We start from the raw sequence: 288,358 nt of genomic DNA on the forward strand, positions 1-288,358 counted from the left end.
CAGCGCCGTCCTATCCGTTTGAAACAGAGCATTGCTGCCATCTAGCGGTGAAACATGTATCACACTAAGAAAGTAAAATTTCACATCTGTTAACATAGTTTGGTGCTGTTTGTTGTTTGAATTTGATATAAAATCGTGTTTCTGTGAAACTACTGTTATGAGTTTCGAGGCAGATTAAAAATATTAAAGTCTACACCTGTAACAGGATGTATTTGTACACAATTTATCTGTTTATTTTATCCTACAATGTCGTCAATATGGAATGGAAATTTCACCAGAATGCAAGTTTGTGTTAGTTTTTGTGGTATTCTGTGTCATCTATTCTTCGCTATATTTATTCCCTTAATAATGACACCTGTTCGATTTTGATTAATGATAGGATTGATTTCTGCAAGGCCATTTTGGACTATTTATTAGTCTGTCCACTTATCTGTCCATTCTCTATATACCCTCTTACCTTATTCAAGGTTTCCAAATGTTGTAGTCTACCGCAACATTAGCAAAATATCATATTAGCTGACTCACCAAACCAGCAAAGTGTAGGAAAACAAACCAATGAGGCACGTGAACATTTTCGGCGGTCCAAAATGTGTAAACAAAAGCCACGCGCTAGCAAACTGTTCTGTGATTGGCCAGATTCTGACCAGGAAGTGACCTCCTCACCTGGAAAAAGTTCTCAATAATCACAAATACAGTGGCGAAAATGGCTCATCAGCACCATCTGTGTATAATTGCTGCGCTTGCTATTGTCTCGTTTATTTGACAACGTTAGGTACGGTACATCGACAATACATTAATTTTGAGCGAGTATCAAAGTTTAAATAAAAATAAATGCTTCAAGACACCGGGAAAAGATGCGCTCTAATGGAGGCAAACCACCAAATATTTACGAACAATCCCCTTCCGAAGACGCTTCAGGTAAGCTCGGTTAGATATTTATAATATTTATGAGCCTATACACATTATCAGCAAACTCTTTTTCATAGCATATACAGTACAGCAAGTGAGTTGTATCGTTTATTGAAACGGTTGCTTTCTCATTGCGGTGTTCACACATGCTCAAACGAACAAATGAAGGGGGTTCATCCATTAAATCTTATTTTGTCACAAGTTTTGATCTCTGTCCAACATCTACGCTCATGATACCATTCAGTATGTTCATTATCTTCCCACAGAACTCCTCTCCTGAACTTGTTTCAGTTAGTATGCAATATACCCACTGGGGGGCGGTAATGGCTTATAAAATGAGACTTAATCTATCATTTATTACAATTAGACTTCAAAGATATGGAAGCTGGTCTGGACTATCAGTTGAAGTATTGATAGGCTTTAACTAACTAGTAATCTGACGTCTGACATTAGAACATTATCTCATCGCCATAAAACTCAATTATTTTTCCTAACGTGACCTTGTACGTGCCAATGCGGGGTTAAGTGACTTTATTGGACTAGTTTATAGTATCCTCAGGTTATTCTTAGTTTTGTTGTGATATTTGTATAAATTATAATGTTTTATTTATAATTGTATCAATTATCAAGTATCTGTAGCCCTCCTGTGTTGTATTATGAGCCTTATTCCACTAGATGGCAGTGTATTCATCATATACACTAGATGCATGAATGGGCTACAAGCTAGCAGAGGGATGTTTGTTTATGTGAGCCAACACGTCATGTAAAGCTGGTCTTTGATGAATGAATTTCATTTTGTAATGCCTATCAATCTTATTCAGTACAGCCGCTATTTAGATAACTACTCCATTAAGAATATTATTCTTCATTCATAAACAGATGGTTAGTCTATAATTTTAAAACATCAAAGTTGTGCCAGTAACTGCAAAACACTGCTCCTTTTGTGGATTATTGGATTTATTCTTCAGGTTTCATTTTCTAAAGTATTCAACATTAATGCAATAGTTATTCAAATGAAAAAGGAAATGTAACCACACGTCTGGAGATTCCTATTAAATGCTTGTACAGTTACAGCAGACCAGTAGTTTATGCGTAAGATGAATATTTGAGATGGAGAACATCCAGAATTCATCAAGTGATGCCTGTAATTGAGTGAGGATTAAAGGTTTAGGTATATTTCTTGCCTTGAAGTCTTAAACTATGGATCATCTGTGTTTAGTTTCGTACAAACTCTGATAAACTAACAGCAGGTCCACAAAGCAATTCAGCAGTCACATGACCATACACACATTTGAACTGTGGCCAGTTTAAGGAGTTACTGAGTGATCTTAACTTGGAGTGCGGCGATCTTGTTCATCATTGTGAAGTGCGGTGGCTGAGCTGAGGGAACATGCTCATGTTGTTTTATGAACTGTGGAATGAAATCAGGCAATTTTATAGACATGAAGGGAAAAGCTGTGGCGGAACTCAGCAATCGCAAGGTTTCATAGGTCGACATTACATCGTACCTCTTAGAGCTGAATGTCAAACTGCAGGGCAAATGTGAAATCAGTTGAAGCCTAATTAAAGCAGTGGAAAGGTAACACTGTGCATTTTCCCAATCTGCAAGGGCAAAGGTTGATTATTAAATTGATCATCTTGTGTGGCCTGCAAATGATGTTTTAAATATCCAATGGCCCCAGATAGGAAAAAGGTTCCACACCACTGCTTTAACTTGTTTCATAGTCATTATTTTATAAACTTTTGAATCAAAAGGAAGTCAAATAAAACTAAACAGCATCCCCACTTCCCCCACATCACTGCCTTGTGTGTTAACTTTATGTATAACTTTGCAATTACCTTCGACAAGTGGGAGTTATGAGCCAAGGTTTCAGAGCGGGGGTGTACTGTGTAGTGTTGACTACTGTCACTGGATGAAGTTGTTAAATATACAAAATACTATAACCAGAGGTGAAACAAAGGTGGAGCTGAGCACCATTTATTTTTCAAAACGTATTACCTAACTCTTATATAATTCTTTTAGATCTCCATAGATTGGAGGTGATTCGCGTGTGTTAGTGTGTTAGTGTGTGTGTGTGGGTGGGTGTGTTTATGGCCGGTGTGCAATCGGTATTTGGGAGAGATGTTGGCTGTGTCTGGTGTTCATATTTGAGTCAGTGTGAGTGAGCGTCCTCTGGGAGAATGGGTCTCTCTCTCTCTCTCTCTCTCTCTCTCTCTCTCTCTCTCTCTCTCTCTCTCTCTCTCTCTCTCTCTCTCTCTCTCTCTCTCTCTCTCAGATCTTACCATCTCTTCATTTATAATTTACAGTGACTCTCCCCTTCCATGACTGCTCACACTTAGATAGAAAATCAGTGAAAGACTGCTTCCAGTGCCGCTTCTAAACACCAGCCAATCATATCTCACCACGTGCCTTCTTGCATGTAATCATGTACGTATCACATTAGATATGTTGTGCGTCTGCATTCATGTCACAAAAGTCCTCCCTTATTCCTATTTTAAACTTTTTAAATTGAATGAATGATTGGTAACATTTCCCTCATCTTGTCTTGTCTTGTGTAATTCTGAATTGATTGGCCGATGAAGCTCCACGCTCTTGTCACTCGCACGACAACAAACGAATGAATTCTTTGCATTTTCAAACACTGAACTAACAGCGAGCAAACAGCGATGTCGTCTTCATCTCCTGGCTGCATGTTCAGACAGCTCTCCCATCCTTAAGTTCTGATATTTGACATCATAATCACATGTATCGCAGCGCATTACTGCCCACGTATGTCCATGTACACTGCATGCATTTCTTTGGATGTGTGTGTGTGTGAGCTGTGTCATACCACGGCCAAAGCCACCTGTGTTCATTTAGTGATTTGGCAGGCTCGGTTCATCCCTACAGCAGTTTGCAGTTGAAATATAAGGTCATTAAACATAAAGAGGGCATAGCTTGAGCTCTGCTGCCTGAGTGCTCATGATCGATTATTTGATAGGGCTCATCCCTTCACCAGGAAGATTGTTCAGACGCCTTGTGCTGTACGCGTGACGGGGCGTGATGTCGTCGTCGCCACCGCTCTCTCTCTCTCTCTCTCTCTCTCTCTCTCTCTCTCTCTCTCTCTCTCTCTCTCTCTCTCTCTCTCTCTCTCTCTCTCTCTCTCTCTCTCTCTCTCTCTCTCTCTCTCTCTCTCTCTCTCTCTCTCTCTCTCTTCTCTCTCTCTCTCTCTCTCTCTCTCTCTCTCTCTCTCTCTCTCTCTCTCTTTAGAAAACAACTCTGGAGGTTAAGCAGGGGTCATTCACTTTGGATAATGTGTGCAGACTGTTGTTTTGGTTCAGGTGTTGTTTACATGTCCTCTCGTTTTAGTTCATCCACCCACATAATTCTTGTGTATTATGCTAAACGGCGGCTCTGATTACATCTTGTATTTACTACGTGGTAATGTGAAATGGAATGGAGCAAGCCGGCAGCAGATCCACATCCACAACAACACCGGCAGGGTGTGTTATTTATATTTGCACAGGAAGTGTTTCGAACTTTACGGTTCAAAGGTTTTCCTGTAGCTTTTGATTATCCGACAGTTTGCCGGTGTATGAATTTCCCCACAGCTCTTCTCCCCTGTTGTTCAGTTCCAACTATTTATTACAGAGGTTATGATTCTACCTGCGCTCTTATCTTCTTCCCTCTGAAAAATAGTATTATTGCACGGTTTGCGTAAGAGTGTCGGTGTCTGTGCTATGTGACTAATTGAATCTGTGTGTGTGTGTGTGTGTGTGTGTGTCAAGGTGTGTTTGTGTGTGCGTAAGATGCATAACACCCCTGTCCAATTGCCATTTGGAAGAAAACAAAAAGGATTTGCAACCCAGAAATGGAAGTACCACATTTTCAGCAAAGGTGTTTGTGAAGAAAACAATCAAAAGGATTGAAAACAATCCCACATGCGCCACAATCCAACATTCTAACGATCAGATCTATGCCGAAAAAGATTTGGCGCCCATATTGGAGACATGTGAGTGAGACAGAAGCTGCTCCACGTAGCACAATCACACACACTGTAGGGTTGTGCGGTTGTGCAGCCTTCTCATTCTGTAGATCAACTGCTGTGTTTGCTCTCCGCTATCAAGACCTGTTGGCATGTTCCGCTTTGATTTGATTCGGAGGCACAAACCCTCAGGCCCCCGAACAGGAATCAATACCTGGACTGCAGCCCTCAGTTCCTCTCTGTTATTATGCACTTTCCTCTCTCCGCCTCAGCTTTACACCCACACCACTGCTTTCATTGTAGAATTCAACTTACTTTAATCACGTTCCTTCTTATCTCCCTTATCACTCACATGTGCCTCGGATTGATTCCAAAACAAATAAATAGAGAAGGCCTGACTTTTACTCCAAACCAAAGGTGCCAGGGTTAATACAAAACCTGATAAAAAGGTGCGTTATCACATTACACCTTCCCATTGATGCAATAAACAATGTCCCTTACATTAGACAGCTCCTATTCTTCCAGAGCCAGACAGTCTGAGGTGTGACGCCAGCACTCAGACACCGCAGACTGTCTGGGGCTATTGAATAGTCCATGCTTGCTCCGAGGCACTCGCAGCAAGACGGAGAGAAAGGAACGTTAAACAAATGTCTACTACAAACAATGCATAGCTGTATTTCATGCCGTTTCCATAATACATGCCATTGGGGTGAATCTTTGACTTTCATCCTGTGACCTTTGACCTTTTTGAAAACAACCTGACCCTAACCCCAAGCAACCCGCTCAGTTTGATATAAAGTCGTAGCAATCGTTTGTTATTGCTGTGATTGCTGTGTGATAGACAAACAAACGGCATTGATTGCGACACATCGACTTGCTACTGCGTGTAGTGGATGTAAAGCAAATTTGAGGTTAGAGTGAAAGAGAGACAAAGGCAGCTGAGAGGATGTAACGTAACTCAAACATTGCAAGAAAAACGGAGCACGCGATGACTCAAACGTCAGAGCATCTGACATTCACAATTATAAATAAGCTTATAGCCCGTAGCCTTTTTTTCCTCAATTTCAATCCTGAACTCATTTATAAATATAGCACGCCGCGCTCCTACATGAAGCTGTCAGCGCTTTGACCCACGCTCAGGACTTTACATATGCGGTGTGAGCTCACTTTTACCTCTCAGCCCGCCGCTGCCAACGCACCTATTTTAAGCCGAGCGGTATTAAAGGAGGACGCGTCACCAAAGGAGGTAGCATCCTGTACACCCGACGGAGGACTTAAGAGTACTTCAAGTCAATCACATCTGACCACTGAAAGCATACAGGGAGTCAGGAAGCTGTCAGTCAGGAATGTTAATGAATGTAAACGGTGTCATTATTTAAAGGGCATTTAACCATTATCCCACTCCAGATCTTCAAAATCTGTAGAATCTCCTACAGACGATCTACCTACAAAATGTGCACAGTTAAGAGCGTTTGCATTACATAATAAAGGCCTGTTAATGTATTTGTAACTGTAGAAGTCCTTCAGTGGGTTGCATTTGCTGTCACACAGGCACAGAGCATACAGCACGTCCAGGTCCAGTCAGCAGGCTGTTGATTGAAGAGTTTGCAGTGTGTTCAGGTGGAGTTTGATTAGAGATGTTGGCTGACATGAGGTGACACTCCACTCAGTCAGTCTGCGAGTTCAGTCCTCTGACACTGGTTAGCGCACGGTGCCGCCTGTCTGTCTCTCAAACCCAATCTTCCAAATTTGGTGCCCTTGATACAAAAGAACATGTGGCCTAATTGCCTTTCCTTTGGCGGCGACGTTGCTCGGAGCCCATTGATGCGATAAATGATGTCCTTTACCAGTGACAGCTTCTATTCATCCAGAGCCGGACAATAGGGGTGTGAAGTTAGACTCGTGTGCCACGGACAGGTCAGGCTATTGACTCTTGCTGCTCACCTGTCAGCAGAAAAAGCTAATCACCATCATTGGCAACAGTCCATGGTTGCTGCAAGACGGGAAGGAAAGGAGTTTTCTTGGCAGGTGAGTACAGTGTGTCCACACGTATATGTGGTGTGCATGCATACACAGACATTCTGTTGGTGGCTCTTAATGGCATGGCAACCACCATTCCAAAAGCAAAATGGCTTCAAATGAACAACAAAAACACCACAGGGTGCAATTCCCAACAATCCTGTCACTCATATACGGTATAACAATGACATCATTGCTAAAACCAAACAATAAAGCTGTTTTGAAAATATATACATGTATTTTTGAATGGCCATTTGGTACAAATCAACTCTCAATGTGTGGCGCTATTAAGCTTGACCTGAATTTGCTGCAGATCTGGGAAGTTCAGGAGTTTTTCCAATTCTCTGTTTTTCCATATTAAATTTCGACTTTTTCCAGCACTATATATGGAAAACATAATTACCCAAGAATTGATCACAAGATCTGACCACGTATAGCAGCTAAAATGAACTTTGCCCATGTGTTTCTGACGACAGGAACATAGACAAAACGCTCAGCCTCATCAATGAAGCTCTGAATAAGATCAATGTTACACATGTCGATGCTTTAGACATCTTGCAACTCAGCACTGTAACTGGCTGACAACATTTACATTATGCATGCATGGATTGAATGTGTGTGTGTGTGTGTGTGTGTGTGTGTGTGTGTGTGTGTGTGTGTGTGTGTCATTGTACATTTGTCTTTGTGTATACTTTTATATACACGTTGACCTCATCACTGTTTTCTTTCTTTCTTTCTTTCTTTCTTTCTTTTTTTCTTTCTGTCTTTCTTTCTTTCTTTCTTGTAAAATACTGTTTTTGCATTTCATTTGTGGGGATGGCAAACCGGGTCATTAGCTGTCAAAGCTGCAGATCATCAAGCTTGTCTGATTAATGTCACGCCACAGTTGTTAAATCATGGAAACATAATGCTTAGATGAATGCTGTGCTCGCTGCTGACGAGGCACTACAGTGTGAAGAACAGATTGAATCATGAGAATTCCCATGCATGCAATGGGATGACCAACACTTACACTTATTGAAGCAGACAAAATTTGCATCAGCATGAACAGGTGAAATCAAATGATCAGGAGACAACTGAGAAGTGTTTAACCCCTAAACAGATTCTGCTAAAGCCACATTTGGTTTTGGTTTAAATTTCATACATTGCCCCTCCCTTTCATCTTCTCTTTCAGTCTCGGATTTAAAATATTCAAACAGATAATTAATCTCTTGTCTGTGACGTGAAGATGTTAATAGGGCTGTCTATTAAAACACATTGCTCCCTCCAGCCAGTGTCGGTCCTTCCTCTCCCTAGTTAATGAAGAAGAGGAAGTGATGGAGGAGGAAGCCCAGCAGCTATTTTCCCACTTTGACATCGACAGCGTGAATGTGTCGGCTCGTGCAATTACTTAGCTGCTCCTACTTAGACTTCTTTAGAATACCGATGCACTCAGAACTAATAAACATTGAAGATTAGGTATCAGAAACTAATGCATAGTGAAATCACAAACCTTTTATTTCACTTAAAAAGATAATCAAGGCTCATAAGTTTGAACTTCTCCCAGAGAGTTATTCCCATTGAAAACAATAAAGGTTAAAGTTAATCTGCAAATTGTAGTAGAAATCATTTATCAGTGAAATGAACACTGGTCAGCTTGTTGCGTCACGTTCCAGAGTGAACAAATACACACATTGGAATTATAATAGTTTTACCAGATTTGCGAAAATTCCAAACTGCTTGATTTTCTTTAACACATGCCATAAGACAACCTTGAATATCCTTGAAATCTATACAGCAAACCAACAACGATTCGAAGAATGTACGTTTTTGTAAGTGTGCGTTTGCTTCCTTTCTTGAGCAATCAATCATTGCTCTCTTATTGGTCTATTGCCAATATCTTCACTGGTCTTTTTTTTACAGAGGTGTACAGATGAGGTGTATGGACTTTTGCTCTGTTATGTGGGTTCTTGAAAGTAACTAGTCTTTGAGGAGTTCCTCTCATAGCGTTTTTAAAATACAAGACACTGTGTATAACCACTAAAACCCTCAGGCAGCGCCGGTGTGAACAATTGACCCAGTGTTTCTACCATTTGTCTGGATGATGAAGTGTTCAGTGGTTTGCCATCTAAACTTTGAGGACCCGACTTTTGCCTGTGGGGGGGTCTGTGTTTTGCGGAACAAAGATGAATGAAAGACCGCAGACCTGGAATAGCCCAATACTAATGAAACATACAGGAGCTCGCTGGAATGATTGCTCGCCTGTGTGTTTGTCTGAATTTACACACAGTATCTAACACTTCAAAGGTTTGACCTTTTCACTTCAGAGTGATTTAGTCTCCTTTTCTTTGAACCTTACAACAAGAACACCGATAATCTATTGGATGAGGGACATTGAAAAATCAGATGTCCTTATTTCACAGCTCAGCAGAGCAAAGCTGAGGAGGTTTCAGACAGGGATGAGCTGATGAACGTGATGTCTGGCTTTGGAGAAATACATTTAATGGGATATTTTAAGACTTTACTGCTACGCCATCAGTGTGTTATTGCAATAAACACTACACTTGAAAGGTATTACACTCGAAGGTATTCATTCTTAATTCTTTAGTAAAGACGTTCTATAAGACTTGGAATCACAAAACAACGAACTTTCCGCAGAAGCATCAGCAGAGTTGCAAGATGATGTTGGAATCAGTTTGATGGCACGAAACAACCGACACAATTTAATCAAATGTATTTAAATACATTTGGTTTTGCTACAGGAAAACATTGCACAGTGAAACTATCCTAAACATATTTCATTATTGTGGTTGCCACCAATACAATACCCTTTCCTCCAATCTCTACACTCACAGATGGGAGCATGGCAGACACCTCAGCGGCTCAGGTCATTTCATTCCATTTCAAGCTCAAAATCACTGCAAGAGTGTCGAAGAAAATGGAGCTACTCAAGCTTTTCTGTTCCCAGGTCTCTTGTGAGTGGCAGCCCAAAACCTTTCTGATGCCAGAGGACTAAACTCATTCACCCTTTCATTCTTTTTTTTTTTACAAGGAAATAACATTAAAGCTAAGCATGAACTGGGAAAATCCTGTTTTTGAAAATAATGAAAAAAAGGTAATAATGTATTTTAATTTCATTGTCTAAATGAAAGCATGACCTTTTACAGTATATCATTTAATACCATGTAATATCACATAATATAGCAAAACCTAATCCATTCTTAACATATTCAAACTGTAGATTAAGATACTCCTGGACTATTCATTCCTTGAATAGTGTTTTAATGACATGATGACAATGATAATCTTCAATGTATGTAGGATGTCTTTGACCCTAATGCCCCTTGTGGACAGAGAAAGAGAAGAGAGAAGAGAAAGAACATGAACTGGTGGGAGAGAGGGGAAAACTAAATTTTCTCGACCTGCTTTCTAAAAGATTTAAGACCCTTTCATAGCTTTACTGTGTGCATCCCATTGGTACAGCAGTCATATATATAGAAACATCATTCTGTTGCTTTTTTAACAATCTAGTACTTCTGCATTGATGACACCAACAAATCAGTACTTTTGTTTCGATGAAGCGAGAGAGTCCTTTGTCAGGTGAAGGACATGTATGGCATTCACATTGCAGCACTCAAAGATATCAGAGCATCAGATATGACATTTGCAAGTCTGATCTAGATGTACTTTGCAGCTTTATGGCTTAGATGGATTGGATTAGTTGCTCAGACTCTCCCACACATATACCCATGGAATTTTCCAGAGGTTTTCAATGACAAGTTACTATTCAAGCTTGAAATGACAGTGAGTGAGCATTAACCATATTTTATCTGTGTTATGGCTGAGAGAACGCTAGGGCGGTTTTGTTTGCTCTTGTTTGTCTGGTACCTGCATGTGTGTGTGCTGCTCAGCTAAACGCAACTTGGTGTACTTTTGGAGGTTAAGTAGTTTGTTATGGTGAAACACTTTTATAAAGCATTTAATGAATGTTTTTTGAAGGTTGGTGTGTACAAAGAGGTGGTTTAGACTCTTACTTATTAAAAGAGAACACCAGCAGGTACAAAAGTGGGGTTGTCATGTTCTTTTCATGGTCCTACACTGTTTATTGTGAGATGCAGCTTTGTCGGTGTTGTTTGGGTTATTAGTATATTGATTCACAAAACTCAGGCGCAAACAAATCATGTTAAATAATGTATATAGTGAGTATATGTGAGGGTTTCTGTAGTGTATATGAATAAAGCATTTCACTCTCTATTGGTCAGTTTTTTGTTGACATGCAACCTCAGTGCAGATGAAGAAAATGTTCATATTGTGAGCTTGTCTGTTCAATGTATAGCTAACATTAATATACTTGATTTGCCCTTATTTACACAGATCTGTCTGTAGAGTTGGTGAAACCAGTGGAACGGTCAGCATCTGCTCCCTTCAAAACAACAAGGTACCATATGTTATCAAAGAATATGAGCTGTCATTGCCAAACTACATCCAGTGCATACACAGTTACACCCCTGAGAGGAGCTCCTTCGCAGGGTGGCAGAAGTGCAGAGGGAGCATATGGTCCCGCAGCTAAATTCTAGAGGAGAGCTGATCAGCCTTGGACACCTTTCTGGAAGACGGCCAACATTTTGATCAGGACAATGAGAAGGTAAAGGGCGGAAAGAGTAAGAAACCGACATCTGTGACATGTACACACCCTTTAATGCTCAGAGTAGTTTCTCTCTTGCACCACCGGTATTGTGTTAACTGCCAGCTACACATTTCTATTACAGTTAATTAAGGTCCATTTTCTCAGCAGATGGGTGGGTTTTCTACCATTTACATCAAGCTTACATTGATATTTTTCTTCCCTTTTAGAATGGATTTGACAACCTGTTCACAAAGAACATCATTGGCACATTCAAGTCAATTAAACTGCTCAGCATCCAATCTGTGTACACTTTGCGAGCTGAGCTTAACTTTAACTGAAAGACCTCATGAAGAGAATCTCCTGCACCCCCACTGACCTGGGACTGAACCGAGCAGAGCTGGGATCCAACCACTTTTACTGATTAAATTGAAAAAGAGGAAATTACTTTCACAAATAGTGATCAGAACCACGACCAAGAGCCACACTAACGCCAGGGATCATTAAACATGTTTGAATTCCGTATAAATTTCACGGGGCAGCAACAAAAGTGGAACAGGAAACGATTTTCCACTTGCTCTCTTTGACTAATGTGAAGTACTTTCCCCGGAGTTGCACTTTTTCCATTGAGTTGCATGAATGGTCCAAATCATTTCAATTTCACAATCGTTATCTGCACCCAGCCCGGTAAAAGCTTCTCCTCCTTGTGCACGACGCAAAGGGGAATAGGAGGGGAATGAGGCTAGACAACAGGGACATAAAAGCATCCCTTCTAATAGGAAAAAATGTTTTTAATACGGCTTCAGTTTTTGTTTTCCTCCTGATGCTGCATGTCCAGTGTGGAGGTGACTTTAACACTTTCATTGCCACTCAGAAGTCACAAAGGAAATATGTTCACATTTAAGTTAAATAAGACAACATCTTGCTCTGGCAGGCGTTCAATTTCAGGCTGTAGTTTGTCAGGAGTTTTCTTGCTTTGTTCTGGTTCAGGGAATAGTGTTTAAGACGTGCTCTGATGGAGGCATACAACTACACGTTCACCCAACAATGCCACTTCTGAACATTCATCATACTCTATGCACGTTTTCATAGTCTATAGTGTGCAGCAAGTGAGTTTGATTGGTTTTTTGAGTCATTGAGTTGCATTCTCGAAGCAAAAGCACTGCAAGCGTGCAGAGTCTACCCTCTCTAGGCGGCCCTAGACCAGGTGATTACGTTGTTCACATGCCCAAACAAACTGAATATGTGCTCCAAACGAGCCAGGTCTCAATACAGCGTTATTAGCCTTCGTCTCTCCTCCCCCTCATTTCCACTTACGCAGGGAAAGCTCTTGGCGCTTCTCTTTCCCATTTCATCTGGACATCTTTCCATCCTTTTTGTCTCACCTTACCTCTCCTCTGATAACTCGCTCCTCTCCTCTCCAACCTCCCCATTTTTCATCACATCTTCTGATTCATTTTTCCATCGCACCACCTTTCACCCTCTTTATTTTGCTACCTATTCCCACTCTACCCATAAACTCATTTCACCCTCGGCCTTGTCTCTATTCTGCCATCCCTTTTCTCCTTCCTTTATCTCTCCTCATTTTCATCTTGTGCCCTCTTACCTCTTTTCTTCCTTCCTCCTCCCCCTGTTCATTTACTTTCATCTCCCACCTCACATCACCTCCTCTGAACGTATTCCCTTCCAATGTCATTCGTTATTTGAATCTCTCCCTTCTCCCTTCATTCTCACATCTTGCCCTGGTTCTCTTGTCCCCTCTCAGCTTTGTCTCTGTCCGTTTTCCTTACCCTTTCTCCCTGTGTGCCTTTCTCCACAGTGCCAGCTTCATGTCAAAAGCGCTAACGAGTGGCTAAAGCAGCGCCGTCTCTACTTCAGTGACTTCAGGCCAGATGATCATCAACATGACAAATGTCGACTTCTCTACCAGAATGATTTTTTTGAGCTGCACTGAAAGGCCGGTCATTACAGGTAAGAGGGCAGCACATGAGGGCACAGGATGCATGCAAACGCACACATACCCTGTTGCACAGTTTGGACTTAGGAGGCAAAAAATAGAATAAGTGAACTCTCAGTGAGGAAGGAACATGTAATAATGTCCAACTGTTTTGCCTTGCATTGAACATTGCACCTTGTACAGGAGGAGGAGGTGGATCAAGGTGATTATGATACCGATACGTATACTGCGTCTGATTCGAATGAAAGATTCCCACTAACCTTAATGGAGAGTTGTGAAATTGAGAGAAGAAATGAGGGGGGGTGGTTTTGGTCACCGTTTTCATCAGCTTCGTTCAAGATGTATGACATGAGAGACAAAGAAAGGGACACGACCCAGACCTGATCTTTCTCAGACCTGTAGAGAAAAAGGTGGAAATAGGAAACAACGTGGACGAGATGAGAAGAGGGAGGGAGGCTTACAGGGGCCGAGGGGAGATTTCCTGACTGCATTCAACGGGACAGGTATAGATAGATGGTAAACACAGTCCCACTCTGCTAAAGACAGAGAGACGCTCAGTGGATTGGATGGAGTTTGGTAACTTATCCCACCACCTCGGGACCACAAAGGAGAAGTGCTTGCACAGTGGTTTAGGACCATTCCTCTGCAGAGCGGAGTGAGCGTGAGGAGGGTAAACCTGAATGAGAGATTTCAGATAAGTGGGTGTTATATTGGAAGCGGCTTTGTCGGCGAGCATCAAGGACTTCCCAGTGGAGGGATAAGCACAAGATGTATGAACAGCCGGGTGAAGTCTGCTGTTTGGGGAAAATGGAAAATAATATGAACGAGTGGGCTGCTTGTGGAGATGCATCTGAATGTAGTTAGTTTTGTCAATTTAGTCCATCAGTGTAGATAAAAGCGAATTGTCACTCAGAAATCATTTCACATTATGAAAACAAATACCAAAGAGATACTTTCAGAGAGCATTCATGAAAATTGAAGGTTGAACGAATCTGAAATTAATACACACACACACACACACACACACACACACACACACACACACACACACACACACACACACACACACCGGACCACCTGTGAAAAACATCCACTCACAGATCCCGCTGCTCAGTAAAAACATTTTATCTATTTATTTTATTTTGATGTGCACCGTCTATAGAATATCTATCACTTTCCAGTCTCTGCCGGTCTTGACTCAGACTCAGGTACTATATTTCGGCCTTGAGTCCGACTACGGCGACTTGGCCTTTACTCAAACTCGACAACACTAATAAACCAAGAATCTAGTTAAGGGTCATTTCATATTCCAAGTAAAAGAACAAACTGTTGTTTTACCCCAGGCCATGTTTTAGTTTACAAGTTTCATCAGTGTCCATGATCATACAGAAATATTGTAATCATTTCCCAAGGCGAGTCATTATAGATGGAGAACAGTGAATTAATTTACCCATGTGCTGAGGGGTCACAGAGCTTCTTCCTCTTATCTCTCTCTCTCTCTCTCTCTCTCTCTTTTTCTTGCTCGCTCTCTCGCTCGCTCTCTCGCTCTGTGTCTTTGTGCGTTCACTCAAACTTAAACAAAAGCAAATTCCATGGAGAAGAAGACCTGAATTGTTAGGAAGTAACTGGCGGCTTATTGCTGTTGCTATAAACTGTAAGGATCTTTCAGTAAGGCTCAATGTACTTCATCATGTACCAATTTATGATTAAAATACAAAAAGAATTTTGTCTGTCAATCACAGTCATTGAACATGTTTAATGACATATTATATCAGTTTATTGTATTACATTCATCATGTTCTCTTTCTGTGTTTTCTATTAAGCTCCGCAGGGTAATTTGACCTATTAATGTTTTATTTACCTCACAATGACCTCCCCTAAATTCATTGTTAAACTTCCAGCAAAGCTATACTTTCCTGACTGTTCTACACATTTAAGACATTCTCTGACAGAACGTTTTGATACTTTGATACCACTCTTAATAAGCTGTTTGACCGTGTCTTTGCTAGATGGAGGAGGCTGAGTTCATATTCATTAAGGACCTCCTCCCAGGCATCCAACTTGATAAAGCAGGTCATTCTGGACTGGAGGCTAACATTAAAGAAAAGTGTATATGTTTGTGTATGTTGTTTGGTGCTGGTGGGATAGCAGAGGGAAGGTATAAGGATGAAGGAAAATGAGAATAAAGACTGGAGACAAGATGAATAAAGGGATTTAAGAGAGAATGAGTCAGTCTTTAGTGCTCTATAAGATGTAGCTCCCAAAGGAATACAATGGCATCATTTAGCATTTGTCAGGGCCCAGCATAAGTACCTGCAGCAAACAAAATTTAGAGAAAATACAAAGTAATATGTACAATAGGGTGTTCTTTGTTTTGTTTTAATTTCTGGATATATTCTTACTGAATGTGTGAGGTACTTATAGAGGTGCTGCATTGTTTACCTGCATATGTGCACGTCACACGTTTCTGTGTGTCATTCATGTATGTACTTTAACTCTCTATATGTGTGTGTGTCTCTCTGCAAAGGTTCTTGTGAGTATAGCTGTCATTCTTTGTGTTAGAGTGCCCTGATTACACGCTTTCCAAGGATACAGTGTGTATCACCACTTACGCTGTATTCTCTTGTAGCAGTGTAGGTCAGCAGCATTTCAGTCTTTATGTTACGGTCTCTTAGTTCACTCATAGTAAATGTCATATTATTATATATCTACAGAACTACATGGAAATGACTAAATAACACAGACAACTGTACAATCAAAGAAAGATATCTCTCCGTTTCATTCAGACTTTGTAATTACATGTCTATGCTTGATAAAATAACACAGAAATCTAATATAATGCAATCTAGTCCCACAAAACCATAAACTACAACATGTTTTTGGATTTGTGTGTTTGTGTTTGCGAATGGAGAACCCAATGTGCCTCTTACAATGGGCCTATTCCGGATCTGGCCACAGCTGATGAACTGATAGCTTCTTCTTTTCTCTCCAGTGAAAAATATTGAGAATCAGAAAAGATGTCGCTCTTAGTTAAGGGTGTCATGTGTTTTTTAATTTTGGTATGATACGCATGATGTGGCACGATTCACGGATGTAGAATAGGCATTACAGTTATTTCCTGTAGTTATGTGTTCCACAGTAATGTGTCAACTAAGGAATACTTTGTCTGTAACTTTAAAGTTAACATTTAGAGCGAAAATATAGAAGATGTCACCATTTAAGACCATATTTCTGCAATGATTTATTATTAGCGCTCATAATCATATTTTGTCTTTGGATTTCCATAGCAATGAAGTTAAGGGAACACTAGCCAAGTGTTATGATAACTTTAAATATCTTGGGATACCACACATCAAGCGTTCAAAGCATCACCAGCAGCTGTGCGTGCGTTTTATCTTTCACTTCTAAGCCTATATACCTCATAAAAAATGAATGTATAGATTGGTAGGAATAAACAGAGGAAGGAAGTGTAATAATTGGTGGAAGTCTGCATCTGATGTATTGAAGGTTTTATGCTTTTATGCAGGAGGCATTTTGTTTCCTTGCAAATTGAATGTGTAGACCGCTTTTGAACTTTGTGTCGGTGCAGCTTGTGGTTTGCTTTGGTGTTCGCAGACAGAGGCTCAGAACAGACAGAGAGACCAACTCATGTTCTACATCGGAGAGATATGTCTTACTAACTATAACAGCACAGCAGAAACTGATTGCTGATTGCCATTTATTGCTACTTTGGATTATGAAGGATACACAAATCTATAATGCAGAAGGTTTTATTATTGGAGTATGCAATTTTGCGAGCTTCAGTATTTTACGTGTTTTTGTTGTTTGTTGTTTGTTGTTTTTGATATGATATCTACTAGGGGTCAGCTGGTCAGGCCTCTGAATCCTGCCAACTAACAAAGTGTAGGTGAAGCTGTGCAGTGTATCCATGGCAACAACTGTGCCAGTGCCTCTCAGTTCATCAACGCTGAACATGTGTCCTCAACAAAATATATAAGAAATATAAATATAAAAAATTATACCACATTTTGTCCTATACAGACACTGACTGACTATGGTGGTGAGCAGCACTAATACACACAGTACAAGACATTGTGATGATACACACACCTCATCTTCTTCACGAAATGTCCTTTTTTGACATAGAATTACTGAAAATAAATACAAAATGATGTTCTAAAACGCTAATAGGTTTTCTGTAGATTATATCAAAGATGTACAGTGTGTGTGTGTGTGTGTGTGTGTGTGTGTGTGTGTGTGTGTGTATGTGTGTGTGTGTGTGTGTGTGTGTCTTAGTCTTATTTATTTGCACGCACATGCTTATATGTGTCCAGAATTATAGCAAAATGAGTACAGAACATGCCCCACTATTGTTTGCCACAATTCTTGTTTGTCAATAAGACCATACTAAACTGTTTCAAATAAGCATCCTAGACTCTACACTGACCCATATACTGTAGATATACTTTGATATAGATAAAGGGTTTGGTATAGAAATCTGTTATACAACTACTTAATCAGAAATAAACTCGGTACTAGACTTCATCTTCTACCCTTGTTTTCAATAACACAGGAGAACAAGATGAATGGCTCCTACTGCGACCATCTTTTTTGAGCAGAATTGGCACCACCACGGGAACTACAAAAGCCATAATTATGTCCTCTTCACTCTATTCAGCATGGCTGAATGAAATGGTCTCTGGGTCCACCTCCTTTATATCAGAGAAAGTAGAAATGTGGCTTTTGTGTGTTTTTAAAGTCATAGTCTGGGATCTCATGAAGCAAATTATATGTTTTTTGGGGAAGAGCAGGCACTTGGAAGTCCTTAATGGGGCACAATGCCGGCCTCCATCCTTCAAATTTCTATATGCCACTTTAAATAAATCAGGTCCTGTCTGTGATATGTGACACGCAACTTGAGCTCTTATTAGATTTTCCTTGGGATTGAAACCTTGTTAGCTAAACTTCCTTTCTTTGTATGCGGGGAATCTTCCTCTTAGAGGTTGGCAGTTATTCTTGGAAGTATGGCTGTCGAGTCTGTCAGGCAGCGGATTACAATTTAATTTACAGACTCATGGGCTGGACTCTGAGACGGTCACTCAATGAAAAAGGGCTGATGTGTGACATGGGGATAACAGTATTAGGCTGAGGACACTGGCTGACTCCCATCGTCGGAGGTAAACCTTTATTCCTCTGGAGTCTAGTTGCAATGTGTTATGTTTTTGAACTGTGTGTCTTACTCTGTTTCATAAATAATCATGTAAAATGAGCAATAGACAGTGACAGCACATAAATCATTGATGAGATGAAGAACAAACTAGGCCTGTATAGAAGCGAACAAGACAAATGGATACAAATTTGACCGACAAAGCAGATGAAAGCACCACATACTGTATATACACTTTTGTTTTTGCACAGCTGCATTATAAGCGGTTTGGTGAAGTAAACAACCGTTCAGTCCTGTGTCCATCTAAGTGCATAATGTTTCATTTATTTTTGACTACAGCGGCGTGGATGCATACATGCAAACTCACAAATGTATTAGGTATTTGGGTGTGTCGCTACATGATGATGATATTTTTATTCATCTAGAAATGTATACATTGGTCAAATGTAGTACATTGTCAGTTTTGCGGATTGGAGAGCAGCCAACGTGATCATTATTAACGACTACAGGCTACTAACTTGAGATCCACGTGAGCAGAACCTTCCTCTTGTCATCTTGTCTCCTTCATGGTTTTATCAGACCATGACTGTTCTATACAGCTGTCAACTTTTCATCCCTTATCATGAACCTGCAAAGGCTTATTGATTGTCATTTTGTCTGATTTATTATGTGGGCTGCAAAACAGAAATTCTGGTCAGAAATTGTATTCCACTTTGTACATATTTGTGCAAAGTGGAGATGAGAAATTTTTTTTTTTTGGTGGCTGTAGCGGCGCAATAAAAAATAAAGTTTAGTTTAGTGAAAGAAAGTTGGTTGAGTGGGAGGACGTTGCTGCTGATTTGGCAAACAACTCCACTGAAACTAAGATAAAAGCCAATGCTTTAATCAGGGGGTATTAACCGGACTAAACAGGTCGGAACCTGTGAAAGCTGTTAGATCTTCCTCTAACTGTAAGAAAAGGAGAAATGATGTATGATGTCTCTCAAGCGTTGGCCCATCATCGTCATTTTACGAACTTTAGAATTCTCTTTTAAAACAAACTTCCTCTCCCCCCTCAGGTTCAGCTGTTACGTGCATCTCATCCGTCTCTCTTCATCTTTTTCTTCCTCACTGCTCTGTCTGTCTGTCCGTCTCACTTCACCTCTTAACCCCTCAGCTGTTTTTCTCTCGGCATCTGCATGTGTCTTTGTTGCTGTCATAATTCCCTTCTGCTGTTTTCCTAACAGATTTTTAGTGTTTGGCAATAATATGAATGAGCCTCATGTTCCCTGCTCTTGGCTTCACAGGCCTCTCTGGGGAAAACCAGCACCTTGTTTGTGTGCTTCGCTCGTCTTTTTTCTCTACTTTGTTGTTCTCTCTTACACTGACACACACACACACACACACACACACACACACACACACACACACACACACACACGCACAGTTGTGCCAGTTATACCGTATGTCTTGATTCTTGTTCATTTCGCCTGAAACTGTCTCAGTCCCTGTAATATCTTTATCACTCACCTTGATCACAGTATTGCACTTTATATTTGCTAAATTCATTCCATAACAATTACTTATGCATTTGTCTCTTTTCCCCGTACCTCTCAACAAATAACTTCAGATCAGACACAAACAAGTAAGCACATTAACATACTGTTTGCAAGAGATTAGAAGGGAAAATGTGATGCAAACTCATATCACTGCCTACTTCTTTCCTTCCATTCAAGGCACAACTAGGTCAGCTTTTTCACACATTTTAAAACCACTTCCACTAACAGTTGTGCCGGCTACGGACCTGAAAATCCATATGTCACCTTTAAGTGTTCACACGCATACTCACACAATTCAGTTCCAAGGTTTATCATTGTTTCATTGTTGCATTATTTTCATCATACATGCACTGTAAAGCACAGTAGGTTAGGATTCTTATTTTATATTGTCCGTCTATTTTTGGTTTATCATCTTGATATTGGTAGACATTTAAACGACTTATATTCAATTTTTTCAGATGCTGTTTAATTTTAAATACTCCATCTATCAAAACATGGGCAAACCTAAACATCACATGACATGCACCCAACTAAATGCATACATGCATTTAACAATGTGAATTTATGTAAACAGCTTCTTTAAGCCACGTTGATAATTTTCCTACTGACTGATCATCAAACACTGACCACTAAATCTTTCTCTAGATTAAGCCTTGGTGTTGATTAGACCTTTACTTCTCTGATGTTTACATAAAGATGTAACACATTAGATTTTACCTGCTTACACACCTGATCTAAAGGTTTTTTAAAAATGGCTATATGTCTGACATCACTTTAATGTAATGGTCCAGAGGAGTGTGGGGTGACAGGAAAACTCTGCTGGAAAATACAGACTAATGTGATTTGACAGCACATTAGTCTGTATGAGTGGCTTAGAACAAAGCAAAATACGGATGATCTCCTGCTCAAATAGCACTTGTCTGATTCATTAGGTTCTTATGAGTGCAGTGTCTCATCAGTGTTTTGCTAGCAGTGTTCGGTGTTCAAAATGAGAGCAGAGACCGTGCTCTTACCTGCATCAGTGCACATCATTATCATTTACTCTAGCCTACAAAACCCTCCATTACTCTTTCATCGTGCCATTGAAATTGACAGCTAAAGATCCTCCGTTGAGTTAATTACATAACGACCCTGGTATTAATGCGTAGACTTTATTCACTGCTTTTTGAAAATGTACCTTGACAAGAGGGTGACGGCCACATACTTGGAGAAGTATGAGTCCCATGTAGTTTTTGGGTTGTGAGGAGTTCAATTTATCCCAAATCAATCACAGATAATTAGATTTTTTTCAATAATGTTTTGTCATTCTCCGTTTTCATTGATTTGGATGGAATAAATGGAAACTTCATTAAGATTCCCTTCATATTACAGATTAACAATAGATTTCGAAAACGCCATTCCAATTACAGTAATCCAGTTAAATGTCATATTTACACCTGCCAGTTTGAGAAACTCTTCTGCCTCATCTGCCTCAGCTCCTGATTGATGTTTTCCTTGCCCATGTGTAAATATCAACCTTTTCCACTTAAGTGTGTATATGTTGCTACTTTTCTTTAGGAGAGAGTCTGTATTCAGCCCACAAGTATTCATCATTCTAGGTTATCAATGAGTCATTGTAACTGAACTGTTTTTACTCACAAAGTCCCCCTCACACTCAAGATTCTCGTCTCCTTTACTTATTCCCATTCCTCTTCTTATCTTCTACCCTCCTCTTCTTCCTCCTACACTTACTTTCCAGCTGGCTTCATCATGGTCTCATCTCCATACCTCGCTTGCACTCTTCAACTCTCCTACTCTTCCTCAATCTACCGGCCCGGACGATAATTTCAGCAACAGCTGCTTTGCCAGCAGAGGTAAATAGGAAACGGTGTCCAGGGGAGAGTGGTGTTTTTGTCTTGGTGTTTGTGTGCAGGTGAGATGCTTGTGTGATGTGAATTAAAAGGATTATTTGATGGTGTTGTTTACATTTTTGCGCTGGGGTGACTGAGCGTGTGAGACAAACAGTGTCTGACAGTGACTGAGTTGAGAGATACAAAGGAAGTGGGAGCTGTTAGTGTTAGTGGTTGTTATCTATGTTAGGGACCTGGCAGATGGTTGGAGACATAGTGCTGCACGACCTTCTGATTAAAGCCCTAAACTGCAGATGGAGTCTATAACCAAACTTGTTATAACATCTCTACATCCTTTATTTCTCATGAGGCTCATATTTGGCATTCACTTACTAGGTTTGTAGATCGAGAGGCCTCTCTTAAAGGACTCTACATTAAGTTCTGAGTTAAGTTAGATACAAATATGTTGAGTGTTGCCTCAGAAGGTACTGACATTTGACCCTGAAATGAGAGAGAATGATAAGGGAATATAAATGGAGTGCTTCAGAAGTAGAACCTCACCCAGAAAAAAGATTTTACAAAATGTTGCCATCATTATATTATAACGCAGTTGTATTTGGGAATCTACCAGATATCTTTTGCTTTTATTGCATTGTATCGTTTCTGGAGAAAGTTTCATTTTGTGGAATATGCAGTTGTATCACAGGGTTTTAACGTTTTGTTTTTTTAGCCATGAAAAGCTCATCCTGGGTTGAGGTAATTGCACATTGTTCATGCGTATACAAATCTGATGTCTGTGTTCCTTTAGTGACTGTATGCTCAGCACATTTAGTCCCCGAAAAAACTCAATACACCTGTTAAGTGTGGCTGTGAAAATGTAAATGTTTGATTTTAACCTCAGCTGTTAACCCCTCTTTATCCAGCTCATATTGCTGTTTAATGAGTGAAAAGTACGACTGGGATGTTTACGAAATAGATGTTGAAAACCCAATAACCCATAATGCCTCTTACGGTTACACAATCAGTTCTGCCTGGAGGTCTAAATTAGAATTCCTCATCGTGTTGTGTTTTCACTCTTTCTATTTGTTTCTGTCTCTCGCTGCATAACTTTCCTTCAAGATTTATAACAATATAATAAATCACAACATTCACTCATTCAGGCAGCAATTGACAGCCAGGTGCAGCATCTTCTCTCCTGCTGTCCTGCTGTCCTGCTGTCCTGCGGGATAAAAGATGCTCCATTGGCATTCCCTTCCACCTCATCTGACAATTCCCATGTTCCCATTAAGCGGTGATGCACAGCAGCTTAGACAATATGGAATTCCCAGTTTTATAGTGACTCGTCCACGGGCCTCTCAGGATTTGTGGACAACTGTTGACAAGACTCTCTGAAATTTGCCCTGTGATATCTTTCTTCCACAGGCGCACAATTCAAACTGATCCATGTCACAATCTGTTAAATGATGCTGTAGTAGACAGACCATTTTGTGACATCTATTTCCAAACTATATTATAGATTGTAGAGATGGATCCTTTCTTATACTATTCAAAACATAGAAACATAGTGTCATGTATATCCTCTTGAAATTGTAGTCTGTAGTTATATCTTTTTCGAACAAAAAGGGACCCCAGGTGCAGACAGTGCAGAGATCTCTGATTATCTGCACTTTTCTCTTGTTTATGTCGAACACAGAAGCTCAGCGAGGCAGCAGATTTGGCAGCAGCTCTCAGCAAAGCACTGGATGTGAGAGTGAAGCAGCCAACTGGCACGATAGGCCAGAGGAAGCAGGGGAGTGGGAAATTTAGATTTTACCTGACAGTGTCTCAAGATACAGATCACAAAACACTGCCAGAGAATAGACCCTTTTCTACTCATCAGCGTATAATATTTTTATTTTATATTATTCTGTTCAAAGAGGTATATATATATAAGAACCTACTTATTTAAGAGTGCACTAAATGTTTTGCCTCTGTCCCCTGTCCATTAAACAAGCCCTCAAGTTTAATATCCTGTCCTTTAAGAGACCTCTGGCACCACACTGATCCAGACTTTAGTGATAGTTTTGAAGTACCAATAAATATAATAATAACACGAAGGAAAGACTCCGTCGAAATGGTTATCAAGAATAGACTGTGCCTTCTCTTGTTGATTGCTGAAATTGGGTGGATATGTCCTGAGAGGTGTTCAAGCAGATACTTGAGGAGACACTGTCACATACTCAAGTGATGAAGTGCGTCCTCTGGAAGTGGTGGTGATGATCTTGAGGAGCAAAATGAGATGAAGGGGATGCTTTAGATTGTGAGGTTGCAATGGCCTGATGCACAGTGTCAGAAATGACCAAAAAAAAAGAAAACTGTGGCAATGTGCCAAAGACAACTCTTTACTGTGTGCCACTGATTGCACACGGGAAAAAAGAAGTCAACCTGTAATGCATTCCGTATAGATTTAGTGCACAATGAAGCTTGCAGAGTTCATTTTTGAGCTCTTCAAATGTTCTTGTGACCTTATGACACTCATTCAGGTGAGGCCTTGACCAGCTATCAAAGGAGCCCAGAGTCAATGAAGCTTTATTAAAAATTCCACACATAAAAAAACCTTATTCCACCTTCAGTATTACTGTCTTCCATTCGAAGAGTAATCTTGATAATAGTTTGAAAGACTTTTTGTGGGCTTATGTTGAAGTCAGGGGCGGGGGGAGGGTTGCTTGAAGCATGTTCTGTAAACTGTGCCAGAGCAGTTCATGGTGTCTGAAGCTTAGTACCTCCCCCACTGATTTCTCTCTGCAGCTCTTTCAGTCTAAATATCGCTGCTTCAGGGTGCCACTTAGAGGCTTCTATAACCTGCTGTGTGTTTCTCTGTGCAAGTTTCCCCTGTAGCCTTCTCTGTCTAGTGGGTGTGTGCATGTGTGTAACAGCGTGTCTGTACTTGGCATGCAGCACTGGGGCTTGGTGCTGCTTCGTAATTAAAACTGGCCTCCTGGGTAGGTGAGTTCCATACAGATCTGTGACGGCATGGCTCTGATCAGAAACATGCAAGTGCAAACTCAGACTGATGGTCATTTGAATCCCTATTGAAGATTTTAAATAGAGATAACTTGAAACTTTATACACATAGGAGCAGCAATGTCACAGCCATGTCTGTTTTGAGCATTTGGAGGTGAATTATTTTGTAAATCTGTCATGTTTACACATAATGCCATATATTTTGTTTTGGAAGTATCTTGAATTCTTTATAAGCTTGAAGAAACAACCATGGATTTTGCTTTCTCTCTATTGAGACATATTGACAAGAAATGCAAGAAAGGAGTGGAAAAAAAGGGACAGCTTAGGAAGTAGAAAACACATCAGACTGCTGGCTGGCTCAGCTGGGAGTTTCACACAGCACTTGGGCTGATAGAACAGAGTGGAAATGGAGCAGCGAGGAGTGAGAGAATAAAGGCGAGAGGTGCAAAAAGACGAGACAAGTAGACCGGGGGTCTGCTGCTGCAGCCAAACAACTCTCTCTGGGACATTTCCAATGCTGCTGTCTGTCTTTTTAATCAGTCTCTTGAGGTTGACCTCTGTCCATTTCCAAGAATCTCTGTTTTACAGGATCCCTCTCAGTCTGTCTACAGCCTCTCTTTAGCTCCTCAGTCCTCCCTCCCCGTCTCTGGATATATTGCAGCTTCTCCCCTTGCTCTCTCCAGTGTATTCTGAAACAGCAGCAGTATGCACTTTGTCATTGTATGTTCTGTCCTGGAAAGACAAAATGACCCTAAAAATGATTTGTCTCATGTCAGTTAATTATACTCAGATCACCTTAAGACAGCCTTATTTAAAAACATGATGTTTCTTTACATCGCTATTACCTCTCCGCCCACTGACACACACACACACACACACAAACAATCTTATCCTTTCTGTCAGCTATCATATAATGTGTTAAAGCCTCTGAAACCTGCAAAGCCTTTTTAGTTGAAGTATTATTTAAAACCCATAAGCATACAGTGAAAGCAAGGTTTACGTCTTAATATGCTTCAATTGCCCTGTAGTTGTCCGTGTCATGAGACTGCCATTCACCACCTGTCCACTAGTTGTCACTGTTGAGCATATAATGTCTTCTCGGCAGTTGACACCCACCCGTTTCCCATTGCCTAATTATCTAATATTCAGCACACCAGCCAATTCCCAATATTTTCAGTCGGTCCTAGTAGATGTTAGGTTATTGATCATTAGCCGATTGATTCATTAGCCTATTCATGCCCTCCCTATGACCACTGGAAGGTTAAAGCCTCCAAATGCAATAACAGCAATTACAAGTTCACTCTGTGAGATGTATACGCCTACAATAAACAAAATACTTTTTATTTGAAGTATCCACGTTATTGCTTTTTCATTTTCATAATAAGTCTATTGGCTCTGTACATTTAATGAGACACATTTTTATCCCACACAGTTCAATTAGTTTTGTTCTTTCCACTTCACCATGCTCTCAATCTTTGTCACCGACGCTCTGAGATATTGTATCAAGAGTCTTTTAATTAAAAGCCTTCCTCTTCTTTCTTTGCTCAATGCTCCCTCTCGCCCTTGCTGCAATCCCCCAAAGACAGCATGAAGGAGGAAATGGTGGTTCTGCCGCAGCCCTATTCTGACATTCTGGGTGTTTTTCCAACATCCTGGCCCAACCTCACTGTCTCATCTTCTCCATCGGAAACAAGGACTTTTTCATTCTATTTTATTCAATTAGTTTAACCAAGATTCTCTAGAATAGACAGCAGATGCTATGATCCTGTGTTTTGGTAATTTCTGTCTATCTAGCTTTTACACCCTGCCTTTGTGTTTCCTGTCTCGGTATGTGATTGTTTCCACCTGTGTGACTGTCCTCACCTGTTCCCCATCGTCGTTAGCCCTGTGTGTCTGTAGTCTGCGTCTTCCCCTCACCTCTTGTCGGCTCGTCCTGCTTTTGTTCCTGCTTTTGCACTTGCGTTTGCACTTGCGTCTGCCTTTGGTTCCTGAGTTCTGTGTATTTGTTTTTTCTCATCTAGTCGGTTTTCTGTTTACCGATTTGTTTTCCTGTAGCCTCATGACCTCCTTCTGGTTCTCTAGTGGTCTCCTGCATCTATTTTTTCTCCAGTTTAGGTAGTTTCTTTAGTGATTCTCTTCTCTTTATAGTTCAGGTCGGCTTTAGTTTTCCCCTTCCCCTGAGACAGAGATTCTCCAGTATTCGTGTCGCTACCTTATGTCTGTGGTGTTTTGGCCTTACATTTGTTCCCCCGGTTTATCAGTTATCTTTCTGCCTTTATTCTAGAGTTCTCGTGTTCTGAGAATGTTATTAAATCAGATTTTTTTCCGGCCAAATCCTCTTGTCGCCCTGCGTTTGGGTCCTCCTCCTTCCACTCTGATCTAGCTCTGTGTGCCACTCCGAGCCTGATCCTCGCAGTATAGGACATTTATTACAAACAAGCTGTGTAAAAACGGATGGATCTTTTCATTTCCACCTCAAAACACATTGGCGCACATTGCATCACTGTCACAATCACCCCAAATAACACTCATAGCAGTATACACAATGTTTTATGTCAGTTCAGTGAGCAACAAACTGGCGGGAAAGACCAAGGGAAATATGCGATCAACACAGGCTCAAGTGTACACACACATACAGAATAAAGCATTATTACAGATGATAGGCATATAGTGTATAGTTCATGGGTTATTTTGTACATTCGTTATAGAAATTAAACATTTCTTTACAAAAAGCTAATGGGTTGTTTAAAGGTGTCATTTTGGTATAACTGCTGCTCATTTCCAGTTCTTCAAATGGCTTTAAATGGTCTTTTTAATCATCCAGGAATGTAGTAAATAACCTTGGATTTCTCAACAAATGTTTTGACCTCGGTATTTTTGAAACCTCTGGCTACGGCCCTGCAAAGGTCCAGCTTGGAGGGACAACACAGAACATCTCTGTAAAAAGTGTTTCTTCACATTAGCATATTTTAGCAGCAGCAATTGTGTCTGTAATAGAATTACAGATAAACAGACGGCGGCAGAATTAGGCCTTCCACTACTGATCAAAAATAATCAAGATAAAATTGGGTTCAACCCAAAACTCCCCATGTTTTATTCAGTTCCACCAAAGCAGTGAGCTGCTCATTAGACTTGTACCGACAGTCACAAATAATGGCAGAAAAATAAGATTGAATTCAAAATTATATTTACATTTATTCTGTTGAGTGTTTAATTTTCATTCCAGGATGTCAGAGTTTTATACTATGCATGAGTAAACATCAGCAGGCCTACATTGCAGTCATGAAGAATGTTGCAAATATGATGCTCTCCTCAAACTGTGGCTTTAACTTCCCTATTTCCCCTCTCGGCATTTATCTGCTTCATTTCCTCCCTCTCATCTCAGATTCCAACCCTCTCTACCTTTCACACACACACTCTGATTTGCTCTCTTATTCTCTGTGAGCTCAGTAAAAACTCCCTCCCTTCCCGCTTTGATCCTGACATTTCCCTTTAGCCATGAACAAGCCTGGCAAATAGATTTTCTGGATCCCAGGTCAGTGGAGGCCTCTCAATCCAGCTGGCCACCCAGGTCACAAGATAGACAGACACACACAAGACCAGAGACAGGCGAGGACAGACCTCTCAGATGTCACTTCATACTGGATAAATGGTGGAGATGTCCTGTTACCCAGGCCACACACTCAGTGTCTCTCTAAATCTGTTTCTAAACCTCTTGTACAGCTTCAGCTCTGCTCAGGAAGTATACTGTCTACTTTCCCTCTGACCTGTTTCAGACTCCACGTCCTTGCCCTCTCAGCACCCCTGTCTCCCTCTGTGTCCCCTCTTTGCTCTCTACCATCCTCATTGTCCTATTGTGAGTCTTCATTCTTGGCTTACTACTGTATTACATGTTCGTGTAACTGTCTTCACACTTCCTAACATCTTTGCATCAAAATTGTTGTCCCTGTTTTTATTCCAGTGACCGAGTGACCTGAGCAAAACATATTTGTAGCAATTATTCTTGTACATCACTTCCTCCATATGCATATAGGCAAGTCATATTGGCTGATTTTATATGAAGCCCAAAATATTCAAAGGTTTAATCTGGCAGAAAGGCCCTGGGATGTAAACGTCTCTTCCATCACCGTTAATCTTTTGTCTCCATTTTGACCTCATCTGGTCTTTCATCTCCTAACTCCTTCAGTGTGTCCTCTGGGGCCTTTCTGTGTAGAACTGACTAGGTCCTTGTACACTTTTAATGTGCACACAATGCAATAAAGGCAAATGAACCCTCACAGATATCTCCCTCTGTGCATCTGTTTCTGGGCGAGAGAGAGGCTCAGTCTGTTCATCTATTCTGTGCATATTAATAAGAACAGCGAGGAGACTCTGTATGTTGTATACCTGCTGCAGGTGGAAGCAGGATATGGTTTGCAGCACACAATCCTCAGTCAGTTTGATTCTTATAAAGATTTGATGGATCCAGTATGAAATGTTGTGGTACCTGTGCACATTCACCCGCTGCGTGCCTGTATTGGTGTGTGTGGTTGTCGCTTTCATTTATTTGGCTGAGAAGAGTGAAATGCAGAAATATGCAGTGAGCAGAAAATCCCTTTGTGAAGTTGTAAAATTCATGAAATATTTTGACTTCTAGGTGTGGTTGCTGAATTGTTTTCCTGAGAAGGTCCCCGTATCGTTTGTGACTTGGAGATACACAAAAGAAAGACACACACAGCTGCCAGACAGTCGCTCGAAGGATACGTTTTCGACCTTTCAAACTGCCTACCCTGTTATATAATTTAGTTTTCACCATGACATAATTACCGTGATCCGGACCACAGTGACCTCATAGCTGGCTACAGCCATGGTTGGGTGGTGTGGAAATGGATTAATGAGTCGTTTATCTGAAACTCCTGGAGACTAAACTGGTTTAAGTTGATGTACAGATATATAGAAGACAAATTGATGAACAATAGTACCTGTCTGCAGGACTGACAGACCAACCGCCTCTTTTTTTGAGGTCACAGTTGGCAGAAGCCGGCCCTCAGAGACCAAAAATGTAGACAGCATCCAGCCTAATGACCGGCCTGTCCTCTGAGACAGTGAGATGGACAGAGCGGAGCAAATCCTCTGCCACCCAGGCACAATGCTTTATTTGATTCCAAACACACTACCCCTCATTTTGGGTCTGTAAGTAATAGTGCTTATTCATGAAAGCTCATGTATTGAATTATCAATTGCACTCAGCCCTGTAGGATGAACTCCAACGACTGATCCACTATGGAGAAAATTGCTTAATTATGTTTTAAGCAATTCAAAATGTAATTGTATTAGAATAGCTTACCTAGCATTTCTTCCCAAACAGGCCAGCTGCTGTGATAACATCCCTCTTTTAGACATGATTATTATTTTAATGGTGTTTACACAAAACCACTGGGCAAATGTTATGTGTTCTGACAATTTGGTTCCTTCAATTGTGAGTTTTGTAACCTCCCAATGAGACGGCAGTGGGAACTGAAGCTGTCGCATCCAAATCTGACTGAGCTGCTCATTTTGTGCCGGCTGTGAGCAAGTGGAACCAACAGGTCAGAGGTACCTGAGAATGTAGAATATAGTCACCCATCTGTGATTTATAATTCTATGTTTTGTCGATCTATGAGTGTTTTGCATATTTCATGTTGTTCCTATCTGTACAAACAGTGTTTTGATTTCATCTCACAAAATGAATGAAACATCAACGTGTTTTCATAAGCCATTCAGTGCTCCAGAGTAAATGTCTGTAGTTTTCTTTGGTTTTGAGGAAAGTCAATCAATCATTCACCATAGCAAAGCTCCTTTTCCTCTCAAATGCCTTCAATTTCAAGGTCAGTAATGCTGAAAGGAGCAATATAAGCTCAGTGAATGGATTTTGCAATCCTATGAATGTAATAAAGACACCTTTTCCCTGAGCTGTGTGTTTTAACCCTTCACACACTTTTTTTATGGTGGGACGCAGGAAGAGGATGTAATCAATGATTTGTTCACCGCCCAGTGAGTAAAATGAATTGATTGATGAAATGAATGATTGCTGAGGTGAAGGTTTGCTAGGGTCGGACAGTTTGGGGTCTTGCAAGACAATTATTGTTTATAATATAAACAAGATTGGTCAATGAACAGTGTTGGTTGGCAAAGACGCATCTCATTTTGTTCAGGCCCACTCTCTATAGAGATTTCTGACTAACTACTAGCTGTCTAGTGTTGCCTTACGTTACACAGATAATGGCTTTTTCTTGGTTTTCTTCCAGACTGTCAACTGCATTACACTTTCATATCAGACTGAAATTGTTGCTCTCAAACATCAACAGTTTATTCCCTTTTTATTCACGTTTATAATTATTATCATTTCTGGTCACAGATCACCTCAGTAATCCATTCGCACTTCAAGATGTACTTGGAGGACAATTTCTCTTTGGTTGGAGAGGAAATATGCCCTGCTCTCAAAAGTGACCTTGACAAACTTCGTCAAGAGTAGGTCCACTTACAAGGTAAATAGAAGAGCACTCCTGTGTCTGAATGTTTCATCTTGTTTACCAGATGTGATGTGAGCAGCCGTGTCCTTCAAATGCAGGTTTGATTCAACAAAGGCAGGTTAAATGGCTCATACTGATCCAAAATGTGCAGTCTAACTGATGTTGCTGAGATTGGCTACGGTTAAGCTCACCCGTTCTTATCTCTATGAAATGTAATTTATTGGTTTGACAATACCAATATAAACATTTATTTAAGGATTATGGGTGTTTTGTAAGTGCTCCACCACTGTCAAGACATCAGTAAATATTTTTTTGAAGCACTAGCGTGGTTTTGTCAAAATGCACGCAGTACCACAGAACACTGGCCTTAATTTGCTAACATCACACCAAAAAGGTATTTAAATACGTGTGTGTGTGTGTGTTTAAAACACACACACACACACTTTGATTATAAGGAGAGCAAGAGCGAAAGTTGCTTCTAGGCATGTATTTCCCTCTCATTATCACCTCAGTTCCTGCTCTGGCTGATGCATCTGGCCCCACAGCTTCTTCCCTCTCACTTACACGTGTCAAACAATCACAAGAATACATGCAGACACACTAAGAAACTAAGAAGCTGACAAATTATTACAGACCTCAAACACCAATCAATCGAAAATCTCTTGGAGAGACCCCATTAGGTTTGTTGACATGTTGACACGTTGTCTGTGTCTCTCTACCTCACAGTCTTTACTGAAAACTTTATTTTCTAATAATATCTGTGTCTGCAGCCAACAGCTCCAGGGAGAAACAAGCAGATGGATAATTAGAAGCTATACTGCCAGGAGTAATTAAATGCAGATCAAACGCAATCACGGACACACACACACACTCTCGACACAAAATGGGCAGCTGTCTCAATTGTCAACTGACACAATTACTTATCCTGTTTTTTTCCCAGAATAAGTCATAGGTTTTGCCAGCATGAGTCATACAGAAGTTTGCTTTTAAGTGGGCTTCATTGTTCTGCCAAGAGTTAAGTTAGCTCGCTTAAAGGAATAGCAGAACATTTTGAAAAGGAGGTAAGGAGTTTTAACTTCATTGCTTAAGATTCTGCCAAAAGTTACCAGACTGAAATCATCGAAGATTGAAGCAGAAAAATGTTAACCATATCAAACCTGTGATATCTCAAAAAAAGATTTTAAATAGCTGAATTCCTATCCTCCTCTTCCTATTACCCCTATCTCTCTCCTATCTATAGTTTAGTGAGCTGTGTGTGTCTACCTGTGTGTGACAAATGAACACGTCCACCTGTCTGTCTTAGTGATGTGTGTTTGTTGTGTGTCTGTTGATATTGTGGCGAGCTTGGCATTTCAGAAAATAAAAAGTCTGAGAGGGATCTGATTTTTACACGCACCTCCCGTGCTTCTTACACCACATGACCCCAGAAAGGTCAACTTTAATCAAACTTCTGTGTAATATAGCGCACATACAAGCCTTTCTCAGATGGGAAGTCGATCACAGACGTGACCCTCTGAGTAACCACCATCTTTGAACATGAAATAAATAATGAAGCATGAAACACAAACGTATTACACAATGTAAACACTGCCATTCATGAAATAACCCCATTAACATTTCATAGGGATTTGTCCCAAGAGTCAGCATGGAAGTGTCCATTTACAAAACAGGGACATTTTTTGTGTATTCAATATTGGGTTGGTGGGAATGTGTATTGATCTAACCAACACAACCAACAATGCAACATGACTGCAGAAACACGCACGTGCACACACACACACACACACACACACACACACACACACACACACACACACACACACACAGTTAGATGAATGGAGGGAATCAGTGAAAATGGATCGAAAGTGAACTAGAATTTGGAATATGGAACTGAAAAGTTATTATGCGTCCAAAATGCTGTTATCAGAGAGGAGCAGCTTAAGAGCTTAGTTACTTTGATTATGGGTAAAAACAAAATTGTGCCAATTGGATCTAAATTGGGAAGGTTCATTTGCATTGCAGAGTGCTCCAGATGTGCCGTTGCTTTCAGATTTCACTAATCTGAGTGGCGGAGGAGTCTGATGGTGCAAATGAGGTGAAGGTTTGAACAAAGTGGAAGTTCTTGTGCTAGTCAACAAGAGGATGGAAATAGCTGCCCAGATAATGGTATTTTAAACGGCTTGGCAATGAACATTCGAAAAGGATTTGTGCCAATTGGAAAGTTGCAGCTTATGCTAGGAGGAGCAGTGGTCATTCTTTACTTCAATTGAAGAAATGAATTCTGCCTTTAATGTTCTCTCTGCAATTTCTGCTTTTGTAAGTGCAAACAAACGAGAACATACAAACATAGAAAGTGATTGAATATCTTACACATGCATTTCTTCTGGTTAATGTTTCAAACTTGCTAACGTTCACATCCATTGAGACTGATCCACATGCTATAAAATAGTAATTATATAGTGTACCATAAAGCCCTTTGTCCCAGTGCAGCACATAAAATAGTTTATTGCCCCATTACTTCTCTGCCCCTCCCCTCTAGAAAATGATGATGTCATTTGTGATCTCATGTACGATGACAACCACCACAGTTTCTGTCATTTGCTCTGCCCATGAAACTGATAAGTTCTGGGGGAAGCCAGATAATGATGTAAATAGTGAAACTTGTGTTAGGTTTAAAAAGCAGAAACATTATGTCATTTGCCATTTTCTTTTTTAACGTTAAAACAGATACATGATTTGTACAGAAAGTCACATGAGAAGCAAAACAAATACACAAAACCCCCCAGAAAACTACAAATGCACAGAGAAACTCGACAAAGCAGAACGCGGACAATTTGACACCATACCAGCAGGGCCAACAGCCAAACCCACATCAGCAGGGGTCTCACCAGGCAAGACCACGTCTATGACACACCAGCCTGTGCCACAGCAGCTGCCAGGGAAGCCAGTGTCACATCAGCCTGTGTTAAACCAGTCAGGGCAACAACAACCTGTGTCACACCAGCAAGTACCAGAGCAGCCTATGTTACAGCACCCTTTGTCCCACCAGCCAGTGCCACGACAACCTGTGACACACCAACCAGGGCCACAGCAGCAGCCAGAGCAGCCAGGGCCACAGCAGCCATTTACTCAGCAGCTGCCACTGCAGCCAGCCTCCAACCAACTGCTGCAACAGCAGCAGCCAGAGCAGCCATTTACACAGCAGCTGCCACTGCAGCCAGCGTCAAACCAGGCAGTGCAACACCAGTTGCCATGGCAACCATTGTCACAACAGCCATTTATACAGCAGTTGCCGCTGCAGCCAGCATCAACCCAGCCAGTGCTACAGCAGCTGCCACAACAACCTATGTTAAACAAGCCAGTGCCACATCAGCTGCAGTGGCAGCTTTTGTCAAACCCCCCAACACCGCAGAACATGCCATGGCAACCTGTGTCAAAAATTTCACGGCCACAGCTGCTGCCAGCGCAGCCTGGGACACACCAACCACATCCACAGCAACTCCAATGGCAGCCTGTGTCAAACCCACCAACACCACAACATGTGCCATGGCAACCTGTGACACAACATCCAGGGTCAAAGCAGCCTTTTTCACAACAGCCATTTACACAGAAGCTGCCATTGCAGCCAGCATCAAACCAGGTAGTGCAACAGCAGCTGCCTTGGAAACCATTAACACAACAGCCATTTTTACAGCAGTTAGAGCTGCAGCCAGTCTCAAACCAGCCAGTGCCACAGCAGCTGCTACGCTTGCCAGGGTCACAGCAAACTTTGCCACAGCAGCAGCTATGGCAGCCGCAGTCAGTGCAACAGCAGTCTGTCTCACAGCAGTCTGTCTCACAGCAGTCAGTGCAACAGCAGCTGCCATGGCAACCATCGTCACAACAGCCGTTTATACAGCAGCAGATTGACTCCCCGACACGCGATTATATTGCAGTCAATCTTTCAGTGCCACCCCAGCTGCCCAAGCAGCCTATGACATACCAGCCTGTGCCACAGCTGCTGCCAAAGCAGTTGTTGCCACAGCAGCTGCCATGGCAACTTGGGTCACAACAACCATTTATACAGCAACAGACTGAATATCCGACCCGTGATTATATTGAGGTGAAACTTTCAGTGCCGCCCCACCTGCCAAGACAGCCTACGACACACCAGCCATGGCCACAGCAACTGCCAAAGCAGCCTTTGCCGCTGCTGCCATTAAATAACCAGTCAGTGCCACAGCTGCTGCCATGGCAACCATTGTCACAACAGCCATTTGTACAACAGCAGATTGAATATGCGACACGCAATAATATTGCAGTCAATCTTTCAGTGCCGTCCCAGCTGCCACGACAGCTTGTGACACGCCAGCCATTTATACAGCAGCTGCCACGGCAGCCTGTGTTAAACGAGCCAGTGCCACACCAGTCGGTGCCACAACAGCTGCCATGGCAACCACTGTCACAACAGCCATTTATACAGCAGATGCCACAGCAGCCAGCATCAAACCAGCCAGAGCTACAGCAGATGCTGCAACAGCCAGTGTCACACCAGCCAGGACTACTGCAGCAGCCACAGCAGCCGCCACCAAAGCAGCCAGTGCCGCCCCAGCTGCCACAACAGCCTGTGACACACCAGCCAGTGCCACTGCAGCTGTCAAAGCAGCCTTTGCAACTGCAGCCATTTATACAGCAGTGGCCACAGCAGCCATCATCAAACCAGCCTGTGCTACAGCAGCCAGCATCAAACCAGCCTTTGCCACAGCAGCCAGCATCAAACCAGCCTATGCCACAGCAGCTGTCAAACCAGCCTTTGCAACTGCAGCCATTTATTCAGCAGCCAGCATCGACCCAGCCAGTGCCACAGCAGCTGCCATGACAGTCTATGTCAAACCAGCCAATACCACAAAAGGTGCCATGGCCACCAGTGTCGAAAAGTCACAGCAGCTGTCACAGCAGCTACCAGTGCATCTGGCATCAAACCCGTCAGTGCCACAGCAAATGCCATGGCAACCACTGACACCACAGCAATTTACATGGCAATTGCCACAGCAGCCAGCATCCAGCCAGTCAGCAGCTGCAAATGCAAGTTTGCCATAGCAGCAGTCACAGTAATCTCTGTCTAGCCAGCCAGTGTCACAGCACCTACTAAATCAACCGGCGCCACAACAGCCATTAAAATAGCAGCAGATTGAGTATCTGACATGCTAACATACACACAAGTGGAGAAAGTCACTACACAAGCTACACAAGAATAGGTGACTAGTTGTTGCCAGCTTTGAAAGACATCTCAAAATACCCCCAAACCACACAAATATCAACTCATTATTAAATACCTAAACTCCAATCATCCTGAATGCAGTATTGGATTGTTGTATAATCAGGCTGAAAAATATAGAACAATGAATGATTCACTTTTTATCTGAAGATTTTAGCAGTAGAATTATTGGTGAATTTCAAAACTAAAACTACACAGTTAACTTCACTGAAAGATGGCAGAAATTACTCCAATTTCAAATCAAATTTGGGTAGCCCAGTATCACATACACTGTCACAAAGAGCTTTACACAACAACAGACGGTTTCCAACTCAGAGCCCAGAGTTCTCTAGAGGGATGAGGAAAAACCCATTCCTATTCCTATTTCTAAACCTTTATGTCTATAAATGGTCATTTCAGTCATCCAAGTACAATTGATGGGGAATCTGTTGTCTGTCTGTTGAGGTATCTGTTCCCATATTCTGCAGAACTGAAGAAGCCTTTCAGATGAAAGGCAAAATGTCTTCTAAATCCAGTTTTGCATTTTCTTAAAGTTTGTGAAATGTAAAAAGACTTTATAGAGATGAGGATTTTGGGGGTTAAAAACTGTTAACTCTTTATTGCCTGAAGCAATCACAGCAGCAATTGTAGTGGTGTCATCATTCTCTCATTTTATTTGCCCCTCCCCCAAGAAGATGATGATGTCGTTTGTGATCCCGCCTGCGATGACCACAACAGCTAGTTTCCTCTGCTCATCAAACCTTTATGTAACCCTGTTGTCATAGGGGGTTATACATGTAAATGTTTATTTAATGTAAATGGTGGAATGAGATTGATATTGAGTGATTTGATTGTCAGTGGGAGGAGAGGAAGCAGATTGTGGGGTGGGAATCTACTTACAACTCTGCAGTGATTTTAAAACTACCTGGTGAACTCCCTTTCCTGTATGCTGTGTGAATGCAACGACAGTCGGTGTTCAACCAACCAGTGTCGGAGCAGCTGCCACAAGAGCAGCTGCCATGACAGACTGTGTTAAACCAACCAGTGCCACAGCAGCTGCTACATTATGTGTGGTACCTTCATACACTGTCACACCATCCAGTCATACCATCCATCTTTGTCAAAGCAACCAGTGCCACATTAGCTGCCACTGCAGCCTGTGACACAACAGCTGGTGCAGTAGCCTGTGACGCAGCAGCCTGTGACGCACCTGCCAGCGCTGCAGTAGCTGCAAAAATGTCAGTCCCACCCCTGCCACATCGACAGTTTGTGTCACAACTGCCAGTGAACCAGCAGTTGTCAACACAGGCTTTGCCACATTGATGAAATAATACAAAATTTAGGCTCTTTGTTTTGGTATTGTAATGGCAATTTGAGGGATTAAAACAAAGATACATCTCGCATTGTTGCTGCTCTTTTCATTTTAAAGTATTTAGACGTGATGAAGGGCACATCATCATCATCACATGAAGGCTGCATGTGAACGCACATTCTTCAATTTTCACGATTTCTTGAAAGTCAGATGAAATCAATTTAAATACTGGCTCTACCCCTGTTGTAGATAATGTTTCTTTTCTCTATCAAATAAGGTGCGTGACACATTTTCTTCATCCTTCATAGAGGATGCACTCATTCAGCCCTTTGAATTTGACGATGTGACACACTGACATCACCAGGCACAGTCATTGGAAGGCAATAGAAATACACACAATGTGAAGCATGCATTGATTGTAATTTTGCAGAGATTGGCAGGATATTTTCTCTCTGTTCCCAGCTAATGGCTGAGACAAAGATGCCTGATGAGAAAATTGGCGTGGCAGGTGTGTCATCTGTGGATCTCTAGTGTAGATGAATAATATTGAAACCTTCATCTTTCAATTCCCACAGCAGTCACAAGACCAATTTTCGGACATCCATGCACTCCCATCACCTTTGAGACAAAATATAAGTTGAATGCGAGATATCAAGTTACCTAGTGGGGATATTGCCTTTAATCTACTGATTACATTCATGCTTCCTTGTGGATAGATGTTTTAATAGAAATGACACCATGACCCTTACGCAAGTGCTATTTCTAGTCAAATTTCTTGTAATATATTTGTGTTGTGAAAATAGGAACTGGAGAATTAGATGAAGAGAACTTTTTCCAGTGACCGCCCAGCACACAGATATGGAGTCACTTATCACACTATTATTGCTTACATTTTTAAGTGATAAACAACACACAACGTCTTCTACTGCCATAAAGACTGAGTCATGGGATATAAAAGGGTCAGCCATGGTTTCCTTGGAAATGTGTGATATGTAAAATATACATTTGGTTCCTGGTGACTCTGGGAACCAACTGTTTAGGGCTGTCATGATTAATTGATTATAAACAACTCATCTCCCCTATGGGAGATGAGTTGTTTATTATGAGCTCATTATTATGTAATGTTGTGGTTTGACTAGAAAAGCATAAAAGCAGAGAATCTGAGGCAGGCAGGTTAAAAGTAAAAGGCTTTACTCGTACTCCAGGGACAAAAATAGATCTTACACAGCAAAGAACAGATTCAGGCAGACAAGGTAAAAAGGGCAAGTAGTCCAAACGCACAGAGGAGCTCTCCAGGCGGATGGCCTGAAGACTGGAGGCCAGGCATGACTGGAGACTCAGGCTGATGGCCCAAACTGCAGGAACTGGGCAGGACGGCAGCAGTAAATGCAGGCGATGGAGCCGATAGAGGACCAGGACATGACCCCAACCCAGCAGCATTGGGTAGCTGTTATAACACATTGGTGCCAGATGGCAGGATGTATGACAGCGGGCGGGCCTGCTGAATCTCCTGAAGGCACTGATAGCAACCCACCTTCTGCTAGTGCAGGAACAGAAGTGGGGGGTGAGTCGACAGCGCCAGGAGCCAGAACAGGAACAGGACTAGGAGACTTGGCAACAGGAACAGGACAAGGAGACCTGGCAACAGGAACAGGACCCAATGACTTGACTGCTGGAGAAGGACCTGACGACTTGTCTGAATAATTTGTGTTGTTGAGTGTCAGGACAGGACAGTCATACATGTCTTAACTTGCGGCAACCTACTCTAAAGCTTTCACATTACATGGTATGGATATAATTAGCCACAAATCAGGTCTATTGAGATTATTAGAACAATCTGATTTTCCCAAAACTTGAGACGTGCATGGGGCGAGGACATGAAGTCCCTGCACAGAAGCATCTCTGGATGTGAGTTCCAGTTTAAACATTGGTTGATGTAACTAGGTTTAATTTATTCAAGCAAGCAGGGCTCATCTGACCTGGGAATGTTGTGGAATCCCTAAGGAGGAAGTGAGAATTGTGGCAAGCACAAGGGATATCAGTTTGTCACCTGGCTCACGTCTTTATGAGCAAGAGAGAGAGAGAGGGAGAGGGAGAGAGAGAGAGACACACACACAGACACACACACACACACACACACATACACACACACACACAAACACACACAGACACACACACACACATGAATAAGGTACTTACTTCAAAATACATAGCTTGTGTTTTTTAATCAAACCATAGAGAGGGGCAAAGATGAGAAAATGTAATCTATACAGAGCAACTATCTTTGCTCTGACTTAAATGGAAAAAAAGATGGTTCATGAAATATAATCAAGGCTCTGGGTTCACACGTACCTTCATGTTTTTAATCCTATAGCTGCAATGAAGAAATCCATTTCACAAGATTAAGATTATTCACCCATGCTTCGGTGGAGCATTCAAAGTAGTAACAGTTTACAGAAAATGTCCCACTTTATGTTTTCACTGACACACATCACAGGTCAAAACTGTTGTAACACTGAACTTTTCGCAGTTGAAGAGTCTGGTCAAAAATGTGTATTAGATTACATTTAATTAAATATTAGAATGATATTGTCAGTAATATTTCAACAGACGGCAACAGTAGCACTTTGAGACTGTGCTTGTCAGAAATTTCCTATTAAACATATTAACTTAAGTGAAATGATTAAGGTAAGACATTTGGTTCATTAGGCACTTTATTTAAATGTAATTGTTTCTGTCTCTCTTCATGTCACAGCCCAGTTATAAAGTGTTGAGTTTATGCTTGAACCTCAAAATAATATGATTTAAATGCCATTTTAAATGTTCATGAATGTGACAAATTGAAATAATGGGCATGGACCTGGGCATTCTGTTAAAGATTAAAGATACATCGTGAAAAAAATACATTTTAGTCCACTCTGCCCTTATGTTGAGTTCCACAAATACATTGCACTTGTAAAAATCCATGTTGAAAGATTTGATCACTTACCACAGCAGGTGGTACACAATTCTTTGTATCCAGGTTCTTTTACTTCCGTGTTCCTCTGATTATGTCCCCAGGGGGTGTCAGTATGTGACATGAATAGAGACATTCAGTCCTGTGTGACTGATATGTAGCTATGACTGACTGAAGATATTGGCTTTCTACATACACACAAAGGAGATCAGCCAAATCCAAATAGTCTCCAATGTCTGATGTTAGATCAAATGTATATGTGCTGATTTCATTACAGGTTTATGTTATTCACGTGTAGGGGCATTTCATGTAACACTTTAATTAAAGCTTCATTACGATGGATGCTCAAGGGCTGCTGGGCCTAGCAAAAGCTTATGTGTCTCCGCCAACTCTCAAATACAGAATGACAAACACAGCCCTGGAGAACACACACACACACACACACACACACACACACACACACACACACACACACACACACACACACACACACACACACACACACATCATTAAAACACATTTCATAAGAAAAAAAGCACATGTTTGTTGTGTAAGTCATTACAGAGTTGCCTATGAGGAAGTGTTGCAGAGGCTACTCCAGCCCAGTAGGTGGCAGCATACACAGTAGCATTTCACCCCAGAATCTTCATCATCCTTGACAAGTTCTTTCACATTCAACCCACACTAGATTCTTTGTTCATTCATGTTTTCAGTGAACTCAAATCTTGCAAGGCTGACAAGAAAAGTAACTTTCATCACAAACAGCGTAAACATCACATAACTGTTTACTCTGTCATTTCAGACTATACTTCCCTGAGCTAAGCCAACCTCTTTATGCCAGCTCAGCGTGAGGCGATAAGCGTCTCAGCGGGGAGCGGTAAGAGCTTCTCACAGCGCATAAATTGAGAGGAAAGAGAATGCATCTGTTTAAGTGACTACTGATTCACTGACTGAATTTGACTTTCCCTTCTTCAGGATCTACCACACTATGACTGTGCAAAGGTATTCATCTCCTAACAAATATATACCAGCGTCCTGTACACCATCCCCAGTATTAAGCCTTATGACAGCTGACAGAGACTTTGTGACATTTCAATTAAGTGTATTTGTGTGTCTGTGTATGGATGCATGTGTGTATGTGCACCATGGATGGTCTGTTATTTGTTTGAGGTGTTGTTCCTTTGCTCACCACACAGTAAATGGGGATACAAGTGCAAAGTGGCTGTGCGGGTGAAGAAAGAATGTGGGATCTTGGATCATAATGTGACAAGAGGGTGTGTGTGTGTGTGTATGTGTGGGACAGTGTGCGAGTGTGTACTTGGGACGGTGATAGACAGAGAGCGAACGAGACAGGAATAGATAAGAGGTGTGGGCATACTGAATTTCGCAGACTCTGTTGACTTTTTCCAGCAATTAAGAGGAAGTGAAGTGAGAATATGACGTTTCTGAGTTGCTAGGTGCAAAGGAAGACATTACATCATCATCACACACCATACCCTATGCCCCCCCCAAATAATAGTACCTATAGAAACGCCACATCCTAAGCTCAGTGTGTACCCAAAACATATACACGCTTAAACATTCTGACAATATCTTTGTTTTCGTTTTTTGATGATTTGACTCAATTGTACAAATGGGAAGATTGTCAATAGTGGGAGAAGAGCAGCATGAAAACCAAGAAAACTGGAAATGGGCCGATGTCTCCTGTACCTACATTTTGACTTGGCTTTAAGCTGCGCTCTTGGAAATATGACATCATATCAACATTCTGTACTTGAATGAATCCAAGAAGAAAGCGCTCCATTCTGTTTTCAGTTTTCAGTTTTTTATGCTGTTCAACCTTTCAGAATTAATTCATCTTTCCCTTCCTTTTCCCCCGTGCTCATTCACATTCTGTATTCCATATTTTATATCGTCAGGGTTTTTTATCACATTTGATTATTCTGTTTGTTGTTTTTGCATGTTACCAGCATTATGGGCACCCTGCAGCACCCTGGGGTTCTTGTTCACGGGGTCGTTCGAGCGGAACCAGCAGTTTCAGGCTTGATTGTTTGAGGGGTGGGCGTGGATGACAGGATTTGTCAATCTACAGGGGTTTTTGACAGTCACGAGACAGGTACACACGACATCAAGCTACTAACTGTACCATCAGGGAGGACGACAGATGGCTCACAGAGGGAGAAGCAGGAACGCAGCCACATTCATGCAAGAATCTACACACAAACACACACAAACACACACACACACACACACACGCCACCGCACCGACACATGTACGTGTGCTGACATGCAAGCAAGCACACTTTGTACAAATGAACCCTGCATTATTGTGATGTATTTATAGTTTGATGTTTTCTGTTGGAAATGGGAGTGAGCTGATTATGTCGTGCTTTTCTAGGTGAGCAGGTAATTCACGCAGGATGTCCTGCATGAATGCACATACAACATGAAGGATCTGTAATATTATATCAAGTGAGACCTTTTTTTCACAGAGGAATGTACATGATATTGTCGGGGAATGTTTTTCTGTTGCACCTCTGTTATGGCCCTATTACCAAAATTGGAGTTTTTGTGGGAAAACGGTTGCGAAGTGTCAACTCATGCCCCCTGTGTTGTGATGTCAGTCACATCATAGCTTTAACCTGCGTATTTGTCCCTGTTCTGAAAGAAGATCAATCGTCATCATGAGCTGCAGGTCCCTAGACTGAATGGTGCTGCGTGATGAGGTGAATAAGTGGATGAACGTCACCCAGCGCCCAGAAAACAAGTTTTTCTGTATGTTTGGAATTTTCCACAAAATCACTGAAATTATAGAACTAAGAAAATCATCATGCTTCACTTTCCTCACTGTTGTCCAGCCCTCATCCAGTCTTTATCAGTCTATGGCAGTCTATGGCTTTGGCGTCTTTATCTACCTCTCTCTCTCAACATTTACGTCCCGCACAGTCACTCAAAATGGATGGACGTAACATTTAAATGTCAACTAAACTAAGTGCCGTTTATTGTGTCTGGGAGAAGATTAACAGCAGGATGTGGCATCGGGTTTGTTCTGGAGAAGCTCAGACCAAATACAGGCCTGAAAGAATTAATGATCCGATAACATGCACAATGTCTAAAAAGCCTGCAGTCTTGTGTGTGTGTTTGTGCAATTTACACATACTGAGGGAAAGATGAAAAACACCTTCTTTTACATAATTCTTATGAGGAACAATGTTTTGAAAAACGCCTCTGCGTTGTTACCTTCATTATGGCAATTCACGTTTAGATTTCTACACAGGACTTTGAATTTCAAGTATAACTTCAATGCAAAATACAACTAATGTCAATTTAAAGCTGCAATCTAAGGAGTGTGTAGTTTATGTTAGTGTTAGCCTGAACTTCACTTTCCCCTGATGAATACAAATATTATATCTGACCATCTTGCCAGTGTCAGTTGTGTTTCATAACCTAGAGGTGCTCAGATGTGAAATGGAAAAGCACCGATTCTGTCTGTTGACAGATGGAGAAAGAGATGAGATGTGACTCCTGTAGTTTGTTATCTGAGAAGTAAAGTCTAAGCTGTGACGGACACAGAAATTCTGTTTCATCTTTTGTTTTTCTTCAGGGATTCTGAAATATGAACGCCCGTGTTTGAAAAAAGAAAACTCGCCATAGGACTGAAATACATAGAAATTTAATGAAGTTTTTACAAAAAACAATCATCAAAACATCAAAACACTTTTTTGGTAGTATTTTCTTTTCTTACAAAAGCATTGTACACGCTAGCTACCCTGCTACCCTGTACACAGACCAGGCTTGAGTTTCCCCTTTATCCCTTTTATCTCCCAGTAACTTTATTGACTTGACCTTTATGGCTCAGATCTCTTTGCTTTCTCTGAAAATTTTCAGTATTGACAGCGAGTTAAAAATCTGATCTTTGCCGCAAATGCTAATGAGCCCACATGAATATCATTATATATTCAGTCACATTTTTGTTTTCTTTTTCAAAGACCTCCTGGAGATAAAGCCAACATTTGGTGCATGAAACAAGGTTGTTGAAGGTTACAGTGTGTGCTTTCTTATCTGTGTACTTGTTTGTTGGCTGTGTGGTTAAATTGGGAGGGCTGACCTTTACAACAGCAGCCATGCAATCCAATTGTTTATATCTTTGTCATTTTGGTTTTTTTTCATACCATCTCCTCAATTTGTGGCCATTTGAAATCTGAAAATATTGGGGGCACGGAATTATCAAAATCTGTCAAAGCCATGTAATTGAATTAGCATGCAAACTAAATGTTTTTAAAAAGCGTTTCACCCGCATGACTTGACCATCAAATATGTGTGCTATCAAATAACCGCACATTATGATCCCACTACAGCACGATCCAGTGTATCTCCACTAACACCAATGTCTCAGTCTTCTGATCTCATGGTGAGATCTTTTTCTTAGCAAGTGGCCTCGAAAACATTTGCCGTGCACTTTGTCCATCATTAGTACTCCATCGTTTGACTCCCAAGTGTCATGCTGTGTGGAATGTAATGAATGCAGGTTGTGTCTTTGTTGCGTGCGGCTCAAAGAGGCTTCCCTGGCACCGTGCCTTCAGCAGGACCACCAGAACACAGTCAGCATACTGATTTGGAGACTTTTAAATGTCTTGACTGAACATACCGAGTGCAATATCTCAACTCATTTTCTCCACTACGACATTTCAGACTCCCCACAGTGAAAGTACATTATATTGCAGGAGTACTGCATTCTTGCTGTACATGCTACACTTACAGATGTATAAGTGAGAAAATATATACTACAGCTGCGGCACACGTATCTTGCAATGCAAAAGTAAAATCAGATTTTTATCCGCTTGCTGTGTAGATCTGATCGCCGCGGTTTGTTTCCCTTTTCCACAGCGATGAGTAGTTCAAACCTTTGCAGTCTGAAATACAAAATCAGTTCTTCGTCCCCGTGGAAACTCAGCGTACTCTCAACCAAAATTACGGCATTACATTCCCTTGCGACAGTGAACGGGTCATCTCTGTGTGCACAAAGTAGGTCTTCAGCTCTCCTTTGCCCTTGACATTGATGATGCCTCGACAAGAGCACATGTATCCCAGGGCCATGAGGATGCATCTCGTCTCCTCTGTCACCTACAGGCAAACCAGATGGGTAATGTTTGTTTTATTGACCTTACACAACTGGATAAGAATCTTCCGGCATAAATTCTCTGCATGAAACAACATAAAAAGTCAAATGAATCCTCAGATCTCTGGAACTGACCTTGGATTTAATGCATTTCCTTTCACTATCCAACATGATTGTTTAATACAACAAATGTCAAGTGCAGCTGCAATCATAGATGAAGTAACACGAACATGAAATGTACCAGCAGAGATAAAAGATTTCCCCCTTTACATTTGAAGTCAAACAGACAGTTGGGGAGATACAGTAACTTCCTTATAATCAGCCTTGGAGGTTTTATCAAAATGTGTTTGAGCTGTAAAAGACTGAAGCGTTCTCAGAGACGCAGCTGAACTCAAGCCAGCTGTCTCATCGCTGCTCAGCAATCACAGCAGTGTAAACACAAAAAAAAGGAAGATCTGTCATGTTCATCTGTCACGACTGAGATGATGTGATGTCCTTGGTGCTAGAAATGTTACTTTTAGAAATGAGGGGCTTTATCTTGAAAAGATCTGTGCTGGCATTTAGACTGTGGGAGGGAACAGTCCCGTATGGCAAACGGCAGAGTTGTTGAATAGCTGCGCGCATGAATGAATCACATCAAGTAGATTACCTGTATCTTTCCCAGGACCCCAGTACTCTCCATTCTGCTGGCCACATTCACTGTGTTCCCCCATATATCGTACTGAGGCTTCTGGGCTCCAATTACTCCGGCGATCACTGGGCCGTGGTTGATACCTGACAAAGGAACCAAAGCAATCAGGAAAACATTGCAGATAGGCAGCATTTTGAATCTGAACATGAATCTGAACATTACACACACTATTGTACAAAGAGCCTTGAATAGAGCGTCATATCTAATGTTGGTATTGATCTGTGGAACACTGCCTTTGAGTGTTTGTGTAGAGACTGACGCATTCATTTTAAAACATGACAGGCAAGCATGGAAGCGTTGTCAGCCTTTGGTGTTGCTGCATTCTTCTGTTGTGTCATTTTGATGAATGTATTTGTCTGTTTGGAAATGGAAAGACCAGGTTTATAATCGGGATTTGGTGAAGAGTTGATGGTGACACTGATCAGCTTCTGATATTGCTGATTTATTATTTAGTGCCGACAGGAGAGTGCAATTCCAACTGGTCAAATGCAGCTGAAGCAGTCAAACCCAGATTACTCTCAGAATTTCCAACAGAGCCAGATCTTTAGCTCTTCGCAGCACTGAGTGTGTGTGTGTGTGTGTGTGTGTGTGTGTGTGTGTGTGTGTGTGTGTGTGTGTGTGGCTTCTCCCTTCTTTGGCTTTTGAGTCCCTCTCTCTAGCTGTTGGAAATTGCAATACTGCACAATTACATATGCCACACACACATGCTCAGTGGTGTTCCAGTGGGTAAGGGCTTGTGTCCCTCTCTGATGGAGTGTGTTAGGCTTGTCAAGAAGCAGCAGGGATACACAGTCCAACATATACTGTACATACACACACTCTTGGTGATTGCCTGGCTCTTCAAATGCTCTGCTGGTCAGTCTCTCTCTCTCTCTCTCTCTCTCTCTCTCTCAGTGGTTCTCAAGAGAGATAGAAAGTACGGAGCAATGTGGTACATAGGGACCAGATTACATTACAAACACATTTCTTACTGGTTTGACTGGCCAGTGATCTACATACACTCACAAATTGAAAGTGTTGCTCACCGACTCTAAGTCTGAAGTCGTTGAAGGAATGTTTGTTGATGACATCCAGCTTCCCCACAAGGGCAAAGGCAAACTCAACCATGGTTCCTATGTGCATAAACTGTCTGTCTGTCTCCTGCGGGACAGCGAAGGAACAAACACAATATGTAATGCAATCATCATCAGGTTGTGTATGTGTGTATGTGTGTGAGGGAGAGAGAGAGAGTAAGGGGAGCATACCTGTGTTGTGTACTCGGGCCCAGGTGCATTCAGCCCAGTAGCAGCCATGTATGTGCTGCCAATAGTCTTGATCTTTTCCACTCCACTGAATTTAGGCTTGGATAGCAGCTATACACACACACACACACGCACACACACAAGTCACATATCGCAATGGTTTAAATTGATAGCAGAAGTGACAATAGCTGGACTGTTAGAAGAAGCGTATGTACACAACAGACAAAATCAATTGCTGAGTATCAATAAAGTTAAAATAATAAATTGTGCATAAAATCTCAACACAAAATCCATTGCATCAAACATTAAGATAAGCATTACATTCCGCCTCAGGTCATTAAATGTCATATACCTCGTCAAAATCAGCAATGATCTCATTGAGGAGACGGAGGCACTCCAAGCCTTCTTTGTTGACGTCAGACTCGGTGTAGAACTCTTTAAAGTCCGGGATGGAGGCGAACATGACACACACCAGGTCGTAGGACTGATGGTACAAATCCTGCAGGGGCAAAACACACAAGGAAGAAGAGAGAGCACTTACTGTATCAGATGGGGGATAATAGGAGAACCAAACTACTTAGATGAATGTAGAATGAATGATAAATGACAAGCTTTTAATGTACAGTAGTCGCATTACAGACGACAACATTGTGATTTAAGTGTTTGTGACAAGAGGAGCCACAACAAGCACTTGTCAGGAGGCATATTAAACCAGGCAGCAAGAAGAGGAAGCAAGAAACAAAGCAAGCAGCTACAGCACACAAGATCAAATCCATTGCACTGGCAGCTTTCCTCTGGATTCTGTTCAAGTACAGGATTAGAGTAATTTGCTGACTCCTCATCCAGAATTTTAGCAGCGTATGCAACATTCATATTAAAGTACACACCTCACTCCGATGTCCTCTAGTTCGCCCCATCCTCCGACTTTACTTTTTACACTTTTCACTACGAGAAGCCACTAATTTTTTTCATTTAAGAATCCTTTACTTCCACAAATACTTATCTCATTTTGACTCTTAATCAAGTATCAAACAAACAATTTGATTCTATTTTATGATCTCTTTGTACATCTTAGTTTGCGGTAAAATTGCTTTTGCGTCACAGTTAATGGTATGAGTGTGATGGATCTTGCGCACCTCATTCTTCCAGTTGCGTGCCAGGAAGTGTTCTGCTACATGTGCAGGCAGGACGTTCTCCAGCAGCACCCGGTTGAGGTTCTCCATGGTTTCAATCTCCTCACACTCCTTCTTGAACTTGTTCTTCCAGAGAAAGTCTAACCTACAGTAATATTCATTCTGTTACAAGAGGACACAGAGGTGAAGAAGAGACTGAAGGTACAGCCGTACAGCTTGTTTCTTTACAGTCACAGAGGAAAAAAAAGAAAAATTTGGCTTCAAATATAGATTTCACCAGGGATGGAAAGAATAGAAAACGCTGATATGTCATATTTGCAGGACAAAAAGAGTAAAATATTCATGCGGCAAGTGACAGAAATGGAAATAAAAGAGTGCCAGACTACCAGCACTACAAGGAAAAACAGGAATATAAAAAGAACCACAGAGAAATGTATTCAGACAGGTGATGAATTGCCTTATTTATTGTGGATAATGCATGAGTGTAATAAATAACAAGACGTATTGTGCGAAGAGCTTACTGCTCGGGTGCCAGACATGATGATGAATAGACGACTGTTAAAACCTCTTATTCTCTATGTCACACAGTCATTCTTTTAGTTCATCCTTCCACTTAATTTGTGTGAATTTACCAAAAGATGAAGGCGCGATGTGATGATGTGAGCACAAGGAAGGAGAAAAATAAAAGAACGGGGGGAAAAGAACTGGCAGCAGAGTTTTAAAAAAGACAAGCAGAGAAGGTAATATGGCGTGATATTAGAAATGTAATCATTTGCTACACATCAGTGAGTGAGAGAGGAAAGAGGAAACTGTACGTCCACACATAAGAGTCTGAGCGGTTGTAATAAATGGCATCTGCTATTTTTGCTGGTCAGACGCTGCATCTGGCGTGTTCTTATTGGACTGGGGACATTACTAATTTGTCTCCGGTAAACACATTTATTATCCGCTCAACCTCGGTCTCAGCCTGCTCAATATTCATGTCTAGAGTTGCGGTTCCATCAAAATTGAGCGGCCCACGGCTTCTGAATGCTTGCCGTCATATTTTCCAATATTTGAGGGAGGTTATGTTTTCCCAGCTAACCCAAATTACACATGAAGAAAATCCACAGGGAATTTAGGGATCTTATAAGTCTATGCCTGCTGCTGCTGCTTCACGTCTACTTATGCAGTCAAGAGGACAAACAGGGCATGTTGCTATATCAACAAGCTGCATCCAATTTAATATGAGTTATGACGAAGCATTGACATGTAACAGTAGTACTATTACTTTGCTGATGTCTTTAATGACCTCCTGCCATGCTTCCATTCTGCATTTAAGTTGATTTGAAGCCAGTCCAAATGAGCACATATGTACACACTCACACTCATTACTCTTGACTCTGAACCCTGAAGCGTACCAGCACTCTAAAATTATTATATGACACTTACCACTCTCCCTGGTCCCGGTATCTTCTGGCTACTAAATCTACCCGCCCCAAATGAGTAACAGCAGCTAGCTTGTAACATAAATCACTGACCAAGAGCCAACGAGGGGAGGTCCCACGAGCTAATCTCATGGTGTCGCTCGCACAGTGTGGCAGAGCAGCTGAACAGCTTCAAAGTCTCCCCAGGGGGTTGTGCAGTGATTTTCACTCCAGAAGATAAATGGAGGCTATATAGCAAGAGGGTGGTAGCAGGGGTCTTATTTTGTCTGCATTCATATTAAACATCTTTCCAGCTTTCAGTTTGGTTGGTCACTTCATTGAACAGAATTGTCCGTACTAAGGTGGGAGGTCGGTGAGAGTCAATGGGACCAGGGGATGGTGGGATTCCTATCTGTCTTAATAATACTTGCATATTACACCCTCTTTAAAGCAACAGGAGGACTTAGTCACATGGCTGTCTACACCCTCCCCAAGAAGGACAACAGTACCATTACACACTGTGAGTAAAAGGGGACATGGAAAAGAAAGGTTGATGTTAAATGCAAAGCAAAGAAACCAAAACTCTTTAAAGCAGAGATGGCGAATGCGCCTATAAGATAGTGTCAGTCAAACTATTATGCTGTGGATTTACCTGTCTGGCAAGCACAAGCAGAGTGATGAAGAAGATGAAGAGGGAGATAGAGCCCATCGTCTTCAGGTCTTTTAGAACCCCTGGCCTTGAAAGGTAGACAAAAAGGGTGAAGTTTAGAGGCAGAGAGAGAGTGAAGGATGTATAGAAAATGAGCAGAGGGAGAAGGTGAGACAGTAAATAGAGAAAAGTCATTGGAATTGTAAAGTCTGACTGTAATCAGTACTCTGACATGTGTCACGTGTTTGGTTAGCAGACCACACCATCGCAAGCTGCCGCTCGATCGACTGTCACTTCTGATGAACGGCCAGCTTGTTTACAACTGCCAATCCACCATCCGAGCTTCCGTGCCCACATCAACCCACAGTAAACAAATGTGAGCTCATTTTAAAGACAGAAAGAGACACAGAATATAACAAACAGAGCTCTGCAAGCAGATTCTACAAATGAGCAGAACTCACTGTTGCTCAGGCTCATTGTTTGTGATTTAAGAGTTGGGAACACACACACGGGAGAGGGTGATTCTAGAATTGAGTGCAATGATACAGTTAATAAATGAGCACGTTTGATACCTGTTAAAACCATTACACAAGTCACAAAATAGGCTTTACTTAACAAATTGGAATGGTGTCTAATGAGCCATGTTATGAACTGCTTTGTATTAATTTACTTGATACCCCGTTGAAAGCGCAATTCAAGCCTAAGTGGCTGCTAAGATTGGAATGACTTCATTTACAAAACAAGTAGGAAGGAATTCAAGAACAGAACCTCTCACAGAACATACAGAAGCAGATCCTTGAGTTCTAAGTGAAAACTATGGCAGTGCATTGTTAGATTCTTACACTCGCACATTAAATGGAGCTCTACACTTGATGGTTTTACTACAGACAGCTTTGCAGGAGGTAAATGTTGGCCAACTCGGTGTCTTACATCTTGGTCTTTAAATTAAGTGCCAACTGCCACATAAAACATCAGTGTAACTGCAGCCTCCGAGTTCTCCTCTCGCAAGAAAAGCTGTTAACTTTATTTTGCTTTAAAACAGTGACTATATTGAACATGATAAGCCTTTGGTGCTGTTTGCTGTCAGGTCTGTGATTACTTGCCCTTCTATAGCGTATCTCTATATGTCCATGTTTGATCACTGGTCAGCATCCATAGCCCACAGTGACATCGTGTTGACATTTCATTGACCTTATAGCTTATAGAGATAGCGACAAGAAAACGCACATGGCTGAGAGAGCTCAGACTGTAGCTGTGTTTAGGTGGAAAGTGACTTGTTTGGTCCAACTGTAATTATGAGTCACGAGACCTGCTCACAAATGCCGGAGTATTAGGATGTAAGACTATTGGCTGATGGAAATTTGTGCAATTAAAATTTCAACTCCTGTCCTTCCCTCAAACGCTGCCACACTCCTCTCTTCACCTTCACCCACCATGTTGTTCTCTCTCTCTCTCTCTCTCTCTCTCTCTCTCTCTCTCTCTCTCTCTCTCTCTCCACCTACCTGTCGAGGCTGTCGGTCTTGTACAGGAATCTGCTGTATTCATCCAGCAGCGACGCATGCGTTTGTAGAATAATGATGTTGTAAACCACCACGGCGGTCAGCATAATCATCATCTTCAGCTCATAGTTAATCCTCAGGAACACCGAGCAAGACACGAGACCCAGGATGCAACTGTAAATTAAATACTAGACAGACCGAAGAGCAGAGATATGTTTGAGAAAGGAAAGAAAGAAAGAAAGAAAGATGTAGGTAAGGTGGAAAGACACAAAATCTTCCTTTCTGAGCTATATTTACTGTATATAGTTCATTGCCATTTTGAATTGAAACCTTACAGAAGAAAGAATAGTAGGGCATTTAAATAGAAAAGTTAATTTGACAGTTGTAAAACTCTACTTACAGGAAGATAGAAATTGTTTTTGTCGATGAAGGTGACTGGCTGTCCATCAGGGTGAAACAGTGTCTCATTGGACGAATTGTAAACAGGACCTGGTGTCAACACATTGTCCTCCAGAAAGAACTACAGCAAACAAAAGCAGCAGAAATAAAGGCTTTGCCTCATTTTAAAGTAGAGCAAAAATAATCCCTTTAATTAAAAACAACAATCCACCACAGACGGAAATTCAAATTCACATGCAAATTACAAATGCACTTTGCTCCGCCTGCTTGTCTTTCACATCAGATTGTGAATAAAACCAAAACTGATCTACATTTTACACAGCAGGAAAACACAACCTTGCCAGACAGGAGGCCAAGAGTCACAACCATTCACTAATGTCCTTTAAAGGGGAACCTGCGGGATAAGATGAGGCTGGCCGCCCCACTGAGCTAAACCCAGTTAATTTGGTTCATCCGCCCTGAGCGACAGACCCACGTCAGCCACAAAACAAGATTATAATCTCTGGAATCGATTTTGTGTGAAGGTCTAAACCAGGGTCTTGACACTGTGCTTTATCACGCAACCTTCCCACAAGCCTCTGGCTACTATTCAACTTTTATCCCAGACCTTCTATTTTTGTCCCCTGGTCCCTCAACAGAAGCCTATATGCACTGCGGATGAAAATGATTATTCGTGAATAACTCAATAGCAATGTTGATATTTTCCTTATCTCACATGCAGCATGTTCCCTCATTCCCTTTATTTGCAGACCATGCAGAGAAACCATAATCTTCAATTTGAAATCCTGCAAATGCTTGGCAGACAAAAACAACGCAGAAATAATATTAATTTTATGCATTTGATTATGTGGTGACTGCTTTGCTGCAGGGAAAACAAAATAAAAAATTTTCAGTATGGAGCTAATGTAAAAGATGCTATGGTGAGAATGTCCCAAAGCTATTGGCATTCTCCAGTGTTTCATCTTTGGCTTTGTTGTATCCTTTATGTCCTATATAAGCCTAATTAGTGTTACCCATCCTTTCATGCAGTACTATATCTATACATCTAAACGTCTAAACATAAAAGCTTACCATGTTGAAGACTGCCATGACAAGTATAAGAGCTGTGGTTGTCATGGTGAGAGTGATGCGAGGCCACGGCTTGTTGGCGATGATGACTGATGACCTCAGCAGCCACATCCAAGATGCGGAGGCGCTTTTACTGCAGTGCTGAAGGGACATAAAAGGACACATGATATGAACAAACTGAAATAACCAGAGAGTGCACATGGACAAGTACACACAATGATAGATACACAACACTGATATAAATAGTGTGCAACTGGCCAACATGGTGAAGCATCTATTTGTGATTAACCTCTAAGTGTTACCAATTTCCAGAGGCATACAATTATGAAACCTGGGGTCCGACTAATTTGCTGTTCGAGGCTGCACAACAATTTAAACTACCTTCACCAATAGTGCTTCAAAACAAACACTGCACTTATTTCATTATGTGTAAAATTAGAATCAAGGTAAGATGCTAAGTAGTTTCCGATTTGTGAGTCACTAATCAAATGAACATTACTCGAGGCAAAGTTTGCCTTTTTTACGGACTCATGGAGTCCTGGTTGAATATGTTTACTTTACCGCCCTATTCCTGTTTTCTTTCATAAAGAATGCAAAGAAATGAAGGATTTGGGATTTTGCCACCATTTGAGGATTTGGGGCCAGTTAGAGTCAGGTAGGGTCTGTGTGTTGTGGCTGAATGTGTCTCAGAGTCAGGCAATGGCCCATTTACTCGATCATCTTGGAGCTAAAGCTGACCGTCACTGAGGCTGAGTGGATGTGACATTAGAATGAGTCAGAGATGAACATTACAATACGAACCCAAGCATAACACACTGTACAACTCAACACAACCATGAACTGAAATATAGACAGTGGCACACGCTATTTACTCTGAAAGAATACATTTGGATTTGATTTATAGATCAAGAAAAGGAGATCAAATAAAGATGTTTATGACTGAAATAAAACGCTTTTTTTTCATAGAGCCACTGAATTTGCCTTTGGGTAGAAGAAGCAAGGGTAAGGTCATACAAGCACTGGAGAACAAAGAACATGCTCGTGAGAATGCTTGTGCTCAGCAAGCACTAGTTTTCTTTTCTAAGTAAATAAGTTTCTTTAAGAATATCAGACTTTGTGGATTTATCCAGCATTGTTATTATGAGATCATTGAGAGCATTTTCAGTGGACTGCATCCACCTCAGATCAAATTCTAGGGGATTTTTTGTTTTGCTTGATTACTATTATACAGAAATGGTTCACAGTGCATGATTACAGTATCACACATTACTCACCAGAAAGTGCCCAATGAAACAAATCAAGAGGATCAAGGAAAGAATAAGGAAAGCCATTCCAAAGGAGATTCCCAAGATGGTTGTCCTAAGAAAATATACAGCGTCATTTATACTAGTGTTTCATATTGTATTGCAAAATATCACAACGTATTCCACACTGATATATGGTGTCGAATGATGTTAAGTGTAAAACATAACACACTTACTTTGGCAGGACTAGAATCTGCACAATGAAGATGCAGAAAAAGATCAAACAGGCGCAGGTAACATAGTATTTGAAGGCTGGCAAGGTTGTTGCTCTGTACTAAAAGGATAAATAAAAGGTCAGGATTCAACAAAGGCTTTTAAAACTGATGCTCAGCTCACTTCAAACACTCCTCCACTGCTCAACTCACATATTACATCACACACTCTATGGAATTTGTCAGATTTTCAGTGAAAGATGGATGTTGGAACGGCAACGCTGCGTTATGGAATTCAACCCCTACAAACCTACTGAGCTGTGAATTCTGCCAATTTACTTAGACCTCTTACCTCCTTCTCTAAGGATTTGTTGTGAAAGAATAATGATATTCTTTGGATGTCCTCAGACTTTAGCCACTGTCTGGAATAATGAAACCAGATAGAGAGAAAAAAGCATGTTGAGGTTCAATTAATAAAAGCGCTGCAAGCTAGAAGTACATATGTACAATATCACAGATTAAGGAGATAAGTAACATAATTAGATTTTAATTAGTTTTCACATTAAGCCAATCTTATCAGTATTTTTTCTTACTTTTGTGAATTTATCCCATCAAACGTCCTGATCATCCTTTCGTTAAATTCCTCCTCAAAACGTTTCTTCTGAGACTTTGTTCTTTAATGGGTAATGGAAATAAAAAGAGAGAGGGTAGCGTTTAAATTTGTATTAGTAACACACATCAAGGCCTCCAGCAGGAGTCTTGTCTTGTTTAATAGTCATGTGTAAAGTTAAGGAGGAAGGAAATTGAGCAGGAAGTCGAAAATGAGCAGCTTGCCTTTCTGATCTCCTCTGGAAGTGATACTGCCCAATTGGCACATCCTAGACATGGAGCAAAAGAGGACACAGATTGGCTACCAAACTTAATAAACGTGCTAAATCACAACATATGCACAGTAAAAACTAATTACTCACAGCGGTGTTGATCTTTCCGTTCTCGTTAGTCATGCTGTCTCTGTGGTGCAAGTTGGCAAATGGCTTGGCTGCCCCCCAGGATTCCAGGTAGCGGGTCATCCTCACCGAGGCCCGCATTTTTGCTCCATCCAGAGTGTGTCTCGGGCGATAGTGGTGCTGGGGGCTCCTGCGCTCCACCTGTGCAAAACGTACGACATCGTCATCTCAGCCAAGCAGGTTGTTTTCACCTATGGCTGCAGAAGTACTCAGTCCTGAATCGATTTTTGGCAAAATCACAGTGCAGCTGAAGGAAGAACCCATTAAATGTTGGTGATGTTGTGATTCACACTCGTTCCATTAATACTGAGAGATGCATTTCTCAACATTTTTTTCAATTTCTCAAAAGCAATACAGCTGATGAGAGACTATTTCTACCAACTTTTTCTTGTGGTAAATAAATCAATTAATTCCTTTACTAACATGGTGGCTTCTGATCCGGTGTATGAATTTTCTTAAGTATTTACAATAGATGAAATGCAGCTGAGGAATTTCACAACAGAAATGTAAGAATTAAGTTAATATTTTATTTCAATAATTGCATTTTTTGCTTGTTTTACCTCTCTTATGAGAATGTGGAGATCAATGTGACCTGCCTATGTGTGCTACCTTGGGGTTGATGACCAGGTAAGTAATGACGCCATGTTCCTTCAGGTAGGGGTCTCTCTCCTGACCATCCCCATCTTCCACCTTATAGGCGCCATTCAGGTGCTCCAGTGTTACCGAGGTGATATGGACTCGCCTGGCAAATAATAGTTGAAGACACATTCAACAGTCAAAAACAAAAATATGATGATCAAGGCCATAAAAGGAAGTTATTGAGAAAATAGAGTAAAATAGGAAAGAGTGCATCCACAGAATGGAGTGTCATAAAGTATCTTGAGTAAGAATATAGGTGAAGATTTCTATGTATTGAGGCACTTTTCCTCACCCTGGTACACCTCCCGCCTCCATATGATTGGCCAGCGTGACATCATGTGACCACACATCGTACTGCCATTTCTGAAGTCCAATAACCCCACACAGGACATTCCCAGAATGAACACCGACACGCATGTTGATGTCAACCCCGGTGGCATCTCGCACTTTCCTGTCATGCAACAAAAACTGACATTTACGAATGTGCAGCCACAGAAACAACATCATCAGTAAAACATCATTATCAAAAATATAGAGTGCAAATTAATCCATGACAGACAAGGGAGTCAATGGGGAGATTAAGCTTTGGTTGCACAAAAAGGACATTTAGCAGGAAGTAAAAACAAGGTGACACTCTTTGTGCACTAACATTACATTACATTACATTACGATCATTTGGCAGACGCTTTTATCCAAAGCGACTTACATTACATTACCACCCTTCGCAGAAGGGGGAGCAATTGAGGGTTCGGTGCCTTGCTCAGGGGCGCCTCGGCAGGGGCTCGAACCGGCAACCCCTCCGGTTCCCAAGCAGAAGCTCTACCCACTGAGCCACTGCCTCCACTAAGGCCATGAAAATGTAAACATAGACCTCTGACTCCTCAAAAGTGGAATCTGTGGTTTTTCTGTATGTTGTGTTGCCCCTGCAGTTGCAACTGAAATTGGAGTTGAATCAAATGGTACCGCAGTAAGCTGGTATTCAATCTTGTACACTAAAATGACCTCTTTCGCCTCTCTCTAAAAGCAGCACAACATCTTTTTGCTACACTTTGACAGTTTGGGGACGAGTGGCTGGTCTGAAGTGGACCTATCAAACTGATGTCCTTGTGCAACCTCTCTATTTCTTCCTGCTTGATGGAAGCATCAATGTAAACTTGTTAACCATTTGTTAAATCCACAAAAGTAGAACAGAAAATGACTGTCCACCAAACCCCAAACTTAGTGACCCATTCTCCCACCTTTCCTCTCCCCCTGCCCAGTCAATTTTACGGTGAGCCACCAACAGACTGATTGGGTGCAACAGTGAAAAAATCCTTATGTGGTATTGGATCAATACCACATAATTCTACCACACAAACACAGTTGTAGGATTGGGGATTTTCAAATTACTATCAACTGTGGATAGTTTGACTTGAGCTTTGATTCTAAGAGCAGGGCAATAAACAAAAGCTAACACCCAAGATTGTTACTAGGGGAAAAAAGAAGTCAGTTGCGCAGTAAATATTCATCCAATTAGACTAGGTATGTGACACTGCACATCACATGCGAGATCGTGATTATACACGTATATACACAGTTTGCCCGTAGATGTGTGAATCTGTTCATATTCTTGTCAAACCCCTTTCCCAAGTGGAAAAAGTTATGTTATTAGCGGAAGTGTAGAAATATCTGTGGTGACACGGCTGCTTAGTCTTTAGAGAGCACTTGAGTATCCTTGAGCATGTGACTGAATTTCAAACATCTAATTGTGACTGTGAATCCTGTCATGTCTTCTTAAAGCAGCTTCCTCTAGTCCTTGAAACATTGAGCAGCAGTGCAACAGCGCACAAGGTAGTATGGAAATGAACCCACTATTTCTATGCACTGGATGACGTGGTAATGTCGTCTGCATATGCATAAACATGCATGTTGATGCAAATTTATGTACGCGAGCATAAACTATACTGTGCAGAGTTAAAACACACACACACACACACATGAATAAGGTATATTCATGCATAAACATTCTGCCAAAGCTGCATGCCGATTCTCACTTCCCTATAAAGATCAAAGATGGTGAAGCATGAATATATTCATTTGCAGCCTAATTTCCAATTCTTTGAAGGAACCACTGTGGTAAACAATGCAAATTTCAGTACTTATTATAAAACAAGCCAGTAAATGTCTTAAACACCATTGTATTATCAGCTGTGCATGAGCTGTATAACGTTTATGAACAATCAGTGTTACACATAAAATATAAGTTAATTCTATAATTTCTGTCTCAGCTGATGTTAAGCAGAACACGGCTCGTTTCCCTTTGGTGTTCTCTGAATCAGCTAACCTGACTAACCCAATACACATCCATTACATTCTTGCAAAAGAGAAGCAAACTGTAAACCAGATCAAGGCAACAGTTCCATGAAGGTAGGTTGTTTGCAAAGGTTTTAAGTAAGCAGGTACAGTGAACCTGTTAGCAACACCAGTCTCATGTGTCTGTATGCAATAGACACAATTCTTTCCCTCCATGACACTCTGTGAAAGATACAGTATATACTAACATCATCTATGTAACATTCAATTCAACCCATTGCTTTGACGCTCAACCTTTTGAGCAAGACAGCCAAGTTAACACTGGGAACAGATCAGAATGTTATTGCAACCAACCACAGCTAGACAACCCCGGTTTTTGAAAGTAAGGAAGGCATACAAAATACAGCAGAAAGCTTTCAGACATATGGTATATTGTGATCGATGACCAATTATAGGGTGCAATTGCATAGAACCCAAAATGGACTTGTCAATTTGTCAACATGTTGTTTTGCACATTTATGCTGCAATTTGTTCGAAAAGTAGAAGAAACGCTTTACTAAAGGCTGATGGAAAGGGAAGGAATGACTGGAAACTCTGCAGACAGAGATGGATTGCTAAATGGACTGACTGGCCAATTCTGTTATATCAAAAAGTCCTAATTTATCAAGACCTCCCACACTGTTTTCTTCTCCTGACCTTTTTGAACAGGGCAGAGGGGGAACCTCTCGTCTCATAGCGTTCCCCAGACAACTCGCTTTTCAGAACACCACATGATCATTGATTTCCAAACGGAGTGTCTAGCTAGTGGGCATTGCTTTTGCTATGACAGGGATTTCAACAGCGTGTTGAGCGTTGGTGTTGTGCTGTGCAACTCAGTAAACAAAGCACCTAGGAAAGGAAAGGCGGACAATAGGACAGATACACCCACATCCGATTAAACTACGCAAGATAGACACGGATTTTCATCATCTTACATATTTCTGATCAATTATTGCCCAATACAAGTCAGAGATATATCGAGGGGGCGGAAGAAAAAATAATGATTTATTGTTGTTATTATTGGACTAGGATTTGTCCAATAGAGAAGTAAAACCACTAGAGACAGCTGGGGACACACAGAGAGAATCACACCTGTGTAACAGAAACAGGGCAAAGGGCAGACATAAAGGAAATAATGGGTTCAGCTGTGCATCATGGGAGGTTGGAAGGTGTGTGTGTGGAGGGGGGGTATATTGTGTAAAACTGTACCTTGCCTTACAGAAACACAGACCTTGTTTGTCTGTGATAGATTGCCTGTTAAAGCGCCGTTAAATAACTCCCAACCCAAAACGTAAGATGCTTCGAGGCGTAATCATAAAATCTTTGAAATGAAGGTAGTAAGGTAAGTAAAACCTAGATTAAAAAAGGCACATGCATCTTTATGAAGGTAATTTGAGAGTGGATAATTTCTAGATTCTGTCTTTTAGCTGCAAACTGGTGAGAAGGTAATGTTGCACACGTCATTTTATTTTACTTCACATGAGACTTTTCACTGACGTGTGGCTGATAAATAATACATCATATACACAATCAAATATTTATATGACAACAACCTGAATTAAACCTGTGCACAGCAGTCATCATCAAAGCCTCCTGTACTAACATCTACCCAGCAATTCCACTGCAGGGGTCTGGGGGAGGTTTGTGTCATAGCTTAAGTACAATGCAGCAGTATGGCAACTATAGTTCTTTCGGTTACAACACTTTGACACTTACATGATGGCCTCACACATGTCCAGGCCCATTTTAACACAGTTCTTTGCATGGTTGGGCAAAGACTCTGGCAGGCCGGACACACAGTAGTAGCAGTCACCAAGGATTTTGATCCGCATACATTCATTTTCCTGCATGCAAAGGGTGAGACACAGGCTCAGATAAAGTTTCAACTGACAGAGTAAAAACAGCGTTGTTTTAAAAAAAATATTTCTGGTTGAAAGATAATTACTTAATGGGCATTTGAAGGAGAATTCCACCCTTTGATAATCTTGTACTGTTATATAAACAAGCAATATTAGCTTATTCATATGTTTTAAATGATTGTGAACATCTATTACAGTCAGAAATGTGCATTGCAACTTTGCAAATAAATTACATAATCTATTCGATTACAATCAACAAGGAGACACACCACCGCTTTGGATGTGAGCTACATAAGGGTTTGTAGTTTCATCAGTCAATAATCAAAATGTTTACCTTTGCAATTTGATCAAATTTCCCAAACAGCTCATTCAGCATGTGCACCAGCTCCCCAGGTGAGCAGTCACTGGCCAGCCGTGTGAATCCTACTATATCTGCATACAGGATACTGGAGGCCAAAGACAATACAGCATAAATGAATAGAATAAAATGGAATGCAACTAAATCCAAGATGTAACTTTGCAGTTTAACATCTGTAATATGGCAAAAATCTGTAGTCTGCACAACTAACTAAGTGATACATGCCTGACATTGGTGTGTCTCTGGACATAGAGGTTGTGAAAATTGTTTGTGTTCTCCATCTGGCCAAAGTTTGGTCCCTTCAGTCTCTGGATGATCTCGGCCTTCATCACCCGGGCGATGTGAGCCGGTAGTAATGACAACAGGAGACGCTCCTGAAGTGATGATACAAATGGAAGAGGAAGAGAAGGAGAATTAAAAGAGGAACAGAAAAATGATGTCGCTTTGGTTGAAGGAATTGAGGTTACTGTTACACTTTTTGTGGTGATGCCTGATTTCAATTTCTTACTAGATCCATACTTAACCCTTTAACACCAAGCGTGTCAGTGCTGATACATGTTAGGAAGTATGACTTGAAATTATGATCTGTGTGTTTAGATAGCGTTAATTTTGCCAGATATTCAAATCTCAAGGTTTGATTATATTAATGTGAAACGAATGGCAATACATCACAAATAGAGCAGATTTAAATCCTTTTTTCACCATAGCAGGTTTGAGCTTAGCTAACAGACATAACTTTGGTTTGCATTCTGTATGTGCATTTAGATCACTTGTACTCATTTTTAAACAGTACCAGAAGTATTCAACAAGAAAAACCCTTGACTTCCCTTTTTATCAGCATAATACTCTGGAAAATATTTTGTGGTCCAAAACTAATTTGTGCTTCGCTATCAGCAAGCCACTTTACGACACCAAATCCTGCTGATTTGCTCTCTTTCGTTTACATTTAAATAAACCGCTGGCCGCATTAACTAATATGTTAACTCACACTCGTACATAACAGTAACAACCCAGAGCTAATGTGTGCACAAAGATGCCCAGCAGTCAGTTAATTTGTTTTAATTAGCTTCAGTGTATATGCTCACAGGGACTATTTGCCCGAGCAAGCAAAGTATCACAGTTTTTCTCACTGTGTCTCAGTGGCAAGAGCCATAATTGAAGGTGATTGGAGATAGAAACCAAACAAAGCTGTAACAGGAAAACAATATATACTGTACAATCTTTCATTTCCAAAGTTTAGACATTTAACGTAATTAAATCACGACAAACTGTTGACCTTCTACTGCAAAGTTTAGTTCTTTCAATGTCTTCTAACAGGGGTCTTTTTTTCAGGCCAAGGAACCCCAAACTGATGGAGAGATGGAGCAGGGACCCCCTACTATATATATTGTATACAATTGTGTTTTGTATCAAACTGGGCCTGGTGCCATGTATAAACATAGCTACCCTGTTATGGTGCATTCAATTCTAAGCTAGAGGAACTGACTGACACTGATCCATGTTGGATTCATGTTAATGTATATTTCAAGACATTGAAATTTGTGGGGATAAAAATTGTTTAAAAAATAAATACATTTAAAATGTCTTATCAACCACAAATTTCGCGACCCCCCCTGCAGTACCTCCACGGACCCCCTAGTTGAAGACCTCTGTCATATAATATACAGTCATTACTGGCCTTTAAAAAAGGTTGAACTAATACTGGCTCACTGACTTGTTTCACTGGCAAAGGAATGGAACCACCAGTACTTACTTAAACCTCTGCTTTTCTGTATTTTCAAGTATGTGTGAAAAGGGTCTATTTAATTCCAAAGAGTTAACCTTTGATGGCTCCAGGACCCAAAACCTGTTAACATTATGCTAACCAGCTTCCAGTACAGCTTCAAGCACTGTCTGAAGGTTAATTGGCAACAACATTGTGTCACATTGACTTCCTGTAACTCAAGGTAATGATCATGGTAGAGGACTGTTTCAAGCTGCTCATTATGCTATTTCTACCCACCAAAGAGACAGACTCACCCCAGAGTCACCTCACAGCTTGCCTTTTATTTAACGCTAGCTAAATCATCTCTCTGTTTTTCTCCAAGGCGGCTCGATTACAACTTATTTAGACCTGAAAGTCTCTTGAGGGTAAAGAGACCTTAGAGATTTAAGAAAACGCTTGATTAAACCTATGTCACCTTCAAGCTGACAACTCTCTCCACTGCTAAAGTGATACTTACAAAATGTAATGACATCCAAACTAGGTCACTGAGGCTTGTTGTGAAAGGCTCACAAAATCTAATTTTTGGGCACTAGTTTTCCCTCAGGGTTCTGCACAGTGCTTTCAACTGCATCCGGCAGCAAACTGATGTGAGAAGGCACCTAGAAGTTATTATAGAATTGTAATCCGTGAAAATACAGACGCTTCAAAGGGGAAACACTTTCTGAGGCAAAGGTGAACGTATTTAAATGTAACCAAACTTAGAACTTCATGTAGAATTGTGTTCTGTGTCCCTGTGGATCCATTCGACAGACTACAGATTACAGTGTATAGTGCACCTGGTAGGCGAACGCCCAAATATAGCTGAAAATGCTCTGAATGACAGTGTGAAGTATTTGGCACAGTGCAAACACTGCTAGGACTTTGGTCGGGTTGGTTGTAGTCCTACTTGGACCACCGATACTGAAAGTGTATTTACTATCTGGGGGGCCCTTTGGATAAAAGCATGCAGCAGACAGTTTGTATTGTGAATGAATTGCTGAGTGGCTAATAGAACAGTTTCCTCTGCAGAGCAACTTGCATCTGACACAGACGGTAGAAGCACTCCAGGGCCACTGCAAAACACTCAACCCAAGGCTTGCACAGCGACAGCCAACCTGCTTTTTGTAACAACAGAAGATGGATTCACTATAGGGGTAACAAGCTCTATCTCCTGTTTGGGCTATTTTACAATAGCTGGATTCTTTCCCCAACTCACTGGAGACCAGATGATATTCAAAAGCAATCACCACAGGCGGTACTCTGAAAAAGGCAGCAAGCATCTCCGCCTGTCACAGCAGTAATCACTGCCTAATTTCATTCATTTCATTTTAACAGTTGCAGGATATGCTGTCACACACATGCAGTTCCGCCAAAACCAATAGCTGCTGTGACGTCTCTCCACAGCATGATCCAAAGTAAATACAAAATTGTCATATTGTGAGCTTGATATTTTGCAAAAGCAAAGGTAATACAGATGGAGTTGTGCGGCTGTATAGTGCGAATAGACGAAAATGCAACAGATTTATGTGTAAAACAGGGTGAGGCAACGACTAGAACTGTATTACTTTACTTCATGTTTCGATCACAGTCACAGTGAAACAAAGAGACCTGTCAGTACTACGAGGTTGGAGATAATCTGATCACCAGTGTTCAAGATAAACATGTGTGACTCCCTTCGATGGAGCAAAGACACACAAACTGGCAGAATTTGTCAATGACCAATCGAGAGACATGTTAACAGAGGGACAGCAAGACAGGTGGGTGGACAGATTATTAGGGCTCCCTCATCCATCCGAAGATTTAATCGTGATCTGCACCAGGCAACATTTGTTTTCAAAAGCTCAATTTCTTGAATTTGGCTGCAGATGCTTGAGTTGCAGATAATCGTAGCTCAAGCGGTAGCAGAGATCTAAACAGACAGAATTCCTAAAATGCTATAGAATGAGATTTTGGCACAGAGCTTCAGGGGCTTATCATAATCATCACACTGACTGAAGTCACAACAATTATCACATTTTGCAAAGGACGACCCCTGCCAATAACACTATTAGGACTCTTACACACTCTTCCTCTCCCAAATCACTGGAAAATAAACAAGAAGAGCTACAGTATGTGCCAGAGATTCATGGGTGTCAAATTTCTGGATGTTCTTTAGCCCTGAAAAAAAACACACCAACCATAACAACGACATACTATATATATATATTTATAGTATAGTGTATGTAAATGCCATAGTGGCCAGGTGTTTGTTCAGATAATGTATTCTGTGATTTGTTTCTCACTGTATTATCTTCCAATTTGCAGGTTGAATTGCGTTGCGAGGCCAAACAAACCCCGTCCTAGCCTCCGTCATGCTTTTACGATCCCTGTCTCGCTCATGCAAATTTTCACACACTCTCTGCAACATTGTCATCAAAATCTCCATCATCAATACTACTGGCTCACTCACAGCCTCTCACCGGCTCACTCCTCATTTAGGCTTATTGAACGCTGTACCTGTTGTCTCTTCTCAAACTCCAGTTTAATTGGGGACTTGATGCAGTTGCAGGTGTCCTGGTAAGTCTGTTTCAGTGCCAACTCCATTAGGTGCTTGTGGTACGCCCCCGCCATGTTCCCACACATGAAAATAATAACATTGGCCAAAATCTGTGAAGGAGGAGAGAGGAAAGACAAAAAAGCTTTTTTGATTGATTTGAAGTACATGTTTGGAATCATAACAGGGCATTAGACAAAGTATGCTAATTAAGTAAAATATATTGGAATATGCATATCTGAAAGCCTAGAAACAAGGTCAAACAAACAAACATATAAAAAAAAAAAAACAGTTATAGTCATACAATTATATACATGTATTTATGGATTGACCCTTTAAATGGCTATTTCTGATGTTCCAACATGTAAATAGTAGATTTAGTAGTAGATTATGGTTAAGAAATAGGACAACATCTTTCATTAAGTAAAATAGCTCCGCTCTCGTGACATTTCCAAGCACAAAGCAATACACCAGGCAACCAAATCTTTATGTATGCCTGTACAAGCTGTGGCAGTGTTTTCTACTTCATTATTACACCAAGGGGGCAGATTACAATGTACTATGGCTAGATTATACAGGTTTACCCATGGTAATAACGCTGATAATTTAAACATCGAAAGCAGTCTCTAAATAGGTCACTACTGTGTTGGCAGCCAAGAAGATTCTCATTTCACCTTGTCACTTTTTTGATGCCTCAGTGCCACCTTACTGTCAGCAGTTGTAGATGTCAGCACTTGTCTGCTGTAGCCAACATAAGGCTTAGAGAGTGTGTGTGTGTGTGTATGTGTGTCTTTAGGCTCTAATCCTCAGCCTTCAGTCACTCGATCTATTAAAAAACAGAAGTATCAAGAAGTCCTCTGCTGCACCTCAGTGACATTGACAGATGTGTTAGCATTCAGTAGTTTGATGGCAATAAATGAGGAAAAACAGACATATGCAAAAAATAACTTTATTTCCATTATGCATAAACATTTTCTTCTGATATCAATGTTAGTAATACCTAATTATAAATGACAAACAAGGATAAACACGCTCTCCAAAGCACTTCACGGTGTTCAGAGTGCAAATTGTGAGAAGTGCGATCTCTCCTGTTTTATTTTTACACTTCATGCATCCCTCATGACATACTGCACAGGAAGCGCTATTAGAGGAGCTATTATGATTGGATGCAGCCCCAGTGATGAGAGGTGAATGCATAAAGACCCAGGAGCTCTTATAACCTTGAGCTCAATATTTTTGCAATTTCAAGCAAATGGACAATTTAATGGTTCTGTCCCACTGCATTTAAAAAAAGAATATTCTCCATCGCTCCTTCAGACGCTTTCACACACTCATTCTCCCACATTTGCCCCCCTTCTCTCATTCTTACATTTTCCCATTTCATTCTGTCTTTCTTTTCTGCATGATGGCGTCCTTGAAATTTGTTTTGCTTTTCACCTTTTTTTTGTTTACACTACTGCACCTTTCTAACAAAGAGGGAGGACACATTTTCAGTGATTGAGTGAGTGAAACTAAATTACAAAGGTGTACAGATGACGTGTTTTCTAAATTTGTTTGTCAGTGTACTTAGCCCACAGATCTACAGGAACACAAACACGTACACTCACACAATTGATCACACATTCACATAACTATATGTTATAATTGCTTATGGGACATATCCTTGGATAAGCAACTTAACCCACAATTTATTTGTATATATGCTTGCAAACAGTGTGTTCCAATCCTGCTGGCAGTGTCTTTACTTGTACTGTGACCTTTTGCTAACAGCAAAGATGTGCCACTTCCTTCTGCTCCACCTTGAATGCCGAGACAATCATTACTCACCAGCAATGCCCAATAAATGTTTCGTGAACACTACCAAGAGAGTGTAATACCCATGAAACCAGTCACAACCAATAATAAGGAAGAAGCGAAGAATAACTCCTACCCAGTAATAAAAATGTACACAGCACTCTTGCAGGGCAAAGGGATTTCATTACATTCCCAGGCCACTCGCAGGTCTAAAAATAATGATTTGATGAACGTATTAAATGTTTCGAAAGCACCTGCTGACCATTTATGATTAACAAAAGCAAACTAGGGCAGTGGCCAAGTACACAAGTTCGGTTTCTTTTCACTTGCGATGTATTTGGGACAGACAAATTAAATGTATTATGAACTGTCAAAATTAAAGACGTGACAAGAACAGACTGCCCCGACCAGACCAACACCTGCAAATTATTCATCAGTCATGCAGAAAACAGCAATTAAATTCAATCTTTGCTGAAGTTTTAGGTAAAATCTTTAACATGTAGGATTATCGTAGACTAGACCTTCTTTAAAAGAGGAGTTAAACTTCACAGGCTATCATGGCTGTTATTACTAACAGGGTGAGGCACTTATTTGAGATCAGGACAAAAAGAAATCTGGTTTAATAACCTTTTAGCAACAGACACTCCATATACCTCTTGAATGGAAATGACTGGGTGAACAAATTAGCAGAAACCTTTAGAAATATGCTGTTACATTCAGATAAAAACAAGAAAATATTTTATATGCAGCGATGACAAATTCTATTGTCATTGGAAGACATTTCCTGGAAAAGACTGGAAACAAGCAGCACTACACATCTCTATACTTTGCATTCACTCAATAACAATAGTATGCATTTCCAAGTGATTAAAACAGACATAGAAACACCTGATAGCAATTAGTTATGAAGTCAACAAAGGTAATAGCTCTTCATTTGAAATCAAATAAAAGAACTCTGTCTTAACAGGATTAACAAAGGTAATATGCAGTAATGTGTGGAGTATTCCCTGATGGGGTTTCACAGAGTTTGTGATCCATTTTATCTGTGGTTTCACATAGACAATTAAAGTATAACAAAGCTCCCCTTGCTATTTTGGTTCACAAAGTGTGCAGCACCCATTTGTGGAAAAAAAGCTGTGCGAACTGGGACAATTAATTACAGGGGTGTCATGAAGAGGGATTATTTTTTTTAAAGCCATTAACCTTACTTATCACGAAACCTTAAACAAGCTCATCACAGTGGTGCATGACAAAGATTCCTCATCAGATGCATAACAGGGTGCAAGTGCAATCACTGTAACACACAAAAGTATACTGGAAGTTATAATCCAAAGTCTTCACATAAATCTGGACCTTATAGTACAGAGCTAACTTCAATACATTAGTCAGTTCATGAAAACTCCAATCAGTCAGTAATGTGAAGTTTAATGGACTGGACAAAGTGGAGATGTCAGCATGGCTCCTTCTCACTTAGCCCCCTGTGCAGTTTGTATTAACACAGGAGCAATGCACAAGAGGGACTTTAATGGCTGACATTTACATTTACAAATCTGTTAGCTGCTGCACAACTCTGAGAGATTGATATCTTCTGAAATGAAAGTAGATCTAATGACCACAATTAATCCTGGAGTCCATGCATGTGTGCTTTGAAGGAGCAAAGAACACCAAGAAAATGCAACAGCTACGTCTAAGTAAGTCTGTGATGAAGGTATAAAGTTAATTATGGTGCTGTAGTATATATAGCCACAAAAGCAGACAAGGGTATGTTAAAGATGCACAGATAGCTGAGAACAAACACTGTGCTGAAACATACAGCAACATGTGACATTTGAATACTTCTGCAGCCTTTTTCAGGTCGGCACAGATCATTAAGCATCGCACCAATATGTTCTCAGTAAATGTATCTGAACTAATTCTCATTCCCAATCATTGGCTAGCAAATTAAAATACTGCAATATCTTCCATTTTCTCTGCCTATGAATTGGAAGAGTGTAACTGTGTTGTAGTTTTATAAACCCATCAATCTTACCTTGGAAAAGCTTATCAGAGGCACAGATTTTCTAGACCAGCAGTTTCCCTCTGACACAGCAACCTGTCACAGTCTCTTAGTTCAAAACATGAGTCTGTCCACACAGGACATGCACACTCTGTGCCTACTATACCAGCAACCAGGTTTTGTCTGCCTCAGCCAGCTCCAATTCACAAAAAAGAAAAAAAGAACAACAGATCATCTTTATTTCACTCCCCATGCTGCCACTCAACTGTCTGTGTGAACACACACAGACACAGACTATGTATACAAATAAAATAGACTTAAACAGCCTACGGTCACAACCCTGTATGCAGATAAATTAAACATACAGTAGAGATACTCAAGTCTGTGTAGTCCGTCAGGTTCCATTAGTGTTCTTGGACGGAGATCAATACAATTGACAAAGCTCAAAACTGACCTGATTTATTTTGGCAAATATTAGCAACAAGATATCCAGTTAAATTCCTGTGTCAAATGAAAATCATCTAAATTTCCAGCAAGCACTTGTTTGACCTTCTTCTAACCCAAAATATTACAGAATGTACCTAAAGTAATCTAATATCAGCTATAATTCTCCTTTAATATGTTCTGTCTTACCTCACTTACTTGTACAGCACATCTTGTTCACTGATTTTAATAATATCAGAGAGGAAGGCTTGAAAAAGTTTTGTATTTCGTTGTTTTCAATATGTTTTTGTAAGGTGCAACTTTATAAATTCTAAACACAACAAGTATATTTTAAAAATAGGAGTATTTTGAGAGACACACCAAGTTAGGTCAGAGAGGAGAGCTTAAAAGCTTTGTGTCTCTCACTCACTCCCTTATTGAAATGCAGCGCACAGAATGGAAACAGTCCGTGATCATGTCAACACACTAAGAAAATGGCCTCTGAATCAAATTTGGTCGACGACAAAAATGGAAACTCAAGGCTTAATCTGGGAGAAGAGATGAAATTGGTCTGCATAACCTGATTAGAAGTAGATTACTTAGTTGCCTTTGTACATTAGGAGTGAGCTTACATTACTGATGCTTGTATCACAGTATAGTATGTCTCAAAAACAAGATATAAAGATTGATAATTGAAATCTCTACAAATACAGGCTAAGGTCAATACTAGGCAGGCAGAATAAAGGCAGGCTCAGTCAAACTAGGTAGACTAAGCTCCAAATATTGGAAAGCAAGCAAGATAGAGAACAACAAAGATGGGAAACAGGTGTGTGATAAAAGTGATGACCAAGGACAGAGATGTTATGGTGCCTTCAGCTGTACTTGGACCTCGGAAAAATCCAACCTCCTTACTCGGGAGTTGGAATCTCACGCAAGATCGCCAAGCTCAAGATTTCCCAGCTCCAATTTAGCCAAACAAAACAATGACATCAAAGCAAGACGGACAATGAACGATATGAGATGAGATATATATGCATGTGCGAAACAAAAACACGTCTAATGTCTAATCCTTTGGCTTGTAGTACTTACAAGTCTGCCGTAAACCGTTAATGTTTTAGCGTCACCTCACAGTTTAAATGGTTAATTATTTATAGCATCACAAATACCAACTATCACAGATTAGGATTGCAAACGAGACACACAGTATTTGAGAGAACTAAGAGACAATGGAGACAAAAAAAAGTGAAGCAGATGCAGCAGAAGGAAGTCTGTTGATAATCAACTGTGGCAGGCAAAGTTGTCAAATTATCAGCCAACATGGCAGCTGCTGAATAAATGATACATATGACTTAACACTAAGCTGTCTCTTTTCTTGTTCTACTGTGATGAACATAGTGTTATGATGTGTAATTAAACCAGCCATCTGCAACGGCGCATTATAAACCATTATGTACAAGTACAGATACCAATTACAGTCCACTAACTTAGAAAAGAATAGAATATAAGAAAAGTAGTTGAACTGGAAAGTGATTCCACTTACATCTACAAAGTTACTAAATATACTGAAATGGATGAATAAAATGATATGCAGAGACTCTTGGTTTGGTTCATGGAAATTCTGGCAACTTCGATGTCTATTAGCTGTTTCTGCTGCTCAAAATGTTTAATTCAAGGATGCAGACAGACCTACCAAGGTTTGCCCTGAACCTGGGAGGTCCTTCATCTAATCTCCTCTTGGTGCTATGGGCCAAATGGCATTCAGTAATGAGACCCACCAGACTCCAACTACAAATGTTACAGCCAGGAAACACTGGATATTGGATCCAATATTCAAAAGTCATACTCAGCAGTGACTTTTCATCAGCAGCCAGAATGTACTTGCATGGAGTTGTAGTGTTGGCGACGAAGGGAATTGTGTTGAGTGAAAATTCCCAAAGCAAGTTGGAGAGAACACAATTACACATGATTGTGTATTCTCACAAATCAGAGCAAACACTGGGAATGCTTTTAGTGATGAAACACAGAGAAACATAAAAGAGAATACAAAGTGTTCAGACTGACAACTGAGACATATAAATAACTGAGATATGCCTGGTGTTGTGTTGAAAGGCAACATTTGTGCTGAAATTGTTGAGAATGATGGCTCTGAGCACAGTGCATGCACCTGTTGGGGTAGCACTGTGAAGCTGTAACTACATGTGTTGGTTGTAACTACATGTGTTGGGAGTACCCGGCCTGAATGTCTCATAGATGCCGCTGCACCTGTTGTGTGTAATGAATGGGTGCTGACGGATAGCTCAAGGTTGTGCAGCACAGTGAGGCACATAACACTGAGACTAGCTCAAGGCTGTGTAGCGCAGTAGGCGCACATAACACTGAGACTAGCTCAAGGCTGTGTAGCACAGTGGACACACATAACTCTGCAATGGGAAGACACATAACACTGTAATGGGAAGATTACTAACAAACTCAGCCCCAGACCAACCAATAGGAAGAGTCCCAAGAAAGGCGAATCAAGGCCAAGGGGTAGGGAGGCGATGCCACTACTGTTTTTAGGGTTTGCAAGACTGCTTTACACGATTAAGATCAGACGAGTAAGCATAATAGTGGCAAGTACCTATAAATTTAGGATAAAGGGGAAGGGCCTGGGGCGTGGAAAACCCAGGTCCAGAATAGTATATAAGGAGAAGACAAAGAGACACAAGCCAGAGCAACCCCGGGGTTTTCCTCTCACTTGTTTCATTTGTACCTTGCTGCAAATAAACATTTTACTTGGATCTGAAGACTGGTTTCCTCAACTTCTCTTAGACTATAGCTGAAGTCAAGTTTTTTACTAGCCAGAACCTTGAAGACTGATTAGAAGTGAACTATTGACGTACTATTGCCACGTCAAAATAACCTCACCAACATATGCGCCGCCAATATGCTTAGTGTCAAAATATACAGTAACACTCCAAATATGTACTTATAATGTGAACATATGTATTGGCAAAGCTGCACTTCCCTTCACTGTAACACATACTGTATTTGTAGCTCAATAAATCATGACTATTTTATCTTCACACAAATCCAGACTTGGCCCTGTTGAGCACTATCACCAAACTGAAAATATTACCACTACTACTGGCAACAACTACAACCCTGATAACAGCATTTAGCTAAGATTTGGCAGAGTCAGTGTTTACAAGTGGGCATTCCGCTCCTTGGCAGTGACATGTCCAGCCTGGCATCGCGTCTCGACTGCCAATTGAGCGGCAATCTGTCTCCTTCGAACAATGCTCTTGCGATGACTGACACACATAAAGTGCATGTAGTGTATGAATGCCTGACTACATCCGTCAAAGCTGTCTCAAAGGCTTCGATGTAACAACCCGCCGTTTCCCTTCATTTACATCTCCATACCTTGATAAATTAAACTAGAAACACTTCATTAGTTGTGTTAGAGTACATAAATGGACTATGAGTCTTTTTCAGATGTAACTTATAGGTGTGTTATATTGAAAGCTTTGTGCTTGTAGAGGTTTTAGATAGTGTGTTAGCGAGGTTTTAGCTAGCCATTATTTGAAATACTGGACAGCTCAAGAGTCATTAGTCTCTTTCATGACTCTTTTCTTGTGACCACATCAGTCCGTCTTGATAACAGGGTTGGTGAACAGCAACGAAACAGGACAAAGAAGAGGAACATGGGGAAAAAAATAATTAGGACGTGGCCCATTTATTTTGTAGACGAGCCTTTTATGATATGGCGGTGAAACATCGAATCACGCTGTGTTCTTTTTTGATTATCATTGAGGCCTGGCCTTTGTGACATGCTTTTCAAATGAATGTTCTTCTTTCTAAATGAGTTGGAATTAGTCTTGGGTGCGCTGAAAATCACCGGCTCTTGGAATCACGATTAATAAGCTAATTTAATTAAACTCTACCTTTCCGAGATAATTGGTTTTGTGATTATTGTGCTTCTTCGTCTCTCTCACCATATGCCAGGCGCCTCAACATTTTGCTCTTGAAGCGGCAATTTGGCTGGAAAGAGGTTGACCTTTTAAGTATTACTTTAGAATTTCTATCATTCAAGTGGTCTTGTTTATTAGTTTTAAAGGTCCAATTTCTTTGTTTGTGAAAATATAGAATGAGTGGTTAAAATGAAGATAAAAGCTTATTTTGTTTGCAGGATGAGAACACATTCAATAAAAGCTATTGCATTGATTGTGGTTCTACCTTAATGAGAAAACAAATCAGTAATAGTAATTCTTCCCACAAATTATGTGATTACAGGGGACTGTATTTCTATTTCAACCTGTAACAATGATTATGCGAATAATTTGGAGATTATTGTTTGCAGAATTTAATAGATTCTCCACCCATCCATCCATCTGCTGTTAATTGAAAATCGAACCAAGAATAGAAATCTGAAGGCTGTCCCATCGTTGTCCAATGAGGTTTTGGTTGCCAGGTGAAATCAATAGAATCCTCCTGTGTATGACGTGTGTAATTCTGGGAATCTGAGGTTCTGGGTCTAACTAGCTCAGTATGATGGTTGTCACTGAATTGATTTCATATGGAAGATAAATTGCAAAGACAATTTGATCACCTTACCTGCCAGACTACTGGTTCCATATGATTCGCGGTGGTGGACAAGCAGACGCTCAACACAATGGTGTGGGAGGAGGAGGTCAGGACACTGGCGATGATGGCGTCCCGCATAGAGAATGGCAGCATGGTGTAAACTACAAACACAATGAACAGGAAGAATGACACCTGTGGAGAAAGAAACACACTTATGACACACCTGCAAGGAAGGCAGAGACAAACAGTAAATATTTACTGAAAAAGAGGGTAAAAAGAGATCATTGCACAGAAACAAATGCAGCAAAAATAGTAAAATATCTGTTTTGGCAGCTGTGGGCAAAAAGAAAGACTGTGTGTTGTGGTCTAACTCAGAACTCAGAGAAGATGGAAAAACTTAATCAACTAGAAGGTTTGTGATGCTGTCATGGCTATTCATTCACCCGACAAATCCAGGGGTAGTTGAAGTGCACAAAAAATGAAAATGATAAATTGAAAAACAGCAACAACAAAAAAACAACCTAGCAAACACTTCAGCAAAACAAAAAACAAACAGAGCTTGGCTAAACAAAATGCAACTCTATTACCGACCCACCCACTCATGCAGCACCTCTGCTCACACAGCCAGTCTGCTGGACTGAACTATGAGGCAATCAATCAATCAATCAATTATCTTTACAATGCTTAGTGTAATTGTACACCAAAAATATCACACTACCTTATTCCAACTATTACACATTTAAAGCGGATTACACAAACCTTGAACGTAAAACCCCACAACTCCCCCACAGTCACAGCTACATTGAGACAGTCCCAGTGTCTCATGCAACACCTAAGACTACAAGTCCCATCAGCCCCCAGCCCTCGGGACTTCAGGTGATGGTGTTGGCTCCACTGCTGGGATAGAACGAACTGGTGAGCTATGATACCTTCTAGTTTGTATTGAAGATTGCTTTTAATGTCAAATGTGGAAATCACAAGTACATCACTTCCTCACCTTACATCAGCTTGCTTGATTGCAGGCAGCTGGAAAATGCAGAATGAGCTCTCATACTTGTGATTATGTAAGATGTGGAGTGCTCCCCCCCCCACACACACACAAACACACACACACACACACAACTGCCTCATCTGACTGTTGCTGTAAGTTCAAAGTCCTTCATCTGCTAGAAGGGGTAGAAGGAGACTGAAAGAGAGAAACCAAAAAAAGCCTGTTTATTTTCCTTTGTTGGTTTTCTCCACCAACTGGCCGATTTCTCATTTTCATTTACTCTGTAGTTTTAACAAACAAAACTGAGATGTAACCAAACTTCCACCATTTTTCCATTGAAATCATCCTGTATCCATAGTACCTTTTAAAATAGTCATACATCTTTTAGTAAAAGTTGGTACTGACAAAAAACTGTAAGGCAGTTCCAAAAATTACAGGGTAAAATGCATTTTTGTTATTTCCACCTCAATTTATCTATTTCATTTTTAAATTAAGTTTTGTTATCCAGAGTAATGAGGTGGCATTTCTGCCACCATTTCTGACTGACAGGAAATGCAGCGATCCTTACAGCAACAATAACAATAACATCTATATATACTCTATATAACATAAATATGTATTATAACGTATTTGTGAAAGGAACAGGAACAATGTGCCTTCTCTTTAAGTTGAGGCTAAACAGTAGCATGAAAAGATTTCTGAATAACAACTCTGTGGCTTTTGGGAGGTTTAATTGGGCTCTTGAGCTAATTTGCAGATCATAAACAGAAAGTGCTTTTAGGGTGAGCAGATAAAGGTGCATAGTGTTTTTGTGGATAATGTGTCATAACAATCGAAACCTTACAATGGAACAATCTGTGATGTTACTCCCACAGCTGGTGCTGCTATTCCTGTCCAAATTCCACATCACTCCCTTTATGTAATGTGCAGTGACTGTTAATAAGGAAATCTGTGGTGATGAAGTGTTGCTATCCATTAAAAAGATGTATATCTAAGAAACACCTGTGTATCCTCCTCAGGAAGCCCTCTCTCCTCCTCCTCCTCCTCACTCCTCATATCCTTTGAGGGATCGGAACATTCTCAACGATGGCGGTTGGCATTTGATTTCCAAGTCACGGGCTGTAGTTTGGAGAAGTGGAGTACGGATGAAGCATAAATTACCTAACAAGAAAGAAGCCTTTGTGGTATCTGTGTTTAGATGTACGCATATGATGCTCTGACTGGCAAGGCAGCAGTCATGACCAATGCTGCTCCCACAACCGCTCCCGCACAAGTCAGGATGTCGAGGCAAGATGTTCCAGGGAAGATAACAAAAATAAAAAATAAATAAAAATAAAGACAACATACCCTCCAGTCATCAGGGCTAAAAATAAAATCCTAATTTTATAATTTAATTCCATAAAAGCTAAATTAAACTACAATCATTCAAGAGAACATAAAAAATCCTTAAACAGCAAAAGCATCATCAACACACACATTATTATTATTATAATTCGTAATAATGTAGCATATGTACATATTTCTATTAAGGTCACAGACTTAGTGAGTCACCATATAGAATACATACTGTATGCTGTCAAACACACTCCACCCTATCCATTATGCTGGTGGATGTCACAAGCCGGCCAATATACACTATTTTCATTACATGTCAGTAGCCCCTTTATTTTAAATCGACAAACTGATCTATCACTAAACACAATTTCTTGCATGACTGCCATTGGAAGACAAGTGCAATCTCTTGCCAGTGATTCACCATGGCGACCAAGAAGTACTGCCTATAAAGTGAATCTCAATCCATAAAGGTTAAGTCCGGATCTCATCTCATACTGCACCTTCAGTGGTGACGAACTTCAGATGTTTTTGTTCATATTATTCTCAACAACAGATATTGAGCCAGTGTTTATCAGGGTTTTATATGTTTACATTACATTTAAATTACTCAATTGTTTTCTCAGAATGCTGACTATGAGTGAGGGGAGAAGCGTTGTTAGTACTGAGAAACACTATTTTAGGTTAAAGAATATTATGTGATATACAATATGTCAAATAATCCATTAATCCATCAGAATCTACACTTTTTACATGATTATTCAACTACTGGAGCTTCCTCTCAAAAAGAAAAAAAATATTTGGACTCATTTAGACCACCGCAGGAAACAAGAAATCATCACCAGCTCAGAATGATTCATTCAGAATGAAAACATTTGCTATTATTCCATGCCTTCAAAAACGTATGACTCATTTCTGTGCCCAGATGCTGCTAGACGCTGCAGGCACATTGTTAATTTACTCATTAGTGGTTTGCATTATATATATATCATTCGACCACACAGACTTATAATGTTAAAAACCACTGCTCAAGTAATGTTTGTGCTTTTTGCAATCACGCAAAAGGACATTCTATACATCATTTGTTGGGAGTTGACAACCTGTAAATTATGTACTAGGGTATTTTGTGGTATTTTGGGGGGGAAAAAAATATTTTTGTTTTAACATAGATAATTTTATCACTCTTTCAGCTTCTCTTCACATCTGCACTGAATGATATCTTTGTGGCAACAGGATGGAGGAAGGACACAGTAAAATACATTCAGTGTTATGAAGCTCTCTGAATCTGAAAGGCTCATGAAGCAGCCACTTATGACTCATGACCAACAAAGCTTAGCCAATACAGAGATGTAGACATTCACAGTAGGTCTCGGAAACAGTAACATCAATTAAATACAAAATCTGAGCCTTCACACAAAGAACCCCAACCCATGCTGGCCATTTTATACGACATGATGAATACTTCTTCTACACAAAGAAGCACATATTCGTACAAATGTTCGACCACCTATAAATATAAAAGATGAACTACACCAATTACCAAAAGTGTCTACTCTTCAGAGCCCTTAATCAATCTTATCAGACTATATGATTCACACAAGAATGATTTTAACATACAGTTACATTTATAGCAGATGAAAACACATATATCAATGTGGAAGTAAATTAAGGTTGGAACGTTCTTTGTTCAGGCCTCTACCAAAGCCAAAAGAGAGTCTGTGAGCAGTGGCCTGAGTGGTTGAAAATGCATTCAATCCAACAGTACTAAAATTGCACTGTGCCACCTGATCTGTGTTAAGCCGCGTTACTCTGCCGATATCAAACAAAATTGCCGAACAGAAGTTGCAAAAAACAATGCCAGAAAAAATCTGCAATGCATCTGCTTTGGCTGCATTGGCTGCATTGCGGCCTTTGTAACCGCCTAAAAATAGCACATATATTCTCATAAAAAAAAGGAAATACATTACATAACACTGAATCATGTTTTCCTTGGACTTAATGGCCATTCACATATATCAAAACGAATCAAACCCTACCTCTCTCTCATATCAGCCATAAAATGTAGACATTTTGCATAATCTACAGTTATAGTACAGTACAATTGATTATACACAGTCCATTATAGTCACAGTAATTTCTCACTGACTCTAATCTTTAGGAGATGAAGGCTACAGGTCTGTTGCAGCATCACAGGTAGGAAGTGCAACACACACCTGACTACACACAGGTATAAATCGCTGAAATCTAGTCAGGCACAAGGTGGACTCAGGACAAAGTGCAAACAGCAGCAAAACCAGGATGTCAGCCTGGGTGTGTTTAAGTAGTAAAACACACCCATAGTGAGACTTCCTCAAATGTAAACCACCTAATGAACACAAACCAAAAGGAAAGAGCATCACTGATTTATGCTCTTTTTTCCAAACATGCATTTCTCCACAAGGTTATTACTGTTCTGAAATCCAATAATGCTAACTGAATGATACAGTCATAAAGGATAATGGAGGCACTGACACCTGCTGAGTTTTCCTGCATATGTAGGCATGACGCAGTTACAAAACAGCCAGGTACTTCCTTCAGGGTGGTAAAGTCAAGAACATAAGGAGGCTCTCTGACCATTAAGTGGACGGGGCTTTTGTGGTCAGTCATTATACAGTCAACTACTCAGGCCCCATGAATCATCGTCTCCACAAAGATACAGAGAGGGGTTCATAAAACAAATTATAGAGATGGAGTGTCAGATTACATCAGGCTTTTAGCCTCTTGTCAGTGGCAGAGATTAGTTTACAGGATAGATTTACAATATCAGAGAGAGAGAGAGAGAGAGAGAGAGAGAGAGAGAGAGAGAGACAAACGTGTGCCGTGCATGCTGATCTGCTAATTAACCATAAATGAGCTAAATGTCCATCCCTCAACATTATAACTATGATCACTGGATCAAAAAGACAGACATATTGATTTGGTGAAAAGAGACAACGTTCAATTCAATAAATAAGAGAAGTTTGGGCCATTGCAGTCATTTACAGTTGGATGTGTCAGGTCGCTGACAAACCTCCTCCATGGGATAAATTAAGCTGTTTAGAACAAAAATAATACCTTTGCTTCTCCCATGAGATTTAAGAGTACACCTTAGTTGTTGTCCTGAATCTCTCTCTCTCTCTCTCTCTCTCTCTCTCTGGCACATTTTAACTGTCATCACTTCCTCTCCTTTACTATAGTGACCATTCCGTGCTGACAGGCCTCCTCCCTCACTCCAATGCTTAATTCCCCACCTTGCTTGTCCTACTGTGTAATGCTGTATACTTGGTAACAAAAGACTTGCATGAGTGTATATGCGTGTGTGTGTGTGTGTGTGTGAGAGAGAGAGAGAGAGAAAGAGTGAGGTGAGCAGGGACTGAGAGAGTGAGAGAGAGTGGGGAGGAGGGGAGGGTCCAGACATCTCTCAGTGAGGGGTAGAGGCTGGCCTGCACAGATAAGCCCTTCTCTTCACCGACAGCAAACAGAGAGGGCTTTGTGAGGCGAGGATAAGCATCCAATTGATTTTAGGTTTGAAAATGGAAAGTGTACTCCATATAAACGAACTCCGGGACAGCAGGAACGGTTAACCCGGCACAGAGGTTAGAATATTTGCAGGATGAGTGTCATTTTTTTAACCTGACAGCTTATTGTAATGGAAGTACAGTATATGACAATAAGGTCTTATTCTTGAGCGTATATCCCCTATGTATGTATAAGGTACCACTGGGATATTAAAGCATAGAGACAGCGACAGGAAAATCAAGCATTCAAGTCTTAACCTTGGTAGAAACATAAACTATTATCTCACACATGGAAATGGAGCTACAACTCAACTCGGGAATTCCAGATAAGCAACAACAGCCCTGCACTGAATCTTGCCTGAGACCTCCCAGTGAGGACAGAAGTCTACCCGGCTAAGCATGCAAAGGCTGATGGGAAACTAATACAATCTGACATAAGAGCCAAAAAGAGGACGGGAGATACTTTGCTAGAATGATGCTGCTGTGGCTATTACAAGGTAATCATCTGTACCCACACTGTACGCACACTGTTCTAGACACTGTGTGGAGCATTGTAGCTTGTCTGGTGATGGTAACAGACCATAAATGATGTCCTGAAAGACCAATAAAGAATTAATATCAGCCTGTCTGTGGCTGTGAAATTTTAACACTCAGTGACAGGACAACGGAAAGCAGTGGGAGGTACAGAGAGCCTATTAAAGCAATGAGCTTGCGCATCCCAAAACATACTCCTGACCTTACTTCACCCTCTTTTAAAAGACAAAAACAGGCACCTAGTGTACAGCCTCACATCATTTATTCTTCTTCTCAACAGGGTGCAAAATAAAGAAGATATTACCAAATTGTGGTTTCATTTTATTTCCCCTGGATCTCCAGCTGTGGCGGTGAGCTGTCACTGCAATTTCCATCTGCATAGGGCAATACTGGACAGATTTGACCTTTTAGGATTCAACACTCCATTCCACTTGACAGCCACGTCCCCATTATAATCTACCCTTCAATATCTACAGAAGCGCTATGATTTCCCAACTGTGGCACTGCCCTTTGTCAAGGCACTCCCTAACGAACCCTCATTCATATATAGTAAATGCTTGCATATTCTAACAATCATTGCTTCATTGAATGTTACAGGGAAAATATGCTATGTACTGTATATATTGTTTATTATTATTAAACATACCTTACATGCAATAATGACACATTTTACTGTCAGATTTGTACTGCCAATAGTCACATTTCCTGGATGAGTGAACAAGAAAATAGTGTGTCTCTATAAGCCGCTTACAGTGACATGAAACAAACATGTCCACTCAAGCAAGATGCATGTGGAACTGCGATAAAGCCAGAATCGATTAGTACGATTGATTTGAGTTAGAATCTTGGTTATAATAATATAAATATTGCAAACTATTCTATAGAATGAATGTTCACATACAGAGTCCCACATTGTGAACTGGTAACAGCAGATTTCAAATGATTTATATGTTAATTTCCGCTCTCCCTTTTTGTTCCCTCTGTCCCCTAATGTTATCATCACTGAACTCGTTGCATATTCAACCGAACATTTGCGGCCATTAATTGCTTACTTTTATCCAAGCAATGTCTTCATTGCCCTTGAGTAATTATTGTATCCTGCTTTTCTTCTGTTGTTAGCATTTAATATAAATTCTTGCTCAGAAAGAGCTTAGAGCTATTCATGGTAGGTGAGCCAATAGGAGAGCATGCAGCCCCCCTTCTTATCACTGTTTGATTCCCTGACTCTACATAGCTACCTCCTCTCTACAGCGCAGAAAGTATTTAATTAAATCTGACTTTTAGTTTGCCCTCTCCTTCTCTTCTCTGGAGCAGACATCCACTTAGCAACTGCACAGTATCACCACGGTGACCACAGAGAGAGAGATTTTGTTATTAATTTAATTGGCTAATAAGTACATTCACAGCATGTTTCAAGCCCCCGGGACAGATTTAGAGCAATAATAATTAATGTTTCATCATATCTCTCTCTCTATCTTTTCCAAAATGGTTTGGGTCAGATTACAGCCAATTCAGAGCTGCTGGAGAAAAGGTAAACAAACATACACTACACAAAAACACTAAGGCATGGAAAATGAGTCAAGAGCAGCATGAATACAAGTAAGGCTTCTGTGCTGAAGAATGGGGATAATCCTAAATACCAATGCAGCACAGTGCAGTTTGCTTCTGCAAAAGGGCTTTAACACTCCAATAATAAAACCAATAGCATTAATCCCCACAAACAAACTCTACAGAAATCAGTTCAGGAAAAAGCGTTTTTTATTTAATGTTTGACAGCGAAATCCCTTGGAATGGTCTAAGCATTTAATAAAAGATTTAAGGATTCTGCCCGGACATGTGATGGTTTCAGGGACATCTTGACATGCCCTTCAACAAATGATTTGATCTCTGTCTGTTTCCCAAAATGTGAATTTTGCAGTGAATGTGAGAACCAGGGGGCCAACAGAGATATTGAGTCAAGTCAAGTCAATTTTATTAGTATGGCCAAATATCACATACAATGTCCCAAAGGGCTTTACAGACCCACAACATCAGGAAAATTCCCGACCCTGCACAACGCTCTTTGTGAAAACCTGAACATGCAAGGAGAAAAAGGAAGCAAACCTCAGGAGAGGCAATTCCAAGAGAGATCCTCTCTCCACACGAATGGCTGGGTGTGTTATAGGAAAGCTAAAGAACAAATCACATTAGGCTGCACCATCCAAATATTGTTGGGCCTTTGCTGATCAGTCCACCTCCCCCCCTCCCCCTACCCCCCCTCTTCGTATAGGTCTTCGTGTTCACCTCCTTCATCTACGGCTATGAGAATTACTCCTTGCATTTATATTACCTTCATAATAAGACCTTGTGCAGCCTGATTTGAATGGATTTCCCATCTCTCCCTCATCCTTTGCCCTCTGCACGATATGCCAGCATAGAAATCACAAACTAAGGAACTATTATCGAATGGTTACTGCAGTGTCTCAGAGGAGGCCTTAATCCTAATGCAGGCTGGTTGAATGTTAATACGCTGCTTTTCATTCAGCCTGGGTTATTGACAAACAGCACATACATTATCCTAAGCTTTTTTTATCCATCATAAAGTGATGTGGCTGGTACTCACATTCATCTTACTGAAAACCTGAAAGAGGGTTTTTCTTCTCTACTCAATTGAAAATAAGATGAAAGTATACAGAGGTGGTGCAACATAAGAACGCTAATGAGTCAGGTCTTTCATATATGGCTAAAAAAAAAAACTCAAACACAGCGGGGACGGATGCCAGGCAACAATTTCTCTTTGGAAAGCGTTGATTTTGCTAAGACGAAGCAATTTAGAATGCAGTAATGGTTTAATGGCCTGACATTTTCCTTGAGCAGGTGAAAGGTGTGAATTAAGTGTGTGTGTGATTCAATGCATCCTGGACTATACCTCTTTCTGATGGAGTAGTCTACTGAATGAGTAGAGCTTTCACATGACGACAATCTTATTTACACTACTATACAATAATCCCTGCTGCCATGTGCTTAAGACTGCAGCAAATGAAGCCACACTTTGTTGTTTGTCACATTAAACTGTGCTCCTGCTGTAGCTTGCAGTATTTCTGCCTGAAACAACTTCAAACTTATAGGTATGGATTTACAGCACGCACACACACACGCTTCTTTTCTCAGAGCCTCATCTCACACTTTTACCAGTATGACACAAGGGTGATATGATCTCTATGTAGCTGTCCAATTAAAAACGAAAAAGTAATGAGATTCCATATGATTGTCAGCATCCATGTCTGCCAGAAGCTGTAGTCTCCACTGAGCCGAATTCATTTTCTATGTATATGAATCCTTTGCTCTTCCTTCCTTACGCCTGATGATTCAAAATTATCAGCATTTCCATTCGAAAAATTCACAGGTTCACCTGAGGTCAGATGTTTTTGTTTGTTTGTTTTTGTTTGTTTGTTTTTCACATTTACTTTCAAATATGACAGAACATACAAAGGAGATGGTTGATGTGTTTCTGTTATTAATTAGATGAAAGAAAGTTTCAATTAGAAAGTGCAAAATTTAAAAAAAATGATGAACACATTTTGCTCAGCTGGGTCCTACGCAGGTGAGGACCAAGACAACAGTGCAGCATTATTTAATAAATAATAGTTTGAGCTGTAATGGCAACCACACAAAGAAGGAACCACAGTAAAATCTGTAGTATTCTAATTAGACCATCTAAGGGTCCTGGGATTCTATTATGTGCTTCTAGGGAGACTGAACCCCAGAATGTGCTGAAAAGTATTCTCCTATTAAAACAGGCACAATGGATGAAGAATGAGCAAACAGACACCCTGATCAGTCACATAACTAAAAAGCTTGCAGTCTCTTTGTGTTGATCATTTTGATCAAACAACTAATTAGACATTTCTCTGAGATTTTCAGAGGTTGTTGCTAAGACCAACTCCAAGAGTGAGTGCTATCCGTTCCAGGCTCTTCCACTGCTCCGTCTCAATGTGATTTGCTTTTGCATCCTCTATTTATATGTTAACCTCATTTTGCTGATGTAGATGATTTATTTATGAGTGTTTTCCCCAGAGCCACCCCCAGTTCTAAGTTAAATCAAATTAATTGAACAAATATCAATTTCCTTTTTGCCAGCATAAAGCTAGGAAAATGCTAAACGTAACTTTTTATTTGATGTTTCAAATACAGAAATCGGTTGTTGTGTATTGATCCCTGTACCATCAGTGCTGTGTCTGAAGTCCTGTCATGCAGCCTATGTAACTCTGTGCCGTGTCACTCCACACTAATAATAATAATAATACAAATCAGGGCAAAAACAAAGGGGTTCCAACACTTTGTGCTGGATTAACTTATTAATTTACAACTCACAGCCGGCTCATGAGTGCATTTATTTGATTCAAAAGTTCCTGCTTCCATCGTTTGCATTTTACACCCTTTGACTGAACCAGCATCATCTGTCAGTTAACCGCCAAGGGCATAACAATTAGAGAAACCTGACTGAAAGCAGGAGATACACGGATATGCAGCATTGACTTCTATTCTTTGACATTTCATCGACTCTTTCATCAATCGCTTCACAGAAAAATGACAAATTATAATTGATTCCACAGGACTCAAAGTCATCAATCAGCAGGAGCATCACACACAAAGGCATTATTCCTGGGTAAGTAGGAAATAAGTCCAGCACATTCTTATCCAGAGGACATAAAGGAGCCTCTAAGGACCATTAAAAATGTCTTACTATATATTATGTTGAATGTTTCTAAATGAGATTCATTATAGCAATGCTTTCAAATTATTTAAACAATCAATACTGCTTGTAAAGTCTTTAGTCACATCATAATGTTTAAGGGGGAGACATGCTTGAGAGACCCATTAGGAGATGTGGCTACTATGTCCCATAAACATTAAAGAAGAACTGTAGTGGTAGTAAAAAAAAATTTTTTTAATATAGTTAAGAGCAAAAATACAATATATGCAGTACATTTCAAAATTGGATAGGCTTTGGTGAGAAGCCCATGTCCCTTCCATTTTCTTGCACTAACTGAGGCTACATGATGTAATGCCGAGTAATATTCAAACACAGCAAGATCCAAAGATAAAAGGAAGATATGTTTAAGATTAAAAGATAGAAAGAGTTACAACCAAAGGAGAGCCCCCAGCCCCCAGACCATTCACAGTTATCGATACTCATCAGAACAACACTCGATAGTGCATCTCTCCTTTTAATCGCAGGGGTTAATAAATCACATTTGGGCTGAGGAGCGGCTGCACAGGGGAATGAACCAACTCAAGCAGAAAAAACAAGGCGTGTAAAGGCCAAATCAAATCTGTGGCTCGTCTTAGTACCAGATTTCATGCTGGTTTTTGGAAAATGTTCAATGTCATATTTGTTGCACTCGTGTAAAAAAACATGTTCTTTGACACAAAACATACGGTAAAACCACTGAAGCACTGGGGATCACGGTAAGCATGTGGCTGAGGTCAGTTGGCAAAATTTCACAAAATGTGTCCCAAGAGAAGAAAAAGAAAGGAGGAATATGCATCAACATGGTCCAACATTAGGTGACCTAGATTTCCGTTTCATCCAATTGTTTTTATTTGCTTAACTATGTCAGGACTGCTTATATCAAGGAGACGAGCTGCTGGAGCGTCTACATCACTCCAGGCCACGAGATGAACCATGTATTAGAACCTATTGCATTTGTCTCACATCAATATCTCCCAGCCACTGAATACTGACGTCATGTATGTAGGACATATCACATATTCTTTTCCAATCAAACATTCTGATGTGCCACAAAATACACCTCTGTGTCTTACCTGATCCCACGGGCAGATGATCCCTCCAGAAAACATAAAAAGGTAACCCATGGCAACCAAGCAGGCCCAGATGACCAGGGAGAAAAGACGCAGAAGCTTCTTAAAGATGGACTCAACGCAGACCAGAACAAACACAGCCAGGAAGATTGCCAAGGCCGTAGGAACCGTGATGACAAAGGCCACATGGTCCTCAACATTCTGGAGAAAAAAAGGACATACGGGGAAAGATTAGGGTAAGAAAGGGACAGAAAGGGATATGGGATTACATGTAGAGAGGAGGAATAATTAATTGTCTTGCATAAGAGAGAGCTGGGATGTGAAACAGGTGAGTGTAAGAATTCCTCCATTCAAATTCAAATCACATCACATCAAACTGTGACAAAGCTCAGGGTGAGTTGATGATGACAGATAGATTAATGCTTAAACCTTAGATATAATGTAAATGTTGATTGACATATTGTGAATTAGTAGGGTCAAATCAGGTTTATTCCAAGAAATGCCTCTACCAACCGAATTAGATAACTGCTTCCCTCTATGTTCATAATTGTATTATCTTCTAAAAGTTTATCCAAGGAGAATATTAAAACATAAATAGGCTGTAGTTGAACTCTATGGATTACTTTGCCCACGCACTCTTGGAAACAGAACGTCAGCAATTATTGGATTAAAGTGTTAAGTTTCTGCCCTTCATGCCATTCATAGTGACTACTTAGAACTGGAGAAGTCTGGCAGATGAAATGAGTCAGTGACGCATAATCAACCCAAATATCCCATGATTCCACTTCCAACCGCCTAGACGTCTGACTACCTGGATAACGGAGATGTCACACAGATAAATCCTTGAACTGTTTGGCTATGTGTCTCTGTTACTGTTCAGTGTCACTGGAAGGAAAGGTTGTTACAGCAGTCCAAACAGTACACTTCCTTGGAAATTTGGTGTTTTTCTCCATCAGGTACTGGTCCTGAACATAAAACCAAGCTTGTTCTAGGTAGGAGTTCATGCTAAATGGGAGATAAACTCAATCTTCTGGAGCAAAATGGTGATAAATATTATTTTCTATTTCGAAGAAACGGCTCAGGGACATGAAAATTATAAAGATAAAAGTTCTGAATTAATGGTACTCATAAGCAGACTGACCTTCACCTTGACTATTATGCAAATTCACCAGACGAAGCAAGCTCTCGTAGAAAAATACATTAAAAAAAATAATCCAGTGCCACAATATGTAAAAACTGTATGTAAATGCATTATTGTACAAAATGAAATAAAATCATGGTCTGAGAAACATCCTAAAAAGGCACTAAGCAGAAAACAGAGTTCAAGCCACATGCATAATGGATTTGCTGCTGCCTTTATGAAAAACACTTAGAGCTGAGGATGGAATAAAAATTTCAGGAGTTTCTTCAAGGTGCATGAAAGGGGATCATACAGTGAAATGGGACATCTGCACTGCCTGCCTCTGCAATCCTTCCACACATCTGGGCTTTTGATATGGCGTTACCAGGCACAGGAGACGGTCAGGAGAATCTTTCATAGGCCTGAAAGGAGATGTGTCGCTTCTTTACTGCTGACATTTGCAAATCTCCTGTAAAATACGCTTTTATCAACTCAACTTTATTTACATATTAAGTGGACATTACCATCTGAAACAACCATTAGCACTAAGTCAACACTACAAATCTGCCTAATGTGCTCTGTTAGTCGAACATTTCTGTTGTAGAAGTGTTTGTGACAGACTTTGTCATTCAGCTGGTGCATGTGCTGTAACTTTGATGACTTTTACTTTCCATGAAGTGTTTTGCACCCAAAAATAAAATCTGTCAAACTCCCACTTTATGATTTTACTGGTCACTGTCAGCAATCGTCTTTTGATCCACATGTTTTCATGGGTACTAACTATCTTTTCAGTCCGTCTAGCTCACTATCATTTTTTCCCTCCACATGTCCTCTGCCCTTCTCCCCCCCCCCCCCCCCCTTCCCCCTCTTTAATCCACCCTCACCCCGTCTCTGTCTCTTTCTCATGAACACACAATCGATGCAGTGAGACAGGAGTGGATTTGTGTGACTGCAGTGAGCCTCAGAGAGTTTGTCTTGCCCAGAGCAGTGCAGCTCCAAAAACAGGATTTAGGTCAGCCAGCCATCAGGAAGGAGGGATGACAGGATACAAATAAAGGAAGGGGGAGAGAGAGAGAGAGAGAGAGAGAGAGAGAGAGAGAGAGAGAGAGAGAGAGAGAGAGAGAGAGAGAGAGAGATGAGCATGGAGATGGATACAAAAAGCATGATGTTTGCTTAGAACAGGGATGGAAAAGGAGAAAAGAGACAATAGAGGATATGAGGTGGATAGTCTGAGCAGTGGCCTGACAGGAAATGGCTTCTTCATAAGCACAGTAAACATTGTTATCGGAGCCTGATGGATTCATATTTTACATTCGGGAATACTAACAAATACTTTTCCACTTTTGCCCCATGGCTGTTTCTAAGATAAATATTTCCTGCTACAGCTGCTGGTTAAAGTAACACTTTCATATTAAACATGACATGGATGAATAATTAATTTTGTTCGATCAGATAATAACGCCACAATGAAGTAATCAATTTGGACGCTCATTGTTCTGAAATCCAGTCATTAAGGTAATGACTTGAGTAAATACAGTATATTGATAACCTGTGAGTAATCTCCTCACGTGCATTGCAGAAAAATCACTCCAATGAAAATGACGGCCCTTTGAAGCAGGTTATTAAAATGAAATCAACAATGTGAAAGTTGCCTGACAAAATATGATAATCAACTCTTCTAATCACTTTCATTTGTGGAGTGATTAGTCATAAGTGACTCAGGCGACTGGCTCTTCTTTCTGTGTGTTGGTTGCATATCAGAGTGAACAAAGATGTAAAACAACTTCAAATTATGTTTTCATCCTGATTTTTATGTATAGATGTATTTCTGCCATGTTCCCATTGATTTTGCCCTTCAGAATCGTGTGATGTCGTCTTTCACTATTCATCTCTTTCAGCATTATTCAAGGGTAGATGACACATTTTGAGGTTTTCTTTGTGATTAATGTGGCTATTCTAACTCATTGTCCAGTCCAACACCTGAGCATCCATCATATTCTTGTTTTCACCATCATCTGCCTGTATTGTGCCCTCCCCTTATTTTCCACTGCTGTGCATTTCTCAACTTTTTAGAGTGCAGATAACCCCTGCGAAACCCAGACGAGTAGAAGCTTTCTTTGCTGTCATTCAATCAACCATGAGCTCAAACAATAACTAAGCCCCTTGTGGCTCCCTGGCTTTTATCTCACCTTTCTCTTCGAATCAGTGCTGCAATGAGGACCGCATGCTGTGTGAGCGTGCACATTCGACCGTGGCGTGTGTTTATATATAGGTGTTTCATAAGCGGCATGTCAATGGATTGTGTGTCATTTTATTGTCAATGTTTGACAAGTTGGTTGAAGATGAGTGTGTCTGCGTGTGGGTCTGTGAATGTGCATATAAACACTTGTGTGCCTAGGATTCAAATCCCAGCTTGAGTGACCTTATTTCAAAGTATGTTGAGTATGAGACATTCTAACAGGCATCCTATCTATGTGTGTGTGTGTGTGTGTGTGTGTGTGTGCATGTGCGTGTCTGCACCCACGTGTCAATTTGTACCTATGCACAGCACTTACAAAGCTTACATACATTTCATCCACATTCTGGCACTATAATCTATCTTATTACACTGTATAAATTATTATACTGTATAAGCTATTTCCATCCATCTGTCTGTGGACCATTACATTAGTTTATCAGTACTTACCTAAGTAAATGTGCTCAGGCTATATGCATCAGTAGGGTGTATGCATCTGTGTGCGTGTGCGTGTGCGTGCGTGCGTGCGTGCGTGCGTGCGTGTTTCAATGAGGCTTACCAGTCCTGAAGCAAAGAACACAGTCAGCAGAGCCAGGCAGGCTCCCATCACTATGAGCAGCAGAAAAACAATGAGTGGATGCTGCTGGCTCATACAATAGTACGACTCATACAGCCAGTCCGGAGACCTGTTCCTCCCCTCCCAGCCTCCTTCTTCTCCTTTATCCCCTCCACTTGGCTTCCCTGTCGGGTTCACGATGTAGCGCTTCCTCCTTATTGCCTCTTGCCACATGGATCTTGGAGCCGAGAAGGAGGAGGCAGTGAGAGGGAAGTCTGAATGGGTGGGTGAGGTGGTCACAGTGAAGGTATTAGTAGTTTCCACCTCAGATGAGGAACAGCTGCTCTTCTCTGCCCTCCTACTATTGTTGTTCCTGTTGGGGACCCTTGTGCAAGAGCTCCTTATCTCCAGCATATCCTTGGGTTCCTCGTCCACCTCCTCTTTTAAGTCTTTCAGGCGGAGACAACTAAAAGCTGAGGCTGAGTCTGAGTCAGCGGCAACGTGCGCTGGCCTGAGAAGTGGCAGGAACGCACCGAGAGTAGAGCGCAGCATCTTTTTCCTCCTGCCAACATGTTGGAGCGGGAAATGAAGAGGAGCGGAGAGCCTCAGCGCTCTTTAGAGTGAGAGAAAAAAGTGGGAGGGAAGTGGAGGGAAAGGGGAGGGGAAGAAGGCTGGGGAGGAGGAAGCACAGGGTGCAGCAGCAGTGAGGAGTCAGCCAGTGAGGGAGAGAGAAGAAAGGAGAAGATAAAGTGGAATTACCACACCAGGACTTGTGCAATAATTAATAGTGTACTAAATTACAAACAAATTAAAAACCCCAGACCACCAACAAAACTCTCTGCTTTCCAAACCTCTCACACTCTTGCTGCTCCTGCTTTACAGCCTCCTCTCTGCTAATACAAAGACCAAATTCCACCAAAAGGATCTGTACCGCTTAACCTAATCTGATCTAATTAGAGCGGGCATTTATATTGAAGATGTCACTGCCCATTTAAGCATTAATTGTCTTAAATTTGTATCTATGCTCCATAGAGTCTAAAGCATGTCATAGGATATGGAGTTAAATCCATCAAAATGATTTGTGCCACAGAGTTCCCGTCTAAACTGATGATGCAGGTAATGATGGTGATAGTAAGCTTATGTTAAAATGAGTCTACCTCTCCTTCATTTCTCCCCATCACCATCGCTTCATCACTGCCTGCAATTTACCGCACCCTCTCTACATCCATTATCATCCTCATCCTAATCTTTTCACTCTTCATCAAATTTCTCCTTCCATTCCGCATTTCCACTTTCTCTCATTCAACATTCTCTTTCTTCCCCTGTACTACCATCACTGATGTCTTCCTCCTTGTCTACCTATATCACACGTGCAGTAAAAGCATGTGCAGTATATGATTCTTGCACGTTTTCCCTGTCTGCCTCACCCAGTATCTTCTCTCCTTACACCATTTTCCTTCATCTTACCCCTTCAAATGCTTTCAATTTCCCTGGCTCCCTCTCTTCCCTTCTTCCACCCCTCCCTTCATCTTCCCGACCTATTTCCTACTCTTCTCCATCTCCTCGCCCCTATTTTCTCCATTTATTCCCTGTGCCTCCACTCTGTGGATAAGGGCTTTTGTTAAGAAATCAACCCCCCAAAAAATCTGCCAAATTGTATCTGCAGTTATTATTGTTCTTATACAGATGAATAAAGTCATAATGAAGAGCCTCTTGAAATCAAGTGCTTATTCAATTGTTAGGCGCAGTTCAGGACATTTGTGATGCCAGAGATTTTCCAGTAATGAGCATAATCACTTATTTACATCAAGTCTGATGTGACAAAGAAAAGAAAAACAATTACTTAAGTAGTATGTTTGACAAATCAAATGAAAAATGTGGTCTTATTGTGTTACTGGGAAACAGTTGATATGTTCACTCGTCACGTACCACAATGCGCTTATACAACATCTAATCTGTGCTAAGAAGCTAAGACAAGATCAATGTAAAGCTGGAGTTAATACTGATGCGGATGATAACATGGAAGGAATATAAGCAGCGAGCAAATATTCTTTCATTCCATAGAGCCAATAATCCTTCTCATCTCTGCTATTGCCAGCAAGATCTTACTTGTGTAACACCACAAAGCCTGATTGTTTCCTCAGTGAAGGAGAGTTGACAGAATCTTTTTAAAGTGTCAAGCAATCACAGCTGCTTCAACAAACCGGTTGAAGGTGAGCTGCAAAACAACCCTCCAACATCATTGTGATGGGATGAAAAGACTTCAAACCTGGTGCATGTGTGCTGACAATCACAGTCAGCAGAAGCCTCCATTTAGACCTACTAATATTGTCAAAATTCCAGCTCCAACTTTTTCAAGGAAATTGCTTGTAACAGCATATTTCTCGTTTTCATTTTTTATTTTTTTTTGTACACACCCACTCATGTACACAAACATGTGTATTTGATGCTGAACTCACAGTACCTCTGTAATTTCACCACCATTATTACCTATGCTTAAACTGTGTAGTGAGGGCTGTTTGGGCTCTGGCTGTGGGTAGAAGATGGGTATACACACATATCAAAGTATCTCTACTTCCACTGAATATGTAATAATGTGTGAACATGCTCAGGTCCCAAGAATCAGACCCGGGGGGGGGGGGGGGGGGGGGGGGGGAGAGGCAGAGAGAAACAGAGAAGGAAGAGATGAAAAAGATGAAGCCAGAAAAGACAGCCAGGGAATGACAATCTCTCTCTCTTTGAGCAGGTATGCATAAATGTGTTCCTGCTTATGTGGAGCTTGGCTTATACAATCAAATAATACAAAAGAAAATTGTTCTATGTGTTTTGTTAAGATAACTGACCTTGTGACCCTGTGTTATACATTGATGTGCTCCCAAAACCCTTTCCAAGCTTTTAATGGATGTTACAGCTGATCATATTCCATTCTGATCCAACTCCAAAATCAGCTCACCTCTCATTTTATAATACTTTCTGAAATGTTTACATACACATTTTCAGTGTTGTTTGTTCACTCCGGTGCTAAGGTGACAAGAGCAGTCTGAAAATAGACTGCGAGGGAGGAAAGAGAAGGTAGGATGAATTTACACGCTCGCCTGTGCACACGAACACACAAGAGTTAGTGAAGCAGCTGGCAGATATTGACCTGTTCTGGGTTAAGTGGAGGTCAAGAAAAACAGCTCTCTCTCACACACATACACCTATATATAGTGCGTGCTTTAACATGTGCATACAATTACACCACTGCCCCTTCTATGGTTATTCCTGATGTATTACAAAATACGTTTCAGGTATGAATACACGATGACACAGTGATTACTATACCTCCATTGTATTCTAAGAAATGGCAAAGTATGCTTGATTCAGAGGAGAAAGAAAAACGGTATCTCATATACATTCTCTGCAGGGAACTATTCACTAGAGTACCATTGTTGACCTAAAGCTGTTTATACCACTCTACAATGACAATCACGACAAAACGGTCCGGCCAATTTATAAGCTATCATGGACCTTAACATTGGTTGGTGAACAAAGTAGCCAGAAATGACAGGTATACAAGCTTCCAAAAAGTGAGGTGACTTTACAAATACACATTTGTACACAGGCTATTCTATTATTTATCTTGATGTACTCTGCCCAGCTGCCCTTTAAGGAACATTCTATTATCCCTGCCATTAGAAGAGTTTCTCCCTACTGCACTGATAGAGACACACAGGTATAAGGCAAGAGCAGCTTCTCACCTGCTTAGTTTGACGTAATACTTGACGTACTTGGGGAAAGGCCATTAGACTTGCTTCATCAACACTGACTGACTCTCTTCACAAGCAAAACAATTCCCGAGGCTCAGTCTGATTGCAAAAACCAGTACTCTCCAGGTACTAATGTAAATCACATCCTAGGACACATCATCAGTGCTGTACCTAGGGGTTGGCAGGTGTTTTGGATCTTCCAACATCATCCAATCTTGCTCAGGTGATCTAGCCAGGGTGAATCAGAACCCAAATTGAGTTCTAGCAGCAATCTCCATGGACATTCCATCTCGAGCCAAAGCCATGATGCCATCCTTCCCACTCTCTCCTGGAGTTCACACGGAATGATGTCATCTCATCCTCTGCAGGTAAGGAGGCTAGACAATAAAACAAACCTCATACCTCCATGATTCACGATAATTAGTTTCCGAGAAATAGGAACAAACATCAGATTGTGTTTTAATGTATGATAATCCTCATCTGATTCACTTGTTTTTCAACATGTCAACACCCCCAGAGGTCAACTTTGAATTTGACCAAGATTTGGACGAAATAATGGACATCCATGTGGAATTTGTCGCCCTACCACTCCATGACCAGAGGGAAATCCTGCACAATGAGGTGGAGATTAGAGTTCACGGTGGTGAAGAAGAGGAGATTCCCCAGCCATTGTCACTGTTGATTGCTGATGAGATCATAGTCGTGGACTCTGATGAAGATGAGGATGAAGACGAAGATGAAGAGGAGGATGATTCCGATGACATCTCAGAATTTCTTACTAGTGACTCCGGATATTGCACTTGGCTTGATTCTGACGAGGAAGATGAAGATGATGGAGATGGTCAAAGCCCTGATGATGACATGAGACCCAGTGAAGAGGAACATGATGGAGAAAGTCAAGGACCCTGTGATGATCTCAGAAGAAATGAAGATGGGTCTGGTGAAGTCACTCCCCATGAAGCCGTGGCACCTACAGACCAGACTGCTGAAGCTGAAGAGTACGAACCATCGACATCTGGTCTTAGCAACTGCAAAAACAGGAGTCGTGAAGACAGTGATGAAGAGCCAGCAAAGAGGACCAGATGGGCCGCAGACAGCGACTCAGATTGACATTGACTGTGAAGATGTTATTACAGGTTGTAGAAGTTGATTCTGAGAGTGGTCTAACCTGAACAGTTGTTTCAGAACATAGCCGTGCGTCACATTGTGCTCACTACGCGAGTTGCATAGGGCCCTGGAAATTAGGCCAAGGGCCCAGCCACCCCCCTGTGTCAAAGTGAGTGTCAGTGTTTACAACATCGATGAGAGGATGAAGCGGAACTAACTCTGGTCATGAAAAGAGAGAAAGAAAACATTGAATTGCAGAACAACATCAGGTAAACGTGTGTTCTCTCACCTCCAAATTTGATGTCAGCAAGTAACATACAACTACACGGGCGGCATATGCACGTGCACAAAATGAAACTCCCATTGTCCAGCATTAGCCTCTGTGGGGAACAAGACAATTATTATCCAGTGTCTCAGTAAAGGTTTAGTTACAACCGTGGATTAATGCGAGATAGAAAGCAATGGATTGACATTGACTTGATTAAATATTGAATATAAAATGTTGATCAGCAAGGCATCCTGGGCAATATGGATGCATATCTCTCTTACTTTTATGTCAAATATAAAGCTACAATCATCAGATGGTACATATGACTTTTCTTAGAAATCACATAGATTTTTACTTTTTCATGCTTAATCTTTGTAATTATGTTTACTATGTAAATCCTAGTATGAGACAAGTTGGAATAGTGAACATACGGTTCACATCCAAGGTCAATGTCTCAAGCACAACGCATACAATAACCCTAACCCAGTTACCTCAGGGCACAATGCATTCTGTCCCTTTGTTAGCTTCAACCATTGTATGTAACTTTTTACATTAGGCTTTACAGAGGTCACTCCATACTGTAAGTGCGGGATGTTAGTAAGCCAGGGACTGTCTGTACTATTGGAGGCAATAGTTTTCTATTTTTTGTGTGTATGGGCTTGTAAAAGTAAAGGAAGTGAATCACAGACCTGTATAAGTTTTATCTCTTTTGAGGCATATACTGTATAAGCCTTTAGGCTTATGTTTACATTGTATAGCCAAAGCAAATTGGTTTGGAAGGTTTGGAAGGTTGGTGGTTTTGAGGTTTTGAGGTTTAAAAGGTTGGTGTTTTTAAGGTTTGAAAGGTTACAAGGTTTAAAGGGTTTCAAGATTTCAAAAGTTTTAAGGTTAAAAGATTGGTGGTTTGAAAGGTTTTAAGGTTTGAAAGCTTTTAAGGTGTAAAAGCTTTTAAGAGCTATTGGCCTAGGAAAGCCAAAAATTCATACACAACATCCCCATGGCACCAGGATTATTTGGTGCAAGTTTGGAGTAATTTGGACAATTTTGACCAAATTCCAATTTCTTTAAAAGCCCATATCTTGGACAAGGAAGAAGTAGTAAAATTTTAGAGAAGGCAATCTGCCTCAGGTTTAATAATGAGTAGTATTCGCTATTAATTTAATAATCATCATCATCATCATCATCATCATCGTCGAAATCTCAAATATCTACATTTCTTCATATAATCATAGATACATATACAAACATACATACTGTATATAGTAATATTTATCCTGGAAACTGTGAAAGACCATTTCACCCCTGTACATCAAAACCTCCACAGGCTCCTTGTCCGACAAATAATTGTCTTAAAACTGCTTCTGACCACCTACAAAAGCCCCCCACAACCTGGTTCCCTCTTACCTCGCCAATATCCTTCACTGGCACACTCCTTCCTGCACCCTCTGATCTGCTAATGCAAACCTCTTCACCCCCACCGCCAGGACCAAACACCCAACCTGGGTCTCCATTACTGCTCCCTGCTCCTGGAACAAACACATCAGACACTCTACCTCATTCCCCTGCTTTAAAAGATCCCTCAGCTCCACCATTTTAAAATGTTTTTTAACGTCTAATACGTTCACACTATGACTCCTTATTTTCTTTTGATCATATTTCCTTGCTTTCTTTCCTTCATTTTACTGTAATCACAATTGTTTTTATCATATGTAATTTCTTAATGTAATATTGTTTTGTTGTATATATGTTAAGTGTTATTGAGCCTCTGGAAATCTTGCATATTAATTATAAGACACTGCAATTGCAATAATAACTGAATTTAATCATGTAAAAAATATATGAATGACTAATAAAACAGTATATAATTGTCTATTCTTTTATTTTATTCAACCACTACTCTTCAATAAATAAATAAATAAATAATGATGACATGTATTTTCAAAAATTTCCAAAAATCTCAAAATTTAGAATATGAGATATATGTTATTGCATTATGCATTGTTCAAATGCATATGATCACAGATTGACATTAGAATGAACTAATATGATAATGACTGATTATTCCTATTCTTAATCATATTCATTACCATATTAACCTGTTCTGATTCAATTATCCATAACATATTTCTCTATATTTACATTTATTCATTTCAAGAGTGCAGAAGCAGATATTCATTACATTTCATTCTATTTCACTACACACCATGTAATTGGCAATCAATGTTTTCCTTACCTTCAAAAATGAACTTTCAAAAAACAAAAAGTGGATGAGGTGCAGCTGTGAAATTATCATCTGTCAGGTTCTGCAGTAAAACAGCATTTTTGCATCCAATAATGGAGAATTTCAAATTCATATTCTGAATCATAATCTGTGGCACAGTGTAGCCTGGTGCTTCTCCTCGCCGGTGGTCCTCTCAACAATCTTGCTTTGATACCCTGATATTCAGCTGTTTATGATTGCTGATTGTGAATACAGTGTGTTAACCTGCATCTGTCACAACTGATTGGATACGAGGGTAATTCTAGATTGATGTAGTCCATGAATTATTCCTCATGTGTTCTTCAAATCTGCATCATTGTACATTACAAAAGGGAATAAATATGGCTTGAGTGTGGTTTTGCAGTTTGCCATCATTTGCAAAAAAATCTAGATAGAAACTGTGGTAAATTAGTTTCTATGAATGTATGTTGATATGTGTCTGTGTATGTGACAGAAAAAGTCAGAACAACACAATGACTGACTTAGTATCAGGGTTTTATCTGGCTCCACGTGAGGCTGTAGTATTATGTCACGGTGTGGCTGGGATGTAGAGTAATGTATAATTAGGGAATTAACAATGCTTTAATTGTCATTTCATTATTTGGTATCCAGCTGCACACAGTCTGCTTTTAGCAACATATGAAACATATAAACATTTCAAAGGCCACAACTTGCTCTAAGAAAACAGATAATAATGCCAACCATTGCATTAAGTCTAGTATATAGAGCAAGCAGGACAAAGCGCTCAAGGATTAGTGTTTCTTTCTTCTCTCTATAACGTGGGTGTCAAACCAGTTCCATAGAGGGCCAAGAGCTTGCATGCTTCAAGTTCAACCAAATCCATTGCCAGCTAAATCAGGGCTCTCCAACCCAGTCCTATGACGGACGCTCTGCATTAAATGAATTGCTGGCACCGGGTAATCCAAGTTCTCAGGTGTGCTCCCAGACACTTGGGATACAAAGGTGAATGCAATTCATTTAAAGGCAGGAGAGAAAAGCTGCTGCAGAGGGGTTGTCATAGGACTGGATTGGAGCTAAATTCTCAAATTAACTCATCCTCTCTGATCATTGAAATCAGCTGGTGTGTTGCCTTAAACTCATAACACAGAAGTAATGATTTTTGGAAAAACCTCATACAATGTATCTCTAAAATGCTCAAACCTACAAAACACAATGTCGGTGACCTAAATTTGAATTGAAGCCGTGTAATCTGCATGTGTTTCACCATTTTATACTTATCTAATACTGGCATGAAATATTTTGATACCCTTTTTTTAATCATTGAAGAGATTGGATTTTACCATTCTGGCTAGCAACTGTTGTCATAATGAATAAATGAAGTTCACTTGGTGAACTCATTTGTATTCCAGAATATGCTGCCGTTCCCACAGCTTTGATTCATTCTCTTTCTGTCTGAAACTCTCATCTGGAATAACCTAGATCTGAATATAGGCTTGGATATTTTCAGCTACTACAGTATGGAATTTTTAGCCCCTCATTGTCAGTGTGTACTCACTGAAGTGCACTGTGTAAACCTAAGAGCATGTGCAATTGAGTAAGAACCAAGCGGGGACGTATGGGGGGGCTGCAGAAAAAGTTTGGGAACCACTGTGTTGATTGATTACGGTATATAAACCTAAAATGAAGCACTGAGTTATTCCATTATGCCATTATCTGGTCAATTACAACGTTGTCAGTAAAGTGTCAGTCTTAGTCATCAGACATAATCACCTGTTCTGATTGCAGAGCTGTATAAGATGCTGTCAGTCTGTTTCTCCCCTGGCATCAATTACCTTTTTGATTTAGAAGTAGATTTAGTAGAATAATTTCCTGGTTGTGTTCTTTTGAAATGTAGATTTTTTTTTTATTATCTTAGAAGAACAATAATAATTATAACTTATAATGATATAGAATAATAATGATCTCTTTTTCTATTTCCATTGTCTGATACTTTCTGAGACAGTGCAGTGTTATTTCTCTGGAACATTCTTTGATCAGGTTTGCATGCAATAAAAATAATACAATATCTGCATGTTAAATTGTATTCATTATGTGATCCAGTGTCTCTACTTACTTTATCTCTCCCAGAGAAATATACTGACATAATTACCAATGACATGTTTTCTTTCCACATGCTCAATGTTTGGTTTCATATGCAGCATTTAGGTTGAGCTTCAGCAGCTCTAAACACATCATTATTGTTGGGTTTATGGTATTATGAAACCAATTAACTGTCTTGGGAGGAAAGGAGAAGACAATAGACTTTCCTATTCTGTTTGTCTTTGTCTATGTCAAATATGCAATGTGTGGGTATTTAAATTCAGAGCTGGAGGATAAATAGTCCAAGAAATAAAAGGTGGAAATTTCTTTCCTCATTTTCACACGGTTTCTATTTGAAAATGGCTTCAATTATTCACAGCTTCACTCTGGCCTCTGAGAAAATTATACCCTTCATTCACATTTTGCTAGTTGTGACATATCTGCCACAACCCTGATCTACCATTCATTCTGTAATTTACCATTAACAGCTACAAAGGAGCTCAATTTCGCCCCAATACAACACTTTTAATTATGTTGCCCATGGGTTTGGCGTTATTCACAAAACACTAAATCAAAAAATGAATGGCATTGGAAGCAAAATAATGAGGAACATATGAAATGTCAAATTATTATGAGCGAAAGGAGAAATGTGTATAATGGGCCGTCTGTCACTTTATAATTTGAAGAAGGTGATGCTCTGCTGTGAGTGTGTGTGTGTGTGTGTGTGTGTGTGTGTGTGTGTGTGTGTGTGTGTGTGTGTGTGTGTGTGTGTGTGTGCGTGCGTGCGTGTGTGTGTGTGTGTGTGTGTGCGTGCGTGTGTGTGTGTGTGCGTGTGTGATGTGTGTCTTGACAGAATGAGAACAGCTGGTGTGTAGTCATGACGTTTGTCTGCTCCTCTCACATCCTTTCTGTAGTCCTGTTTTAACTTGACAAACAGCATTGCACAGTAGAAGAACTGCTGCCCTTTAAACTATTTTCCCAGTTAAACCCATGTTTTTTTCTCATTTCCACGCATGCAACTATTTGTGGATGTACTCGGAAACCGTCTGAGCGCAGGTAAGACTGGCAGCAATGTTAATAGATACAAAAATGTCAGCTCGCCTACAGAAAGGCTAAAGATATTGACGGAAAGAACAGATGGCTCATGGCAAAGCAAGTAATACACACTGTCTGCCTTCCACTGATAATCTCTAGATAAAGAATATCCTCAGAGAAATCAAGTGGATATTGCCGGTATCTAAATATCCTCGCCCTGCCCTACTGAGAGACCCACTCATGGCACATGCACTTTGTTCAACCGGATTCTGCTGGAGCGGTGATGTCATTTTCCACATGACATGATCGGTCAACAGGCGATGCTTTATATTTCAGCCGGATTAAGCACAAACATAACCTGCTTTGAACCACGCTAGCCGTGGAATTACCATGGCGACACACTGTGCTCACAAGCGAGGAAGGTTAGTGACATAGAAAAATCTGAATTAAGAATAAAGTCAGCTAGTTAACCTCTTTATCTCGCTTCTTAATACAGCCCTGTGCACTTATTGAATCATTTGTTTGTCCGGTGAGAGCGACAGACAGATGAAATGAGACTGACGGGGCAGGAAGAGGAGGCCGACACGAACATGACGCTACACTTCCTGTTTGGGCACAGCTGGACAGACCTTGTTCTTCTGGGCTAAATAATGATTTGCATGAAGCAGGGGTGAGGGGGGAGAGGGTTGGGAATTAATCTATTAATATATATATATATATATTGGTCTCATGAGGACATGTTCATGTGGCCCAGTGTAAAGGGAATGTGTTTTCACGACTGAACACTGTAGCTTTCTTTAGACCTCTTAGTCGCACCGAGCAACATGTAAATGCAGTCTAGAGAGATGAGACACTTTCATGACTTAGAACCCACCCACAAATCAAATGAGTCATTCCACATTGTCACCCAGGCTATATCGCTCTCTCATAACGAATATACTGTGTATATATAGATATACATATCTATATATACATGAATTGACTTGTGGGGTTGTTATTTTACTCAATTTATGGATGATTTAAAGACTTTGTAAAGCCATGTGTATACTAAAAAAACATCAGAACTTAAACCAAAATGACACCTACAAACACAACCCATTAGCTTTTTGTGAAATAGTGCTTCTTGTTTATAATATAAATGTACAAAATAAAACTACAGTACAAACAACAACCTCCACAACCCAATAACCATACACGTACATGATCTATTAAAACCCATTACTCTCTCTCTCTTGTGTGTGTGTGTGTGTGTGTGTGTGTGTGTGTACACATGAACCTGTGTTGATTGATTATTTTTCCTCCATTTCTTCACTTCGTGGCTCACTGAAATGACATAAAATTAGACACAGACACGCATAAGTTATGATCATATGATTTATACAGTTATATTGTTGATTCCTATTTCTTACCATGACATAATTATGGAGTTCCAGACCTCACTGACCTCATAGCTGGCCATGAATACCAGTCCGAGCATTGGAGGTAGCTATCCAGGTATCTGATATATCAAACAATAATAATAATCATGCATCCTTGTGTAATCCTTGCAGAAGGGGAGGTTAGGTAATGCTCAGGTGACTGTGTTTTCTTTTATGCTGTGGTTTGTACACAACTATTTAGAGCTGATTTTAGGATATTTCCTGTAAATGCTTGCATTCCTTCAGGACAGGCAGGTTTGGTAGATGTGATCCCTTCTCCATATGTGTCGTATGAGAGATGTTGATCAGTTCACATGAACAGGATCCTATACATCATTCTTGATATGCTAGTCACCTTCGCAACAGTTTATTTATAGTGTTTCAAGTTTATGCACCACGTAAGGATCGTGCAGGGCAGGTCACATGTACAGTTTATTAAAGCAGCTGTTCCTGTTTAAATCTAACAAAAGCCCAGCTAACGGGGTTAAATCAAGTATAATCACACTCAGTGATTCAAAACAAGCATTCAAAGGGGCAATGGTTGTTTTGAGTAAAGTGCTTTTCAATTGCACGACTGTTTAAACAGCAAATGAATCAGTGCAGTGCCAGAGAGAAACTACAACTTTAGATTGTTTATGAAGCATATATTGCATTAACCTTTACCTTCCGATAAAAGCACAACTTGATCCAAACGTACTGGGTCTGAAAACATGTGCTGCAGGGACTTGACTTGGACTTGCAGGGACTGATAAGCTGAGCTAAGCCCGAGCTTCATTGTTCAGATGTCTTTTGCGCAAACAAACATGAATGATATGAATGAAGGACATTGACAAGCCACAACCTGTCTTATCAGCTCTCTGTTGGAGGACACAAACTCACATTATATTAGCCAAAAAGAAAGCGTTGCTCAGGCAGGAACTACCACCTGGCCACGTGTGCCTTCTCCTTCCTGTCATTCTGATTAGTTATGACACATGATGATGATTCCTCTATTACGATCAATTCGACTTCATATATCTGGTGGAGGCAACCAATTTGACATTTCATGGCACACACACACAAAACAGGTGACATTCACAAGAGAGAGCGAGACAGAAATCTACTCATTACTAAAATTCACGTGGGAAGGAGAGAATCACTTCAATCTGAATAAAAAAATGAAAATTCTCTTGCCTTTTGTGAAATGTTGCTTGTCAAACACTCTGCCAAAATATTTCAACTATCTGCCGTTTCACCATGTGTGGCACTCACATATTTTTCCTTTCATCATCTAAAACCCATGGCTATGTCATGTTGCGTCCCTGTACTTCCTCGCTGTAGTGTTTGTGTGTGTATGTGTGTGCCGGTGTGTGTATGTGTGGTACTGGGTGGTTGAGTTGTAAATTGCACACCTGCCCATGTGGCGATTACGCAGATGCTGCAGGGAGAGAGTCTGACAGAGTGACACACACACACACACACACACACTCAGGCACACGCATACACATCGTCCTGCTCACAGCTGACTGGCTAGCATGTGCAGCTGAACGTGTTAATGAAGCAGCTCTGTAATTAAAGTCTTCGTTAGTGACACAGCTGCTTGACAACCTCGCTGACACTCAGGAAAAGTTTGCAGTCTTCAAATGTCTCTAGACAGTTGTGAGATGGAACTGAGGAAATGTTTGGTGTAGGTTCAGATGTTTCCATCTGTCGCTTATCGATCATCTCACGCTGTGTTTGATGCGTGACAGAATCTGCAATTAATACCTGAAAACACGTGAGAAAAACTGCACACAAAAACTCTTTCAGTCATCGTCATCCCTGTGGGTGATTGACAGACGTGGGTCAAAGCAGCAGTCACCCACTCACAGCGTTATTGTATCAAGGCAGGAATTTCCTGACAGCATAACACATAACCTTCACACTGCATTGTGTGTCAAGGCCAAATCCCTGACTCAACTTCATTCTCACTCATTCATACTCAGTCATGGACAAATGAATGTATGGTTTATGGGGTAGCCTTTGGGATGCTTATCTGATTTATGATCGAGGACTTAAAGATCACATCACAATTCTGTAGGAACGGAGAGAGAGAGAGAGAGGGGGGGGGGGGGGGGGGAGAGAGATTTCAATTTGCTTTATTTATTTATTTATTCTGGCCATCTTCCCACCATTAAACGCTGCCCTCTCTTCCCTTCCATACAAACTGTCTGACGAGCAAACGCATATGTAATTTTTTAATATCAATCTGTTTCCTTACAGCGAGCCATGCTGGGATGAAGAGGAAGCAATTAAAAGTTATCCGCGGCTGTCATAAAATCCATTTTCCAGTGACACTCGAGGAAGATCCAAACCTTTGCCAGGAAAATGAATCAGCCAGCCGGTGATTTACCTGTCAGTCTCATCCTGAATCCCAACACTGCAGGCCATGTTCATCCCAGTTGTCAAAATAAAATGTTATCTCTACTTCTATTACACACTGCAATGCTTTTAATTTTCATCCTGGATCTTGAATTTAGATGAGTTTAGAGCTAGTTTGCAATCAGGCCCTATTTGTACAGCTTATAACTGATGTCCCTAAGATAACATTCCTAATATATTTTAAATGCCTGAAAATAGAGTTACACAGATGATGTCAATTTAGTAGTAGTGAAGTGCTATGATAGAACTAAATGCCTAGTAGTATATTCTGCTCGCCCGTGTGAAATGAAGCACCAAGATTTAATCTAACACGAGAACTGAATCTGTGTTTAAACGAATGTCATTTCAATCCTTGATAAACGGCGTTTCAGTGCGGTGGTATGGTCGACATCCAGACTGGAACATATCAAAGCAACTGTTCGAGGCCAAGAAAGTGCTGAGATTACGAAAACAGTTTATTTCCTCAGAAAGGTTGGTTTGAAACGGGAACTATCATTGTTTATAACTGTGGCATCTAGATTGCTTTTTTAAGAGAAGCTTTATAACTGCACTTTTCAAGGGCTTTGGTCGGCTGAAGGAGACGTGCTAAAAATATTCTTTACGCAGTTAAGAGAGTTTAAATATTACGCAATTTCCTCCAGAGGAATTAATGAGATCAAAACCAGACGCTGTAACTAGGCTGGTGTTATGTAGCTGTACGAGTGGCTCTGGTCTTTTTCTGAATAATACAGCGCTGATAGTTTGTCTTATCTTGCCAATTTTGTGGGTGAAGAAGGAGGCAAACTCATTACAGGACTCATTAGAGAGTCAACAACTGTGAATAATTATTTTGTTATTGTTTATTATAGCAGAGAAAATTGATAGATTGCCTTGCATGTTTTAGTTCTAGATTGCAGACGTGAAGCCTCTCTTTGTAAATGTCATAATGGACCTCAAGTTTTGTTTTTCACCACCTGTGCTCAGCTTTTCAAAGTTGTGTTTTTTGTAGTTTTACCCATGTGGTATTTCAGCATGGTGCTTCTATCTATCTATCTATCTATCTATCTATCTATCTATCTATCTATCTATCTATCTATCTATCTATCTATCTATCTATCTATCTATCTATTTATCAATCTAGGCAGGGACTATGTTGATCCTAGGCATCTTCTTTCCTGTTGGCCATGCAGGAGTGCAGCTTACTATTATCCAATCGTGTAAGCAGCATATCCATCTTTTTAATCTCTGACCTCTGCTTGTTGGCAATATTCTTAAGGGGAGACATGGGAGTGGGCTGGTTGACCGTATCAGGCTAAACTCAAGGCTGGGGTTTATCAACGCTGGAAGCACAGCCTGCTCTAACCAGCTCTTCAGTCCCGTCTGTGAATCCCAACAGGGATGATGTGGTGAGAGGGAAAGGTTGAAAGAGAGAGGGGGGGAGAGAGACTGGCTCAGACCTTTGCTATCAACAGGCTGACACTGAGGTTGTACTGTTTTCTGTTGAAGACACCATCCTGCTGCGTCCTTTCATGCTTTGGCACAGATGGGTAATGCAGGTTTGTACCAAAAATTGTTCTTTAATAATGTGACTCCTGATGGATTCAGGCGGAGGCCATCTGCTCTGAAGAGGTGCCTTTGTCACCAGATCAATGAAGTTGATTCCTGTAAGACTGCAGGAGTCCCAAAGTTCTGCTGAATCTGTTGTTAACATTTGGCAGTGGTCCAAGAATAAGATCTGAGCTTCTAGGTCGCCAAGACGATTGAACGGTTCAGTAAAACAACAAAACAATCAAGGTGACAGGATGAACTCTTTCCTCAGGTGGGGTCATTCCAATTGCATCTAATTCTTTTGAGCTTTCCAACATTTTCTCATCTGTATGAGCTTCGCTTTGCTGGCTCTCTTGCTTCTAAAGCAGAGAGCAAGAGGAAACGTGTCTGCAACCAACAACTCAGATGTGTCCTGCCTTACTGTTACTTACTTGATTTTCTAAATATATCATTGTCTCACATCGTCCTGGTTACCACTGGCAACATGTTCTGCTTTGATGCATTGATTTGCTTTGTTATGTATTCTGTTCCGTACTATTTCTGTAAAAAGACGTAACGCTTAGTCCTCTGTTCTCTTAAGTGAGAGAGTTCTCAGACAGCGTCCATCAACTGTTTCTCATTTGTATTGTCTACATAAGAATCTGGGTCCTCATTCAGCAAATTTCAACAGAACAGTAAAAAGTTGAAGTATCATTGGTATTCATTCACTCATTTCGAACTCATTCAGCTCTTGGCCTCACCTGGTGGTCGTGACAGAAACACGTATAGATTAACTCCATCAGGCGTCACCTCTCCAGACTGTGAATTCCGACAATGCAGTTGTAGAACTATTGATTGTTTTGGGGAATTTCTTTAGGTGAAATCGAAAGAGAGAGGAAAAACAGAAAATGATCAATGCAGGGAATGGAAGCGGATTAATCACACAGAAGAAAAGAAACAAAAACTAAAAAAAGCCTTCAACACTAAACCAGAGCCTCTCTATGATAAAACATTCCACTAACCTATGCATGAAAACACTGATAAGAATGTCTGCGGTACCATCACTTCATAATGTTGATTAAATTCTTCCCTCTAAACCTGTTTTGTTGAGTCCACATTAACTGAATCAGTTGTCAAATGAAAGAGGGTTACTTCTCCAGGACACTTTTAATAGAATAATAACCTTGTGACCCATTCATACACTTATGAGCTTTAAAAAGTGGGGATGAATAGCGTAATAATCCATTCACTCCATTGTGTGAACTTGAATAGACATGAAACCAAGATATATTCGTTTGAGCAGATGAATACATATTAAGTATTAGGCTCAGTATTTGAATATTCTTATAATATAAATGATTGGATAACTTGGACCAAAGACAATATATTTATTCTTGAACAGCTGTTAGAATGCTGCACAATAAAGCTATACAAATGTGGAATGTCTTTCTGTGTCCCTGATCTGTAGCCTGTAACATGCAGACCTGCATATGGAAGGAATATCAAATTCAAAAGTCTCAAATATTGCGTTGAATCAACAGGACAATGATCTTTCACTGTGTGTATTGTGACAACACAAAAATACATCATTAGGATTGTGAAAGGTCACCAATATTTGTTTTGGGAGCTGTATATGACATTTCAGACTATAATTACGCACAAATTAGTACATCCAATACTGATCTTTCTCAATGGCTCAATTCCAAACCTACTTCTGTTTCTGTTACCAAATATTGATGCATTGTTTCAGCCGTAGCATCACCGCTCTGCACTGCTTTGATGATTTCTCTGTCTCCATTGTGGCGAGTTTTGATATCTCCTGGTAACATAACAGGCCTAAACCAGTGTGAGTGGAAAAACAAACTATTAGAAATTGATTTTAAGCTATTTGAGCCAATTGAGTTAATTCAAGTTTTATCCATTGCCATTAAAAACAGACTTTGAAACTTTGAAACCAGCATCCATCGGGCTTACTGCAGGTCACTTTCCTCTGTGATGTCATTGCTTCACAGAACACTTTCTTATTCTCACTGTGAAAGATGAAAAATGAACCGGCTGCCATCAGGTGCACCAGAAAGATGCATCCATAGTTGAAGTAATGAGATGTAACCTAAATCTACTGCACTCTACTGTGACGCTTTGAATAAGCAACGTCTGTCTCTTAATGATGCAGGAGAAGGTGAGTTATCATTCAACAGAAATAGGTTTGGCGTGAAGCCCCTGAGTCCTGCCGTCTATGGGTCATTAGTGTACTGGCTGAATGGAGCTATATTACCAGACAGAATAAAGAATCCAGAATCCATCAGGCCTCTTTGAGTCAGAGAAGAACAGACATCTCATGTGAATGCACTGCAAATCGAACCGTAAATGGACATGAATCAAAGTAGGTGAAGATAGAGCATCTATGCCAAGAGGTTGTTGAAAGATTTTAGAAATGCAAACAGGAGATACGCCATATCAGGGCTACAACGTGAGTGAAGTATGATGCCTGTAATGTGATATGTAGGATGCTTCTGTCATTCACAGCTATATGTACATATGTATGCTTTGATCTTTGAGACAGACGTGCGAGTTTAGCGTCGTCTCGAGCGTTTCGTACATTACAGGACATGAAACAAAGATTACGTTATTCTCAAGGTTATTTAGTGCCTCCGAGAACAGCATTGGGTCCGATATCTCCTTTGATCGAGCAAAATAATTTGGTGTGTGATTGTCCTGCCCCTTTAAAGCAATGCAAAGAAAGGAAATGATGATTGTCACAGGTGAATTCATAATGTAACAAGAACATAGTCTCCTTGGGATAACACACAGGTGTCAGAAAGAAGGATAATGAAAGAAGTGATTATCGTGGCATTCTAAAAAAATTCACGCATCACAAAAGTAACTCAAGTCTGATCAGACAAGGTGTCGTAATGTGGGAGAGGGCTGCCCTTTTGTTTCATCTCTTACTTTCATTTCTTTTGCACAATCCTCTTTTCTCCTCAGGCTGCTCTTTAAAAAAAAAGATGAAGATGATTTCTGTCATTATTTCCTCCATTTGGCCACTTTGTGTTCTCCCCTCACACTCCGTCCCTAGGTACCTCCACGCTGTCAAATAGCATAATAGCACAAATGTGTCGTCCATACATTTTGAGAGCACAACAAACTGAGCTCGTCAGTGGTTTGTAGGGGAGCTTTGATCACTCTTATTTGTGCGTGTGTGTGTGTGTGTATGTATCTGCGTGTGTCTGTGAGAGAGAAATTTGGTGGACTGGTGATAATCATTTCAGTTTTTTCTGATTTTTCATGCAGGTAGACAGATCACGAACATGCTTCTTGGACAAGGAGGTGATTTTCTTTTCTGATGTTTTCTCCAGTAAGTCTGTAATTTCATGCAGTTATCCATAATTCCATAATCGCCAGCTTTTGCATAACTTAATAATAATGAAATACACAAAGACAGCACAGCAATCATAGACATCAGGCAGCGCTGCGAGTGGCCCCGCAATTCATTCTCTCCTCTTTGTCGATGACTCAGTGCTGTTTCCCACCACAGCTGTACCTTTGCCACTGGCATGACAGAACAGAACAAGCTTTCAAAAGTATCGCTGAAAACAAAGGTGGCAGATTTTCTCGGCTCAATAACAAGCATATAAGCCTCCAGCGGTACAAATTCAAGGACTCGCTGCTTAGTCAGGAGGATCTTTTGCCATTCGTTTAGGAAGCTTTTTCAGTTGAGGCTGTGGTGTGTGAGCACCAAACTAGGCATTTAATCACACAGTTATTCACACTTTGGGTCAGGTAGCTCCTTGAATCGCACAACTGGTGTGAATGATGCTCAGCTGCTTAGATGAGTGGTGAAACATCTAAGACAAACAAGACAGTTTCATCTTGAACAAATGCAAAGACATAAAAGCCTTCAACCTAAGCTAAAACAGAAATATTGCCAACACGGTTACGTTATGAGAGAATACTGAGTCTTTCTTATATATTGTATTTGTTGATTCGAACTGTGTTAAAGAGTCACTTGACTGTCGAGTTCTGCCACATGAAGGTCAGAGATTTGACTCTTAATCACTGATTCAGCAACACTTGAGTTCATAACACAATTCTATTTTAAGTATTCGCCTTCTAAGTTTTCCTTACAAAGTTCTCTTATATTTGTGTCCCAAAGGATTTTGAATGTTTATGCACAGCAAACAAACCCCCTAATGTGGTTGTTTTTCAAGACAAACGTCCTCTTCACTAACTGCTGATCTCAGCAGGAGGACGCCAGCTGATCTTCCCCCGAGGACAACGGATGCTCCAGTGCAGATGTGCTAGTACACAAACATACACATTAAGGCTGTCATTCTATAGGCAACTGCTGGAAATGGGGTTTCTCCTTCAGTGGCCTCACAGCACTGGGCTCCCCATGTTGAAATCTTCCCTGGATGAGGAATGTTAGTGTATGTGCCTTTGAATTGGCCGATTTGCAATACAGCCCAAATGTATCCATGCCACTCTAATCTGATTAATATGGCCCAGGGGATCAGAGAGGCAGCTTTTAGCAATATTATGAACTACAACCATTGCCAAAGTATCACTGCTGTATAATCATCAATGAGGACGGATCCAAGAAATTGGATGACGATACAGAAGAAAACACTCATCTGCCACAAGCTTAGTCAGCTGCTTTGAGACCAGAAAGGGTAAAAAGGTCTGAATGAGGACGCGCTTTCCACTTGCTTTTAATGGGAATAAAATGAGAATGGGTCCAGCCACTTATGGCTCAATGATTTAACCTTCAGAAGAGTGATTTTTGTCGAAGCAGCTTATCCTGTCCCATAACACTACCCAGTACCCAGCTGGAAGTGTAAAACTGATTACCTTCACATCCAGCCATGATCCTCTAGTGCCCCCAGGAGAGACGGTAGGGAATTGCACTACAGGCATTTGTGTGACAGCAATTAGGTCCTCAGTGAGCTACACTAGTGCACATATTTAGTGAAAATCTGGCAATTTCCGTAAAACAATTGTCAGTAACATTTGTCCTGCCTCTGTCAGGGGAATCATCTTAAAACACACGGAGGCCCAGAAATGCAGTTTAAAATGTTTATTTAAAAAAAATAGAAAACCTTACATAAAAATGGTGCCCAGAAAGAAAACAGGGTGTACATCCATATGTCACTCATTTACACATCTCACACATCATTGCAACCCATCATTTATAACACACACACACACACACAGATGTGAGCTGGGGGTTTTTTGGGATTATGGCAAAGACATGGAACAACGGCTCACTTACCCCTGGGCAGCTTAATGACAGGCCACACTAACAAAAACATAAGGATCGTGGCGGCAATATGCAGAGTCTGACAATTTGGTACACGGTGTTACAAGGCATAATAATCAGATAACCATGAAAAACCCATGTCATGTCACCAAAGTTTGGTTTCTTAAAAAAACATTCTACTTTTGAAACACAAACACGTAGCCAATGTGGATGTGTTACAGACTGCTGTGTAGGTTATGTAACTAGGCAACCTTGTCTAAGTAAGACCGACTTTGAATATGAGACAACGTAAAACCCTGTGGAATGATGCAGACCTCTTATCTAACTTGTTCATACAGTCGTTAAACTTTTAAAAAAATGGGAGTCGAGACATTTTTCTATCAATCACAGACTGTAGCAGGAGTCTGCTCATGAAAATAAAAGCTGGGTAAAACTGGCAGTGCTCACAAAGAAAAACAAAACAAACAAAAAAGACAATACTGAAAGCTCCGGCTACCTACAGGAAAAAGGGCAAATTTGGTCGATTCAGAAGGCAGTTAACTTGTTGCTTCGACAGAATCAAAAAAAGGAGATAAGGCATAAAACAAGCACTTTTGCTGGTAATAAGTAGCACCAATTGTTTTTGCAATGCAATGAGTAAACATTAAAAGGCTCCGTCCCACAATTCTGCCTACTATAAAGAGGAAATACACCCAAATGAACCTCGAGCTGCTGAAAAGTGATATGTTTAAAAATGAGAACTAGTGCTGGAGAAGCGTTTACACGGGCAATTCAAGTGATCCGAGTGTGATGGAAAATTAAACACGAGTAAAATGTTGGCATCAATGTTGGCTTTTTGGCACATTTCTAACATTGCTATACCATAGCTCCCCCTTCTGTTGGAAAGACGTACACACAAGTTGAAAAGACGAACACAGACATCTCACACACACACACAGTTGGAAAGACACAAATGCAGACATACATACAGTTGGAAAGACACACGCAAGCACTCCCACACAGAGTTGTAACGATACACACATATACCAAACACACACACACACACACACACACATAACTCTCTATTGCACAGATCAAGGTAGTCGAGAACTAAAAAAAAAAAAGTGGGTATAACTCCCAAAAATAAAATGTGAAATAAATTAAATAAAAATTATTGCACAAAAATGCAACAAACTGTAAAATTAGGTGGCAATGTTTACAGTACAAAGCATAGTATCGATAGTGCCAATGTGAACTAAATAAACATCCTCAGTGACACAGAACACTGCATCCTATTGATGTGGTCGGTCCAGAAAATATACATCAACAAGAACACAAAATAATGACCAAATAATTCAACGCACAGGAACAAACAAACAAACAAACACTTGGTACATTCAAACAAGTCATCACAGTTTTAGACAAGGTCCGTTTTGTGCCATCACACCAAAAACATGGGGTCAGCGTTACCGCTGCATAGGTAAAGAGGGTAGTGCTTCAATCCAGTCCAGAGAACACAGTCCAAGTTCTGAGAGCTCCACATCAAGCATGTGGCCGAGAGGGAATTGCATTGTGAAGACCCAATGAGCCCGACGCCTGATCGGGAGCTCCAATAAATACTGCTGCTGTCCAGAGAGCCCCCACAGGGTCAAACAAGGCCCGGGAGAGACCAGTCCAGTAATATGGCACAGGATGTTGGTTTGTGACTCTCCAGCCGTTTGGAAGTCCAGTGCTTCCTAAGCTGACCAGTCGGCATTTATAAAACCACCGGGGTGTTGCGTTGGTGAGAGTTATTTCTCAAAGCTCAATCAAGTCTGTGCTGGTGTGCGTTAAAGCTGGTATGGGGCTGTTCACCGTTATCCCAGCTGTGACAATGAGCTTTCACAGTTACAGTCAGGTCAGATCTCGTCGGACACAAGCCTGCGAGGAGTTGAGTGGCGACTCTTTAATGCCTTGCAAAAAGCTTGCGGAGACTGGTGTTTCAATGAGTTGTATGGTAGCCATGTTTGATGATTTGGGACTTCCAGGATGAAGCTGGTTTACCAACAGCCTCCCAAAATAACCGGTGTATAGATATTATATTGAAACCTGACTTGAGATGCACCTAATGGGGCCATCAGTACGGGATCATGCAGTTTCAACCTTCTATCTGCTCTGGTTGAGAGTAGGAAGACTGTCCCTCTTTTTGTGTCGCCACGTGTCACGGTTGTGATGCTGCTGGTTGCTGAACGCTGGCGAAGAGTTATGATCCTGCGGTACGAGCCGAGGCTGGGGCCTGAAGTTTCCTTGGTTTTGACATTGGTTGTGCCCGTGGCCAAAATTATTGAGCTCCTTGGAGCCATGGGGACTTGGTCTGATGGTGTAGTTGTGGTTCTGCTGCGCACCTACCTGAGGGTGGTGGAGTTGGCGAAGCGGGCTGGGCAGAGGGCTTGTGGACTGCGAGACCTGTGCACGTTGCGACGTGTGGCGGCGGATAACAGTGACAGAAGGTGGATTTTCATGATGGAACTGGCATTTGTAGAGGGAAGGGATAGCCAAGTTTACTGGGAGGGACATCTGGACCTGCAGAGAGCAGCAAAGGTTCTGTTGTTAATTAGCTATTCTGTCAGGGAGATTTTGTACATGATCATTTATGTAAAATGATGCAACACTGTGCTAGACGTTCCTGTTGAAACAGGCCATGGTGTACTTGAATATATTTTGCACAGTCTGACTAGATAAACTTTTTTTTCACTGACTGTATCTGAGTGATAGGTGCAGAAAACACAAAACCAACCTGTGGTGTGGTGGGGATGAGGCCAGCTCTGTGTGTGGCCCCCAGGTCAGCAGCCATCTGGATTACTGAAGGGACTGGAGACAGTGGGAGGCTGTGGAGCTGGACTGGAGCTTTACTGCTTGGGGGGGAATTGGACTCCTGGAGAAACACAGTAAACATCACACACATTAACCAAGTAGCACAGAAGCAAGATGTATTTGTGGATCACTTAACTCCATATCTGAAAATCAATAAAGGATTGAGTGAGATCCTTGGGCCTTACTGTGTCAGTTCCAGAGAGAGGAGAGTGAACACGCGGGGGAGGATGACGATGAGGAGGAGGAAGAAGAGGAGGAGGACTGGTGCTGAGGACTGGGGAGGAAGACAGGAGAAGGTGAGGGGGAGTCAGCACTAAGTGGAGAGGAGGAATCTCTCTGATCCTCCACGGAGACCAGCATCATCCGGGCAAGGTCCTGCTCACAGGTCTCTACATCTAAGACCAAGCACATACATAGTTAAACAAAAAAAACTGAGTGGCAACACAAATTGTATTTATGACAATGTTGTGAGTCTCCTGTATGTGGGAAATCCCTTTCATAGGAAAAGTAATTTGGTAACTTTCCAACAAAATACACCTCATAACTGACAGAAAGGTAAACTCAGCCATTCAGTAAAATGCTAACAGATCAGGTCAAAGGGCAGTTACTCGAATAACTGACCGTAGGCATGAAACAAAAACAAAAAACTTTGAATCTGACTTGAGCAAAGTGTTGTAAGGACATATTGATCAATGTGTCTCATACGCCGTTACCATGGTGCTCCAGTCTGGCATTCTGCTGGGCTCCCCACTTCTTGATTGTCCAGTCTCTGTAAATCAACACCTCTGGGCTGACCTTGATGATGCGTCCTAAAGTACTGCACCACAGACAAACAGGGGCGGTCCAAAGGTCAGACAGGACGGGTTCAAAGCACCGACACAACAACCAAGATAAATGATTCATTTTCTCATTTGAAGTTTTTAATGTGAAAGAGAGTAAACTTCCAAGACCGTACGTAACGATTGGTTAACACTTTCAAATGGAATTTTTCTGTACTGCTCTTTTGAATGTTAGCACACACCTACAGCAGAACTGGCATACATAAGATGGAATCTCTGGATACCGTGTGTGGCACTGTGCACAACTGTTCTCTCGTTTGACCAAGTTGGACTGGAGTTCAACCAACTAACCTGTCATACTCTTTGTTGGGGTATGCTCTTGCGACAGAAGACACACCATGGCTCAGCACCATGAAGGCAAAGTCAAACACCTGCTTGACCTGCAGGACGCCATAGGAACTCCTGCCCACGTCGTTCCCTGTGATGACAAAAGGTAAAGAAAATGTGTTGAAACCCAAGCAGTGCAAACATTACTGCCAGACAAATCCAATAGGTCTGCTACTGGTACAGGCAAACGTCCACTCAAAGCAAAATGACACATCATGTCACGGCAGTACCTGGCTGCACTGGATCTTCTATGCAGAGCATGGACGGTCTGTTCCCGTGCCCCATGGTTTTGAGCACCTCCTCTTTAGACAGGTACGCCCCTCCGTTCTTCACCCGTATGCCGGTCTTCATGTAGTTGAAGTCGCGGCCGTACAGTGCAAAGAACTCAATCAACAGGATGCCCAGGTTAATGTTGGTGCGCCGCGCGTCGATGCGAGGGTGTAACTGATGGGCAGGATAAGAGAGCTCATTAGCTGGCTTCGCTAATGGATAATACATTTAACCCCAGTGTGGGCAAAAACATCACCACTATTTGATTTCAGCAAAAATGCTTTAGTCACTCAAGCTTCATACTACATTCAACGATTTAAGCTTCAGACTTAATACATACGGTATATACTGTATACACATGCATTAGGAGTTTAACAGTTACTGTCACCATTCATAAATACTTATGTAATATACATGCACCAATCTAAACATATAGGCTACTAATGGTGGACCTCATAGCTGTGACTTTCAATCATCAATGAGATGTTTCTTGAATGGATTCACAATAGTAATATTTGCATAGGAAACAGAGTGAGTGAGTGAGTGAGTGAGTGAGTGAGTGAGTGAGTGAGTGAGTGAGTGAGTGAGTGAGTGAGTGAGTGTGTGTGTGTGTGTGTGTGTACCTGCAGGAAGCTGATGGTCATTAGTATTAGGCTGTAAGAGCTGATGCCTCCAGTGAAAACTTCGTTAAAATCCCTTTGAAGTAGGAACTGCTTCAGAACAAATATCAGGGGTGGCAGAACCGTGTACTTCTGCAAGACAGCGAGCCAAAAAGATAAGAAACAACCAAATGATGTGACTGGTGTCAATTTTCTTAAAAAAAAGTATTGGCCTACCTTGAGGTAGCTCTTGATGAGCTGAGCTGCTCTGACTGCCGTCTCCACATTAAAACTGATGTCCACTTTCACTCTCGTCTCTTGGTCAGTCAGCTTGATGATTGGCACCTGAGGGAACGACAAAGTTCATCTTCAACTTACGGTCTTTAAATGTTTTCTACATTTAACTTGATGTAGGACATTCAAGAGAATTAAGTACAGCAAAGCACACTCGCTAATCATTTAAAAATTCATACAAAAGTTACAAAAAGCACTGATTTTGACAAGATGGATCAATTGATTACACCATTTTTGTTAGTGTTTCTTAAAACATCAGATAGATCACAATAGTGGTTGCAAACTTGCATATCTAGGTCCCCAAAGTAGATAAGAGAAAAATCAAAGTAAAGCCACTGACTGTAGCTTTGTCCAGGACTTTGATGGGGTATGGGCCCGCCACGTTGTGTTTCCTCAGTGCCTGTTCCAGTTCCTGCAGTGGGGGGCGGTCCCACTTTCCAAACACCACAAGGTCAATGTCACTGTGAACAAACACAATTGGGTTATTCGGCTGTGCCCTAGAAAACGTCACCGCTCATTTTCAGGAAGGACTCACTCTAAATTCCACAACTACAGACACTGAACAAATGCCAATTGTACGCTGGCACCACCTTCACATTCAGGGTGACCTTTTATAGTCCCCATCCTAAGGAACACCTGTGTAGGGATCACGGCTTCTAATCAGCTTCTTGATATGCCACACCTGTGCAGGAGAGGGATTAGCTTGAGAAATGCTAGCCAATGGCTAAGAGAGAAATTACATTACATTACAAGCATTTGGCAGACGCTTTTATCCAAAGCGACTTACATTACATTACCACCCTACGCAGAGGGGGGAGCAATTGAGGGTTCGGTGCCTTGCTCAGGGGCATTAGAAATATGTGAGGTATTTCTTTATTACTCAAAATAGCAAGGTGTAGATATGTTTGTTCAGTAGACACACACACACACACACACAAATCTAATGGCATCTTTTCATGAACAGCTGCCGTTTCTGAAAATGACTTCACATGGAATCAAGGCCAGGGCTGTGTTCCATTAAGATGGTTAACAAACCTTGAACATAACCCTGAATTCTTAGTAAACCAACCGGCGAGTACATTTTGCAAAACGGCTGATCGGACTAAGTTTTAGCAACCGTTAGTATGTTGAGCCTCTAGCTCATTCATAGCCAATGCAACACTTCAACGGCGCACTGATTGCATGATTTACTCTGTGGCGACCTGAGGAGGAGAAAAGGAAGCAGATAGCCCTCATTGTTAAGAATGCTGAGGAAACGGCACCACCTGTTTCACACCAATGGAGCTCGCAGTATAAACAAACACATGGACATACAGTATGTTTCCAAGGAAAGGACCAACACGCAACGAAGGGGCATGAGGCGGGGAAAGAAAGTGAGGAAATCTGCTGACCCAATTTATAACAGTGAAGACGGCAAATCATTTACCATTAAACAAACTTGAGCTTGACCTATATGCTCGAGTGAGCCGCCATTCCAACTTTCAGGCTTTTAAAATTTTGGAATTCTTCGACGAGGAGCTCTGGTGACGAGACAGCTTTGTAACGTCATTTCAGGGAAAGAGGAATCTTGACCCAATATTATTTTTGAAGGATGTACGTTATATGTGTTCGACGCTGCGTTGTATGAATGCGTGGTCACACCGGAAAGGATGCTGGTTAAGGCATTTGGCCCAGTCTAGGCTTTCAACAACGGGAAAAGGAGAAGCTGAAACAGCGTAGTCGAACTGATGTATAACAAATAATCTACCTTGGACTGATTTAATTGTCTGCGTTACTTGCCTTCCAGGTTCACTTAAAAAAAACAAATGACCAGTCACAACTTTCAACTTAATATGGTGCTGATCTTGATCAATTTACAAATGAGCCTTCTTTTTGATAAAGCAAAGCCTTTCATTCATACTATGTTGGCCACAGACTCAAGCTTGGATGAATGAGTATTAAATGGCTGCTAGATTGATCAGGTAGGACAGAAACGTGTGTTAAGGTGAGGCTGTGCAAAAACCTCCTCTTACCTTGTTGGGAGATAGAGACCTGTGCTGAAGCTGCCAAATATCTCCACCTGCGAGAGTGCAAAGACAAACGAGGATGAATCCCTTGGAAGACTTGTATTCTCTAGTCAGGGATAAGAGCCCACAACAAAACTCCAACGCTTCAATCTGCCCAGCTGGGAGCAGCTCTAAGTGGTGTTTAGAGAAAGGAATTAGAACAGAAAATCAAACTTCACAGTGAGGCCCTTGAGGACAGACCGAGGCCAGAGTTGGTCTAAACCGTTATACAAATTATAGTACCAACATTCCGTTGGCGATATCCGACGGGAAGTAATTCACAAATGTTTCTGGAGGAATGCAAGGGACATGAATAAAGATTTACATTTGCCTAACTGTGTTTGGTCTCGTAGCACAAACGGGGTTGATGAGTGACAAAACCATAGCCGAGCAGTGCCTGGAGGCCGGGTGATCCTTTAGAAGCACTGGCTAAAACACTGTCTGAGATCATAAAATTGAGTTACAGGGCCCATAAAACAACTTTGCAAAGTCATTTACACAGCAATAAACTCAAGTCAACATGCTTAATAAAAATGTCGCATTTAAAAAAGGCAGGGTTACATGAGAATATAAATCAGTACATTTTGATTCAGTTTCATTAACTTCGGCCCATCTTAAACATGCATTTTAAAGTGTGTGAATCAAAATGGGAATCAATACCCTAAACCCTGAGAAAAGGAATGTGACAGTCCAGACTTGGTGCACTTGAGCCCATAAGGAGTGAACGTTTCAGCGACTGAGCCAAGAACATTCTGGCCAAACCGGAGAGTAAATCAGAATACTCTCATCACAAAGCTTTTATTTCGGTGTGCTTAAAACAGGCACATGGTCCAGATAGATCTGCTACTCTTGATACAGACACCAGGATATCGACAACTGGAAGCATTGGCTCATTGGCTCCAGCTTTGCAAAGTTGTAACATGAACGTGCGTCTGTGGGAACCTTTAATGCTACCTTAGAACTTGGGTGATGAGTCGAGTCAAGTCAAGTCGTCATGAAGCGGGAGACTAGATTAACCTAAGACTTTAAACCAAAGCTAAAGTTAGATCGGCGAGCTTCAGCATAGTCACACTGGTTGGTTAACCTTCACACACACACACACACACACACACACACACACACACACACACACACACACACACACACACACACACACACACACACACACACACACACACACACACACACACACACACACACACACACACACACACACACACACACACACACACACACACACACACACACACACACACACACACACACACACACTCACCCGAGCTGTAGGCCACAGGTCCTTGATGACACCCTCTACTCTGTTCACTACATCTCTTCTCATCGCCTCCTCTTCTGGCCGCGGTGACATGAAGTTGAAGAAGTCAACTATTTCTTCATGGAGACTGTAAGGAAAGGGGGATTAACACAAGTTTAAAAGGAATATGGAGAATGAGGTAAACCAGACTTGTGAAAATCAAAAACGTTATATTTGATTTCCTGGAAACAGCTGTGGGAAATTAAGTCAGATAAAGTGGGAATAATTAAAACAAATATGCATGACTCCAGATACAGCAGACACGCATTTGGTGACTTTCAAAAAAAAAAAAAAAAAGATTGTAAAATCAATTTAATAGGGTAAACGTATATACGTTTTCTATATAGAAACAGGTGACATCCATCTAGACTGCAGTGTAGCATGAGGACATGGCATTACCATATATTCCAAATGTGCCCTTTGCCCCCCCCCCCTAAATAAAATCAAGACACCATGAGGTCCCGGGCCCTCACTTTGAAACCCGTTCCATGCATTCATTTAATGTACATCTGCACCTCTTCTATCATAAACCTACCCGTTGACACCCGGGCTGTAGCGCCGGGATTTCCACAGGCTACATGAGGAGTCCAGGTAGTTGCCATTGCAGCCATTGGACGGGAGAGGGTTGGTGCCGTGGAAAGAGTTGGCCCGGTTGAGGTGCCTCCTGCTGCGGCCGGACGAGTGCGCCGGATACTGGTGCTGCTTGTTCCCGTGCTGGTTCTTCGGTCCCGCGGGGGTGTGGCCGCTAGATTGTTGCATGCTGCTGCTGCTGCGACAATATTGCTGAACGCCGTGAAAAGCCAGAGGGAGGTATTGCTGTCGGTGATTATTGCCGTTAAACTCGTGCTCGCCGTAGTGTAAAAACCGACTCGCCTCCTCTGCGACGTTCAGGTTGTCGATTTGCAACGAGGAGCCGGAGGGCGAGGAGCTCTCGGCCTCCGAGTCCAGAGAAGAGGAGGACGGCGATAACGAGCCTTTCCTCCGGACACTTCCCCTCTCTCCGCCGCCGTCTCGCTTCGACAGTTTCCCAAACACTATCTCCGACGGCGGTGCCACATTTTTACAATACTCGCCATTTGAGTAAGGCGAGTTTGCACTCGGCGCGGAGAAGTTACGTTGGTGAAAGTGGTTGTCGATGCCGGAGTTTGTTCCCCAAATGTGCATCCACAGGGAATTGGCAGGTCCATTCTGCTCCGGCTGAATCCAAGCGGTCCTGAGATCCATTGAAGTCGAGTTTACGGAGAACCTCTCCACGGCGTAATGGCGAGAAATTATGCGAAGGTGACCCGTAGCACTCGTGGGAACAAATTAATCCTACCGCCCTGGTTTAATAGTTATCCTCGAGATGCTTCATGTCCACTGATTGGTTTGGTTTATCAAGCGGCTTGTTCAACTCCACTGCCCGTGCAACCCAGCCAAGATGGCGCAGCTAGCAGCACAGGATTTAAATGTTTGGACACACCCCCTTTAACCAACGGCTGCGTCAAGATACGAACATTTGGCCCAAATCAACGGAAGTGAGACGTTCTTTGCCTTTTGTAAAATATTTTCCCAACATGCGAAGACGAAGATTAATTCAAAATTCATTCATAAATACTCAAGTCTGTGGTTGTTTAACTTATATGTACAAAAGGAATTAAAACGTTTAGTTGGATCAATGCGTGACTCATTTGAATTGGTATATGCTGCAGTTTATTTCTGAAACGTATTCCTGTGTTACCTAGCCGGCCACATACTAAACAGTATTTCCCCATTTTTGTTGTTGACAATTTATCAAAAAGTGTCCAATCAATCATTTTAGGGGCGTTGATGCCTACCACACAGTAAACCAATGACTATTATTTTGAAAGAGTGACCGGAATGATTAGCGTATAGTTATTCCGCTGACATATATCACAGCGTGCAGGACACTATAGTAATGATTGCATGAAATCACTGCTTTTAAATGCAACATTTCATGTGAATATCAATATGGTGGCAAATACAAAGAGCGGTTATGAACTTTCCACATCATAATACTAAGATTTTAATGAAAGCTACGTTATGGGAATCCAAGGTTAGAAAACGTGAAGCGCCTTGATTCCACCTTCATAGCATTCTTATCCTTATGATCATCTATGATTAAAATGAGGCATCTTACATAAACAGGATGCACGTTTTATTTCAAAATCCCTGTAGGAAAGAGGAGAGACTTCAGAAGAAAACACATAAAATGTACTTCAATGTTGACATTTTTAATGTGAAAAACGTAAATAACCTCTGAAACTGTACAACATATATACCTTAAAGCAAACTTATTCTTATTCAATCAATACAAAATTTTACACTTCATATTTACAGACACTTGAGTAAGGAGCATTTACAGCACAGCTAAATCAGAATCAACATATACATGACAACATAGACATAATTTCAGAGCATTACCTGAGCACAGCAAAAAGGCACAGGATTGCTTCAGTGCACGTATTACAGGATGTTGAAAGGTTCCAGTGGTTAAAAGTTTCAAAATACCATTTAAATGGCTATAAGAATAAAATTTCAGAGCACAATCATAAATGATACAGAAATTACCCTTGAGGAAGCGTTTACGTGACATAAAGTCTTTCACTTCTCATAATGTGTACAAATAAAACAATCAAATGTTAAATCAATTGTGTACTGTCGTTATATCCTACACCAAATATGCTGATGACGATCATTTTATAATTTAGATCTTCTTATGATTTCTTATGAGGCATCTTATGAGTCTGAAGACATCCTGTATTAATAAGAGTATTTACATGCATGCATCCTTAAGTGATCTTTACAGGTATTTTGGTGTCCAATCTGTCATCAAAATAGGTACACAGTGAGATGGCCATGTGTATGTGTTCTCTCATCGCTTTTCCTGTCTGCACATGAAGGATAATTGGTTAATGCAACTGGTGACAGCAGGGGGGATGCTCTGAGTTGTTTCTGCCCTCCAGCCTGCGAGGGCATCCAGGGCTTTTCTAGGGTTGCAGGGCGACAGATCGTAAATGCAATAGACAGCAGCTAACTGGATCTCCCATGGCACACCTGGACAGAGAAAAATATCAAAAGGTCTCAATCGGTGTGGAGATGCACAGCAAGAGATTTGTGTTGCAATAATCCTTATCATTGAAGCGTCTTGAGGAAACAAGGTTGAGTGCCCAGCAAACACGAGAGGCTGTGAATCAGTGACAAAAAAACAGCATAATCTTGAATTTAGAATGGTGTCATACCTTCAGCCTGTCCGTGCCTACCGAACATGTTGATGATGCTGGCAATTGTGACAACAGATGAGACGTTCCTCTCCTTGATTCCAATGCAACCAAGGCGTCCTATTAAAAACACATTCAAAGACACAGTTGAAATACTCTACCGTCTTTAAGACAGTACTAAGTCACATCATGTCAGTTATGCGTCAAAGTACTTCATAAAACAGCTGACCTATGAGTCTGATGACAGTGGCGACTGTCGCATCAGAGATGGGTGCTTGCTGGGTTCTTGGTTGCTGCACCCAGGTGTTCATCAATGGCCACAACACTTTACTGTGAACAAGAACAATGCACAAGTCAGTTTACTACGAACAAAGGAAATGATGTACACACTGGAGGAGGGAATGAAGAAAAGAAAGACATGATTATTTGTGTCCAGTAGAAACCTTGACATCACTGAATAAAGGCACGCACGAAACAGAAGTTTGAGAGAGAACTATACCACCATAGAAGAGTCATACCCCAATAAATGTTCATAGGTCCACAGCCACTTTGTATTGGTACAAAGGAGGTATAGTGTAAAGATATGTTTCCAAGTCTCGGTGTCCAGATCGTATCCATAGTGACTGTGTGTTGTGAATGACAGGCTTGACCCGGACTCGATCTCAGATAGTGTTCTCGATATCAACTGGTCACTGTCAAGGGGAGGGGTCTGCAGAGTGTAAAGACGGGAGAGAAGAACAAGAGGCAATGGTGATAAGATGACTTAATTAACACATTTTACACAACAAAGCACTTATTATCTCAATCATGACAGGGTTGGTTTGCCGTCTCGGTTTATCAGATGGATTACAAGAAAAGTGATAAAGTGCTTTTAATAAAACTTGGTGGGCAGGTTGGTGATAATCCATGAAGGAACCCATTAAATGTAGGTAAATTTATGGTGGTGCTGTAATCACCACTTTTACCTTTATATCCGCCAATAACCCGTTAAATTTGATCGCTGAGGGACGTAATTAGTGGACTGTTGGGCCTTGGCCGGAGTATGCACTCTAATTTCTTTCTTTAAAATGTAATGCAAGTGTCAGCCACGTACATTGTTAATATAAAATATAGGCCAAGACAAAAAAAATACAATCCTTTCTACAAATATACACTTTACCTTCTCCCAGCCAAGGTATGCTGAAAGGCAGCTGAGGACCTCTTCTGATGCCTTCAGTCTGGTGACGGTATGTATCGCTTGGCACAGAGAACTACTGTGCGACAGGACAGCGGGCCATGTTGCCACTATAAACAAAATCAGCTTTGCAGGATCCAGGAAATCTGCAAGGTAGGAGGAACGTTTCAGGATTTTGACACATAAAATCTTGAATTCTCTTCATTTGCACAACTGAATGCGATGAATCTACTAACCTACTTAAAAGGCAGAAAACACCATGTATGTAAGCAAATCATTGACATCACTGAGCCGTAATAGAAACAATATTTCAAAATTAGACAAATATAACAGCACTGCATTAAGCACTATACTAAATTCAATACTAACCTTCTGTCAGAATGCTGTAGGCCAGGATGTGAGCCTTCTCCCAGTCTCTGCTCTGTCGGCAGATCCCTGTGTACACCCTACAGAGGGCCTGCATGTGGTTCTCACTGATCAGGCTTTTCTCTGTCGTCAGCTTCTTTAGGATGGCTGAACTCATGTCATCTGCCGTGAACTGAAGAAAAGTCATGCAACATATGATTTTCACAATTGCAATACAATATTTTTTCTTTCATGCATCTAAATCTTATTCCCAGATCTTCCCAACCTGTACACTATACATGACCTTTCAGTTTTTTGTGGTAATGAAGATATTTTGGTGACTACTGTTGAAAACAAAAACAAAGCACCAAATTCTAATCGCTTCAATCAGAATATATTTTGTACCTAAAAAAATTGCATTGCTAACAGTTAGGATCATACTCATACTAGTAGACATACACATACTAGTCTACTTCAAGATAAATTCTGTCATAAAGTATATGATACTTGATTTTCTGTCATTTTTGATGCACCAAATCCTCAAAATCAGAACGACAATCCCTCGCAGAATGAAAATACATTTTCCTTCCAGATCAGCACACTGACTAAAAACTACACACAGCACATGAAAACAATAAATCTGCATACTAACCAGGCTATTTTGACAGCACTCAGAGATCACCTCCTTCTCTTCGTCTCTGAGGACCGGCTTTTTGGGCAGGTTCCCTACATACAGGTGGCTCTTGATCACAGGCAAAAGATCAAAGCACTGTTTTTCAATTTTCTCCAATGCGTTAACGATCCCAGTTTGCTTTGCAGGTTTCCCGCCTTCTGTGGATTGAGAGGTCACCTCATTTGTGTGATCTTTAAGCTTTAAAGCCTGTGGTGAGGCGTCATCATCCACACTGGATGTGGAAGATGACAACGCTGGCTTGCTGATAACAAATGAGGTCTCGAGCTTTGGAAATTTGTTGTTTTTAGGCTGGGGCAAACGGACGGCAGGTCTTTTCTCACCTCTCAGCTCGGTCTTAGTAAAAGCCGTTGCCGCAGAGTTGATTGTTTTAAATCCAGACATCTGACTGTCCGCTGTCGGTGGGGTTCCATTTTCTGAGGAACAAATGCTAAGACCGACGTTCCCTCTGAGAATGCTTAGAGTTCGGGCGCGGGCAGAGAGTTCTGGATACATGGTGTCAAGAATCCTCATGGAGTTTTCCTGAGATGGATTAGAGGAAGAAGGGGAAGAGTTCATAGCCGCAAAGGGCAGGCGACCTGGGACCGGCACGGCATGTTTTGGGGTGGCAGAGCCAAACTGGAGTGGCGAAGAGGGGACACCATTTGAAGGGACTGGGCTGTGGAGAGACGTGGAAGTCAGCTGCTGAGCATTGGATGTCATCTTAACAGGAGTGGTAGGAGACGCCAATGAATCCAGGGGTGAGGGAAAGGTGAGTTTCTCGATAGCGTGCGTTGGATTAATGGGCTTGACCTTCTTTGTTGGCGTTAAGCTCAGAGGGGTTAGGAGAGATGGAAGTGGAGGGCCCATTTCAGACTGAACGTCACGCATGGAGTCAAGTGGTTGAGCTGTTGTTTCTGCTTCTCTGGTTATACCCACGCTCAGCTTTTTAGGAACTACCATACATAACTTCTCACTGTCATTTTGTCCATTTGTGGCAGCCCCACTCTGACCTAATGAGGTAGTATAAGCGTCAGTGGGTGTTACACGAGATTTGTTTACTTCTTTCTCACTTGACACTATTCTTTCCTGAGGCAAATCTTTGACTGTGGCTTTTTCTATGACATCTTTTTCCACTAAATTGGACACAGGCTGCAGATCTGTGTTTACTGAAGGGCATTTGCCGTTAACATTGGCATTCCCTCTTTCTGTGTGAGTCTGAGGTTTGGAAGACCGTTGTTTCACAGTAGCCAACTGACAGGAAGACACCAACTGTTTGCACAAAAGATGTGTACGTTTCTGCATAGGTTCAATATCTACCGTCTGTTCTGTGTCAAAATGAGAAGTACCATTACTACCCTCAGCTACTATCTGACTGTTCAGAGTTCCAGTGGACACATCGTTTGTGGATGACGTTTCATTGCTTTTATTACCAGACTCCTGGTCGGCAAGGGGATCGTCTACATCTGCTATTATCAAAGGTGGAGACTTAAGTGGTGATGCAATTCCAGGGGTCGTAGCACCGTTTGTCTTTGGGGATGAAGCCGACACTTCAGATGTTCCAGTTTGTGGTTCATCTGCAATCGTCTCCCCCAGTTGTTTGCTGGATACATCATTTTCACTTCTTGCTTGAGGTTTGTCACTGGGAACATTACTGATGCCGCTTTCAGCAATATGTGACAACCGTGCATCATCCTCACTTTGAGACCCACTGTTGTCCTCGGATACTGCAACATTTTGATGGTCCAGACCTAAACTGCTAGAATCCTGATATGTTTCCTCGATTTCTCTCCCGTTATTAGTGTTCGGAACCTCACTGCTTTGCAGAGAGCACGTGGGTATTGAAGAAGGTTCTGACTGCACGTCTGAAGCAGCTAGAGAGACGGGAGGGGACTCACTTCTTTCGAGAGAATCTCCATCTCTTGGAGGGATTACTTCAGTGCCAGTGTCCTCACCAGCATTTGCTACTACATTTGTCTTTGTAGTACACTCAAACTGATCGTCTGCCTCCTCTCCAAAAAGTTCCACTGATACTTGTTGCGGATTCTGAGTGTTACAATGGGCTTCAGGGATGCTACCGGTCCGACTACAACTAGGATTTACACTGAAGACTGGTTCATTATTTTCAGTACTTAACAAGGGTATTTCATCCAGGACTATTGATGCAGAAGATAATGGTGATGATGATGATAACTGGCCAGCTCCAGGCAAGAGGTCAGTCTGCATGTCCTCTTGAATTTTGGTGCTGTGTCTTTTGTCTGTGTTGTTGTCGCTTGCATCGTTCTGTGCAATGTTATTTTCCCTCCACACATGTTCCATTTCCTCTGTTGTGTCCATTGGCAGGTCTACTGGTTCCTCCGTCAATAGGACAGAACATTCTGGAGAATGGCTTGACGCTGAAGTTGTGCCAAGTAAAGATTCCTCTTGTTGAACACAGTCGTCACCGGGCTTAGAATGGTTTCCCATTTCTCCATCCTTCGTCTTCAGAGAGTTAAAACCTTTGTCCTAAAAGAAATGAGAAAATACACGTCAGTTCTGATCTTGTCTTGACCACCATGGTGCCTGAATTAGGAATAGAAGGGAAGCTAACAGTGCTTGATTATTGATTGTGCAAACACATTATATACATAAATGGGTTAACAACCTGGCAACTGGCACGAATCATGGAAGGCTGCCACAGAGAAAATATTGAAAAGATATAACTTTATTCTTACCCAACGTGGCAGAGGGGATATGCAGGGAGGCATTGGTTTAAATAGGTCGAAGATCTCTTCAATATTAAGGCCACGGCTGTCCAAGTCAGGAGATACGCACTTCACTTTCTGTTCCTTGGCCTTTCTTGTTTGCCTCTTTCCATTTGTGTTTTTCAGAGTTTCTTGATGCTTGATGACTTTCTCCACATAGTTGCACGTGGTTTTAGATGGTATGGAGTGACGCTGGGCTTCATGGACCCTGTGAGTAGGAGACTGGAACGTGTCCAATTCACCTAGGTTAGAGTGCAGTCTGTTTTCTGGGGAAGAGTGAACTTGCTTGGTACTGGACTCTGAAATTGGAAGAGGAGAATCAATGGAAGATTTCCTTTTTTTTTTTAAATGTTGTCAGGTTGTAATGTCACAAATATGCAATAGAGGGCAGCAACAGAACGGAATGGGTTAATTTATAACTCACCGTGCAGGTGCAGCTTGTTTGTTGGCTGCTGCTGCTGTTCTACACATGCCCACAAATTCTCCAACAGCATCCGGACCTTTTCTGTGAAACATTCACACGGAACAAAATCAAACAATGTTTCTTTGAGGTAACGTAAGCGAATAACTCATCCAATTCACGTAACAGATACCACAAAAAAATATGAACAAAGACAACAGCATACCTTTGTCTACTTTAGGCGGCTCAGGCACACTGGCTTGAGTCGATGCGCTCTTGTATTCTGTCAAAAATCAGAGCGAGTTAGAAGAAGATGCTGCCGTGGTGGAAAATATGCATTTTCATAATTTACAGTACGGACGAGCAACATGATACAACAAAACAACAAATACAATGATATATAAATGATATTCACAAATCCAAAATCCATCCCACCAAAGTTAGCGCGTGTTAAATGTGATATTGTATTTGTTAATACTATTTCACACTCGTCTTACCTTTATTCCTCTCTCTCTCCATCGCCATCAGCCTGACCTGCAATTGAAGAGGTGTCATTTCAATCCTTTCACTTTATCAGGTTTTATATTCAGAGTTAACATTTGAAGCAGTGATGTCCCATCGCCACGTCTACAATTACATAATATAGAAAAGAGACTTGTTTCTTTGTCAAACCAAAGGCACAGTGTCATATTTTGTAATTCTTTATAAAGGGTCACTGCACCTGGACGTCATGCATGCTTCTCTCTAGCAGGGTCTTCTGTCGCGTCATTTGGGCCATTTCATGATTCTGCTTACAAACCGATTCTGCAAAGAAGCACATTAAGAATAACTGAGCCATCTTTGCATTCTTATGGAAATGTTTTGACAAATAGTTCAATACCAACCTTCAAGCTGTTTCACTTGATTTTCAAGGCTGTTCTTTCTGGTGATAAAAAAAAGAACAACCATAAATTTTAAGCATAAATTGAAAAACAACCCTGTCACATGGTATGCAGCTCTTACATGCTTGTTGTTTTGGTATTCTCCTCTATCAATTCATCAACTCGATCTGCTTGTGCCTGAGAAGCCTTCAAAGATGCCTGAAGAGGAGAGAAGAAGACGTTACAAAGATTATTTTGTGAGCATTAGAACGATGTGAAACTCCAAGCCGAACTTTGCTGATTTAAGCAAAAACACCCAAAGAAGACTTTTGCTTACCTGTGTTTTTAACAACTCATTTTCTACTGCTGCCTTCTCCATCTTCAGGTGCACATTTTTAAGGGTCTGCGTTTCTGTCACTTCTACATGTTTAAAAGGCAATTCAGCAAACAAACAAAAATCAGAGGTACAGAAGATTAAAAAAAGATCTTACACGTGTTTTGTGTACATTCATTCTGAGCTGGTTAAAGTTACAAATGGAAATACACACCTTTCACATCCTTTAGATTGTCTTCAAGCATCTTATTCCTGAAAAAAAAATTAAAATTGAATATTGAAATTACACACTTCACATGTTACTGTGGATTATCCTGACTCAGACTGCTGCTGTTGCTTACTGTGCGACTGTCTTGCTGTACTCCTCCTTCAGTTCTTCCATCTCTTCAGACATCTTTTCAAAACCCCTTATCACACACTGTTACAACACACACACAGAATGATTATTAGCACGACAGCAGAAGAAAAGGACATGTCAACATTCCAAATACGGCCTCTGTAGCTGAATGACAAACCTTTTTCTCTTCCAGTTCTGCTTGCACCAACTCATAATCTGCATTCTTTTTCTCCAGCGATAACAATCTCATCTGCAGTTCTTCTAGCTGCTGTTGGAGCCTGATCGCTTCTCTGCAGGAAACACATTGTAAACAAATATTGTAGGTGTCAAACACTTTACATGTGACATGGAAATAATGATTTTCAACAACAATAATCTGGACCTGAACAGTGTTGATAGGCTTTCAAACACACAGCTGTACCCAAGTAATGACCCATCAGATGTAACTAGATGGCATTTTAACACAATAACATAATTTACATGCCAAATTGAGTCTAAAGGGGGAAACATTGCCTCATCTGATATTTGCTTACATAAGCTTAACTTTACGGAAAATAAATGTGGAGACCTCACGGATATAACAGACGAACAAAACAGTCGTCCTAAAACGTTGTTGTGAGTGCTGCTGAGTCAAATATGGACGAGCAGGATGTATTTTGTATTCAACACTTACTCTGAATCCGTGATCTTCTGTTTTAATGCCAGAAAGGACGCCACATAATCAGTAAGGCTCTGAAAGACAAACGTGAACAGGGAAATAAACAAAACTGGTCCACGTGGTTACCCCAAAAAGGAATTAACAATACATGCACTCACTAGTCGCTTAAAGTAGTTGAATTGACATACCTGGTGCAAAACAGAGCAGTTTTGGCAGGTTCCAACCGTGGCGTCCGCCGCGATTGGAACCGTTTTGGACTGACTCTCTCCTGGCATCATGGTAAGACAAACTCAACTTTAGCCAAGAATACACAACAATGTCTTTAACGCGCTTATTTCCCAGTCACAACACGGCCTCACGAGATCATAACAACTTCACATTTTCGCTTCTCCCACGTTGACGAAGGACCCAAGTTAGGACCCCTATAGGTGTTTCGAGAAATGCCTGACAATAAAACAACGGCTGGGTTAAAATGTTTCGTTATTATAAAAAGCTACACAAGATTCCAATTAAATGTATGAAGACCGTATTTAAGGAATATAAACGTTTGTATGTCATTATCAAGACTCGCCTTCAATGGTACGCAGTGTTTAGCTCAGGCGATCATCACCACCACTGTCGAAAGAGCGTACAGTCTTCAAATATAACGTCTCTCTGATTTAACAGCGCCATCTAGTGGCTTAGAGCCTTGTAGTTGTGCGCTTTCACCCCTGTTTCGATTCCCGGTCAGGAAAAAGGTAACGACGGAATCGCTTGTCGTGGCATTAATCTGTGTCTATAAAGAGTTTCCTGTTTTGAGTTAAAACTAGGCTTTAGTTTAAACTGGAAGTTTTCTGTGAAGTTTGCGCAAACAGAATAAGAGGTGTTGAGATGGAAACAATGTCTTGCAAGTTAATGTTTCACTTGTACTAGTTTACAGTCAACAGATGGCACTGTTGTTCTCTCTCTCTCTCTCTCTCTCTCTCTCTCTCTCTCTCTCTCTCTCTCTCTCTCTCTCTCTCTCTCTCTCTCTCTCTCTCTCACCATGTTACACATTACTAAATCACATTCATCATGGATAATTTATTAATTGATATGACTTATTATATTCCCTGGTGGTCTAGTGGTCAGGATTCAGTTCGGTTTGGGTTCGATTCCCAGTCAGGGAATTAACTTTAACTGAGAAGAAATACTTGAGCAGTAATATGTCCCCATCTACAGTTTCAGGCTTTTCGTTTACTTTATTGTGCGTCTTCTTGGAATATTACTGGTAGCAGGCTGTCAAATATTGCAATGGGGAAATGGTAATAATTCAGCAACATTATAAAATGCTGGGTGATACATATCATACATTTGTTATAGCCATAATCTTAATATGTTTTCAATAAAGTCAAAGTGAAATGTGTTGTGACATTTTATATTGCAGTTAATCACCAAGCAATACCATATGGAATCTTTAAAATGTATACAAATACATCATATATGGCATTGCAATACTAATGAAGTAGCAAAATGTGTTTAATAAGAGAAATGGATTGGACAAATTCAATATTGATAATAGTCATTCAGATTAAATTGCAAGCTTTGTCTTCAGAAATGATCCGTCTGCTTATGAATATGCAGTATGAGGGGAGTAAATCATGTTTGTTGTGTTCACAGTGGACAGTTGGATGTGATAACTATGGCAGCTTGGTGACTGCAGGCAGGTTAGGTGAGAGGAAACATGTCAAGGTGCTGGGATTGTTGTAGATGTAATTTGATGGATAGATAACGCCCTGTAACTTCAGATGAACTTTGTCAGTGTCGCCCTCAGGCTAAAGAGCCAACTCTCTCCAAACAGATGCAGAGATAGCATAGTTGGGTTTTTTTTAAGTGGAAGAGGAGATTGTGCATTCCTTCCTCTCCTTCTGTCTCTCCCTGACTGATCGTCTGTGCTGTTACCAGAGCTGACATGGCTTAGGTAACACTTGGGATGTTGCAAGATACGTCACAGTTCCGTTTGTTATCTTTGTATAAACAAAGATACAGATCAGACAGATTTCATTCTATGTCCTCCTGGTCATTTTCTCATATTTGCTTTAAAGCTTTCTGTTAAGCTTGTAGAGCAATTTAAAGTGTTCTTCAAACGTAGACATGCATTTGGTGTTTAATGAAAGTCTTAGAGGAGTAAAATATTGAGCTTCACATTGCTTCAACTGATACAATGACATTTTTGAACTTGCAAAGATCATGAATAAGATTGCAGAGAGACATGCTGATATGACAGTAACCCAGTATGATGATGTTTTTGCCAAAGGTATTTCAATATACAAAGTCATCTTTGTAATAACATGAACATGTCCAAATAATACGATAAGACTTTACAGCTATCAATGAAATTGTGCAGCGTAGTTCTTGTCATGAAGATGTATCATTACTTTATTGCTCTGTTGCTTTATGGGTTTGTAGTGCAGCCTGCCTCATACTTGACTTTCCAGACAAATGCTGACATCAATATTTGAAAACAGGCATCATAAATCCCCATTTCATGCAAAATATGAGGACGTTTTAACAACTACTGTACAAAGGAAGGCAATTGTATAATCAAATAATAAAGTTTACTATTAAATGTGACAGTAATGGAAGTAAGTAACTGCATTTTTGCCATATTTGCAAATGTATAAGCCAATACAGTTGTACACTAACTGCCAATGTAATGCAAAACTATTAAGCAAAACTATCCTAACCGTGTGCATTTTTTTCCTGATATAGAAATGGCCTTTGGATTATTGTCCCAAATGGAAACGTTCGCTTCTCTTAAAGATGAAGACGCGTTTTGTTTCCACTCCTGTGTTCAGTTTGCTGACAGCTTAAATTGTTACAAACAGGCTGCACTCAAATTGATCTCCACATTAACACAGTTTCTCAATTCAATATATTTACAGTAACAAGAGTGATTTATTATGTCTAATTTTCTCGTGGTGGTTGCCGGCACACGTTGTGCAGAATTAATTTTGACATAACAGTTGAAGTCAGTGATAGCTGTCAGGATTCAATTAAACCATTTCAACAGTTTAAATACAAAACAGATTGGGTTCGATTTGGTTCTTCTCTTCTCTTCTCTTCTCTTCTCTTCTCTTCTCTTCTCTTCTCTTCTCTTCTCTTCTCTTCTCTTCTCTTCTCTTCTCTTCTCTTCTCTTCCCCATGATTGAGTTTTGACTTTTGACTGGGTGCAAAGTGGCTGATGACAGTACATTCCAGAAACTTGGGGGGGTTAGAGTAATATGACTCTCTCTCTTTCTGTGTGTGTGTGTGTGTGTGTGTGTCAACATGTGTTACGGATAACGGAACAGTCCTCTGAGCGTCTTGCAGACCTTTTCTACATTCTATTTTCACTTACAGTTTTTCTCACTTGCTTAAACACTAAACCCCATCCTGTGAACCAAATGCTCAGAGGCCTAAACCCATTTGTCAAATCAATCACTCCTTTGGCAAAACCTGAAACACGTTCAGGTAGTCAGACACCATTTGCAAATCTCATCCACTCTTTTTTGCAAAACTCTATGGACATTCTCATTCATAAAACACATTTTGCACTGTGATGCACTTGAGTTGCACAATGGTAAACACAGGCGGCAAACATTAAACACAACTACAACACAGTTGTCATCATTTACACACAACAGCTGTTCACAATTGTTTCTAATCATGTAATCAAAGCAGTTGTACGCAGTATAAGCCAGGTCAGAGTGTACAGGTGGCACAGGTGCATTCAATGTTGATACCAACAACACATGGAAACGTTACATTACCCCATCTTATCTAGTGCATGTGGACAAAGAGTACAAGCCTGCCTGAGGATATTCTTTGTGGCCTCCATAATCAGGACATCCAGTGAAGAGAAGGTCCTGATTATGGAGTATTTTGATAGTTTAAAGTTTACTGTATACATTTCATTCAGTGCTGGACTGGAAATTGTAAAGAAAAAGTAATCCGTTGTTACAGTATATTTTATTCTCAGATGAAAGTGCCATTACTATTTTTATTGTATGTATACGTATGTTTGCAAGTGCATTTTCCCTTTTGTAGAATTAAAAGATGACCACATGAGGGTGGAAGGTCTGCTCTGTTCCCCCATCAGCAAGAGACTTTCACTGATGATATGGTCCTTAACTGTGATTGTAATACAGTGAGAGTCGGAGAGAGAGAGAGAGAGAGAGAGAGAGAGAGAGAGAGAGAGAGAGAGGGAGAGAGAGAGAGAGAGAGAGAGAGAGAGAGTGAGAGAAAGAGGGAGAGAGAGAGAGAGAGAGAGAGAGAGAGAGAGAGAGAGAGAGAGAACTCCACAGCTGACAAACGATAAATCAACTACAAAGCGAGTAACTAACAAGGAGGAAATTCCCTTTTTCTCTCTATGCCCACCTCTCCTCCTGGCTCACTACCTCTGTTTCCCATTGCATTTTCTATGACAGCATGAAAACAGATAAATGTCCTCCCTCCCTCGCACCCTCCCTCCCTCTTCCACTTTTCTCTCCATTGCGCTTCTGTCTTCTCACACTCTGCTGTGCTCCTTCGTCACTCTCCCTCTGCAGGCCAGAGACTCTGTCCCAGGGATTATGACAATGGCGATTTTGTTTTTGGGCATCTGTGACTCTTTGACTTGTTGAGAAATGACTAAAGGGTAAAGCCCAGACACAATATGTCATAGGTGTTGAAATGGTTCATACTCCATTGGCAATACTGTTCGTCATTGGGCTGGTTTATGTGCTTCGCCCCACTAAAACCTGAAGAATGTAACTTTGAATAAGGCCAGAGGACCGTTTCACTCTCTCAGAACTTACAATCGTATTTCTTTTGCTTTCCAGTATTTTCTGTATGTTGTGAGAATCCTGATCTGTAGTGTGGTGCATCAATCATACAATGAAAAAGGGTTCAAAAGAAATTGTGAAGCTGCTCTGAGTCCAGTAATAGCAATGGGAGAAGTTAGTTGTTTTTGTAGTGGACTCCTTTCTCAGGGCATGATGACAATGACAACACGGTGCCCTAATGAAGGCTTCAGCGAGAAGTATGATTTAAGGAATCACGTTACCTCCTTCAAACCTTTTCCCTCATTGTTATAACAAAACAGTTCAAAGTTTCAAACCCCCTGGTAAGATCAAATTCACTCCTGCTTCACTAAGCTGAAGTTTTAAACTCTGGCTGGGCAGAGGAGGAAATCAGGACTCAGCTATAACAGAGCTGCTGACACAAACAAACATTTGTTTATTGCTTTTTCATTTACACTTGAAAAATCACCTTGAAATACCTCTGCTTTAAACTGTAAACAATATGTAAAGCATACTTATACTATGTCACTGCCTTGTGTATTATTACGGTCTGTAAAGGAAACATGGTGCATGGCGCAGACTATTGACACTGCAGGCTCATAACTTGAGTTACTGAAATCACTCAACAGCTCGCTAATGATCGTTGACAGTGTTGAATTCAGGTTTTTAATATTGCAGAATTGTTTTCAAAGATAAAATAAATGCTTTGAATAAAAAGGTGCAGTTTGTCAGCATGGAATCCTATGAAACATAATACAAAATATGAGAATAATGAGCTTGGACTTAAGTAATAAAAGGACACAGTTACACTGCTTGTTAATACAGTCTTCCAGCAACGCTGTATTGCAAAGCAAATAAATAAAACAAACAATACTGTACATGGGTCACACTATTCATCGGTTCTTTTCCAAAGTGGATTTCACATTGATTTGGTGATAGAAGTCTTGTTGCAGCACAAGTGAGTATGAAAGTCCAGTGTGCACAACCTTGGCCCATCACATCGCAGCACTGTCATGCGTTGTCCTCGTTTCATTTACATGACGGCAATCAGCTTCCTGCTATTGTCCGATTGAGGAACTCCACTTTGGTTGAAGTAATCTATTGAACCTTAAAGAAATTAGATATGTTCCTATTGGCTGCTTTTGAACATCAGTTCTCCTTCTCAGGCCCCAGCTGTCCAGTTATCCGGACACTTTCTGGTCTGTAAACACAGTGGAGCGTTTTGCACTGCACACATGGGGATATCACGTGTTGTTAGACCTTGTAAGTCATTTCTCTCTGCTTGTGTTTGTTGAATGGGAGATGCTTGCTGTTCGTCCGTGGGAGTCTTGGGCGCAGATCTGTTACATTTGATATATAAACAAAGTTTTGAGATTTCAGGATGTCAGTCTTTTTTGGACTTGGATCTATTCCGAATATTAAAAAAAAAGATACTAATTTTCTGGTTCCTCCTGGTAATTTCTTGTTTTGTTTTTGTTGTCTTGATCTAATTCCTGTGTAGTGCTGTCAGCATCAACCTCTTGTATCCAGATGTCCGGCATCGCAAGGAGAAAAAAGGGGCACTGCAACTTTCTTCCACTTCCATTGAAATGTCTTGTTTGTCAGTGCTCGCCACATGCTTACTGCAAAAACACTGTCTTTTCAAGCATGGGCGTCAAATATAGTCTTTTGTCTATCTAACTATTGCTGCCTGTGCCACAGACAGAGTGACTTCTTATGATTATAGGTTTGAATTGGAGCAGGACTGGCAGCACTGCTTGCCATAGAACTTGTGATTGCAGACTCCATGTTGGGGCACCAGGTAACACCAGCTGAAGTAATCCCTGCACACCAGGTCTGTGGAAACAGCAAAGAGAGCAATTACTTGTTGCTCTTTTTGAAAGCAGACAGCAAAGTCCATGCAGATTTGTTGTAGCTTGTATACAAATATATGTCAATGTGGTTCAGCTCTATATACTTCAGTACCTTTCTTCTCAGGTTGTGGGCAGAAGTTGGTGTTGCATGCCTGGGACATGGGGGGTTTAAGATGGAGGGCACAGCCAGAGGAAGGCTTCCCCTGAGCCAGACACTGGACTGCTCTGGCCTGTACTCCTCCACCACATGTCACTGTGCACTGTTCAGTATAAAGAAACAAGCGCTTGATGATGGATACAGTTTCTGGCATGCAGGCGGTAGAAGAGATTGAATGTCCTCCTCTTTAATCTTTCAAAAAGTGCTGATGCATTTACCATTTCAATGTACGACACAAATGAAGAACTTCAATCGATCATGCTGTATGTGCAGGGTGGAGTCCACGCCCAGGTTGCCAAGGAATAGTAATACAAAAACACTACAGCCTGTTTAGCTTTGTAGATTTTGAAATGTCAATGGGGTGTTCAGTCTGTCAAATGTTTCCTTTGCACTACAGGAACATTCTTGTGTCATGCACCAAGGAGATAGTGACATGTTGCTACCAGAACTAGAGCTCCTGCACCATTTCAGCTTCTAACCCATGATAGGTACTCTCTAATGGGTGAGGAAAGTAAGAGCTTGCAAGCCTAAACATTACAGATTGATCAGGTCAGGCTCTAGATGTCAATTGAGATAATGTCCTGAATCTTCATGGTCGTTGAACCATGCTGGGATGTACGTTTGTCTAAATTTAGTTCCAGATTTAGCCCTGAAAACTGTTTATGTCATCTTACCTGAGACCAAGGTGATGAGTTCCATTCTGGTCGAGGTGGAGGAGGGGGAGGGGCCTGAGGGGAATGGGTGCGATGATGGACGCTCCATCGGTGGATGGGCGGGGGAGTGTAGACGGGACACTCAGCCAGGGTGCAGGGCCTCTGGAGGTCCACAGAGGGTTTGGGGACATGGTGGCACTTCTTGGCAGCGAGCTCTCTGTATTTTCCTGCAGTGTCCTTTATTTGTTTTTGGAGATACGATATAAGCTGGATGATGACGCTACATAAACACGACCATCTCAAGAATACCATCAAATCATAGAATTGATCAAAATTAAGTTTAAGTTTGTGTTAAGTTGAGAATTTTGAATCGGGTCCAACAGTACATACCTTCTCTGCACACTTGATGAAACGTGACTGAGAACCAGGGCCGCACGTTACCGAGCACTGAAGGATAAAAGTGACAAAGAAAAAGAGGAGACAACAAAAGGCAAAGATGGAAATTAGTTGCATTACTTGAAAAACCCCAAAACCTCAAAATAAACCTTTCTTTCCCACTAATTGCAGACTTACTTAACCTCCTCACAAGTAGGAACGTGCTACCTGCAGTCATCTACAGTCAACATTTCATAAATCTGAAACAAGTCCTTCATATCTGGTGTTGAATTACCTCTTGCCATGTGGAGACAAACCACTGCACTTTGCGTTGTTTTTGGCAGCGTTTGATGAAGCAGGATTCTTGACTCGCAGGTTTCGGCAGGCCCACACACACACTGTCTGGCAACGTGGGCGTGTGCGAGCGGGCACCGGGGTTGGTGCTCGTACACAACACCGTCCTCTTCCTCAAGCCGTTGCCGCACTTGCGAGAACACTGCCGGATAGAAACATAATCACGACGACGAATTAATGTGATCTCTATAATTGCCTTCAGATTGTTTTTTTCTCTTTGCTGTGGTTAGAGTTAGGGTTAGGGTTACTCAGTTTGTCTAGAGAGAAAAACAAGACTATGTGGCTGTTCTACAGTTTGATTTCTAAATAAGTCCTGGACATAATTTCATGGAGAGCCGTCAACAGTCAACAACGCTTTCGATTTCAGCATCTACGCTCGTCCTCTTCATCACAGAGGGCCGAGGTTGCAGGTTTCCCGTTAAGCCAAACCAAAATGAGACGATCTTCTCAGTGTTGTTCATTGAAATCAGCTGATGCATTGTTTTCAGTTGGAAAGCTGCACCCTCATGGCCCTCCACAGTCTGACACATTCTCTAAACTGTGACTTATTGTGTTTTATTCCCCCAATAAAACATTCAAGGTAACTCAACAGTTCTCTCACAAATACCCAAATCAAATGCACATGTCTCTGTGGCACAGCCTAAATCAAATCCTTCAAAGTGTTTGTCTACATCCAAGAGACACTGCGGCTCTGGGAGGTGGAGGAACTGGCACAGCTTAAGATATACTACACTCTGTCATGTACACCTTAGAATAGCAGAGAGAAAGTCAAGCGGACACCATTTGTGGTAGGAAGTTATGGATATCTGGAGCAAAATGGGAGCTTTAAAAAGAAGTGTAACAGTGAGACAACTCAACACACACAATGTGCATGAGAATGGATAGAGAACAAAACATGGGGGTGGAGGTGTGTGTGTGTGTGTGTATGTGTGTGGGGTGTTCTCAATGGGTACATTCATGGTTAAAAGCCACTAAGATGACTTGCATTAAATGTGGTGAAGGCACATCAAGGCACAGAGGAGTAAAGATTTGGACATGTTTTATTCTGCTGTGAATTAAATAGAAAACAATAGACACTATCAAAGGGAAGTGAAACATGCGTACCTGTGACCACGGCCCAGGGCTCCATATCGGTGGACAGCTGTGGGAGTTGCAGGCCTGCCTCCTGGCCGGGGTGGGCTGGGAGCACTGAGAGTCAGCCAGGGCGTCTACGTCGGTCTGAGTGGTCCTCTGGACACACTGGACCTGCCGTGTCTGCCCCCCTCCTCCACAGCTCCGGCTGCACTCCCCCCACTCCCCTACAGACCAGCTGGGAAAACACAACACAGCCCGCTGAGTCAACACGCACGGCTCCTCAATCACTGACACAGACGAGACTGCGGGAATTCACAAAGGACGACATGGGAACTGTACAATGATAGCAACTGGGGAAGACCCCCTATCATGCAACTACACCCCCCCTCCAGACACACACACACACACACAGTGCTACTGCAGCAGTTTTGACAGTTCTTAACTCTTAGAAGTGAATGAGTGACGTTCCAACAATAGTCCACCTTTTTGGCCCAGCTATTCATTCTTTTTAGACACATCCTCACTTATTTTCAGCAGAAAAGCCTTTGTATGAAGATAGATAGATAGATAGATGTTTAAATTCAGCTTTATTTCACCTCAGTTAGCCTGTATGCTGCAGAACGCACTGCCCTATATTAAATTATCAACTGGTATGTTCGTAATAAGCGTGAATATGAAAATAGGACAATCCGCCTCTGTAACTGTTTAGCTTATTCACTAGTCTTGATATATCTGTGGTATCATTGCCTGTAGGTGTTGCACTGTGGTGTTGCATTGTTCACGGCTGACTGGCTTAAGAGCAAGTCAGAACAGCAAAACACCACCGGGAGTTTAACTGTAACCAAAACCCCTCTGCAACATTTAAAAACCTCTCCTTACCTAAACTCAGCCAGATTCATCACTCACAGGTTTCCCTCTTGCACACATGCTCCACTTCAGCTCGCTCCATTTGTACTATGCTCTCCTAATATGTTGACCATAGCACAAATGTTTTATTCCCAATATACAGTATAGGGTAGGCTTTATGACTTTGGGATCAGTGTATCTAAAACGTATCATCATGTGACCCCTATGTGAGCTTAGTTACACACTACAGTTACATTGTTTTGAGTTCACCTCTAACAGCGTAGCACCCCGGCAGACCCCATGTCTGTGTCACCTAATCCCTAAGCCCCGTATTCCCTCGTACCGTCTATCCCAAATGACCCCAAACTCAAAGTGCAGATGGCTCGATCGCTCATCACACACTTTGTCATCCTCTCCCAAACTTCACCCAAAGCACCCGTGAGCAGTTGCGCCCTCCCAGCCCCTTTAGATCTCCACCAAACAACCCGAAAATGTTGCTGTCAGCAATGCCAAGTTGTTTATAACAACCTAAACCTTCTCGGTAATAATTTGGTGCATCACTTACTTGGAATGTTGTTTAATGACGACAAGCGCAGTATAGCTCTAAATGGCATTATACACGCACTTCTGGATCTAAATAAATACAAAGAGAAATTCCATCTGGTCTTTGAGTCGACATTACAAAGATGGCGACCAGCAGTGAGGCCTTGAGATGTGATTGAAGATACAGTTTATGTTTAGGTTCAACAACACGGTGCAGTATCAAAGGATGACTTAGCGGACATATAATACACATTTCCACATTCTTATTTACTTTTAAAGCTCTATTTTGAAGATTTGCGTTGCTTTATCGTGTGCCAAAACACCACATTGATCCATTTGTACTCAGGAAGAGGAAACGCGCCCCTGGCTACTCACACACCTGTAAAACACATTTGCTCATTAGCCTCATAATGTGTGAGTGTGTCTAAACAGGTGTGTAGGTTTGCGTGTATTCAAATGTGTTACATGTTGATATGATCAATAAAGAACAAATCAAAAATGAAAAACTTTTGACTTTGACAATCAGCTATGACAGCCAACTTAATTCTACTATAAAAAATTCAAAAGGCATAATAGATCCGCTTAATATAAAACTATGGCCTAGTGACAGTGACTGTGTGTAATATGCTGACATTGTGGTGCAGAAATAACAATCTAATCTTCATGTGTCATTAACTGCATGCAAGCAGAGCATAGTCAGGCATATTAAAGGCCATCTAAGTCACTCCATTATTTTGGGGCCAAGTCTATCAAGAGTTGAAACATATTTGGACACATTGCACTTCCACATCGTTGGCCTCACAAGAGTAGAAACTCAATATCTGTTATATTTCTTGGAATGAATTTCTCCATAAATATTTCACTGCTTAAGCTGTGCAGAATTTCTGTGTCGTAATAGACGAGCTGGTAGTGGTACGTTGATATCTTGGCTTTACTATGTTTGAACATCTACCTACTTGCTCGGCTGTGTCATCGAATGCCGTTCTCGTTGGTATCTTATTTTGGCTCGCTTAAATCACATGGATACATTTCAGATATCAAATAAACCCGAAATCATCCACCAGAGAGGGTCCTGACGTGCAAAAAGGCTTTAATGTGGCCGCATGTGCCGATGACACTGCAGAACTTAAATGAGTAGAGTGTCAGATAGCCTGTGTGTCCAGAACGATGCTGTCTGGATGACCTAGATGCTTATCAGCGGCATTAAATAACCTCAGACGGCTGTTTACGGCTGCGACGCTAAATGTGTGTGTGTTTTGACTTTTGTGTGTATAGTGTGTGTGTGTAAGGGTTTCTCTGCTTATATCACTGTATGTCCACACTGTGAGACAGAGTGATATCATGCTCTAATTGAGAGTAGGTATCAGAGACCTTTTTTCCATGATGTAATGCCTCTTCAGTCCAACTCACCGGCTGCAGACACAGCAAAACTAAATAACTACATAGCCCCAGAATAGTCTGATCTGCAGGGACAGACTATTGACCACATCTTGCTAATCTAACACACACAATGTGGTCTGTGACAGCTCAGATACAAAGTGCCATAGACCCATAACATAGAAGAAGGAGAAGAAACTTTATTGGGTCAAATCACATGCGAACCAGCGACCCTCTGCCTCCCGAGTCCCTATGAAGCTGAGCTGAGCTACTGCCGCCCCCTTAGAGGTGTTTCATAGTTTACAACAAAACTATGAAGCACCAATAATCAGAAACAGAAGCAGCACAGATTAATGTGAAATTCATCGCCTGTCAAAACTTCACCTGAGTGAATTCAAAATAACAATAGCTCACTTTGTCAGAGAGAAGGAAACCTCCCTCATGATAAAGATGTTAGAAGAGATGTTAGAAGATAAAGACGGCTTCAAATACCAGGGGTATGAACATTTCAGGGGCTGCTACATGCAGGATAAAGGTTTGAGCTGAGTGGAATGGACCTGCATGAGTATCCAACATGTAAACGGGATCATAAGCAGACGACTTAAGAACACAGCTCAGGCAAACATCTTGGTTGGATCTCATGTCTCAAATGGACGACTGGACTATATAGCCGGACTACTGTGTTAAAGTAGTAGAAGTAGAGTGATAGAAATACGTAAACAGAAACATTATTCAGTGTCTCACTACTACCTGGTTTATCTCAGCACAGGGTTGCACAGACATACATGTGCACACACACACACGCACCCACACACACACATATATGCATGTAAAGGAACATATATTACTTTCGCAATACCAGTTGTAGATAATTAAGGGCTTAGGGTCAAGAGTCAAACATAAACAGCCACAATTACCACTGCCTCCCCAAGTCACTATAAACACACAAATCCATTACTGAGTGCATGTTGATGTGGTGGTGGTTCTTTGAAAGCGGAGGAGTATGTGTGTATGCTTTGTGTGTGTGTGTGTGAAGCTCAAAGAGAGGGAAGGCAGGAGAGGTAAGAAAGTGAAAAGTGATCCATGAGCCTGAGACCTTTAACCCAACTGCACCAGCTACTCCCCTTCTCCCTTGTAAATAGAGAAGTTGTGTCGGTGTACGTGACAGACATAGTCAATTTGATCGTATTTATAAATGACTTTTAACAAATAGGCAGACAGTAAGACAGAGAGACAGACAGAGAGACTGAGGTCACTGTAAATCTGCGAATGTTTTATAACAATATCCACCGTAATCCCAGCTGCAATCTGACCACAGCTAACTTTGAATGGCATCTATCCTTATGTGTGTGTGAGTGTGTGTGTTGGGTGGCGCTGGGTGAACGGGTCAAAGAGAAAAGAAGCAACATCGGCCCGTCTAGGCCATACCGATTTTGTTTACAACTGATGGACTGTTCCAAACAAAGCCTGATCCCACTCACTGTGCCTCAGAAGGAACTCTTGAACACAACTGGTATGTGTGCGTGCGTGTGTGTGTGTGTGTGTTTGTGAACCAGTGTGTGTTTAATGGTTAACGAGAGAGAGAGAGAGACAAAAGGCGCTGCTCTACCTATTCTGAGAGATGAGTAAGCCGTTAAGTACTGACTGAATCCTATGGAAAGGAAACACTCACTGTCTCTGGCTACCATGTAATGACGGCGTAATCACACACTGCAAATGTGTAGATCAAGCTGGGATTGTCTGGCCTGCTGGCATAAAACCACAAACACCATGAGCAAGAGTTTCCTCTCCTCTCCTCTCCTCTCCTCTCCTCTTCTCTTCTCTTCTCTTCCTCTGCTTTCTTCATAGCCCCTTTAATATTCTGGTAATTACTTGAATATGTTGTTGTACAGTCTCTGGAGCAATGATTTTTAAGGGAAAACATTTATTTTACCAATCGAAGGATAATTTAATTTTCCACTGTAAGTATAACACCGAATCATCATACACGCATGTGGTTCACATACTTACAAATATGTCTGCGTGTAATCTTGTTTCTGCAAGGGCCATACTTGACAAATTGAATTAAAAGACTTTTTTTCAAATGAGTCATTAAACTTATGTTAACAGTATTTATAAACAGAGACATTTTGCAGCATTTACAAGTTGACACTGTAAAATTAATGAAGTGTCCCACATTACTATGTGTGCATTTTAGCAATGGTGGTCATTTTCCATAACCCTGGCGAAGGTTCACACAACCAGCAACTAAACTGCTGCCTTCTCACCTCATGGGGATTTTCACAACCTGATTTGCTTTCTGTGGTATCACAGAGCTATTGTGATTGGCAGCTGATCGATTGAAATGACAGCTCTTCTTGTGGTTTTGGAAACTGTGAATATTCCAGGAACCACTTTGGAGTGCTGACAGTGCTTTGCTCTCTCAGATATGCCCTTGATTAACACTCCATTTGGTTTTACAGCCATCTTTTTGTCAAGTGGTGAGCTGAGGCAGGTTCAAAATAGTGTCTTCTATTGGCTTACAAGAAAATCTAGTTTGAGTTTTAAAAATCTTTACCCAAAAACAATGAAATCACAATAGCAGTGACCCTTTTTTAAATTGAAATCAAAATAGTAAGCACTGTGGTGTGATGTAAGAAGTTAGGAAGCCCAGTGCTGGTGTTGAATGATGTCACTCATTGTCTGGGACAGCAGTGGATACCAAGCTTTGCTGTCATGAAACTGTAAACAATAGGAAAGATTTCCTGTCCTACCCTAGTGTTTGCACCTGCATTCTTCTTGTGAATCCTCCAACCACAGAGCAGATACATGACTGACTAAGCAGTCTGCTCTTCAGTCATCACCATTAGAAGCCCTATTATCAAAGCATCTAGAGCATCACGGGTCACATACTGCAGTATTCTATATATGACTGCACAACAATGAACCACAGCAAAGCCTTCACCACTGAGAATGTGACCCAGTAGAGCTCTGGTCCCTTATCTCATATTTGTTTTTTTTCCAAACCAGCACTATTGATGTCAGTGAAAGAGAGCTCTGTGATCATAATGCAAAATTTTCCTAGGATACCTGTTCCAAAACGGAGACAGACACATACTGAGCAAGAAGGAATTATTCAGGCAATGGCACAGCTATGCAGAGGGAAAATCCCCTTTTGAACAGCTGTTGGTTACTATAAAACATGAGATAAATGGTAACCTACTTGGAGTTCCATGATTTCAGACAACATTACGTAACACAGACCATAAATCTCATATATTCCTGAAAAGCCTTTCTGGACGTGAGTTAAAGTGATTTTTTAAGTACCGTCCAGCAATGTTTTCATAGTGGCAGATTGTCTGCATGGAAAGGAAAATGCAGAAGAGAAACTTTGTTAGGACACCAATGATAAACACATGCTGTGGCTCGTGTAGCTGAGATCCACTTTGGTTGGAGAGCTTAAAACTTCCAAAATATATGTGAGCACCATATGTAATCTGCAGTGACAGTGGTGTTTAGCATTTGAAAAAGATCCAAATATGCCATTTGGGACACGGGATATAATACACACATATTGCAAAAGAAACATCCATGTCAGTCTATCCTTTAAGAATAACCAAAACAAACATCCTACGCTGTACTTTTTCCTTTTTAAAGAATCATTGAGTGTGCTTGAGCGTTAATATTCTGCCCTCCTTTGAAATCTATCATAAAGCAATGACAGTACAGAAATGTTTTCAGCATGTGGTGGAGTCAAAAGAGTTCACATTTAAAAAAGGGGGATTCCAGATAAAATCACACTAAGCAAAGAAGAAACAGAGCAGAAGGGTCTGAGTAAAAATATGCTTCTACGAAAGTATCCATCAGTTTTAATATGCTTAGTTTTACCCTTTGGACTGCAGTGGTCTTGGGGTGGAGCGCAGTAGGGACACGAAAACGTCCCACGGGTGTCTTGATGAGAGGGTGAGAGATTTTGGCTGGGAGTTGCATGGAAACCAGACACCAGCACTGTTCTTCCTCCTACTCTGCCCCATCTTTTGACTTTGTCTGTCTTTGTGTCCGTGTGTGTTTGTGTTTGTGTGTGCCAGACAACAGCTGATTGAACAGTCATTCTGGGCTCACAAGAGTATTACACACTCCTGCCGTGCGCATACTGTAAATAGGTTAGTTATTTACATCTTATACGCAGATGAGCACAGAAAAAACTGCACCTCAGAAAATACATCTGACTTAAACATTAACATTAAATATCTCATGCTGTTACATGTTATTCACAAAACACTCTGAGAAACACAGAATAGCAATGTCTTGGAACAAAGATGGGACAAACCAATATTGTGTCTGTCTCCAGCATGGCCAACAATTACTACCAAGAAATACCAATCCTAAACACGTTTTAAAGTGAATGCATTGCCCCAAACAACAAATACCAAAACAGTGTACATGAGGGTGGCAATGTCACAGTTGGACATACAACAACAGCAATATTTGCAGGACGCCGACACGCAGCACTGGCCAGGATGAGGTCAGTGTCTAACTAAACCCCTCTCCGCTCATAAATCAAGGCACAAGTTGTCAGCAGTGTCCACTTCATTTGCAAGAATTTGGCTGATATTTCAGACCATTGCTAAGAGTGTGCATGGAAATACTCTGAATAGAGACGCAGAGGAATTGACGCCTCAACAGCAGCTGTCAAATACCTCTGGATAAACCTCTTGTTATTCCTTGAGAGACAAGCAATTGTACCCTATCCATACATGCCATGTACTCTATTGCAATTGCAATTTTGTCATCACACCCTAGATGGATTTCTTTTATATTTTGTTTATCAAATGGAAGCTCTTGCCTCATCTTGACTGTCTGATCTGTGTGTTCACATTGTTGGGATTCAAATAGTGTTGGATTATAGAGGAATAGTTTCCTTCAGCCTCAAAACATGCGCATGTTAGGCATTGGGAATATCTCAGCCATTGTCCTTAACTAATACGCTGTCATTGGATCTGCAACTGGTGCCTGGCTGCTTACAGCTCGTCAATCGCTACAGTGTTACATGTAGACAGTTTCTCACATTGATCAATAAAGTAAAACTGAGAGCATTCTGATTACTTATTGACGTATAGCACTTATTTCTACTCTTATTTCTACTCCCAATAAGCACAGTTCTGGTCGCCATTACAGAATTTCCCCACAATTGCATCTTTCCTGGTCACGGTTCCAACAAGTCTCAACTGTCAATGTGTTCCATCCAAGATACCTTCAAATCAAATGTTAGCAAGACAATTTTATGCACTTTCTGGTGCCTGAAAGAGGTAAAGGAGGTCAACTTTCTAAACAGTTCCTCTTGAGGGCAGACAGAGAAACCTGCCAAACTCATTTCCCTCTATAGGAGTGAAAGTAAGCTCAAGAGGCCAGGTATGGTATGTGTGATATTGTGGAGATGATAACTCCACGTACACATTTGGAAAACGCACTAGGGGAACTCAACACTTCAACAACAGCTGTTGTAAGAATGACATAGTGCATCTCTGTTGGTTATTCCCGCTGCACAGATGTGATTGGTATTCAGCATTTCCGCCAATAGCCTGGTGCAACTGCCAGACAACCAACAAGGACTGCCGCTTCAAAAACCAACCTCCTGTTGTCATCGTGTGTACATGTCCAACATAAGAATTTCCCATTTTAAGGAAACGTGAACTTCATCAACCAAATCTCAAGGGCCCCCATATTAAGTGTTACCAGTGTTATCCTGAGAGTGTCTTTCTGTGATTTCGGTTTTTGGCCAAACTTAATGACACTGTCCAGAGCAGCAGAGACACGGGAGTAACACTTCCCATGTGTGCGTCTTTGCGTGTGTGTGTATTGGTTCAGTGAATGTCCTGACTGTCATCTAGCGGGCCACTCCCTATGATGTCCATAGCATAGGACCAAGCTGACTGATCTTTGATCCTCTGCCTCAGCCCGACGTGTCAGGACTATAGGCTTAGACTGAACCCGACCAAGCCGAGCCAAGATCCTACACAACCACACCCTGCAACCACAGAACCATTACTGTATACTGCGTCCACTCTCTCTGCGGTATCGTCAAACATCATGGAGAAAGTGTTAGTGCCACTCCAGGTGACAGCGGTGACATTACACAGCATTGAGAAAGTCCCTGTTAGCGACTACAACTTGGAAGCCAAACGTAATATAGGATAACATTTCTTATTCTGTGGTTATGATGCAACGATGTGCAACAAGAGTGTGCATTTATTATCCTGAGCCTAAAAGTATATGAAGTATGTGCATGTACATGTAAAATACAAATGGGAATATGTTGTGAGGGTTATATGAGTTCGGAAAATGAAGCAACATGTCTGACCCAATAAGCTGCCAGTGAATTTTGCACGCAGCGCTGCTCTTTCAACTCCAGATCCAAACCTAAAATGTCCACCATGGGTCAGAGCACAGCAATTTTTTTTTATCAGTCTAGGTCCCACGGTGATGTTACATGTGTCCAATTTGGATCCTGAGCCGTAACGTTTTAGGAAACCTTGGCCTGTTGTATTAAATGGACACAGAGGCTAAGTATTCCTGACAGTTTGTTAAGGACCATGTTAGACTAAATGAAGACAAGAGCAGAATACTCAACTGACTCCCCCCAGTTCCCCACGTCTCACACGCATGCTCTGGCCAACGAGTAAGTTATTTTTCTCAGAGTAGATTACATGAGAGGAAAATGTGGTCATCATAGAACAGGTGCTTTATTGGGCTGAGGAAGGGTGGACAGTAGCCTCCAGCGTTGCTTTATGCTGTTCATTTATAAGGAGATAGTGTGGGAAGTTGAGATGGTTTGTTAGTGTCAAGAAATTATAGTCAGGCAGCAAGAGTGGAGTGATAACATGGAGATGAGGTGTGACAGAGGAAGAGGGGGAAAAGATCAGACGGATAATAAAGGTGAAAGCCCAAAATGGCATTAAATACAATGCTATGGGCTTCAGAAAAAATTGGGAACATAACGACAAAAAGAGAAACAGATGAACCCAAGAGAAATATATCCTCGCAAAATTCCAGGCACGAGGCATTCTGCCAGCAAAAACATTGCTGTTGTGAGATGACCGCGCTATAATTTCTTCAATATCTAGCTGAAGTTTTATAAGTAGATATCAACTGCGTTGGCTGACACTGTGCCTCCTTAACTCCCCAACATGAACATGCATGAGCAGAATGTTGAGCTATGACAGCTAAGAGTGTTTTTGGCTGTCACATAAGCTCACTTCGCCTCCCCACAGACTGTCCATTGAAAACTTCTTGGAGCAAGTCTACAAGGATCAAAAAATAAATCTTCTCTCAGTTCAAAGTTCAAAAGCAAGTATCAAGAAGAACTTAGATAAATATGTTTGCATATTAAGATACCAGTTCTAATGGCCTCCAGATTAAGTGAAAGTGCTTGTTTTATCATTAGAGAGCGTAGATAAGGTAAGTATCACACTTTTGCACACCGGACTGGTTTCGAAACTCCAGGAACTCCGGCTGGATTTAAAGTAATATTCAAGAATCACTCATTTTAACTGCCATCTCTCATGGAGATGGTGTGACATCACCTGAATTTGCACAGCCTACAACACATGTGCATCTGTTCATATCTGTTCTCCTCTTTCCATTGACTTAACATTCAATGGTGTCCAAGCTTGTACCCTGTTTTTGTAAAAGGCCACAAATTGCTCTAGTCAATCAATTAAAAGTCAACAAACTATCCAACCTGTTACAATCACCAGAACCCTTTGCGATGATATGATGAGACAAACAAGTACACGACAACATCACACTGCACCACAACATTGATGTGTACCTGGCAGGACATGGTTGTGTGTTGCAGGGCACCAGTCCAGTCGATGGTTTGGATCTGGGATTGCAGTAGGATGTATTCACCTGGACTCTCAGGTCTTTGTAGCACGCTGACTTGGTGTTCATCTGACCTGCATGGGCAATATTACATTAATTTAGTATGTTCACAAAAAAAGGGAGAAAACTGTTTTCACTGTGTGTGTGTATGGGTGAATTCGGTTCAATAATATAACAAAAGAGATGCAAACAAAAGTGCTACCTGATATTTGCTGTAATGGATCAACTGCTTTGGATATGTTACTTAAAAATAAGACATTTTTCCAGTTTATGCGGTGATTTCTGATGTTTAAGAAATTCTTTACAACCCCGTTGAAGAAAAGTTAAGGCAATTTGCACAATATTCTGTGCTTGGACATACTTATCTGTGATAATGTTTGTGTAACTAAGATGATAAAAATAAAGATAAAATGTGTGTGCAATGCAAAATAAAATTCAAAATTGGACCGAGTTATGGTGAAAAATAAAGTATTTTTCTTTGCTTTCTCATGAACTGATAACCATCTTGACAGAAATGCAACTTATGTCGGTCATTTATGGTGCAAATGAGCATCTGACAGTGGTGTTTGATTAATGTGAAACCTGAATCTCTGCTTCACAGATGCCTGGTTGGTATTTGGCCTTAGGCAAGGTCAACCTGCACATCTCAGCTCCACAGCACTCATACAAGTCATATAGTCAGTCGCACTCTTTAATAAAGCTAACGACCCCCAGCCCATTAGGACCTACAATCAGGACACAAAGAGGTGGAGGTGGTTAAGGTGAAGCGCAATAGACCAGGGTGGGGAACTTTAACCTGTAGGGTCAATCAATAGGAACTCTACACTGAGGGCTTTGTTCACACTCATGACGACACGCACACACGCACACACACGCACACACGCACACACATGCGCGCACACACACACACACACACACACACACACACACAGGCAAACTCAAGTAAGCAAGTACACGCATGCATGCCTGCGACAAGGGACCAGCAGCACATGCAAACACAAACACAAACGTTAGACTGTTGTAATGACATGGGCACACCCTGTTATTGTGATTTGAAGCTGGCCACCGGAAGACAAGGGTGTGTGTGTGAGCGTGTGTGTGAATGTGTGAGCCCTTGTGTTTGTGTGGATGTTTGTGTGTGTGTGTGTGTGTGTGTGTGTGTGTGTGTGTGTGTGTGTGTGTGTGTGTGTGTCTGTGTGTAAGTAATAGCAGTTCTCAAGTAGAATAAAAAGACCGAGTCGTCCCCAAACTAATGACGGGAACACACCCCTCACCATTTTACCTGCAGCTAAGAGCCTTATTATAGATCAGAGGGTCCAGTCTGAGCTTTAGATGCTGCTCCATTGATCTACAAACTGGCTTCTTAATCTATGGGCTGGCATACGAAAAGGCAGTTTGTGGGTCCAGACTGAAGATCAGAGGTGATCTGTCCCTTGTCATCAATGCAAAAGATCATAATTGACTCAGTAATTACCAAGATTCCATCTGAAATGATATTTTAGACTCCATCTCGCACTGACCACCTCTACTTTCTAGCTAATAAATAAAGTAAATATAGAAACACACTGATATTTACCTCCGGCACATGTCGCGGAGCACTGAGAACGTATAATGGCCCACGTGTAGTTGTGTTTGATGTGGTTCTTCCTCTCATCAGCTTTCTTCAGCGTGTATTCCCAACGCACACCTGGATTCCAACCCTGTAACAATATCTAAAGGAGAGCAAACTGGATGAGACTGATGAGATGAAAAACTTAGAAAGTAATAGGTGGTAGGTATAGGTGACTGAATAGTAAGGAGATATTACTCAGAGTGAACATGGAGTGTGTGCAGACTATCGTTTAATTCATTTGGTGTATGGTCAACAAACGTGATCACTGCTCCCATACCTCTATGACCAGTGTCTCATTGGTGTGGCCAGTAGACGTGAGGCTCTCCGGTCTATTGTAAGGCCTCTTATACTCAAAAATGGCTCCGGCAATGGAGTGTCTTCCAGGCCAGTCTACCGTCCAGTGTCCATTCAGGTAATAGCGCCTCTGGGTATCCCTGACAGCCAAGTAGGAGCTTGACGTGTTCAGTTCTATCACACGAATACTCCGAGCCCCTGCTGGGATGGTTACCACCCCATAGTACTCTGAGAAGGAGAAGGAAAAGTGTAAGGACGTACCGAAAGCAGTAAAGACTCACAGTTATGCGAGTACGACAATAGAAAAAAACTTCTAAAGATGTCTAAAAGCAACATCAACAATGTGGTTACTTTGACCTACGGTTGGTATAGTGTTGCTTGGTGTACTGTCCCTTGTAGATCTTGCATGTGGAGTTGTCTCCTTTACACACACCACAAGCATCTGGCACTGCTGCAGAGCCTAACACACGGTCACAACCCACTCGCTGCGGGGGCGAAAACAAAACGAACACAACAAATATTATTAATTGTGACAAAAAAGGAGACAAAATATTAGATTTATTACTAAACACCGTGATGTGCCTTTTGCTGTCCAATTTCTTCATTCAGAAAAGCAGATGCGATTTCATCAGGTTGAAACTTATGAAATAGCACAACAAGGGTGTTTACTGCTCAAATCATACTCAGAATTTATAGCGCAACCCCAAAGACTGCACGCATGATATCACTCTTCAAAACAATTGGAGCTCTAAAGGATTCTTCTTCTTCGAACCAAACTGCGGTCATGTGTCACCGCTTTTAGAGTTTGTAAGACGTATTACCTCACACAGTCCGTCAATGCAGACATTGGAGCTCTCCTGTGAGCACAGAGTTCCGTCCTTAACTTTGCTAGCCAAGGCAAAGAAAAAATCATAGCCATCGGCGAAGCAGTACAGCTTACATACGTCTTGATCTGGAAGAGGAAAGTGTGTGTCCCTTTAGTATCATTATGATTTGCGGTGTCATTTTGAGAAAGAATGTTAAACAAAAGTCCCACCGTCCACTCGGGTGTAGGGCCTCCAGGTGTAGAACCACCCTCTGAACTGTTTGCTGTTGTATTCAGCACATTGCTGCGCTCTGTAGTCAGTGGCGTTGGGAGGGCAGTCGTTTGTGTTACAAAGCTTGAATGAGCGAGACGAGCCTTCGCAGTACTTCCCCCCGTACGCAGGTCTGACACAGGGAGACGTGCGGAACATATTAATCATCCAGAAGACACTTTTGTTACTGTGCAATACTACAAACAGCAGTTTTCCATGAATAATATGTGTATAAACTGTATCTGGTTGTGTGTGTGTGTGTGTGTGTGTGTGTGTGTGTGTGTGTGTGTGTGTGTGTGTGTGTGCAGGAGTGCAGCTGTGGTGGCGTCTCTTCCAATCACAGGTGTACACCCCCAGGCTATGTTCCTACAAATCTCTTCCTCAGGACAATTACACGTCTATACCCCCCCCCCCCCCCCCCCCCCCCCACCTCCCCTCCCCATCATGTCTTTCCTCTCATTCTCTCAGATCCACGTCCCCCCCCCCCCCCTCCCCCCACAATAAATTGTCCTTCGCTTCCTCTGTCACTTCTCTTTGTGTCGTCTCACCCATCCTCCCCCACAGCTCTCCCCTCATCAGCCTCTGTCTAATTTAGCTCAGCACTTGTCAGGATCTTGGCATGACATGATAGAGAAGAGGCCCCAGCGTTTGGGGATGGGCCCCCCTGACTGACTGCTTGTGCAAATAAGCACAAGTGACTGATGAAGCCTGTGAGTAAGAGATTAAGTGAGAGAATCACCCAGGAAGAAAAACCCACGTCCTTGCGGTTTTGTTCACGTGTCTTGTCTTAAGATTAGATTTTTGTTAAATTAAAGTGCAAACCGTCATAAACGTGTAGAGAGACAAAGGTTTGTGTGAGTGTGTGTGAGTGTGTGTATTCTCTACCTGGGGTTACTGCACTGCCTCTCTCGATAGGTGACTCCGCTCTCGCAGCTTCGCGAGCAGGAGGACCAGGATGACCACTCAGACCAGTGGCCGTGCTGAGGCCTCGGCCCCTCGTCGCCCTCTTTCACACACTGGCCCCTCCGACACCACTGGCGGGGAACAATGAGGGAGACATGTGAGAGACGCACACACACACACACACACACACACACAAGGGTGCAGCTTTGTCAAATCGTAGAGGGTCGGTAATTGTTTGCTGGTTTAATGGATGTCAACATGTCTAAATTATTGTCATGCTGCTTTCTGAACAAATTTTCTACACTTTTTGGACTTTGAGTGGAACCAAACGGCAAAACCAAAAATACAAAGATAATGTAGGAACAAATCCCAAACTTCCAATGTAATACACCACCATTTTTGTATTTTTTGCTGCACTTTGCAGTATTTCCTTCCCGCTCCTCATTCACTTATTAATCATTGTAAAATTCATCAATCTCAAGTTAAAACCTTTTCATAACCATTCCAATATTGTTACAGCAGAAAACACCTGATTTCTCTGAGCCATCTAAGATAGAAAAGAAAAACATATCATACAGGGCACTGAAATAATTTATCTTTTTTCCACTGTGGGGAGATCCTGTATGTGATGGACAAATGCAGATTTTTAAACAAGATTAATGACTTTTTGGCGCTGTAAGAGGTGATAGAGGTCTGAATAGTCAATGAATCATAGACCTCAGAGTTCTTACCTAAAAAGGATTGAACCGCTAATGAAATCCCCATAAGATAACAAAGAAATCACGTGTTCAAAATTGAGTCGTACCAAACTGACAGCCCCTGAATGCAACGTGAGGAGTCCTTGTACAAACCCAGAGTTACTTAAAGCAACATTATGTCACAAACTGTTTACAGTCTTGAACTGGTTTTGTACATGTCAAGATGACATCAGCCAAAGAACAATCGACTGCACCACCTCGCAGTGATCTCCACAACCATTGCATACACACACACACACACACACACACACACACACACACACACACACACATACCTCAATGCACTAACTTGCATGAACTCTTATTATGAAAGCTGGGGGTGCATCTGTTCTTGTTGCACACCAGCCCACAGAAACACACACACACACACACACACACACACACACACACACACACACACACACACAGCAAGTGATTCACACCCGCCCTTCAAACTAATCTTGTGGTCCTTGACTGAGAAATAGAACAGCTGATTTCCCCTTAATTTTCCCCCTGCGGCTGAGTGCCATGGATTCCTAAGTGAGCCTGTCATTGTTTGCGTTCAGTTAATTGTCCCGTGGAGGCGCAGGCAGGATTAAACCATCAAGTTCAATATATTGAGAAGCAAATGTCGATGAGAGGCTGGTGGGGAGCGATGGGGGGGTCAGGGAGGGAGGGTAACAGAGAGAGAGAGAGGGAGAAAGAGAGAGAGAGAGAGAGAGAGAGAGAGAGAGAGAGCGAGAGAGCGAGAGAGCGATCTGTGAATCTCGAAAGAAGGAAGGAAAGAAACAAAGAATAAATAAAGAGGGCAGATTGCTTTTTGGCCCAAACTCTAGTGGCCCTTTTTTTTTGCCAAGTCAGCAACAAACCAAGTGCAGCTGTTCCCTGAGGTAAAGCAAAGAGGAGGGAGACTATGGTACCTCTGTGATGAAGAGTGATTTGACCCTGCACTCCGACAGATTAAACTGGAAAACACAGTCAAGCCAATCCAACCTTTTTGTTTAAATATATTGGTTTATGTTAGGACACCCAGCTGTGGTGTGTAATGTCTCTTAGGTCAAATACAACAAGCAGCACTGTAACACTCAATAAATGGTAGCTATGTTAGTTTCTCCAGTGATTTAACCCACTCACCTTATAAAATAACACCACACCGTGTCCCTGTTTGACATTTATTCCATTTGTAATTACACAGTACTTTAAACCTTGGAAGAGGAACATGTGTGTGTGTGTGTGTTTCATCTCCTTACAAGCTCTTTCCCTCTTATATTAAAACTCACAGCTGATATCACGGGGCAGTAAATCAAGTAAAGAAAATGGGTCAACCGGTGTTTTAAAGGAGAATCCACCCTAAAACAGGATGAACTTCCTTTCACGCAATTTCGGCATTGCAGCGCTGAATTGAGAAAACATGCCGTTATAGTTAGTAGAGGATTGAAATGGTGCCTCGCTATAAAGACACACACCTGGTTATGTTTAAAGTCCTGACTTTGACACGAGGGAGATCAATTGTGTTTCTCTGCTGGGGGGCGGGAGTCTGATTTTCCCCAAAAAAAACGCCTCCGTGTTTATTGTTGTTATGTGACTTTATGTATTTTATTTGTCAAGATGTTGCCATGACATAGTGTTCTGGCAAAAGGCAAATAAAAAGCACAAGATGTTCTTATTTTACAAAACAAGGCTAGATTTGTTTAGAGGCTCAAATGGAACAAAGGTTATTCTACCAATGGGATGTTTTAAGGGTAATCCTGCTCCCTGAAATGAAACATGAGCAAAAGCAGAATCTGGGTTAGTATCTTCAGGCTCTTTTAGAAGGAACTCTGGTGTGGCCATTTGATTCGCCTCTGAGGAGACATTCAAAGAGAAATGAAGTCCCATGCCAGTCATGTGATGCCATATTTCACTCTTCTCTCTCTCTCCCTCTCTCTCTCTCTCTCTCTCTCTCTCTCTCTCTCAGACACACATACACACACGTGCACACACAGAAAAATCTTGTGTTAAGTCACCATATCAGGGCCACAGGCGGAGCCCTCAGCAGCTGGCATGAACTTGGTCTCACACTTCCTCCCAACACGATGACACCACAGGGCCTTGCAGATGTCCTGGAAGAACACAAAGAGCGAGAGAGGGAGAGAGGGAGAGAGAGAGAGAGAGAGAGACAGAGAGAGTGAGAGAAAGAGAGAGAGAGGAAGCCAGAGAGTAATTTATACGAGGCAGTTTTCTACCTCCAAATTACAGGAGTGGGATGATCTGCAACCTTCTCACAAGAGCAGTAAACACATCCAAAAACGGGAAAAGAGATAAATTGTGATAATGTTATTTTGGCTCCAAGGAACTATATAAAGATTGTGATGGAACCTTGCTGAAATAGAAGATGTCTGAATAACGATTCTCTTGCAAAGCTCTGCTGTAAAATCAGTATCTCCGGACGGATAAGATAAGAGGGTTTTTGAAAAGGACAGAAAATAAACACAGACTTTACAAAACAGTGTTTCCAAACATGATCCCGCAGACATGCAATGTGTTGGCGACAATAACCCTGCAGAATCACAACAAGTCCTCCTCATGCATACATTTTATCAGCAAAGGAAAATGGATACAAGGAAATAGCTTTGCATCGGGGGAGGGAGACGTTCTGAAGCAGATTTGCACGGTTCACATGGTGGATCAGGTCCTGGCTGACTCAGAGGGGAGCGCTCGGTGGTTTCCTCACTCACATTGCCTGAGAAACATTGCCTGCTACTTTTTAACATGTCCACACTGTTACTATCTGAATGACTATATCAGATTTTGACAACTCAGTGCAGATGCAGACAGGCACCTCTGCCTCACATGGCTCCTGCCAAAAACCATCATGGACCGCATCCCAAGACATATTTGTCCAGCTGTTTTGCTTGCTCAGGGTTTTTCTGCAGTAAAAATGGTGAGAGAGAGGAAGACTGAGACTGAGGAGAAAAAGAGAGAGAGAGGGAGAGAGAGAGAGAGAGGGAAGAAAAGAGAGAAAGAGAACAAAACACCCGCTCAAGTTATTTAGCTTTTTGCTAGGGTAACCCAGGTCTAACCCACTGAGAGTATCGTTTGGCTTTTCCATTGGTACCATATCTTGACAACACCTGCCAGAAAGACATATGAAATATGAATTCTCAGCACAATGGATTGCACCACAGAGGCAGATACTTGTACTGTTTTATGAGTAACAAGTGTCTGGAAAGGCTGTAAGCATGAGGGCTGCTCTGGGAGTGTGTGTCCCGTGCACCTTGCTGCTACCATGTGCAAAGGGAGAGACGCTGAATGGTGATAAAACAAAAACACGAGGAAGACACTTAAGAAAACTTTAAGTTGAATGTATAAAAATCCACGGGTGTGTAGGTGAGGAGGCAAAAGAGGACATTGTGTGCTGGTATGAGCGGTTCAAATGCGGCTAACAATCTCATTTTCAAAGCTTTTCTCTGTCCGCACATGATCCTCAAACTACAGCATGTGTCGGTTCATAAAGCAGGGAAACCTCAACAGCAATCTTAGAGCAGAAGGAGAAGAAGAAGAAGTAGAAAAAAAGACTTGTCGTCTTTGGCATCCAGCCAAAGACATTGCACAGTCCAATCTATTCGAGGGGAAAACGGTGTGATGTAAACATTTTAAAGCTAAATGCATCTACTGCGCTGGGAGGTATTAAGTGTGTTCCTCCGATGTTAATGCTGTGACCCGGGGAGACCTGATGATGGCTCCCACATGCAGACATTTCATGACTGGAATGAAGCAAAACTATTGATAATAAAAACAACTCAAGTCAAAAGATGACCCATTTTATCTACAGTATATTCTATGACTTCATCTCTTTCTTGTTTCATTTCAAAGCCATAGATGGGATTGGACTCCATCATAAATCCCTGGAGGGTAAACAGTTGAATCTGATTATGAGCAATGCCAATACAATTGCTCATAAGGGACAAAGACAAAACAGAAAAACAAGAAAGAGGAACTATTTTGCATGGAGAGGCTCATTTTTGGTTTGGGTAACATTGTCCCAGGTCAGTCTCACACTCTGTAGGATATGAACAATGCATATCTTTCTTCACGCCTCCACTGTGGCATTAAACACAGAGGTGATTTAAGTTCTTTCTGGAAGTCTCAAACAGTTCAGGTTCTCTCAAACAGCAACATCAGCAGTGCTCAAACAATGTGAGAGCAACAGATTCCCATTGGCAACGCTCCAGTGTATATTTAGCCATCCGTCCCAATGAGTATTTCATGGGCAGCAGTATAAGTCTCACTATTTGCTGTGTGAGTGCGTGTGTGTGCGTGCGTGTGTGTGTTCCTCCTTTTTCCCCTCAACCTCATTACAAGATTCTCATTTCAAGATCATACAATTGCCACCATTCAAGTTTGCCTGAGAAAAACTAAAGAGTGAGAAAACAGTAGCACTTCTCATCTCCTTCTTGTTTACTTGTGTTTTACCTTCTTAAAATCCAGGGTACAGAGTTTGGCCTTTTCCCCAAATTGCCATTTGCACTGCGTGTCAGCGTCGTACAGTTCACCAGGCAACTTCTCAGGGTACCGATACTCCTTCACTGCTCTGGGTTCATCTGATAAGCACAAGGCTTGAGCAGAACTGGGAGAGGAGAGGAGAGGAGAGGAGAGGAGAGGAGAGGAGAGGAGAGGAAGGTGATAAGAGATGAATTAGTCATTTATCGTCATTTAACAATTTTGCTGAAGATCAACGTATAAGTGGGCATTAACAGATTGGTGCCGCGGTTTAAAGGTGAGGTAGCTCAGAAATTCCCAGACATAGAGCATCAGCCCATCGCGTTCCTTTGCTTCTCACTTTTGGAGAGTGCCATAAAGTGTTACCATGGTATCACAACATGTTGCCAAACTCAAACCCTGAGAGTCATGGTTTTAATGCATCAGACACTCAATTATGACAGACTCCTTGCCCGTATCACTCATATCCTAACACCAGTAGGGGGGATTCCGACGTTAGCTGATATCATTGGTTACTATACGGAGATGTTTTACAGCTTATACACTGCAGTCGGGGGAATATAATACAAAATATGGTGGAAAGAGCTTGAAAAGGCAAAATATGTTGGAAAGCTTCATTGTGCTAGTGAGTGGTCCTGATTGCTTTAGCAGAGCATGCGTGTGTGTTACTTGATGTGAACTTTCATTGCTTTATGGGCCCGATGCGTCGACGGAGTACAATGGCTGTCCTGCATATGCTGTCATTTCGGTCAGTTCTCTGCAATCCGACATTATTCACATTGTATGTAAAAAAAGTTCCTGAAAAATACATTTCCAGTGTACAAGAAGCAGCCAGACAGAGACTCACACAGATACAAGTGCAGTTCAGCTGAAAGCAGCTATGCACATACACACTGATGGCAATTGAATGAACACAAAACGCACTGTATGGCACAATATTAATATCAGATGGAGATCAGAAAGAAGCAAGACTGGTATATATTTATATTTTGTAAGAATTCCTGGAGATTCCCCTCACTCATCTCTTCCAGATACGGATTACGGAGCATTTGCTATCCAACCTGATGCACATCAGACAGATATATGAGCAGTGGTGGATATGGAAAAAGAACTGCAGAAAGGTTTTTACAGACAACAGGAATTTAAGTTCTAATGTGCATAAATTCATTTTCCAACCTCAAAGGGACCTCAGAATAGTCAGATCAAGTCTCAAATCTACCCTTGGATAATTAGACACCATCCAAAATGCGGTTGACCAAAGTAGAGCCTCCTGATACTGGGAGGAAATTGGATCCACTCGGGTGTGTGTCATATTGACACGCAGACCCAAGACGGGTAGCAAGAGCCTGGTCACTTACCCAGACTTGATTAGACTGCTCCTGTATTAGGCACGATCAAGAGCTCTGATAACACATCTAACTACACACACTCATACTATACATAACACATACTCTCTATACATCCAGACCTAGCTGTCACATCTGCCTGAGGAGAGGTAGATTTAAAGTTAGTTTGATGTCAAATCTCTTGGCTCGTCTCTATAACATGTGTAGGCAGAGACATTCAGGAGGCTCTAATAACTCAATGAGACCATGTCCTTCTGTTGATTGCAATTAGGAACACATACAATACTGCAGCATTTTATCACGCAGTAATTATATAGTAAGTAGATCACTAGTTAGTTGCGTGGTGCAGAAATCCCCTCCGCTTGGCCTCTGGGGGTGATGGGAGTTTAATATAAGGCTGACAGGCCTAACGAGGGTGAGGTCACCCCGGCTCTAATAACTCAGCGAGGAAATACACTGTCTGTCTCCACCACTCTGAGAGGGGGGACCTGACAGTTCAGTTACACACTGGTAAATTTAGTGGAGGGCACTGCCTCTGGGCTATCTGGTTTCACACACACACACACACACACACACATATATACACACACAAGCACGCACACAAAGACACACGCTCACACATGCAGACGCAGCCAGACATGCACACATGGATGCTATGTCAATGTTGCTTGTTTTCTTGCTTGGGTTACTAGAATGCATGCATGGAAATGTAGTTGCTACACACACACACACACACACACACACACACACACACACACACACACACAGACATACATAACATTCTCCTTCACACACACCTTACCTGACACTTAATACTTGTTAATGCTAACAGGAAGATAGCAGCAGCACACATCACTCAGCTTGCTTGCTACATCAGCTATATTTAAATTGCTCACACACACCCCACCCCACCCACTACACACACACGCACACACACACACTTTTACAAAGTAGGGTACTTCCCTCAAAGTTGTGACGCTACTGTAAAGTGTAAAGTGACATATTGTGTGAAACTGATTTATGTGCTGCAAACATGCTTATCTATAAGTAACACATGCTGAACACACACACACACACAAAATAAGTTTTAAGTCAAAAGCATATTACTAATATACAGAAAATATAGACAGACAGCACGACATGTTAGCTTACTTGAGGAAGCGGCTGAGGTACTGACGGCTGCAGGCCGACCAAGAGAAGATCCCATTGTGACCAGCCAGCGTGGGAGACATGATGTTGCCCTCTGACTTCTTACACACATTCCCCTCGCCGTCATGAACCATCCCAAAACTGCACAAATAAATAAGAGATAAAGGATTTCCATCTGCCAGGCGTAAGGTTAATCAGCCCCATGTTGCAAATTATTACCATTCAAGGCTAAGCGTGTTTGTCTTTGTCGCAAGGGTGGATAGAAAACACTGCAAAATTCCTTTACTGCTGGTATCTGAGGGACACTAGATGTTTCTTTTTTCACGTGGAGATCAAACAAAACCATTTTGTTCTCCATACTGACGCACAAAATGGAATTTGTCATACACACATTGAAGCTCTGTAGCGTCTGTTCCCCTATGGTTCCTGTTATCATAACCCATATTAAACACACGCCGGACCATTTTTCAGCACATTCTTTCCAATTTCCCTGTGAGTGGACATGTGGACATAGAGAGCGAATAGATCACAGAAAACAGCAAGAACACGTTTCTATTATTAGTTTGGTATAGAAGCTACTTACTTGTGTCCAGACTCGTGTGCGATGGTGAAGGCCAGGCCTAATCCTGTGTCTTCATTAATGGTGCAGCTTCTGTACTTGCTGCACATGCCGCTAATCGGAGCAAAACCTGCACGATAGAACAAGAACAACGTTTCATTAAAACTCAGCCGGCGTTTCATCCATCAAATCTAAAATATCATCAGTCAGGTCCAAGGTAAACCCTGACTAACACGGCTGCTGGTTCTATTCGCCGCTGCCAGATTCTTCCACCTAATTTTTCAGGCCTACACGCACAAGTTTAATAAATTAGACCTTCTACTACATTAAACAATACTTTTACTTTCCAATGCCCTGGAATAACAAGCAAGGGGGTTTCACTTTATCTGGGAGGCAGCAAATGACTCCCAAGTCTGCAGTGAAATGTTTCTACAGGAGGCAGATGTGGCAGGTAGCTGTGGATGGCACGCATTAGAAATATCAAACACACCATAACTGGGTTAACCCCCTAAATATGTTAAAATATGAGGCTCTGTGGGAACATTCACGATTCCCACCGGTCCCTCTGCCTTCACTTTAAAATATATATGGTAGACGTTCCCTCTCTGTCTTCCCTTCCCTCTCATCCCTACCATTCGCTCCTAAACTCTCTGTTATTCTTGATCTCCCTTTATGTCTGTCTCAGTCCACACTCTCTCTGTCTCTCTTCCTCACACACATGCACACATACACACTCCCCTGGCTCTGAATCAAAAAGGATAATACCCATGAGGGCCTCCCTTAATGTTTTTGTCTCACAGAGAATTTAGTCTTGTGTTGTTATTTTATGACTCCAAGCCATTTGCAATAGAGTGTAAAATCCCTGAAGTAATGTTCTCATGTACATAACTAATATGAGTAATGATATTTAGCAGAAGAAGGCAGGATTGACTGTGAGAACTGCCTTTTTGTTCTGTATTTTGTGTCAAGGAAGAAGAAAAGATAAGATAAGATAAGATAAGATAGTTTATTTAAGTCATTTTGCATGCAACTGACAGCAATCACACACAATTGAAATTTGTCTTGCACCCCCTACATATCACACACACAAACACATGCACTACAGAGGGGGTGCAGGGCAGCCATTTTTCGGCGCCCGTGGAGCAGTTGGGGGTTCGGTGCCTTGCTCATGTGCACCTCGGCAGCGCTCTGGAGGCAAACTGGGAACTCACTAGCTACCAGTCTGCGTACTTGGTCCACACGGGGACTTGAACCGGCGACCCTCCGGTTCCCAGCTGTCCGGCCCAGCGGACTGAGCTACTGCCGCCCCCAAATCACTGATATGATCACTGTTATGTAGGTTTTTAAACGTGGAGGTAAACATTGAGGAATTGACCTGAAGTAGTAATGCAAATAAACAGGGTTATATACTGACTGGTGCTGGTGGTGATTTTGCCACGCACCTTTTGGAATTCAACTAAACTAACTGCACATACACAGACAGACACACAGAGAGAGAGAGAGAGAGAGAGAGAGAGAGAGCTTTGAACTGGGCATTCATAGCAACGATTAGGGTTAATGCTAGCTGACAACACTTTGAAGTCATGACTAGTCTGGGGTTAAGGTGAACGTGTGAGCGACTGTGTGTGTGTGTGCGCGTGTTTTTGTGTGTGTGTGTGTGTGTGTGTGTGTGTGTGTGTGTGTGTGTGTGTGTGTGAAGCTCTCTGGGACTCAAAATGGAAGTTTTGTTTCTCACAGAGTGGAAGACAACAATGTGTTGACATGGTCATTACCACAAACAGGCTGTTGTTATTTTGTTAAGTGTACAGTCACAGTGAGTGGGAGAGTGTGTGTGTGTGTGTTATGATTGTGTGTGTGTGTGTGTGTGTGTGTAAAGCAGCTGAGTCCAGTCTGTACAAGATAAATTAATGTTCCTTAGCTTACAAAATGACAATATCATTCTAGTTTCTTCATGTTTGCATTTGAACATTAATATTTTGGAAACATAGAGATAGTGTAAGTATGTAACCATCAAACTTCCATTCTGATCAAACGTTTCATTATAGATTTTTTTCTTTTGACTTGCTGCTCAATTTCTGACTATTCCACAGATCTCCACACCATGTAAACGACACAGTGGTGCTGAAAAGATCTGAAAGGTGCGAATGTGTTCAACATCTGTTTTGGCCTCTGTTACCCAGGGTCAAACCGTGTGACAGGGGACAGTGGCACCTTCCCAGAGAGAGAGAGAGATAGAGAGAGAGAGAGGGGGGGGGAAACTCTACTGTGTCACTAACCATTATTTCAAGTTATGTCTCCCTCTATTACAGTTGCAGAAGATTGTGTACTATTGCCCCAAACTACACTTCCACTCACTTTCTAACTTCCAAACCTAAAGGAGGATATTAGAGTATTAGACTAGGAGATTAGAAGACGTACCCAGTGTGTCACAGGGTTCGTTCTTCCAGGAGCAGATGTCGAGGCCGGTGAGCAGTATTGCGTGGTCGTGGCGTCGGCCCTCTCTGCCTCCCAGAGTGGACTGCCAGTGACAGAAGCTGTTGAGTGTGTGGTCTGCATGGTGGCTGATCACCAAGCCATCCTGAGGGAGAACACAGATAGGAAAGCCGGGAAAGATGAGCCAAGGCACGTTATCCCCTTTTTTGATGAAATAGTCTGAGTTAATTTAAGGCTAATAAATATACACAATGCTTTTATGCTTCCGTTATTAAAGGAAGTAAATATGATTTAATTTGAATTGATGATTGAGATAAGCACTCATTGATCACTTGATGTTTTGTAGAGACAGAGATCAAATTAATGATGTTAAGGCCTGGGACATTTTTGGGATTCCTTCCACCGATAATGGCTTCTAGAGGAAGACTGAAAACTATTAACATCACACAGGTGGGGGAAAAGGATCATTGGTTCTCCCTCAGCCAGACCCCTAACCCTTCTCTCTCTCCCTCTCTCTCCCTCTCTCTCTCTCTCTCTCTCTCGCTCTGTCTCGCCCTCCCTCTCCTCCTCTGCCCCGCACTTCCCGAGAATTTCGCCCTTTACTCTGGCTACGGTCCAAGGAAATGTATAGCCTATACTTAAGGTACAATTAAGCTATCAGAGTTAAAGCTCTTAGCCGTTAAACCTGCCGGACCTCCAGGCTCATTTACCTCCAAACAAATAAACAAACATCCCCATTTCCTAACAATACAAGCCTGTCTGAGGTTTGATGACCCATAACAAACAGAGGCTCAGGTCAACCCAGATAAGGACTAAGAGAAAAAAAGACTTTATTTGAATTCCTGCTAATCAGTTTCAGTGCTTCTTGTTTCAGTAGCTTCCTTTTTGGAGGCAATGAGACGCTCACCTGCTCTTCGTCCAGAAGCACAAGGCCCACGATCACTATGTTGATGTTTCCTCCTATCGTACCGTCTTTGAAGAGACTGGACACCTAAAAGACACACAAACATATAAAGCACGCTAGGCACCATTTCAAGTGATTTGGAGAACTACAGTCTTGTTACACTTGCAAAACAATCAAGAACTTAACAATTACAAAGAGTGACAATACATTTTTCCCACCAAACTTCCTCTTTAGAAACTTTAAACATTTCTCAGTGTGCCAAAGTAGTCACTATCAGCTGAATGTTTTGTTTACCTGTAAGTCCCTACAGTACATTTTCCTGTTTTGCACAAAAGGTAAAGTATCAGTTTCCCCTCATATACAATTTGAATTAAAATTTTATAGGACAGACTGTTAATCCATTGCAAAAACATACTTCTTTTGACAACTTTCACAGTTCTAGCCAGCTGATCATCGGGCTGAACTGGCCAATAGGTAGTTAAATTTGATCTGATGGCCTTCTGTTAATCATAAATAACAAACCTCTAATTTAAGCCTCTCTGGAGAACACTGTCTGCCAGTTGTTAACGTTAATGATGATTGTTATTATCATTGGATGATTATTTCATGCAAATTTATTAGTACTTTGTGAACATTTGGCAATACACTGTTATGTTTCAGCCAAACGTATTCTCACACCTGTATGGATTTATAACTAAAACAGAGATCTGGGTCAAACGTGCAACAACACACCTTGAGATTCCTACAGAAATAACGCACTAAACTTTTTCTGATGGTATCGCTGACGTATGACAGCCGCCACTGCTGTTTCCAATTGGCCGTCTTGTACTCACATGGATATCTGAGCATTAATCATAACAGTGGATTTGTGCTTTGAAAGTGGACGTCTGATCTTTTGCTCTTGTTCACTCTCTCTCTCTCTCTCTCTCTCTCTCTCTCTCTCTCTCTCTCTCTCTCTCTCTCTCTCTCTCTCTCTCTCTCTCTCTCTCTCTCTCTCTCTCTCTCTCTCCTCCCTCTCAGGGCCCATGAATACCCCTGATGCCACTCACACAGATCCTTTTTTCTTTAGGCGCGCTCTCATTCATTCCTTATGTTCCCCGTGTTTGGTCTTTTTCTGCACTGACTCATGAGTAGATACACGGCTATGGTTTGTTATTGATGTCAAGCAATAACGTTAAAGTCGAAGAGACAGTCACAGACACTTACCGAAACTCCGATCCTATAAACTAAAACCTGCAGCACCATGCTGGACGGTGAATCATGATGCTTTCACATACCACCTACGTAAACCATTCACATCTGTTTCCATAGGGTTGCAGTGTTTTGTGTTACATACAGTATGTTGTTATTATAAAAATGTTTCTGAAATCTTTCTACGCTGCCAAGAAGAAAACATAAATTTAGGCAAATGTTGGAATGCCGTGTCAGATTTAATTTTCAAAAAAAAATAGAGAGTATCCCTTTTAAGCCCCATGGGAGCTGGCAGAGGGGAGGGGGATGGGTGTTTTCTGTGAAACTCCATACTGTATTTAGGTGACTCCTCTAAGGCGAGCTGTGACTGCTCCAGCTTGGTTTCTACTAGAGGGAACCGTGTTTTCAAAATAGATGGATTATCTTTGGATTTGTCAGTCAGTCATTAAGTAGCAAAACGAGCGTGACGGAATTTGCTTGCAGATCAGCTGAGAGAGACGGCGGGGGGGACGCAGCCGTCCCAATGATCTCACACAGATATCAGTTTCGTGTTTTTAGATGTGCCCTTTCAGACATGTGAGAGGGGGAGACGGAGGTGTAGAGTCACTAAACCCTAAAGCCAGAGTAAAATCCTTGCATTTAATTCCATTTAGTGCCAAATCTTTCAAACCCACATTACTGTTAATGGAGACACATGGAGCTATGGTTGATAACTGGCATGTAATTGCATCAAACAACCAACGATATCTGATAGTTTTGATTTGTGGATGATTAAACGTGTCACCGAAAAGAAAGAACTAGGTTTCTCACCATATTAAGCACAGTGAGAACATACGTGGTGATGTTCTCATGGCCGTGGTTGTCCATCATCTTCCTGTCCACCACCACCAGTGTCTCCACGTTGAGCTTCTGATTGGATTGATTCTTCATCACCGCCGCTCTTTTGTTCCTTGGGATCAACTTGTACTCATCTGGAAGCGTGAAGAGATCCTCTTCAGGAGGTTTGGGCATGTCTGAAAAAACAAGAAATAGATGGAAATAAAGCAAATATAATTGACCTGATCCTAGGTATAGATAAAGACTGATGTAGTTATTGAACAGACAGATTGGATCTGACATGGCTGACCTGGCTGCCAGAGTAAATAGTAAACAAACTGTAGGATTGTCAGTTGCAATTGGTTGCTGGAAGGTAAACAATATTAAATAAACAGTAATAGCAATTTAGTGGCAATTAAAGCCCCACAGGCACCCAACTTGTGATGATGTACAGGTTTGAATGAACCTTTAGCCAGCCGCCAACTAGACACCTATGCCTCCGAGTGTTAAATGTGACAGTTCTACCAGCAATTCTGGAAAGTACCTGACAACCATTCGGGATGATTAACTATACTCTTAGTTTCATGACCTGATGTCATGGATAAAATGAATACCGAGTTTTTTCCACTGTTGACTCTGGCAATCTCACTGTTATGCTACCATTAAAAACAGTGTGAAATTACATTATGTGATGTACTGTGCATTAGCACCAGCTAAAACAAGTCACATTTTCTCTTAATACAATATAACAGGTATAATAATGCTTTTCTTTATGTGCCAAATGCAATCCATTTTTCTGTCTCAGTAGCACAGTTGTGGAAAAAAGAGTTTGCCTGCTCACCTCATATTCTGTAGACCTGATGTAAACTATGATAATGATGCACAAAAGTCATTTGCTGACTTATTTCCTGCAGGTAAAAGCAATTCATGACCATTTCTATCTGTACTCTTTTTCAAGCACTTAGTTGCTGATAAAAATTGTAAGTGAATCTTGGCAAGGTGTCATATAGTAGATACGCTTTACTCCAGAGGATTGCATTGTAAACTTGAGATAAACATCAATAAATTATACTGCGGCCTTATCAGAGTTTGGTAAGTGAGAAAGACAAACACAGACACTGCCCTGATTTAACTCGGCTGCAGAGAAGTACCTCCACAAATCCACACTTACTTCTACATTACGACATGAGGCCTGTATTAAAAGAAAAGGCAAATCACAACCGAAAAAACTGTGTTGCCTTGGATACTATCGCCTCTAATCTTCATGTAGATGCTTTCGCGTTATGATAAACTTTCCCCAATCACCACCTGGCTGTGATAAACTTTAAAGGCAAGGAAGTTTGCTTATATGGGTGGAAAGCAGGTGAGTGACCAAAGTGCTTTTTTGACTAAAACATGGCACAGGTGTTCAGTGATGTAATCTTATGGGAATGTAAATATCGGTGTGTTTTCACTGGGGACAGACGGCTGGTTGTTATACCTCCTCTAAGTCTGATCCCTGCTCTCTGTGACGTGACCCCTGTGACACCGACAATGTTAACTGATCTTGTGGTAATTTCATGAGAGCAAACATTGGTCACGGTGTAAAGTGAACATAAAACTTTTCTCTTTGTAACCTTCTAACCTCCAACAGGTTGAGTCACTGATGACAAAACGTAACTTCATCAAACACTTAATCGTCATGAGAAACACAAATCAAAGAACTTCCTATGTAAACTAATGAGCATGATGATTTGTGGTTATGGTTCAAACGCTGTTTACTAGGGACACAAACATTGGTTCCCATGGATCCTATAATGTGTAACTATGACTACACAAATATAAAATACGGGATGTTTGCCCACTCAATGACCTCAGTGTGTCATCAACTATTAAAATACTTCACCAAAAATGTCAGCAAATAATACTATCAATATTACGAGTGCTGAAGTAATCCATCAACATTTCACTTGACATCATCGTCAACATCTTTGAGGTCCAATCACTAATTTAGTTACATCTAGAAATCTAAGAGCATTATTATGATTTTGTCTCACAATGTGCTATGTGATGTCTGGCTGGGAATATTCTCATATGTGAAGCATTTCTGCTTCAGCTCAGGGTTTCAGGAGGTCAAACATGACCTACAATGTCCTATATGAGTGCACCATAATGCTACAATTGTATTAGAATGAGAGATTGTCCTTACATACATTTCTTCCGTCTGCCACAGAAGTGCTGCCGCTGCTTCTCCCCCTGTCTGTGCTCGTACTCGTGCAGATCGGTTGTCTGGTCACCATGGTTGCTGCTGTTTTTTTCGCCGCCATGCTGATGTTGATGGATGTGATTGGGATGCTTTTGCTGACTCGTGTGATGATCTCCACTGACTGTGCTGTAGGTTGGATGGGTCTGTGCCTGTGCGGCTCTCTCACCGAGAATGTGTTCGTGTGATTTGTGACGAGTTGGCTCAAGCTGTGAATCTGTGGATCTCTTGAGCAGCACCCGAGGGTGATGACCTCGCTGCTGCTCTGTTTGGGGATTCCGGTCACTCTTGTAGAGAATGTGTGGCTGGTGACTGGACGGTGCAGTGAAGTTCTCCCTCTGGGCGAGACTCTGGGACACGGGTCTCAGAAAGTAGTCTGCATCCTGCGTTCGGATCAAACCTGACTAGAGGCAAAACAGACAAACCAGTTAGCTTTACAGTAGCTTTACTTAACTCCTTTCAACAACAATTGAGTAAATCCATCGCAGTCAGTCTATGTATGTAACGTTTTACATATTCAAGCCATATGGAGCTAAAAAAACAAACTTGGGTGCTTTTTAAAAGACTTGCTGCTAAAATATTTAAACATAACAAACCAAAGAACCAAACAATAACCATCTCCAGCTCTTCACTTAGATCCCCATTCGACCCGTCAGCAATTAGAGCAGAGCTGATCATACGTCACTGTGAACGTGACCCCCCCAACCCCCCCAACCTCAACCTCAACCCTGCTCAATTACTGGCTGTGTTTCTTCATGTTCAACATCTGTTTTGCTGTAGAGGGTCAGACGTTATCTCAGCAAAATCTAAATGAGACTCAGACAGATAGAAGAGGTTTGAGCTGTTTCAAACCAAATGCTCTGGCTGAGGATGGGGAGGTGGCATCTTGATTGAAAGCACACACATTGTTCATCTGTAGGGATCTTATCTGTATATTTATGTGTTTATTTTTTGGGTACATTCATATACTTATTAGATATATTTGCTAATTACATAATAATACATAGAGAAATCAGCAAACAAGGATAGATTTTGAAGTTTTATGTGCTTATAATGCATCTTTTAACATCGAATAACTTCAGACTATTAAACTATCTAACTTACTAAACTATTTCAAATTCAACATGGAGGACCATGAATGCTTTTGCATTAGGACAAAGACTCTGTGTCCAGCAAAGTATTACCTTAATTGACTCCATTGACTTCCCGTCTCTCCGTTTGTGTCTTTCTCCCCGATCAGACAGATACATTTTCAGTTTTCATATTCCATTTTCAATACACTGTGCTTCTATCAGCACAGCAAATACAGATACTTGGATCTTACTTTCTTGCTCTCTCAGTCTCTCTTTGTCTGTCTCACTCTCTCCAAACACGCACCACATCTGTGTTGACAGTCCACTGGCATGTAATATTTGGACTGTAACTGTGCTTGGCAGTAATAGTGGTTTCCCTGAAATGTGTTTAATTGACTACAGTCTCCTTACTGTGAGCTGAGAGTGGAGTGTGGGGTCCTTCATCACCACTGCTGTCCCATAGGCTGTCAGAAGCTGCCTGCCACAGTGGCAGTGGTGAGGCTGTGGCTGGCCAAGGGTGAGTGTATCCAAATGTGTGTGTGCGTGTGTGTGTGTGTGTGTTTGTATGTGGTGACATTGTGGCAACACGGTGAGATATACTATAGATGGTAGGACAGAGATTATATGGAAATGAAGGTCTGTTTGGGCTGATATGAGCAAATGGTCCATATTGTTTGCATTAAAGTGGGTGTGTCTCTTGTTGCAATCAGCTATCGTGGCCAAAACAGGGGTGTATCAGTGATATGTTTGATGCTGTTATAATGGAGCCCCATGTGCCGTTTTCCCCATTTCATCACCATTAACTCATTCAGGCTTCTGCCTCAGCCTGTCTATCAACCCCAGATCAGGAACAGTGGAACAGAACCACTGGAAAACTGTGACGGTATTAAGCATGAAATAAGAAAAAAACTGAACTCTGAGGAGACGAGCCAAAAGAGATCAGCGAGCTTTTACCGCAATATCTGTAGAGTTTACAGCTTTCATCACAAAGGGTGCAAGAAAAGCTTTACAAGTGCTTTTAGCAGTAGCTGTAATCCAACTCACCATGCCTCTTTCCTGGGTTTATCCATTTGTAGTGCAACATCTATCATTATACACATCTATATTCAAACTCTGCATGATCTAAAAGCAAAAAGAGCACACAGCTTTTAATTCTGAAACCTAGATTATGCATGCATTGAAAGGATCTCTGCAGTATAAGGATGTCATAGTACTTCATTGGCTTGTGTTGACTACCATGCGGACGAGGCCTGACCACATCCCACTGTTAAGTTGTATGCCTTCACCACAAGCCAGTGGAGAGCAGTGGCTTGTTTACAGGTGTTTCTGTGTCAGATAATGATCATTCCCCAGTGTACAGTAACTGGTGATTCACAGAGAAAAGATAACCACAAACACAGGCAAGGGAAAGACATTGGGAGACATATTTACAGCCGGAAACACTTTTTGGCCCACTACTTATGGAGAAGATTACAATCTTTTAGGCACTGTCAAAAACAAAACAATGGATGGGTGACAACGTGGCAAAAAGGGTTCAAATATATTATTACAACTCACCAATTCGTAATAGTTTCCATTCTTTTGTTATAATCCCTCAAAACTTACAACTGTGTTTCTTTGACTATCCATGACAATGCAGAAGCCGACTCAGCGAAACGGCATAGATCATGACAGATCGATTGCAGTGACCCAAATATAACACATTTGCTTAGGGCGACGATAGAAGAGTTGGGGATCATTTAGTGAGGAAGAGAAAAAAATGGAGGCAGACAGAGGAGAATAGAATGAATGCTTGCTGAGGCATTACCACCTTCTAACTCGCCTGCCAGCACTCAATAAATTATCCTGACGGGAACTAAAGCCAAGGATCATCGCTTACAATCACTTGTGACAACCGGTGCGTGATCTTGTCATACATACGGCGCTCTGCCTCAGCCGTGTATAATCACAGGCGATTGTCATAATTTGGTTCCAAGTCACAGTAAAGCCTCGGAACTGACCAGTGCTGCTGTCAACCTTCAAAACATCACATACGCTAAGTGCTTATTCTGCCTGGTGACGGGCCATGCAGTCTGCAGAGAGAGCAGAGGGGGAAAAGTGCGGCATGTGATTGTTAATAAAAACAGGTTTATTTGGAATCTTGATTTTCTTTTTTACATTTTTTGTTCTCCACAAGCGGGGTGGTCAGTTTATTTGAGGCAGTAAAATGAGATGGCGGAGATAGAGGAGAGGAAACCCATAAAGGAAAGTGACAATCAAACCATCATCAGCTGCAGCGTTTGGCGTTCAGTTCGGCCTTATAATGCTAGAATAGAACAATAAAAGTAAGTCAGTCAAGAGCCCTAAACTATAAAGTATTTAATATGAAAATATGCACAAAGCTCTATTATTTGCAGCAATCCTATGTTGAGTTGTATTTCCAGTCACATATAATCTAAAAAGCAGTAAAAAGAACTGATGTCGCTGCCGAAAAGCCATCAAAACGATTCCGCTTGTCGACTTCTGTGATGTCCGCACAGCTGCATCGGGCGCTGACAATCCTAACACTTCTGTTTCTTCCTGTGTCAACGCCTGATTGCATACGTGACATGCTACACTTTCCCAAACATTCAAGTACCGCCTGAGTGTAGCTACCATGATATGGATTCAGCAGTTATAAAACAGTGCTGACATATTTACAACTGTTATGGATCAACTATCTAGAGGACTGTCTGCAATATGGCTGTACAATGGTTTTGTACAATGATTTTGTCTTTTAGATCTAGTCTCTCTTATACTGGCAAAGCTCGTGGTCTAAATTGGGGGGATGTTTTCTCTGAATGCCCTAAAAAGGTCTTCTATGGTATCCAGTTCTTTCTAAAATGGGGGTCCAGATTATACGATTCCTCAAATCGTAATGACCCTTAAAGTCTCTTTTAAACATGTTGAATTTCCATTGTGTCTTTAATCACTTTGTTGTTGGAATCTGTCTTTGTGTGAGACTTGCCAGACTTTAAAGTATTTGCAATTTATGTTTTCCTATATCCTAACTGTTTCTGACTTAAACAAAGCTACACCCTCCTTCTGAACATTTAACCCAGAGATTGATTTTAGTCTTTTAATGATGTCTGCAGTCCATCAACTCTCTACAGCCCTTAAATTTAAGCTTTGCTTTGCACAAAACAAAGTGCACCCAATACTTCCTCTAAGTGTGTGTGTGAGTGTGTGTGCACGGAAACCGGTATGTTAAGAGATTAGGTCACACTAGTGCCTTTCCTAAATAGCCAAAGTCATCAGATTACACACTGCGCTCTACGAGGTGCAAATAGCAGTCATAAAATGCTGAAACACTGCTTGGGAGGGCGCAAACAGCTGGACTCTCTGGAGTCAGACCCATCCAGACAAGTAGCGACAGGAATGGAGGACGGGGGGGTGAGGGGTGAGCGGTAGAAAAACGGAACTGAGGAGGAAGCATCCAAGAAGCATTACAAGATACACCTGACTGACAGAAGTGCAGCTCCGTCTGTAACTCTCTCTCCCTGTAGACATAGACACAGAATAAATAAAGAGTGTGCGTTTATCATTTTTATTACTGAAACTTGGAAAGTATGCCTCTTGTAGCTCAGGCAAAGTGACGCAGATCTTCAATAGTCCGACTACAAATAAGAATTAGACCCACTTTAGGTTTGTTTTATGTTCTGTAATCAGACAAAAGCAGAAATACAGTTGCATGATAAGTGGATTGGGGTATTTGCCATCATACATTTATCATTCACTTGCATCACGACAGCCTGCTCTTTGTCAAACAATAAAAAATATGACTCAATGTTGGAATTGCATCCAATTTGCTCTGTCTCTTAAATATGACTGTTGTGTCTTTTCACAACCAATAATTTAAAATTTCCAAACAATCCCTCTATACTGACAGACGAACATACGGCCATAATTCATAGCTACATTCGGGGCGTGCAAACTGGTTCCGTGACGGCCGGATCCGTGGAAGCTGGAGGCAGGGATTCAAACTTTGGCTTTTCGAGCTGACATGGCTTATTGGAAATTGAAAACACCAATTCTAAATCAATTACATTTAACTTCAACCTAGTTAAGTCATCCCCGACCGCAAGCATTCCAGAACGCAGAACTGGAGCTCTATCAAGTGAAAGGCAACAAATGAATCCCTGTCTGTTAGCCAGGTGACTCACCACCTACACGCATTCTGCTTTGTAAAACCATTAGTGATGACAACATAAAACTGATCATTTAGGTTGTATTGACTGATTGTTTGATCTGACTGGGTGTTGTAAACCTATTGGACCACACTGTGTGTTTTTCAAAGCTGTATCACATCAATAGAGTATGCCTCCTATATTCTTGGAAATCCCAGAAAAGGGGTTGGACCACTTCTCGGCCTGGGGCATGAAATACACCCATCCTTTTACAGGAGGAGAAAAAAACATGACCTCCAAGTGATTTGTAGGGGGGGAGGACCTTTAGCATTTCCCTTTGGTTGAAATCATGAAGGTGCGCATTAGAAGAATTACAATCAGACAGAATGAGATCAGAAACAGATAAAGGTAAATGAGCTCCATTCAGAGATAAAGCTACAAGTGTCACCTGTTTACAGAGTTTACAGTGATTTAAAACATCTTCGAGGCAAAATGTACAAGACTTTAAAAGAAATGTAAGCGAGACAAAGATTTGACATAATCTCAGTGTCTAGAGTTTCCATGACTCCACTCCGAGCATCAGATTAAAGAGTCATTAGGACCAGATCTTTGGACATGCATCAGCAGCACAAAACAAACACAGCCTAGAAGCAGCATGACGTGATGACTGTGATTGTTCTATTGGCTATTAATGGACCGTCCTAATACAGCTTTGACATATTGATTGGAAATTGTGTGGGTAAAACTGTCACACAACTGTCCAATGAAATCAACTTGTATAATTGGGTAAAGCACTGTGTGATTGAATGGATAGACGTCACGTTAAATTGGGGGAACTGATTCATGGTAGAAGAGTTTCTGAGGCTTCTGTACGACTCAAACTGTGGAGGTCATGTTGGCATAGTAAACTGTTGGCTTCAGAATATGTTACTTTCCAAAACTACAGTTAAACCAACTTCATGCCAGCGGTTGAAGAAGTTAAAGAAGAGAAGTGAAAGTGAATCTCCCTTTTTTACGATTCAAACGCAAACAGAGGAATGTAAAATTCCTATTAGCAACGCTTCCCCGGACTTTAGGCCCCACCTTGAAGTGTGGACAATCTGAACAAACACGATTACTTTACAACATGGTCAGACACATCATACAGCCGCGTTCTTTGAAGCACACTGAGGCTTTAAAACAATGCCCGCATGGCACTTTCCCTTACCGCCGTAAAAGCCAGAGTAAGCAGATTACACTGCGGCATGAAATCGGCACAGAGGGATCCGCTTTATGATCTCCCCTTGCACATGTGTGTCACTGTGTCAGAGTCTCAAACCATTTGGCAGATGAACAGTGAGGTCAGTGGAATTGGCCTGCGTCTTTTATACCAGCAATTCCTCACTTGTAAGTAAAAGATTTTTACGACTGAACTTCCGACTGCCATCAAAGTGAGGCTAACCACTATATGGGCCGCCAGCGGAGGGGAGATGAAAAGAGAATTTATACATAGGCTTTACAACATAGCCCTCCTTACAAGGGGGTTTTCAGCACTTCAAAATGCCAAGAGGGGAACAATGAACTGTGTAGCATTCAGCTCTGTCCCTCTGTCTCTCCCCGTCTCTCCATCAGAGAGCATGAGAAAACACTGACACGCAGATAAGAGTGTGAGTCACTAAACTATCTGCAGATATATAATGTCAAATTCTTCAGAACAATGCTGAAAACTGTTTTCATGATCAAAAGCGTCTCATGTTTTCAACTATTGAATGTGGCCAGCAATCATGATGCCAAGAATTTGTGTTTAAGATATAAGGGAACTGTGGAAATTCCACAGTCAGCACTGGATGTTGAGTGAAGACCAAGATTCCTGACCTTAATCCAAACAATTTCCTCCAAGTCCACAATTGTATGCAATGTAAGGACCTGTCCATGTATCTGAACATGTAGTGAGGTTCCATTCTATCCTTTCTTATCAAGTTAACATTAAGGAAAAAACCCAGACTGATAGATTTAGCTGAATAGGGGTGATTTGATTCTGATTCCTTGCACAATTTCTTTTAAATTATCAGTGGAAATGCTCTCATCTAAGCAGTATCAGGCTGCAGTTGGTGACCAGGTGCTCTAACTGATCAATACAGCTATTGATGGAGCTTGCTCTAGTCAATATTTACCTGTCACCCTGCCAAATACAAAGTTGACCAAAGGCCAAGGTCCCCCTATGAGTGGTCAGGTGGCCTAGTGAACTTTACTGCCGGGTTTTAAGCACACAAAGACATGTAATGTGGGACTTCTAAGGCAGACAGATTTGCAAGTACGCACGTATATACATATACACAACAGATCATAAGGGAAATTACGCTCTGTTTATTTCTGTTTATTTAAATTTAGAGATTTAATCCAAACATTTAGCTATTCAAATAATCATTTTTGAATAATGTTCATATTAATTTGCCTTCTACCAGTCTAAAATATCTTTGCCCTCCTGGTCTAGTTCCCGATCTGTGATTCACATAAGAAAAAGTAGAATTCCCAACATTGCACTGACCACGTCCGCCCAAGGCAGACCCAATCGTGAGAACCACATTTACAGTCTCTGGAACCTCTGAACCTTTTGGCTGAACCTTTTATTTGGCTCTGGTCTGCAATACAGATACGCACACACCCATAAGAAGAAGCATCCCTGGAGATGTGCCATTCACTAAGGCTAGTTTCAGAGGGCAATTCTCAGACACAGCAGTGGTCCTCTACCATGGAAATGTAAACAACACTCCAACAAAGACAGAGATGGAATGTATTACAAATGCATGGTACAAGATGCTGATAATAAATAATTAAACTGCCAAAACCAGACTATTGTAATGAATAAAAGCTACAAGTATCTCATTTCTATTCTATCTATGCTATACCGAGAATTCCAACACTGCATTGAAGAATTGAACATGACTTCCTTGAATGTCAAGGTCTGACTTGGTAAAGAGAGTATGTGAGATCAGGACGAGGAGGATTATGTGTGTATTCTTTGGTCCAGCCTACTTAAGAGGTCAGCTTGGGTGGGGCAGCTTCACTTAGGCCTACTTAATGTCATTCATACAGTAATATTCTTGTGCCAGAGGGGGACAACCAGGACAACTGGAATTTGTCCCACTTTCCCCACTGTAGAAGTCAAAGGGGAAATAATTTGCATTCCTAGCCCACAAAATTAAAATCGAATCATAATTTTAACACTAATCTACTCATATTAAACATAGCAGTGCCAGCGACTGACAAAAAATGTTTTTTTTTGCTCATAATGAACCCAATTTTTGAAACAATTAACTTCAGTCCAAGTTACTGTGAATGTTGCCAATTTTGTCGCTCACCAACATTGGCCAAACCATGTGACACCAAGCTAGAAAAGAAACACCGCCAAATCTGAAGACTGAAGTGTTTTTCTGGCTTGACCAATAAAAAAAAAGAACTCTATTTCTGCTCTCTCAACTCAATAATTGATTACGTGAACTAGACATGGAACAAGTTAATGACCCAGAATAGAGTGGAGCAAGAAACTGCTGTGGCCACTTTAGCCAAAGGGTTTGAGTCAAGTTCAGTCAAGTGCAAGTCAAGTAAGTTTTCTGTAGCAGGCCAGCCAAACAAAGCAGCGGCTGGAGAGGCTGTGTTGTCACTCGAGTGCTGTGTGAAAGGCAGCTTCAAAGTAGCTCCATGAAACCACCGCTTGGTGACTGTGCCAGTGTGTCAGATGGACGTCGTGGAACGGAGAAAGGGCCAGAGGCAATCTGTGTCTGATCTGATATACATCTGAAAGTACATGTTATTTATTTGTGCTTTCAGTCATGTAGCCTCTGCTTGCCCCTGTGCTAATTCTGTATTTCCGAGTTGACATCCAACATGGGTCATGGTTTGCTCATTCTCTCTCCACATGACAGGAGCATTACCGCTGTGTTTATGATATTGTGTGTCCCGGCATGACACTAATTTCTGCAATTTGGCTGTTACAATGACTACAATTACTCCTGCCTTCTGTAACATCACATCACTCCAAACGCGGCCAAAATTCAAATAAAAAAATGTCTAAGATACATACTTTCCAAATGAACTGATCCTGCATCCTGTAGTAAGGCACAACAACACACACAAATCCAGCTCATCTAGCCCCATCCCCTCATGCAACCCGACCCCGTGCACGTTCAGACTCACCATCCCCATGCATGTGGACAGCGCAACTGAGGAGTTGACCCTTGATCTCAGCGACCCCTGGTAAAAGCAGAGGTCATCGTGGTGGAAGGCCCTCAGGCTCTTGGTGCCGTTCGTTCCCAGGACTTGGATAGTGAAGCCAGGTGCGATCAGGCTCTCCGAGGCCTCCCTCAGCTCCATGTGGAAGTCCTGCCCCAAACCGCTCAGCCGGAAGTGGACCGTTTCGTGGCCGTCATCAGTGTTTGATGAGTCGGCATCTGGGCCCAGGGATCTGGGCCGCCTTGTGCGCTGGTGGTGGGCGACTTCATGGGAGACGTAATCACCTTGATGGCTTACCTCATATGGAGCCACAATGTCATACTCTGGACAGAGAGGGAGGGAGAAGACAGACAGAACGGACAAAGAAGAACAGAACGTAACCTGATACAGTATGTTTGAAATGTTCGAGTCAAATAAAACATTGAATTCAGCTCAAATGAGAAGCGATGGAAAATAAGATAGAGAAAGAAGATGAAGAAAGACATTACATTCATTTAGAATCTGCTGCTATGACTTGGATAAATTAAAACTACAGAAAAGCCTGGGATCAGTAGAAGTGATTGCGACGGGAAGGTTTAATGAAGAGTAATGACACTAATGTCATGGAATATACTGTATATATCCAACCTGGCATGAACACAACCTGCTGTCCCTGTATTTGTTGTCACTTCTCTCATAAAAAGTGTCAGCTTCAATTATGGTTATAGACCACATATCAGCTGCTACCTTGGTTGCATCATTGGCTGAAGAAACACCACAACTCTTTCCCTGATGTTGCAGATTTCCTGTGACCTGCTCATATACTTTTGCTGTCAGGGTCAAGAAGAAGTTACAAGAAAAGGAAGAGTTTTAGACAATTCCAACACAGCCCTTTCAGGAGAGGCTGAATCATGTTTGACCTGGTGTTTTACTACATTTTTTACTACACAGTCCAGGCTGAATAACTGCAGGTCATAAAGGGAGATGGTGGCAGGTCACTGGCCTGGACTCTTAGACCGGTTAAATGTCTAATAGCACTGTGGCCACAGAAACTAATGGGCCTTCCTCCAAAGGTCACACCAAAAGTAGAGACAGAGTTCTCGAGCTGCATTGTAATTGGTTTTCCAGAGGAAACCTGGACAGTTGACGCCCCTCCTCCCCATCATCAGGGTTGAAATAAGCAGGTCAGTCATTTAGTAAAGAAGGGATGTGGTACTGTACACCATTACGCACATTGACCTTTACGCTCTTTACACACTCTGGGTTTATGAGTAACCAAAAGGCAAATAAATAAAATACCTTCAGTGTAGATTTTGTTCCAGTGTTGTAATGGACATTGCATGTGTTAGGGCTTGTCATGGGAAAATGATATGTGGTCACTATCAGCTAAACGTGCACAGAAATAACAGCAACCCTGGACTTACAGTCAACAAGAGCTGGTCTCAGTTACTGTACAGTGTGACCTGCTTTAGTGAGCCCAAATAATAAGTAAATATAGCGCACAGACAGACATGTTTTGGCCGCGGACGAAGCATGCAGGGGCACAGACAGTGTGTCATCACTGGCAGTGTGAAGTACTGACGTTTGAATTTAGGTATTAGATCTTGAGGTGGCCTTGTTGAAACTCCTATCCACACGTTGCTGGCTTATTAGTGGCTACACTTATTTAAGCCACCTTGCATTACGGTGACTGCATAGATCTTTTAGCGTTGGTGGTCACAGCAGGAAGCAGACTGACCGCTGAGGTGTCAGTGCCATGATCTATGTAGAGAACTGGAGGGCTGCAAAGAGCAAACACATATTTCACGTCCCAAACCTTTTCAGTCTAGACCCCAAAAGCACTTAAGACAGGAGCTGAAAATGGTCTCTCTCTCTGTCCCTCTATCTTGATTACTCTTTCTTTTTCACACACACACACACACACACACGCACACGCACACAAACACACACACTGTTTGTACCTTCTTAACTCAAAAACCAGCTGCAGTGACCCGTGTCTGACAGTTTACAAACAGTCTGCGGGAACAAAGCGCACACACGAGCACACACGAGCACACACACACACACACACACACACACACACACACACACGTGCACACAAACACACCTATCTTGTCTGATGGACAAGATCCTGCAGTGGTTAGTCTGTTAGTTTAGTGGCTCCTAAGTGCCATTAGTTCTGACAGGGTGGGTGGGGGCTGTAAAGCCTGCAGATGCCTGGTTCAAACCAAAGAAAAGTAGATTGGAACTATGTCCTCACTACACAGAGTGTGTTTACAGTTGTATTCAAGTAAATCAACAGTCAGCATTATTTCCTGAGTGTTTTACGGAGATGCGCAACATCCACTGTATTTCAGATAATTTCCACTGTGAAGAGAAGGTCTATGTTTAGAAGTGATGTTTGTTTACCCTGCAGCGTTTCATTAGACGTTACTGTAAAAGACGTTTCTGCAGAACGCAAAGCCAAAGCTGTTGCTGACTCAGCAGGCCACATGAGGTTAGGCAGACGAAACAAAGAACAGATGAAAGTCTTTTTGCTTATGGCGTTGCACTTATTACTGAGTCAACGAAGAATTCCTCACTGCAGCCTCGTGAAGGATTTGTTGGCGCAATCATCATTTTCACAGGTATGTAGAAAGACACATTGATTGAGTTATTCAGTGATTAAAGCCAAACACAAACCAAAAGCTTAGGTGTTCTAAGTCTATATTTTATGAGGTGTTATTACAGACATATTTTTCTGCTCAAGAGGTCAACAGTACCTAAACCTTTTCAACTCAACACCCCTCAAGCAGATTCAGTTTGGTATCCCCTCTAATCCGAGCTGTTTAAGTTCGAGCTGTGTGACAGTTTTATACATTATACTTTATTGTTAGACTTTAAAAAAGAAAAAAGAAAAGTACTGAGCTCACTGTCTGGATTTAAAGCAATAAATGTATGACATCCACTGCTCTGGAAGCCTGTGATGGCCCTGTGTCAGGGTGCAGGGCGCCCCCTAGCGGCGAAGACTGTAAACTCTCACTCCCGGCGCAGGTGAGCGCCGTTTGATGCTGTCCGCGGATGCACCGAGAGCTCAATGACCGTCACAAATCAAAACCCCGGATATTGACTCTAGTCACGCTTCAGTCTTTCCCATATCAACGGTAGAGGCAGTGATGAAGACTAAACCGCCTTTTTTTTTGTTTTGTTAGAATTCTTCCACGCATACCTGTGTGCTGAGGTAAATTCAGAGAGCGGAGCAGAGTAGATTCGCCTTGGTGACCCTCTGCGCTGTCAGCACCCATATTCTGAATTTTGCACTGCAAAGGAAGCACATTTATACATGACTAAGCTGTTTTACAAAGACATTTACAAAATAAGCGTGCAAAACTATCCGAACTTTGCCACTTTATCAAAGTTTAACGATCTCTGTGGAAGTAAAGACTTGACTTACTTTGCTCAGGGTGAAAAGGCAGAAAAAAACGTAGCAAAAAAGAAGAAGTAACGGTGCGGTCCAGTTTCTCCACTTTGCAGAAATCCGCAAGAAAGCCATGATGACTCCGGGTCACCTTCACCCCCGGAATGAGCCTCAGTCAGTCCCGGCGACAGCGGCGGCTGCACTTCACGCGTTTCGTGTAAATACTCGCGCAAATGACGGACGCATCAATGAGCTTCAGCTTCCAGACTGTTAAACTCTCTTTGTTCAAATCCACTCAGCTCTGCCACTTTGCTCTCCATTCATTTCCACGCACAGGATCCATTGAGCGCAAGTCCTCTCTCCCTCCCGACAAGTCATTCTCTCTCTCTCTCTCTCTCTCTCTCTCTCTCTCTCTCTCTCTCTCTCTCTCTCTCTCTCTCTCTCTCTCTCTCTCTCCCTCTCTCCCTCTCTCTCTCTGTCTACCCAGTGACCCCCGCGGACAATTTTGACTCCCAGTGAAATCATGTGATTGTCTTAAATAGGCTGCCCTCTCTCTCTCTTCGTGCCAATAGCAGACTTCTATGAAAGTCGCACCCGGACTCCGAATCTGATTCACCCTGGAGCCTGCTTAATGCAAATGTGTGTGTGTGTGTGTGTGTGGGTGTGTGTGTGTGTGTGTGCGTGTGTATGTGTGTTTTGAGGGGGTGTGGCCAATCACATTTGACACCTGTGCTGTGTGTTTGTATACAGCTCACAGGTAGCAGGATATGTAATGTATATATTTGTGTGTGTGTGTGTATACATGACTGAGAGAGACTAATGCTTCTATCTTGCAGGGCAGTTGTAGACGCACAAACACTGTAGATTGCAGTTCAAAAATGAGGTGCCCGTTTAAATTCTGTAGATGTTTGGCTCCAGTAACCCAAATGTGTTGTGCCGATTACACCCTGAAGCAGGTAATCAGTGATCTGTGATGAATTACAGCGTGAAAATAACCTTTGACCCCCTCCCCCCCCGGCTTAATCCGCTTGCCGGTCTCCCATCTCTCCTGTATTCCGCAGCTGCACTGATAGGCACCGTGCCAACATTTTCTTACTCCTCAAAAATCATTCATTGAAGTGCTTGGGAGTGTGGGAGCCAAAGGTTTGGGAGCGCTTGTTTCAAAGTCTGGAGCATTTCAACCCTCCCCCTCACCCCCCAAAAAAGAAAACCAGATGAGTTTTGTGCTTTGAGTGCGTGACGGTTTACAATGTGAGTTTTTGGCACCGACTCAGCATAACATAACATTGATCAGAGGTGATTGTAACCGAGATCATCCTCTGAAAGTCCCTAGGTAGATCTCTGTTTCATGAGGGTTTACTTAACACCGGAGCCACCCTTTCTGAAAACAAATGGTGTTGCAAGGTGTCTGATCCATCCGTCAAACCGTCTATGTCATGTTAGATTAAAAAAAGTGCCACTCGTAGAGGATTTATGTGTTTTGAATGACGATCTGCAACAGGAGGAAAATAAATTAGGTCAAATTATGGTATCAAAACCATATGACACAACTACAATTTCGAGCTCTCTCCTCGAATGCAACTCCCAGCAGGTGAAAGGTAAACGTGAGAAGACTGCCGACCTGAGACTAATACGCTCTAAGCCTGTAAAGACAGTACATACACACCATGTACCTCCAGGTTTCAGTCTAGTTTTGACAATCCTGGTTTTAATCAGCGATAAAAATGCCATCATGAAGACAATTCCTACCATATGTTTGGAGGCTCGAGAAATCTTTACAGTGTCAGCTGCTGCTGAAGTCATATCACCCCTCCTCCCTCACTAATACACGCACCTCTCACTCTGGAACACACACACACATGCACACACACACACACACACACACACACACACACACACACACACTGCAATGCAATACTCGCTCAGCACCTATGTTGCATCACGTGTGTATGGAAAATGCACTTTTCACTTGTCTCTGTGTGGCTCAGTTGTGTGACATTATTTATGTAGTGCAAGCCAGATGCAGATGTTTGTGATTCAAACGTACACGCTTTGCAGCTGATTGTGTTTCTCCTGCTCTGGATGGTGGCCAGAGCTTTGATCTCCCAAACTGCCTGACAGTGACTCTCCAGTGATGTACAGTAGTATGCCTGGTTGTGTGCCATGGGTTTATGTTTGTGTGTGTGTGTGTGTGTGTGAGAAGACGGGGGGAGAGTCACTTTATTGTTTGAAGAGTGTGAGCATAAAGAAACCCCCTGTAGTCCATCGCCTAATGCGAACTGAGCTAGCTGCTGTGAATGATTTGACCTTTGAACCCTTGAGCTTCTGTATGCCTCTCAGTTTGCCTGCCTGTCTCACTGCTAGTTTGTCTCCCTGCCTGTCTCTCTGTCAGCTTGACTATTTGCCAGACTGTCTGTCTTCAATATCATTTGTTTGTGTACAAAGGCAAAGAACTGGCAAATAAAAGGCCATACATTCATTGTAACGTACACACACACACCAACACATGGTGACATATTCTCACACACAAACACTTGAAATCAATAAGATTGCATCACTCATGAGCATAATACATGCACGCATGGAATGATCTGGGTGGTCTCAGCGAAAGCCTGCCTTCAGAAACACATCAACTAAAATAAATGTGAATGTGACAAACTGCCTTTTAAACTTTGCCTGTTTCTGTTTCACAGAAGTTTTCACTCAATACTTCCATTTAATTGGCTGCCATCATGGCAACCCCCTATGTGCACACGGGTGCTTGTTGTGCATGTGTTGATTCCATCTCCGAACTTCCAATGGGAATCTGTGTTATGTTCAGGAGTTTTGCTCGTTACATGTGTGTGTGTGTGTGTGTGTGTATTTGCGTAGTAGCAGACAGCAGCTGTAAAATTCCTGTCTAAGCATCGCACAGGGGAGGCTGATGGGAGTTGACAAGACGGTAGAGTGAAGGGAGGTGAGAGAGGAAGACGAAGGTGAGAGTGGAGAGGGGAGACGGTGGCTGCCAGCTAGTTTGATGATAGAAGGCGCAGTTGTGCTGTTGTAAAAATTCAAGATTGCTGATGCATTTGCTGTTACTGCCTTTTCTTTACCTTACTCAACTGTAACCCTTACAGCGCCAATGTGACTGTTCACTGTAGTATTTTGGTAAAAACAAAAAATGCAGGTGGCATATCGTACAACAACATAGTGTTTTCATTTAAAGTACAGCTCACAGTGCAGAGAAGAGCAGGGTAGTGCCAGTTTGGCTGGGATATGCAGGACCTGCAAGGGGTATAATTGTATGAGAGATGAGTACGTGGGGGAGCAGTGGAAGACCTGCTTTGAACCCGCCATGTCTCCTCTGGGAAACCAAGATTTATACAGTCAAGCAAAAGGAATCCCTCCTAACTAAAACAAGGAACGACTGAGGCAGAAGAGTTGTGGATGTGGCAGTTTTTTCGGTTGCTGATGGAACTGTAGGGGGATGCAGAAGCGGGGAAAATGTTTGGAGATAATGAGATACAGTATCAAAAGGAGATACTCCGTGTCACCATACACTCGTGATACCCAGTAAAACATCGGTGGTAAAATACAAAGATCGAATTTTGGCATGAAATGTTTAATCTCAGTCAAGGTGCAGCTGGATATTGAACTGGCAGGGAGTGAAGGGAGCAGCAGCAAAGTAATCGCTATTGTTCACTAAGGTTCAGGCGTGGAATCGGCCGACTTCACAAAGCATTTGTAGTTAAATTTGGTCTAACAGCTGTAAAGCTTCTTTCATCTCCAATCTAATGTAAGTTGGCGGCATTTAATTTCCTTTCGTCCAATCAGATTTGTCAAAATATAATATGGCAGGACTCCCAGGCTGCAGAAAGGTTCCTGCCTCATATCACCTAGCAACCACCAGCAGTGATACGTTATGCTGCAGTGTCCGAGCAAAGCCGTCGAATATGCTATGTCCTTAGTATCATGACTAGAGCCTCACTGCAAATAAAACCAGAAAACTCTGAATTACTGAGTGCAGTGGTGGAGTGAACCATAAATTAATGTACATATCACAATATTTAAATGCTCAAACATACGTTGTAACATCACATGTTGGTCCCTTATGTTTGAGGAATTTATCACCAACCCAAAATCCACCACCATTCAAAAATGATTGCACAAAGAGCAAGAGTTGAACTCACAACCTATGTATCAGGAAGCCTCTGTTAAAGTCATTGAGTTGTTAGAGTTTGGGGCCGGTTGTGTGTGTAGATGTGTATCATCTCTTACAGACAGCATCTACAGGACAAAGTGATTGAATTGCTTTTTCAAGTGAGGGTGCAGTTGAATATGCATTTGTGACAGATGACCTGGAGCCTTGAGGAGGTGTTGTGCCTGTCTTGTCCTCTGAGGTGTGACTCTACTGTTCTTACGGTGATGTGACACCTCAGCACAAAACATCATGGGATCAAAAATCCACATGGTCAGACAAGCACACGCACACATGTCAAACATCTTTGTGCCTCATTTGAGGGTGCACTTCTCACTTTGAGAACCAATGTTTTAGTGGAAAACAAAGATAAATGAGAGAGGTGGGAGATGAGGAGTAGCTGAATTTACTTTGAGGATACTTCAGTTCCATTGCTGTATTCTCAGACTACAGCGTGTAACTGTAATTGTTGAAGCAGCACAGATGTATGTAAGCAATTTGACAAATCCTTCCACTGAACTAGATAATGTGTTGAGCTCGGTTGAGCGACCTGAGCATTGACCTTCTTAATAACCTCTGATTAGTTGTGTGATTGTGCTGATGTCAGGACTCTCGCTGGCTCTGGACGTGTTGCTGTGTGGGAGGTCTGACGATTCTGACCCTCTTAGGAACATGTGAGTTGGAATAGTTCATACCAGGACACAACACTGGACGGAGCTGGGGGAAAAAAAATCTTGATTAATTTGATTTATTGTGGTCATCAACTTGTTGATCCATACTTATTGAGGTAATGCTGGAGGCTATTAATACCAATCAATTGCACATTATTTTCATTAACATGTGACATATCAAAACACTAATTATGCTTTCAAGTGCATTAAGTTGCAAGTAATTAAAATAATTATCGTCTATTTTATTAAGAGATAAGCAACTATTACCTCTGTCGCTGGAATTGACAAATATAAAGTACAAAACATGTTTTAATTGTTTAATTGTTTCAATTTCCCATAAATTAAAATGTAGGATGCAAATGTAAATTGATATCCACTTCTTCATGTGTTTATATTGATGTATGCACCAGTAAATACCATTGAGTATATTTGGGTGGATGTTCAAAAAGCTGCTAAAATATTATACAGTGATGTTCTCAGATATTTGTTTGGATCTATATACAAACAAAGAGGAAACAATGGAGATAAGCAATATTACCTCAAACACAAATGTACACTTAGGCTTCTCCACTCCTTTGTTTGTAAGTTTGTATGGCTTTGGGTCTAACCGACTTCTCTTTGATTTTCAAGCCCAAAATGAAAATGAAGGGCTGGAAAATTGGGCTAATTATTGGTAGTCAGCTGTGTGCGATCACTGGGGCAGAAAGAGCAGAAAGAGCATCTTTGAAGGCGAAAACAAAGTGGCTAGTCTTATGACACTCTGCAGGGGTGAGAGTCTGCTCAAGTTCACCACCTCTGTATTGTGTAAGCACCACTGTGTTAATAACTGCTTTCATCTTGACCTGGAAAAATCATTTTTTGAAATCAGTAATGGCAAATGAAAACTACAGCTTGTTTGCCAATAGATAAGGCCCAACACACACACACACACACACACACACAACGACACACACACACACACACACACAGCGAGGATGGATGTCAGAAAAATTGCTAAATGTGCAGCATCCAGTCTCTCCTACTCAGTAAGATAGTGTCCTTTTACAACATCACCTTCCTTGGAAAGTGTTTCCCCCCAGCACTCACATTTGCATGTGTGCAAACTGGTGGCAGGGATTCAACCTGTGGTAACCAATGTCTGGCCAAGAGTCTCTGACCCACACAATCCCCCTGTGTCCCTAGTATGGCATGGAACCGGACCCGCTGGCTGGAAGACACGGCATAAAACAAGACCCCTCATTTAGACTCAGGGGTTATGCTCATATTGGAAAATTCTTTCTGAATAGATGTAGAATTGAGAAGCGCTATGACGAGAGAAGCTGTACATCATCAAACATCACCAGCTGTCATTGAATAGGTGGTCAATATAACTTTATGTTTTCGGCTTTACTATTCTGTAAACTGAGATTATGTGCTCAATTGTGGAAGGTTATATTTGACAATCCTGTCCTGGAGCTCAGGTTTTAGACATCCTAATCTTCTTTACCGTGATTGGTCAGCTGTTAAAAACGCTTTAGTGCACCTTTCTGAAAAGTTGAACATTACTAAACTTCAAAAAGCAGTTTGCTAAAAACACACAGCTGGCCTCAGAGCATTCTAAACTGCTGGAATTTTCAAAGGCAGTCCCTTCCTATATGATTACGTTTAAAAAAAAGGAAAAGAAAGAAAAGACACCGCCAGCAGAAGAAAAAGCATCACGTGTGTACACAGGTGATGCCTTTGATCTCCTGTGTTGATGTGCATCTGCCCTACCGAGGTGCTCCTAAGCTTGCAACTGCAATCTCTTAATAGCTACAGGGTTCCTGCTGCATGGCTGAAACTGACCGTTGACCCCTCTGTGGACCGCAAAAGTGAAAGGAGAATCTCCCAGTTGGGATCAATGAAGTATCTCGATTCAATATCAGATAACAAACTCTCTGCATGCTTGATGGACCTCTGCTGCTTTGCTGCTTCAGTGTGTTGCTTCAGTGTTGCTTTGCCTCAAGAGAAATCAATCTGGAGTATCTTGCAACATGTGTGTGGACTCAAACAGTGGCTACCACAGTGACTTGCACTGAACCTTGGCAGGGACCAAGTAGTTGGTCAGCCAAAGCATGGACAGGGCCAAGGACTCAATGTCAACAATGTCAGCTGTAATTATCAGGGAGACAATATAGACTAATGTGCAGAACAGTAATGTGAGAGAGAGAGTTACAAAAAGAGCAGGTGATAGACTACAGGAGGGACAATGAGAGAGAGAGAGAGAAGTTACAGGCACAATTTCACAATATTGGAAAACACTTGAGCTAATAATATACACTTTCATACAAGCATTTAGGTTTTATACTTGTATTTATAACAGTAAAACGATATTTGTGCATCAAACTTCCTCTGAACCTGCAGGATAGAAGTTGAACATTTTCTTCACTGGCACATGTAATAAAAAAAACACACACAAAACAAAACTTTAATTCACCACCAGTCACCCAACCAAGCCCTGAGGATAAAGTATGGAAGGTATGCAAGACCACCCAAGAACACACACTCACACACACACACACACACACACACACACACACACGCACACACTGGTGCTGGTTGGTGCACAAGACTGCTAGGGTGTGATGCTGTATTTTTCCGCACGCTGTGAAGTTAGTAAAGCGATTACGGTGGTTTTATAACTACATATGCTACTCCATATAACTACACACACACTGCTCATGTACATAAGCTATTACGCAAGGTGACTGGGTGGTTTAATTCACAGACAGTGACATGACAATTTTAAAGCGTCATGCCTGCCATGCACTAAACAGTGTGTGTTCACCACTGTTCTCCATTGACAGATCATGTGGAATGTTTGATATAGCAACAGCGCTCCATCTCAAATGAATTTGAAGTGAAGACAGCACATATTTGCTAGGTCTGCAGTGAAACAAAGTTCATTTGGATGCAGAAGCTCAAACACATTTTATGTGTCTGCAGAGGCATTAATTCACTGTCAGGGGAGCAGCTGCAGCAGGCGATATTTCATGACATCACCACGAGCCTGGGATCTTTGTTCTCTTGTCTTTGAAAAAAGTGAACGCGGTTCAATTCAGTGCACTTAACCTTGAACTTTTCAGACTCTACAATAACTTCTACTAACTTTTACTGCCGCCTTGAGTGGAAGATGGACACGATTATGACTGACTGGAGACGAGGAGGACATGCACGTTAAACACACCCACTTTAGTTGCTCATTCGGTCTACAACAACCTCCTTTGGGTCAGATATGAGACACACACACACACACACACACACCCTCGCAAAGCGCACAACAACAACAACACTCTATGCTGTCAACAATCCTTACAGGTCACCACCTCTGTCAGTGTTCATCCACATCAGTGACAGAATAGGTGACCATCCATAGTAGGAGCAAAGCTTTATTTTGGTTGTGAGGTTGAAAGGTCCTGAGATGCAAGTTGACAGAAGCTGTCATGAATGCCTGAGTGGGCTGTGTCATTGAACCTGAAAATATCTGTTTGGAAGTTTTTCTCCCCCTCACCACAGCGATGAGTACCAAATCACATAGAGAGCAACACCATAGTTCATATGTACTTGAACACATTGCATTGATTTCGACGTCGCCACAAACAATGAAATCATTTTGGCGTTTTAGTAGTTTGGAAAGTCCCTCTTTCACCATTTCATTTGTTTGCTTCAACAATGAGCAATAAAAAACATCACACATAAATTCTCAACAAATACAATTCTTGGGTCATTATTGTGACTTTTAAAAAAAATGGGCCTCCTTTGGAATGCGGTGTGACCTGTGACCCACGTAGCACAGGGAGTTTACATATCCGTGTCTCCACTAGTAAAAACCACATTCCTACCTTGGATGTGGGTCAAAGATAAAAGATGACAGAGATCTGATGCGGACGAGAGAGTCAGATGTGACGTTCAGAGACAAAAGAAACCTGAAGAGTTTAATATAACTGCTGATTATGACACTAAGATGACAAGAATTCTATTGATATCAGCTTCTCTTATCTGTTCTCTTGTACCCTTGTCCCTTAGACCATTGCAATGTAAAGTTTATATAACTACAACTTTGTCCCAGGCTTTGACTTTAGGTTGATTCTTGTCCTTGTTCTGCATAAAATGTCCTTCTGCTATACCTGAAGCCTACTTCCAGTTTGGTGCATAGTGTTTGTGTTCAGAGAGGGGGCTCAATGAAACATAAGGTGGAAGGCTTGGTACATAGGCATTGTAATTACGCTGGCCTGTGGTCAGAATGAGAACTGCATCTCGCTGCGGCTGATGAAACAACAGGGTCATATGCAATGTAATCACAACTCTGGGTGGGATTTGAATGTTCTGAAATCCAATATTTCTGGAGTTAATATTTGATTTTCAGCATTACCGCTGCCCATCTTAACTGTTCATTGCAGCTGATTGCATTCACCTGGGATATCAGGTAAATGCAATCAGCTGCAATTAATTAGCTAATCACTTCCAGATTACATAGTCAGAATCTGGGTCCTGATATCTCCGACTGTTCCTGTTCCTTTAAAACAAAGTTGATCTACTTGAGTGTCACTTTATTTTAGCCATTTTTGGTATTAAATTGGTGCTGCATTATCTTTTAAGAGTTTGGCATTAGCCTTGTTTTTTTCACAAATCAAACAGTGACAGTAAAAGTACCAGCAAATGAAGTCCAGGGGAAGCTGACCAAGAGTCACTTGGCTTATTCCCACGAGGCAGCCTGTCTTCGTGCGAAAGTCTCAAAAAAAAGTGGGCAGTCCTCAAGTTGTTGTCACCCTCTCCATACAGCAGAGACAAGTAAAAGCCTATTATCTGAAAATGGCAAACCATTAGACTCCTGCCACGAGGAGCCTTTCACTGCACATCCCACATAAAGGAAGTCTGCGGATTCAGCAACGGCAGAAAAGAGAGAAAAAAAATGAGACCTTTAACACTGCTGGAAAACAAGGAGGAGTGGGAAAACGGCACAGAGAATAAATCTGTCCTGCGTGTCGGCCCGTGACAAATTGCGGTGATGCTTAAATGCTGCGCAATGCTCTGGGATATATGGGCAATGTAGAGTATTTAATGAAGAGGATCTAATCTGTGATAATAGACCAGCAGTAGTGATGTACGTCCTCCTCAGTGATACAAAGATTTTCCATTTCCCAGACAAACACACGAGTTATTATGATTCTGTGGCATCTCAAAGGTTACAGTCACAAAGGCCGCCTTCAGATTTTCCAAGGCATTCCCACACACACATATACAACCACGCATGCACACAAACACACTCTGAAATGTTATAAAACTGTTTTATGGGCGACACTATCAAATAACCACATCAGAAACAGCTGCTCCCTCCACAGCTGAGATGGAGTTTGGTGCTAATGTACGTGACAAATGTGCATCTATTTTGACTTGGTGTGGTATAGATCTATCCTCATAGCTGTGCACAGTGGAAAGATGATTGAACTGTGACTTACAAGCCTGCAGTGTCCTAATGCGAGCGTCTCAAAGTTTCTGTCGTCACTTGTCACGGGTCACACAGCTGATTCACTATTCCTGGTTTAACCTAACCTACAATCAAATCACATTTTTTGATAGCTGTACAAATCCAAAATGCCAACTTTGTGTGTGGACTGAACAAATATCCTTATTATTGTCCAAACAGCCTTTGTCCCAAAGATTTGACTGAAAGAATCACAATGCTGAACTGAATGAAACTCGGCTCTTATCTGCTCAATGATCTTTGCAAGCCAGTGTGGGTTTCCAGGCTACCACTGACGCCTGGCCAAGATGTTTTCCCCAGAGAAACAAACACTTGAAAAGACAGGGCGGACTGTCTGTTTGTTTGCTGCGAAAGCCCACAGAGCCATATTTCTGTCTCTGGTGACAGAAGAAACGCTCCAGATGATCATTCATCTCATCTGCAGCCATATTGTTTGCAGTTAAGTAGCCAGTAGAGCAGCTGGTGATTAATGGCCAGGACTGGTCTTTGTTTTAGTACTTACTTAAAAAAATCTCTCACTTAAAATCAAGAGATCTCAAAGCAGCTCAGCTCATTGTTAAACGGGTTGAAAGAAAATAAAAATGTCATCACTGCCTGTGTTATTCACAAGCTAAACAATGGTGTTTCTTGTGAGAGAGAAATAAAAGGACTTTGTTTGGCTGTGGTTTTGGTTTGGCTGTTATCTTTATTTTTGTCTGAAGTGAAAAATCTAAATCTGGTGGTGGCGTTGGTGGGTGGAGGGAGTGGGGGGTGGGGTGGGCTTCTTCTTTGGGTCACAAAAGGTGGAAGTATTGGAGTTAAAAGTACTATTTGGCGCATTAGACTCTTGTGTCGCCCCATTTCTTAAATTTAGCCGGGTATTGACACTGATTGACACCAAATTAGTTCATTAAATAAAATCATTAATTCATTCAAAAATGCAATTATTGACATGAAACAATCAATAGAAGTTCAAAATCTTTGTTAAATCACTACAACATCCTTCCAATCCTGTTTTTCTCTCCTTTTGTCGTTGTAAAGTCTCTCTCCTTTTCTTCCACCCTTTGGTCTATTGTAGATTTGCCATGGAGGCCAGTTTGACTGATGTGTAGTGAGAGAGGGATTCATGTATTACACAGTGTTTTCACACTTAATTTTCCAAGCGATATAAATTTTCTCACCATTTGCTCCAATGAAAGGTCTTCATTTCCCCCCCATTACATTTGGAAAAGAACAGAGGCAAGAGCAAAGCTTCGGACAAAAGGCACCTGTCGTGATGACTGAAGCCACTCGACGCTTATCAAAAGGAATCACTCGTCTCAACAGGTGCTCGCTCAAGTTTTCCGTCACTCTTGTCGATTTTCGAGGATGTTGATTTGTCAGGCCTGGAGCTTTTCTCCTTGAGATGTCTTAGATGCCCATTTTTGCTGAGACAGAGATGGAAATTTCAGATGTTTTAGGGGTTGAGGGGTGGCTGCTGAGCTGTGGGTACAAGGGCTTATATTGATTTAACTGTTCCAATTCCTTCTTTGTTGCAAATATGTGTTTGTTTTGATGTAAAAAAGAGAAGCGTCTGATCACAGTTTTATTGGCCAGTGACATTGCAGAAGAAATACGATATAATACAAAACAGACGGTCATAAAACTAAGAGTAGCATTTCACTGGCAGCTTCATTTTGAACAAAAAAAAGCTCAATCCGAACCATTAGGTCTTATATAATTTAAAAGCCACCAAGATCCAAATTGTTGTTTTATTGGACATGTGTGCGGGGAGTCAGAAGGTTCAGCCAGAGAAAGGTACATATGCACAACGCTGAGGAAACAACTTTCATTTGAACGGGTAAGCCTCAGTTTTATGTTTAACGCATCCTTGGTAACAACAGGATGCACTTAATGTGAAATGATTCACTGGTAGACATGGCACAGACAGATCCATACAGTATCATGGTGCATATTTGCCATTCATCATTCACTCAGACCAGTAATGAATCGTACACCAATCAAACAGATGCATATGGCAGAATCCCCATCATGCATCACAGCACTTCACATTCCAGTATTCACCAATGGGAGGCTCCGCTTGTGTGTAGCGGCGGGTTGTTTTGGGAGTCAAGCTGTGTTGGACAGGTATGTGTTTGTGCGTGGGAATGTATAGATGGGCGCTATTTCTACCATTTGCAGGCTATTGTGTGGATTGATGGGGCACAGGGGAACCCAATTGGAAAGCTTTGTTATAATTGAGTGGGGCACAGAAAGGGATGCTAAGAACCAACTGTGGCAGACTTTGTTTAGGTAGGCCTACACACACTTCAACTCTGGCTCTATTAAATCTGTCCACTCAGTCACATCAATCAGTGACTTACAGAGTTGTTACAGCTCATTAGTCATTAGATTAAAACATCTTTACGGTAAGCTGATTACAAAACAGGGAAGGATTGTATGTGGTAGTATTTGCTTGGTTTGGATCCGTTTCTTCCAAGTTTTGTGCTTGAATATCAGACACAGTGCTGGTGGAATATTTCCCGACTCTGGAGCAAAGCCCACGATTGAGTTGAAGAGCGATTTTCAACACTAAAGCTGTTCCTAGTCACGGCTCTGCACTTGTTCATGACTGAATTTTGTAGCAACCATTTGTATTATTTTACACGATTATATTCTATCTTTTTAGATTATTCTCCTCCTGAGATTTTTCTTTTGAGTTTTACATCTTATATATTTACTGTGTCACCAATGGCCCTCTACATTAACTCACAGATATGGAAACTATTCAGACCAAAGTTTTGCAATATGAAAAATCTCTACATTTTGAACATTTGTGGACAAATGAGACTAACTCACCCTCTGCAGTTCATCTAAGTGTATTGTGTGAATAATACAAAAAACAGATACTGCACCTCAATTCTGTCTGTCCACCTTAAATCTGTAGCGTCCTCATTGACAGTTTCCCGGTTGGAGCATCATGGTTACTAGGTCTGTATGATGCTACAGCTACGTTATGGTTTAATTCATAATCTTTTAGTTCAATGGTGTGAGTGTTGTTATCTGATCAATTCTCCTAATTCTACTAAGTCAAGAAACATGGTTGTTGTATTCATAATAGACAGTCTGTATGCGTGTGTGTTTGAAGCTTTAACAGTGGGACTGAGATGCTGTAAGGTTTAATTTCTATGCTCCTTTGTCCTGTCATTGTTCGAAAAACAAAAGATTGATATAAGTCGGCAGTTACTTTACCTCCTTTGAACTGTAGACAGACTGAGTGGAAAATAGGATGGAGGAAGCACATTCCATGCTTTTCATTCTGCAACAAGCAACCTCTGTCTAATGAGTGGAAACCTTTACGTGCTAATCCAAGAGTGCATTTCAATCAGCCTAATTAGGAAGGCTACATATCTAGGGCCAGCGCCAAATGTTTGAAGCCTGACAGCCGCGCTTTCTGCACTCTCGAGCTAAACAGTGAAAGGCAAGAAAACACGCAGCCCCACACACACACACACACACACACACACACACACACACACACACACACACACACTCTCTCTCTCACACACACATATACAAGTATAGGCTACGTTGTTTAAGGCTGAAATACAGTGAGGGGATGATTTTTTTTCTCTAAAACAGACAACATGATTGTAGAATAATCAGAGCTGCAACACAAACAATCATCTGGAAGATTGACAAGACTGATGACCTGCACCTGATTAGATGCTGTGCACAATGCTGGCATACTGCAGGATTTGCATGTAGACTGTGGTGATGTATGTTAATGCATTAGACACGCTCTTGGTGTACTTAACCTATAAGCTGAAACAGTTGAAGTTTGATTTTAGCACTGATCCTATGGCATTAAAGAGGCTTAAAAATTTGTTCAGCCAGTCATCCATCATGTATTAGGAATTTGAATGTATATGTGTGTGTTTATATTTATAAACACATTTATAAACACAAACACACAGGAGGGACAGTTCCATTTCATCAAAACCTCATGTAACATGAAAGTGGAGCACCTTTCGGCCACTAGAGGGGAGTAAACATTGTTGAACACTGAGGGTCAATTGTGGTAGAATGAGGAGGTTGAGTGTGTGTGGGGGGTTGGGGTGGGGTCACAGTTTGGTAATATCAAACTTCCCAAAGGAGGTAGAACAAATCCAGAAAATGATTTGTGCTGAATGAGGGAAAAGCCTGGGCCCGTCTCCATTGTCTGACATGCTCGGCCTGTGAGGTGAAAATCGTGGAGGGAGCTCACTTCCATTGCTCCTTCAGATCCCCTGAACAGCTGCTCAGGGGTTGTTCTTACACGGAGAGCCCCCTGGAGCCACATTAGGCTCCCTGTGGATGCACATAAAGCTGCACCCACAGAAATACAACACGCAACACGGATATCAGCTCAATCTTTTGCAGGTCAATAAAGTCTCGATTGCACCACACCATCTTTGTGCACTGATTTATATTTGCAAAGACATTTTACAAAGTACATGTGAATTAAGTCTTTAAAATGTACATATAACCTACATTGTACATATATTACAGATAACAAGTAATAGTAGACTTTGGATGACGATCAGGGGGGTCACCTGTCACTGACCTCTGTTTGACCCTGGCTCCCATCAAAATACTTCGACTTTGTTTTGTCTCATCTCTCTGTCTCTCCTGTCATTGTCTCTGCTGCTCTGGCTGTTTTCTCTGTGTCTTCACACTGTCCCTCACAAGAAGCCAGGAGTTAGCCGCCTCATTAGAAGTGATCGTTTCAGAGAATGGCTGATGGTAAATCACTTTTTCCTGGAAGTGTTTACCACTCGTGCCGGACTATGCTTGGGCCATGTAATCACCCAGCAGGCTGCCGTACTATAGAGGTTATACAATTAACACCAACAACAAAGGGGATTAACACTGTTGGAACATGGCTGTATTTGCTCTCAGGGTATTCCTCTTCTGATTTACAGATTCAGAATGCGTGAGTGTGCGTGTGTGTGTATGAGTATGTGTATATGAATGTGCACATGTGTGTGACTGTCAATGACTGTTTGGGATTGATATTTCTTCTGTGTTTGCATGAGAATGTGTATGTCTCGATCAGCATTCTATATGGTGATTTTTTGTTATTGTTGCAGTGCCTAGTCGTTTGTGTGTGTGTGTGTGTGTGTGTGTGTGTGTGTGTGTGTGTGTGTGTGTGTGTGTGTGTGTGTGTGTGTGTGTGTGTGTGTGCGCGCGCAACCGGCCAACGCCAGGCGGTTGCCAGCTTTGATCAAGACAAGTGCTGCCTGGATGTGACACTTTCTCCCTCAGAGGTAACAATGCCAAAACTAACACATAACACAGCTCTGACCTGCCACATTAGTGTGAGCTCACTTTACACCAGTGGTGAGCAAGCTGATTTGTGTGACGAGCTTGATTCTTTCATGCTATGTGACAGTCGTGTGTTTGGTAAAATGATAAAACTGATCCCGCAAACACTGGACAAGGAGGTCAGCCCTGAAGTCTTTTTTTCCCTCAGTTTCATTTTCATCCAAACTTTATGTTGAGTTAAAAACCCAATGGAGAGTGTAAGATTTTTATTGTCAATCAAAGGGCATAATTTCTAACTAAAAGCCAGAAATTCTGATGGATTTCTCCCCAACTGTGCTTGTCTGTGGCCATATAAAGACTGTTACGCTACCAAACAACAGAAATATCAAATACATTTTCCTGTAAAATGATCTGAAGATTTTCCTCATATCAGATAAAAAGGTTTGCTGAAAAATTCAAAAGATTGGTTTTCTGAAATTAATATTTTCATGACATATAGATGAATTTTGAAGACAGGCTCAGGTAAAAACCAGTTGAAAACAAATTCCAACGAGTTTTCCTCCCGTTTTAACCTAATAAAAGGTTATTGCTGCTTTGAATTCCTATTTTTAATATCCCTGGCGGCTATGAGCAATTTTTAGAAACTCTCTTTAGAAATACCAAAATATATATAAAATAAATGAATGAATGAAATCACATGGAGACAACAAATCGATCTTAAATTGATCACTTTTCTTTGGAGATAGAATGATCTAATCCAGCAGCATCAATGCATTTCTTTAGACTTCTGAGCGATGCAGTCAGTTAATATTCCACTTATGCTTCCCAGTATGGTACTATGTGCCATCATACTGGTACAGTCCATCCATACATGCGCTCATGTGCGTGAGAATTGTCAAATTGTTTCATTAAATAGTATAATGTCTCCCTCTAGTGGTAAGTCAATGTAAGTGCCACTTTAGCAGCACATTAAGCACACACAGACCCATTCCTTCATGTTTAATGATGATGTGAATGGCAACTGTTTCATGCATAATTATGATAATGATGATGATATTATGCATCATCATCATCATCATCATCATCATTGGTTTCCTCAATTCTTGCCATGACTCATTGTTTTAAATAATAAATGTTGATTTTTTTTTTAATGAATGAAAATTGGAGTCGTTTTACTGTGAAGGAGCACCCACACACACACACACACACACACACACACACACACACACACACACACACACACACACACACACACACACACAGTCACAGACACAGACACAGACACACACACACACACATACACACACACACATAATGGACCCCTTGTCTATAATATAATGTTTGACAGTGGTGGTGAGATGGTAAGTGGCCCCTGATGGAGGGAGGAAGATCTGTATGAACCATGCAACACCAGTTAGACGGCCCGATGGGAATCCTTCCTCTTTGACCATGCTAGAGTTTCCCAATCAATTTCCCTCTGCTCCTCTGACCCAGATCAATAGCCATCATCGGTGAAGAGATAAAAGAGAGGAGAAGAGTGAGATCATCCACATAAACTCACAGAAGGAAAAATAACAGAGATATTGTGTATTTTCATTGTGTGTTTGCATATTATTGTTAAATCATTAACAAACTTCAAGTAAAGGAAGATACCTATAATCGCAAAGTGAAGATTTTCTTTGCTATAGTGTTCACACACACACACACACACACACACACACACACACACACACACACACTCCTCCCTCCATCCATAGTCTGTCTCTTCCCATTCCCAGCAAAAGAGCAATTCCATCTCTTCTTTGTTCTAATACATGTGCCTGTTTCAATAACAAACATATGATCATTGCATTACCTCAGGAATGAATATTTAATGATGCAAGCCGCTCCAAAAAGAAAATATGTAAAATGGAAACTGCTAGAAAGAAGAGCAGGCCGAGCGGGGTAAGAGGGAGGGTACAAAGCGCTTTAGCCTGTTCGTCATTACGATGGCCCCTGGTACTCAGGGCCACCAAGGAATCCCTTAATTCCTCCAGCATTATGCGCTCCAGACCCTTTCATGTTCTCCGTATGGGAGATTGGGGGCTGGGGGTGGGGTTGCTGGAAAATTCTAATATGTCTCTTGCTATGAAAAAATATGCACATACATTTAGCATTTTGATTCTCCAAGGGCAGAACAGAGGAGATGGGCACACATCAGCTACCATATTGTGTGTTTTTTTGTGTGTATGTGCACACATGGCCTTGTTTGTGTGTATGTGTGAATGTATGTGTCTGTGTGTGTGTGTATGCGACTGCACATTTGTATTTGTCGGCAGAGGCCATCCTTAAATAGTTCAGTCTTTATTTATCCCCAGTTTGTGTCTGTGCTCTGGGTGGTTACCATAGTAATATTAATGATTCAGGCCCTCCGCGGTGGAAATGAAAAAGGTCACGCCTGTCACCTGCCCTACTTAATATAGACTGTGTTAAACCGACTGGTAAGGTGTTGGTTAAACTGGTGGAGTGGCTGACTCACTGACAGAAGTTAACCATTTCCTGACCGACCGTTTCATTTTATTCTGGCAGCCTGTTCAGCCGCTGTGAATGAGCAAACATAATGACTGGCAGGTATGTCGGCATGTTGACTGACTGACCCGTTGAGTGGCAGGCTGGTTGGATAACTGGCTTGTTGACTGACTTAAGGATTAGCTGATTGACTTGTTGGTGAAATAACTGTCACTTGGATTGACGAGTCAGATGCCTATCTGACTTGTTTACCTGACTGGATTGTTGACTCAATGCCTTTTTAAGAATCCAATATACTAAAAATATAAATTAACACAGATATAGACAAGACTGAATGATCTACTACCACTAATCTGTAAGTACCAATGGTATTTTTATGCTACTCCCCCCCTCCCAAACAATTAGATTAGCTGTAAAAGGACTAAAAAAGATACATAATTGCGTTTGTTTATCCACCAATCCTCAGAGGATGTTGTTTGCCTTAAACTCAATGTAGTTGTTCCCTTTGTAGTAAGATTAATTGCAGGAGTACAAATTATTCTTTATTAAGTGAGTTTTCTTTTTAACTATAATGGGGTTGTTTTTGCATTAAGAGCATTAGAGTTGATTTGAGGTGAGACGTTAGTTGTTGCTCGTTGTATCATCTCAGAGGTCGGCCTATTGTAGAGCGCTCCAGAAGTGATGTTGTTATATATTTTATTTCAATTTGCTGTTGAACACTACAGTTGATATGACTTCGGGATGCACGGTTATTACGGGCTAATGGAATTCTGAGGATTGCAATTAGGGATGGAGTGGGAGAAAAAGTGGGACAGGCCATATTTCACGGCGGTGGCCACAGGAGGGCACAGCAGGCTCATCTGTCACCCCGCTGCTTCATCACGGATGGAAATGTCTCAAACGGAAGACTAATCTTTGTATCTCTCTCTCTCGCTGTCTCTCCCTTTCTCGTCCTCGCTCTATACGCTTGTATCAAGTCTTTGCCTCTATTCAGATGTGTCCATAATTAATTATACAGTTTTGGGATTATTCTTCACATAGATGGATGCGCGCACACACACACACACACACACACACAGAAACACACACCACCGCGTTCCTCACCACAGCTGAAGACTTCATTATCTGTGGAAGCAGCCAGCTCAGACTCTCCTCAGGCTCCTTCGGTTTGCCTCATCAAAAGTATTTAAACACTCACTCTCTGTTCAATACTACTGACACCTCTTTTCTCCCCGAGTGAAAACTGATTATTAGTAGAATCCCTTTAATTGACTTGCACCCCGCGCAAGTCACCTTTTACTCGGAATGCAGAAACATATTGATACCGTTACAGATCAAATCATTTATCTCCAAAGAAAACCGATCAATTTTAAGATGGATGAGGATGTTTTACTAAAGAGTCTATGTGTAATGAGTAATTACCAACTACAGCACATCAATATTGTAATAAAATTGATAGTGTGGCTGTTTTCTGTTCATACATTTAATTTGTTGGCCATACAGCGTTTGTGTCGTCTAAATAACAACAGAATTTTGATTGCATTCCATCAAATATACATGCAATTAAACATTGTAAATCTAGCTGATGTGGTCGTTCATCAACTCTTAGCTTGATTCTGTGACTTAACATTTGGCTACAACGATGTCACCTTTGCTCTGTTCACTATATGGTTGTACAGTATTGTCAGATTGTTCTGTGGCCATGGCAGAATTCGTGTTGTGCTTCTCCAGCTGTGATCTGCATTGTGCATTCCTCTGCTCGTCCCACGTTAGGATAAATAGTCGTTTCCTGCTTGTAACTCCAGGTGCAGATAACGGCCGCGGCTCGCTAATGGGCTTTGTTATTAGTTAACCATCACAATCCGCTGCCTTAGCACATGCCTGAGCAGCAGCTGGGCATGTTGTTAGAGAGCTGCTCCTGGATCTGGAATGAAATCCATGTAAAGGCGGATTTTATTTCATGTGACCTCTGCCCGATAATGGCTTTCTCTGTTTAAAAAAACAACAGCAGGCCATTAGGGTTGCTGTATATTTTCCAGCCATGTTGGAATCTTCTGCAGCATCAAATCTAACTCCTGATGAAGCATTAAACACTCACAGCAAAGGAGACACCATGTTTGTCCTTCACAACTCACAACACCAAAACACTGACTCCACCATTTCAAGCCACAAAGTGTCCAATCTGCTGCTACAACTGATCACTGAGGAGGACGAGCACGAGACAAATGTCCTTTGAGACACACCTATACAACCCAGCCAACAAGGTCTTTGCTTGGAAACATGTCCATTGACCTTCCTCAGCTGTTGGACTGTCTGTGGTCAGCAGGATGTCATCTTGAGACCCTCGGCAGCCCAAAATACTACTCAGTGGTTCTTTGTCTTTGATGACACAGTAGATTAGTTTGCATATAGAGTCGACTACACAGCGGTGCAGTCAGGTTCCCATATCCTGCAGGGGGCTCATGCAGTGATTAATGACTTTAGCCTTACACCGACTACAAAACAGGTGTCTGTGTCATAGGCTTTAGACATGGACCAGGCCCATACACACTCTGAATGGTCATAACCACAGCTGAAGGCAGACGCATATATCTTACTTCTGCCTTTGAACCACCAAAACATGAGACAGTCACCCGAGACTGGGCAAATGGAATATCATGTCCCCCGTCTGAATCAGGGCTGTCGGTAGATCGGCATATCCAGGTCAGAATATCATTAGAGTATTTGGCAATCTAATGCCAATCATCACAATAATTGAGAACTACTGCTTTTTGATCAATCCCAAGAAAGACTCGATCCAATAATTTGGTATAGCGTAGAATCTGTTTACAGAGATACAAGTCCTGCTGTATGTCTTTGGTCACTGAAATATGTCTGTTGTTCTACAGCAGCCAACCTTTGAAGACTTAAGCATAAAAACATGCAACCATGCTCCATGTTGAGCCTACTTCTGCCACAACTCAATTATAGCGCAATTCATTTTGTCATCAACAATTGCAATACCGAGACAGAATCATAAGTAAGGCAATAGACAAAACATAATCGCAATGACACTCCTCTGTTAAGTTGTTTGTGTCTGTTTGTTTATTCAATTAAATATTAACAGCCTCTGACTAAAACTGATTAGCAGTCAATTCTCTGTCATAAGTGGTCTTACAGATGTAAAAGAAACAACAAATCAAATGTGTCAGCTAAGAGAGAAGAAAGAACACATGCAAATTTCAAAAATCTAGGACTTGAGTAACAACTATGCAAGAATGACCTCTATAAAGATCAGCTGAAGGATCACGCAACAGCTTGACACAATACGTACATCAAAAAGCATTTTAAGTGATGTTACAAGGATTTCTCATGATACTGGTGCTAGATTGGTTTGACAGCAACAAACTGGTCCTCACCATACATTTACTGTGCATAGTGAAGTATGCATGGCTCACAAGTGGCTGAGCCATGGGAAACAGTGCGGCAAAGGTCTGGAAAGTTGCCTTGTCTGGTTATAAAACGGCCGTATTCCTCTAATCTCATGTTGATACTTTTAGTTTTGACATCCACCTTCCTCGACTGCTCGCTGAACTTAATGTGCAGGTACAGCTGAGTGCCAAAAACCTTTGCATACATACATTAATACCCTGTCCTCATAAACCACCATAGTAGGGGTTTTTAGTCCTAATCTAGGTAAGCAGGGTTTATTTATGTGTATGAATAATGGAGTATCTATTAGAATATCCCTCACTCATGCATTGATGGAGGCACACATTAATATTTTAAAAATATTAGTGAGACCTGGCTTTACATGTTTTCTGTCTATATCATTTAAAAGTCCATTTTTTCTGACAGGTCAGCCTCATGTCACTTTGAAACACGCATTTGAATGACCATAGTGACAAGAACATTAGTGAAATCTCGCTTTACATGTCATCCATTTCATTTCCATATTTCAGTGACCACTGAGATGTGTGGACTGCAAGTTAAGCACTTTCAGAGGGAATCACAAAAACACACTCCTAACATTAGATTTTTAGTATGTTCAGCATTTTTGTAAACAACACAAAATATAATATGATATAATATAATATAATATAATATAATATAATATAATATAATATAATATAATATAATATAATATCATTGTAATTAAAACCTATTCAAAGCTAAATAAAGGATTCTGTTTTGCTACATAACGCTGTCACAGTTCAGGTGTCAGGTCTTAGTTTTACTAGAACTATCTGAAAAAGCAAATGACACGTGCAGCTGTTGGACTGTTGATATCCAGTGTTTTCACATAACAGCACGTGTAAAAGAGCGGTGGGAACGGGTGGTCCTGTAGAAGAGTAGTGACATGAAGAGGAGAGGGAATAAAGTGGTAAAGATTTATAAACAGCCAGCTTTATGTGTTGGGTGAGACATGGAATGTGGTTTATGGATTTCGGAAAGAACTGAAATATTGGGAAACACAAACTGTAACTGAGACAGAGGAGACAGAGGAGACAGACTGGAGGGAGCAGATAGAATACCTACAGCACACAAAACAATACTAAATAATCCCTAATCACAAGTCACTACAGAAGAAGCATATCAACATATGAGGATTGTTGTCGTTCTCAAATTTATTCCTCAGTGCAACTTTGATTAAAAAAAACATATATACTTTATCAAATTTCCTCTTACTATCATCAATGCATCATTGCGCTGGGACGACAACAAAGCTTTGTATTTCACATTTATATACTTTAGAAAAAACAAGGATCATTATCTGATATAAGTATTATTCAAAATCCTTCTATAATGCAGAGAGCAAATCCACTGCAGCTGTGCGCAAGCTGTCTGCTGGATGTACGAGTATACGTACGGTGCTTTGTGTGTTTCGTCTCATTTAATCACACCTGCCTGTGTGTGTTTGTGTGTGTGTGTGTGTTTGTTTGTGTCCCTATGTTCTTGTCTCTGTCCAATGTGTGTTTGTGTGACATATAAGGCATATAAATATACACATATACACGTGGGTGCCTATGTATATATTGTATGCATGTGTTTGCGTGTGTGTGTGTGTGTGTGTGTGTGTGTGTGTGTGTGTATATGTGTGTGCATGTGTGTGAGTGTGTGAGGTACAGTATGGCAGCTCGCTGTCACCCAGTGGGCCTGACAGTAGTTAAAGACAGTAAAGCTGCGTGTGTAACAGGCCTGCTGTCACTTCCTTCCCTGTGTTATTTTACTTCTCTCTAATGGGCTTTATTTCATTGTCAGCTGGCAGTCTACCCCCTCCTACTCTCTCTCTTTCTTTTCCTCCTTCTAGTCCCTCCTTCCTCATTTCCTCTCTCTTGACACATTACAGGCTGCCTTTGGAAAACAGCAGAGGGCCAGAGACCCCCTGCCAGCCATAATAATGTGGTAAAACAAGCCCGACAGGTAGAGACTATGTGTGTGTGTGCGCGCAGGCTCACATTCACATTTGTTCGTGAGTTCACAGGCATGCACGTATGCATCAATATGTATGTCCGTTCTTGTCTGCGTGTGCATGCCATGCATATGTCTCCCTCTCTGTGGCTTTTTCTGTGTCCTAGAAAACCTATCAAAGTCCTGCCTATTAAGAAGCCTTCTGTGGCACGTTATTAGCCCCCCGTTACAAGGGCAATCTATCTACGCTCAAACTAAAGGGGAAGGAGATGGGAGGAGGGTTGGCCGTTGGAGTGGTGGGGGAGATTCCTGTCAGCTCAGAGAACATTAGCTGTCCCAGAGTGCTTGTAGCCGCAGCAGGTGTGCTGACCCACCAAGACCCATCAACCCCCTGCTTCTTTTCCTCTCTCACACCCACCCACACACACACACACACAGACTAATGTCTCAGCTGAGAAAGACGCGTACATAAGCACAAACACACACACACACACATTACACGCACAACACTCATTAAGTGTATGTATGCACACACATATGCGAAGCGACACACATATTAAATGAATGGCTGTACACAAGTTTCAGACAAGCACACAGACACAGACACGCACCAGTGCCACCCACTGAGACAATAGCAGTCTAAATCATCTGACGGCAGATGAAGTTGTCGCCTTAATGGCTAACTTAAATATAAAGCAGCAGAGTGGACAAAAAGCGTGAAGTCCTCATTACTCTGTGCGGATCAAATCTGAGATTTCAAGAGAAGCCCAAACTCAGGCACCATGGGGAATCAAATTAGCACATAAGTTAACATGAATTGATGTTATGAATGAGTGACTGTTGTCTGCTTCTGTAGTGAGGAACGAAATCAAAGATGGAATTTAAAAAGCAGACCAATGTGGTTTAATTATACCTAGAATTACAACAACAAACTTCTCTCCGCTGTGAGTGAAAGATTATGTTTCACATGATGGTGGCAAAGGAGAAGCTTGTTAAAAATGGCTAAACAATAAAATGTGAGATTGTTATCTGTGCTGCTGTGTTCTAGACTAAAACAATATGTAAAAGGACAATGTGAGTGTCCTGTGCTAATGAATTATTTATTTAACCCCTTTGCATGAAGCATCTTTCCATTTGATTCACTCATTTTAAACCAAAAAGGTTTATGCTACAGAAAAAAAAAAAGATTTGACTCTTTGTTCCTTTTGTGTTTCTATTGAAGAGATTCTTCTTCAGGGCCCTTTATTAGCAAGGCTTTTACTCTCTCCAACCACCGGCAGATTTTAGAAGAGGGAGAGAGAGAGAGGGCGGAGATGGGGCGAGCGGAGATGGAGGAGGAGGTGGGAGGTGAGAGATGGATGTAAATGTGGAATAATGTAGCAGGAGTGAATTTGCATGGTCAAATGTCAAAAAAATGAAGCCTTCCCCTGAGCATTGTCAGGAAAAATAACATAAGTGGCGCGCTCGAGCACTGGCATGCCATTAGCGGTTAGTTCTGCCTGTCATCAGTCACTGCGAAGAAGAAATGGCCGTCATTATCTCCAAAAAATGGACTGGGAGAGATGGATATACCCCCCCCCCCCCCCCCCCCCCTCTCTGTGACAAAGAGGCATGTGCACATACATTGTGAACGTGCACACACTCACACACAGACACTTATAAGCACACAAATGCAGACACACTTGGAAGTGTGCATACAAACACGCACGCACACAAGCGAGCACACACAACCGCAGAGGCCCGTGTGTGACAGTGCACAAGCACAGATCAGGAAGTGTGTGTGTGTGTGTGTTGTATGATGCATCACAGACCTACAACACACACACACACACACACACATACAGACACAGACACAGACACGGACACACACACACACACACACACACACACACACACACACACACACGTCTGACAGGAAAACAATGAAGCTGATTTCTGCATGAGTAATATTGTCGGTTACAGAACGCAGTGAAGCAAATTAGTGAATAATTCTAAGTGTATGTATGCATACATGCATGTTAATATGTGTGAATAGGAGTAACACTTAAAGCTAATCATTGCCAGGCAGCTTTCTAACCTCCTGTGTCCTGAGGCTGTTTGCAGCTGAAGATATTAACGCCCATTGTGGAATAATAGCTTAATTTCCAGTCATGTAATGTCCATAAACGTGTTACACATCCCGACAGCTGGGCAACAACACACAGGCTAAATAATTAAATACGCAACTAGTGCAGAGAGAGGAAAGCAGAGCAGAGAGGAGATGGAGAAGGAACACAAGTAACTCAATGATACGTTTCCTGTCGCACACACACACACGCACACGCACACACACATATTATGTTTCAGCTCTCATCAGGAAAGAGGCTCTGGCAAACAATTATATAATAAACCTAAAGAGCGTAAAATCTGCAGCAGCAAGGACAATTAGCTATTACATTGCATGGCGCTGATAGGCACACATTGGCTTTTGAAGATAAAAAATACTCTCACAGTTACATTGCCTGGACACCATGTTGAATTGTCCTAACAAGCGTAGACAATTTAATTATTCTTGTGTATTGTATTTGTTTGTTTATTTATTTCGCGTAGGTGTGTTTGCATATTACAATCACCGCCACACGTTCCAATAAACCTGAGACAAGTGTGAGTTTGTTGTGCAGCAGCTTTGTGCCGTCGGTTTCATTTGTCCTTGAAAATATTGCTCTTGACATTCAAGAATGCAATTTCCATGTGGCGATGGGACAGAGTGGGTAACAATAGCAGAAAAGGGAATATAGGTATGTGTTGAGGAGAAGTCCATGAATTTTAAGACAGGGAATGTATTGAGAATTCTGGCATCAGACAATGAGAGAAGAGAGAGAGAGGGAGAGAGAGAACACCCGAGCGAGAGATCAGCATGGCAGCTAATGTAATGAATAATATCTCAAGTGTAAATCCAGCCAATTGAACCCTGCGCTGCCTTCTCCCTCTAGCTAGGCTAAATGAGTTTCCATGGGAATGTGGATGAAAGGAGCACAGACGTCTAGGTCAGGCATATTGGAGAGGAAGAGGCAGGGAGAGGGACTGGGAGTATGAAATAGAGTCCTCGGGGTCTGGTTTGGAGAGATTTGCACTCGCGCTAAGCCACTTCAGATGTGAGTGGAGGGTCTAACAGCCTTAGACTCGAGCATCAAGGTATGTGTGTAGGTCTGTTGTTGAGCTGTGTAAGTACTGAGGGCATAATGCGCCCCAGAAGGGGGGGGGAGAGAATTTCATACAAGTTATGCCATCTCTGTGTTCCATTCAGCATATTGTTGTTGAAGGGTGGTGGCCCTGAGCTTAGGATGTGCCTGCTGTCAAACTGAGAGAGAGCAAGACAGAGACGACCATCTATGCATTTACACAACGTACATGCACACGTGTATACCGCCGGATGAAGTACAATACTAGCACACGATACACAATACAAAGTTTTCCCTCCCCGTTCTGTTCCTCTGCGTCGTTTCCTCCCCCCCGTTCTTGAGTTAATTGAAACCCCTACGACGTCTGTCCTGCCAGGAACCTGTCTGCCATAGTTTAGATGCTGTAGGGACCGAGTTCAAAGTGACACATCCAGGACACGTGAGCTGCACATTACCTTGACACAACCAGGCTGTAGAAATTAGCCGCTGTCTGAAATATTAAAATAACAAGGGACATTTCATGTGATTGGGCCGGGAGAATATACCCCACCCCTCCACAATCCTAATTGTCCACTTTAGCTGCTTTCTTTGAGCCTTCAACATCAGTCAATGTAAAGCAGTGGTTTGCAGATTTCCTCGCTCCCATTAGGCAGGAAGAACGAGGAAGGGCTGTCCACTGAGCCCACCTCATTTATTATAATGACCTGCCAGGCCCAGACATGAACATGTTAAAGTTATAGGAGAGTGGGACATGACAGGTGCACACCACCTTGTCAGATCTGTGTTGGTCTAGTTAGAGCATACAGATTCTCCTCTCTGAAACGCCTGACAGGCCGATCGGTTGCCAGCACGTGTCTTACTGCAGAAAAAAGGGAAATGATTGACTAATTGTCAGATTCCTAATAATTGCTTGCATGAATAATAATGTGACAGCATATGGCAGATATATAAATACTACAAGTGGCTTAGTTTTTTATAGTGGTGTTTGTAAATATATTAATGTGGGTGTACACATAGAAACAGGCTCAATGTGGAAACTACTTGACGTGAAGCAGAGGAAACTTGAAACTCAATGCCACATGTTATGCTTTTTGTTATTTGTATAGTTTCATACGGTAGCGAGTGTGTATTGAAGAAGTTGTGGTTCATGCTTGGAATATTTCCAGTAAGTCAAACCCACAGTTCCTGAACAGCAGTGAAAGCTTTGATATTGATCAGATTTAATTTCAATTATGGTTGAATTTCAAGCCTTCCCCCACTTTCCTGGTGTGTAGGGCAAACAAGCTGGTTCAGTACAAACAAATGCCCTTTAACTGTCATCAACCCACATGCTGGAGCAGGAGGGTGAAGGTGTTTCATGGACTGACAGTAAACAGTCGTGTAATCCCTTTAAGATCTAAGTAAACAAATGTGGGTCTTCTACGTCTGTATAATGGAGCAATGCCTTTACATTCACCCATGGTCAGATGCTCTTATCTGTTATAGCCCTTATGTATTGTAAAACACACACGCACACACACACACACACACACACACACACACACACTTACAGAACACTTTGAAATTCTTCCTTTTTTCCCCCTGCAGAACCTACATCCAAACTGGACTCTATAATCCTCTGCCATTCTTTTAATCATCTGACACCCAGAGAGGGCAATATCTATTTTCATCTGGTCCTGATAGGATCTCTTTAGGATTTAAAGAGGGGCCTCAGCATGCTGCGCCCAGCCGCTCGACTGTGATCTGGGGCTTTGGGGAGTTCTCATTAGGCGTTAGCAGCCCCCAGATCGAAGAAACCCAGTTCTGGCTAGTGGATTTTTAATCCTCCTATGGCCTGTGTTGGGAGATGGAGTTATTTAGGGCCCTTTGATTAGCCTCACAGCTGCACTTTGATTAAGAGAACTTCTAAAGATCGAGCTGCTGGGCTGCGATTCGGAGGTAGTGGAGGACAAATGTGGAGGTGGTGTGTGTAGTTGCGAACATGCCTGAGTTTCAAGGTTTTCTGTGAAAGTGCATACTAGCACATACTGTATGTGAGTGTATGTGTCCACCGTGAACATATGCATGTCGACAATTAAACCTACAGTATGTGGGCATCGAATATGTTTGAGGCTCTCAGGAATCAGGAACGTGGGAGTCGGGATGGTGAATTAAGAAGAAAGCTCTGCTCCCTTCCCTCCTCCAACAATGACCTTCTCAAAGCTGAAAGTCATGACAGAGATAAAGAGAGAGGCTGGATGAGGAGAAGAGACAGACGATGAGATGGAGGTGAAGTGTGAACAAGGCCAAAAACTTTTGATGCCCCGTAGCAAATTGATATTTGGCGGTCCCTCTGTTCTGCGCCGGTTCAAACCACCAGGTAATAAAAGTGGGCCTGGCTGTCAGCGTTGGGTTGAGAGTGGCACCATCCAGGGCCGAGGCTGTCTTTCACATGTAAAGGAGGGATTGAGCTCTGCTTTGTACTGCTATGGTTCTCTGGGCCGTTTGAAGTGACTGTACTAAGATCAATGGAAAAATGGAAAGTTGGATAAAGAAAACTCATGTTTGATACCCTGACACATCGTTTTCACACAAGAACACACTAAAGACACACACACACACACACACACACACACACACACAGTACACACACATACTCCTCTATATCTCTCTGCTAACCTCTGCCTATTAAAAAAAGCAAAGCAGTAGACTGTGCACAACCAGAGTAATTACAACAAATTACATTATGAACATCTATCAGAAAAGAGTGGTCAGTGGTGATTATTATAGTGCTGTTCTATAGTGTGCATTACTAATTACTGGTTTGTGAATATAAAGGTTAGAAAATGGCAATGTTTCCCTTTAAAAGCTTTATGTAGAAAGTGTTGGCTCTGCTGCTTGGTGGACCAGTATCCAACATTCTGTGGATAATAAGGGATCCAGTCTGGCAGGCGGAAACACCACTGGGACTTCCAATAGCTTGGAATGTGTGTTTGGGTATACAGTAGCAAACACATTTAAGCTGCCTGGGAAATTTGCATGAACCCACTATATGAGAGAAGGAATCCCATGAAAACCTTATGAGGTTTAATGACACGTAAGGAAGGCTCTGGAAGAATTTTGGGAATAGTCTAGGAGTTAAACGCTGTCAAAGCTCGCGGGAGATGAGTCTTATTCATTATATACAGTCTCATTTTACGCCAAGATGGTTACTTTCCCCACGGTAAACCACCTTAGAGACACAACATGAGGAAATTAAACATGCTGGCAGATTGAATACACAGATGCAGTGGATGTCGAGGTGTATAACTTGCTGTAATGGTGTAGCTCAGCAAATAAAGTAGGAGACGGCAGAGTAGCTGATTTACGTTATTACATTTCAATGTTTGCCTGAATTCTCCGTCATGCTCATTTGCGCTCAGTTTATCTCAGAATGCATTGTGAAAAAGTGATAAAAAGTGCAGTAACTACTGCCGCATCAAAGCAAGAAGGTCCCTGGGCTCCAGCCTGAATCTTCTTGGTGGAGTTTGCGTGCACCTAACACCTCCCTAACACATGGGAGACAAACCAAACCAAAGATTGATGTTGTGTAAAGGAATAATGATTGAGTTTGTCAGCTTCTTGACATAAAAAGGTTGTCTCAAGTCTCAAGAACATTTCAAAGGTTTAGCAAGTTTATTTTCCTATCATACTGATGTCAGTGGCACTGGTGTTGTGCTTTAAAGACAGAATCCTTTTTGCCTTTAATGTGTTGGTAAAAGAGTTCAATATTTATTCCAACTCTTCTCCATATGAGTCACTTCAGTGAGCAAATTATGCATCATTAAAAAAAACAATGTATGCAAAACATTTGTGTTTTTTTCAAGCTCTCTTAAATGACATGTTTGCCGCCACAAGATTATAGAGCCAACAAAAGCCGAATAGAAAAACAAGGTCACCAACTAACAAGACAACTGCATTAGGACAAATGCAGAATCTGTCTGGCCACTGCATAAATACATCTCAGATAAAACATGACACGCAAAACATTAAACTGACAATTTGTGAGAAAAGAAAGTTTTATCTCTTTCAGCCTTAAATAAATAAAGATAAAATATGTGTGTATTGTGTCTGTGTGAGCGTAGATGGTAGTCAGTGTTCCTTCCCTGTGTTGAAAGTGGAGAGACTCTTGGGTTTCTAGCACAGCGATGTCACTGCAGTGGAGATATGAGGCTAAGCAGTGAACAGGCCCTGCCACCTTAGCTTTGATTCCAGGGCTAAGTATGTACAGATATCTAAGGTGTTGACACTTGGCCCCCTAAGTCCTATTTCTTTTCCCAGGGATCAGTGAGGCTCACTGATAGCAGATTATCTCTGCGGCATTTTGTGGCCCAGTTGGCACCCTCATTTGTTATCTGCTCACAGATATACCCAAGTACAGTCAGCCGAGGTAGAGAGAAATGTCAGAATAAAACATTTTAGACGTATTCACTTCCTCCTTTGCTTATTTAGTGTATTGCTCAGATGTCTGGGACTTGAAAGATGCATTTAAATATAACAGAATTCATAATTCCTATTGATTATAAGGCTTAAAAATCTTCAGTGTTGTTAATGTACGTTCTCCACTCTGCTCTCTTCTTAGAACCTAATGATGTATCATTAAAGTGCCATCCTCTTTTAAGTGGGACTTTTGCAGTTCTTCCTCATCATTCTGTTATGGACCATTCCAGTATGGATCAATCTCCAATTTGTGTCAATAAATTGTGCCATATTTGCTCTAGTCTCGACTTCGAAGCATAAGTGGTACCATTTGCAACTACCTCCGTATCCATCCATCTATCTATCCATCTATCTATCTATCCTTCTATTTATCCATCCATCCATCCATCCACCCACACATGCAGTGGTATTTGTGGGTGCAGCCTTGATGCCCTTTAGCTCAGCAAACCCTAGAGTCTAGTCTACTAGTCTGCTAGAAGAGCTTCCGATGACAGATCTCTTCAGGATTACCTGGATTTGAATTAGTTCCCATCGTTTAGTTCCAGTAGGTTCTACCTGTCTGCACCTAAAAACATCAGCACCCAGGGGACACCCATCAATGTGTCTGTACCTCGGCCTGACTCTGCTGTGGCATTCTTTTTGTTCCATGTGCCACCAAAGTATTGAAACATCTTACTCATGCTCATGAATAAAAACCCAGAGAGAATTCAACCTTTCCAGATGAAGCTGCTGCTCATCTTTCACCTGAATTGAGCAAATCACCATCGCGTTTAAGGCCATTATTGTCTGAGACCGAGTATGTGTCTATTTTCTCTTCTCCCATTTGGTCTGAGGCTGCATCCTTAATGTCCCTGATGATTATGATGATCACTTCCTTGAAGGTAAGATACCAGCCCCTGAATCCCAAAACGTACTAACAACTGCTTTGATTATTTGTGAGGGTAAGAAAAAGTGCTTCATTGTTCTACACCAGTTGCAGAATCTGGATTACAGCCTCTGGTTCCCGTGTCTAGTTCCATATCTGAAGTAAAAGCACCTGTTCTCTGGAGATATAAGCCAGTTAAACCACACTTTATCATGTTGGGGCGCACTTCATCAAAAGTGTCGTGCCACTTCACTATGTCTGAACATTTTGTAACCTTTGATTCAGTCACACTCTGGAGTTTGTAGACTATATTTTCACAACTTCCTCTGTGAAGGGAGAACAGCATGTTTGTACACTGGTAAAGTTAGTCAAAGATGAGAAGCATGTCAGACCCAATTAAAAAGCAGCGCCGCGTGTCGCCTAACATAGAGTGACAGAATTCAAATTCAGTAAACAAAAATAAGAGCGTCTCAACATTCCAAAGTAGTTCAAGTTAAATGTGCTATCGTTTATTTCACTCACACTCTCTTCAATGTGTCCTCTTGCTCCTGTGTTACTTTGATATATGTGGTTGCCTCTCTGGAGTGCTGACGAGCCTTTGATACCAGAAGGGCACAAAATAATATCTTCCCTTTGAAAAACAATTTCAGGGAGAGGGGATCAGTATAAATAGGCCTTTTTATGTGCACCAGGGGCCGATGTGAATCTGATGGGGAACTTGTGATAGGCTTTTTTAAATGGCAATGCAAAATTGATGAGTGGAGGGACCCAGACTGTTGTCGTGCGGATTGAGATGTGACTGCATAAGGACATCAAGGCCTGACACACACACACACACACACATGCGCGCGCACACACACACACACCACTGTGCAGATGCATGCAAATGTGAAGTGTACACAAAAATCCACACATTCATACACGAGTACACAGACATAGACACAAACAGATAGGCTCAAAAGCACACACACATGCACACACACACACGCACACACACTTTCTATCGGATTTACACTCAGACTCCAGTCAGGGCTGAAGGCTTAATCGAGATAGAGAGAGAAAAGAAGAAGAGGAGATGCTCTGACCGGTCCTCTCTCTCTTTCTCCGTCTCTCTCTCTCTCACTCTACTTCATCCCTCCATCCCTCCGTCTACAAGCGCCCGCTCCCTCCGCTATCTGTTATCTCACCACAGCTGCAGACTGCACTACTCTCCACCTTGTCCCCCCCCTCACCTCCTCCCCACCCACCATCTCTTCCAATCTTGATGGGTATTGGGGAATGTAAGAGAAGAGTTCCCTGATAAAGCTGTCTAATGAACATACAGGAACTTTGGTAAGTTAAGCATCAAAACATCGAAGGCTGTTTGAACTTTGACTCCCCCTGCATTAGCGCCGAGTCCTTATCAGGCCTCTCGAGTGGAGAGATTAGCCACTTCCTAATGAAGTGGTGAAATCGTAAAGGTCTTACTCCAAGGCAGAGTGGATTGCTTCCAACATTTTTCACTCCGTTATCTCCCGTACCCAGATTGCTGGTGCGAAAAAAGGTAAGGGTCCTTCCTCCTCCACCCACTTCATAGGTTTCAGGACACACAGAAAAACGTAGCATCAGATCAGTCATATGCCTCGCAAAAGTAAACAATTACATCAAGGAAAAGAACTTGGGCACTGAAGTTTTAGTCCACTGTATCTGTCTTTCAACTGTTCTCATGCTCATAGTTCTTTCACTTTTTGACCCTAAGCAGTTGTTAGGAGTGGGATGCACCATCTAAATGATCCCCTGTGTTTTAGTCAATCAGGGGGCTTGCCGACGACTTATAAATCTTACATGCCTTCTTTTCCATACCCGGTGAGGTCAGACACACATAGCATATTCAAAATCTGCATTAAGACACCCACCCTTTTTCTCTCTCTCTCTCTCTCTCTCTCTCTCTCTTCCCCCGACCCTATCGCAGACTCAATCAAAACACAACACACCACTCTCTGTCTCTCATCAACTGTCAGATTATCATACAAATAGACGAGATTGTGGAATATGCAAATCAATGAAGCGATGATCCGTCTGCATAATGAATGTGGTCTTTGTTTAACGGTCATCAGGTTCACCACTGTTTACACCTGTACTGCTGTTGATGGACATGAGGTTGTGATGATGATATTCTTGACTGACTCGCTTGCCTGATTAATATTCGTGCGAGGCCAAGCTGTTATTTTTAACCTTTAATCAGTGGATGGAGTTAAATATATTATTTGATTTATGCGATTGAAGTGTGTTAAACTAAATATGGATTACAAAACCTTTTCTCTTTCTATAAGTAAACAGTTTGTTTTGTTGATTCTTTGGGACAGTTACATCTGGTGTTAAATCTTTTTGACAGACAGAATATGTTTTGAACTCTTGAGCTGAGGAACAGAATAATTGCCATCCGTGGCTATCAAATTTAATTTTATGCCAGCAAATGCCAGCAAAAAAGGAAGCGTGTAGGATAGGAAACCCTATATGTACCATCCCACTGACTCCTACATTTGACTAAAATGCATATTCCGCTGAATGCATTATTCACAAATTAAGAGCGAGACATTTCAGTTTCCACCTAAAATCAAGCTTTCTCACAAAGACGGAGGAGGAAGAGGACAAGAAGTGTTGTCAGCTCTGTCCGCTGTACAACACGCATCTCAATTCCTGTAATAGCACTCCTTATTCTGCCATATGTTAATAATTGATTGTTAAGTGATAAACCTCACTCAAGCATGAGGAATGGCCAGGGCCTAGAAATAAATATGGAAGAAAAAAATCCATCAGGGTATAATTCATAGGGTTGTGTCCGATCAGTGTAGGCCTCTCTTAGGTGTTTCTATTATTCATTATATAGCGTAATATGCTTTATATTTCCTCTTTCTGACTCGAGTCATTAATGGGCTCCACTCTTATGTTTGGCGTCAAACACTCTGACTGACCAAACAGAAATAGAAGAAATGAAATTAAAGGAAATCTTAAGTATTGATTCTTTTATTTCAATTTAGGAAGTTATCAAGTCTCGCTCTTTCTATCATCCTGTGTGTGTGTCTGTTCTCACTCACTCCTTGTGTCACATTCATGGAGCATCCAGACTCATTGTCACTCACTGTGCCTTTAACATGACATCCTGCTGGCACACAGTCTGAAAAATGGCAGGGCTTTTCCAAAGATGTGCCACTTATCACTACTCATTACGTCGATCCTCAGGAGGCCTTCTAACTTTGATTTCTATCCCATTTCAGGAGGTGAACCCCTAATGAGATTTTTATGGACTTTTCTTCCGAACTTCATTAGGCTTTTATGAGCAGAGGGGGGCTCGGCTACTCGCGCTTTCCCCATATGCAGGAAATAGCAAAGGAGGAAGGCTACGGATGGAAGGATAGATGTTTTCAGACAGAGAACAGGAATTTGTAGTGGCAGGGGGAGAAAAGCCCTCTAGAGACTCACACAGATAGCCCTTCGAGAGGCTCCCATCAGGCAGAAGCCAAGGAGCCTTAAGTGTTTTATACGAATTCAATACAGCGGTTAAAAATACCAGAGGGAATATCACATTCATATCTCTGTCGCTCGCCTCACTTAATGCGGGGACGGTTGGCTGGGTGGATGGAAAGGAGAGGAGAGCGAGAGAGGCCCCTCTGCCTCTGCTGAGAAGCTGATAGTTAATTCTTGATGTAGCACTCGGCAGCTGGTGGGCAGCTCTGTTTATATAAAAAAAGCATTACACCAAATGCACTTACATTAGAAAGAGTTTAAGTCAACTAACTGGAAAGATCCAGCTGCTTTTTTTCTTTTTTTCAATCGTTAACATAAAGATCATATCCCTCATCAATCACAGCTCTGCATTTGATTCCGTTCAGCTCAGACTGCTGATTGCCACACAGAAAGGCAAACGGTTAAGATAAGACATCTAATCTGAGCAAAATAAATATGATTTGTTTAATAGAGTTGCTGATCAACAACTGTGACTCAACAATTCTCGGCTTCTCAGTCTGTCTGGTACGATATTCTGTATATTCTGAAACAAATCCTCTCCTGTCATCCTCCTACTATCATGTTACACTGCTTTAATAATGGAAGCTGCAATTGTGTCATGAGATTCACAACAAGCCCTAATGAAAATCATTTTGCATCATCATACATAAACACATATACATGTTTTGGTCTTTTGCTCATCTCTGACATGAAAATGTAGCTTTACATGATTGTATACTGTTGATATTTGAGATAATGTCTGCTTAGCTGAGTTAAAAAGAATGTTTCTCCATTATTATGTTGTCAAGGTAATTCCAGGTCACTTTGATGATGTTGTGGTTTAGTCATGATTGTATCTGAAAGCCACACAGGTGACTAATATTTAGTCTTTAAATTACTTGCTATTATTTTAAATCTATTTGGTGTAAATAAAAGGGCTGCATGAGAGAGAGAGAGGTGGCAGATATTTCTTGTTTTATTCTCAGATGTATCAAGTGGCGCTAAATAAACACATACAGTATGAGTGAATGTGTGTGCGCTCACAAGTGAGAGAGAGAGAGAGATGCGTTTAGAATCACTGCAGATTGCCTGGAAGCCTCACTTTGCTTTGTTTAACTCTCTCAATAGTGATTACAAAAAAGAAATGTAATCGCTCCGCAACCATTGTACCATTGTTTGGTTTTATCAATTAAATTAACCACCATTCCAAATCCTCCCATTGTGCACACAGCGACTGTTATCAGCGACAGTATCACTGCAGTCAGGAGAAAATGAGCCTTCCCTTCTGTTCTTCAGCATCCTAATCATGATACAACACAAAAGACACTCGGCATCTCTTTTTCTCTCACTCACTCTCCTCTTTCTTCCGGCCCATGCACACGGCGACGTCTTCCTCTTCTCCTCCCTCTCCTCCTCTTTAGCTGCTCTTGGCTGCTCTCCAGTCTCACTTAAACCCATTAGCTCTATTACTGAAATTATTTTCCTCCCCGGCCATGTCTTTGTGCAGAGGGAGTGAATTTCACAGTTATCAGAAGCTGTGGAGAATAGGAGGGGGAATGGCTCCGAGTCAACTGCGGTGTGTGTGTGTGTGTGTCTGTGTATGTATGTGTGTGAGTGTGTGTGTCTGTGTGTGTGTGTGCACTGGCTGCTCATGGTTGCTTCTTAATTAATGCTTCTTTGTCCTGGAGGAGCTCTGAGGCTATAAGGAGAGAGGCACACATGGAATGAAAGAGTAATATGCATTGACCTCATTGTGCCATTTGAGGGCAGTGCAGTCTCAGGGTTTTGGGTAAACACAGAGGTCTCACACGCTTTGCTCAATCTTAACAAAGAGGACCAAAAGTTTCGCCTCATCTTTTCTTTTAGAATGGACTGTTTTAAGGATGATATGTTATACACTTTGAGGTAATGAGGACAGAGACGTCTTTACTGACCCACTATGCTGCTCTACGCTTTCTTTAGATACCAGACAGTGTGTGTTTGTAGTGTTTGTAATAAAATGTACTTGCTGGTGGTTTATTCTATCGAGCTAAGAGTCCCACACTGAAAATCAGCCGTTTTCCTTTAATGATATTTGTGAAGACACCAGCTGGCATTAAAATAAAGAATAAAAGAGGAGCGAACGTTAAATGAACACAGGAAGAGAGAATATGAGGCGACTGTAAATAAAGAACAGTATAGTATAGTTTGTTAACTTATGCACACTAATACACCACACACACACACAAATGCACACTATGCTTTAAAGCATGGAGGAATAAAATCTTGAGCCTGTACTTTTGTAATTCCAATGTCGTGTATTTTTGTACCTTTTCTGATTGTTTAACAATACATTTTTTTTTTTTTTCTTATTTTCTAAATTAATTGTTTACTGCAATTTGACCTGTAAACCTTCGACTCCACCTATAAGCTCTCTGCCACTGTGCATTTTAGACTTGGTTTGACTTAGTGTTATATTTAAGAACTTGTGTTTCTGGTTTTCGTGCAGACATTTCAAATAATGTAATTTATGAAGGCGTAAAATCAAAAAAATCTAATTCATGACGGTCTCTTACATAGTATCACAAGCAAACCTACTGACTCGGTAAGCCACACCGCCACATATTAGATTATCCTTTCCGTACCTACACACCTGCACTGTGTCTCTGTCTCTGTCCCTGTCCATGTCCCTCTCTCTGTCTACACACTTCTATGGCCTCACTTGCCTCCGTCCCGGGTAAGACAAAGTCAAATAATCTTTGACGAGGGGTGGCAAGAGGAGAAGAGCATGCAACAACATCAAACATAATGACAGGCCAGCCTTCAAAATAACTGGGTACAAGCCTTTAAAAAAAACCTTATATAACTCCCCTCACATACGTTTCAGCTTATAGCCTCACAAAGAACCATTTTTTGCTGCGGCAAAGTGCACATACGGAAGCTTCTTGATAATAGTTATTTTCATTTCAGGGACCAGCGCTTAGTCTCCTCCACGAATGAAGAGATGACAGTGTCGCCACTCTAAGTAGTGTTTTGGTATCCACCGAGAGAATCGGCGGTTCTGTGGATTCAGACATCGTTGCGAGTTGAACATTTTTACATGGCGACTGCCCGGCAGATGCACTATTGCGCCACAAAGGACGAGCATTTTGCAAAACTGTTGCAACAGACCCAACCGCAACTGTGTCGTCGTATATAATGATGGATTTAAAAGGTTTATAATCCTTACACAGTGTAAACTTAATGTACGTGAAATATATCTACTGTAACTTGCTAGCACATGTTTGTACACGCTGTAGTTGCTTTTACCACCGATCTCCATGCGGTGTACTTATTAGTGTATTTTTAGGGGCTTGCTGAAAGATACACCGCGCCACACACATACAAACACACACGAGGTAAGATACAGAGGGGAGAGGACCGACTGCGATGCTGAGCTCACACACACACAAACACACAGAGTCAGTATAGTGCCGGTGTGATTGTACAGGGCCGTATGATTGATAATGTGATCTAGTGATCCCTCCTGAGTAGAGCTCAACGGCAGCAGTGGCTCCATGCTTACTCAACCATAACACAGCCTCCTCTCACTGGGCCCCCTCGTGTGTGAGTGTGTTTCTAGGGAGGGAGGTGGTTGTGTATATTATTGCATTTTGTGGAAATCTACTTTGTGACTACATACATGCAAAGTAAAAACTGTAATCAAGTTTAAGAGCCTTTCATTTTGATGTAGCTATTTTCCTGAGACTGATATCACCACAAGTACAACTCCACAGAGTGTGTGTTCCCGGTTTGTGTGTGTTACAAACTAATTCCAAGCACCTCCTTGTCATTGTTGCATTTTGAAAATCACCTCCCTCCTTCTATGCCACCTCTTCCTCCCTCCCTCCCTTCTTCCCACTCTTTCTCCTTCTGCCTTTCCTGCTGCTTGTTTCCTGTGACAGGGAAAGTGGCAGCTCACGGTGACCCTTGACCCCGTGGGTGGTCACCAAGGCAGATACGTGGGATGTTGAGGACTTTGTTGGAGGGCAACAAGGACTCGGAGCGAGCGGGACCGCAGCTAATCAGGAGGAGGGAGGAGGAAGAAGTTATTGTTTGTTATTGTGACTTAAGTCTGAATAAAGGAGCAAAGCCCACGCTGAAGAAACACAATTCACAAGTTAATGACCACTGTTTAAAAGGATCAAATCCTAATGCTGATAGTCTGTCTCCTTACACCTGTTTTTGGAAGTCAAAAGAGAAGTACTGTGACATATTTTGCTCAGAAAGACATGTTAATAAAAAAAAATTCTGAAAGATTAAACTTAAACAAGTAAAAATATGTTTTCATGTACTTGATAACACATTAGGGAGTGTAAGGGATAACTGATCATTTAAAATGGAAATGAACGGAATGAACTTCACTACCATTTCATTCTTTTGTAGAGAAATTCATCTGACATTATTCCGTTCCACTCGCACATTTTATTCCCTCGTACCCTCGTAATTTGCTGCCTTCAGTCCAATACCACCGATAACAACAAGATACAAAACCAGTTGTGCACTTCACCCAACACAACGCCTCCTTAGCTCTCACATTGTTATGCATGCTTTTGCGCGGGACGCCGCCATCTCAAAACGCTCGGCTAATGAATTCGGGACAATTAGTGGAATTGAAATTTATTGACAGAACAGCAACGAGCCAGCCTGCCTTCCTGCCTGGACTGCGTGGCTCTCATTGTCCAGAGTGTTCGGAGCATATGCTATTGAGCCGCGCTGCTTGCTTGACAGCAAAGGGCTGGTTCAATTACATCAATTGCTTGATGACTGAGGGGAGAGCAGCGGGGCCATGCATGCTAGTTTGTGATAAGAGAGGAACTCTGCAGCGCCGTGGCCCTCATTATGCAAGTCTGACAGCAACCTAGAAAACCTCGGAAATTGTACACAATACAAAGCATATGTTTCTTGTTTCTTTTGGGGAAGAAAATTGATTCTAAGAAAGTAATGATGTAGACAATGTTGGGTTTACCAAAGCACCCTGACACAAACTCCTGCACTGCTGTGGATCCAGTTTGCTCTTTGTTTAAATCAGCCACGCTGCTCATATTCCTTCCTGGGTTAAGAAAGAATGAAAGCGCATGCACCAAGTCGCCCGCATAATAAGTACTCTGGCGGTTTGTTTGTTTTCCGTCACGGATGATTTTAAATAAACTTGTTGATGTAGCGTCACAGGCTATCACCGATCATTCAGCATACTTGCTTTCTGAGGTTTCTAAGATCCCACCACTGACAGCCTGGGGTTCAAACTTTAATCAAAAATGCATCTCATGTAATGTTTCCTCAACAAGCAAAGTGAATGGAACGGTTTAAACAAATTATGACATCAAACAGGAATTCGCCCCCTCTCTACACACAGTATCTACACCAGTTTGAGATTCTGTATGTTTTGCATCTTTGTATGTTGTGCTTGTTATGGATTATTTTGGGGGTCTTTGTTTTATAAGCCTTTGTTCTAAGACAAAGACACAACGCAGTGACATTCAGCATTATTTATGGCAGCCTTCGAATTGACTCCTCAGCCCCGGCCGACTGCAGTTAGCTAGTTAGCTGGGAGCATTCTGTTTGTGTCAACAGCCTCCTTTGTGTGTCTGGAGTGATTTATTATGTAAAAGAGGGCTGGTCGGGGGAGCAGGGAGGGTGACACTGACCTTCCTTTAATTAACACTGATGGAGACCAAGGTGAGAGGCAAGATGATGAAGATGGATCTTCCCACATAAATCATCCTTCCTCTAGGCTGGCGTCTGTGTGTGTGTGTGTGGGTGTGTGTGTGTATGTGTGTGTGTTAACGTCATTTCTAACAGAAATAACCTTGTGGTTCACAGGTTAAATGAACGTTTGCGTAGGTGCAGAACCTCCATTATTTACCCCCGATGGGCTGGCTTATTTACTCAAGGCTTTAATTGATTAATCCCTTCACTCTATTCAATATATTTTTTGTAATATTTCTAATGTACTTTTTTCTCTCTGTGTTCCCCTGGGACAGAAAAGGGTAGAAGAAAAAAAGCAGTCAGTGGGTCTAAATGATGATCACAGCACTCACATGCAGCATGAGTGTGTGCAGCACAGAGACAATCATGTTTTCCTCACAGGCTGAATAAGGGCGTTTGCATTTGTATTGCATTGGATAACTTGACTTTTATTGTTTATAGGTCAACAGCAAGAATCACATCTATTCCAATTTGAACATGTTCTCTCAGTGCAGTGGAAATGATAATATAGAAATAAAAATAGATGCAAAAAATGGCAAAAACAGCTCTTTAACAGGAGATGCTTATGAAATGTTTGGTATCCAAGATTTCAAAATAAATTACAATCAATCAGAGACAAGTGTTTTTCTCTGTTTTGACAATTTCTTCAAAACTAACATCACACTCTCAATGAACAAACAGGCGTAATTGGACTTGACTGGCAGCGAGGCCCCGGTTCCAGGCCTGCAGCTCCACCCTAACCTGTCATAAAGGTCCATATCAGTGCAATACTGCCTCACTAATAATATTTCAGAAAAAGAACATACATATAAATCATCTTCCAGAACAGCAGAGTGCAACCAGCATCTTATTTTTCTAACATTTACAGACAGAATTTGATGTTGAAACATTCTAAATGAGAATCAGAATATTGTTGACAATGTGTCGACATGTTGAAACGTGAGAGCTAATGCTGCAGTTGGTCAACATGTTGGTGTATTATTATTTACTTTTCATTTCCATAAATTTCCTGAGGGCAATTAGTCACTGTGCAGAACGCTGTTTGCTGAGGTTGTCACATACTCAGTATAATTGTCAGAAATGAAATAATTGAAACGTTCCCATCTTCATCATCCCCATCAACATATTTCTTGACTTTTATGATATTCGTGGAGTGTGGTGTATTATTCTGATTGAGACTTTGTGTAAGCAAATGAGCACAACATATGCTCCAATGTGCATATGCTAATCAGTTTGTTTATCAGTCAGACAGTTGGTCTGCACGCGCCACTCTGTGTCATTTGCCGTCTCTTGACATTTCCATGGCTCAAAATGTTTTATGCATTTATAGCGTTGTTTTCCTTTTTCCGTTCTTCTTGGTCGTCTTCTCGGTTTTCTCGCACCACCACCCCACAATTCATAAATTATGTATTTATTTATCATGAAAATCTGTTTTGGAATTAGAGACTACCCCCACTTCAAAGACAGGAAACCTTTGATATGTTTGATTCTTGCAGAATATCCGTTGGATTTATTCAATTTATGCAAAGCACCTCTAGGGTAATAAAGGTGGCATTTGAATACATTTGACTGGACTAAATCATATAATGAGGACAGTTTCTGTCCTATATCATTACAGAAAATACACCCTAATCCCTTGATATTAATAGCTCATTTGGCTGAAGAAAAATGTTTTGCCTGGTGAACTGACAACAGTGGACAGTGGTGATTAGTTTATGTCTACAAGGGTAAAATGATTTATATTCTAAATTGAATGGGAAAGAAAAGGGTAGAGTGATTCAGACCCCTTTGTTTGGCATCCAAGTTCATCTCGGGTGTTCTGGAGGAATGAAATCATTCTTTTTAACTTCTCTCTTCAATGCATCCCATAATAACATGTGCGCAGGAAGGTGTTGTTGCTGGATTGTAATTCATTGGCAACCTAGGAAAGCTAAAAATTAGTCATTTTAAGGGTCTAATATATTGTGTGAGTTGGTTTTCTTCTTCTACACCTTTCATTCCATACAAATATGATATTAGGATAATGACATCAGATGTTGGGATGTTATATTGTTTTTATCAGCTAGTGTATCAAAGTAAGACTCATATTTCTTCCTGTGTGCAGTAAAAGGGTCATGTTTTGTCATAGCTTCAGTGTCTTAAAGGTGATTTTTAGCTGCTCCAGATGCAGGGACTCTAGATTCAAAAATAACTTTATCAACAAGAAGAAGCAGATTTTCCACCAGGCTGGTTGTGACCAAGATCCAACTGAGATCCAACCCCACCCCAACTCACACTGTATTCTGTGCACATTCACAACGCACATTAATGTCTTTGGAAATATGTGGAGCTATGTGGACACAGATCACATTGTAATGCAGCATGTGAATGGGGCCTAACACTCTGAATAGTCTTGAGGGATTACACAAATATAAGTTTGAGTTGAAGACATTTGCAAATGCACGTTCTGGCTCTGTCTACATTTAAAGTAAAGATTTTGTCCGTTGCTCCATGTCGAGCCTCTCTGGGGGGGCTGATGTTCCTACTGGACAGCTAATTATCTGGTCAGCTTGACACTCCGACTGGTTTACATAAATGTATCAAGTTTACATGACACACTGTCATCTTTCTTTATAATTAAGAGTATAAATGGATGTCCAGCCCTTGCATCCTATCCCTGTCAGCCTAACACATAGGATCCACACACAGTAGCGTTTATCTTAGTTTGGGCAAAAGGATCTGTTGTGGATTGCCTGACACATTCTGGACTTTCTCTGGGATTCAGAGGGAGGGCCACCATACGGGTGCCCCTCCTGTCCACTCCCCGTAGAAGAGTGATGTTTCCTCTGTGGACAACTAATTATCCGGGTCTGACCCTCAGCTGTCTCCATGCAGGATCCTATTAGGCAGCCAGCAGGTTGAAATCACCACCAGCGACCCCCTCCAATCCCCTTCCGTCGTATATATTTATTTCTCTCCACTTCCTGCTTCTGAATATTAAGAATAGATTTTTACATGTATATGTGTGCGCTGGGGATGGGATTGATGGTGGTGGTGGCTGAAGGGGGAGATAGGCGGGTGGGGGGCGTGAGGTTGGGGGGGGGAATACAACGCTGATGGGTGAATGGCGGGCCTGGAAATGACGAGCGGGCTGACTGAATGCTTGTCCATCACTCCCCATTCTCTTGGTTACAGGTGGTCTCTCATTTTCCCGACCGGCGCATATCTGCCTGCCTTTATATGACAGCCTGGGCTCGCCAATTTGCATGTTCGACAGACAACAAACGGGCCTGTGCATGTCAAAATAGGTGGCGGTGCGTGACAGTTTCTACACAATGCTGTCTCCTTTTGGCTTGACCCTCGACCTCGCGCCATGTCTCCTTTCATAATCAGGGGAAGGGGAAGACGGGGCGAAGAAATCATCCGGCTTTCCTTCTTGCCTCCTTCTGCCGCTGCCTCTTTGGAATAAATCTGATACCAATACCATTAGATATGCTTTCTCCCCTCTCACTTTCTCTCTGTTTTGTTCCGTCTTACCGTCTGGGCCCCCCCTCCCTTCCTCGACTCCCCCACCCTCTCCCCCTGTTTGTGTTTTGGCATAAAAGCACTCATTTTTTAGGAGTGGCTCATCTCAGTTTGTCTGTTATTTCAAGATAACATTAGATTTTTTTTTTCTCTTTCCCAAACAGAGATAATGAGATCTGTTTCCTCTTGTTGTTGCCAAATCAGTGCCAAAAAGTGAGATTATTATTTGTAGAAAGCTTGTTTGTTTATTTTCATATTTGGAACTAACCGGTCTATTCCTTTCCCTGAAATAGCAGCCACTTTATGTCGCAATTAAAACTTGGAGCTTCAAAGTAAACCTGTGGGAACATATCATTGGTTTCATCTTATCAAAAATCATCAAATGTTCAGCAAAATTACACTTCAACAAGGCAGTCCCAGGTTTTCTCATTATTGTTGCGCCTCATCTTTCTTGAAAGTGATATCTGCTGTTGAATACATGATAATGAGCTTCATGTTATCATTTTCATCACTCCGATTAACACTGTGATAGCACAGGAAGACTAATTGCCTTTTAACACTCGTGACATTTCTCTCTCACTTCTTTTTTAATGAGCGGTTGATATCGGGGAGCAGGATTTGAGAAAGTGCAAGTGAGAGCACTCTTTTATTAGAAAACTTCCACCAGACTGACTCCTGCAATTTACACATGAACTTTACTCCCCTTGTTCTTGAGGATAAGGACCTGATTTAAAATGGATCTCCATGTAGAACTGCATATCCAGGAGTGTGGTTTTAGACTTAAGACATAATCACATCACTCGGTCTTATTAAGTCTTATACTTTACATATTTAAGGAGGCCGTTACACTATGAGCTGGTGTTGAACGGGGCTGTGTTAAAAGTCATGGAGGCATCAGGGAGAGGTTAACAGGAAAGGGGCCAAAAGGTGCTAAAGAGAGCGCTCTCTCGTCAGCATAGAGTAAAATAATCCTGAATTATGTGATAATCAGCAGAACCTCATCTCAGTCCAGGAACTTGTTTTAATGTATTCTCCATCACGAGAGCATTGAGAGACTTGGTGTAGGCTTTTGGTAAGTCACTTGCAGTTCATTGCTGTTCAGTGGCTTTGCTATCGCATAGGAGTGAGATATTTGTAATGTATTCATTTTCTTTCTCTGTCTCTGTGTGTGCTGTATCTGATCATCAAGAGAGTGTTAACATGAACAGAAGCAGTACGTCGTCTTATGGACTAAAGATAGAATACTAATACAACTTAGCTACCTGCGCGTAGCTATGGCTGTTTCCTATGCAAATGTCTGTAAATCTGTCTCTGTTATTGAGTAGACTTAATAACTCACTGAACTTCACTCAACTTTCTGATAGAAAAAGATTTTCCTTATTACTACAAATACATTCATATGTTAATTGTTGCATTTTGGAGGTCTGTCTAATACAGTTTTAAATATTACAACAAAAAGAAAAAAACAGTAGGTCCAAGGGTGTACAACCGTGAAACAGACAATAATCTCTGCTTAATCTCTTGTTCATCTTCCCTGCAGCTGGCACTCATGCGTGTAATGATAATTATTACTCTTGTCACCACTGGTGTAAACCTATTTAATATTAACTGCAAAAACATTTCATACAGGAAGAGATCAGTGTTCCTGATCCGCATGGAAACTTCTGTTAGTGCTCCAATAAAGACGTGCAGAGCCACTTCCCCTTTGTTTCCGTCTTTGGGTTCAGAGGCAGCGTCTGACTCCTGGGATTACTTTTAATGTTGCCTTAATCCGTCCCACAGAGTCCTGCGTGTTCTGCCATTGCAGGGATCATTCTTTGATATCAAAAGGGGAAGAGACAAACTCCAAAACCCACTTCAGATCTCTCTTGTGAAATGTGTTGTCAAAACACAGGTGGCATGTGAATGTTGAAACCGCAGTGTGTTTCAACCGGTCTCTGTCTCCGCCTCTACAGTCATACAGAGTGTATGCACAGAGCTGTAAACCTCAGAGAGACACAGGGGGACATAGACAGGCACGGGGAGATGAAAAAAAAAAAGACAGACAAAGCGATTTAGGAAGGGTTACAGTTTGTATTTAGAGATGTTTTTTCAGGTCCCAGAATGTTGCAGACGTACACCTGTGCTTCCAATTTACTATTAAACCAAAATAGGCAACAACCACTAACTGAAAGAGTCATAAATCCCTTATTTACCTGCAAAAAAGGAACAATGCCCTCGAGTGCAGTGGTGATGGCCAGAGTGTAAAAAGCAAAGTTCTGGATACATAGTGCTTTAAAAGGAAATTCAATACTCTCACATAGGGGAGGTGGATGTTGTGTACAGACATTAAAATGTCACTTTTGCTCATCTCACACTTGAGAAAGTGATGTTTGCTGCTCTGGCCCAGAGGACACAAGAGGCAATAACCCACACAGAGAGAATATAGCTTCTATTATTTTACTCACCTCAAAGGAAGGTAACAGAAGAGAAAGTTACACACATGTTCTACTCTCTTCTATTCTCCATCTGAATCTAATAATGATAATGATACTAAAACCCTTTTATTACACACCATTAAACAAGAAATTGGTTTTGGGGAAATACAAAGGTTTGGTTGGCTTGTTTGTAACATATGAATCATTATGCTGAAATGAAGAACAAAAGAAAAAGGAGAACCTGAGGAGGGACATAATGTTATTCAGATGTCTGTAGGAATCTCCATCAGCAAGCTCCTGTCGTTACATCACACACACTCTCTCTCATTAGCAACGACAGCTAAACATCATGGTGTAGGTGTGTACGTGTGCGTGTATCGACTATCGTGCTGTTTTTCCCCCATTTTTTCTTCCCGTCATCTTCTCTCCCTTTTTTTATTCTTTATAAGTCTTGTGTTTTATTTCCCTCATTAGTTTATTTCCTCACGCCAACGCTTTATTTGGAGAGTGGAAGGACTCGTTCTCCTCTCTGCAAGTAGAGCTCCTGAAACACCCACACACAACCCGTGATACGCCGCCGCCACCACCTATAATGATCCGCTCCTTTAAGATCCAAAAGACGGTGTCTGATAGGGTGTGTGTCTATGTATGTAAACGTGTGTGTGTGTTTGAGAAGAACAACAATCTGAAAATGAACTTAAGATTTGATCAGAAGCTCCCGCCACAACCTGGGTTAATGCTCATTACAGGAGTCACGAGTCAGGTGCCACCCCATACAAACCGCCCCCCCCCCCCCCCCCCCCCCACACACACACACACACACACAAAATTCCCTACCGGTGCTCGTATACATTTCCAGAGCCCAAAGACAACACAGGGGTCCCTCTGACATATTTGCCGTCATCCTCTCATTAACTCTCTGCGTTTGAACAGAGGCACATCAAAAGTAAGCAAAACACATAATTACTGGCATTAATATAACGAGCTCTTGGAGATAAGCCACTCTCCTAAGCCCCCTCACCCCACCTCCCAGATTTGGAGGGCATCGAGGAGGGAGGCAGCTAAGGAGAGAGAGAGAGAGGAGGAGGGTCGGGGAGGAGGGCGCACCTCTTCAATTAAGTGAGCTGTTCAACCAAGATGAGCAAACATATTTAGCAGATAATTAGTAGATAATTTTACAGGTATGTCTGGCAGAAACCACAAAAGGCAGAGTTAAGTAAAATAATAGGCAGGGAGTCGAAGGAGGGAGTCTGAAATGCCCCATGGCTCTGATAGACTCTTAACAGTCATTAACAGCGTAGAATACACACACCTTTACACAAGCCCTCGTCTTTACTCCGTCTCTACGCCTCTCGCCTCCTTCCCCCCCCTCTTGGTCGGGCTTCTCGCTCTCCGCCGAGCCCTAGTTTTGTGCATGATGAGCTCCTGGGGGGCTCCGGTGTTTGGCAGGAGGCTTTGTCTCTCATACCAGATGAAAAAAGAAGAGAAACAGAGAGAGAGAAAAAGAAAAAGAAAGACAGGGAAAAGAAGAAGAAGAAGACGGAGACGGAGGGTGAAAACCTGAGACCCCCGGGGGCACTTCTCCCCACATTGTGAGGATTTGCCTAACAGCTTCACAAGAGGGTTTACATCTTCCTCTGAACACGAGGGGTATAATCACAGATCAAAACAAATTACCTATCTGTAGTCAGCAGAGGTGTCTGCCTGTCAAAAGCCCAGAGTTACATAAGACTTAAGTCGGTGCTAACTGAGCCTCTGATTTGGGGCACAGGGTGAATTCTTACTTTGAAATGTTAACGTTACGAGGCCTCGCCTTAAGATTCCGATGGTGCATACCACACAAACTGACTGTGAAGAACAAAGATTTGCTTTGATAACGGCTAGCACTTCACCTCGGTGACATTGTTGTGACTTTTAAATAACTTGCAGCCTTGGAAGAAGTTACTTAAACTATTAGTTGAATAGTTACATGTTTATTTTGCAGGTATACCATAGTAATGCATGTAAGACCATGTCTATGTACTCAACAATAGCAGGCGGGCTGAAATCCAGTTGGCTTTTATATGAAGTGACAACTGGATTATCTTCTTAGTTTGGACTGATGGCATCATTACAGGGAAGCGGAGTCACACCGGTGGTCAGATTGTAAAACTTGTGCACATGGAGGTCTGAGGCCGAGGAGACACAATCGAGTTTTCAGAAAATGTCTTCAAAGACATCACCAAGCCTCATCGACTTTAAGTGGTGCGTTAGACAATGTTACTGGCAACTTACTGATGAAACCACAACTGTGTGAAAGTTCTGCACAGTGTGACTGCGAGAGAAAAAGAAATAATGGGAAAAAGCTGAGCTACTAAAATATCAACTGCGAGTAGAATCCAAATCGCTGGGAAAACACATTAGTGGGAAATGATGGACTCTGTCACAGTACCTGTACAAGTCCATGCGGCTGATTATCCTATTAGGAGGAGTTTGTGCCGATTTTTGTTGTGCCAGGTGTGTATCATTTACTATATTTTTGCTTTATCTAGCCTATCTAAGCTCCTCCATCGCCCCGCCACCACTTGGGAGCAGCTCTACAATCCGTTATTTATGTTTACTGGTGACCCTGTGGCCAAGAGGTGGGCTCTTAGTTCACACAAGTTATTAGGCCTGTGGATAGAGGAAAGGAAGGAAGAAAACACATCCCTTTTGTAAATGATGTCATCAGTTTTGGCCAAAACTTTTGTGTTTCTTGTCACATTTATTACACCTTAGAACACATTCATTTATTGGGTTGTCGCTAACCGCACAGAAAAATAGCGTAACCACAAGTGCAGCAAGTTTGATTGAAATTCTTATAATACATATAACAAAATGGTCATTATAATGTCAGGAATTTAATTTACCAATGTAAAAGTATTCATAAAAAACACTCAAATGGAAGTAAAAGTATGAAAATGTGTTTTTTTTATTATTATTTTATTTTAGTTAAATGGCTTCATCTCCCCCTACAGATTGAGAATTCTCCAGACTTCTCCTCTTTCTAATTCTCTGATGTCACACTTGCATTGCACCATCAAAGTAAATCGAGGCTAAGACTCCAGGTTTTTACCCAAATACTATACCTGACATTTTATAAGCTTATGTCTCATTGAATTCAACGTGAATGAAATGTGAAACTGCAAAGTAAATGTACGGCCATCTTATGAAAGTAGCACATTACTTGAGTTAAACTAAGTTACTTTTCCCTTAGTTTCCCTTATTTCTTCTCCTGCTATTACAACAACTTTAAACAAATACAGAAATTCAGACAAAACAGCTTCAACCCAAACTTGTTACATGAACAGTTATGACATTGTGTGGACTTGAGGAATCGCTAACGCCTGCCATAATCTCATCCAATTGCTGTTTTCAGGTAGGAACATTGCCAAAGCCACAATCGACTATGCGAGCCGTGTTTCTGACGGCCGTGCTATACTTGCAGATGAATGCCCTTAGCGGGGGGAAAGGGAAAGATTCCTCTGACAGAGAACTCTTTGAGACGTGTAAAACTCTGGTCTCAGGAATGCCACTGACAACACAGCATCACCTGGAGGCATCTCGTCGAAAGTTAGAGGAGGTGTCTGACCTGAGATGTCTATATAAACAATGTCTTTGTAGGGACATCCAGGGTTTTTGTCAAGTTTTTGTCTTTGATGTTAAAGTCAGCTGCTAATGCCAGTGTCACCTCCTGCTGCAACGCAACACTGAGGGGTTGTGGGAATAGTTGAAGCGGATCGCTGCTATAGGTGTCATAGGTATCGAGACGTGCTTCAGATATATAGCGTTTAAATATATAATAGCTACACAATTACAGAACAATTAGCTGTCAATCATTAATGCCTCAGACACCTTATAGGTTAAATTCCTTTGGATAATAAGGTTATACCTCCGGGACAGAAACATTACAGAAAATTGCTGCTGCATTTTTCACAATACAAGTGATTGAGCAGTTACATAAAGCCGTCTACATAAAGATGTGTTTATCCATTCTTGTAATATCTTCTCATGCTCCTTGTAAGCGATCATCATTTGTCATGCCACATTTATAAGTAATCATGTCAGAGAGGGGAAATAACAAATGTGTCTGAGATGGCATTCATTGTACAGCCTTGCACCTTTAGTTTTGGAAATCTAACCCCCCCATATCCCAGATTAGTGGATCACAGAATCTCAGGTGCTAGTGAAAACAGCCACGTCTGGCGATGACTCAGTTATTGTTATAAAATGGACTTGAATGAAAAGCTCATTAGTTTTATCTTTGAGCTGGAATCAGGGGTGCTGTCTGGCATGGATTCCCAGCAGTCAAAACAGAAAACAAGAGCTCACTGTGTGCTCTTTGAGACATCAAGGTGTCTGATCTGAATTGCTTTAGCTTGGAGGGAGAATGGCTTTACCGTCTCTGTGAAACTGATCCGTGAAGTGGATTAGGGATGGTTCTTCTTTCACTCAAAACAACACTGCTTGAGGAGTTAGATGAAGAGGTGGATGAAGCTGTGTGTGTGTGTGTGTGTGTGTGTGTGTGTGTGTGTGTGTGTGTGTGTGTGTGTGTGTGGGGGGGGGGGGGGGGGGGGGGGGGGCCCTAGTACAACACACACAAAATGTTTTCATTGTGCTTTGTGATATTTGCCAAAATGGCTGAATGATCCAAAAACTGATGATCCTGGAAACTGTCTAGAATTTAAGAAAAACAGCCTATCCCTTAGAAAACAGTCTCATCCCAGATTTCCCCGCTCCATCCCTCTTTAAGTAGGTTATCATGTTCCAGTTCACTATTGTTGGCCTTTGACTGTAAAAGTTCTGTAGTATCAAACTAAAGATAAGTTATTTTTGCCTACATTTTAAGTAGGCTAGTACGAACAAAAAGACAATTAAATATGATCCATCCATCACCATGTTTCCAGAAAGTAGTTTGGTCTGTCTTTGAAAACAAACATGCACCTTCTCTGCTTTACAGCTCCATTAGAATATTTTTAGATGCCAATATGGCTTGTCACCAAGGTTTTAGTCCGAGGAGTGAGGTCAGACTGTACACACACCAACACACACACACGGGTAGTGAGAGTTTGTCCTTGGCCTGGCATCTATTTTGGCAAGATGGCAATATGGCATCATAACAAATGAGGGACACCCAAGCTGTGCCAATGGTCTCTGTCCCTTGGCAGAGTCCAGAAAATCATCTTGTCTTCCCAGGAGTTATGATCTGGAGGGTCGATCATTAGTCCAAAATCACAGAATCACAGACACACACTCATCAAATATGACTCAGGTCAACTATCCACACCACAGTGACTGAGGATAGCAAATCGCATCAAAAGTCAAATTATTACATCTTTCAGTTCTCCACTTCTGCCTGTTTGAAGTCTTAAATGGAGAGCAGTGTTAATAACTCTGCTGCCTCCATCTCTCTCTTGTCAGAAACAGCAGTGTGATGACTACCAAGCTTTTCCTGCTCTTACAAAGCATCAATGGCGACAAAATGTAGGTCGGAACGAGGTCATCTCTGTTTTCTACCATAACTAACTTTGAAAGGGTGACAGCCATTATCATTCCTTACTGTATATAGCTGAACTCTACTACTATGACCATTTAAAGGTGACAGGTATGTATAGACACATCCTTATCCAGTTTGGGTACCACAGCAGACACAAGTCTATTGGTTGGCTACAATTGGGCACAAGAGCATCATATGATCTCAATAAGCACATCATCCCTGTCCTAGACCCTCCTTCATTGTAAAGTTTCTGTAGAAAAGAGTGCAAAGCTTTAAAATGAGCTCTTTAAAGTGCCTGTTGAAACTGCACCACCACATTCTGTACTTCATGTCCTCTCCTGGTGTCCAACAAGTGTGTCTTGTACCTAAGGACCATCAATCAAGTGTGTGTTAGACAGGTGGAATGCAAAATTAATGCTAGTGAGGACTCATTCTAAATACAGACTTGATATACAGGTGTCCACATTGTGAGCAGGGCCATGGTCTTGTCAGGTTAAACCAATCAAATCCACCATCAGAGACAGATTGGTGAGACAGTCTAATCAGAGCAATAGTCTGGATTCCGACTGTATGATTGGGACGATGTAATTCTTCATGCTGAAATACTTGCAGGTGAATGTAATGTGTAAGCTGGTAAACCTGGGTAGAATTTCAGCACTCAGAGGTGAATTGAAACACACACAGCAATGACACGATTGGGGTGCTGACACGTTCATTAGCACATAGGCAGATTTGACACAGCTGGAAGATGTAGCGAGGAGCTGCTGTCAAGGTCTTGGAATGCTGCAAGACTGGCACAAACTAAGGGCTGGATGCTCATCGCCGTGTCATAAGAGACCTGGCGCTGTCTCGTCTCCTTTTTTAAAAATATTTTATTTATTTTCTTCCCTCGTTGTGTCGTTGCAACACACTGAGTGTCATCATTTGCATGAGTTTGACACCCCAATGTCTGGCTTCTTTGTCCTCTCTCCTACTTGTTTCCTCTCTATCTGTCTCCTTCTTTCTCCCTCCCTCTCTCCCGCCGTTCATTCCGATCCTCGCTCTCCCCCTTTCTCTCTCTCTCTTTCTCTTCCTCTCCCTCTCCCCCTCTTTCCCTCGCTGTGCCTCTCCTATTTCTGCTGATGGTGGCGGTGCCATCCATGCCAATTATGGCAGTCGAGCAGGTGGCTCCTCGCAGGTGGTAGAGGATTAATCCCTGTAAAGACTTCACTTCATTAGGAAATCCGTTTAATGTGGCCGGTTGATTGATAAATCTCCCGGACCTCTCTTGGAGTCCCCAGATTACTGCCAAGTTTGTCTATTATATGCTAGGTTGACCCTGATGTCAGAGACAGAGCGAAGAAGGGGTAGAGAGACAGAAAACAGGGAAGAACATGTTTGTTTCGTCTTTCCAGCTGAAGTTAGTTTATAGGACAGTTATGCTGTTTGCTGTCTGAGTTGGGTCTTTTCAGTATCTTACGAAAAAGGTGAGAGGAAATGCTTTTTTACCCCCACGGAGTGACTGTGAGGTCTCTAAAAACACATTGGTACAATCTCAAATGGTGTAAAATTGGACTATAAAGTTAATATGAAAGACAATAGAACAATAGAAAACCTAGTTTAAAAGCTACAACAATTTCCGGCATCTCTGTAGTTGTTACCAAAGCAGGAAAAAAAGCCTGGCTTATTAGATTTAATACCAGCATACATGTAAGAGCTACAACTATCACAGCATTTAAGAAGGAAGTGTCAGAACTTGTCCTCACCGCCTCAGACCACCCACACTCTCCTCACCGTGTCAAGCCTTTGCATTTAACTCAAGTATCTCCTTAGCTCACCTCTCTATAATTTTCCGTCCCGGCATTATCACAATTACCTCGTGAGCCGGGAGGGGAGGGAACTCCCCGTTGCTCCTGACTGTCTGTGTGCCACCCGAGGGCTTGCGGTCTGGTCGGATTTGTGAAACACTGACAGACAACCCCTTCATCAAGCCTGTCAAACAAGGATGACAAATGCGTCTCCACATCCCCAAGATGCCTACAATATTTAAAGCCATGGGAGAATGGCGAAGCCGGCAGAGAATAGCCCCTCCTGGTAGACGCAAAGTTCAAGCCGCGTCAGGCTGTATCATTCTCAAATTGTGAGGAGAGACTCTGAGTCGAACCTGACGGCACGCTGACTTAATGATTCTGACAGAGCATATACGGTGTCTGTCTCAGGTTTCCGCAGGACAGAAAAGTGAAGTCAAGGTATATTTAATGAATACTGAAATGCTCATCGACTTAAAGGGGGATTTGGTTACAAGGCTGCATGACTTATGATGAGGACATTCAAGATGGATGTGAGGGAAGATGGATTGTTTTCCAATTAGAGTAGATATCATTAAACATTCTGCCTTAATCCCGCCATTAAATAGATATGAGCTAAAATGTATGAACACATAATAAAAAAATACACTATATACACTATATATATATATATGTACACACACACACACACATACACACACACACACACACATATAACATGCCCACACCTTTGATTGCTATCACCAAAAACAATAGCTTCCAGATACAGTCTGGCTATCAAGCAATCAAACATGGAGTCATTCTTCTTCCAGCTGCTACCAAGCATGTAACTATTTGGCTTTGCCGCTGCTCGGGGCCTTGTCAGAATATGACAGAAGATCACACCTTTTTTCCCAGGGTGAGTGCTTTAATTACAGCGTGGCTTCTAGCCTTACCACATCAGTACAAATGTCAGTCCACAGTTCACCGCACTTTGTGCGAGAGCGAGTTCCTTTAAGAAAAAAAGAAGAAGAAGAAGGAGAAATCTACTCATTGTTAAGCAACAGAATATTGTTATATTGAGTCTGTTGAATTTGAGGTCGCCCCCACCCTCAGTCCTGCTCATTTTTTTCCCTATTTATGACATCTCGTGTGTGTGTGCCGTCATTACTCACGCTCACTATCACGTTTCTTTAACAGTGCCCGGCAACAGCGCTTTGATATCTAATATTTTAATTGCCGTGGGGTCATACATCTTGCTGTCCTTTGCAACAATAAATGGGCTGTGAAACAATCAGCAGGTTTTTGGGGATGATGGGAAAATGCAATGCAGCTTGAGACACACACGGGATGAATCCCAACAGGTAGGAATACGTGTGTGTGTGTATGTGCGTGTGTGTGCTTTCCCAATACAGAAAGAAATTATAGTAAAATATCAATAACGGTATTTGTTTAAATTAATCTGTTTTAATGTTAAAGGTGTTGCACAGTTTGCATTTAAATTTTGGTCATTTTGCAAATATTAGCAGTATTGCCATATTGCTGCACACACCAGCCAGCTTCCATTCTAATAATAATCAAGTGTGTTGCAGTATATTAATATTCTTTGTTCCGCAAGAATGACGCTGTCCAGCAAGACCAATTAATGTAGAGTTTTAAAGTTCGTATTCCCTACACATATGTTTCAACATCTCCTCGTTTTAGTCGTAGTCGTCTGTGAACCTTTCTGTCATTATAATGAGACGGTTTGCTTCATATTTCCCGTCCTTTTTTTTTTTTTTTTAATGGTAATTGTGTGTGATTTGTATCGTGTGCGACTTGTTATTCTGCCTGTAATTTCCTTGAGGAGACCAATGTGTCTTTGTTTGTAGCAAGAGCTGCAGGTGGCAGCATAGTCTTGGAGGACATGAGACTAGATTCCTTCAAAGATACACACACACAGGCACACACACATGCGCGCACGTACACACACACGCACACAGACAAACCAGTTAGCCCCATTGAGCTTTTCCCTTTTCCCCTGAAATACACACTTTGACCTTTGGATATTTGTTACCCAGAGAAAGTGACATTGGGAGTCAGCCAGTGGCTCGGCGCTCAGCTTGCCTGTCTCTGTTTGTAAGGGGCTGTAATAATTAGCAAGTTCTCTGCCTGTGATTTTTAATGTGCCTAATTTGGCTCAGACAGAATCCGTGTTTGTGCGACGTGATACCACCTGCATTTCTGAAGTGTTTTTGATGAAGGGGCGAGAAAGCTGAGGCAGGTTTTAATATTTTCTTACACACCGCTTTGCATTTCATTACCGTCGGTGAGAGACTGGCGAGCTGTTTATGATTTCAAAACAGGGACAGGAGGTTGAAGTATTGTGGCTGCAGGGAAGAGTGTTTTTTACACTGATTTACCAGACTCGGAGGCTTGCATCTTATTATTTGGACTATTCTTTAACCTCGGCTGTTCAATTGTGTGAGACTGGGGTGTTTACGACCTGCTTGGGCAAGGTTTCCCAGCAGCGTGAGGGACAGTGGGAAAGGACTGTTGAATTGTAAATAACACCTAGTAAAGATACTGTTGTTTAGATATTTTTGGTGTTATATTTATCCACCTACCTACCTATCAATCTCTCTATTTGTACTTTGTTTTGTAAGATTATTCCTGATTTATGAAAGAGCTAATAGGCTTCCTGACTTTAAAGTTGTAAATTTCTGCTTTTGCCGTGCTCCTTCTTTCCAAGAAGAAAGAGCATTTTAAATCTTGATTAGCTAAAAACACATTTTTAATAATGCAGTATCCTGGAAATACATTTTCAGCTTGTGAAAATTCAACTGAGAATGTGTTGTTTTGGAAACAAAACACCAATTAAATAGCAGCGACAGCAGTAGAGTGCTGTAATTGTGCTTACCCAAAATGCCTCACAATATGTCATTCAATTCTCATGAATGCTAATGACTTAAAAAAGTCGCAGCTCCGTTTGCCGCATATCTCAACCATTCACGAGGAAATGTCTCGGGTGCCATATTCTGTCAGCTCTACTGAATAAATACAAGTCCAAATGTCTCAAGGCTGTACATTGCCATTCATATAGAAATAATGTGATTCTTTACTGGCGGTGACCCCACATCTGGCACAACTGTTAACCTTCTGGTTATGTGGCTTTGAGGTGAGTGTAGCTCAGCCTCCCCCCCACCTATGGCATCAGCTCTCCTGAGCTGGAGCAGTGTTAGGGTGCAGAAAAGGAGCCCTCACCTCTGAAAGGTTGGTGTGTGTGTGTATGTGCGAGTGTGTCTGAGGCTGCCCATCTGGGAACAGACCCTGAGTGTTAAACAGTGAGGAGCTGGAGGAGAGGACTCTGTCAGCTTGGAGGACACAGCACAGCCAGCGCAGAGGTCACAGGAACACACACACACACACACACACACACACACACACACACACACACACACACACACACACACGAGCATGCACACACACATGCATCCATGCATACACACCCGCTGTCCCTCTGTCTGTTTGTCCATCTCTCTCTCTCTCTCTCACACACACACACACACACAGACACATACACACACACACACTCACACAGTAAGCATTGCTTTGTCGGTCTCCCCTCTCCTCCCTTATCCTGTCAAAACTCCACTGAGGGGTCAGAAAAGCTGCAGCCGGGGGGGAAATCGGAAAACAGCTCAGACAGGAGCTGTTGACACATTATGAGGATGTAACACAACGTTTAGAGACATCAACACAGAGAGTGAAGGGAACAGGGAACTCTGCATTATCATAATGTGAACAATTGTTACACAATCTCCCAAAAACAAAATAAAATCTAAAAACACAATTGATAAATAAATGAATTTGAAGAAAAACATCAAACAACTTAATGTCAAACAAGGTCAAAAACCCAATACTGTTTTGTCAAACTGTTTGTTCCACTCTGATAAAGACTAGAGACATTCATTAACTATTTCTAACTATTCTGATTTGCATTGTGTGAGCTAGTAAATCAGTATAGCACATAAAATGTACAATTGTAACACAACACAAATCAGCAGTAAAATATATATCAGTGCCAGAGGCGAAGAGTAATGATTGTGGTAACACAATAAAAACAATCCACCTTAGTTCACTGTGTGCTTTTCACGTGTTAAAGCACAACCTTGTGAACCACAACACACCCACACACCCACACACTTCCTTTTTACATAAGCACAGGTTGACTTGTCAGCTTGAGATGGCTTCATCTACCATCCATTACTTTTATGCCCTGCCTTTCACTTAAATGGCCTCTGCATATTCACCACGGGGCCCAATAGCACTTCCTGGGGGAGAGGACACACACAAACCCACACACACATGCACCGTCAAAGGTTGGGCAAGTTTGATTTACAGCCTGGGACCATCACCTGTGACTTAGCGCCTCTGAAATTAGTCACAAATAGCATATTAGGGCAGCTAATCAGGCACGCCTGAGCACTTGGCTTTCTTTATGTGGCCATAAAGGAGAGAGTATATGGGCGCCCTCAGGCCTTGGGGTGAATGATCGTCCTGACCTCCAGTGAACCAAAAGACTCACACAGCTGGGGAGGGATGGGACGCAGGCAGGGGTACTCCCACAAAATTAGTCTTTGATACACCGCGGAAAATGACTGAACTGCATCAGGAAACCAAGGACGTTACTGTAAGAACAAATGCACACAGCCACACACACACACATACACACAGGGAATATGAACTGAAGAGGACAGATACAAAATGTCTCCCAATTTAGTGTATAATATAACTGTTTAAAACATCTGAAAATGTCTCCATCAGGAAATGTATGTACGCACGTAGAGGACATAAGGTGGAAAAATAAATAGACTGTCATGGAAACATAAGGGAACATTTTAATTATTATTATAGATAAATGACATTTCTGACTTTGAAATATTTTTGAAATGTTCTAAAACCTTCATTTTAGATGCTTTTACTGAAAAGTACCCTATAGCAATAACAGTATTTACCTTGGTAATGAATTGAGGTCTCGTGGTGCTTTCTCTGTCGACAGGGTGGACTTTGTCAGACACGGAAAACTCTGGTGTCACGGAGAAACCTCACACCCTCATGAAATAGTAAAGCTACCTCTTGCTCCTTGACTCGAGTCTGTCGATGGAACAAAAGAGGGCACGGGGGGCCGAGAAATAAATAAAAGAGAAGCAGACGGCAGGAATCAAGGAGGGAGGAAAGGGAGAGAAATTAGATGGCGAAAAGGGGAGAAATTGTTCCTGTCGTCTTCTTACCCACTGAGGGAATAGAGTGTTTTCATATGACAGTGATTGTTAGACACTCAGATCCAATATGGTGATTCAGTAAGTACTTAAACAGAGCTCAGCGCTCTGCCCCTAATTGACTTGGTGTGGCCTCACTAAATCACAGTCTTTATTCAAAATCGGCTCTGTGATAAAATGAATTTCTCTCATTCTCTTTCTCTCCCGCCCGTCCTCTTCCTCCCCCCTCCCCCACCCCCCTCTCTCCTTTGTGATTACTATTGAGGAGATGAATTTGAAATTTCAATCATAGCGTTGTTAAATATTGATGGGTCTTCTAAGTCGTTAACGAGGTCTCGGCAAGGACGGGGGAATCGCTCCCCTCCATCCTCTGGCCCTGGCGTCGCTGCAGCTCAGGGATCCAGCCGGGGTCAGGAGGTCACTGTACCCAACCATAATCTCCTAACTTCTATGAGATCTTTTAATGTCCCGCCAAGGCTATTCTCTCTAACATCAGCTTAAGCAGCTCTTATCATTTATTACCATAATGCAGAAGAAAGAAATATATATATATGTATCAAAAACTTTCTAATTATGCATTATGTCGACCAGCCTTTACTCACTGCTGGAGATGTGTCGGTTATAATGAGAGCAACGGTGTGTGATTTGATATGATAATAGAAATCTTTAACTGGGTCTCAGCAGAGCCCTTGCGTGTCAGAATTGATCACGACTGAGAGGGAATAAGAGCCTCCGGGCCACCGTAGAGCAAGGCAGCGCTCAGATGGTTCAATATGCTCAACCATAAAACCAAGATGAGACTTTTCTTTATTATTGCTGCTGCTGCGGCTGCTGGAAGAAACTCCTGCCATCCAATCAAACATTATGTACTTTAAGATGTGATCATTACATCTTACAAACGATGTTCCACCAAATAAGATTTGTCTGTGCAGCAGGGTCATATTAATGGCTTGTTTCCTTGTTGGGTCTGACTTCACACACTGTAACACTGACTGATAGCATAGCTGCTCGGTGGAGTGATTATAATCCCTCATTGTCGTCTGTATGTTTGAGGCAGAGACATTTGTGTATTTCTTGGTCTGTTTAAGTACAATTTAAGACACGGCAAAAACATGACCTTTCACTCTTCTGCATGGCTGTGATTTAAGTAATTAGGTAACCTTAATTTCAATTTAAGATGCTGTAAATTCAAATAGTGTTGCTGGTTGGGTAGAAATTGTATCTTAGCCTTTTTTTATCTCAAAATTATAATATATTTGCGATTAAGTTATTTCTTGTGCTGACTATTTTTATTGAAGAAAGCATCTGACTTAACAATGAGCATGCAGTTATGAGACATTTTGGGGAGATTATCTTACATTTTAGAAAGGAAAATTGAAAACAATATTTGTTTCTGTGTTTAAGGTCCATTTTTTTTTTATTCAACACTATTTTCTTCCAGACTTTGGATCTCCAAGGCTTCATTTGGAATAATTCAGAGGTTTTCCAAATACTGGGCTAGAGACATAATTTCCAATTTCAGGGATTTAAAAAAAGATGATGCATTCAAATAAACAAGATCCATAGAAATGTATAAATAATTCAACACTCTGGCCTGGATTACTCTTTACAATGAATAATGTTACAGTAAGGTTTGAGTAATTCTACTGTACCCCAATAGCAACACTGACTCAGTTCAATCCCTGTTTGATTATTAAATGACACAAGCAAGGTCTACAATTAAATTGCTCTGAATTATTTGGCGAGCAAAATAACAACAGAATAATTGAAAATGATTCCTCTGTAACAGTTTTACATTTTGGCTTTTGTCACTTCTGTTGATCTCCTGTTAAATAAATTATATTCATATCCAGTACTAAAGTTGGGGACTGGGGAGTGCTGTAGATGTCAATGATGATAATCCAATAAAAAGCATTTTGGGGGGTATCTTCACTCCAGCACTTAGCCTCTTGGCAGTGGTTTGATCAAGACGGAATAAGCTTGTGACTTTTCAATTCCAGCCATAATTTGTTTCGATATTACATCTCCGGGAAAGAGCAAGTGATGGAATTTTTCCTATCCAAGGCAGTGGCAGTGGGGAAGCTGACGTTGTCCCATAATAGGTTATCACCAACCATATCTTTTGCAAAATAGAAACTCAACACATGTACATCTGTGGCCTAGTGTCACAGCCTTAAATATACATCAGAAATGCATTAAATTCGCTGATTGGTATTCTTTTCCAACAGCGTGTCAGGACCCAAATTTATTTTTGTTGCATGGCTGCTTGATTACTTTGAATTGCCACTGGTCTCTCTTGACATTGACGCCTTTGAAGGAAGTGACAACATTAAATTTATTTTCAGTGTGCATATACATGCCCGCGTGTGTGTTTGGGACTGGATGATGTACCAGTGTTTCCTCTTAGATTGTCTGAGGTCATACTGTGTGTAATTTACAAGAACTGAATATAGCAACACTGCTGCTGCTGAAACACTGATCAGATCACCGCAGTACCTCTGCTTCTCACAGGAAATGTAGTTGACACAAAGTAAAGGCTTTATTTGATCAGGAATTCCAAGGAATATCCTTGTTGAATACAGCACCCCACCGACCCAAAATCCTACCTATCAATCACCTGCTGCAGTGTGTCTCCCTTCCAAATTTCAGAGAAGAGGGATTTCCACACAGACGCGAACCAAGTTTCTCTCAAGTGTAACGAATGAGTCTCATGGATTTCAGCTCGGGTTTTCACACAGCGCAGTCAAAACAACACAGTGATCCTAATAAAATATACGGCAACAGAGGGAATGCCGGTGACAGAAAAGAGAAGAAGAAGAAAGAAAGAAAGAAGAGTGTCAAGATGAGCGAGTGTGTTGATTTAGCTCCGTTTCCACTGCGGACAAAGCTTTTGTCGGGGGGAAAATCAACAAACAACCAGCCGTCCTTGTATTCTTTCCTGCTGTGCCATAACAGAAAAAAAACCAACGATCCTTAACTGGCCTAATGAGAAGCCCATTCGGACAGAGGCGTCAAGCTATTGACCTCTCTCGGGGCTGTGAGGAGTGAGCACTTTCACATGTTACTGTCTATAAATTTCAGCCGTGGACATGGCGCCCTATTTCATCAGGGGCCAGGCTGACGTGCCCTTCAGATTGATGTCCCCCATGCCCATTTGTCTGTTTTACGCTCCTTAGAGTCTTTGTGCTCCGCTAGATCTGCACCTCTTCGCCCTGATTGGGTATTGACAACAAATCAAAGGGGATAATATATGGTGATGTTTGCCAGTATCCCAACAAGACAAGATAGTCGTACGGCCGGCTCGGCTGGTTTACATGTGTTCTCCGTGAATGTCAGAGAGGCTGCATATCGATTCCCCAGCGGACAAAGAGTCATTCTTCTTCCAGTCGCCAATACCTAGTTTAGTTAAAAGTGTCAACAGTGAAGAGGTCTGGGGCGGTGAGTTTAGAATTAAGCTGTACTTGACATGCAGTGAAAGAGCCTCCTTTGTGCAGGCGGCTCTTCATGGCTTAAGTAATAGACTGGGAATGCTGTTATTGCTTAGCCTTCAGAATTCCTTTGCTTGCAAGGTAATGTGTATATCAGAAAAGTTTGTTTTCTGCCCCTCAGGCCTACTCAATAAATGAACATAACAGCAGCCCCTTCACTCTCTCTCTCTCTCTCTCTGTGTAACACACACAGTCTCACACACACGCTCACCGAGCATCTTTGAAATGGGTTTTGTATTGATTTTTGTAACTACCCTGTTAGATGACGTTGTGCCTTAGCGTGTCATTTCTAGATGGCCCTGCCCCGAGCAGGTCATTGAGGTGCTAACTGTCATTTGGAGGGACAGAAAAGCAATCATAGCTTTTTCATTACTTACTGTTTTCCCTCCCTCCCCCTCCCCCTTTTCACTCCCTTTTTACCCCCAGTCGTGGGATCGCCTGACATATTATGGCTTCTGTGATTTAACTGCACTCTTAAATTAAGTGCTGGAATATCAAGCTGTAGCTTTAGAAAAATAAACTCTGTGTCAAGGGATCAAATACCCTGGAGGTCAAAGTCATGAACTTGTAGTGGCGCACTCATCAATTCCAAACTTGTATGGGCTTGTTCTGTTTTAGGTGTACACAGGAGGCGGAGGAGGCTGTGGCTTGATTATGGCTGAAGGGACGGTGTTTTCCTTTCATTCTGGCTGTGATAGGCCTCCTGTATAAATCCACTGCAATGCACTCATGAAATTGTGGTAAAAACAGAAATCGCTCGAAAACTGGTGACAGTGTTATAAACCGCGCCAGAAATTACTTTTTTTTTTTTTTACAAGATTTGGATGATATGATGCTACTGCTCAGACGTGAGAGGTTTACAGACCTGTGATAAAGGTTATGATTAGATTTAGGATCAGACAACATGTTTTATGGTTAATATTTTATAGTTAAAATCATTGTATGGTTACATTTATTTGGTGTGGGTGCAGGTTTAGTCTGATTCAATTGGAGTTGGGTATATTCCCCTCCATGGTGCTGTTTGTCAGGTCCTAACACAGCAAAACAACTGGCCCCAGACCAGTTTGATCAAGATCTGAACTATATCTGAACAAACCGCAGTGGGATCTGTTGGTTTGATTGGCAACCAGACAGGGCTGGTGTGAATGTTTAACGTGAACTAAATCAAACCTTTGATTACCCATCTGAGACGAAAAGGTCATAACATATCAAGCTTACCTGAGCCATCTTTGGGTTAACATGTTGAGGGTTGGTGTGTTGTGCTCATTCTGTCCATTGTGCCGTTCTGGAGCCTGAAGGCAAATAAATATGTGGTTTTAAAGACATTCATCGCGCCATGTAACTATCCAAGCATTGTAAACTTCTGCTTGTTTTGATTTGTCGCTCCTGCAGCCAGACAAGCGAGCTGAACGAGCACCACATGGCATTTGTTGACGATTTTGATACGCTTGCAATTTGTTTTTGTTTAAATCTGTGTGAAACTAAACTGAACCAAACGGTAAGAACGCAACAGTTTAATCCCTGAGCTCAAAAAGATTCCATAAAAGAGTGAAGGGGCTTGATGGAGAGAGACTCAAACTGGCCTTAACTGGCCTCTTAAACATGAAAAACTCCTTTGCTACAAAAAGTATAAAAGCTTAAACGCTTCTCCAACGCGTTTCAGCAACGTCTCTATTCTTCAGAGAGTCTCAAAATGTTTAATCTCTGACTCTGAATAAAGCAGCGGAATGTGTTGATTAACCACTGACATGAAAAACAGGAAGATAATTAAGGAGGACTTTTAAGGTTTCATACAACGCCCCACACCCCTACTTCCCCCACCACCACTGTGCTGCCAAAGGAAATTAGCAAATTGGTGCTGAGAAGCCATGATGCTTTGCCTCAGTACGGCTGATGCTGAGTTGCGCTGTGCATGGGCACCAGCTGCCTCGGAGAAACGGGCCGACGGATCGTCTAAAAGGAGGACGGGACCAAAGACAAATACATGTACCTGTTACTGTGAGCGGCGCTTCTTCTGCCTGTGCTGCAGAGTGCTGAGGGCTCTCATTTGGTTTTAATCAATGAGTCTGCTCAATGCCGTGGCCTTGCACTGACTCCCATCATTTTATAGGCAACTTAATCACCTGGGCCATTTTGAATTCCATGGAAGAAGAAGGAGTGAGGGTGATGTCATTGCTTGCTTGGGTTACAGTAAGAGCTTGGGAAACAGGCCAGCAGGGGAAACGGTCACAAATGACTGGTACATGCTTCATTCATTTACTTGAGCATGAAAGTTAATTTACTTGAAGTGTAAACAAAAAATGGCACCGCTATTATTTATAAGATGCAGTTTTATGAAAGTCTTTTGCAAATACATCCACTTTTGCTTATGAGTAAAAGTGTAAGTCATGCATGTCACATAAAAACATCAATTCTGCTTTGATTTAGCCTCTAAATCCACAGGGATGGAAAGTGTATTTACTCAAGTCCTGTACAATTTTGGTTATTAGTATTTTTGGCTGCTTTGTAGTTCTGCTGCACATTTAATTCAACTACATTTGAAGTAACTGACAGCTGTAGCTATTAGCTACTTTGCAGATTAATTCCACAAGACACAAAAAAAATTCTTTTAACTCTTTTCAAAGCATGAAAATACCCCAAAATCTGAGAAACTCAATTCAATCCGAAACTTTTATGATTTCATTTAAAAATCCGAGATATGAGGATTTTCCACACTTTTCCGTCTGCATATTTAGGGTTCTTCATCATTTGACACTCTTGACAGGAACCTTTCTTCACAAGGAGAACACAATATGTAGAATTTTGAATACACATCAGGGAGCATTCTTACATTGTGGTGTCACACTCTTGGATAAATAAAGGAATTGAATTGTTCTTCCTCTGCCTGAAGCGAGGAGAGCAAAAAGGAAAAGTGACAAACGTCTTACTGATCTCCTTTTTTTCTTTGGTAGGTCACCTTCCCTCAGAGGGAGACGGAGCCAGTAAAAGGGGCGACGAACAAAGAGACTGGACCAGAATGCATCTCTCCCCGACTGTCCATCCCTTCCCCCACCTCAAACCCCCCACACTGAAAATATTGTTCTTGGTATAGGGGAAGTGGAAAAGAAGAATTACTCCGCCAGATTCATAATGTCATTAACGGTTAGGCATAAGGTTGGCCTTTACATCATATGCTCAATGTGACCCCATTACTCTCCATCAACTCATCTATCCAGACATCCTGGGGACCTGGGTTGTGGCCCTGCACACCCCCTGTAAGCCTTCCAGAAGCTGGCAAGGACCGCCTGCTTGCCCAGCCGCCCCATCTTGCCACAGGTCCCTGACACATGCATACACACAAAACCCACACACACCCCCACACACATGCACGTTTCAAGGAACACGTTCACATATGTGTGCTGGCAGACAGACGCGTAAGCTTACACATCCGCGAACGCTTACTGTGCTCACCAACACGCGCTTGCACACACACATGTGCAGACGTCGGCACGCCTACTCGCCACCTTACCCGTCCATCGTGCCACAGGAGGATTGCGCTTCATTCCGCTGAAGGTGTTATGGGCTGTTATCAGCAAGACCATTCCATGGATGGCTGCCCTAATTGAGAATAATGAGGGTCACATTGAACATATGGTCGCTGTTGTGTCCCCTTTCCCCCCTTCTCCTCTCCTCTTCTCTCGCTCTCTCCAACTCCCTCACACAAAAGGTTCAGGCAAACTTTGTCACATGCAGGCAAAGATCCATGAGGCAAGAGGAAGGAGGGGGGGGAAAAGGACATTGTCAAAGTTGTTCTTTTTTCTTCTGACAAGTCAATGTCCACACAGCCAGTGAGAAGGGCAGTGACCAGCCAGTCAGTCGGAGGCAAAATGCTAACCCCGCTGAGACAAGCAGCCGTGGAAATACTGGCCTAAGCATTGTGCTGATATCAAACTCCTTTGTTCTACAAGCGAATATGGACATTTGCTCTTCATTACCAAGGTCCCTTTTGTCATTGAGAGTGGAAGAATAGAAGTGCCAGCATATTTTAACATCATACACAGTACAGACGGAGGGTCACAACTGTGCTGATAATGATTAAGCTTGCATGTGTATAGTAATAAAAAATATTGAATGTTATTTGACCCGGTGTCGAAATGCATTCACTGCATTTTTTAATGTATATGAGACAGAGTCAGAGGAAGGACATGATTCAGTGGTGGATTAAATGTGAATGTCAGTTGGAGTCAGGAACTAAGTTTACAGTTCTCAAAGCAGTTACGTGATATGCTTGGATTTCCGAATAAATCTTAGTAGCCTGCCACTATCATGTCATGTCTTTCGTCATTCAATATGTCTGCAGAGGAGATATCTAATGTACACAGTTAAAATCTGCCAACTTGTGTTGCACGGGTAGATTCATGTCCCGAGCTCTGAGCACTTTATCAACGAGGTCTCATGGTGAAATAGAAATCCTGGAGCTGTTCCCAGTAATAACACCACTGCGACTAAAACCGGAGACAAATTCATCTACTGAGACATCCCTCTTGCTTTCTTTCCACTGGTAAAATTGTCTGCCCTTTCCTAAAGGAAAAACTCTTCAAATGCTTCATTAATTGCACAGACACTTTCAGGTGTTACGGTTTCCAAGAAGTTGTCGGGCCTCTAGTGCCCCCCCCCACACACACACACACCGCCACATCTGTCAGTGTTTGGTCAAAATAGAGTTAACAACTGTCAAAACAACAGACTCACAAACCTGCACAACGGAACACAAAGAAACAATCAGATTAGCGCTCAGCCATTGCTTGTTTGTTTATGTGACACGCCCCCCCGTTGGAGGAAATGCCTTTGCTTGACATACATCTCTGTTTACATAGGAGTCATGCTGATTGGATTTAGACAAGCCAGTAAAGGCGCTTTATGAGCACAGTAAGAAATGTGAATTGATTTGCTGGCATCTTGTTTTTTGGTGTTACATCCTTAGGAGGTTGGATTTACGACTATCTGTGACACAGATGCATTGTCACTGCAGTGCATAGCCGCTGGATGCAGACGCGGATCTCCGGTTTCATGTAGAGACAGGTGTAGTCTCCACGTCCGATGATATGTGTAACATATGTGTGTACAATGTCTACATATGCCTTAATGCACTGACATACTAGAATGTTGAAAGTATACGGTATAGACTGTTCACTGACATACGAGGTATGTGCAACATATGTGTGTATGACATAAAAAAAACACCATTATGCGTGGAGACAGTGAATATATCACTTATCTGGACACGCGTGATATGTGTGGCATATGTGTTTACTGTAGTCTCAGCCTGTTCTGTAGTGTAGATTGTTAGAATGTAAATTGTATACTTGGAAATACATCAACTGTCCAATTCTTCTTTTTGCAGCTATTTCTGCGAGTACTCACATGGTTCAGGTTTATATTTTGCATGAAGAATTGTGAATTTATTCCCATGTGGACCATAACATGAGTGAACGCTCATTGGAAATGTTTATCCAGCGTATTGATCTGTGCTTTACAACTGGCTGCAATGGTGTTGTTGGCTTTTAAAGGTAAATGCATGACAATAGAGGGCCCTTACTACACAGACAAATACAAGCCAGGCCATGAGGCCTCTGTGTCATAAGATAAATGTACCTACTCAATCCATAAAATATTGCTACTGTACATTAGAGCTGTATTGAGGAAATTCTGTCTTCATTTGTTTGACCGATGAAATATAAATGTCCATACAGGCTCCCCGACCACTGCAGCAGGCAGCCGATGACATTTTTCCACTCTTAAAACACAATGAAATCTGAATATTGCCTTGGCTGAGCGGAGGCCCGCAGGGAAATAATCCGGGGTCTCTGAATAGTCCCTAATTGAATTGTCTTTTACTAAATAGAGTTTTCTCTAATGCATACTCTCATCGGAGAATATGACAGCCGGTGATGCTTCTCATATCTGCCTAAAAGAGCCCCCAGATCCGCCGACCTATTAACTGTATTACCCAAACCAATATCCCTGCCTAAACCCATTACCCTGAACCCATTGTGTATTTTTGTCACTACATCTTTGCTCAAAATCCGAATCAGCCTGTGATGGATGCTTAACAAGACTACACTTTTATCACATATTCTGCTGACCTTCAACAAATTGCTTTGCAAGTTTGCTTCCAAGATTAATGTGACAGAGCTGCTTTCTTTAACGCAGGATTCAGGGTGCAGATGGGCGGGTGGGGGGGGGAGGGTTGTGTCGGCGTGCTGTTTTAGTTTCTCCACGCTCGTAGGCCCTAACCTCCATATGAACCCACACCATCAGTCAGATGCTGTTTCTGCAGGGTAGATCGTTCGTTTCACTCATGTAGTATATATAGCGCTGGAACTGGAAAATTGTAAAGATAGTTTGGTCAATTAGCCAAAGTTGAAAATAAACAAATGTCTGCTTACTCCCTGAAGAAGAATGGAGGTTTTCCAGGCTTGGCTTGACAAGGAACAGGTTAAATACCTGTGTTGTTGTTTCTGGATAAGGCATGACGCTTGTAAAAAGTTCATAGAAATGATAAATCTTTATCCGCTCCCCAGCCCTCGTCCCACACCTCCACTCCACCCTCACATGAGCCAGACTCTCTCCAAAGGTGTAAATCACTTTGACCTGCAAAACCCCCAACACTATGTAACAAAACAAAACACATTGCAATATCTCACCAAGGAAAAACACCACTGTTACTGCAGACAGGAAACTCATTTCTTTCATACGCGCATGAATCATGATGTCTGTGTTTGTATTACTGAAGTTACAAAGCGTGAATTAAAAGAAAAGCCAAACACTCTACATCCATTCAATCCACAAATGTCGGCAGATCAACATAGCTGCTATTATGTTTCATTTTGCTTCTTTTTGGGATCAAGGAATTTCAGAACCTCATTTTTAATCTACAGATGCTTTATGAGAACCAGAGAAGCATTTTAACACCTCAGTATTAGGACAGAGATTATTTTCCTGAGTAAAACAGCTGACAATGACTCGTCCTTAAGTATTAGAGACAATAGCCTCTCGCCCAAATCCATCAGGTTTCTTGCAGAACTTGCATTCCATAACTATCTCATCCTTAGTTAGCTTTGGAGAGCTTTTCCTTCACTTTATCAGAGCGAACCTGTGTCTTATCATGACTAATGCTGGAAATTCCTCCCTGAGATAAGTAAAGGAGCTTAGGATTACCCTCTTGACTGAACATTGGAAAAGAGAGTGAGCGCGCACGAGAGAGAGTGAGAGAGCGTCCTGGATGTTTATGTGTGTGTGTGTGTGTGTGTGTGTGTGTGTGTGCGCGTTCAAGGGAGAGGGGGGAAAGAGAGTGTGTCTAAAGAGGTGAGGAAGAGAACTGAGGAGGGGGTTCAGCTGGTTCCTCTGTATATTTTCTCAGTCGTGAGGCAACCTCACCATTAGTGTCAGACACTCAGATTATCCAACCAACGGAACAGGGATAAGTGGATTGATGAGGTGCTTCCATAGTGCCGGGCTGCTACAGTGGAAACGGGCCCTACACTCCTGAAGCAGCTATTTTCCTCAAGGAAGGGCAAAAATAATGAGCTACTTAACCAGACTGTTCACTGCATTTCTGTCATATTACAGCTGGCTTGTTTGTTTATCCCAGACAGATCTATATTTCACTTTTTTAATTGAATTACTTTGATACAGACTAAAAGCCCTCAGCCTAATAACATGCCAATTACAATGAGGACCTACTTAGAATAAATATGAATATAATGCAGCAATTTATGGCTTTAAATACAAGGAGAGCCAGCCTCCCTTGACACCCATTGATTAATAATTGGTGCTGCCGTCTTAAAGGGCAATTAAGGAGAGCAAATTCAGATCTCCACTTAGAAGTTAAAATGCCATTTGTCAGAGAAAGTGGGTGCTCCTTACCTCTGTGGCCTTAGATCAACAACTAAATCAAATAGATATTCTCTGACATAATGTATGCCATGTTTAAGCCATTGGACATTATGATTTCTATATTGATAGCCCAATGGAAATGTTTATGGTGTGCATAGCGATTACCTTGTGGCAATCTATTTTGAGCACTCTGCTTGATGATGCCTATGCATTTGCATTTCTTTGTCATTTGCATGGATATGCTCTTCATCCATACAGTAATGAATCCTCAAGTCCCCAATTTATTAATGGAGCTGGGCTTTGCAACTTGTCCAACTCCAGTAACATATGTTCTCTAAATATGCATTGATTTACTTTGGTCTTAGATAAATTATTCTCCAAAAGCAGCATGTGCATTGGCTACTTAAGTAATGACCTGTCTAGGCAAAGAATTCATTCACCGGCTACTCATAAACATAACATAAGTAGCCATATGGACCAGTTGCTGTAACAGTATTGGATCTATTTGTTTTGCTTGATTGTTTTTAGGGTATGAGCTAATGCATGATGGTCGCATTAAAGGCACAACCTGTGATCCAAACGCAAGCCAAAGGGTCACCCCGAATACCAAAGCAGCTGTACGTACAGTACCTTGTACCTATGTATGTACACTCACGCACAAGCACTAAAAAGATAATATTGTTGATAAATGTGTCCTGAAGCCTTCCAGTTTTGTTAAATATATATAGCAGTTAGTTCACTGGTTCATTCCAGTTGATGATAAAGTCATGTTTTATATGAAATCAATTCTAGAAAAGAAAGGAAAACACAAATATATCTCATCTCGCGGTTGAGAGATGAGAAAAAGAAAAAAAAAAACTGGCGAGGGGCTGAGGAAAGGAAATTTATGCGTTATAAATAAAATGAAGCCATTAGAGAAATAGGGTCTGCTGCTTTACACAGTGTGCATTATAAATACAGGAGTTAATCATTTCTTCCTCTGCAGTCTGTAGTTTGTTTAAGGTTCACCTCATTCACAGCATGTTAAAGATAGCAGCAATAACAATTTTATTGGCTCTCAGCAGTTAACAGCTCCCTTGTCCTCGAGCCATGGAGGATGAAGGAGACGAACTGTGCAAAAACTACCAAAGTGCATATAAAAGTTAACCACTTACCTCCTATAAATAGTACACTTCTCATTTCATTCACACCAGTAGTGAACTTGGAAACCTCTAAAGTGGGTAATTTATTCTTCATGAGTTAACAGCAAAGTAAACAACACCATAAGCTCCATTTTTCTAGAAAAACGTGCCCCCCCCACCTCATACCAGAGAAGTCAGTGTTCGTTATGTGACTCCAGATTGGAGTTCATGACCAAATGATTTATCTAATCATAGGAAGGAGATTTAAGGTAAACAGCACACATTTAACGTGAATGATTTCGATCAGCGAGTTGAAAATTGCCTTTAAAAAATGAATGAAAGTTATCCCCTCTTACCTAAAATTGCACATTTTGAAATGCAAAAACTATTAAAAGATATATGACTACACCTCGTCCTCGTATTTATATTTCATCCGCAATATCTAAAGAAGAGTTATAGCTGATGGCTGTTATTGCACTCTTCCTATAATATAGTTTGTCTGAGGTCATATATTTATAGAAGATGAACTTCACACTGCTGTCAGAAAGAACGTACGGCACCACTAAACAGCAGCCAGTGAGACTCTGCTGATAGACGAGAACGTACAATATCAGGTTTGAAGGCCTTAGATGTCAGTGTGAGACCAATGGGATAAACTACAATTAAAAAAAAATTAAAAAGTGAGCAATGTATTCTTTTTAAGGAGAGCAAAACATGACATTGTAAACCAATAACACTAAAATCCGATTTCAAGCTTGAGAAACAGTGGACGTGTCGTGTGTGTGATCGTCTTGGGTTCATCAAATATTTTTACATATTAGTATTGGTTATTCTTAAAACCAAGCTAAGTGTTGGCATTAGTGGAGGAATGCGCTCTACATGTTTGTGTAGTTGTACTGTAGTGTAAACGTGGTCGCAGATCCGGTTTAACATAGCTGCAGACATTCAGTGCCTTTGCTGGAACCCCAGTAATGGATCCCTCTCCTTGTTCCTCTGACCTTGTGTTTTGACCCAGTAGGCTCAGCTGTTAAACCAACACCTATTGGATATCACACAAGTCCTTAACAACCTTCCCAAGGCCGGGATAGGAGAATTATCATGCGCATAACCATAATTCTGATTCCATTGTTTGGAGCAGTGCTGTGGTTTAGCAGGTGGGAGTGAGATGTTTGACCTTGTTAAAACCCATAAATCTAATCTCATCATCCATCATCCAGTCAATTATTTGTCGTTTGTGTTGTGATCAACTGCTTGAGGGGATGAGTTGTGTCCCAGGCTTCCCAGCAGTCAATCTCAGCTTTCCCTATAGGGACGTAGCCGCTGCCCTCAGCTCAGTCAGCATACTGTCATGAGATACACTAAAGTGCCTCTTTGTCCTCGTACAGAGATGGACTGGACAGTGCTGCCAGCTAAACATGAAATTACATTTGCTATCTGTTTACGTAAAATGTCTAATTTAGTAACACCCTGACAGTTTTGGCACCACATGAACTACGTGAGCACATGTAATCTACTCTGCTGTGTCTAATAAGTCATGGCAAGATCCTGACGCTTGGTAGTGATCCGCATCCTCACTTCAAACCGAGCAAGAATCAATTAAAGTTCAGTTCCTGCTCCTATTCTTCCTGTGGGTATGTTTATTAAAATACAGTCTGTCACCTTAACTTACTCCAGCAGTTTATCACATTCTTTAACTTTATTAAAATGTCTCTAATTCAGCCTCTGGTGGGGTGATCCCAATTAAGAAATTGATTTAATGTTCCAATCCTACAAAACTTTATGGCTACACACTCAAAACCATTTTAGGGACGAGCTGGAGCCGTGTAGCTTGAAGGGTGCTGGGAAACAAAGCATGAAGGGGGGAATACAAACTGAATTGTCCTAATGCTCAGGTATAAGAGAGGGTAAGATATACAAATGCTGTAGTTGAGTTCGGGTTTTCCTCTTTAATTCCACCTTTATCTTTATTCCGCCCAGACTGCCTCTCAGCTTCCAGTCTGTCACAGTGAAGGAGCATAATGGGCCTGAGCAGATCAACCCATCTAAAGAGGGATTTGGAACCTTTCACCTCTGAGAAATCCAGGCCGGGGGAAAACTCTGCAGCTCGTAAATGCACACAAGTGCTCATTTTTAAGAAGCGTTAATACCCTTTACCTACTCTTGTCTTGAGAATCTCATGAAAATGTATAGGAGAGGAACAGATTGGGTTTTGTTTTCATGGAATTCATACCTAAGACTGATTCAAATAACATTAACTTCTGCGACAAATGATATATGCAGACTAAACAAATACCACAGGATTGGAGTTTGGCTAGTTTGGATCCCTGGGTATCACTGCATGGCTTCTTATTAGATTACTTTTAACAAGCATTTTATTGAATATTTTGACAATCTAATCAGAGGGACTATGATAAACTCCCTTCAAACAGAATTGGACTCCTATTCTTTTTCAGTGCGGTAAAATCTATAAAGCCGATAGAGAGGCTAAAGGCATGAAAGCCTTAAAAACATTACCAGAATCAGATTGTAGCTGAGACCTACACGGGGAACGATGTTACGTTATGAGGGATTGATCAGTGTATTGCTTGAAATAATTAGCAATGATTTTTGCTAGCATGAAATCTGTGTGTGTGTGTGTGTGTGTGTGTTTGTGTGTTTGTGTGCGTATGCCATTCTGCATCGGCCCTGCATGGATCTCTTTACCTCGTCATATTCCCTTCCTGCTGTTTGATAGAGGGTATCATGTATTTGTATCTAATTTTGTGTTGTGTATATGATTTTGGATTAGGGATAGAATTACTGCCACTTGAAGTTTAAGATGATTTTATTCTCCTTCTTTTTGACCAAAATAAGCATTCATTCCTTTTCATCTTTTCTGATTCCAAAGCATGTGGCTCCACTATTATACACCCTGCGTTAGACTGAGAGTAAATATGCTGCATGTACTCATTAATTTAGCAAAACCTTGTTATGCAGTCGGAGTCCATCTGCAGAGAAACTTCAAAATCTACAAAACCATGCCCAAGTGGGAATAACACTCTGGATGTACACAGTATATATTTCTGTGTGTGTTCATTTGATTAAAGAAGAGGAAACTATGATACTGACAATCATTAATCACTCTACTAATTACCAGAGAGTCCTTTCATGTTCACAGTAGTGCGAAGATGTAAGAAAATGAACTCCCATGTCATTTGCAGGGTTTTTCTAAAGGCAGGGGACAAACAAACACTAATAAGGCCTGTCCCTTTCAAATCGGACTGGTAAACACACTGCACTAGGTGTGTATCAGGGCCGTTCGCACATATCGCATGCTGTTTATATTAAGAGGCAGCGTCTTTACTATAATTATTAGCTAGCATATTCTCCCTCCAAGCCCCTTCATTAGTATCAAAAAGGTTCAAACGAGAAAGAAAAAGTGATTGATAACGGAGCATTCACAGTGAGTGAGTGAGTGAGTGAGAGAGTGAGAGAGTGAGTAGTACACATATATACCTGAATAAACCAGATCTTCCTTTGTCGCCGGGCAAATGTATTTATGGAATAAGCCCTGATTTGTTGGCCACATTTGGCAGATAGCCAGAGGCAACCAAGCAAGATCAGCAAAGGTCGTAATGTTGTTTACAGGGACTCAATCAAATAAGAAATGACAAACCACACTGTCTGATTCTAAAAATTACACTGAGCATTACTGTTAAATTGTCTTTATTGTTTGTCGGGGTTCCTTTTCTGTGGCTGGGACCTTTTTTTTTTATTATTTGCTATATATAGGATAAGTGGGGGGAGCAGAGATTCTTTTTGATTGCAGCATCTGTATCTTTTCTTAGATGATTTAAGGAAAGGAAGGAAAGTCAGCTGACTGATAGGTTCGCCTTCTAAAATAGTGATAGCATCGTAGAAGACTTGCACCATATGTGTAAAGATGATTCACAAGTTGTATATGTCATATTTGTGGTTTCCCCCTGTCAACCTAGATACACCAGACATGGAGTATACGCTCAAAACAGCAATTCTTAACCACATAATGTCGCCCCATCGTTTCCCTCTGAGTGTTGTGAAAACATCTTGTGTTTTTGAAAAGCTAACTGGGTTATGAGATACAATGTGAAGAACATGAGATTTACCCCCTGTGCTAACACAGTATCAGCCAGGCTTTGGTACCGACAACAATAGCCGGGCCCCCACAATATCAAATTTTAGAATCAGGAGTTTATGAGCAAAGCTTTTCGGTGGACAAGAGGACCTCGGGGCCTTATAGCCTGAAGAAAGGCAATTACTTGTATAGGTATTATTGTGAGATGGATCCTATTTGTTGGTGACCTGTGAAACATGCAGTACAATACACAATGTCAGTGGAAGCTGGTTGACATTGTGGTAGAGCAAAGCTTTTTGTGAATTTTGACGTAATCAGTGTGCAGTTTTTCATCTCTCTCCTCTCAGTTTGGCTTAGGTCACATGAGAACATAACATTCAGTGTGGATTCCCCAAAACATACAGAGAGAGATCCTTGACTTATCTACAAAACAGCAACATAACACTGCAATTTACAAATGTTACAATTTATATTTTGACGTTTGTATCCGCATATATCATCACATTTTCCTTGACATTATAGACGGAATAGGATTTGTATTTGTCATAGGGAGGAAAACTGAATTATGCTATAAATATATGCATGATGTTGTTTGTTCAGTTAAAACTCACATTCAATGATTCAACTAACTTATCAAAAGGGTGAAAGCTAAATTACAGGAGGTCATTTACGATCCGTACTATGAAGGTATCAAATGGCTCGCCAAATCAATAACCACATTTGTTTCATCAAAACGCTTGAAGTTCAGCACGGAGACACGCAGCAGATGGAGGTAATAAGAAAGCCCGAGCAACAGCTGAAACAAACCAGAGACGTCTTGCCAGAGCTGCCGTCACTTTTCAACACATCGGATCAGGCACGACAAGGGCAGCACCACAGGGGGGCCTAATGCTCGCTCCTCTCTTCAACCTTTCATTTGTCTTCATCACAAACCGTGGAGCCACACGCTCTGTGCTGCAGATGGCTGTTTACAGTACGGTACCGTGCTCCAAAGTAGTTAGCACCTACATGTAAAGAATCCACGTGTGTAATAGCAGAGTTTGATGACATAATGTAACAGACAACACATGTACATGAGCTTTACATTATTAGTTCGAATTTTACTGTGTTTAATCGATGAGCATTAAGACATTAATCACTTTTGGTTGCCAGGTTGCAAAAAGTCACTTTGGCTGATTATTTTATCCTTTTATCCTCCTCTTACTTATACTTAATTAATTAGGAAGAGCCTCTAATGGGCCACTTAGGCTCCGTAAAAATCTATTTAGGCCAAATTTAATTTATCAACATTATTTCCACATTTTAAATGCAAGCCTGACAGATCATTTTAGTAGAAGAACCCTTTATTCTGACTTATTTGCATAGCTCATTACCAGTCTTTAATAACTTCCATGTACCAACTTAAAGACAATGTGTGTGTCAGCCATATAATTGTTTTGATATGAGCATCAAGTGCAACATTAATAAACCCATTCAAAAATGTAAAATAATACTATATTCAAGACAATAATGCCTGTGTGAAGGATCAAAGCAGACAAGTTCATCCTTCACTCTACCACATGTTTTACACCACCTTTCCCCCACCAGCCCATGCAGTCTGCTGTCCGGGGCCATCTCTGTCATTGTACAGTATGTAATATGTCCCAACAGAGCACCTGGGGAAGTGGCCATGCTAACACCTGGGACACACACACACACACACACACACACACACACACACACACACACACACACACACACACACACACACACACACACACAGATTGTCCCATCAGCTCCAGAGGTCCTGCTGGATAGATAGAATAACACCCAGTGGAGCTGCTCCGCCACCACCTGGGTCCTCTCCCTCCCTCCCCCCTCTGTACCATCCCTCTGCAACATGGTCATGTCACTGCCAATCAGGCCTTCCTGTCGCTGTGTGTGTGTGTGTGTGTGTGTGTGTGTGTGTGTGTGTGTGTGTGTGTGTGTAAGGCAATTGCACCGGCTCACCCCGGGAGTGGACACGGGGAGGCAGAGAGTGATGGAGGCTGCCACCTAACAGCCTCTAATAGCACCCGACACAGCGTTACACACAGCCACGATCTCTGTGCCGCCCGGTTGAATTTGGTATAGGGGCGCCAGTGGTAGGGGGGGGGGCTGAAATGTGTGTGTGTCTGTGTGGGTGGTGGGTGGGGTAGGGGGGTTACGCGCCTGGGGAACGACAGCATTTGAAGGTGAGATGTCAGAAAGAGTGTGCATGCCACAGATGAATGCAGTTCCATGGCTTCCCATCAAGTCTGTTTGATTGAAAGGCATAAACAGGATTTTTAGGTCATTTAGCTTTTCGTTGATGTTTACAAAACTTCACTCTAATGCAGTTCTTTCTTTTGATTTCAGTGACCATTATGCGTCCTTCACTTTACCTACAAACCCACATTAGAGGATTAACCCTAATCCAGCCCTAAACCCCCAAATAATTCATCTTAACCTGTGTGACTTTTTGTTGTAACTTTTTCTGCTTGCTCCTCAGAACCATCCGGCTCGTCCTGTGTACACTTCAAAGGGGGGAGGAAGGCGGGAGGGCTTAAGTGAAGATGAGCCACGCTGCCTATCTTTCTATGCCAACTGACACTGCTGGTGACCCCTGAGCAGATGTTCCTTGTAATAATCTGCAGTTGAGAGAGGCATGCACACCAGGTGGAGATCCCGTGCTCCGCTCCCAAACGATTTTCCCCTTATAAAACAAAAGGAGCTTTGAGGTATCGGCTTTCTGCGACACAAAGATCGGGGTGTAAGGGCCTGCAGAGGGGAGTACTTTTAATACAATTAGAGGTCTTTAGAGACGAGCAAGCAGGCCAGGAAGGCAAACAAGGGCGCTGGTTGGCTGTCTGGCTGACTGACCGGCCGCCTGCCTGGCTGACTTAGCAAAGACGGAGACGAGGATGTTTAGACGGACACAAACAGGCTTTTAAAATGACAAGAGGTGTGCTGTCGCGGCGGGTGTTGAGGTAAGAGGAAATCAAGAGGCGGAAATGAGAGAGCTGTTGGAAGATATGCCATAATATCTGTAAAACTATCTGGATCTGGTCTTAGTTTGGGAAGGATAGAGAGAGTGAGGGAGAGAGTGAGGGAGAGAGAGAGAGAGAGACAGAGAGAGAGAGAGTGGGTGAGTCAAAGACAGCAGAGAGAGAGAGGGGGGAGAGAGACGGAGAGACTAGGGGACTGGAGCCGCCTGAGCCAAAGTCCCCTAAGCAAGGGCACAGCTCCTGTTACCGCCTGCTAATGGAGTGGGGCTATTTCAGTAGCATTGATTGACTGCTTTCTTCCTCTGAGCGAGCAACTTTCTCATATCTGGAGGAAAATGGATCATAAGCACCCCGGCAGACGAGAGCAGGCTGGCGGAGAGGAGAGGATGATGTCGGTGGCACGAAAAACACCCTCTGTCTTCTCCCCTCACCCTCACCCTCGCCCTCGACCTCATCCTCACTCCCCCCACCCCACCCCCCCCTCCGTCTTGACTGCTCTGGTAAGGTGGAGGTGGAGGAGGAGGCCGGTGTGAAATTCCGCCTGAAACCTTTAGGGGGTGCAGTCATTCCACCTTCAAACTGATGTAGGCCCCCCCCACCAACACCAACACCAACACATACACACACACACACACTCCTCTCTGCTTTGTCATAACTGTCAAAGACAAATCCTTCCTGGTTGATTGTTTTCATTGTGGGGTAAGGCTGAGGTAACTTTGACAGATTTCCTGAATAAGAAATGGGACAGGAAATGAGAATTTATCTGACAGGTATACATGGCTGATTTGATACCAGCGCGAGCTGCAATAGCAGGTCACAGCCACTTTTGGTACCTTATTAATGATGGGTACTAATTAATTTGACAGGATCGGATGAGTGAGGAGAGCAACACACACACACAAGACACACAACATACACGTACACGTTTTGATTTTGATGCTGGATGGCCTCTGCCTTGTTAGCTCTTTCTTTCAAAATTATCAAAAGGCTGATAGTCATACTGTCACTTTCAGTCACAGACAATAAAATATTCAATTTAATAAAAGAATAACGTATAATCCATGTCCATGTAAAATAAGGCTTCTTTATGTTGCCTTTCATGTTTTAAGGGTCTAAATATTAATCACAAAAACATTCATTTTACACACTATTTTTTAATTAAAACTGACAACCACATAAACTGCAACTCTTCATTAATTTAAGAAAATATACACTCAAACTTTATATTAGATGATACAACCACAATAAGTAAAAAAATAAATAAACACACTTCTACTGTGTTTAAACATTTGCCAATCTGCTTTCCCAGCCTGAGGCATGCGAGCCTAGCCTGTGTGTGTGTGCGCGTGTGTGTGCTCGTGTGTGTGTGTGGAGATCTGTGGTGAATGCCTAATTATCTGATTATATATGTTTATTCTAATTCATCCCTCTGGAGGCCTGAGCGAGGCTGTGAGAAACCAGGCACCAGACACAGCAGCAGCTAAGTGGCAGAGGATCTCACACACTTCAGCGTTTCACTCTCCGCTTAACATCCGCTCGCCCATTCATAATCTGTCATATAAGTCATAATACATGGATCTATTTCATACACAAACCAATTCTCAATGTATGAATGAATGTATAATACAGCCGGTTTTGCATTTTATTGCAAAAAGGACTGTATGTAAAACAGAATATATGTATATGTAAATATACATTCAGACATATTATAATGGATATTGACATATTCAATCAAGCAATCATATGTGTGTTTTGATTAACTGAGTGCAAAAAGCTATTTAAATATTCATACAAATAAAAACATGGAAATATGATCAACCAATAAGAAGAAGTAGAGTCCAGGGAAAATAAACACTCAAAAGAAAACAGCCTGCATGTGGTGGATTAAATAAAAATGTGAGTGAATTTAGAAGCCATCTGAAGCATTTCCCTGAAGTTGAAATTGTATTTCTATAAGCTCAGACAACCACAGCAAATAACTGTGGTGATTTTGTTAAACCAGTTAGCGAGGGTGGATCCAGCCCTTCAACATTTCAAAGGTGTGGCTTTGAATCCAGGCCTTTGCCCCATTCGGAAACTTTCCTCTGGATTTTCAACTCTTTTTTTTACTATTGGGCATTAATGTTGAATATTAAAAAAAAATACATTTCTGTTTGAATGGCTGTGTCATTTAAAAATGGGCCCCCACTGAATATGTGCTGTTCTTATCCGGCACATTTGAGAGGGACGTGCTTAATAGGCTTCAACTACTATTGCCTTTGATCAAGCTTAAAGAGGAGCAAAAAGGGCTCTGTAGCTAATGCTGATCCCTATGGCTTTCTTCACACACCCTGTGTGCTCTCACTCCTGTACATGCATGCACACAGACACGTACACACACACACAGAGACACAGTTAACTCAGGCACCCCGCCTCATCCGTAGCAGAAGTGCACTCTCTCCCACACACACGCATAACCCCACCAACCGTGAGGCTACAAATAGCTAACCAAGGTGACTCTATCGATCTCCAAACAACAGCGCAAAAGAGAGAGAGAAAGACAGGGAGAGAGAGACTGAAAGTGTGTCTACATAGAAAATCAGGGTGTAAAGGGGAAAGTAATGCTGTAAGGTTTTTGTATTGTGTTCATCAATGTTAAACACAGCTCCTTAATAAAACAACAAAGTGTTATTGAACAGAGGTTATGTGCTTTAATCCATTAGAGAAGCTTCCTGAACCGTCAACACATATGACACAGAGTATATTATTGTCTGTTAGACTGAAGATATTCAACTGTTTCATTTTCCTTCACATATTTAGTGTGTAATTTAGACACATTTTGTGATTACTAGTTATTGAATTTGCACACTGCTCATTAGTTTGTCAATAATAACTTCATTGTAATGATTTCTAAACATTTTGTCTTCACTATAACTACTTCAGGCCATTCTGAAATCCTTCATGACGGATCACTCGGTTCACTCTGCTGATATGTAGCTGAGTGTTTACTTTGAGTCTTCATTCATGTTCCATTGTGTTTGATGCACAATCAACATAATAAAGAAAGCACCGTCTTCTCTGACTAAATGGCCATTTTGTCAATTTTGAGTCCACATTACATGCAACCGACAGAGAAAAATACAAGGCATCATCCTCATGTAGGGGCAAATCAATAGTAACCTGCTCTCCTCTGGACATACTTTACTTGAGGTCAGCACTTGATTCTTCAAACATGTAAATTGATTGTCTGACGGACATTGAAAATTGCTTTAATGGTCCTCTTTACAAACAGGGTTTGTATTGATTGCATTAGATTTGGAATCGCACCCAAGAAAAATACTTTTTCTTTCTGGAAGGTATAGATTATTGCCAGGAAAATGCTCACAAATTGCATTGTGTCTGCACGTTTAGCTTGACATTACATTTGTATTCATATTGTTTGTAGGTTTGTTTGGCTTTTGCAAAAACTTGAGTAAATAAAGCATTAGATTTCAGTGAGATTAGTAAAGAGGTCTATAGTAAACAGTGCCAGATGGCTTTGTTAGATTCCTAACCACTATTTCTAAATACAAATTTAACACTATCTATTCAATGTGAGATAATTTTGATTAAGCATCACTTAAATCTCAAATCATTTTCTATATTAGAGTTAATTAGTAAACATTGATTTTGACTTTCATTTCCTAGTCTTACTTCCTAAGCTATAAAGCCACTGGCGGTTTAGTGATTAATCTAATCAATGAAAACTTCATGACGCTGAATACAACTTAATATCTCTTCAAGTGGCTTTTTTGTAAACGGATATTATTATAAAAGCAAAAAAAAAGTCAATGTTCTGCTGCACAAGGATTTCTGGGTGCGTATCAAACTGTGGATCAAGCTCTCAGTATGTTCTCTTCCCTCCTTGTTCTATTTAAAGTACTTTGGTCTACTGTACCGGGTTGCACTGATCTTTGCTGCTGACTTGCGTTCGGCTCTGTTCTGAATCACTCTACGAGATGGAGACAGAGGGAGAGAGACACCGAGCAACAGAGTGCAAAAGGGAAAAAGAGACCGAGTGACAGAGTAAGAGAGAGAAAGAGACAGGAGAAAAGTGAGTCTCCAGGGGAAGTGAATGGTTGGAATGCACGTTGAGGCTGGGTGAATGAGCTCCACACTGGGCTGGGGGGTACTGGAGGTATTGTGTTCAGGCAGCAGGGGTCACAGTGGCTGTGACTGACACCACAACAACATTTCATGGCAGACGACACCGGTTAAAGGCCAGGCCTCCGCTGACTGACCACACCTAGAGTTTGAAAACCATTCTGCGTCACGGTGAATTCCCCGTGATCAAACCTTTTCTCATTTTTCATTTTTGAATAAAAAAGAAACATGCTTTTTTTCCCAGAGTAAGTCTTAACCTGCCAGGACAATAAAACTCTATGTATCATACAAAAGTTTGGTCAATTCCTGAAAAGTTTGCCCAGTGGAGGCGGGGAAAGATGGAAGCCTTTCATCCAAGGAAATTTCTTACAACAGTAGCCAACAATTTCACGCATCTGTGCTGCATCTGTTCTATAGCACCCGGCACATCTTTGTAGCACTAAACCTAAATCAATCCAAAATTATGACATTGAGGCCCAGAGGTATTTTAACACTAAAGCTTACACAACACATCTCTTATGTGTGCATATGTGGTGCTTGTGTATATCTTTGTGCACATACTGTGTGTAGCTCCATGCATGTGTGTTCACGCAAACGTTATCCCTGCATTTTCTGCTGTTCCGTTTGTGTTCATTTAATATGAATTCATTCAGAATCAGCCACCATTGATTCTGTCTGCAGACATTGATATTCTGGCTGTATTTGTAATGGTTCACAGGATTCAGGTTGTGATCCAAAGTGCTCCTGTGAGCTTCCTCTTACCTATAGTTATCCATTTATTATAGCAATAACAACACTGTGTTGACATGCCCGACATTTTAAAAACAATTTATTCCCCAGTAAACGGAATATAGATTACACATGTAAGCCAATGAAATCAGCAGCAGCTCTACTCTGCTCACACTCCCTCAGCCACAAGTTTTCATTGCTTCCTATCCACTTATCAGTTCCCTTTAATTGTGCGCTAGCTGGCTGATAGTATAATTAGGCAGCTAACATCTCTTTTAGGAGTCTATTGAGCATTCTAATTAGCAGCAGATTAATGGGCAGTGAAGGCTGATCTCAGCTCCACGCCACCAACACCAGTGACCCACTGATACCTTCAGCTGTGCACCGCCCAGGGGTGAGGTAGAGGGGTAAAGTGGGGGTTGCAGTAAGGGGATGGTGTGTGTGTGTGTGTGTGTGTGTGTGTGTGTGTGTGTGTGTGTGTGTGTGTGTGTGTGTGTGTGTGTGTGTGTGTGTGTGTGTGTGTGTGTGTGTGTGTGTGTGTGTGTATGGTTTAAGGGGGTGACTATATGTGAGCTTGCGTCTGTGTGTATTTCGGGGTTGGAGGTGAATGTGCTGTGTGGGTATTTTTGATATTGTGTTAATAGTTGGAAGTGAGAAAGAAAGAGTGTGAGGGCCTGGGGGTTGAATAAGGGTGTGCAAGGTGTCAGCAACGGAGTTAGGTCAAGGATTTTGTGCGTGTGTCTGTGTGTGCGAGTGTGTGTGTTTTGCAGGGGAGTGTACCTCCAGGTCCTTTGGAGACATTGTGAGGCACTGAAAGTCTCACCCTGGGGGTGCCTGAGCACTAATTCTAATTATCACCAGATTACAGAGATAATGGGAGACCCTGCTGTCAAGAATCTAACAGCTCTCTCTCAGACTCTTTCTCTCTCTGTCCTGCTCCCTCTCCCGCATATGGCCATTTTACAGCCCAGCAGTCACTAAGGGCTGCTTGGTAAGTGCTGGAGGAGAGAATGAGGTGCAGAGAGTAGTTTTCAGAGTATTAGAGAGGGGGAGCAAGTGAGGAGATTGAAAGAGGACCAGAATTGACAGGGGGCGAGCGTGAGTGAAAAAGAGTTAAAGAGAGAGTTAGAGAGAGATAGAGAACGATTTAGTGATAAAGACGGAGTGCGAGGTGAGAGGGAGCGGTAACCACAGTGGAAACAGGAGCAAAGTAAGAGATTCGCTGCCTTCCTTGCTCTCTGCAGACACACCAGTATGCCAGCCAGTCTGTCTATTTGGTGCCATCCATTCATTCAAATCCTCGCCCCAGTCTCAGCCTTCTCTGTCTCCTCTTTCAGCCTCTTTGTTGCCATTTTTCTGTACCTTGAATGACCACAGTTTAGTCATTTCCTGCTTCGTTAAATACATGCATGCAGTGCAAAGAAGCGGGAGAGGTAAGCGGGAGAAGGGCATTCAAACATTTTCAGACATGGATTCAAATCCTCAAAGTTGGAGTGACCTTGCCAAATCTGCCACCGGGATCCAGGAAGCCCTTTGACTAATCTTTGTTGGGAACATGGATATGTCACCACTGATTAACCCCTTCAAACTAACCATTTGCATCTGTTGACATCCTACAGCAATAACAATAACACTCACTAGGGGGCTGACAATCACCTGATCTTAATGTACACGGATGCACATAGAAAACGGCTGAGTCGATCAACTGTACACTTACAACAACACATTAACATAGATTGATGCCAATAGTTACTTGTGTCAAGTATAACTTTAGCTAAATAGATAGCTATATATAACGATAAGCTTTCATGTGTATTAAGAATCTAGCAAAATTTAACCATACAATACACTGAAAGTGTTATTACCTTATTGTTTTCATCTGTGATTCTCAACAGGGATGAAATATTCTGGTCATTTGCACCACTTTGTGATTGATACCAATGTGTATGATCATGAAAATACTGCCAGCAAATTCATCTAACTTCAAGTCAAAATCAGTCAAATCTTAATCTTACATATCTCATCTGCTTATATATTCTTATTGAAAGTAAAATTATTAGTGTACAGAGCCAGTGACACCTTATTCAAAGCATGGAAGGACTAAATCAGGCCTTCTTAAGGTGTAAATGTTTTGCAATATAGTAAGAGATTATGAGGGATAAGGTCAGGGAGTCTCTCCCCGTGGAGCAGAAAGGGAGCTGTAGTCTGTGCCAAATGGTCTACACCACACTGTTCTGCCAATCTGTTGGAACTTGGCTCCAAAATGCTCCTGTGGACACCCTGAGGCCTGTGGTTGGTGTGGTTTATCATTGCAAAGTACTGCACTTCACTGGGTTTCAAACTTTTCCAAGGGGGGCAACACCTTTTTATGACCCGAAACTGCTCTGTAAGTTAAACTAAAATCCCTTGTCTTGCCAAAAACCCTATTTTTTCTTAATACCTAATTATTTTGTTGTTGTTATGTAGGCAGCAAATGAGAGTATGCACAGTCCGTCATTACAGCAGGGAGTATTATTATGTCCAGCTCACCTGCTTTGCTGTATAAAAAGTATAAGACGTACAATCGGGGGGCGTTCTCAAATAGAATTACCCAACACATAAAGTCAAATGTCAAGAGCTGTGCACTCACTTCAAATGACTGTTCATCACCCTGATGGATTTACAGGGCGGGGGAATCCTGTTTTTATTCTCAAATGAATCTGTTCAGGACTCTGATGGGGGCCATAAAGGATGACATATTTATCTTCAGGCTAGGTGGTTTGACAAGGACAGCCACAGTGAGTTATTACAGCTCACAGGATGGGGGCCGAGACAGAGACTTGGCTTCACTGTACAGTACAGCAACACCACCGTGTACCGCTGATCTTAGTCAGAACTGTGATGTTTCAGTAATATAACAATGATTGCATGTTTAAAATGACATTAGAATGATGCACGTCCAGATAAATAGTCTAGAAAAACATGTTTTTGTCCAACTATTTAAAATATTCCCTAAATTGACACGCATGCATTGCTTTACTTAAGTTTCCTTACTGTGCTTTCTTGTAATCTCCTCCGACATCATTACTTTACTGTACACTTTGCCCTCATCCCTCAAGGCCTTATTAATAACAAGGACCATTAAAATTTATTAACCACCATTTTTATTAGAACCTGTGGTATAAATCCAATGATGGCAATATATAACTGTAGTTTATTATGAATCTTATATTGTTGCAGGGCACAGTTCTGTTGTCTCACCAGCGATAAATCAGCTCCCCTTAATTAACTGAGCTGCACAACAACTACCACTTGCATTTAGAGAATTAAATATTGACCATCTAGGCATATTATTGAAATTCCAGATTCAATACTTGCACAGGAAATACCAAGTGGTGGTAAAACTGCAAGGCAACACAGTATACATCCCTATGCTTACAGGTACAGCCACCTTACTTTAAACTCCCTTTAAGAAAATACTTACTGTGCTACTATAAATATCCAGTCGGCTGAAAATGGTGTTGGATTGCAAACATATTAAAGAATAAATATCTCTACCTGTTTGATACACATAAAGTAGTATAATCCAATCCTACAAAGAACAATCAACATATCTCTACATTAATACTATATCACGTCAGAGCTTCTGTAAAATTGACTTTTTGCGCTTTAAAATACTATGAGCTTAAAATAAGACTCCACCTTCAAACACTGTATGATTGCATCCAGCATGGCTGTATTAGCTACTGTATGGTCACTTACTGTGCTTTATCCCCTTTACAGTACATAAACCTGTAATTGTTGCCACATAAATAACAGTTCTCACTACAGACGGAGAGATTGGGGAAATGGACTTTCCCAATGTGCTTCATGCTTCAGAAGAATGGTACGTTTGTCATTAATGTATATATTTCAAAGGGTTACTCCTGTAAAGCAATCCACTGGCATTCTTTCCCTGCCCGGCCTGTTCTGTGGGACCGCTGTGTTGTCTGCTGTGGCATGTGGAGCTGGATCGGGGGAGTTAAATGGATTAATTACCTTTAAGGTCCTTTTACGTCTTTTATTTCACAGACAGGCTCACTGGGGGCTTTTGAAATGCACGACCCACCTCCCCATTCCTAATGACATAATCACGTAATTAGATGATTTTCAAATGGAATCGCCACATAAGTAGGGGGTTAATTTTCCTCCAGGTCTATTCATCTGGTTTGCTGGTGTTTTAGCCAGCGAGTGACTTACAGTTTAAGTCAAAGGGAGACTAAAGGGGTTACATGACAAAACCTCGGGGGCAAGTAAGGGAAATTTGCGAATAATACAAAAACTGTATTGTAGTAGAGAGACTGGATTATTGTATCGCGTATGGAATTAAATACTTCAAATATTAGGGACGCTACATTAATTTTAGATTTTAATCATCACGTTTTCCTCAGGGAGACTTCAGATCAGCTTGATTAAACTTCTGTTCTGCTGTCTTGATATGAGCACTGAGCCACTTTTAGTAATATGGACCATTCCAAATGCTACTTAAGAATCATCGGCAAGCCACAGAAAGAGAGAGCAGGAAGTAAGTCCTTGTTTCCAGAGCAACCAATCTCAAATAAAGATTTCCCCTTCTCTTACAAATGCTGGGGTGACACGGCTGAAATGCTCTCCTCATTGACTCCAAACACAGGTCCAGTGCTCGCAAACACTTGGGTAGTGTGGAGAAGTCTAATATGTGATGTGAAACAAGAAGGTGTCCTTTCATTCGGCCCACTGTGGGCTTTAGCCAGAACAATCAACAGCTCTCCACAGCAAGAAAGGCGTAAGGAGCAATTCTTTTCTCCTCCCAGCCACGGGAGGAGAAGAAATCAGATAATTAAATGTGAGAAACGGCGTAGAAAGAGAGAAAGGGGACGGACCTTTCTGCACGGCTACCTTCCTGAGGCTACCTGCTCAGGCGTGGCGCTAGCAAGCCCGGCTAGCAATAGCGGTGTATATAGCGAGGGCCCTGCAGCGTGGAAACGGTAACAGAGCAGACCGTGACAAAAAGGACGGCACGGCCCCTCAATGCTCCACCTGGCAAACACAGACGGTTGTCAGGGACTGTCAAGCCAGGCATGTCCCCTTCAAGTGGCACCACGTCCATCAGAGCCCGTCCTGAATGGGCCCTCTTGCTGTTTGCATGGCCTGAGCTCCAATGATATGCCTCACTCCCCTCTGAAACCCCATAGACTGGTTTCACTGTCACAGCCATGGGAGGAGAGGTGTTGAGCCGATGCTATTGTTGGCGACAGATAATGGGAGAGAGAGGAAAGTGTTAAAAATGATTGTGTCTCTGTCGGGGCTCTGTGTGGAGGTCTGTGGACTGAATCACATCATAATAAGGAACTGAAGCGAAGCAGGTCCCCTTTTTATTCTCCTTCAACAAGACATGACATGGCGGCTGTGTTTGGTCCTCTGGTCAAATATGTTGCCACTGTTGGATTAAGAAAGCTATTGTTGAGGGACAAAGAGGTCATCGGAGAAGGTGAAGCCAATAAATAGGTGAGGAATGTAACAGATATGGGACTTTCCATCCAAAATCCAATGCTGTGTAACACTGTAGCTGGCAGAATAAACACGTATGCTGTCACACTGAAGCTAGATTATGAAGAAGGAATTTTTTTTCTCCAAAATATTTGCCATTTAGAACACTGGAGTACCCATAACAATTGTAAATTTGACACACACAAATATTTGGAGTCTAGAGGTTGAAGGAATTGTACTGGAAAATCTTGCATGAATTGATCAAAATGTATATAGAGAGACAGTTATGCGATGCTTTAGTTTGTGTTTAACAGACAATAATTATGTGTAAATGCACGGCGACAGAATGAGTGCTGCTTTGTATTTCGCTAATTACTGCTTAAACTAATGTTATTCACCAGCAGCAATGTCCGCACTTGATACACAAATCCTCACCGTTTGTGTGTTTCACGTGCAAGGTTGTGTGCTCGTTTTGCACGTTTGCTCCTGGGGTCTCCCATGAATACAAATACCTCTGTTAAGGGCCAGTGAGAGCAAAGCTTTCTTCACTCTATTGACTGAAAATCTAGTTGTCTCATCTCTCTAAGCAGATGTCTTTCCCCAAGCATCTGTTTGTATTAGTACTGTAATTGCTGGTGATAATAAGCCCATTGATTCAGTATCTAAGGAAATAGTCAATCAGGGCAGCTCATTCGTCTTACTTTTCCTGACAGTTTCCCCCTCTAGCTAAACAGACAGTGCCAGGGCCTTGGCTTTGTTGACTGGATTGGAAAAGCAGACTGTGGTGGGCTGGGATTGGCCGGCCTGTCGACTCTGAGTGAGTGATGGGTTCGGTGCAAACACACCAGTGACCCAATGGCCCTTACAGGAGGCCCTGGGTGATAGATGTGTTGATTTGTTTATAGACACCTAAGCCCATTCTCTACTCTCTCTCTCCCTCTCTGTCTTGCTCCTCTTTGGTGTCTATTCATTTTCTTCCCCTCTATAATTTGTCTCTTTTATACTATTTTACCCTTTCGTTTAATCTTTCGCTCGGCCTCACTCACTGTTTCTGTGCACTTGGGATGGTTTCCATGTTACGTGAAGTATGTGGTCAACCCCGGAGAGCAAAAATAGTGTTTGCTGTGCAATTAATGATAAGGCCATTAGTTATAACCAGACATGTGCAATCACTGTGAACTACTCAGTATCTTGTAAATCACCTTAAAACAAGTTAAAGTGACAATACAACCATTGAAAATTAGCTGGATAATGAGTTGGGCTGATTTTATATTTGTACTTAAGATAAGAAGACTTACTTTATTTACTTTTGTGTAATACTGATTGTTTAAGTAGCATAGAAAACATAAACGCCTTTTAAAAGTGACATCACGGTATTCCACTAATGCGTTTGAATTGTCTAATCATCCGGCTTTAGTATAAGAACACATTATTTGGGCCACAGTCGATGTAGTCCCATTAGTTTCTCTCCATAAACCAGTAGCAATCTGAAAGCTGAGTGAATTCTAAATACCTCCACAGAGCGGAATGAGAGTAAAAGTGAACCGTGTCCTGCTTAGTTAATGATTGTCCCATTCAACGTCCAATGTGTCCAGCTCTACGACTTCAGAAGCCGTAATATTGTCAGAAATAAATCACTGAGTGCTGGCCTAAACTAAATGTGTTCATTGGCTGAGGTCAAAGGGCAGAGACTCCCATTACTCTGTACTGCCAAAGGGTCATTATTGCCATGTCAATGATGTTACAAATGAGACTTTGTGATGAATCTTTTCCCACCACTTCAAACGTGTTCTGCTGAATTGAGGCTTACAAATGGGTGCATGCTAAAGATGTAGAGATCATGCTGGCCTACTGTGCAAATACTGCATTGTTGCTCAGGAGGAACTTTTAAAAGCTATAATACTTGTCAGGCGAGTCCATGTCATAGCTTTTGTTCTTGTAAAACGTCTGAAGGTTTGGTATTTGCATGATTCATCATCGTCGAAAAAACTATCCTCCATTAAGTGAGCGTTTATGTGCTTCTAGTAAACCACAGTCTGGAAATAGAACGTAAACAAAAACCATCAAATCACACCGGGACACACACTCACATACACAATCATTGGGGAGGAAAGAGGAGACAGTTAAATTCTTTACGGCCCGTCACAGTGTCAGAAGCAAGTTCACGGTGAGCGTGTCTTATTATGCACAGCATCCGAAAACTGTGGTAAATTAGCAAAACATATGGCGACTTAATGATTTCAATGAAGTGGCCATGAGGGCTGCCTAGGAGCAACAAATCTGTTAGATGCGGAGTGGTGTTGCTCACCGTGCCCCACTGTTTCCCTCTGACTGATAGAACAAGCCAACGCTACGTCCATTAAGATCAATACGCCGGCCATTATGATAGTAAAAAGCACATTTACCAGGGTTGTCAGGCTCATTATTGCAAGCAGATGGCAGCCCTTGCACTTACAATTCTAGACAAGGCGAGCAGTGACAAGACTTCAAATTAGAATCTATAATGCTAATCTATGGCCTGCTGGTGCAACGGAGATAAAAATGCATTATGCAGCCTAAGACAGTGACGATTAGACTGGACTGTGAGTACACATAGAGTTCATTACAGCTCTGCTACAGTGGAGAAAATTCTACCAGACAAAACATGTCAGTGCTTTGGTAAAGTCAATGTCTAAAGGTGTATACACAGCCTGTAGGAAACCACTGCACTAGTCATGTAAAGACATGTGACCCGACCCTGTTAGACCCAAAGTCTGATGATTATTCCATCTCTGTAAAGAAATTGGTATATTTATATAAAGGAAACTGATGGATTTGAATTCCAAAACAGGTTTCTGATCCTATTCCTGCTGTCTGCTGATACCAACATTCTATATGCTGTGCAGTAAAATAAATCCAAGCCTTTATAACTAGTGACCATAGTTTTGTCACATATCTAACACAAGTTAATCTCTAAAAATGGAGATTATTTCATGCGCAAATTGCATGATGGGGCCACAGATGACAGTCGGTGGAGCAAACACTTATCAGGTGGTTCCTCTTTGGGCATTACCACAGATTTAAAGAAGCTTGATCAAGGCAGCAATGCTGTGACAGAGATCAATGCTAAGCAGCTGGGGGAGAGGCCGTCTCACAGGGGAGGTGACCGACCGCCTCCATTCAAAAAGGTTTGACAAAAAATGTTCAGATAGTGTCGTAATAATTATGATAATGATTATGGTTAACAATGTATACAAACTAACCGCTGCCTGATCACACACAGCTGATGTTTGATGGAGTACAGAATATAGAATCATCATAATCCCTCACTGCCTCAGAAGAAATCTCTGATGTTCTCAGATCAAACAGTCTGTTCCACCTTCTAAGGAAAGTTGTGCTCTCACATTGTAATCTCGGGTTCCCCTTTAGGAGGAAGTCATGCTCTGCTCGTGTTCCTCGTGTTCCTCTTGCTCTTGCTCTCTCTCTCTCTCTCTCTCTCCCCCCGGACACTCCAAATAAATGTCTAAAAAGAGATCTACTTAAAGCTGTCAGAGAGTGTCGGAGCCAACAGCCGGGCCATTCCGCACGACCTGCTCGCTGACCCCCCTCTTTTCAGGGGTCACTTGTAGGCTGCCTCTGGTGGGAGTGCGGGGTAGTCATGCACTGAATGACAATGTATACGCACACACACACACCAATGCCTCCCTCGCAGCGGCTTCCCTTCAATTACTGTTGACAAGCCGCTTTACAAGGCAGCGAAAGGTTTTGTCTGAATTTCTTGAGAATAATTTGCAGCAAGTAATGATCTGAAATGGAAACAACAGTAACTGTGATTGAAAGTGAAACCGTGCCAAGATGGATGCACGGCTTTTCTTTTTCCTGTGTCGGCATCTGATAAAGGTGACATGTGGAACGCCCCTCTGAAGTTTCCCAATGACTTCTCCTCAAGAACCACACGGCAAGACTAATGATCTCACTTGACCTGTGGAGATCACGGCAAAATGTTTCAAATGCATGTTTTTTCGATATTGATACAATGCCGGTTTAACCCATCATTAAGCGTGGAATTTCAAAATCCATAACTGGCAGATATATTAGCCCATAATTACTGACCTCCTCTCATAGGAGATTTTCAAAATTCACCCAGTTAATACGGAGCAAATGATAAATTATTCCACTGGTTTGTGTTAATCACTACAGTGGAGTCATAAGGGCTCGGCCCCAAAGCTCAGTTTTACCATTAATGCCCAGCGTCTCATCAATATTAATGGATGCCTTTAGTAAGGTGGATGGTGTGTATGTATGTATGTGTGTGTGTGTGTGTGTGTGTGTGTGTGTGTGTGTGTGTATCCGTGGGGGTGTCTACGAATGGAAAATGGTGACAGAGAGACAGAGACATACGGTTCTGGCTTTGACCTGCAGGTACACAGCAGCTGACTGAACCAGCAACACTAACAGAGTTTGTATGCTCAGCATGTGAGAGAAGGTGCTTAAATTTAAATACCGTATTTTAATCGCATAGTAACCTCGGCTGCTGTCTGTTGTTGGTGTTTGGCCTATGCTGTGCTGTTGTTAATGTATATATGTTCTCAAAGCATGGGGTCTGATTACTGACGGTGACTGATGTGAGTCAGCAGTGCATCTGTTATGATATTTTTTGATAATTTCACATAAAAGTGGCATGAACATGAACCTAAGGGAGAGAGAGGAAGTAGATGACGAGGCGGGGAGGAGAGGAGATGCCGGTTGGCCACTGGTGAGGGGGCCTGAGTTTGACAGATGCTTTCGGTGATGACCATCTGCCCTGAACAGCAGAGGTGCTGAACTGCAGGTTTTAAAGCTGCTCCTTCCAACAGCTCCAAATGAAGCGGAGGAGAGGACCTCTGGACAAAAGGTTGTGCTGAGAGAGGAGCGAGGGCCACGCCACCGCTGTACAACTTTAATTTATGATGGATGAGGGCGGAGGAAAGGTCAGGTGGTGATAAATATGAGAGCGTTTGTCCCGGGAGGTCATCAATTATGCCGCGGCTCCTAACTTTCGATCTTGTGGGAGAAATGGATCTCTTCTTAGTAAGAAAACTATCTCTCAGAAAATTGGAGTGTATTAATCAAATTGGTGATGAAGGGGGGGGTGGGGTGCGAGGGGGTCATATCAACTTAAATTTGAGCCGTGATCCATATCCAAGTGGGGGCCTCGTGTTGTGTTTTGATGCATAACTGCGTCCTCAAGCAGCATTACAAGGTACAGGGCTGCGTTCCTTAAAGCAAACCGGAGTACACCATTGATTTACACAACCTTTCTCAATGGCAATTTTAGTTTGCATTAGCCTCTTTCCTATAATTTACTGTAAGACAAGAGGTCACCTACAACACAAGCATGCAAGGCTCCAATATACCATGTCCTTCCCTAAATCATACCACACGTCTCATATGGAATCATACACTTTAATAATGGAGGTTATGGAAATTTTCAGAAAATAAAGGACAACTACGCAACTACACAAGACACCAATTTCAAACAGAAATCCTATTTAAATCCAACCTATTTATCCCCTGATAGACTGTCAGATATTATCTGGTCTGTATTCAGATCATTTTTGAAAAGGATATATATTATATAGTATTATTAGCGTCATTTCTTCCTCTTGGACAGAATATTCCAAGAGAAAATTGTCTAGGCTTGTTCAGGCTCAGTAGAGGAATGCCCTCTAAGTTGTGCACTTCTACAATGTTGCTATTATTAAGCACAAAAGTTATAGTAAAGCAAAATACACCAACGCATTATGAAGGTAAACAGCATGTCATGACTTCTGTAATCTCTAATCTTTCAGACAAATAGGCTAAATTCCATCCCGAGGTAATGAAATACAGGAGTCGGCTCTTGAAAGGGCCAAAAGGAACGACAATAAGATCACAGTGGATGACCTTTGACCGAGGCCGCCGTCCTTTTATCATCACCGTCCATCCCCTTTTCTTCCCTTTGGCAAAAAACTGCCTCTCCTGGAAAAGTTATTAGCCTCCCCCCTTTGTTTCACCAACTCAGCCTGGCGATGTAGAAAAGACGGTGATGATTATGGGGACAAACTGAAGAAAGAGGGACAAAAAAAAGGAAGAAAGAAAAAGAGAAGATATGGCTTGATGGGGCAGGAAGTAAAAGCACTAATTCTTTCTTCCCCGCCGGTGTATATCAAACTAGAGCTGAAGGAGTAATGGTCTTTTTATTCAGCTGACAAGAAGCCAGGATGTCAAGCTCCGTTCCAATCGATGGGCCTCCATTGTCTCCCTGCTAGCCCACATAGACAAAAAAACCTTCACTTGAATTATCTGCTACAGCCCCAAAACAGCTGTTTTTTTAACACTGAAAAGATAAAGAAACATATTAGTGGAGCCTCCGTAACTATGGTGACCCCCTGTGAAACAAATATTACCCTCTAATTTCCTCCACCCCCCAGAAGGTTTTACTGGTGCTATGGGTTTTTAATTGTGGTCCCCCTTTTGTGTTTTATTCCATTTCATAACTCACCATGTGACTGTTAAACATGTTGAATTATCATTTACTGTTACTGTGGTGTGTTGAGATAAGCTAAATTGTCAAAATGTAGCATAACAACTGTAACATTTTACAGCTTTAATTTAATTAAAATATTAAGCATTCTGATGTTGCTGTGGGTCATATATTTTATTTGCAGGATACATTCAGTTTCTTTCCTTAGTTATTTTCCTTATCTGTGACAAAGTGCTATATTTGTGATGCTGTGATACACAAGCAAATAAATAAATAAAAAGCACCTTAAATCTGCTCCCGATGTAATTTTAGTAGTTTCTAAAACGATACAAGAAGGAGTAAAATATAGGATAAATTATTACGCGTGTCTTTTTCCCCGGGATAACGCTGACTGACTCTTGGAACCATAACTATATATTTCTGTTGCCACATTTAACGGTGTTTATCTTAGCACCCCCACCTGCCAATAAATCTCTGTTTGCAGGGGGGACATCTTGATTGTTGGAAGCCCTTGGAAGAAAAGGAACAAAAACACTTTATTAAATCCCAGCTCTACGCTCACATTTGGCGCCTGACTTACTATAGCAGGCGAAACCCACATGTGCCCACATACGAATAAAAATCCACAATTTAGAAGAAAAAAAATCCTTTTGGTTGGTCATGCACTTGAACAAGGGTGTGGAGTATCGGGGCGAGCGAGCTATTATTGTCACTGCCCCAACCCCCTTCCAATCAGCAAAAGAAAAGGGATGGTGGTGGTGCAGGTGGGGGCGCGGGGCTCCATTCTCTAGTCCCAGGGTATAGTGTAGGGGTCTCCTAAATGTGCCATGTCGTATTGATCCATATGATCCTTCTAAAAAAAAACAGCCAGACTAGCACTTACACACCACCCCAGCTGAGTAAGGGCTATCGCTGCGCTACCGAGCTAATCAATTGTCTCTGTATGGAGCCGCTTGTCCGCATGACAATGTCACTTTGTTTTTTTTCGTCTTCAGTGGCATCTTTCCCTCAGTCAAGTGCTGCTTAAGGATGCTTAGATGGGATTTATTGCATTAGAGATCATGTTAGAAATGCACTTATGTGTGCAGTTTAACCTCAAGTTCATCCAAAGTGGAGCGTTCCTCACCATCGACTTTTATTACATTTATTTTAGAGAATTGTTCGACACAGCACAGTCATTGTGAAACGTAGTGTAAACATAATGTGAGAAGTGATTCATTCCTTTTAGTTTGAGCTGAAACAATAAGAAAGAAGACAAAAAGTAGCACATTCAGCTGTGAGAACCCCCATGTTTTCAGCTAAGCATGTGGATTTGCAAATGATTAGCACTTAATTTGCTGCCAGCTGGGCCTCGTGAAATCAATTGAGTTGACATTTTGAACTTTAACTGAAGCCATGTACGCCCAAATTAGTGATCTAGTATTCCTCCTTCTCTGCCTGCTGCGTTTGACTCGCTTCTGCAGGAATCTGGGTTTGGTTTGAAAGAAACACTGTGTGTTATGCCTCACACACAGCCTGCAGAATAACAGGGATCCAATTCCAGCCAGTTAAACAATTCCTCATCAGGAAAATGAAAAGACAATTCAAACAACTGTTCTAGGAGCTTGTAGAAAAGCACAGGAAGAAAAAAACATCATGGTGAATCTTGGTTGACCTCAAAACTTTGTGCACTGTTTGTAATGTTTTGGCCTGACACATAGTAGATAACAGCAAGGGGATGGTCACTGTGTTTGTTATCTATCAAGTTTATTTCAATTGAAGAAACATGGAGATAGAAAATATTGGAGGAGAAAAAAAGCAGTAGCAGTTTTCAAAACTACAAGTCTGCTTTGGAATTGTTAACACTCAGGTTCACGATGTCATACTCGTACTTGGGCTGTGCAGTGCAGGCAAAGGAGGTGGAGGAGGCAAGACGGAAACTCACAGCATTCAGTTTTCCTGAAAGCTAATATGTGACCCACTGATGAAAAGCTCTTCCTTCGGAATTAAGTTGAATGTCCAGCGTTATCTCTCTCTGTTGGAATTTCTCTTATCACCCTGAGGGAAGCGAGTGACAGATTGATGCAAGTTCTTACCTGAGCCTCCCTACGTACCCTCTATATGTATCCTGCAATGGACAGATACTGTTAGTGCACCTCGCTATTTTATACTTAGACCTCTCAAAAGCTGTTGAGAGATGGGGGTAAGAGAGATGGTGCCCGGCATCCGTGTGCTTGGGTGGGAAAGGGATTTGGTTTCAAGAGATGTGGAGCTTTGTCTGCAGAGCAAAATAATCCACCCACATATGACCAACAAGGGGAATTGATAAGAGAACGATGATGAATTAAATAAAAGTTTCGTATTTAAAATGTCTTAATGTTTCTGATGGTGCTGCTTCAGTCTGAGTGATCTTTCATAAATCAGCAGACAGAGCAGGAGGACAAAACGCCGCGCAAGAATCTGGGCACTGAAAGCGATTGTGTCATCAGGTTGACATATTGTTACCCTCAAACGACCTTAATGGCAGGAAGAGCTGCAGACAGCCACATGGCGAACACATTTACACACCGTGTAAGAGAAAACATCAATCCATAAACGCATAGACAGGAATGCTAGGTTACATTAATTAATAGCAGCATTTATCTTGTGACATCAGTGTTCTCTGGTACAAAATCCCAATATTACAATATAGATCATGTTCATTCTTTATACCACTTTGTATAAGATGATACACTCTGTTATCTTTTCATTAATCTAAGTAGATGTTAACTCGCATACATATCCCATAATGCCGAATCCTTACAGCTTACCTACATGGAATCACGAGCTGAGACCTCCTTTAAATTGATCAAGTCCCTCGCTTTAGGGAAAGGACTCTCTCTTGTCCAATTTAAAGGCCCTGTGAATTTGCTGAGCAGCCTTACACACTGTGGGCTTCCAGTGCTGAGTGTGTATGTCCCTGCCCCAGCACCCCCAATTACCGCAAGAGAGGTTATGAACCCAGATCAGTGGTTCTGCTTAAAGACACTTTGGGAATGTGGATCATGACAGTTAAGGTCTCCACATCCTGAAGTAACTTTCTAACGCTGTGCCGAGCTGCGAGTTGATCGGGGAGTTAAACTTCTGACATTGTGCGATTCTACTTCGCGCAATGGTGCAAAAACCATCGTTTTATTGTAATTACAGGGTATTGGAGTGCGCAGACATGTGTGATATTTGAGAAACCCTGCATTAACAGTGATCAAAACTTGACATCCTGACAGCGCGTCTTGAATCGCAGTGCAGTGAGCACTCGGGATGACCTCTGCCCTTACACAAGTCTGAGGAGATCAGAACGGTGGAATACATCTAAAGCTGGGGTGCTGAAGTCGAATCCCTTCTGCAGAGCTATCGGAAGGATCTGCCTCCTTCTGCATACCAAGACGGAGCTTATACCTCGCCAATAATCTGCACCTGGACAGTGTTGTTCTACTTGTGGGCTTATCTGAGAAGTCATACATTTTATCATTCGCCAGGTGCAGCCAGGACATGGTTTGAGGCAGACAGGGTCTCTTTTATCGAGAGTATACATCTTAACGTCTGATGCCAGAGATTCTGAAAGGAAATGACGGTGTTGGGACCTGGTGCAGTGGATAATGCACAGTCTGGTGTTTTGGTTCAGAATCAGCACAGACTATGTAATACGGCTGAAACAAAGTTTTGGAAATATCTGGAGCAGTTTAATTGAATTTAAATGCACTTTAATAATTTTACGCTGCTACTTTTCGATTGAAAAATGTAATTAAAAGAGGCGATAAGGGAAAAGACTGCAGGGACCAAAGAGGTAGAAGTCCAAAAAACATTTTCAATAGAACAGAATAAAAATATTATTTACCGATGCATTTCAAGTAAACAAAAACAAAACAAAAGTAAAAAATCTAAGCCCTGAACACTGCAAAAGTGTAAAAAAAACATCATGCAAGGGAGACGGGGATATTTAATGAAACACCACATTAATAACGCAGGGATGTGTGGAAAGTTTAGATGGAGCTGCATGGCGATTCTGATGCCAGATGAGCAACAGCAGGTATGTGAGCTTCATTTGATTTATGGTGCCTTAAAAAGCACGCAGAGACTGGGGGAATTAAGATAGCGAGAAGAGGATCCAGATCCAGAGGAGGAGACCACACCGGGGGCTGAGAATTGATGAGATGTGATCATATAAATGATATTTAACGCTTCAAAAACAAAACAAAAAAAAACCTAAAAACCCCTTTCAATTATTGGTTCAGGAATTAGTCGCAGCGTCAACAACATCTGTGTTTCACAACTGGGCAGCAATGTGTCAGAAAAATGTGATTCAGACTCCTTGAAAAGTAATTTTAGATCTCTAAATACTGCTTTACAGTTTTGTTCCTTTCAATAGTTCCCTGGCAGACAAGCTCATCCATCTTGATCATATTCACAGAACACAGTACCTGTAACCTATATTCCAGCGAATTTGCCGGGTCTCTTATGGGCAGAAAAGGAGAAGGAGAGAAGACAGAAAAGCAGAAGGAGATCCATCAGGTGATGTATTACCCTGTAGGCATTGTAATTTGTTATATAAGCTTCATGTAAGCTCAGCAGCAAGATTAAAGACCTCCAGCTCAATGTATCAGTCACCCGTCAACTGCTGGGTCAATTTCCCTTTAACCCTTGTTTTGTGGTTCATAACCCTCTTACAAATATGACACTGTCAATCAAAATGTAGTGGCCGGGCATTCGCCGACTGGCCCGGCTTCAAATCAGCTTGTCTATAATTCATCCAGAAGAGAGAACAACGCTACAATCGATCCACTTCATTTACCTCTTGTGTTGTTTGCCAAAATCGAAATCAGTTTATCTCAATATTTTCCAAACAACGATGGAGAATTAGTACATTTAAATCTAAATCCATACGAATAAGAACAGGATCCTCTCTGCATTGCTGTGCGTTATGTGCGTCGGTGGTTTGCCTCCCAGTCACTTTTCCTTGGATTTGGAAAATTCTCACTTGGAGGCTCAGCAGTCATTAGCAGCCAGCAGACTGAGGCTGTGTTACACACTGTGACATAAATGACTAAATGAATCAGCGCATCTATTAAAGGGTGTGTTCCCTCCATGGTGCTATGATACGATAAGCCCCTATTTTGTTTTGAATCCTAATGACTGGCGTAGGTGTGCATTCATCATGGATTATTGAGGACTTAATTTAATTGAGCTGAAGCGATCGCCTGTAAATCACATTACGCTGTCATTTCTCTTTACAGCGAGGAGACAAAAGCCCCCGCTGGCTGTGACTTGACAAGACACCAAGGTGGGTGTTCCAGCAGGCAGCAATATTCCGCCGACGAAAAGACGGCGTAATGAGGATTAGAGCTGTGTATTTATAATTCAAAATAACGCCTTTGAATCTCAATAATGGAAATGACTCTGCACACAATAAGAGACGCTTGATTGTTGTAATCAGATATCAGCTCGAGCCGCCGCTGTAGCTTCTCTTTTTTTATGTCTAAATCCAGTTAGTGGGGTGATAAACTGGGGCATGATGGAGTTTGCTATGGAGTAGCTGCAGCCCGGTTGGAGGAAATGCTCTTATCACTCTGACTCCTTAACAAACTGGTCAGGAAAATAAGGGCTGACAGTGCTCAGCCTCCCTCAGGTGCCTGCAAACTCCTTCCCTCGGCTAATGTCCATCAATATTGCTCGTTATTCAAATGAGATGAATGGGATATTGTCAGACAGCGAGAGCCGAGCGGCAGTATTATTTTGACCTATTGTAAATGTCGCAACCCTGCCGTGACTCCTTGGCTTGCGGAGGCTGAAGGAGTGCCGCTCGGCGTAAATAATGGGCCCTTGAGTGTCAGGTTTTTACAAGATGGCTTTCTATAAATCAGCCCCGGCTCGGCCTTGACATCAATTTTAACATGGAAATTGACACCTGGCTAATTCACTGGTGTGCGTGCGAAATAGAAAAGTGATTAAAAACTCGTGTAGAACGGTCGCAACAAATGTGGCAAATACGGCCGTTACTTCTCCTGTCGACTTAGCGGAGCCTCGAGGCCACCATGCGTGAAAATGATTACTCCGTCATTGTAAAGCGCCGAATAATGACGTTCGCTGATCCACTAATCACACATAATCCAGAAATCGGAAAAGTTTCCACTCACCCGGCATAGAACCCTTTTGTGGAGGGAACACAGTGTTATGAACGTATGAAAGAAAGTGCGAAGAAGTGACGGTGTACTGTATAGGCCCTCTGTATTGAGAGGAGGAGGCCAAGTGTATTGTATCCCATAACCTCCTGTTATTGCCACACAACACAAGCGGCGGTGGCGGCCCCGGCTAGTATGATGGAGCACCCTTCTCCTCCTGAGAAAGAATGTTTGCTTACTATTTCATCATCCCCCGGGGCCACAGGAAAATAAGCCCATCAGTTGTCATTGTGACAGGATAAAAATGGAGCCGTCATATTTCAGTAACACAATGCAGGCAAAGAGAGAGAGGGAGGGAGAGAGAGAGAGAGAGAAAGAGGGACAGTGAGAGAGAGAGAGAGAGCGCCATCCAGCACCATCACCCTATCCGGCGGATGAATTATGGACCGGCTTCTTTTGCACGCAAAGACTATAAGTTAATATTATCTCCTCAGGATAATTATAGCAAAGTTCAATTACTGACCCGGCATTACCGTGTGGCCCCGCACTGCAGGTTCTGACACCGACTCCTTTTACACATTTATCTTTTCACTCCAACATAGTAAATCTGCATGATGGCAGTGATTTATCTGCTGGTGCCTGGTCCCCAGCTCCACCGCCATTCTTCTTCGCGTACAACGATTGGCCCGGGTCCCTCGAGTCCCCTTGAGCTTAATGTAAGCTTTTCTTTTTACACTGTGTTTTCGGACCAATTTGTGTCCCCCCTTTTGTCTTCAATGAATGGGCCAGAGGTCTGGGATTTTGAATTTACTCCACAAGATGTATGACCTAGTGATTGCTATAAGAGGGGGCACATGAACTCCACTGCAAATCCTCTGGGTGCACCATAACAACTGCATTGTGTAGGACTACGCTGAGCTCTTAACAATGCCTCTCCCAAGCACACATCCGAGATGTTCCGTTTGAAAACCTTGACACTGACTGCAATTGAACTCAACACATTGTCTTGTCAGTGGGGAAGGTGTCTTGTTGGATCTGTTAGCATTCAGGTGTATCAGTGTTCCTCAGGACATGGATGATGGTGAGGGGCTTCTCAGGGCCAGTAAGCAGAGCAGGGCAGAGCTTCACGTTACCCCAGAGACGTGTCCTCAAGTTCACAGGGACACTTCAGGAGTCTCCCTCTGAGAACCTGGAGTTTCTGTTTTAAACAGATGTTCATTAAAATAAATCCTTCTACACCTTCTAGAAACAAGGAAAACATTCTGTTATCCACTGAAACGTTCTAGTATGAAGTCAGAAATGTTGAGAGAAAAAGAGTTCTTGAATCTGTCACCATAGCAGAACAGCAGCTTGAAACTATTAAAGAAGACTTAACCCTATTTGTCCACGTATAGGCGATGGAGCCTTACACATTTAAATTAAAGGTGGTTGAAGTTAGAATTTATCTTTTAAATCAAGGTTAAGTTATTTTGTTCTACACTTTCTTCGTGAAAATATTGTCTTTTGTTCTCACATTTTTTAGAAGAGTTCAGATGAGTTGTATAGCAAACAGGTTGGATTAATGTAAACATACTGGCAGGTTATTTTTCTTGCTTTATTAAAATGAGACTTTTTGTCATCTCATACAAAAAATTCAAGTCCTCTTCTTTGTTTAACAAATACTGTTAGTTTTACAAGATGACTATACATTTTATTATGCTTCTGTGTCAGGTAGTAGCATATTTACTTATTTCATTTTACTGCAAAGATTCAGATAAAATGTGTTATTAAGGATCTTTACTGTTTATTTTCATGCATATTTTACAGTTGCGTTAAAGTGTCATACTTGTGTGTAATAGCTCCTTAACTATGCATTGTAAATTAAATCCAATTTGTCAACAATGCACCCGAGTTATGGATAGTGTTACCAAAGTAACTGTGTGAGCGGTCAACAGGAGACAACAGTGTTCAGGATAAACGATCAGAATAACAGCAGGTACATACATCAGCTGTATGTGCCGCCTGTTTCCACATAATCACTTCCATCAAACGTTACTGCACAGAGGTGTCACAAGCAACTCACAGGATATCGTGTGTGTCACCAGTGTTTCCACACAACGGTACATTTGGGGAATTACATCTAAAAGATTAAATGGGAATATCAAATTAGGAAGCATATATTACAGAACAATATGTAAGTCAGCCATTTTTATATCACACGCGCTCTTACTCCCAGTGTGACATTTGATCTACAGCATATTATATCCCATACTCCGTGCGAGGCTATTTGCATAAGAATTGACTGTCTGCCTACTAAGCAATGGCCCGCTTAAAGACTCAGCTGAAAATGTGTGCGTGTCATGAATATGAACGTCTAAATCAAGTCACAGTCTCACCCTCATATTCCGCAACAATTATTTGGCAACGGCGTGA

General features: G+C 41.6%; 4 protein-coding genes and 1 long non-coding RNA gene across 7 annotated transcripts; 1 reads left to right on the forward strand and 4 right to left on the reverse strand.

Moving 5' to 3' along the window:
- Positions 1-689: 689 nt before the first annotated feature.
- Positions 690-18,880, forward strand: LOC143002553 (uncharacterized). The gene is made up of 4 exons (XR_012963803.1): positions 690-918; positions 11,247-11,517; positions 13,316-13,467; positions 18,027-18,880. It is a non-coding gene; the product is annotated as an uncharacterized LOC143002553 (long non-coding RNA).
- Positions 18,881-44,697: 25,817 nt separating this feature from the next.
- Positions 44,698-91,252, reverse strand: adcy2a (adenylate cyclase 2a). Its single transcript, XM_076152687.1, has 25 exons — positions 91,007-91,252; positions 87,095-87,292; positions 74,924-75,085; positions 66,081-66,230; positions 62,066-62,214; positions 61,817-61,928; positions 61,340-61,467; positions 57,585-57,743; positions 57,263-57,395; positions 56,618-56,794; positions 56,481-56,524; positions 56,240-56,320; positions 55,999-56,068; positions 55,671-55,768; positions 55,465-55,549; positions 54,194-54,331; positions 53,124-53,243; positions 52,727-52,911; positions 51,228-51,312; positions 49,173-49,331; positions 48,389-48,535; positions 48,040-48,147; positions 47,821-47,935; positions 46,754-46,878; positions 44,698-46,109 (listed from the first exon to the last, which is right to left on the reverse strand). The coding sequence occupies exons 1-25, from the start codon at positions 91,235-91,237 to the stop codon at positions 45,957-45,959; spliced, it is 3,312 nt and encodes a 1,103-aa protein (XP_076008802.1). The 5' UTR covers positions 91,238-91,252; the 3' UTR covers positions 44,698-45,956.
- A 20,593-nt stretch (positions 91,253-111,845) lies between these two features.
- LOC143002564 (terminal nucleotidyltransferase 4A-like) lies at positions 111,846-122,019 on the reverse strand. 2 transcript variants are annotated; one of them, XM_076152726.1, is made up of 12 exons: positions 121,097-122,018; positions 120,526-120,649; positions 119,217-119,263; positions 117,545-117,665; positions 117,148-117,255; positions 116,935-117,063; positions 116,272-116,485; positions 116,006-116,132; positions 115,589-115,692; positions 115,061-115,149; positions 114,799-114,936; positions 111,846-114,584 (listed from the first exon to the last, which is right to left on the reverse strand). In XM_076152726.1, the coding sequence occupies exons 1-12, from the start codon at positions 121,783-121,785 to the stop codon at positions 114,168-114,170; spliced, it is 2,307 nt and encodes a 768-aa protein (XP_076008841.1). In that variant the 5' UTR covers positions 121,786-122,018; the 3' UTR covers positions 111,846-114,167. The 2 variants fall into 2 exon arrangements, with proteins under 2 accessions (XP_076008841.1, XP_076008842.1); XM_076152727.1 differs by lacking the exon at positions 111,846-114,584 and having other exon boundaries at positions 114,801-114,936; positions 115,061-115,270; positions 121,097-122,019.
- A 765-nt stretch (positions 122,020-122,784) lies between these two features.
- ice1 (KIAA0947-like (H. sapiens)) lies at positions 122,785-131,700 on the reverse strand. Its single transcript, XM_076152713.1, has 20 exons — positions 131,493-131,700; positions 131,320-131,378; positions 130,825-130,936; positions 130,651-130,727; positions 130,524-130,561; positions 130,313-130,395; positions 130,118-130,194; positions 130,000-130,037; positions 129,837-129,919; positions 129,613-129,649; positions 129,342-129,398; positions 129,140-129,220; positions 128,686-129,014; positions 125,954-128,476; positions 125,326-125,494; positions 124,942-125,102; positions 124,301-124,491; positions 124,012-124,112; positions 123,804-123,902; positions 122,785-123,618 (listed from the first exon to the last, which is right to left on the reverse strand). Exons 1-20 carry the CDS (start codon positions 131,580-131,582, stop codon positions 123,437-123,439), a joined length of 4,587 nt encoding a protein of 1,528 aa, XP_076008828.1. The 5' UTR covers positions 131,583-131,700; the 3' UTR covers positions 122,785-123,436.
- Positions 131,701-136,525: 4,825 nt separating this feature from the next.
- Positions 136,526-184,342, reverse strand: adamts16 (ADAM metallopeptidase with thrombospondin type 1 motif, 16). Of its 2 annotated transcripts, XM_076152770.1 has the most exons (24): positions 183,767-184,342; positions 183,542-183,632; positions 180,319-180,677; positions 170,875-171,328; positions 168,677-168,879; positions 166,679-166,762; positions 165,757-165,916; positions 163,363-163,468; positions 162,783-162,920; positions 160,258-160,411; positions 157,809-157,904; positions 155,048-155,196; positions 154,123-154,295; positions 153,908-154,038; positions 153,448-153,571; positions 153,070-153,314; positions 152,757-152,892; positions 151,128-151,254; positions 140,582-140,786; positions 139,419-139,619; positions 139,139-139,195; positions 138,770-138,985; positions 138,051-138,198; positions 136,526-137,921 (listed from the first exon to the last, which is right to left on the reverse strand). In XM_076152770.1, exons 1-24 carry the CDS (start codon positions 183,863-183,865, stop codon positions 137,806-137,808), a joined length of 3,972 nt encoding a protein of 1,323 aa, XP_076008885.1. In that variant the 5' UTR covers positions 183,866-184,342; the 3' UTR covers positions 136,526-137,805. The 2 variants fall into 2 exon arrangements, with proteins under 2 accessions (XP_076008885.1, XP_076008884.1); XM_076152769.1 differs by lacking the exon at positions 183,767-184,342 and having other exon boundaries at positions 183,542-183,626.
- Positions 184,343-288,358: the final 104,016 nt, after the last annotated feature.

Source organism: Genypterus blacodes, unplaced genomic scaffold (assembly GCF_046128005.1).
Source record: "Genypterus blacodes isolate CSIRO-AG114 ecotype Tasmania unplaced genomic scaffold, CSIRO-AGI_Gbla_v1 ptg000057l_1, whole genome shotgun sequence".
In the NCBI taxonomy this organism is placed as follows: domain Eukaryota; kingdom Metazoa; phylum Chordata; class Actinopteri; order Ophidiiformes; family Ophidiidae; genus Genypterus; species Genypterus blacodes.

Excerpts from the sequence above, each read along its gene's own strand:
- LOC143002564 (XM_076152726.1), bottom strand. The coding sequence starts at position 121,785 with ATGGATCTCAGGACCGCTTGGATTCAGCCGGAGCAGAATGGACCTGCC. Across the intron at positions 117,666-119,216 it reads GGTCTCTATCTCCCAACAAG|TGACATTGACCTTGTGGTGT; the intron begins GTAAGAGGAGGT and ends GTTTGTTCACAG. Across the intron at positions 117,064-117,147 it reads TCATCAAGAGCTACCTCAAG|AAGTACACGGTTCTGCCACC; the intron begins GTAGGCCAATAC and ends GCTGTCTTGCAG.
- adcy2a (XM_076152687.1), bottom strand. The coding sequence starts at position 91,237 with ATGTGGCAAGAGGCAATAAGGAGGAAGCGCTACATCGTGAACCCGACA. Across the intron at positions 57,744-61,339 it reads GACATGTGTGAGGCCATCAT|GAAAGTGCGAGATGCCACCG; the intron begins GTAAGTGTCAAA and ends GTTGCATGACAG. Across the intron at positions 56,525-56,617 it reads ACGGAAAGATCAACACCGCT|GATGTGCCAATTGGGCAGTA; the intron begins GTGAGTAATTAG and ends CTCCATGTCTAG.
- ice1 (XM_076152713.1), bottom strand. The coding sequence starts at position 131,582 with ATGATGCCAGGAGAGAGTCAGTCCAAAACGGTTCCAATCGCGGCGGAC. Across the intron at positions 129,015-129,139 it reads AAACAAGCTGCACCTGCACG|AGTCCAGTACCAAGCAAGTT; the intron begins GTGAGTTATAAA and ends TTCCAATTTCAG. Across the intron at positions 128,477-128,685 it reads TATCCCCTCTGCCACGTTGG|GACAAAGGTTTTAACTCTCT; the intron begins GTAAGAATAAAG and ends CATTTCTTTTAG.
- adamts16 (XM_076152770.1), bottom strand. The coding sequence starts at position 183,865 with ATGGCTTTCTTGCGGATTTCTGCAAAGTGGAGAAACTGGACCGCACCG. Across the intron at positions 162,921-163,362 it reads GCACACGAGTCTGGACACAA|TTTTGGGATGGTTCATGACG; the intron begins GTAAGTAGCTTC and ends TTATTTGTGCAG. Across the intron at positions 154,039-154,122 it reads GCCCTACACCCGAGTGGACG|ATCAAGACGTATGTAAGCTG; the intron begins GTGGGACTTTTG and ends TTCCTCTTCCAG.